The sequence below is a fragment of the Electrophorus electricus genome, chromosome 3, assembly GCF_041902795.1.
Source record: "Electrophorus electricus isolate QZ-2024a chromosome 3, ASM4190279v1, whole genome shotgun sequence".
Classification (NCBI taxonomy): domain Eukaryota; kingdom Metazoa; phylum Chordata; class Actinopteri; order Gymnotiformes; family Gymnotidae; genus Electrophorus; species Electrophorus electricus.
The window spans coordinates 14,993,083-15,281,440 of NC_137499.1; positions in this window are offsets into that span (position 1 = coordinate 14,993,083).

Genomic DNA, 288,358 nt, shown 5'->3' on the forward strand with positions numbered 1-288,358 from the left:
AAAGGTAAAGAACAGAGTTTCAAAGTAAAAATTCTTCTTATAATGCATTCCCTTTTAGTCTAAAACACAATCTCTTGCCCTGAAACAGTGTTTAAGGTGAATACAAAGCTGTTTCATAGTTTGAAAAAGGTAAAGAACAGAGTTTCAAAGTAAAGATTCTTCTTATAATGCATTCCCTTTTAGTCTAAAACACAATCTCTTGCCCTGAAACAGTGTTTAAGTTGAATACAAAGCTGTTTCATAGTGTGAAAAAGGTAAAGAACAGAGTTTCAAAGTAAAGATTCTTCTTATAATGCATTCCCTTTTAGTCTAAAACACAATCCCTTGCCCTGAAACAGTGTTTAAGGTGAATACAAAGACGTTTCATAGTGTGAAAACGGTAAAGAACAGAGTTTCAAAGTAAAGATTCTTCTTATAATGCATTCCCTTTTAGTCTAAAACACAATCCCTTGCCCTGAAACAGTGTTTAAGGTGAATACAAAGACGTTTCATAGTGTGAAAAAGGTAAAGAACAGAGTTTCAAAGTAAAGATTCTTCTTATAATGCATTCCCTTTTAGTCTAAAACACAGTCTTGCCCTGAAACAGTGTTTAAGGTGAATACAAAGCTGTTTCATAGTTTGAAAAAGGTAAAGAACAGAGTTTCAAAGTAAAGATTCTTCTTATAATGCATTCCCTTTTAGTCTAAAACACAATCTCTTGCCCTGAAACAGTGTTTAAGTTGAATACAAAGCTGTTTCATAGTGTGAAAAAGGTAAAGAACAGAGTTTCAAAGTAAAGATTCTTCTTATATTGCATTCCCTTTTAGTCTAAAACACAATCCCTTGCCCTGAAACAGTGTTTAAGGTGAATACAAAGACGTTTCATAGTGTGAAAAAGGTAAAGAACAGAGTTTCAAAGTAAAGATTCTTCTTATAATGCATTCCCTTTTAGTCTAAAACACAATCTCTTGCCCTGAAAGTGTTTAAGGTGAATACAAAGCTGTTTCATAGTGTGAAAACGGTAAAGAACAGAGTTTCAAAGTAAAGATTCTTCTTATAATGCATTCCCTTTTAGTCTAAAACACAATCCCTTGCCCTGAAACAGTGTTTAAGGTGAATACAAAGACGTTTCATAGTGTGAAAAAGGTAAAGAACAGAGTTTCAAAGTAAAGATTCTTCTTATAATGCATTCCCTTTTAGTCTAAAACACAATCCCTTGCCCTGAAACAGTGTTTAAGCTGAATACAAAGACGTTTCATAGTGTGAAAAAGGTAAAGAACAGAGTTTCAAAGTAAAGATTCTTCTTATAATGCATTCCCTTTTAGTCTAAAACACAATCCCTTGCCCTGAAACAGTGTTTAAGGTGAATACAAAGACGTTTCATAGTGTGAAAAACGTAAAGAACAGAGTTTCAAAGTAAAGATTCTTCTTATAATGCATTCCCTTTTAGTCTAAAACACAATCCCTTGCCCTGAAACAGTGTTTAAGGTGAATACAAAGACGTTTCATAGTGTGAAAACGGTAAAGAACAGAGTTTCAAAGTAAAGATTCTTCTTATAATGCATTCCCTTTTAGTCTAAAACACAATCCCTTGCCCTGAAACAGTGTTTAAGGTGAATACAAAGACGTTTCATAGTGTGAAAAAGGTAAAGAACAGAGTTTCAAAGTAAAGATTCTTCTTATAATGCATTCCCTTTTAGTCTAAAACACAGTCTTGCCCTGAAACAGTGTTTAAGGTGAATACAAAGCTGTTTCATAGTTTGAAAAAGGTAAAGAACAGAGTTTCAAAGTAAAGATTCTTCTTATAATGCATTCCCTTTTAGTCTAAAACACAATCTCTTGCCCTGAAACAGTGTTTAAGTTGAATACAAAGCTGTTTCATAGTGTGAAAAAGGTAAAGAACAGAGTTTCAAAGTAAAGATTCTTCTTATATTGCATTCCCTTTTAGTCTAAAACACAATCCCTTGCCCTGAAACAGTGTTTAAGGTGAATACAAAGACGTTTCATAGTGTGAAAAAGGTAAAGAACAGAGTTTCAAAGTAAAGATTCTTCTTATAATGCATTCCCTTTTAGTCTAAAACACAATCTCTTGCCCTGAAAGTGTTTAAGGTGAATACAAAGCTGTTTCATAGTGTGAAAACGGTAAAGAACAGAGTTTCAAAGTAAAGATTCTTCTTATAATGCATTCCCTTTTAGTCTAAAACACAATCCCTTGCCCTGAAACAGTGTTTAAGGTGAATACAAAGACGTTTCATAGTGTGAAAAAGGTAAAGAACAGAGTTTCAAAGTAAAGATTCTTCTTATAATGCATTCCCTTTTAGTCTAAAACACAATCCCTTGCCCTGAAACAGTGTTTAAGCTGAATACAAAGACGTTTCATAGTGTGAAAAAGGTAAAGAACAGAGTTTCAAAGTAAAGATTCTTCTTATAATGCATTCCCTTTTAGTCTAAAACACAATCCCTTGCCCTGAAACAGTGTTTAAGGTGAATACAAAGACGTTTCATAGTGTGAAAAACGTAAAGAACAGAGTTTCAAAGTAAAGATTCTTCTTATAATGCATTCCCTTTTAGTCTAAAACACAATCCCTTGCCCTGAAACAGTGTTTAAGGTGAATACAAAGACGTTTCATAGTGTGAAAAAGGTAAAGAACAGAGTTTCAAAGTAAAGATTCTTCTTATAATGCATTCCCTTTTAGTCTAAAACACAATCTCTTGCCCTGAAACAGTGTTTAAGGTGAATACAAAGCTGTTTCATAGTGTGAAAACGGTAAAGAACAGAGTTTCAAAGTAAAGATTCTTCTTATAATGCATTCCCTTTTAGTCTAAAACACAATCTCTTGCCCTGAAAGTGTTTAAGGTGAATACAAAGCTGTTTCATAGTGTGAAAACGGTAAAGAACAGAGTTTCAAAGTAAAGATTCTTCTTATAATGCATTCCCTTTTACTCTAAAACACAATCCCTTGCCCTGAAACAGTGTTTAAGGTGAATACAAAGACGTTTCTTAGTGTGAAAAAGGTAAAGAACAGAGTTTCAAAGTAAAGATTCTTCTTATAATGCATTCCCTTTTAGTCTAAAACACAATCCCTTGCCCTGAAACAGTGTTTAAGGTGAATACAAAGCTGTTTCATAGTGTGAAAAAGGTAAAGAACAGAGTTTCAAAGTAAAGTTTCTTCTTATAATGCATTCCCTTTTAGTCTAAAACACAATCTCTTGCCCTGAAACAGTGTTTAAGGTGAATACAAAGCTGTTTCATAGTGTGAAAACGGTAAAGAACAGAGTTTCAAAGTAAAGATTCTTCTTATAATGCATTCCCTTTTAGTCTAAAACACAATCCCTTGCCCTGAAACAGTGTTTAAGGTGAATACAAAGACGTTTCATAGTGTGAAAAAGGTAAAGAACAGAGTTTCAAAGTAAAGATTCTTCTTATAATGCATTCCCTTTTAGTCTAAAACACAATGTCTTGCCCTGAAACAGTGTTTAAGGTGAATACAAAGACGTTTCATAGTGTGAAAAAGGTAAAGAACAGAGTTTCAAAGTAAAGATTCTTCTTATAATGCATTCCCTTTTAGTCTAAAACACAATCTCTTGCCCTGAAAGTGTTTAAGGTGAATACAAAGCTGTTTCATAGTGTGAAAAAGGTAAAGAACAGAGTTTCAAAGTAAAGATTCTTCTTATAATGCATTCCCTTTTAGTCTAAAACACAATCTCTTGCCCTGAAAGTGTTTAAGGTGAATACAAAGCTGTTTCATAGTGTGAAAACGGTAAAGAACAGAGTTTCAAAGTAAAGATTCTTCTTATAATGCATTCCCTTTTAGTTTAAAACACAATCCCTTGCCCTGAAACAGTGTTTAAGGTGAATACAAAGACGTTTCATAGTGTGAAAAAGGTAAAGAACAGAGTTTCAAAGTAAAGATTCTTCTTATAATGCATTCCCTTTTAGTCTAAAACACAATCTCTTGCCCTGAAACAGTGTTTAAGGTGAATACAAAGCTGTTTCATAGTGTGAAAAAGGTAAAGAACAGAGTTTCAAAGTAAAGATTCTTCTTATAATGCATTCCCTTTTAGTCTAAAACACAATCTCTTGCCCTGAAACAGTGTTTAAGGTGAATACAAAGCTGTTTCATAGTGTGAAAAAGGTAAAGAACAGAGTTTCAAAGTAAAGTTTCTTCTTATAATGCATTCCCTTTTAGTCTAAAACACAATGTCTTGCCCTGAAACAGTGTTTAAGGTGAATACAAAGACGTTTCATAGTGAGAAAAAGGTAAAGAACAGAGTTTCAAAGTAAAGATTCTTCTTATAATGCATTCCCTTTTAGTCTAAAACACAATCTCTTGCCCTGAAAGTGTTTAAGGTGAATACAAAGCTGTTTCATAGTGTGAAAAAGGTAAAGAACAGAGTTTCAAAGTAAAGATTCTTCTTATAATGCATTCCCTTTTAGTCTAAAACACAATCCCTTGCCCTGAAACAGTGTTTAAGGTGAATACAAAGACGTTTCATAGTGTGAAAAAGGTAAAGAACAGAGTTTCAAAGTAAAGATTCTTCTTATAATGCATTCCCTTTTAGTCTAAAACACAATCTCTTGCCCTGAAAGTGTTTAAGGTGAATACAAAGCTGTTTCATAGTGTGAAAACGGTAAAGAACAGAGTTTCAAAGTAAAGATTCTTCTTATAATGCATTCCCTTTTAGTGTAAAACACAATCCCTTGCCCTGAAACAGTGTTTAAGGTGAATACAAAGACATTTCATAGTGTGAAAAAGGTAAAGAACAGAGTTTCAAAGTAAAGATTCTTCTTATAATGCATTCCCTTTTAGTCTAAAACACAATCCCTTGCCCTGAAACAGTGTTTAAGGTGAATACAAAGCTGTTTCATAGTGTGAAAAAGGTAAAGAACAGAGTTTCAAAGTAAAGATTCTTCTTATAATGCATTCCCTTTTAGTCTAAAACACAATCTCTTGCCCTGAAACAGTGTTTAAGTTGAATACAAAGCTGTTTCATAGTGTGAAAAAGGTAAAGAACAGAGTTTCAAAGTAAAGATTCTTCTTATAATGCATTCCCTTTTAGTCTAAAACACAATCCCTTGCCCTGAAACAGTGTTTAAGGTGAATACAAAGACGTTTCATAGTGTGAAAACGGTAAAGAACAGAGTTTCAAAGTAAAGATTCTACTTATAATGCATTCCCTTTTAGTCTAAAACACAATCCCTTGCCCTGAAACAGTGTTTAAGGTGAATACAAAGACGTTTCATAGTGTGAAAAAGGTAAAGAACAGAGTTTCAAAGTAAAGATTCTTCTTATAATGCATTCCCTTTTAGTCTAAAACACAGTCTTGCCCTGAAACAGTGTTTAAGGTGAATACAAAGCTGTTTCATAGTGTGAAAAATGTAAAGAACAGAGTTTCAAAGTAAAGTTTCTTCTTATAATGCATTCCCTTTTAGTCTAAAACACAATCTCTTGCCCTGAAACAGTGTTTAAGGTGAATACAAAGCTGTTTCATAGTGTGAAAACGGTAAAGAACAGAGTTTCAAAGTAAAGATTCTTCTTATAATGCATTCCCTTTTAGTCGAAAACACAATCCCTTGCCCTGAAACAGTGTTTAAGGTGAATACAAAGACGTTTCATAGTGTGAAAAAGGTAAAGAACAGAGTTTCAAAGTAAAGATTCTTCTTATAATGCATTCCCTTTTAGTGTAAAACACAATCCCTTGCCCTGAAACAGTGTTTAAGGTGAATACAAAGACGTTTCATAGTGTGAAAAAGGTAAAGAACAGAGTTTCAAAGTAAAGATTCTTCTTATAATGCATTCCCTTTTAGTCTAAAACACAATGTCTTGCCCTGAAACAGTGTTTAAGGTGAATACAAAGACGTTTCATAGTGTGAAAAAGGTAAAGAACAGAGTTTCAAAGTAAAGATTCTTCTTATAATGCATTCCCTTTTAGTCTAAAACACAATCTCTTGCCCTGAAAGTGTTTAAGGTGAATACAAAGCTGTTTCATAGTGTGAAAAAGGTAAAGAACAGAGTTTCAAAGTAAAGATTCTTCTTATAATGCATTCCCTTTTAGTCTAAAACACAATCTCTTGCCCTGAAAGTGTTTAAGGTGAATACAAAGCTGTTTCATAGTGTGAAAACGGTAAAGAACAGAGTTTCAAAGTAAAGATTCTTCTTATAATGCATTCCCTTTTAGTTTAAAACACAATCCCTTGCCCTGAAACAGTGTTTAAGGTGAATACAAAGACGTTTCATAGTGTGAAAAAGGTAAAGAACAGAGTTTCAAAGTAAAGATTCTTCTTATAATGCATTCCCTTTTAGTCTAAAACACAATCTCTTGCCCTGAAACAGTGTTTAAGGTGAATACAAAGCTGTTTCATAGTGTGAAAAAGGTAAAGAACAGAGTTTCAAAGTAAAGATTCTTCTTATAATGCATTCCCTTTTAGTCTAAAACACAATCTCTTGCCCTGAAACAGTGTTTAAGGTGAATACAAAGCTGTTTCATAGTGTGAAAAAGGTAAAGAACAGAGTTTCAAAGTAAAGTTTCTTCTTATAATGCATTCCCTTTTAGTCTAAAACACAATGTCTTGCCCTGAAACAGTGTTTAAGGTGAATACAAAGACGTTTCATAGTGAGAAAAAGGTAAAGAACAGAGTTTCAAAGTAAAGATTCTTCTTATAATGCATTCCCTTTTAGTCTAAAACACAATCTCTTGCCCTGAAAGTGTTTAAGGTGAATACAAAGCTGTTTCATAGTGTGAAAACGGTAAAGAACAGAGTTTCAAAGTAAAGATTCTTCTTATAATGCATTCCCTTTTAGTGTAAAACACAATCCCTTGCCCTGAAACAGTGTTTAAGGTGAATACAAAGACATTTCATAGTGTGAAAAAGGTAAAGAACAGAGTTTCAAAGTAAAGATTCTTCTTATAATGCATTCCCTTTTAGTCTAAAACACAATCCCTTGCCCTGAAACAGTGTTTAAGGTGAATACAAAGCTGTTTCATAGTGTGAAAAAGGTAAAGAACAGAGTTTCAAAGTAAAGATTCTTCTTATAATGCATTCCCTTTTAGTCTAAAACACAATCTCTTGCCCTGAAACAGTGTTTAAGTTGAATACAAAGCTGTTTCATAGTGTGAAAAAGGTAAAGAACAGAGTTTCAAAGTAAAGATTCTTCTTATAATGCATTCCCTTTTAGTCTAAAACACAATCCCTTGCCCTGAAACAGTGTTTAAGGTGAATACAAAGACGTTTCATAGTGTGAAAACGGTAAAGAACAGAGTTTCAAAGTAAAGATTCTACTTATAATGCATTCCCTTTTAGTCTAAAACACAATCCCTTGCCCTGAAACAGTGTTTAAGGTGAATACAAAGACGTTTCATAGTGTGAAAAAGGTAAAGAACAGAGTTTCAAAGTAAAGATTCTTCTTATAATGCATTCCCTTTTAGTCTAAAACACAGTCTTGCCCTGAAACAGTGTTTAAGGTGAATACAAAGCTGTTTCATAGTGTGAAAAATGTAAAGAACAGAGTTTCAAAGTAAAGTTTCTTCTTATAATGCATTCCCTTTTAGTCTAAAACACAATCTCTTGCCCTGAAACAGTGTTTAAGGTGAATACAAAGCTGTTTCATAGTGTGAAAACGGTAAAGAACAGAGTTTCAAAGTAAAGATTCTTCTTATAATGCATTCCCTTTTAGTCGAAAACACAATCCCTTGCCCTGAAACAGTGTTTAAGGTGAATACAAAGACGTTTCATAGTGTGAAAAAGGTAAAGAACAGAGTTTCAAAGTAAAGATTCTTCTTATAATGCATTCCCTTTTAGTCTAAAACACAATCTCTTGCCCTGAAAGTGTTTAAGGTGAATACAAAGCTGTTTCATAGTGTGAAAACGGTAAAGAACAGAGTTTCAAAGTAAAGATTCTTCTTATAATGCATTCCCTTTTAGTCTAAAACACAATCTCTTGCCCTGAAACAGTGTTTAAGTTGAATACAAAGCTGTTTCATAGTGTGAAAACGGTAAAGAACAGAGTTTCAAAGTAAAGATTCTTCTTATAATGCATTCCCTTTTAGTCTAAAACACAATGTCTTGCCCTGAAACAGTGTTTAAGGTGAATACAAAGCTGTTTCATAGTGTGAAAACGGTAAAGAACAGAGTTTCAAAGTAAAGATTCTTCTTATAATGCATTCCCTTTTAGTCTAAAACACAATCTCTTGCCCTGAAACAGTGTTTAAGGTGAATACAAAGCTGTTTCATAGTGTGAAAACGGTAAAGAACAGAGTTTCAAAGTAAAGATTCTTCTTATAATGCATTCCCTTTTAGTCTAAAACACAATCTCTTGCCCTGAAACAGTGTTTAAGGTGAATACAAAGCTGTTTCATAGTGTGAAAACGGTAAAGAACAGAGTTTCAAAGTAAAGATTCTTCTTATAATGCATTCCCTTTTAGTCTAAAACACAATCTCTTACCCTGAAAGTGTTTAAGGTGAATACAAAGCTGTTTCATAGTGTGAAAACGGTAAAGAACAGAGTTTCAAAGTAAAGATTCTTCTTATAATGCATTCCCTTTTAGTCTAAAACACAATGTCTTGCACTGAAACAGTGTTTAAGGTGAATACAAAGCTGTTTCATAGTGTGAAAAAGGTAAAGAACAGAGTTTCAAAGTAAAGATTCTTCTTATAATGCATTCCCTTTTAGTCTAAAACACAATCTCTTGCCCTGAAAGTGTTTAAGGTGAATACAAAGCTGTTTCATAGTGTGAAAAAGGTAAAGATCAGAGTTTCAAAGTAAAGATTCTTCTTATAATGCATTCCCTTTTAGTCTAAAACACAATCCCTTGCCCTGAAACAGTGTTTAAGGTGAATACAAAGACGTTTCATAGTGTGAAAAAGGTAAAGAACAGAGTTTCAAAGTAAAGATTCTTCTTATAATGCATTCCCTTTTAGTCTAAAACACAATCTCTTGCCCTGAAAGTGTTTAAGGTGAATACAAAGCTGTTTCATAGTATGAAAACGGTAAAGAACAGAGTTTCAAAGTAAAGATTCTTCTTATAATGCATTCCCTTTTAGTCTAAAACACAATCTCTTGCCCTGAAACAGTGTTTAAGGTGAATACAAAGCTGTTTCATAGTGTGAAAAAGGTAAAGAACAGAGTTTCAAAGTAAAGATTCTTCTTATAATGCATTCCCTTTTAGTCTAAAACACAGTCTTGCCCTGAAACAGTGTTTAAGGTGAATACAAAGCTGTTTCATAGTGTGAAAAAGGTAAAGAACAGAGTTTCAAAGTAAAGTTTCTTCTTATAATGCATTCCCTTTTAGTCTAAAACACAATGTCTTGCCCTGAAACAGTGTTTAAGGTGAATACAAAGACGTTTCATAGTGTGAAAAAGGTAAAGAACAGAGTTTCAAAGTAAAGATTCTTCTTATAATGCATTCCCTTTTAGTCTAAAACACAATCCCTTGCCCTGAAACAGTGTTTAAGGTGAATACAAAGACGTTTCATAGTGTGAAAAAGGTAAAGAACAGAGTTTCAAAGTAAAGATTCTTCTTATAATGCATTCCCTTTTAGTCTAAAACACAATGTCTTGCCCTGAAACAGTGTTTAAGGTGAATACAAAGACGTTTCATAGTGTGAAAAAGGTAAAGAACAGTTTCAAAGTAAAGATTCTTCTTATAATGCATTCCCTTTTAGTCTAAAACACAATCCCTTGCCCTGAAACAGTGTTTAAGGTGAATACAAAGACGTTTCATAGTGTGAAAAAGGTAAAGAACAGAGTTTCAAAGTAAAGATTCTTCTTATAATGCATTCCCTTTTAGTCTAAAACACAATCCCTTGCCCTGAAACAGTGTTTAAGATGAATACAAAGACGTTTCATAGTGTGAAAAAGGTAAAGAACAGAGTTTCAAAGTAAAGATTCTTCTTATAATGCATTCCCTTTTAGTCTAAAACACAATGCCTTGCCCTGAAACAGTGTTTAAGGTGAATACAAAGACGTTTCATAGTGTGAAAAAGGTAAAGAACAGAGTTTCAAAGTAAAAATTCTTCTTATAATGCATTCCCTTTTAGTCTAAAACACAATCTCTTGCCCTGAAACAGTGTTTAAGGTGAATACAAAGCTGTTTCATAGTTTGAAAAAGGTAAAGAACAGAGTTTCAAAGTAAAGATTCTTCTTATAATGCATTCCCTTTTAGTCTAAAACACAATCTCTTGCCCTGAAACAGTGTTTAAGTTGAATACAAAGCTGTTTCATAGTGTGAAAAAGGTAAAGAACAGAGTTTCAAAGTAAAGATTCTTCTTATAATGCATTCCCTTTTAGTCTAAAACACAATCCCTTGCCCTGAAACAGTGTTTAAGGTGAATACAAAGACGTTTCATAGTGTGAAAACGGTAAAGAACAGAGTTTCAAAGTAAAGATTCTACTTATAATGCATTCCCTTTTAGTCTAAAACACAATGCCTTGCCCTGAAACAGTGTTTAAGGTGAATACAAAGACGTTTCATAGTGTGAAAAAGGTAAAGAACAGAGTTTCAAAGTAAAAATTCTTCTTATAATGCATTCCCTTTTAGTCTAAAACACAATCTCTTGCCCTGAAACAGTGTTTAAGGTGAATACAAAGCTGTTTCATAGTTTGAAAAAGGTAAAGAACAGAGTTTCAAAGTAAAGATTCTTCTTATAATGCATTCCCTTTTAGTCTAAAACACAATCCCTTGCCCTGAAACAGTGTTTAAGGTGAATACAAAGACGTTTCATAGTGTGAAAAAGGTAAAGAACAGAGTTTCAAAGTAAAGATTCTTCTTATAATGCATTCCCTTTTAGTCTAAAACACAATCTCTTGCCCTGAAAGTGTTTAAGGTGAATACAAAGCTGTTTCATAGTGTGAAAACGGTAAAGAACAGAGTTTCAAAGTAAAGATTCTTCTTATAATGCATTCCCTTTTAGTCTAAAACACAATCCCTTGCCCTGAAACAGTGTTTAAGGTGAATACAAAGACATTTCATAGTGTGAAAAAGGTAAAGAACAGAGTTTCAAAGTAAAGATTCTTCTTATAATGCATTCCCTTTTAGTCTAAAACACAATCCCTTGCCCTGAAACAGTGTTTAAGGTGAATACAAAGCTGTTTCATAGTGTGAAAAAGGTAAAGAACAGAGTTTCAAAGTAAAGATTCTTCTTATAATGCATTCCCTTTTAGTCTAAAACACAATCTCTTGCCCTGAAACAGTGTTTAAGTTGAATACAAAGCTGTTTCATAGTGTGAAAAAGGTAAAGAACAGAGTTTCAAAGTAAAGATTCTTCTTATAATGCATTCCCTTTTAGTCTAAAACACAATCCCTTGCCCTGAAACAGTGTTTAAGGTGAATACAAAGACGTTTCATAGTGTGAAAACGGTAAAGAACAGAGTTTCAAAGTAAAGATTCTACTTATAATGCATTCCCTTTTAGTCTAAAACACAATCCCTTGCCCTGAAACAGTGTTTAAGGTGAATACAAAGACGTTTCATAGTGTGAAAAAGGTAAAGAACAGAGTTTCAAAGTAAAGATTCTTCTTATAATGCATTCCCTTTTAGTCTAAAACACAGTCTTGCCCTGAAACAGTGTTTAAGGTGAATACAAAGCTGTTTCATAGTGTGAAAAATGTAAAGAACAGAGTTTCAAAGTAAAGTTTCTTCTTATAATGCATTCCCTTTTAGTCTAAAACACAATCTCTTGCCCTGAAACAGTGTTTAAGGTGAATACAAAGCTGTTTCATAGTGTGAAAACGGTAAAGAACAGAGTTTCAAAGTAAAGATTCTTCTTATAATGCATTCCCTTTTAGTCGAAAACACAATCCCTTGCCCTGAAACAGTGTTTAAGGTGAATACAAAGACGTTTCATAGTGTGAAAAAGGTAAAGAACAGAGTTTCAAAGTAAAGATTCTTCTTATAATGCATTCCCTTTTAGTGTAAAACACAATCCCTTGCCCTGAAACAGTGTTTAAGGTGAATACAAAGACGTTTCATAGTGTGAAAAAGGTAAAGAACAGAGTTTCAAAGTAAAGATTCTTCTTATAATGCATTCCCTTTTAGTCTAAAACACAATGTCTTGCCCTGAAACAGTGTTTAAGGTGAATACAAAGACGTTTCATAGTGTGAAAAAGGTAAAGAACAGAGTTTCAAAGTAAAGATTCTTCTTATAATGCATTCCCTTTTAGTCTAAAACACAATCTCTTGCCCTGAAAGTGTTTAAGGTGAATACAAAGCTGTTTCATAGTGTGAAAAAGGTAAAGAACAGAGTTTCAAAGTAAAGATTCTTCTTATAATGCATTCCCTTTTAGTCTAAAACACAATCTCTTGCCCTGAAAGTGTTTAAGGTGAATACAAAGCTGTTTCATAGTGTGAAAACGGTAAAGAACAGAGTTTCAAAGTAAAGATTCTTCTTATAATGCATTCCCTTTTAGTTTAAAACACAATCCCTTGCCCTGAAACAGTGTTTAAGGTGAATACAAAGACGTTTCATAGTGTGAAAAAGGTAAAGAACAGAGTTTCAAAGTAAAGATTCTTCTTATAATGCATTCCCTTTTAGTCTAAAACACAATCTCTTGCCCTGAAACAGTGTTTAAGGTGAATACAAAGCTGTTTCATAGTGTGAAAAAGGTAAAGAACAGAGTTTCAAAGTAAAGATTCTTCTTATAATGCATTCCCTTTTAGTCTAAAACACAATCTCTTGCCCTGAAACAGTGTTTAAGGTGAATACAAAGCTGTTTCATAGTGTGAAAAAGGTAAAGAACAGAGTTTCAAAGTAAAGTTTCTTCTTATAATGCATTCCCTTTTAGTCTAAAACACAATGTCTTGCCCTGAAACAGTGTTTAAGGTGAATACAAAGACGTTTCATAGTGAGAAAAAGGTAAAGAACAGAGTTTCAAAGTAAAGATTCTTCTTATAATGCATTCCCTTTTAGTCTAAAACACAATCTCTTGCCCTGAAAGTGTTTAAGGTGAATACAAAGCTGTTTCATAGTGTGAAAAAGGTAAAGAACAGAGTTTCAAAGTAAAGATTCTTCTTATAATGCATTCCCTTTTAGTCTAAAACACAATCCCTTGCCCTGAAACAGTGTTTAAGGTGAATACAAAGACGTTTCATAGTGTGAAAAAGGTAAAGAACAGAGTTTCAAAGTAAAGATTCTTCTTATAATGCATTCCCTTTTAGTCTAAAACACAATCTCTTGCCCTGAAAGTGTTTAAGGTGAATACAAAGCTGTTTCATAGTGTGAAAACGGTAAAGAACAGAGTTTCAAAGTAAAGATTCTTCTTATAATGCATTCCCTTTTAGTGTAAAACACAATCCCTTGCCCTGAAACAGTGTTTAAGGTGAATACAAAGACATTTCATAGTGTGAAAAAGGTAAAGAACAGAGTTTCAAAGTAAAGATTCTTCTTATAATGCATTCCCTTTTAGTCTAAAACACAATCCCTTGCCCTGAAACAGTGTTTAAGGTGAATACAAAGCTGTTTCATAGTGTGAAAAAGGTAAAGAACAGAGTTTCAAAGTAAAGATTCTTCTTATAATGCATTCCCTTTTAGTCTAAAACACAATCTCTTGCCCTGAAACAGTGTTTAAGTTGAATACAAAGCTGTTTCATAGTGTGAAAAAGGTAAAGAACAGAGTTTCAAAGTAAAGATTCTTCTTATAATGCATTCCCTTTTAGTCTAAAACACAATCCCTTGCCCTGAAACAGTGTTTAAGGTGAATACAAAGACGTTTCATAGTGTGAAAACGGTAAAGAACAGAGTTTCAAAGTAAAGATTCTACTTATAATGCATTCCCTTTTAGTCTAAAACACAATCCCTTGCCCTGAAACAGTGTTTAAGGTGAATACAAAGACGTTTCATAGTGTGAAAAAGGTAAAGAACAGAGTTTCAAAGTAAAGATTCTTCTTATAATGCATTCCCTTTTAGTCTAAAACACAGTCTTGCCCTGAAACAGTGTTTAAGGTGAATACAAAGCTGTTTCATAGTGTGAAAAATGTAAAGAACAGAGTTTCAAAGTAAAGTTTCTTCTTATAATGCATTCCCTTTTAGTCTAAAACACAATCTCTTGCCCTGAAACAGTGTTTAAGGTGAATACAAAGCTGTTTCATAGTGTGAAAACGGTAAAGAACAGAGTTTCAAAGTAAAGATTCTTCTTATAATGCATTCCCTTTTAGTCGAAAACACAATCCCTTGCCCTGAAACAGTGTTTAAGGTGAATACAAAGACGTTTCATAGTGTGAAAAAGGTAAAGAACAGAGTTTCAAAGTAAAGATTCTTCTTATAATGCATTCCCTTTTAGTCTAAAACACAATCTCTTGCCCTGAAAGTGTTTAAGGTGAATACAAAGCTGTTTCATAGTGTGAAAACGGTAAAGAACAGAGTTTCAAAGTAAAGATTCTTCTTATAATGCATTCCCTTTTAGTCTAAAACACAATCTCTTGCCCTGAAACAGTGTTTAAGTTGAATACAAAGCTGTTTCATAGTGTGAAAACGGTAAAGAACAGAGTTTCAAAGTAAAGATTCTTCTTATAATGCATTCCCTTTTAGTCTAAAACACAATGTCTTGCCCTGAAACAGTGTTTAAGGTGAATACAAAGCTGTTTCATAGTGTGAAAACGGTAAAGAACAGAGTTTCAAAGTAAAGATTCTTCTTATAATGCATTCCCTTTTAGTCTAAAACACAATCTCTTGCCCTGAAACAGTGTTTAAGGTGAATAAAAAGCTGTTTCATAGTGTGAAAACGGTAAAGAACAGAGTTTCAAAGTAAAGATTCTTCTTATAATGCATTCCCTTTTAGTCTAAAACACAATCTCTTGCCCTGAAACAGTGTTTAAGGTGAATACAAAGCTGTTTCATAGTGTGAAAACGGTAAAGAACAGAGTTTCAAAGTAAAGATTCTTCTTATAATGCATTCCCTTTTAGTCCAAAAAAACACAATCCCTTGCCCTGAAACAGTGTTTAAGGTGAATACAAAGACGTTTCATAGTGTGAAAAAGGTAAAGAACAGAGTTTCAAAGTAAAGATTCTTCTTATAATGCATTCCCTTTTAGTCTAAAACACAATCTCTTACCCTGAAAGTGTTTAAGGTGAATACAAAGCTGTTTCATAGTGTGAAAACGGTAAAGAACAGAGTTTCAAAGTAAAGATTCTTCTTATAATGCATTCCCTTTTAGTCTAAAACACAATGTCTTGCACTGAAACAGTGTTTAAGGTGAATACAAAGCTGTTTCATAGTGTGAAAAAGGTAAAGAACAGAGTTTCAAAGTAAAGATTCTTCTTATAATGCATTCCCTTTTAGTCTAAAACACAATCTCTTGCCCTGAAAGTGTTTAAGGTGAATACAAAGCTGTTTCATAGTGTGAAAAAGGTAAAGATCAGAGTTTCAAAGTAAAGATTCTTCTTATAATGCATTCCCTTTTAGTCTAAAACACAATCCCTTGCCCTGAAACAGTGTTTAAGGTGAATACAAAGACGTTTCATAGTGTGAAAAAGGTAAAGAACAGAGTTTCAAAGTAAAGATTCTTCTTATAATGCATTCCCTTTTAGTCTAAAACACAATCTCTTGCCCTGAAAGTGTTTAAGGTGAATACAAAGCTGTTTCATAGTGTGAAAACGGTAAAGAACAGAGTTTCAAAGTAAAGATTCTTCTTATAATGCATTCCCTTTTAGTCTAAAACACAATCTCTTGCCCTGAAACAGTGTTTAAGGTGAATACAAAGCTGTTTCATAGTGTGAAAAAGGTAAAGAACAGAGTTTCAAAGTAAAGATTCTTCTTATAATGCATTCCCTTTTAGTCTAAAACACAGTCTTGCCCTGAAACAGTGTTTAAGGTGAATACAAAGCTGTTTCATAGTGTGAAAAAGGTAAAGAACAGAGTTTCAAAGTAAAGTTTCTTCTTATAATGCATTCCCTTTTAGTCTAAAACACAATGTCTTGCCCTGAAACAGTGTTTAAGGTGAATACAAAGACGTTTCATAGTGTGAAAAAGGTAAAGAACAGAGTTTCAAAGTAAAGATTCTTCTTATAATGCATTCCCTTTTAGTCTAAAACACAATCCCTTGCCCTGAAACAGTGTTTAAGGTGAATACAAAGACGTTTCATAGTGTGAAAAAGGTAAAGAACAGAGTTTCAAAGTAAAGATTCTTCTTATAATGCATTCCCTTTTAGTCCAAAAAAACACAATCCCTTGCCCTGAAACAGTGTTTAAGGTGAATACAAAGACGTTTCATAGTGTGAAAAAGGTAAAGAACAGAGTTTCAAAGTAAAGATTCTTCTTATAATGCATTCCCTTTTAGTCTAAAACACAATCCCTTGCCCTGAAACAGTGTTTAAGATGAATACAAAGACGTTTCATAGTGTGAAAAAGGTAAAGAACAGAGTTTCAAAGTAAAGATTCTTCTTATAATGCATTCCCTTTTAGTCTAAAACACAATGCCTTGCCCTGAAACAGTGTTTAAGGTGAATACAAAGACGTTTCATAGTGTGAAAAAGGTAAAGAACAGAGTTTCAAAGTAAAAATTCTTCTTATAATGCATTCCCTTTTAGTCTAAAACACAATCTCTTGCCCTGAAACAGTGTTTAAGGTGAATACAAAGCTGTTTCATAGTTTGAAAAAGGTAAAGAACAGAGTTTCAAAGTAAAGATTCTTCTTATAATGCATTCCCTTTTAGTCTAAAACACAATCTCTTGCCCTGAAACAGTGTTTAAGTTGAATACAAAGCTGTTTCATAGTGTGAAAAAGGTAAAGAACAGAGTTTCAAAGTAAAGATTCTTCTTATAATGCATTCCCTTTTAGTCTAAAACACAATCCCTTGCCCTGAAACAGTGTTTAAGGTGAATACAAAGACGTTTCATAGTGTGAAAACGGTAAAGAACAGAGTTTCAAAGTAAAGATTCTACTTATAATGCATTCCCTTTTAGTCTAAAACACAATGCCTTGCCCTGAAACAGTGTTTAAGGTGAATACAAAGACGTTTCATAGTGTGAAAAAGGTAAAGAACAGAGTTTCAAAGTAAAAATTCTTCTTATAATGCATTCCCTTTTAGTCTAAAACACAATCTCTTGCCCTGAAACAGTGTTTAAGGTGAATACAAAGCTGTTTCATAGTTTGAAAAAGGTAAAGAACAGAGTTTCAAAGTAAAGATTCTTCTTATAATGCATTCCCTTTTAGTCTAAAACACAATCCCTTGCCCTGAAACAGTGTTTAAGGTGAATACAAAGACGTTTCATAGTGTGAAAAAGGTAAAGAACAGAGTTTCAAAGTAAAGATTCTTCTTATAATGCATTCCCTTTTAGTCTAAAACACAATCTCTTGCCCTGAAAGTGTTTAAGGTGAATACAAAGCTGTTTCATAGTGTGAAAACGGTAAAGAACAGAGTTTCAAAGTAAAGATTCTTCTTATAATGCATTCCCTTTTAGTGTAAAACACAATCCCTTGCCCTGAAACAGTGTTTAAGGTGAATACAAAGACGTTTCATAGTGTGAAAAAGGTAAAGAACAGAGTTTCAAAGTAAAGATTCTTCTTATAATGCATTCCCTTTTAGTCTAAAACACAATCCCTTGCCCTGAAACAGTGTTTAAGGTGAATACAAAGCTGTTTCATAGTGTGAAAAAGGTAAAGAACAGAGTTTCAAAGTAAAGTTTCTTCTTATAATGCATTCCCTTTTAGTCTAAAACACAATCTCTTGCCCTGAAACAGTGTTTAAGGTGAATACAAAGCTGTTTCATAGTGTGAAAACGGTAAAGAACAGAGTTTCAAAGTAAAGATTCTTCTTATAATGCATTCCCTTTTAGTCTAAAACACAATGTCTTGCCCTGAAACAGTGTTTAAGGTGAATACAAAGACGTTTCATAGTGTGAAAAAGGTAAAGAACAGAGTTTCAAAGTAAAGATTCTTCTTATAATGCATTCCCTTTTAGTCTAAAACACAATCCCTTGCCCTGAAAGTGTTTAAGGTGAATACAAAGACGTTTCATAGTGTGAAAAAGGTAAAGAACAGAGTTTCAAAGTAAAGATTCTTCTTATAATGCATTCCCTTTTAGTCTAAAACACAATGTCTTGCCCTGAAACAGTGTTTAAGGTGAATACAAAGACGTTTCATAGTGTGAAAAAGGTAAAGAACAGAGTTTCAAAGTAAAGATTCTTCTTATAATGCATTCCCTTTTAGTCTAAAACACAATCCCTTGCCCTGAAACAGTGTTTAAGGTGAATACAAAGACGTTTCATAGTGTGAAAAAGGTAAAGAACAGAGTTTCAAAGTAAAGATTCTTCTTATAATGCATTCCCTTTTAGTCTAAAACACAATCCCTTGCCCTGAAACAGTGTTTAAGATGAATACAAAGACGTTTCATAGTGTGAAAAAGGTAAAGAACAGAGTTTCAAAGTAAAGATTCTTCTTATAATGCATTCCCTTTTAGTCTAAAACACAATGCCTTGCCCTGAAACAGTGTTTAAGGTGAATACAAAGACGTTTCATAGTGTGAAAAAGGTAAAGAACAGAGTTTCAAAGTAAAAATTCTTCTTATAATGCATTCCCTTTTAGTCTAAAACACAATCTCTTGCCCTGAAACAGTGTTTAAGGTGAATACAAAGCTGTTTCATAGTTTGAAAAAGGTAAAGAACAGAGTTTCAAAGTAAAGATTCTTCTTATAATGCATTCCCTTTTAGTCTAAAACACAATCTCTTGCCCTGAAACAGTGTTTAAGTTGAATACAAAGCTGTTTCATAGTGTGAAAAAGGTAAAGAACAGAGTTTCAAAGTAAAGATTCTTCTTATAATGCATTCCCTTTTAGTCTAAAACACAATCCCTTGCCCTGAAACAGTGTTTAAGGTGAATACAAAGACGTTTCATAGTGTGAAAACGGTAAAGAACAGAGTTTCAAAGTAAAGATTCTTCTTATAATGCATTCCCTTTTAGTCTAAAACACAATGCCTTGCCCTGAAACAGTGTTTAAGGTGAATACAAAGACGTTTCATAGTGTGAAAAAGGTAAAGAACAGAGTTTCAAAGTAAAAATTCTTCTTATAATGCATTCCCTTTTAGTCTAAAACACAATCTCTTGCCCTGAAACAGTGTTTAAGGTGAATACAAAGCTGTTTCATAGTTTGAAAAAGGTAAAGAACAGAGTTTCAAAGTAAAGATTCTTCTTATAATGCATTCCCTTTTAGTCTAAAACACAATCCCTTGCCCTGAAACAGTGTTTAAGGTGAATACAAAGACGTTTCATAGTGTGAAAAAGGTAAAGAACAGAGTTTCAAAGTAAAGATTCTTCTTATAATGCATTCCCTTTTAGTCTAAAACACAATCTCTTGCCCTGAAAGTGTTTAAGGTGAATACAAAGCTGTTTCATAGTGTGAAAACGGTAAAGAACAGAGTTTCAAAGTAAAGATTCTTCTTATAATGCATTCCCTTTTAGTCTAAAACACAATCCCTTGCCCTGAAACAGTGTTTAAGGTGAATACAAAGACGTTTCATAGTGTGAAAAAGGTAAAGAACAGAGTTTCAAAGTAAAGATTCTTCTTATAATGCATTCCCTTTTAGTCTAAAACACAATCCCTTGCCCTGAAACAGTGTTTAAGGTGAATACAAAGCTGTTTCATAGTGTGAAAAAGGTAAAGAACAGAGTTTCAAAGTAAAGTTTCTTCTTATAATGCATTCCCTTTTAGTCTAAAACACAATCTCTTGCCCTGAAACAGTGTTTAAGGTGAATACAAAGCTGTTTCATAGTGTGAAAACGGTAAAGAACAGAGTTTCAAAGTAAAGATTCTTCTTATAATGCATTCCCTTTTAGTCTAAAACACAATGTCTTGCCCTGAAACAGTGTTTAAGGTGAATACAAAGACGTTTCATAGTGTGAAAAAGGTAAAGAACAGAGTTTCAAAGTAAAGATTCTTCTTATAATGCATTCCCTTTTAGTCTAAAACACAATCCCTTGCCCTGAAACAGTGTTTAAGGTGAATACAAAGACGTTTCATAGTGTGAAAAAGGTAAAGAACAGAGTTTCAAAGTAAAGATTCTTCTTATAATGCATTCCCTTTTAGTCTAAAACACAATGTCTTGCCCTGAAACAGTGTTTAAGGTGAATACAAAGACGTTTCATAGTGTGAAAAAGGTAAAGAACAGAGTTTCAAAGTAAAGATTCTTCTTATAATGCATTCCCTTTTAGTCTAAAACACAATCCCTTGCCCTGAAACAGTGTTTAAGGTGAATACAAAGACGTTTCATAGTGTGAAAAAGGTAAAGAACAGAGTTTCAAAGTAAAGATTCTTCTTATAATGCATTCCCTTTTAGTCTAAAACACAATCCCTTGCCCTGAAACAGTGTTTAAGATGAATACAAAGACGTTTCATAGTGTGAAAAAGGTAAAGAACAGAGTTTCAAAGTAAAGATTCTTCTTATAATGCATTCCCTTTTAGTCTAAAACACAATGCCTTGCCCTGAAACAGTGTTTAAGGTGAATACAAAGACGTTTCATAGTGTGAAAAAGGTAAAGAACAGAGTTTCAAAGTAAAAATTCTTCTTATAATGCATTCCCTTTTAGTCTAAAACACAATCTCTTGCCCTGAAACAGTGTTTAAGGTGAATACAAAGCTGTTTCATAGTTTGAAAAAGGTAAAGAACAGAGTTTCAAAGTAAAGATTCTTCTTATAATGCATTCCCTTTTAGTCTAAAACACAATCTCTTGCCCTGAAACAGTGTTTAAGTTGAATACAAAGCTGTTTCATAGTGTGAAAAAGGTAAAGAACAGAGTTTCAAAGTAAAGATTCTTCTTATAATGCATTCCCTTTTAGTCTAAAACACAATCCCTTGCCCTGAAACAGTGTTTAAGGTGAATACAAAGACGTTTCATAGTGTGAAAACGGTAAAGAACAGAGTTTCAAAGTAAAGATTCTTCTTATAATGCATTCCCTTTTAGTCTAAAACACAATGCCTTGCCCTGAAACAGTGTTTAAGGTGAATACAAAGACGTTTCATAGTGTGAAAAAGGTAAAGAACAGAGTTTCAAAGTAAAAATTCTTCTTATAATGCATTCCCTTTTAGTCTAAAACACAATCTCTTGCCCTGAAACAGTGTTTAAGGTGAATACAAAGCTGTTTCATAGTTTGAAAAAGGTAAAGAACAGAGTTTCAAAGTAAAGATTCTTCTTATAATGCATTCCCTTTTAGTCTAAAACACAATCTCTTGCCCTGAAACAGTGTTTAAGTTGAATACAAAGCTGTTTCATAGTGTGAAAAAGGTAAAGAACAGAGTTTCAAAGTAAAGATTCTTCTTATAATGCATTCCCTTTTAGTCTAAAACACAATCCCTTGCCCTGAAACAGTGTTTAAGGTGAATACAAAGACGTTTCATAGTGTGAAAACGGTAAAGAACAGAGTTTCAAAGTAAAGATTCTTCTTATAATGCATTCCCTTTTAGTCTAAAACACAATCCCTTGCCCTGAAACAGTGTTTAAAGTGAATACAAAGACGTTTCATAGTGTGAAAAAGGTAAAGAACAGAGTTTCAAAGTAAAGATTCTTCTTATAATGCATTCCCTTTTAGTCTAAAACACAGTCTTGCCCTGAAACAGTGTTTAAGGTGAATACAAAGCTGTTTCATAGTTTGAAAAAGGTAAAGAACAGAGTTTCAAAGTAAAGATTCTTCTTATAATGCATTCCCTTTTAGTCTAAAACACAATCTCTTGCCCTGAAACAGTGTTTAAGTTGAATACAAAGCTGTTTCATAGTGTGAAAAAGGTAAAGAACAGAGTTTCAAAGTAAAGATTCTTCTTATATTGCATTCCCTTTTAGTCTAAAACACAATCCCTTGCCCTGAAACAGTGTTTAAGGTGAATACAAAGACGTTTCATAGTGTGAAAAAGGTAAAGAACAGAGTTTCAAAGTAAAGATTCTTCTTATAATGCATTCCCTTTTAGTCTAAAACACAATCTCTTGCCCTGAAAGTGTTTAAGGTGAATACAAAGCTGTTTCATAGTGTGAAAACGGTAAAGAACAGAGTTTCAAAGTAAAGATTCTTCTTATAATGCATTCCCTTTTAGTCTAAAACACAATCCCTTGCCCTGAAACAGTGTTTAAGGTGAATACAAAGACGTTTCATAGTGTGAAAAAGGTAAAGAACAGAGTTTCAAAGTAAAGATTCTTCTTATAATGCATTCCCTTTTAGTCTAAAACACAATCCCTTGCCCTGAAACAGTGTTTAAGCTGAATACAAAGACGTTTCATAGTGTGAAAAAGGTAAAGAACAGAGTTTCAAAGTAAAGATTCTTCTTATAATGCATTCCCTTTTAGTCTAAAACACAATCCCTTGCCCTGAAACAGTGTTTAAGGTGAATACAAAGACGTTTCATAGTGTGAAAAACGTAAAGAACAGAGTTTCAAAGTAAAGATTCTTCTTATAATGCATTCCCTTTTAGTCTAAAACACAATCCCTTGCCCTGAAACAGTGTTTAAGGTGAATACAAAGACGTTTCATAGTGTGAAAAAGGTAAAGAACAGAGTTTCAAAGTAAAGATTCTTCTTATAATGCATTCCCTTTTAGTCTAAAACACAATCTCTTGCCCTGAAACAGTGTTTAAGGTGAATACAAAGCTGTTTCATAGTGTGAAAACGGTAAAGAACAGAGTTTCAAAGTAAAGATTCTTCTTATAATGCATTCCCTTTTAGTCTAAAACACAATCTCTTGCCCTGAAAGTGTTTAAGGTGAATACAAAGCTGTTTCATAGTGTGAAAACGGTAAAGAACAGAGTTTCAAAGTAAAGATTCTTCTTATAATGCATTCCCTTTTACTCTAAAACACAATCCCTTGCCCTGAAACAGTGTTTAAGGTGAATACAAAGACGTTTCTTAGTGTGAAAAAGGTAAAGAACAGAGTTTCAAAGTAAAGATTCTTCTTATAATGCATTCCCTTTTAGTCTAAAACACAATCCCTTGCCCTGAAACAGTGTTTAAGGTGAATACAAAGCTGTTTCATAGTGTGAAAAAGGTAAAGAACAGAGTTTCAAAGTAAAGTTTCTTCTTATAATGCATTCCCTTTTAGTCTAAAACACAATCTCTTGCCCTGAAACAGTGTTTAAGGTGAATACAAAGCTGTTTCATAGTGTGAAAACGGTAAAGAACAGAGTTTCAAAGTAAAGATTCTTCTTATAATGCATTCCCTTTTAGTCTAAAACACAATCCCTTGCCCTGAAACAGTGTTTAAGGTGAATACAAAGACGTTTCATAGTGTGAAAAAGGTAAAGAACAGAGTTTCAAAGTAAAGATTCTTCTTATAATGCATTCCCTTTTAGTCTAAAACACAATGTCTTGCCCTGAAACAGTGTTTAAGGTGAATACAAAGACGTTTCATAGTGTGAAAAAGGTAAAGAACAGAGTTTCAAAGTAAAGATTCTTCTTATAATGCATTCCCTTTTAGTCTAAAACACAATCTCTTGCCCTGAAAGTGTTTAAGGTGAATACAAAGCTGTTTCATAGTGTGAAAAAGGTAAAGAACAGAGTTTCAAAGTAAAGATTCTTCTTATAATGCATTCCCTTTTAGTCTAAAACACAATCTCTTGCCCTGAAAGTGTTTAAGGTGAATACAAAGCTGTTTCATAGTGTGAAAACGGTAAAGAACAGAGTTTCAAAGTAAAGATTCTTCTTATAATGCATTCCCTTTTAGTTTAAAACACAATCCCTTGCCCTGAAACAGTGTTTAAGGTGAATACAAAGACGTTTCATAGTGTGAAAAAGGTAAAGAACAGAGTTTCAAAGTAAAGATTCTTCTTATAATGCATTCCCTTTTAGTCTAAAACACAATCTCTTGCCCTGAAACAGTGTTTAAGGTGAATACAAAGCTGTTTCATAGTGTGAAAAAGGTAAAGAACAGAGTTTCAAAGTAAAGATTCTTCTTATAATGCATTCCCTTTTAGTCTAAAACACAATCTCTTGCCCTGAAACAGTGTTTAAGGTGAATACAAAGCTGTTTCATAGTGTGAAAAAGGTAAAGAACAGAGTTTCAAAGTAAAGTTTCTTCTTATAATGCATTCCCTTTTAGTCTAAAACACAATGTCTTGCCCTGAAACAGTGTTTAAGGTGAATACAAAGACGTTTCATAGTGAGAAAAAGGTAAAGAACAGAGTTTCAAAGTAAAGATTCTTCTTATAATGCATTCCCTTTTAGTCTAAAACACAATCTCTTGCCCTGAAAGTGTTTAAGGTGAATACAAAGCTGTTTCATAGTGTGAAAAAGGTAAAGAACAGAGTTTCAAAGTAAAGATTCTTCTTATAATGCATTCCCTTTTAGTCTAAAACACAATCCCTTGCCCTGAAACAGTGTTTAAGGTGAATACAAAGACGTTTCATAGTGTGAAAAAGGTAAAGAACAGAGTTTCAAAGTAAAGATTCTTCTTATAATGCATTCCCTTTTAGTCTAAAACACAATCTCTTGCCCTGAAAGTGTTTAAGGTGAATACAAAGCTGTTTCATAGTGTGAAAACGGTAAAGAACAGAGTTTCAAAGTAAAGATTCTTCTTATAATGCATTCCCTTTTAGTGTAAAACACAATCCCTTGCCCTGAAACAGTGTTTAAGGTGAATACAAAGACGTTTCATAGTGTGAAAAAGGTAAAGAACAGAGTTTCAAAGTAAAGATTCTTCTTATAATGCATTCCCTTTTAGTCTAAAACACAATCCCTTGCCCTGAAACAGTGTTTAAGGTGAATACAAAGCTGTTTCATAGTGTGAAAAAGGTAAAGAACAGAGTTTCAAAGTAAAGTTTCTTCTTATAATGCATTCCCTTTTAGTCTAAAACACAATATTTTGCCCTGAAACAGTGTTTAAGGTGAATACAAAGCTGTTTCATAGTGTGAAAACGGTAAAGAACAGAGTTTCAAAGTAAAGATTCTTCTTATAATGCATTCCCTTTTAGTCTAAAACACAATGTCTTGCCCTGAAACAGTGTTTAAAGTGAATACAAAGACGTTTCATAGTGTGAAAAAGGTAAAGAACAGAGTTTCAAAGTAAAGATTCTTCTTATAATGCATTCCCTTTTAGTCTAAAACACAATCCCTTGCCCTGAAACAGTGTTTAAGGTGAATACAAAGACGTTTCATAGTGTGAAAAAGGTAAAGAACAGAGTTTCAAAGTAAAGATTCTTCTTATAATGCATTCCCTTTTAGTCTAAAACACAATGTCTTGCCCTGAAACAGTGTTTAAGGTGAATACAAAGACGTTTCATAGTGTGAAAAAGGTAAAGAACAGAGTTTCAAAGTAAAGATTCTTCTTATAATGCATTCCCTTTTAGTCTAAAACACAATCTCTTGCCCTGAAAGTGTTTAAGGTGAATGCAAAGCTGTTTCATAGTGTGAAAAAGGTAAAGAACAGAGTTTCAAAGTAAAGATTCTTCTTATAATGCATTCCCTTTTAGTCTAAAACACAATCCCTTGCCCTGAAACAGTGTTTAAGGTGAATACAAAGACGTTTCATAGTGTGAAAAAGGTAAAGAACAGAGTTTCAAAGTAAAGATTCTTCTTATAATGCATTCCCTTTTAGTCTAAAACACAATCTCTTGCCCTGAAAGTGTTTAAGGTGAATACAAAGCTGTTTCATAGTGTGAAAACGGTAAAGAACAGAGTTTCAAAGTAAAGATTCTTCTTATAATGCATTCCCTTTTAGTCTAAAACACAATCCCTTGCCCTGAAACAGTGTTTAAGGTGAATACAAAGACGTTTCATAGTGTGAAAAAGGTAAAGAACAGAGTTTCAAAGTAAAGATTCTTCTTATAATGCATTCCCTTTTAGTCTAAAACACAATCTCTTGCCCTGAAAGTGTTTAAGGTGAATACAAAGCTGTTTCATAGTGTGAAAACGGTAAAGAACAGAGTTTCAAAGTAAAGATTCTTCTTATAATGCATTCCCTTTTAGTCTAAAACACAATGTCTTGCCCTGAAACAGTGTTTAAGGTGAATACAAAGACATTTCATAGTGTGAAAAAGGTAAAGAACAGAGTTTCAAAGTAAAGATTCTTCTTATAATGCATTCCCTTTTAGTCTAAAACACAGTCTTGCCCTGAAACAGTGTTTAAGGTGAATACAAAGCTGTTTCATAGTTTGAAAAAGGTAAAGAACAGAGTTTCAAAGTAAAGATTCTTCTTATAATGCATTCCCTTTTAGTCTAAAACACAATCTCTTGCCCTGAAACAGTTTAAGGTGAATACAAAGCTGTTTCATAGTGTGAAAACGGTAAAGAACAGAGTTTCAAAGTAAAGATTCTTCTTATAATGCATTCCCTTTTAGTCTAAAACACAATCTCTTGCCCTGAAAGTGTTTAAGGTGAATACAAAGCTGTTTCATAGTGTGAAAACGGTAAAGAACAGAGTTTCAAAGTAAAGATTCTTCTTATAATGCATTCCCTTTTACTCTAAAACACAATCCCTTGCCCTGAAACAGTGTTTAAGGTGAATACAAAGACGTTTCATAGTGTGAAAAAGGTAAAGAACAGAGTTTCAAAGTAAAGATTCTGCTTATAATGCATTCCCTTTTAGTCTAAAACACAATCCCTTGCCCTGAAACAGTGTTTAAGGTGAATACAAAGCTGTTTCATAGTGTAAAAAAGGTAAAGAACAGAGTTTCAAAGTAAAGTTTCTTCTTATAATGCATTCCCTTTTAGTCTAAAACACAATCTCTTGCCCTGAAACAGTGTTTAAGGTGAATACAAAGCTGTTTCATAGTGTGAAAACGGTAAAGAACAGAGTTTCAAAGTAAAGATTCTTCTTATAATGCATTCCCTTTTAGTCTAAAACACAATGTCTTGCCCTGAAACAGTGTTTAGGGTGAATACAAAGACGTTTCATAGTGTGAAAAAGGTAAAGAACAGAGTTTCAAAGTAAAGATTCTTCTTATAATGCATTCCCTTTTAGTCTAAAACACAATGTCTTGCCCTGAAACAGTGTTTAAAGTGAATACAAAGACGTTTCATAGTGTGAAAAAGGTAAAGAACAGAGTTTCAAAGTAAAGATTCTTCTTATAATGCATTCCCTTTTAGTCTAAAACACAATCCCTTGCCCTGAAACAGTGTTTAAGGTGAATACAAAGACGTTTCATAGTGTGAAAAAGGTAAAGAACAGAGTTTCAAAGTAAAGATTCTTCTTATAATGCATTCCCTTTTAGTCTAAAACACAATGTCTTGCCCTGAAACAGTGTTTAAGGTGAATACAAAGACGTTTCATAGTGTGAAAAAGGTAAAGAACAGAGTTTCAAAGTAAAGATTCTTCTTATAATGCATTCCCTTTTAGTCTAAAACACAATCTCTTGCCCTGAAAGTGTTTAAGGTGAATGCAAAGCTGTTTCATAGTGTGAAAAAGGTAAAGAACAGAGTTTCAAAGTAAAGATTCTTCTTATAATGCATTCCCTTTTAGTCTAAAACACAATCCCTTGCCCTGAAACAGTGTTTAAGGTGAATACAAAGACGTTTCATAGTGTGAAAAAGGTAAAGAACAGAGTTTCAAAGTAAAGATTCTTCTTATAATGCATTCCCTTTTAGTCTAAAACACAATCTCTTGCCCTGAAAGTGTTTAAGGTGAATACAAAGCTGTTTCATAGTGTGAAAACGGTAAAGAACAGAGTTTCAAAGTAAAGATTCTTCTTATAATGCATTCCCTTTTAGTCTAAAACACAATCCCTTGCCCTGAAACAGTGTTTAAGGTGAATACAAAGACGTTTCATAGTGTGAAAAAGGTAAAGAACAGAGTTTCAAAGTAAAGATTCTTCTTATAATGCATTCCCTTTTAGTCTAAAACACAATCTCTTGCCCTGAAAGTGTTTAAGGTGAATACAAAGCTGTTTCATAGTGTGAAAACGGTAAAGAACAGAGTTTCAAAGTAAAGATTCTTCTTATAATGCATTCCCTTTTAGTCTAAAACACAATGTCTTGCCCTGAAACAGTGTTTAAGGTGAATACAAAGACATTTCATAGTGTGAAAAAGGTAAAGAACAGAGTTTCAAAGTAAAGATTCTTCTTATAATGCATTCCCTTTTAGTCTAAAACACAGTCTTGCCCTGAAACAGTGTTTAAGGTGAATACAAAGCTGTTTCATAGTTTGAAAAAGGTAAAGAACAGAGTTTCAAAGTAAAGATTCTTCTTATAATGCATTCCCTTTTAGTCTAAAACACAATCTCTTGCCCTGAAACAGTTTAAGGTGAATACAAAGCTGTTTCATAGTGTGAAAACGGTAAAGAACAGAGTTTCAAAGTAAAGATTCTTCTTATAATGCATTCCCTTTTAGTCTAAAACACAATCTCTTGCCCTGAAAGTGTTTAAGGTGAATACAAAGCTGTTTCATAGTGTGAAAACGGTAAAGAACAGAGTTTCAAAGTAAAGATTCTTCTTATAATGCATTCCCTTTTACTCTAAAACACAATCCCTTGCCCTGAAACAGTGTTTAAGGTGAATACAAAGACGTTTCATAGTGTGAAAAAGGTAAAGAACAGAGTTTCAAAGTAAAGATTCTGCTTATAATGCATTCCCTTTTAGTCTAAAACACAATCCCTTGCCCTGAAACAGTGTTTAAGGTGAATACAAAGCTGTTTCATAGTGTAAAAAAGGTAAAGAACAGAGTTTCAAAGTAAAGTTTCTTCTTATAATGCATTCCCTTTTAGTCTAAAACACAATCTCTTGCCCTGAAACAGTGTTTAAGGTGAATACAAAGCTGTTTCATAGTGTGAAAACGGTAAAGAACAGAGTTTCAAAGTAAAGATTCTTCTTATAATGCATTCCCTTTTAGTCTAAAACACAATGTCTTGCCCTGAAACAGTGTTTAAGGTGAATACAAAGACGTTTCATAGTGTGAAAAAGGTAAAGAACAGAGTTTCAAAGTAAAGATTCTTCTTATAATGCATTCCCTTTTAGTCTAAAACACAATCCCTTGCCCTGAAACAGTGTTTAAGGTGAATACAAAGACGTTTCATAGTGTGAAAAAGGTAAAGAACAGAGTTTCAAAGTAAAGATTCTTCTTATAATGCATTCCCTTTTAGTCTAAAACACAATGTCTTGCCCTGAAACAGTGTTTAAGGTGAATACAAAGACGTTTCATAGTGTGAAAAAGGTAAAGAACAGAGTTTCAAAGTAAAGATTCTTCTTATAATGCATTCCCTTTTAGTCTAAAACACAATCTCTTGCCCTGAAAGTGTTTAAGGTGAATACAAAGCTGTTTCATAGTGTGAAAAAGGTAAAGAACAGAGTTTCAAAGTAAAGATTCTTCTTATAATGCATTCCCTTTTAGTCTAAAACACAATCCCTTGCCCTGAAACAGTGTTTAAGGTGAATACAAAGACGTTTCATATTGTGAAAAAGGTAAAGAACAGAGTTTCAAAGTAAAGTTTCTTCTTATAATGCATTCCCTTTTAGTCTAAAACACAATCTCTTGCCCTGAAAGTGTTTAAGGTGAATACAAAGCTGTTGCATAGTGTGAAAAAGGTAAAGAACATAGTTTCAAAGTAAAGATTCTTCTTATAATGCATTCCCTTTTAGTCTAAAACACAATCCCTTGCCCTGAAACAGTGTTTAAGGTGAATACAAAGACGTTTCATAGTGTGAAAAAGGTAAAGAACAGAGTTTCAAAGTAAAGATTCTTCTTATAATGCATTCCCTTTTAGTCTAAAACACAATCTCTTGCCCTGAAAGTGTTTAAGGTGAATACAAAGCTGTTTCATAGTGTGAAAACGGTAAAGAACAGAGTTTCAAAGTAAAGATTCTTCTTATAATGCCTTCCCTTTTAGTCTAAAACACAATCCCTTGCCCTGAAACAGTGTTTAAGGTGAATACAAAGACGTTTCATAGTGTGAAAACGGTAAAGAACAGAGTTTCAAAGTAAAGATTCTTCTTATAATGCATTCCCTTTTAGTCTAAAACACAATGTCTTGCCCTGAAACAGTGTTTAAGGTGAATACAAAGCTGTTTCATAGTGTGAAAACGGTAAAGAACAGAGTTTCAAAGTAAAGATTCTTCTCATAATGCATTCCCTTTTAGTCTAAAACACAATCTCTTGCCCTGAAACAGTGTTTAAGGTGAATACAAAGCTGTTTCATAGTGTGAAAATGGTAAAGAACAGAGTTTCTAAGTAAAGATTCTTCTTATAATGCATTCCCTTTTAGTCCAAAAAAACACAATCCCTTGCCCTGAAACAGTGTTTAAGGTGAATACAAAGACGTTTCATAGTGTGAAAAAGGTAAAGAACAGAGTTTCAAAGTAAAGATTCTTCTTATAATGCATTCCCTTTTAGTCTAAAACACAATCTCTTGCCCTGAAAGTGTTTAAGGTGAATACAAAGCTGTTTCATAGTGTGAAAACGGTAAAGAACAGAGTTTCAAAGTAAAGATTCTTCTTATAATGCATTCCCTTTTAGTCTAAAACACAATCTCTTGCCCTGAAACAGTGTTTAAGGTGAATACAAAGACGTTTCATAGTGTGAAAAAGGTAAAGAACAGAGTTTCAAAGTAAAGTTTCTTCTTATAATGCATTCCCTTTTAGTCTAAAACACAATCTCTTGCCCTGAAACAGTGTTTAAGGTGAATACAAAGCTGTTTCATAGTGTGAAAACGGTAAAGAACAGAGTTTCAAAGTAAAGATTCTTCTTATAATGCATTCCCTTTTAGTCTAAAACACAATGTCTTGCCCTGAAACAGTGTTTAAGGTGAATACAAAGACGTTTCATAGTGTGAAAAAGGTAAAGAACAGAGTTTCAAAGTAAAGATTCTTCTTATAATGCATTCCCTTTTAGTCTAAAACACAATCTCTTGCCCTGAAAGTGTTTAAGGTGAATACAAAGCTGTTTCATAGTGTGAAAAAGGTAAAGAACAGAGTTTCAAAGTAAAGATTCTTCTTATAATGCATTCCCTTTTAGTCTAATACACAATCCCTTGCCCTGAAACAGTGTTTAAGGTGAATACAAAGACGTTTCATAGTGTGAAAAAGGTAAAGAACAGAGTTTCAAAGTAAAGATTCTTCTTATAATGCATTCCCTTTTAGTCTAAAACACAATCTCTTGCCCTGAAAGTGTTTAAGGTGAATACAAAGCTGTTTCATAGTGTGAAAACGGTAAAGAACAGAGTTTCAAAGTAAAGATTCTTCTTATAATGCATTCCCTTTTACTCTAAAACACAATCCCTTGCCCTGAAACAGTGTTTAAGGTGAATACAAAGACGTTTCATAGTGTGAAAAAGGTAAAGAACAGAGTTTCAAAGTAAAGATTCTGCTTATAATGCATTCCCTTTTAGTCTAAAACACAATCCCTTGCCCTGAAACAGTGTTTAAGGTGAATACAAAGCTGTTTCATAGTGTAAAAAAGGTAAAGAACAGAGTTTCAAAGTAAAGTTTCTTCTTATAATGCATTCCCTTTTAGTCTAAAACACAATCTCTTGCCCTGAAACAGTGTTTAAGGTGAATACAAAGCTGTTTCATAGTGTGAAAACGGTAAAGAACAGAGTTTCAAAGTAAAGATTCTTCTTATAATGCATTCCCTTTTAGTCTAAAACACAATGTCTTGCCCTGAAACAGTGTTTAAGGTGAATACAAAGACGTTTCATAGTGTGAAAAAGGTAAAGAACAGAGTTTCAAAGTAAAGATTCTTCTTATAATGCATTCCCTTTTAGTCTAAAACACAATCCCTTGCCCTGAAACAGTGTTTAAGGTGAATACAAAGACGTTTCATAGTGTGAAAAAGGTAAAGAACAGAGTTTCAAAGTAAAGATTCTTCTTATAATGCATTCCCTTTTAGTCTAAAACACAATCTCTTGCCCTGAAAGTGTTTAAGGTGAATACAAAGCTGTTTCATAGTGTGAAAAAGGTAAAGAACAGAGTTTCAAAGTAAAGATTCTTCTTATAATGCATTCCCTTTTAGTCTAAAACACAATCTCTTGCCCTGAAAGTGTTTAAGGTGAATACAAAGCTGTTTCATATTGTGAAAAAGGTAAAGAACAGAGTTTCAAAGTAAAGTTTCTTCTTATAATGCATTCCCTTTTAGTCTAAAACACAATCTCTTGCCCTGAAAGTGTTTAAGGTGAATACAAAGCTGTTGCATAGTGTGAAAAAGGTAAAGAACAGAGTTTCAAAGTAAAGATTCTTCTTATAATGCATTCCCTTTTAGTCTAAAACACAATCCCTTGCCCTGAAACAGTGTTTAAGGTGAATACAAAGACGTTTCATAGTGTGAAAAAGGTAAAGAACAGAGTTTCAAAGTAAAGATTCTTCTTATAATGCATTCCCTTTTAGTCTAAAACACAATCTCTTGCCCTGAAAGTGTTTAAGGTGAATACAAAGCTGTTTCATAGTGTGAAAACGGTAAAGAACAGAGTTTCAAAGTAAAGATTCTTCTTATAATGCCTTCCCTTTTAGTCTAAAACACAATCCCTTGCCCTGAAACAGTGTTTAAGGTGAATACAAAGACGTTTCATAGTGTGAAAACGGTAAAGAACAGAGTTTCAAAGTAAAGATTCTTCTTATAATGCATTCCCTTTTAGTCTAAAACACAATGTCTTGCCCTGAAACAGTGTTTAAGGTGAATACAAAGCTGTTTCATAGTGTGAAAACGGTAAAGAACAGAGTTTCAAAGTAAAGATTCTTCTTATAATGCATTCCCTTTTAGTCTAAAACACAATCTCTTGCCCTGAAACAGTGTTTAAGTTGAATACAAAGCTGTTTCATAGTGTGAAAACGGTAAAGAACAGAGTTTCAAAGTAAAGATTCTTCTTATAATGCATTCCCTTTTAGTCTAAAACACAATGTCTTGCCCTGAAACAGTGTTTAAGGTGAATACAAAGACGTTTCATAGTGTGAAAAAGGTAAAGAACAGAGTTTCAAAGTAAAGTTTCTTCTTATAATGCATTCCCTTTTAGTCTAAAACACAATCTCTTGCCCTGAAACAGTGTTTAAGGTGAATACAAAGCTGTTTCATAGTGTGAAAACGGTAAAGAACAGAGTTTCAAAGTAAAGATTCTTCTTATAATGCATTCCCTTTTAGTCTAAAACACAATGTCTTGCCCTGAAACAGTGTTTAAGGTGAATACAAAGACGTTTCATAGTGTGAAAAAGGTAAAGAACAGAGTTTCAAAGTAAAGATTCTTCTTATAATGCATTCCCTTTTAGTCTAAAACACAATCTCTTGCCCTGAAAGTGTTTAAGGTGAATACAAAGCTGTTTCATAGTGTGAAAAAGGTAAAGAACAGAGTTTCAAAGTAAAGATTCTTCTTATAATGCATTCCCTTTTAGTCTAAAACACAATCCCTTGCCCTGAAACAGTGTTTAAGGTGAATACAAAGACGTTTCATAGTGTGAAAAAGGTAAAGAACAGAGTTTCAAAGTAAAGTTTCTTCTTATAATGCATTCCCTTTTAGTCTAAAACACAATCTCTTGCCCTGAAAGTGTTTAAGGTGAATACAAAGCTGTTGCATAGTGTGAAAAAGGTAAAGAACAGAGTTTCAAAGTAAAGATTCTTCTTATAATGCATTCCCTTTTAGTCTAAAACACAATCCCTTGCCCTGAAACAGTGTTTAAGGTGAATACAAAGACGTTTCATAGTGTGAAAAAGGTAAAGAACAGAGTTTCAAAGTAAAGATTCTTCTTATAATGCATTCCCTTTTAGTCTAAAACACAATCTCTTGCCCTGAAAGTGTTTAAGGTGAATACAAAGCTGTTTCATAGTGTGAAAACGGTAAACAACAGAGTTTCAAAGTAAAGATTCTTCTTATAATGCCTTCCCTTTTAGTCTAAAACACAATCCCTTGCCCTGAAACAGTGTTTAAGGTGAATACAAAGACGTTTCATAGTGTGAAAACGGTAAAGAACAGAGTTTCAAAGTAAAGATTCTTCTTATAATGCATTCCCTTTTAGTCTAAAACACAATGTCTTGCCCTGAAACAGTGTTTAAGGTGAATACAAAGCTGTTTCATAGTGTGAAAACGGTAAAGAACAGAGTTTCAAAGTAAAGATTCTTCTTATAATGCATTCCCTTTTAGTCTAAAACACAATCTCTTGCCCTGAAACAGTGTTTAAGGTGAATACAAAGCTGTTTCATAGTGTGAAAACGGTAAAGAACAGAGTTTCAAAGTAAAGATTCTTCTTATAATGCATTCCCTTTTAGTCCAAAAAAACACAATCCCTTGCCCTGAAACAGTGTTTAAGGTGAATACAAAGACGTTTCATAGTGTGAAAAAGGTAAAGAACAGAGTTTCAAAGTAAAGATTCTTCTTATAATGCATTCCCTTTTAGTCTAAAACACAATCTCTTGCCCTGAAAGTGTTTAAGGTGAATACAAAGCTGTTTCATAGTGTGAAAACGGTAAAGAACAGAGTTTCAAAGTAAAGATTCTTCTTATAATGCATTCCCTTTTAGTCTAAAACACAATCTCTTGCCCTGAAACAGTGTTTAAGTTGAATACAAAGCTGTTTCATAGTGTGAAAACGGTAAAGAACAGAGTTTCAAAGTAAAGATTCTTCTTATAATGCATTCCCTTTTAGTCTAAAACACAATGTCTTGCCCTGAAACAGTGTTTAAGGTGAATACAAAGACGTTTCATAGTGTGAAAAAGGTAAAGAACAGAGTTTCAAAGTAAAGTTTCTTCTTATAATGCATTCCCTTTTAGTCTAAAACACAATCTCTTGCCCTGAAACAGTGTTTAAGGTGAATACAAAGCTGTTTCATAGTGTGAAAACGGTAAAGAACAGAGTTTCAAAGTAAAGATTCTTATTATAATGCATTCCCTTTTAGTCGAAAACACAATCCCTTGCCCTGAAACAGTGTTTAAGGTGAATACAAAGACGTTTCATAGTGTGAAAAAGGTAAAGAACAGAGTTTCAAAGTAAAGATTCTTCTTATAATGCATTCCCTTTTAGTCTAAAACACAATCTCTTGCCCTGAAAGTGTTTAAGGTGAATACAAAGCTGTTTCATAGTGTGAAAACGGTAAAGAACAGAGTTTCAAAGTAAAGATTCTTCTTATAATGCATTCCCTTTTAGTCTAAAACACAATCCCTTTCCCTGAAACAGTGTTTAAGGTGAATACAAAGACGTTTCATAGTGTGAAAAAGGTAAAGAACAGAGTTTCAAAGTAAAGATTCTTCTTATAATGCATTCCCTTTTAGTCTAAAACACAATCTCTTGCCCTGAAAGTGTTTAAGGTGAATACAAAGCTGTTTCATAGTGTGAAAACGGTAAAGAACAGAGTTTCAAAGTAAAGATTCTTCTTATAATGCATTCCCTTTTAATCTAAAACACAATGTCTTGCCCTGAAACAGTGTTTAAGGTGAATACAAAGACGTTTCATAGTGTGAAAAAGGTAAAGAACAGAGTTTCAAAGTAAAGATTCTTCTTATAATGCATTCCCTTTTAGACTAAAACACAGACTTGCCCTGAAACAGTGTTTAAGGTGAATACAAAGCTGTTTCATAGTTTGAAAAAGGTAAAGAACAGAGTTTCAAAGTAAAGATTCTTCTTATAATGCATTCCCTTTTAGTCTAAAACACAATCTCTTGCCCTGAAACAGTGTTTAAGTTGAATACAAAGCTGTTTCATAGTGTGAAAAAGGTAAAGAACAGAGTTTCAAAGTAAAGATTCTTCTTATTATGCATTCCCTTTTAGTCTAAAACACAATCTCTTGCCCTGAAAGTGTTTAAGGTGAATACAAAGCTGTTTCATAGTGTGAAAACGGTAAAGAACAGAGTTTCAAAGTAAAGATTCTTCTTATAATGCATTCCCTTTTAATCTAAAACACAATGTCTTGCCCTGAAACAGTGTTTAAGGTGAATACAAAGACGCTTCATAGTGTGAAAAAGGTAAAGAACAGAGTTTCAAAGTAAAGATTCTTCTTATAATGCATTCCCTTTTAGTCTAAAACACAGTCTTGCCCTGAAACAGTGTTTAAGGTGAATACAAAGCTGTTTCATAGTTTGAAAAAGGTAAAGAACAGAGTTTCAAAGTAAAGATTCTTCTTATAATGCATTCCCTTTTAGTCTAAAACACAATCTCTTGCCCTGAAACAGTGTTTAAGTTGAATACAAAGCTGTTTCATAGTGTGAAAAAGGTAAAGAACAGAGTTTCAAAGTAAAGATTCTTCTTATAATGCATTCCCTTTTAGTCTAAAACACAATCCCTTGCCCTGAAACAGTGTTTAAGGTGAATACAAAGACGTTTCATAGTGTGAAAAAGGTAAAGAACAGAGTTTCAAAGTAAAGATTCTTCTTATAATGCATTCCCTTTTAGTCTAAAACACAATGTCTTGCCCTGAAACAGTGTTTAAGGTGAATACAAAGACGTTTCATAGTGTGAAAAAGGTAAAGAACAGAGTTTCAAAGTAAAGTTTCTTCTTATAATGCATTCCCTTTTAGTCTAAAACACAATCTCTTGCCCTGAAACAGTGTTTAAGGTGAATACAAAGCTGTTTCATAGTGTGAAAACGGTAAAGAACAGAGTTTCAAAGTAAAGATTCTTCTTATAATGCATTCCCTTTTAGTCTAAAACACAGTCTTGCCCTGAAACAGTGTTTAAGGTGAATACAAAGCTGTTTCATAGTGTGAAAACGGTAAAGAACAGAGTTTCAAAGTAAAGATTCTTCTCATAATGCATTCCCTTTTAGTCTAAAACACAATCTCTTGCCCTGAAACAGTGTTTAAGGTGAATACAAAGCTGTTTCATAGTGTGAAAATGGTAAAGAACAGAGTTTCTAAGTAAAGATTCTTCTTATAATGCATTCCCTTTTAGTCCAAAAAAACACAATCCCTTGCCCTGAAACAGTGTTTAAGGTGAATACAAAGACGTTTCATAGTGTGAAAAAGGTAAAGAACAGAGTTTCAAAGTAAAGATTCTTCTTATAATGCATTCCCTTTTAGTCTAAAACACAATCTCTTGCCCTGAAAGTGTTTAAGGTGAATACAAAGCTGTTTCATAGTGTGAAAACGGTAAAGAACAGAGTTTCAAAGTAAAGATTCTTCTTATAATGCATTCCCTTTTAGTCTAAAACACAATCTCTTGCCCTGAAACAGTGTTTAAGTTGAATACAAAGCTGTTTCATAGTGTGAAAACGGTAAAGAACAGAGTTTCAAAGTAAAGATTCTTCTTATAATGCATTCCCTTTTAGTCTAAAACACAATGTCTTGCCCTGAAACAGTGTTTAAGGTGAATACAAAGACGTTTCATAGTGTGAAAAAGGTAAAGAACAGAGTTTCAAAGTAAAGTTTCTTCTTATAATGCATTCCCTTTTAGTCTAAAACACAATCTCTTGCCCTGAAACAGTGTTTAAGGTGAATACAAAGCTGTTTCATAGTGTGAAAACGGTAAAGAACAGAGTTTCAAAGTAAAGATTCTTCTTATAATGCATTCCCTTTTAGTCTAAAACACAATGTCTTGCCCTGAAACAGTGTTTAAGGTGAATACAAAGACGTTTCATAGTGTGAAAAAGGTAAAGAACAGAGTTTCAAAGTAAAGATTCTTCTTATAATGCATTCCCTTTTAGTCTAAAACACAATCTCTTGCCCTGAAAGTGTTTAAGGTGAATACAAAGCTGTTTCATAGTGTGAAAAAGGTAAAGAACAGAGTTTCAAAGTAAAGATTCTTCTTATAATGCATTCCCTTTTAGTCTAATACACAATCCCTTGCCCTGAAACAGTGTTTAAGGTGAATACAAAGACGTTTCATAGTGTGAAAAAGGTAAAGAACAGAGTTTCAAAGTAAAGATTCTTCTTATAATGCATTCCCTTTTAGTCTAAAACACAATCTCTTGCCCTGAAAGTGTTTAAGGTGAATACAAAGCTGTTTCATAGTGTGAAAACGGTAAAGAACAGAGTTTCAAAGTAAAGATTCTTCTTATAATGCATTCCCTTTTACTCTAAAACACAATCCCTTGCCCTGAAACAGTGTTTAAGGTGAATACAAAGACGTTTCATAGTGTGAAAAAGGTAAAGAACAGAGTTTCAAAGTAAAGATTCTGCTTATAATGCATTCCCTTTTAGTCTAAAACACAATCCCTTGCCCTGAAACAGTGTTTAAGGTGAATACAAAGCTGTTTCATAGTGTAAAAAAGGTAAAGAACAGAGTTTCAAAGTAAAGTTTCTTCTTATAATGCATTCCCTTTTAGTCTAAAACACAATCTCTTGCCCTGAAACAGTGTTTAAGGTGAATACAAAGCTGTTTCATAGTGTGAAAACGGTAAAGAACAGAGTTTCAAAGTAAAGATTCTTCTTATAATGCATTCCCTTTTAGTCTAAAACACAATGTCTTGCCCTGAAACAGTGTTTAAGGTGAATACAAAGACGTTTCATAGTGTGAAAAAGGTAAAGAACAGAGTTTCAAAGTAAAGATTCTTCTTATAATGCATTCCCTTTTAGTCTAAAACACAATCCCTTGCCCTGAAACAGTGTTTAAGGTGAATACAAAGACGTTTCATAGTGTGAAAAAGGTAAAGAACAGAGTTTCAAAGTAAAGATTCTTCTTATAATGCATTCCCTTTTAGTCTAAAACACAATCTCTTGCCCTGAAAGTGTTTAAGGTGAATACAAAGCTGTTTCATAGTGTGAAAAAGGTAAAGAACAGAGTTTCAAAGTAAAGATTCTTCTTATAATGCATTCCCTTTTAGTCTAAAACACAATCTCTTGCCCTGAAAGTGTTTAAGGTGAATACAAAGCTGTTTCATATTGTGAAAAAGGTAAAGAACAGAGTTTCAAAGTAAAGTTTCTTCTTATAATGCATTCCCTTTTAGTCTAAAACACAATCTCTTGCCCTGAAAGTGTTTAAGGTGAATACAAAGCTGTTGCATAGTGTGAAAAAGGTAAAGAACAGAGTTTCAAAGTAAAGATTCTTCTTATAATGCATTCCCTTTTAGTCTAAAACACAATCCCTTGCCCTGAAACAGTGTTTAAGGTGAATACAAAGACGTTTCATAGTGTGAAAAAGGTAAAGAACAGAGTTTCAAAGTAAAGATTCTTCTTATAATGCATTCCCTTTTAGTCTAAAACACAATCTCTTGCCCTGAAAGTGTTTAAGGTGAATACAAAGCTGTTTCATAGTGTGAAAACGGTAAAGAACAGAGTTTCAAAGTAAAGATTCTTCTTATAATGCCTTCCCTTTTAGTCTAAAACACAATCCCTTGCCCTGAAACAGTGTTTAAGGTGAATACAAAGACGTTTCATAGTGTGAAAACGGTAAAGAACAGAGTTTCAAAGTAAAGATTCTTCTTATAATGCATTCCCTTTTAGTCTAAAACACAATGTCTTGCCCTGAAACAGTGTTTAAGGTGAATACAAAGCTGTTTCATAGTGTGAAAACGGTAAAGAACAGAGTTTCAAAGTAAAGATTCTTCTTATAATGCATTCCCTTTTAGTCTAAAACACAATCTCTTGCCCTGAAACAGTGTTTAAGTTGAATACAAAGCTGTTTCATAGTGTGAAAACGGTAAAGAACAGAGTTTCAAAGTAAAGATTCTTCTTATAATGCATTCCCTTTTAGTCTAAAACACAATGTCTTGCCCTGAAACAGTGTTTAAGGTGAATACAAAGACGTTTCATAGTGTGAAAAAGGTAAAGAACAGAGTTTCAAAGTAAAGTTTCTTCTTATAATGCATTCCCTTTTAGTCTAAAACACAATCTCTTGCCCTGAAACAGTGTTTAAGGTGAATACAAAGCTGTTTCATAGTGTGAAAACGGTAAAGAACAGAGTTTCAAAGTAAAGATTCTTCTTATAATGCATTCCCTTTTAGTCTAAAACACAATGTCTTGCCCTGAAACAGTGTTTAAGGTGAATACAAAGACGTTTCATAGTGTGAAAAAGGTAAAGAACAGAGTTTCAAAGTAAAGATTCTTCTTATAATGCATTCCCTTTTAGTCTAAAACACAATCTCTTGCCCTGAAAGTGTTTAAGGTGAATACAAAGCTGTTTCATAGTGTGAAAAAGGTAAAGAACAGAGTTTCAAAGTAAAGATTCTTCTTATAATGCATTCCCTTTTAGTCTAAAACACAATCCCTTGCCCTGAAACAGTGTTTAAGGTGAATACAAAGACGTTTCATAGTGTGAAAAAGGTAAAGAACAGAGTTTCAAAGTAAAGTTTCTTCTTATAATGCATTCCCTTTTAGTCTAAAACACAATCTCTTGCCCTGAAAGTGTTTAAGGTGAATACAAAGCTGTTGCATAGTGTGAAAAAGGTAAAGAACAGAGTTTCAAAGTAAAGATTCTTCTTATAATGCATTCCCTTTTAGTCTAAAACACAATCCCTTGCCCTGAAACAGTGTTTAAGGTGAATACAAAGACGTTTCATAGTGTGAAAAAGGTAAAGAACAGAGTTTCAAAGTAAAGATTCTTCTTATAATGCATTCCCTTTTAGTCTAAAACACAATCTCTTGCCCTGAAAGTGTTTAAGGTGAATACAAAGCTGTTTCATAGTGTGAAAACGGTAAACAACAGAGTTTCAAAGTAAAGATTCTTCTTATAATGCCTTCCCTTTTAGTCTAAAACACAATCCCTTGCCCTGAAACAGTGTTTAAGGTGAATACAAAGACGTTTCATAGTGTGAAAACGGTAAAGAACAGAGTTTCAAAGTAAAGATTCTTCTTATAATGCATTCCCTTTTAGTCTAAAACACAATGTCTTGCCCTGAAACAGTGTTTAAGGTGAATACAAAGCTGTTTCATAGTGTGAAAACGGTAAAGAACAGAGTTTCAAAGTAAAGATTCTTCTTATAATGCATTCCCTTTTAGTCTAAAACACAATCTCTTGCCCTGAAACAGTGTTTAAGGTGAATACAAAGCTGTTTCATAGTGTGAAAACGGTAAAGAACAGAGTTTCAAAGTAAAGATTCTTCTTATAATGCATTCCCTTTTAGTCCAAAAAAACACAATCCCTTGCCCTGAAACAGTGTTTAAGGTGAATACAAAGACGTTTCATAGTGTGAAAAAGGTAAAGAACAGAGTTTCAAAGTAAAGATTCTTCTTATAATGCATTCCCTTTTAGTCTAAAACACAATCTCTTGCCCTGAAAGTGTTTAAGGTGAATACAAAGCTGTTTCATAGTGTGAAAACGGTAAAGAACAGAGTTTCAAAGTAAAGATTCTTCTTATAATGCATTCCCTTTTAGTCTAAAACACAATCTCTTGCCCTGAAACAGTGTTTAAGTTGAATACAAAGCTGTTTCATAGTGTGAAAACGGTAAAGAACAGAGTTTCAAAGTAAAGATTCTTCTTATAATGCATTCCCTTTTAGTCTAAAACACAATGTCTTGCCCTGAAACAGTGTTTAAGGTGAATACAAAGACGTTTCATAGTGTGAAAAAGGTAAAGAACAGAGTTTCAAAGTAAAGTTTCTTCTTATAATGCATTCCCTTTTAGTCTAAAACACAATCTCTTGCCCTGAAACAGTGTTTAAGGTGAATACAAAGCTGTTTCATAGTGTGAAAACGGTAAAGAACAGAGTTTCAAAGTAAAGATTCTTATTATAATGCATTCCCTTTTAGTCGAAAACACAATCCCTTGCCCTGAAACAGTGTTTAAGGTGAATACAAAGACGTTTCATAGTGTGAAAAAGGTAAAGAACAGAGTTTCAAAGTAAAGATTCTTCTTATAATGCATTCCCTTTTAGTCTAAAACACAATCTCTTGCCCTGAAAGTGTTTAAGGTGAATACAAAGCTGTTTCATAGTGTGAAAACGGTAAAGAACAGAGTTTCAAAGTAAAGATTCTTCTTATAATGCATTCCCTTTTAGTCTAAAACACAATCCCTTGCCCTGAAACAGTGTTTAAGGTGAATACAAAGACGTTTCATAGTGTGAAAAAGGTAAAGAACAGAGTTTCAAAGTAAAGATTCTTCTTATAATGCATTCCCTTTTAGTCTAAAACACAATCTCTTGCCCTGAAAGTGTTTAAGGTGAATACAAAGCTGTTTCATAGTGTGAAAACGGTAAAGAACAGAGTTTCAAAGTAAAGATTCTTCTTATAATGCATTCCCTTTTAATCTAAAACACAATGTCTTGCCCTGAAACAGTGTTTAAGGTGAATACAAAGACGTTTCATAGTGTGAAAAAGGTAAAGAACAGAGTTTCAAAGTAAAGATTCTTCTTATAATGCATTCCCTTTTAGACTAAAACACAGACTTGCCCTGAAACAGTGTTTAAGGTGAATACAAAGCTGTTTCATAGTTTGAAAAAGGTAAAGAACAGAGTTTCAAAGTAAAGATTCTTCTTATAATGCATTCCCTTTTAGTCTAAAACACAATCTCTTGCCCTGAAACAGTGTTTAAGTTGAATACAAAGCTGTTTCATAGTGTGAAAAAGGTAAAGAACAGAGTTTCAAAGTAAAGATTCTTCTTATTATGCATTCCCTTTTAGTCTAAAACACAATCTCTTGCCCTGAAAGTGTTTAAGGTGAATACAAAGCTGTTTCATAGTGTGAAAACGGTAAAGAACAGAGTTTCAAAGTAAAGATTCTTCTTATAATGCATTCCCTTTTAATCTAAAACACAATGTCTTGCCCTGAAACAGTGTTTAAGGTGAATACAAAGACGCTTCATAGTGTGAAAAAGGTAAAGAACAGAGTTTCAAAGTAAAGATTCTTCTTATAATGCATTCCCTTTTAGTCTAAAACACAGTCTTGCCCTGAAACAGTGTTTAAGGTGAATACAAAGCTGTTTCATAGTTTGAAAAAGGTAAAGAACAGAGTTTCAAAGTAAAGATTCTTCTTATAATGCATTCCCTTTTAGTCTAAAACACAATCTCTTGCCCTGAAACAGTGTTTAAGTTGAATACAAAGCTGTTTCATAGTGTGAAAAAGGTAAAGAACAGAGTTTCAAAGTAAAGATTCTTCTTATAATGCATTCCCTTTTAGTCTAAAACACAATCCCTTGCCCTGAAACAGTGTTTAAGGTGAATACAAAGACGTTTCATAGTGTGAAAAAGGTAAAGAACAGAGTTTCAAAGTAAAGATTCTTCTTATAATGCATTCCCTTTTAGTCTAAAACACAATGTCTTGCCCTGAAACAGTGTTTAAGGTGAATACAAAGACGTTTCATAGTGTGAAAAAGGTAAAGAACAGAGTTTCAAAGTAAAGTTTCTTCTTATAATGCATTCCCTTTTAGTCTAAAACACAATCTCTTGCCCTGAAACAGTGTTTAAGGTGAATACAAAGCTGTTTCATAGTGTGAAAACGGTAAAGAACAGAGTTTCAAAGTAAAGATTCTTCTTATAATGCATTCCCTTTTAGTCTAAAACACAATCTCTTGCCCTGAAACAGTGTTTAAGGTGAATACAAAGCTGTTTCATAGTGTGAAAACGGTAAAGAACAGAGTTTCAAAGTAAAGATTCTTCTTATAATGCATTCCCTTTTAGTCCAAAAAAACACAATCCCTTGCCCTGAAACAGTGTTTAAGGTGAATACAAAGACGTTTCATAGTGTGAAAAAGGTAAAGAACAGAGTTTCAAAGTAAAGATTCTTCTTATAATGCATTCCCTTTTAGTCTAAAACACAATCTCTTGCCCTGAAAGTGTTTAAGGTGAATACAAAGCTGTTTCATAGTGTGAAAACGGTAAAGAACAGAGTTTCAAAGTAAAGATTCTTCTTATAATGCATTCCCTTTTAGTCTAAAACACAATCTCTTGCCCTGAAACAGTGTTTAAGTTGAATACAAAGCTGTTTCATAGTGTGAAAACGGTAAAGAACAGAGTTTCAAAGTAAAGATTCTTCTTATAATGCATTCCCTTTTAGTCTAAAACACAATGTCTTGCCCTGAAACAGTGTTTAAGGTGAATACAAAGACGTTTCATAGTGTGAAAAAGGTAAAGAACAGAGTTTCAAAGTAAAGTTTCTTCTTATAATGCATTCCCTTTTAGTCTAAAACACAATCTCTTGCCCTGAAACAGTGTTTAAGGTGAATACAAAGCTGTTTCATAGTGTGAAAACGGTAAAGAACAGAGTTTCAAAGTAAAGATTCTTATTATAATGCATTCCCTTTTAGTCGAAAACACAATCCCTTGCCCTGAAACAGTGTTTAAGGTGAATACAAAGACGTTTCATAGTGTGAAAAAGGTAAAGAACAGAGTTTCAAAGTAAAGATTCTTCTTATAATGCATTCCCTTTTAGTCTAAAACACAATCTCTTGCCCTGAAAGTGTTTAAGGTGAATACAAAGCTGTTTCATAGTGTGAAAACGGTAAAGAACAGAGTTTCAAAGTAAAGATTCTTCTTATAATGCATTCCCTTTTAGTCTAAAACACAATCCCTTGCCCTGAAACAGTGTTTAAGGTGAATACAAAGACGTTTCATAGTGTGAAAAAGGTAAAGAACAGAGTTTCAAAGTAAAGATTCTTCTTATAATGCATTCCCATTTAGTCTAAAACACAATCTCTTGCCCTGAAAGTGTTTAAGGTGAATACAAAGCTGTTTCATAGTGTGAAAACGGTAAAGAACAGAGTTTCAAAGTAAAGATTCTTCTTATAATGCATTCCCTTTTAATCTAAAACACAATGTCTTGCCCTGAAACAGTGTTTAAGGTGAATACAAAGACGTTTCATAGTGTGAAAAAGGTAAAGAACAGAGTTTCAAAGTAAAGATTCTTCTTATAATGCATTCCCTTTTAGACTAAAACACAGACTTGCCCTGAAACAGTGTTTAAGGTGAATACAAAGCTGTTTCATAGTTTGAAAAAGGTAAAGAACAGAGTTTCAAAGTAAAGATTCTTCTTATAATGCATTCCCTTTTAGTCTAAAACACAATCTCTTGCCCTGAAACAGTGTTTAAGTTGAATACAAAGCTGTTTCATAGTGTGAAAAAGGTAAAGAACAGAGTTTCAAAGTAAAGATTCTTCTTATTATGCATTCCCTTTTAGTCTAAAACACAATCTCTTGCCCTGAAAGTGTTTAAGGTGAATACAAAGCTGTTTCATAGTGTGAAAACGGTAAAGAACAGAGTTTCAAAGTAAAGATTCTTCTTATAATGCATTCCCTTTTAATCTAAAACACAATGTCTTGCCCTGAAACAGTGTTTAAGGTGAATACAAAGACGCTTCATAGTGTGAAAAAGGTAAAGAACAGAGTTTCAAAGTAAAGATTCTTCTTATAATGCATTCCCTTTTAGTCTAAAACACAGTCTTGCCCTGAAACAGTGTTTAAGGTGAATACAAAGCTGTTTCATAGTTTGAAAAAGGTAAAGAACAGAGTTTCAAAGTAAAGATTCTTCTTATAATGCATTCCCTTTTAGTCTAAAACACAATCTCTTGCCCTGAAACAGTGTTTAAGTTGAATACAAAGCTGTTTCATAGTGTGAAAAAGGTAAAGAACAGAGTTTCAAAGTAAAGATTCTTCTTATAATGCATTCCCTTTTAGTCTAAAACACAATCTCTTGCCCTGAAAGTGTTTAAGGTGAATACAAAGCTGTTTCATAGTGTGAAAACGGTAAAGAACAGAGTTTCAAAGTAAAGATTCTTCTTATAATGCATTCCCTTTTAGTCTAAAACACAATCCCTTGCCCTGAAACAGTGTTTAAGGTGAATACAAAGACGTTTCATAGTGTGAAAAAGGTAAAGAACAGAGTTTCAAAGTAAAGATTCTTCTTATAATGCATTCCCTTTTAGTCTAAAACACAATCTCTTGCCCTGAAAGTGTTTAAGGTGAATACAAAGCTGTTTCATAGTGTGAAAACGGTAAAGAACAGAGTTTCAAAGTAAAGATTCTTCTTATAATGCATTCCCTTTTAATCTAAAACACAATGTCTTGCCCTGAAACAGTGTTTAAGGTGAATACAAAGACGTTTCATAGTGTGAAAAAGGTAAAGAACAGAGTTTCAAAGTAAAGATTCTTCTTATAATGCATTCCCTTTTAGACTAAAACACAGACTTGCCCTGAAACAGTGTTTAAGGTGAATACAAAGCTGTTTCATAGTTTGAAAAAGGTAAAGAACAGAGTTTCAAAGTAAAGATTCTTCTTATAATGCATTCCCTTTTAGTCTAAAACACAATCTCTTGCCCTGAAACAGTGTTTAAGTTGAATACAAAGCTGTTTCATAGTGTGAAAAAGGTAAAGAACAGAGTTTCAAAGTAAAGATTCTTCTTATTATGCATTCCCTTTTAGTCTAAAACACAATCTCTTGCCCTGAAAGTGTTTAAGGTGAATACAAAGCTGTTTCATAGTGTGAAAACGGTAAAGAACAGAGTTTCAAAGTAAAGATTCTTCTTATAATGCATTCCCTTTTAATCTAAAACACAATGTCTTGCCCTGAAACAGTGTTTAAGGTGAATACAAAGACGCTTCATAGTGTGAAAAAGGTAAAGAACAGAGTTTCAAAGTAAAGATTCTTCTTATAATGCATTCCCTTTTAGTCTAAAACACAGTCTTGCCCTGAAACAGTGTTTAAGGTGAATACAAAGCTGTTTCATAGTTTGAAAAAGGTAAAGAACAGAGTTTCAAAGTAAAGATTCTTCTTATAATGCATTCCCTTTTAGTCTAAAACACAATCTCTTGCCCTGAAACAGTGTTTAAGTTGAATACAAAGCTGTTTCATAGTGTGAAAAAGGTAAAGAACAGAGTTTCAAAGTAAAGATTCTTCTTATAATGCATTCCCTTTTAGTCTAAAACACAATCCCTTGCCCTGAAACAGTGTTTAAGGTGAATACAAAGACGTTTCATAGTGTGAAAAAGGTAAAGAACAGAGTTTCAAAGTAAAGATTCTTCTTATAATGCATTCCCTTTTAGTCTAAAACACAATGTCTTGCCCTGAAACAGTGTTTAAGGTGAATACAAAGACGTTTCATAGTGTGAAAAAGGTAAAGAACAGAGTTTCAAAGTAAAGTTTCTTCTTATAATGCATTCCCTTTTAGTCTAAAACACAATCTCTTGCCCTGAAACAGTGTTTAAGGTGAATACAAAGCTGTTTCATAGTGTGAAAACGGTAAAGAACAGAGTTTCAAAGTAAAGATTCTTCTTATAATGCATTCCCTTTTAGTCTAAAACACAGTCTTGCCCTGAAACAGTGTTTAAGGTGAATACAAAGCTGTTTCATAGTGTGAAAAAGGTAAAGAACAGAGTTTCAAAGTAAAGTTTCTTCTTATAATGCATTCCCTTTTAGTCTAAAACACAATCTCTTGCCCTGAAAGTGTTTAAGGTGAATACAAAGCTGTTTCATAGTGTGAAAACGGTAAAGAACAGAGTTTCAAAGTAAAGATTCTTCTTATAATGCATTCCCTTTTAGTCTAAAACACAATCTCTTGCCCTGAAACAGTGTTTAAGTTGAATACAAAGCTGTTTCATAGTGTGAAAACGGTAAAGAACAGAGTTTCAAAGTAAAGATTCTTCTTATAATGCATTCCCTTTTAGTCTAAAACACAATGTCTTGCCCTGAAACAGTGTTTAAGGTGAATACAAAGACGTTTCATAGTGTGAAAAAGGTAAAGAACAGTTTCAAAGTAAAGTTTCTTCTTATAATGCATTCCCTTTTAGTCTAAAACACAATCTCTTGCCCTGAAACAGTGTTTAAGGTGAATACAAAGCTGTTTCATAGTGTGAAAACGGTAAAGAACAGAGTTTCAAAGTAAAGATTCTTCTTATAATGCATTCCCTTTTAGTCTAAAACACAGTCTTGCCCTGAAACAGTGTTTAAGGTGAATACAAAGCTGTTTCATAGTGTGAAAAAGGTAAAGAACAGTTTCAAAGTAAAGTTTCTTCTTATAATGCATTCCCTTTTAGTCTAAAACACAATCTCTTGCCCTGAAACAGTGTTTAAGGTGAATACAAAGCTGTTTCATAGTGTGAAAACGGTAAAGAACAGAGTTTCAAAGTAAAGATTCTTATTATAATGCATTCCCTTTTAGTCGAAAACACAATCCCTTGCCCTGAAACAGTGTTTAAGGTGAATACAAAGACGTTTCATAGTGTGAAAAAGGTAAAGAACAGAGTTTCAAAGTAAAGATTCTTCTTATAATGCATTCCCTTTTAGTCTAAAACACAATCTCTTGCCCTGAAAGTGTTTAAGGTGAATACAAAGCTGTTTCATAGTGTGAAAACGGTAAAGAACAGAGTTTCAAAGTAAAGATTCTTCTTATAATGCATTCCCTTTTAGTCTAAAACACAATCCCTTGCCCTGAAACAGTGTTTAAGGTGAATACAAAGACGTTTCATAGTGTGAAAAAGGTAAAGAACAGAGTTTCAAAGTAAAGATTCTTCTTATAATGCATTCCCATTTAGTCTAAAACACAATCTCTTGCCCTGAAAGTGTTTAAGGTGAATACAAAGCTGTTTCATAGTGTGAAAACGGTAAAGAACAGAGTTTCAAAGTAAAGATTCTTCTTATAATGCATTCCCTTTTAATCTAAAACACAATGTCTTGCCCTGAAACAGTGTTTAAGGTGAATACAAAGACGTTTCATAGTGTGAAAAAGGTAAAGAACAGAGTTTCAAAGTAAAGATTCTTCTTATAATGCATTCCCTTTTAGACTAAAACACAGACTTGCCCTGAAACAGTGTTTAAGGTGAATACAAAGCTGTTTCATAGTTTGAAAAAGGTAAAGAACAGAGTTTCAAAGTAAAGATTCTTCTTATAATGCATTCCCTTTTAGTCTAAAACACAATCTCTTGCCCTGAAACAGTGTTTAAGTTGAATACAAAGCTGTTTCATAGTGTGAAAAAGGTAAAGAACAGAGTTTCAAAGTAAAGATTCTTCTTATTATGCATTCCCTTTTAGTCTAAAACACAATCTCTTGCCCTGAAAGTGTTTAAGGTGAATACAAAGCTGTTTCATAGTGTGAAAACGGTAAAGAACAGAGTTTCAAAGTAAAGATTCTTCTTATAATGCATTCCCTTTTAATCTAAAACACAATGTCTTGCCCTGAAACAGTGTTTAAGGTGAATACAAAAACGCTTCATAGTGTGAAAAAGGTAAAGAACAGAGTTTCAAAGTAAAGATTCTTCTTATAATGCATTCCCTTTTAGTCTAAAACACAGTCTTGCCCTGAAACAGTGTTTAAGGTGAATACAAAGCTGTTTCATAGTTTGAAAAAGGTAAAGAACAGAGTTTCAAAGTAAAGATTCTTCTTATAATGCATTCCCTTTTAGTCTAAAACACAATCTCTTGCCCTGAAACAGTGTTTAAGTTGAATACAAAGCTGTTTCATAGTGTGAAAAAGGTAAAGAACAGAGTTTCAAAGTAAAGATTCTTCTTATAATGCATTCCCTTTTAGTCTAAAACACAATCCCTTGCCCTGAAACAGTGTTTAAGGTGAATACAAAGACGTTTCATAGTGTGAAAAAGGTAAAGAACAGAGTTTCAAAGTAAAGATTCTTCTTATAATGCATTCCCTTTTAGTCTAAAACACAATGTCTTGCCCTGAAACAGTGTTTAAGGTGAATACAAAGACGTTTCATAGTGTGAAAAAGGTAAAGAACAGAGTTTCAAAGTAAAGTTTCTTCTTATAATGCATTCCCTTTTAGTCTAAAACACAATCTCTTGCCCTGAAACAGTGTTTAAGGTGAATACAAAGACGTTTCATAGTGTGAAAAAGGTAAAGAACAGAGTTTCAAAGTAAAGATTCTTCTTATAATGCATTCCCTTTTAGTCTAAAACACAGTCTTGCCCTGAAACAGTGTTTAAGGTGAATACAAAGCTGTTTCATAGTGTGAAAAAGGTAAAGAACAGAGTTTCAAAGTAAAGATTCTTCTTATAATGCATTCCCTTTTAGTCTAAAACACAATCTCTTGCCCTGAAACAGTGTTTAAGGTGAATACAAAGCTGTTTCATAGTGTGAAAATGGTAAAGAACAGAGTTTCAAAGTAAAGATTCTTCTTATAATGCCTTCCCTTTTAGTCTAAAACACAATCCCTTGCCCTGAAACAGTGTTTAAGGTGAATACAAAGACGTTTCATAGTGTGAAAAAGGTAAAGAACAGAGTTTCAAAGTAAAGTTTCTTCTTATAATGCATTCCCTTTTAGTCTAAAACACAATCCCTTGCCCTGAAACAGTGTTTAAGGTGAATAAAAAGACGTTTCATAGTGTGAAAAAGGTAAAGAACAGAGTTTCAAAGTAAAGATTCTTCTTATAATGCATTCCCTTTTAGTCTAAAACACAATCTCTTGCCCTGAAAGTGTTTAAGGTGAATACAAAGCTGTTTCATAGTGTGAAAACGGTAAAGAACAGAGTTTCAAAGTAAAGATTCTTCTTATAATGCATTCCCTTTTAGTCTAAAACACAATCTCTTGCCCTGAAAGTGTTTAAGGTGAATACAAAGCTGTTTCATAGTGTGAAAACGGTAAAGAACAGAGTTTTAAAGTAAAGATTCTTCTTATAATGCATTCCCTTTTAGTCTAAAACACAATGTCTTGCCCTGAAACAGTGTTTAAGGTGAATACAAAGACGTTTCATAGTGTGAAAAAGGTAAAGAACAGAGTTTCAAAGTAAAGTTTCTTCTTATAATGCATTCCCTTTTAGTCTAAAACACAATCTCTTGCCCTGAAACAGTGTTTAAGGTGAATACAAAGCTGTTTCATAGTGTGAAAACGGTAAAGAACAGAGTTTCAAAGTAAAGATTCTTCTTATAATGCATTCCCTTTTAGTCGAAAACACAATCCCTTGCCCTGAAACAGTGTTTAAGGTGAATACAAAGACGTTTCATAGTGTGAAAAAGGTAAAGAACAGAGTTTCAAAGTAAAGATTCTTCTTATAATGCATTCCCTTTTAGTCTAAAACACAATCTCTTGCCCTGAAAGTGTTTAAGGTGAATACAAAGCTGTTTCATAGTGTGAAAACAGTAAAGAACAGAGTTTCAAAGTAAAGATTCTTCTTATAATGCATTCCCTTTTAGTCTAAAACACAATCCCTTGCCCTGAAACAGTGTTTAAGGTGAATACAAAGCTGTTTCATAGTGTGAAAAAGGTAAAGAACAGAGTTTCAAAGTAAAGATTCTTCTTATAATGCATTCCCTTTTAGTCTAAAACACAATCCCTTGCCCTGAAACAGTGTTTAAGGTGAATACAAAGACGTTTCATAGTGTGAAAAAGGTAAAGAACAGAGTTTCAAAGTAAAGATTCTTCTTATAATGCATTCCCTTTTAGTCTAAAACACAATCTCTTGCCCTGAAAGTGTTTAAGGTGAATACAAAGCTGTTTCATAGTGTGAAAACGGTAAAGAACAGAGTTTCAAAGTAAAGATTCTTCTTATAATGCATTCCCTTTTAATCTAAAACACAATGTCTTGCCCTGAAACAGTGTTTAAGGTGAATACAAAGACGTTTCATAGTGTGAAAAAGGTAAAGAACAGAGTTTCAAAGTAAAGATTCTTCTTATAATGCATTCCCTTTTAGACTAAAACACAGACTTGCCCTGAAACAGTGTTTAAGGTGAATACAAAGCTGTTTCATAGTTTGAAAAAGGTAAAGAACAGAGTTTCAAAGTAAAGATTCTTCTTATAATGCATTCCCTTTTAGTCTAAAACACAATCTCTTGCCCTGAAACAGTGTTTAAGTTGAATACAAAGCTGTTTCATAGTGTGAAAAAGGTAAAGAACAGAGTTTCAAAGTAAAGATTCTTCTTATTATGCATTCCCTTTTAGTCTAAAACACAATCTCTTGCCCTGAAAGTGTTTAAGGTGAATACAAAGCTGTTTCATAGTGTGAAAACGGTAAAGAACAGAGTTTCAAAGTAAAGATTCTTCTTATAATGCATTCCCTTTTAATCTAAAACACAATGTCTTGCCCTGAAACAGTGTTTAAGGTGAATACAAAGACGCTTCATAGTGTGAAAAAGGTAAAGAACAGAGTTTCAAAGTAAAGATTCTTCTTATAATGCATTCCCTTTTAGTCTAAAACACAGTCTTGCCCTGAAACAGTGTTTAAGGTGAATACAAAGCTGTTTCATAGTTTGAAAAAGGTAAAGAACAGAGTTTCAAAGTAAAGATTCTTCTTATAATGCATTCCCTTTTAGTCTAAAACACAATCTCTTGCCCTGAAAGTGTTTAAGGTGAATACAAAGCTGTTTCATAGTGTGAAAACGGTAAAGAACAGAGTTTTAAAGTAAAGATTCTTCTTATAATGCATTCCCTTTTAGTCTAAAACACAATGTCTTGCCCTGAAACAGTGTTTAAGGTGAATACAAAGACGTTTCATAGTGTGAAAAAGGTAAAGAACAGAGTTTCAAAGTAAAGTTTCTTCTTATAATGCATTCCCTTTTAGTCTAAAACACAATCTCTTGCCCTGAAACAGTGTTTAAGGTGAATACAAAGCTGTTTCATAGTGTGAAAACGGTAAAGAACAGAGTTTCAAAGTAAAGATTCTTCTTATAATGCATTCCCTTTTAGTCTAAAACACAGTCTTGCCCTGAAACAGTGTTTAAGGTGAATACAAAGCTGTTTCATAGTGTGAAAAAGGTAAAGAACAGAGTTTCAAAGTAAAGTTTCTTCTTATAATGCATTCCCTTTTAGTCTAAAACACAATCTCTTGCCCTGAAACAGTGTTTAAGGTGAATACAAAGCTGTTTCATAGTGTGAAAACGGTAAAGAACAGAGTTTCAAAGTAAAGATTCTTCTTATAATGCATTCCCTTTTAGTCGAAAACACAATCCCTTGCCCTGAAACAGTGTTTAAGGTGAATACAAAGACGTTTCATAGTGTGAAAAAGGTAAAGAACAGAGTTTCAAAGTAAAGATTCTTCTTATAATGCATTCCCTTTTAGTCTAAAACACAATCTCTTGCCCTGAAAGTGTTTAAGGTGAATACAAAGCTGTTTCATAGTGTGAAAACAGTAAAGAACAGAGTTTCAAAGTAAAGATTCTTCTTATAATGCATTCCCTTTTAGTCTAAAACACAATCCCTTGCCCTGAAACAGTGTTTAAGGTGAATACAAAGACGTTTCATAGTGTGAAAAAGGTAAAGAACAGAGTTTCAAAGTAAAGATTCTTCTTATAATGCATTCCCTTTTAGTCTAAAACACAATCTCTTGCCCTGAATGTGTTTAAGGTGAATACAAAGCTGTTTCATAGTGTGAAAACGGTAAAGAACAGAGTTTCAAAGTAAAGATTCTTCTTATAATGCATTCCCTTTTAGTCTAAATCACAATGTCTTGCCCTGAAACAGTGTTTAAGTTGAATACAAAGCTGTTTCATAGTGTGAAAAAGGTAAAGAACAGAGTTTCAAAGTAAAGATTCTTCTTATAATGCATTCCCTTTTAGTCTAAAACACAATCCCTTGCCCTGAAACAGTGTTTAAGGTGAATACAAAGACGTTTCATAGTGTGAAAAAGGTAAAGAACAGAGTTTCAAAGTAAAGATTCTTCTTATAATGCATTCCCTTTTAGTCTAAAACACAATCTCTTGCCCTGAAAGTGTTTAAGGTGAATACAAAGCTGTTTCATAGTGTGAAAACGGTAAAGAACAGAGTTTCAAAGTAAAGATTCTTCTTATAATGCATTCCCTTTTAATCTAAAACACAATGTCTTGCCCTGAAACAGTGTTTAAGGTGAATACAAAGACGTTTCATAGTGTGAAAAAGGTAAAGAACAGAGTTTCAAAGTAAAGATTCTTCTTATAATGCATTCCCTTTTAGACTAAAACACAGACTTGCCCTGAAACAGTGTTTAAGGTGAATACAAAGCTGTTTCATAGTTTGAAAAAGGTAAAGAACAGAGTTTCAAAGTAAAGATTCTTCTTATAATGCATTCCCTTTTAGTCTAAAACACAATCTCTTGCCCTGAAACAGTGTTTAAGTTGAATACAAAGCTGTTTCATAGTGTGAAAAAGGTAAAGAACAGAGTTTCAAAGTAAAGATTCTTCTTATTATGCATTCCCTTTTAGTCTAAAACACAATCTCTTGCCCTGAAAGTGTTTAAGGTGAATACAAAGCTGTTTCATAGTGTGAAAACGGTAAAGAACAGAGTTTCAAAGTAAAGATTCTTCTTATAATGCATTCCCTTTTAATCTAAAACACAATGTCTTGCCCTGAAACAGTGTTTAAGGTGAATACAAAGACGCTTCATAGTGTGAAAAAGGTAAAGAACAGAGTTTCAAAGTAAAGATTCTTCTTATAATGCATTCCCTTTTAGTCTAAAACACAGTCTTGCCCTGAAACAGTGTTTAAGGTGAATACAAAGCTGTTTCATAGTTTGAAAAAGGTAAAGAACAGAGTTTCAAAGTAAAGATTCTTCTTATAATGCATTCCCTTTTAGTCTAAAACACAATCTCTTGCCCTGAAACAGTGTTTAAGTTGAATACAAAGCTGTTTCATAGTGTGAAAAAGGTAAAGAACAGAGTTTCAAAGTAAAGATTCTTCTTATAATGCATTCCCTTTTAGTCTAAAACACAATCCCTTGCCCTGAAACAGTGTTTAAGGTGAATACAAAGACGTTTCATAGTGTGAAAAAGGTAAAGAACAGAGTTTCAAAGTAAAGATTCTTCTTATAATGCATTCCCTTTTAGTCTAAAACACAATGTCTTGCCCTGAAACAGTGTTTAAGGTGAATACAAAGACGTTTCATAGTGTGAAAAAGGTAAAGAACAGAGTTTCAAAGTAAAGTTTCTTCTTATAATGCATTCCCTTTTAGTCTAAAACACAATCTCTTGCCCTGAAACAGTGTTTAAGGTGAATACAAAGCTGTTTCATAGTGTGAAAACGGTAAAGAACAGAGTTTCAAAGTAAAGATTCTTCTTATAATGCATTCCCTTTTAGTCTAAAACACAGTCTTGCCCTGAAACAGTGTTTAAGGTGAATACAAAGCTGTTTCATAGTGTGAAAAAGGTAAAGAACAGAGTTTCAAAGTAAAGTTTCTTCTTATAATGCATTCCCTTTTAGTCTAAAACACAATCTCTTGCCCTGAAACAGTGTTTAAGGTGAATACAAAGACGTTTCATAGTGTGAAAAAGGTAAAGAACAGAGTTTCAAAGTAAAGATTCTTCTTATAATGCATTCCCTTTTAGTCTAAAACACAGTCTTGCCCTGAAACAGTGTTTAAGGTGAATACAAAGCTGTTTCATAGTTTGAAAAAGGTAAAGAACAGAGTTTCAAAGTAAAGATTCTTCTTATAATGCATTCCCTTTTAGTCTAAAACACAATCTCTTGCCCTGAAACAGTGTTTAAGTTGAATACAAAGCTGTTTCATAGTGTGAAAAAGGTAAAGAACAGAGTTTCAAAGTAAAGATTCTTCTTATAATGCATTCCCTTTTAGTCTAAAACACAATCTCTTGCCCTGAAACAGTGTTTAAGGTGAATACAAAGCTGTTTCATAGTGTGAAAATGGTAAAGAACAGAGTTTCAAAGTAAAGATTCTTCTTATAATGCCTTCCCTTTTAGTCTAAAACACAATCCCTTGCCCTGAAACAGTGTTTAAGGTGAATACAAAGACGTTTCATAGTGTGAAAACGGTAAAGAACAGAGTTTCAAAGTAAAGATTCTTCTTATAATGTATTCCCTTTTAGTCTAAAACACAGTCTTGCCCTGAAACAGTGTTTAAGGTGAATACAAAGCTGTTTCATAGTGTGAAAAAGGTAAAGAACAGAGTTTCAAAGTAAAGTTTCTTCTTATAATGCATTCCCTTTTAGTCTAAAACACAATCTCTTGCCCTGAAACAGTGTTTAAGGTGAATACAAAGCTGTTTCATAGTGTGAAAACGGTAAAGAACAGAGTTTCAAAGTAAAGATTCTTCTTATAATGCATTCCCTTTTAGTCTAAAACACAATCCCTTGCCCTGAAACAGTGTTTAAGGTGAATAAAAAGACGTTTCATAGTGTGAAAAAGGTAAAGAACAGAGTTTCAAAGTAAAGATTCTTCTTATAATGCATTCCCTTTTAGTCTAAAACACAATCTCTTGCCCTGAAAGTGTTTAAGGTGAATACAAAGCTGTTTCATAGTGTGAAAACGGTAAAGAACAGAGTTTCAAAGTAAAGATTCTTCTTATAATGCATTCCCTTTTAGTCTAAAACACAATCTCTTGCCCTGAAAGTGTTTAAGGTGAATACAAAGCTGTTTCATAGTGTGAAAACGGTAAAGAACAGAGTTTTAAAGTAAAGATTCTTCTTATAATGCATTCCCTTTTAGTCTAAAACACAATGTCTTGCCCTGAAACAGTGTTTAAGGTGAATACAAAGACGTTTCATAGTGTGAAAAAGGTAAAGAACAGAGTTTCAAAGTAAAGTTTCTTCTTATAATGCATTCCCTTTTAGTCTAAAACACAATCTCTTGCCCTGAAACAGTGTTTAAGGTGAATACAAAGCTGTTTCATAGTGTGAAAACGGTAAAGAACAGAGTTTCAAAGTAAAGATTCTTCTTATAATGCATTCCCTTTTAGTCTAAAACACAGTCTTGCCCTGAAACAGTGTTTAAGGTGAATACAAAGCTGTTTCATAGTGTGAAAAAGGTAAAGAACAGAGTTTCAAAGTAAAGTTTCTTCTTATAATGCATTCCCTTTTAGTCTAAAACACAATCTCTTGCCCTGAAACAGTGTTTAAGCTGAATACAAAGCTGTTTCATAGTGTGAAAACGGTAAAGAACAGAGTTTCAAAGTAAAGATTCTTCTTATAATGCATTCCCTTTTAGTCGAAAACACAATCCCTTGCCCTGAAACAGTGTTTAAGGTGAATACAAAGACGTTTCATAGTGTGAAAAAGGTAAAGAACAGAGTTTCAAAGTAAAGATTCTTCTTATAATGCATTCCCTTTTAGTCTAAAACACAATCTCTTGCCCTGAAAGTGTTTAAGGTGAATACAAAGCTGTTTCATAGTGTGAAAACGGTAAAGAACAGAGTTTCAAAGTAAAGATTCTTCTTATAATGCATTCCCTTTTAGTCTAAAACACAATCCCTTGCCCTGAAACAGTGTTTAAGGTGAATACAAAGACGTTTCATAGTGTGAAAAAGGTAAAGAACAGAGTTTCAAAGTAAAGATTCTTCTTATAATGCATTCCCTTTTAGTCTAAAACACAATCTCTTGCCCTGAATGTGTTTAAGGTGAATACAAAGCTGTTTCATAGTGTGAAAACGGTAAAGAACAGAGTTTCAAAGTAAAGATTCTTCTTATAATGCATTCCCTTTTAGTCTAAATCACAATGTCTTGCCCTGAAACAGTGTTTAAGTTGAATACAAAGCTGTTTCATAGTGTGAAAAAGGTAAAGAACAGAGTTTCAAAGTAAAGATTCTTCTTATAATGCATTCCCTTTTAGTCTAAAACACAATCCCTTGCCCTGAAACAGTGTTTAAGGTGAATACAAAGACGTTTCATAGTGTGAAAACGGTAAAGAACAGAGTTTCAAAGTAAAGATTCTTCTTATAATGCATTCCCTTTTAGTCTAAAACACAGTCTTGCCCTGAAACAGTGTTTAGGGTGAATACAAAGCTGTTTCATAGTTTGAAAAAGGTAAAGAACAGAGTTTCAAAGTAAAGATTCTTCTTATAATGCATTCCCTTTTAGTCTAAAACACAATCTCTTGCCCTGAAAGTGTTTAAGGTGAATACAAAGCTGTTTCATAGTGTGAAAAAGGTAAAGAACAGAGTTTCAAAGTAAAGATTCTTCTTATAATGCATTCCCTTTTAGTCTAAAACACAATCTCTTGCCCTGAAAGTGTTTAAGGTGAATACAAAGCTGTTTCATAGTGTGAAAACGGTAAAGAACAGAGTTTCAAAGTAAAGATTCTTCTTATAATGCATTCCCTTTTAGTCTAAAACACAATCCCTTGCCCTGAAACAGTGTTTAAGGTGAATACAAAGACGTTTCATAGTGTGAAAAAGGTAAAGAACAGAGTTTCAAAGTAAAGATTCTTCTTATAATGCATTCCCTTTTAGTCTAAAACACAATCTCTTGCCCTGAAAGTGTTTAAGGTGAATACAAAGCTGTTTCATAGTGTGAAAACGGTAAAGAACAGAGTTTCAAAGTAAAGATTCTTCTTATAATGCATTCCCTTTTAGTCTAAAACACAATGTCTTGCCCTGAAACAGTGTTTAAGGTGAATACAAAGCTGTTTCATAGTGTGAAAAAGGTAAAGAACAGAGTTTCAAAGTAAAGATTCTTCTTATAATGCAGTCTCTTTTTGTCTAAAACACAATCTCTTGCCCTGAAACAGTGTTTAAGTTGAATACAAAGCTGTTTCATAGTGTGAAAACGGTAAAGAACAGAGTTTCAAAGTAAAGATTCTTCTTATAATGCATTCCCTTTTAGTCTAAAACACAATCTCTTGCCCTGAAAGTGTTTAAGGTGAATACAAAGCTGTTTCATAGTGTGAAAACGGTAAAGAACAGAGTTTCAAAGTAAAGATTCTTCTTATAATGCATTCCCTTTTAGTCTAAAACACAATCTCTTGCCCTGAAAGTGTTTAAGGTGAATACAAAGCTGTTTCATAGTGTGAAAACGGTAAAGAACAGAGTTTCAAAGTAAAGATTCTTCTTATAATGCATTCCCTTTTAGTCTAAAACACAATGTCTTGCCCTGAAACAGTGTTTAAGGTGAATACAAAGACGTTTCATAGTGTGAAAAAGGTAAAGAACAGAGTTTCAAAGTAAAGTTTCTTCTTATAATGCATTCCCTTTTAGTCTAAAACACAATCTCTTGCCCTGAAACAGTGTTTAAGGTGAATACAAAGCTGTTTCATAGTGTGAAAACGGTAAAGAACAGAGTTTCAAAGTAAAGATTCTTCTTATAATGCATTCCCTTTTAGTCTAAAACACAGTCTTGCCCTGAAACAGTGTTTAAGGTGAATACAAAGCTGTTTCATAGTGTGAAAAAGGTAAAGAACAGAGTTTCAAAGTAAAGTTTCTTCTTATAATGCATTCCCTTTTAGTCTAAAACACAATCTCTTGCCCTGAAACAGTGTTTAAGGTGAATACAAAGCTGTTTCATAGTGTGAAAACGGTAAAGAACAGAGTTTCAAAGTAAAGATTCTTCTTATAATGCATTCCCTTTTAGTCGAAAACACAATCCCTTGCCCTGAAACAGTGTTTAAGGTGAATACAAAGACGTTTCATAGTGTGAAAAAGGTAAAGAACAGAGTTTCAAAGTAAAGATTCTTCTTATAATGCATTCCCTTTTAGTCTAAAACACAATCTCTTGCCCTGAAACAGTGTTTAAGGTGAATACAAAGCTGTTTCATAGTGTGAAAACGGTAAAGAACAGAGTTTCAAAGTAAAGATTCTTCTTATAATGCATTCCCTTTTAGTCTAAAACACAATCCCTTGCCCTGAAACAGTGTTTAAGGTGAATACAAAGACGTTTCATAGTGTGAAAACGGTAAAGAACAGAGTTTCAAAGTAAAGATTCTTCTTATAATGCATTCCCTTTTAGTCTAAAACACAGTCTTGCCCTGAAACAGTGTTTAAGGTGAATACAAAGCTGTTTCATAGTGTGAAAAAGGTAAAGAACAGAGTTTCAAAGTAAAGATTCTTCTTATAATGCATTCCCTTTTAGTCTAAAACACAATCTCTTGCCCTGAAAGTTTTTAAGGTGAATACAAAGCTGTTTCATAGTGTGAAAACGGTAAAGAACAGAGTTTTAAAGTAAAGATTCTTCTTATAATGCATTCCCTTTTAGTCTAAAACACAATGTCTTGCCCTGAAACAGTGTTTAAGGTGAATACAAAGACGTTTCATAGTGTGAAAAAGGTAAAGAACAGAGTTTCAAAGTAAAGTTTCTTCTTATAATGCATTCCCTTTTAGTCTAAAACACAATCTCTTGCCCTGAAACAGTGTTTAAGGTGAATACAAAGCTGTTTCATAGTGTGAAAACGGTAAAGAACAGAGTTTCAAAGTAAAGATTCTTCTTATAATGCATTCCCTTTTAGTCTAAAACACAGTCTTGCCCTGAAACAGTGTTTAAGGTGAATACAAAGCTGTTTCATAGTGTGAAAAAGGTAAAGAACAGAGTTTCAAAGTAAAGTTTCTTCTTATAATGCATTCCCTTTTAGTCTAAAACACAATCTCTTGCCCTGAAACAGTGTTTAAGGTGAATACAAAGCTGTTTCATAGTGTGAAAACGGTAAAGAACAGAGTTTCAAAGTAAAGATTCTTCTTATAATGCATTCCCTTTTAGTCGAAAACACAATCCCTTGCCCTGAAACAGTGTTTAAGGTGAATACAAAGACGTTTCATAGTGTGAAAAAGGTAAAGAACAGAGTTTCAAAGTAAAGATTCTTCTTATAATGCATTCCCTTTTAGTCTAAAACACAATCTCTTGCCCTGAAAGTGTTTAAGGAGAATACAAAGCTGTTTCATAGTGTGAAAACGGTAAAGAACAGAGTTTCAAAGTAAAGATTCTTCTTATAATGCATTCCCTTTTAGTCTAAAACACAATCCCTTGCCCTGAAACAGTGTTTAAGGTGAATACAAAGACGTTTCATAGTGTGAAAAAGGTAAAGAACAGAGTTTCAAAGTAAAGATTCTTCTTATAATGCATTCCCTTTTAGTCTAAAACACAATCTCTTGCCCTGAATGTGTTTAAGGTGAATACAAAGCTGTTTCATAGTGTGAAAACGGTAAAGAACAGAGTTTCAAAGTAAAGATTCTTCTTATAATGCATTCCCTTTTAGTCTAAATCACAATGTCTTGCCCTGAAACAGTGTTTAAGTTGAATACAAAGCTGTTTCATAGTGTGAAAAAGGTAAAGAACAGAGTTTCAAAGTAAAGATTCTTCTTATAATGCATTCCCTTTTAGTCTAAAACACAATCCCTTGCCCTGAAACAGTGTTTAAGGTGAATACAAAGACGTTTCATAGTGTGAAAACGGTAAAGAACAGAGTTTCAAAGTAAAGATTCTTCTTATAATGCATTCCCTTTTAGTCTAAAACACAGTCTTGCCCTGAAACAGTGTTTAGGGTGAATACAAAGCTGTTTCATAGTTTGAAAAAGGTAAAGAACAGAGTTTCAAAGTAAAGATTCTTCTTATAATGCATTCCCTTTTAGTCTAAAACACAATCTCTTGCCCTGAAAGTGTTTAAGGTGAATACAAAGCTGTTTCATAGTGTGAAAAAGGTAAAGAACAGAGTTTCAAAGTAAAGATTCTTCTTATAATGCATTCCCTTTTAGTCTAAAACACAATCTCTTGCCCTGAAAGTGTTTAAGGTGAATACAAAGCTGTTTCATAGTGTGAAAACGGTAAAGAACAGAGTTTCAAAGTAAAGATTCTTCTTATAATGCATTCCCTTTTAGTCTAAAACACAATCCCTTGCCCTGAAACAGTGTTTAAGGTGAATACAAAGACGTTTCATAGTGTGAAAAAGGTAAAGAACAGAGTTTCAAAGTAAAGATTCTTCTTATAATGCATTCCCTTTTAGTCTAAAACACAATCTCTTGCCCTGAAAGTGTTTAAGGTGAATACAAAGCTGTTTCATAGTGTGAAAACGGTAAAGAACAGAGTTTCAAAGTAAAGATTCTTCTTATAATGCATTCCCTTTTAGTCTAAAACACAATGTCTTGCCCTGAAACAGTGTTTAAGGTGAATACAAAGCTGTTTCATAGTGTGAAAAAGGTAAAGAACAGAGTTTCAAAGTAAAGATTCTTCTTATAATGCAGTCTCTTTTTGTCTAAAACACAATCTCTTGCCCTGAAACAGTGTTTAAGTTGAATACAAAGCTGTTTCATAGTGTGAAAACGGTAAAGAACAGAGTTTCAAAGTAAAGATTCTTCTTATAATGCATTCCCTTTTAGTCTAAAACACAATCTCTTGCCCTGAAAGTGTTTAAGGTGAATACAAAGCTGTTTCATAGTGTGAAAACGGTAAAGAACAGAGTTTCAAAGTAAAGATTCTTCTTATAATGCATTCCCTTTTAGTCTAAAACACAATCTCTTGCCCTGAAAGTGTTTAAGGTGAATACAAAGCTGTTTCATAGTGTGAAAACGGTAAAGAACAGAGTTTCAAAGTAAAGATTCTTCTTATAATGCATTCCCTTTTAGTCTAAAACACAATCCCTTGCCCTGAAACAGTGTTTAAGGTGAATACAAAGACGTTTCATAGTGTGAAAAAGGTAAAGAACAGAGTTTCAAAGTAAAGATTCTTCTTATAATGCATTCCCTTTTAGTCTAAAACACAATCTCTTGCCCTGAAAGTGTTTAAGGTGAATACAAAGCTGTTTCATAGTGTGAAAACGGTAAAGAACAGAGTTTCAAAGTAAAGATTCTTCTTATAATGCATTCCCTTTTAGTCTAAAACACAATGTCTTGCCCTGAAACAGTGTTTAAGGTGAATACAAAGCTGTTTCATAGTGTGAAAAAGGTAAAGAACAGAGTTTCAAAGTAAAGATTCTTCTTATAATGCAGTCTCTTTTTGTCTAAAACACAATCTCTTGCCCTGAAACAGTGTTTAAGTTGAATACAAAGCTGTTTCATAGTGTGAAAACGGTAAAGAACAGAGTTTCAAAGTAAAGATTCTTCTTATAATGCATTCCCTTTTAGTCTAAAACACAATCTCTTGCCCTGAAAGTGTTTAAGGTGAATACAAAGCTGTTTCATAGTGTGAAAACGGTAAAGAACAGAGTTTCAAAGTAAAGATTCTTCTTATAATGCATTCCCTTTTAGTCTAAAACACAATCTCTTGCCCTGAAAGTGTTTAAGGTGAATACAAAGCTGTTTCATAGTGTGAAAACGGTAAAGAACAGAGTTTCAAAGTAAAGATTCTTCTTATAATGCATTCCCTTTTAGTCTAAAACACAATGTCTTGCCCTGAAACAGTGTTTAAGGTGAATACAAAGACGTTTCATAGTGTGAAAAAGGTAAAGAACAGAGTTTCAAAGTAAAGTTTCTTCTTATAATGCATTCCCTTTTAGTCTAAAACACAATCTCTTGCCCTGAAACAGTGTTTAAGGTGAATACAAAGCTGTTTCATAGTGTGAAAACGGTAAAGAACAGAGTTTCAAAGTAAAGATTCTTCTTATAATGCATTCCCTTTTAGTCTAAAACACAGTCTTGCCCTGAAACAGTGTTTAAGGTGAATACAAAGCTGTTTCATAGTGTGAAAAAGGTAAAGAACAGAGTTTCAAAGTAAAGTTTCTTCTTATAATGCATTCCCTTTTAGTCTAAAACACAATCTCTTGCCCTGAAACAGTGTTTAAGGTGAATACAAAGCTGTTTCATAGTGTGAAAACGGTAAAGAACAGAGTTTCAAAGTAAAGATTCTTCTTATAATGCATTCCCTTTTAGTCGAAAACACAATCCCTTGCCCTGAAACAGTGTTTAAGGTGAATACAAAGACGTTTCATAGTGTGAAAAAGGTAAAGAACAGAGTTTCAAAGTAAAGATTCTTCTTATAATGCATTCCCTTTTAGTCTAAAACACAATCTCTTGCCCTGAAACAGTGTTTAAGGTGAATACAAAGCTGTTTCATAGTGTGAAAACGGTAAAGAACAGAGTTTCAAAGTAAAGATTCTTCTTATAATGCATTCCCTTTTAGTCTAAAACACAGTCTTGCCCTGAAACAGTGTTTAAGGTGAATACAAAGCTGTTTCATAGTGTGAAAAAGGTAAAGAACAGTTTCAAAGTAAAGTTTCTTCTTATAATGCATTCCCTTTTAGTCTAAAACACAATCTCTTGCCCTGAAACAGTGTTTAAGGTGAATACAAAGCTGTTTCATAGTGTGAAAACGGTAAAGAACAGAGTTTTAAAGTAAAGATTCTTCTTATAATGCATTCCCTTTTAGTCTAAAACACAATGTCTTGCCCTGAAACAGTGTTTAAGGTGAATACAAAGACGTTTCATAGTGTGAAAAAGGTAAAGAACAGAGTTTCAAAGTAAAGTTTCTTCTTATAATGCATTCCCTTTTAGTCTAAAACACAATCTCTTGCCCTGAAACAGTGTTTAAGGTGAATACAAAGCTGTTTCATAGTGTGAAAACGGTAAAGAACAGAGTTTCAAAGTAAAGATTCTTCTTATAATGCATTCCCTTTTAGTCTAAAACACAGTCTTGCCCTGAAACAGTGTTTAAGGTGAATACAAAGCTGTTTCATAGTGTGAAAAAGGTAAAGAACAGAGTTTCAAAGTAAAGTTTCTTCTTATAATGCATTCCCTTTTAGTCTAAAACACAATCTCTTGCCCTGAAACAGTGTTTAAGGTGAATACAAAGCTGTTTCATAGTGTGAAAACGGTAAAGAACAGAGTTTCAAAGTAAAGATTCTTCTTATAATGCATTCCCTTTTAGTCGAAAACACAATCCCTTGCCCTGAAACAGTGTTTAAGGTGAATACAAAGACGTTTCATAGTGTGAAAAAGGTAAAGAACAGAGTTTCAAAGTAAAGATTCTTCTTATAATGCATTCCCTTTTAGTCTAAAACACAATCTCTTGCCCTGAAAGTGTTTAAGGAGAATACAAAGCTGTTTCATAGTGTGAAAACGGTAAAGAACAGAGTTTCAAAGTAAAGATTCTTCTTATAATGCATTCCCTTTTAGTCTAAAACACAATCCCTTGCCCTGAAACAGTGTTTAAGGTGAATACAAAGACGTTTCATAGTGTGAAAAAGGTAAAGAACAGAGTTTCAAAGTAAAGATTCTTCTTATAATGCATTCCCTTTTAGTCTAAAACACAATCTCTTGCCCTGAATGTGTTTAAGGTGAATACAAAGCTGTTTCATAGTGTGAAAACGGTAAAGAACAGAGTTTCAAAGTAAAGATTCTTCTTATAATGCATTCCCTTTTAGTCTAAATCACAATGTCTTGCCCTGAAACAGTGTTTAAGTTGAATACAAAGCTGTTTCATAGTGTGAAAAAGGTAAAGAACAGAGTTTCAAAGTAAAGATTCTTCTTATAATGCATTCCCTTTTAGTCTAAAACACAATCCCTTGCCCTGAAACAGTGTTTAAGGTGAATACAAAGACGTTTCATAGTGTGAAAACGGTAAAGAACAGAGTTTCAAAGTAAAGATTCTTCTTATAATGCATTCCCTTTTAGTCTAAAACACAGTCTTGCCCTGAAACAGTGTTTAGGGTGAATACAAAGCTGTTTCATAGTTTGAAAAAGGTAAAGAACAGAGTTTCAAAGTAAAGATTCTTCTTATAATGCATTCCCTTTTAGTCTAAAACACAATCTCTTGCCCTGAAAGTGTTTAAGGTGAATACAAAGCTGTTTCATAGTGTGAAAAAGGTAAAGAACAGAGTTTCAAAGTAAAGATTCTTCTTATAATGCATTCCCTTTTAGTCTAAAACACAATCTCTTGCCCTGAAAGTGTTTAAGGTGAATACAAAGCTGTTTCATAGTGTGAAAACGGTAAAGAACAGAGTTTCAAAGTAAAGATTCTTCTTATAATGCATTCCCTTTTAGTCTAAAACACAATCCCTTGCCCTGAAACAGTGTTTAAGGTGAATACAAAGACGTTTCATAGTGTGAAAAAGGTAAAGAACAGAGTTTCAAAGTAAAGATTCTTCTTATAATGCATTCCCTTTTAGTCTAAAACACAATCTCTTGCCCTGAAAGTGTTTAAGGTGAATACAAAGCTGTTTCATAGTGTGAAAACGGTAAAGAACAGAGTTTCAAAGTAAAGATTCTTCTTATAATGCATTCCCTTTTAGTCTAAAACACAATGTCTTGCCCTGAAACAGTGTTTAAGGTGAATACAAAGCTGTTTCATAGTGTGAAAAAGGTAAAGAACAGAGTTTCAAAGTAAAGATTCTTCTTATAATGCAGTCTCTTTTTGTCTAAAACACAATCTCTTGCCCTGAAACAGTGTTTAAGTTGAATACAAAGCTGTTTCATAGTGTGAAAACGGTAAAGAACAGAGTTTCAAAGTAAAGATTCTTCTTATAATGCATTCCCTTTTAGTCTAAAACACAATCTCTTGCCCTGAAAGTGTTTAAGGTGAATACAAAGCTGTTTCATAGTGTGAAAACGGTAAAGAACAGAGTTTCAAAGTAAAGATTCTTCTTATAATGCATTCCCTTTTAGTCTAAAACACAATCTCTTGCCCTGAAAGTGTTTAAGGTGAATACAAAGCTGTTTCATAGTGTGAAAACGGTAAAGAACAGAGTTTCAAAGTAAAGATTCTTCTTATAATGCATTCCCTTTTAGTCTAAAACACAATGTCTTGCCCTGAAACAGTGTTTAAGGTGAATACAAAGACGTTTCATAGTGTGAAAAAGGTAAAGAACAGAGTTTCAAAGTAAAGTTTCTTCTTATAATGCATTCCCTTTTAGTCTAAAACACAATCTCTTGCCCTGAAACAGTGTTTAAGGTGAATACAAAGCTGTTTCATAGTGTGAAAACGGTAAAGAACAGAGTTTCAAAGTAAAGATTCTTCTTATAATGCATTCCCTTTTAGTCTAAAACACAGTCTTGCCCTGAAACAGTGTTTAAGGTGAATACAAAGCTGTTTCATAGTGTGAAAAAGGTAAAGAACAGAGTTTCAAAGTAAAGTTTCTTCTTATAATGCATTCCCTTTTAGTCTAAAACACAATCTCTTGCCCTGAAACAGTGTTTAAGGTGAATACAAAGCTGTTTCATAGTGTGAAAACGGTAAAGAACAGAGTTTCAAAGTAAAGATTCTTCTTATAATGCATTCCCTTTTAGTCGAAAACACAATCCCTTGCCCTGAAACAGTGTTTAAGGTGAATACAAAGACGTTTCATAGTGTGAAAAAGGTAAAGAACAGAGTTTCAAAGTAAAGATTCTTCTTATAATGCATTCCCTTTTAGTCTAAAACACAATCTCTTGCCCTGAAACAGTGTTTAAGGTGAATACAAAGCTGTTTCATAGTGTGAAAACGGTAAAGAACAGAGTTTCAAAGTAAAGATTCTTCTTATAATGCATTCCCTTTTAGTCTAAAACACAGTCTTGCCCTGAAACAGTGTTTAAGGTGAATACAAAGCTGTTTCATAGTGTGAAAAAGGTAAAGAACAGTTTCAAAGTAAAGTTTCTTCTTATAATGCATTCCCTTTTAGTCTAAAACACAATCTCTTGCCCTGAAACAGTGTTTAAGGTGAATACAAAGCTGTTTCATAGTGTGAAAACGGTAAAGAACAGAGTTTCAAAGTAAAGATTCTTATTATAATGCATTCCCTTTTAGTCGAAAACACAATCCCTTGCCCTGAAACAGTGTTTAAGGTGAATACAAAGATGTTTCATAGTGTGAAAAAGGTAAAGAACAGAGTTTCAAAGTAAAGATTCTTCTTATAATGCATTCCCTTTTAGTCTAAAACACAATCTCTTGCCCTGAAAGTGTTTAAGGTGAATACAAAGCTGTTTCATAGTGTGAAAACGGTAAAGAACAGAGTTTCAAAGTAAAGATTCTTCTTATAATGCATTCCCTTTTAGTCTAAAACACAATCCCTTGCCCTGAAACAGTGTTTAAGGTGAATACAAAGACGTTTCATAGTGTGAAAAAGGTAAAGAACAGAGTTTCAAAGTAAAGATTCTTCTTATAATGCATTCCCTTTTAGTCTAAAACACAATCTCTTGCCCTGAAAGTGTTTAAGGTGAATACAAAGCTGTTTCATAGTGTGAAAACGGTAAAGAACAGAGTTTCAAAGTAAAGATTCTTCTTATAATGCATTCCCTTTTAATCTAAAACACAATGTCTTGCCCTGAAACAGTGTTTAAGGTGAATACAAAGACGTTTCATAGTGTGAAAAAGGTAAAGAACAGAGTTTCAAAGTAAAGATTCTTCTTATAATGCATTCCCTTTTAGTCTAAAACACAGACTTGCCCTGAAACAGTGTTTAAGGTGAATACAAAGCTGTTTCATAGTTTGAAAAAGGTAAAGAACAGAGTTTCAAAGTAAAGATTCTTCTTATAATGCATTCCCTTTTAGTCTAAAACACAATCTCTTGCCCTGAAACAGTGTTTAAGTTGAATACAAAGCTGTTTCATAGTGTGAAAAAGGTAAAGAACAGAGTTTCAAAGTAAAGATTCTTCTTATTATGCATTCCCTTTTAGTCTAAAACACAATCTCTTGCCCTGAAAGTGTTTAAGGTGAATACAAAGCTGTTTCATAGTGTGAAAACGGTAAAGAACAGAGTTTCAAAGTAAAGATTCTTCTTATAATGCATTCCCTTTTAATCTAAAACACAATGTCTTGCCCTGAAACAGTGTTTAAGGTGAATACAAAGACGCTTCATAGTGTGAAAAAGGTAAAGAACAGAGTTTCAAAGTAAAGATTCTTCTTATAATGCATTCCCTTTTAGTCTAAAACACAGTCTTGCCCTGAAACAGTGTTTAAGGTGAATACAAAGCTGTTTCATAGTTTGAAAAAGGTAAAGAACAGAGTTTCAAAGTAAAGATTCTTCTTATAATGCATTCCCTTTTAGTCTAAAACACAATCTCTTGCCCTGAAACAGTGTTTAAGTTGAATACAAAGCTGTTTCATAGTGTGAAAAAGGTAAAGAACAGAGTTTCAAAGTAAAGATTCTTCTTATAATGCATTCCCTTTTAGTCTAAAACACAATCCCTTGCCCTGAAACAGTGTTTAAGGTGAATACAAAGACGTTTCATAGTGTGAAAAAGGTAAAGAACAGAGTTTCAAAGTAAAGATTCTTCTTATAATGCATTCCCTTTTAGTCTAAAACACAATCTCTTGCCCTGAAAGTGTTTAAGGTGAATACAAAGCTGTTTCATAGTGTGAAAACGGTAAAGAACAGAGTTTCAAAGTAAAGATTCTTCTTATAATGCATTCCCTTTTAGTCTAAAACACAATCCCTTGCCCTGAAACAGTGTTTAAGGTGAATACAAAGACGTTTCATAGTGTGAAAAAGGTAAAGAACAGAGTTTCAAAGTAAAGATTCTTCTTATAATGCATTCCCTTTTAGTCTAAAACACAATCTCTTGCCCTGAATGTGTTTAAGGTGAATACAAAGCTGTTTCATAGTGTGAAAACGGTAAAGAACAGAGTTTCAAAGTAAAGATTCTTCTTATAATGCATTCCCTTTTAGTCTAAATCACAATGTCTTGCCCTGAAACAGTGTTTAAGTTGAATACAAAGCTGTTTCATAGTGTGAAAAAGGTAAAGAACAGAGTTTCAAAGTAAAGATTCTTCTTATAATGCATTCCCTTTTAGTCTAAAACACAATCCCTTGCCCTGAAACAGTGTTTAAGGTGAATACAAAGACGTTTCATAGTGTGAAAACGGTAAAGAACAGAGTTTCAAAGTAAAGATTCTTCTTATAATGCATTCCCTTTTAGTCTAAAACACAGTCTTGCCCTGAAACAGTGTTTAGGGTGAATACAAAGCTGTTTCATAGTTTGAAAAAGGTAAAGAACAGAGTTTCAAAGTAAAGATTCTTCTTATAATGCATTCCCTTTTAGTCTAAAACACAATCTCTTGCCCTGAAAGTGTTTAAGGTGAATACAAAGCTGTTTCATAGTGTGAAAACGGTAAAGAACAGAGTTTCAAAGTAAAGATTCTTCTTATAATGCATTCCCTTTTAGTCTAAAACACAATCCCTTGCCCTGAAACAGTGTTTAAGGTGAATACAAAGACGTTTCATAGTGTGAAAAAGGTAAAGAACAGAGTTTCAAAGTAAAGATTCTTCTTATAATGCATTCCCTTTTAGTCTAAAACACAATCTCTTGCCCTGAAAGTGTTTAAGGTGAATACAAAGCTGTTTCATAGTGTGAAAACGGTAAAGAACAGAGTTTCAAAGTAAAGATTCTTCTTATAATGCATTCCCTTTTAGTCTAAAACACAATGTCTTGCCCTGAAACAGTGTTTAAGGTGAATACAAAGCTGTTTCATAGTGTGAAAAAGGTAAAGAACAGAGTTTCAAAGTAAAGATTCTTCTTATAATGCAGTCTCTTTTTGTCTAAAACACAATCTCTTGCCCTGAAACAGTGTTTAAGTTGAATACAAAGCTGTTTCATAGTGTGAAAACGGTAAAGAACAGAGTTTCAAAGTAAAGATTCTTCTTATAATGCATTCCCTTTTAGTCTAAAACACAATCTCTTGCCCTGAAAGTGTTTAAGGTGAATACAAAGCTGTTTCATAGTGTGAAAACGGTAAAGAACAGAGTTTCAAAGTAAAGATTCTTCTTATAATGCATTCCCTTTTAGTCTAAAACACAATCTCTTGCCCTGAAAGTGTTTAAGGTGAATACAAAGCTGTTTCATAGTGTGAAAACGGTAAAGAACAGAGTTTCAAAGTAAAGATTCTTCTTATAATGCATTCCCTTTTAGTCTAAAACACAATGTCTTGCCCTGAAACAGTGTTTAAGGTGAATACAAAGACGTTTCATAGTGTGAAAAAGGTAAAGAACAGAGTTTCAAAGTAAAGTTTCTTCTTATAATGCATTCCCTTTTAGTCTAAAACACAATCTCTTGCCCTGAAACAGTGTTTAAGGTGAATACAAAGCTGTTTCATAGTGTGAAAACGGTAAAGAACAGAGTTTCAAAGTAAAGATTCTTCTTATAATGCATTCCCTTTTAGTCTAAAACACAGTCTTGCCCTGAAACAGTGTTTAAGGTGAATACAAAGCTGTTTCATAGTGTGAAAAAGGTAAAGAACAGAGTTTCAAAGTAAAGTTTCTTCTTATAATGCATTCCCTTTTAGTCTAAAACACAATCTCTTGCCCTGAAACAGTGTTTAAGGTGAATACAAAGCTGTTTCATAGTGTGAAAACGGTAAAGAACAGAGTTTCAAAGTAAAGATTCTTCTTATAATGCATTCCCTTTTAGTCGAAAACACAATCCCTTGCCCTGAAACAGTGTTTAAGGTGAATACAAAGACGTTTCATAGTGTGAAAAAGGTAAAGAACAGAGTTTCAAAGTAAAGATTCTTCTTATAATGCATTCCCTTTTAGTCTAAAACACAATCTCTTGCCCTGAAACAGTGTTTAAGGTGAATACAAAGCTGTTTCATAGTGTGAAAACGGTAAAGAACAGAGTTTCAAAGTAAAGATTCTTCTTATAATGCATTCCCTTTTAGTCTAAAACACAGTCTTGCCCTGAAACAGTGTTTAAGGTGAATACAAAGCTGTTTCATAGTGTGAAAAAGGTAAAGAACAGTTTCAAAGTAAAGTTTCTTCTTATAATGCATTCCCTTTTAGTCTAAAACACAATCTCTTGCCCTGAAACAGTGTTTAAGGTGAATACAAAGCTGTTTCATAGTGTGAAAACGGTAAAGAACAGAGTTTCAAAGTAAAGATTCTTATTATAATGCATTCCCTTTTAGTCGAAAACACAATCCCTTGCCCTGAAACAGTGTTTAAGGTGAATACAAAGATGTTTCATAGTGTGAAAAAGGTAAAGAACAGAGTTTCAAAGTAAAGATTCTTCTTATAATGCATTCCCTTTTAGTCTAAAACACAATCTCTTGCCCTGAAAGTGTTTAAGGTGAATACAAAGCTGTTTCATAGTGTGAAAACGGTAAAGAACAGAGTTTCAAAGTAAAGATTCTTCTTATAATGCATTCCCTTTTAGTCTAAAACACAATCCCTTGCCCTGAAACAGTGTTTAAGGTGAATACAAAGACGTTTCATAGTGTGAAAAAGGTAAAGAACAGAGTTTCAAAGTAAAGATTCTTCTTATAATGCATTCCCTTTTAGTCTAAAACACAATCTCTTGCCCTGAAAGTGTTTAAGGTGAATACAAAGCTGTTTCATAGTGTGAAAACGGTAAAGAACAGAGTTTCAAAGTAAAGATTCTTCTTATAATGCATTCCCTTTTAATCTAAAACACAATGTCTTGCCCTGAAACAGTGTTTAAGGTGAATACAAAGACGTTTCATAGTGTGAAAAAGGTAAAGAACAGAGTTTCAAAGTAAAGATTCTTCTTATAATGCATTCCCTTTTAGTCTAAAACACAGACTTGCCCTGAAACAGTGTTTAAGGTGAATACAAAGCTGTTTCATAGTTTGAAAAAGGTAAAGAACAGAGTTTCAAAGTAAAGATTCTTCTTATAATGCATTCCCTTTTAGTCTAAAACACAATCTCTTGCCCTGAAACAGTGTTTAAGTTGAATACAAAGCTGTTTCATAGTGTGAAAAAGGTAAAGAACAGAGTTTCAAAGTAAAGATTCTTCTTATTATGCATTCCCTTTTAGTCTAAAACACAATCTCTTGCCCTGAAAGTGTTTAAGGTGAATACAAAGCTGTTTCATAGTGTGAAAACGGTAAAGAACAGAGTTTCAAAGTAAAGATTCTTCTTATAATGCATTCCCTTTTAATCTAAAACACAATGTCTTGCCCTGAAACAGTGTTTAAGGTGAATACAAAGACGCTTCATAGTGTGAAAAAGGTAAAGAACAGAGTTTCAAAGTAAAGATTCTTCTTATAATGCATTCCCTTTTAGTCTAAAACACAGTCTTGCCCTGAAACAGTGTTTAAGGTGAATACAAAGCTGTTTCATAGTTTGAAAAAGGTAAAGAACAGAGTTTCAAAGTAAAGATTCTTCTTATAATGCATTCCCTTTTAGTCTAAAACACAATCTCTTGCCCTGAAACAGTGTTTAAGTTGAATACAAAGCTGTTTCATAGTGTGAAAAAGGTAAAGAACAGAGTTTCAAAGTAAAGATTCTTCTTATAATGCATTCCCTTTTAGTCTAAAACACAATCCCTTGCCCTGAAACAGTGTTTAAGGTGAATACAAAGACGTTTCATAGTGTGAAAAAGGTAAAGAACAGAGTTTCAAAGTAAAGATTCTTCTTATAATGCATTCCCTTTTAGTCTAAAACACAATGTCTTGCCCTGAAACAGTGTTTAAGGTGAATACAAAGACGTTTCATAGTGTGAAAAAGGTAAAGAACAGAGTTTCAAAGTAAAGTTTCTTCTTATAATGCATTCCCTTTTAGTCTAAAACACAATCTCTTGCCCTGAAACAGTGTTTAAGGTGAATACAAAGCTGTTTCATAGTGTGAAAACGGTAAAGAACAGAGTTTCAAAGTAAAGATTCTTCTTATAATGCATTCCCTTTTAGTCTAAAACACAGTCTTGCCCTGAAACAGTGTTTAAGGTGAATACAAAGCTGTTTCATAGTGTGAAAAAGGTAAAGAACAGAGTTTCAAAGTAAAGTTTCTTCTTATAATGCATTCCCTTTTAGTCTAAAACACAATCTCTTGCCCTGAAACAGTGTTTAAGGTGAATACAAAGCTGTTTCATAGTGTGAAAACGGTAAAGAACAGAGTTTCAAAGTAAAGATTCTTCTTATAATGCATTCCCTTTTAGTCGAAAACACAATCCCTTGCCCTGAAACAGTGTTTAAGGTGAATACAAAGACGTTTCATAGTGTGAAAAAGGTAAAGAACAGAGTTTCAAAGTAAAGATTCTTCTTATAATGCATTCCCTTTTAGTCTAAAACACAATCTCTTGCCCTGAAAGTGTTTAAGGTGAATACAAAGCTGTTTCATAGTGTGAAAACGGTAAAGAACAGAGTTTCAAAGTAAAGATTCTTCTTATAATGCATTCCCTTTTAGTCTAAATCACAATGTCTTGCCCTGAAACAGTGTTTAAGTTGAATACAAAGCTGTTTCATAGTGTGAAAAAGGTAAAGAACAGAGTTTCAAAGTAAAGATTCTTCTTATAATGCATTCCCTTTTAGTCTAAAACACAATCCCTTGCCCTGAAACAGTGTTTAAGGTGAATACAAAGACGTTTCATAGTGTGAAAACGGTAAAGAACAGAGTTTCAAAGTAAAGATTCTTCTTATAATGCATTCCCTTTTAGTCTAAAACACAATCCCTTGCCCTGAAACAGTGTTTAAGGTGAATACAAAGACGTTTCATAGTGTGAAAAAGGTAAAGAACAGAGTTTCAAAGTAAAGATTCTTCTTATAATGCATTCCCTTTTAGTCTAAAACACAGTCTTGCCCTGAAACAGTGTTTAAGGTGAATACAAAGCTGTTTTATAGTTTGAAAAAGGTAAAGAACAGAGTTTCAAAGTAAAGATTCTTCTTATAATGCATTCCCTTTTAGTCTAAAACACAATCTCTTGCCCTGAAACAGTGTTTAAGTTGAATACAAAGCTGTTTCATAGTGTGAAAAAGGTAAAGAACAGAGTTTCAAAGTAAAGATTCTTCTTATAATGCATTCCCTTTTAGTCTAAAACACAATCTCTTGCCCTGAAACAGTGTTTAAGGTGAATACAAAGCTGTTTCATAGTGTGAAAATGGTAAAGAACAGAGTTTCAAAGTAAAGATTCTTCTTATAATGCCTTCCCTTTTAGTCTAAAACACAATCCCTTGCCCTGAAACAGTGTTTAAGGTGAATACAAAGACGTTTCATAGTGTGAAAACGGTAAAGAACAGAGTTTCAAAGTAAAGATTCTTCTTATAATGCATTCCCTTTTAGTCTAAAACACAGTCTTGCCCTGAAACAGTGTTTAAGGTGAATACAAAGCTGTTTCATAGTGTGAAAAAGGTAAAGAACAGAGTTTCAAAGTAAAGTTTCTTCTTATAATGCATTCCCTTTTAGTCTAAAACACAATCTCTTGCCCTGAAACAGTGTTTAAGGTGAATACAAAGCTGTTTCATAGTGTGAAAACGGTAAAGAACAGAGTTTCAAAGTAAAGATTCTTCTTATAATGCATTCCCTTTTAGTCTAAAACACAATCCCTTGCCCTGAAACAGTGTTTAAGTTGAATAAAAAGACGTTTCATAGTGTGAAAAAGGTAAAGAACAGAGTTTCAAAGTAAAGATTCTTCTTATAATGCATTCCCTTTTAGTCTAAAACACAATCTCTTGCCCTGAAAGTGTTTAAGGTGAATACAAAGCTGTTTCATAGTGTGAAAACGGTAAAGAACAGAGTTTCAAAGTAAAGATTCTTCTTATAATGCATTCCCTTTTAGTCTAAAACACAATCTCTTGCCCTGAAAGTGTTTAAGGTGAATACAAAGCTGTTTCACAGTGTGAAAACGGTAAAGAACAGAGTTTTAAAGTAAAGATTCTTCTTATAATGCATTCCCTTTTAGTCTAAAACACAATGTCTTGCCCTGAAACAGTGTTTAAGGTGAATACAAAGACGTTTCATAGTGTGAAAAAGGTAAAGAACAGAGTTTCAAAGTAAAGATTCTTCTTATAATGCATTCCCTTTTAGTCTAAAACACAATCTCTTGCCCTGAAAGTGTTTAAGGTGAATACAAAGCTGTTTCATAGTGTGAAAACGGTAAAGAACAGAGTTTCAAAGTAAAGATTCTTCTTATAATGCATTCCCTTTTAGTCTAAATCACAATGTCTTGCCCTGAAACAGTGTTTAAGTTGAATACAAAGCTGTTTCATAGTGTGAAAAAGGTAAAGAACATAGTTTCAAAGTAAAGATTCTTCTTATAATGCATTCCCTTTTAGTCTAAAACACAATCCCTTGCCCTGAAACAGTGTTTAAGGTGAATACAAAGACGTTTCATAGTGTGAAAACGGTAAAGAACAGAGTTTCAAAGTAAAGATTCTTCTTATAATGCATTCCCTTTTAGTCTAAAACACAATCCCTTGCCCTGAAACAGTGTTTAAGGTGAATACAAAGACGTTTCATAGTGTGAAAAAGGTAAAGAACAGAGTTTCAAAGTAAAGATTCTTCTTATAATGCATTCCCTTTTAGTCTAAAACACAGTCTTGCCCTGAAACAGTGTTTAAGGTGAATACAAAGCTGTTTCATAGTTTGAAAAAGGTAAAGAACAGAGTTTCAAAGTAAAGATTCTTCTTATAATGCATTCCCTTTTAGTCTAAAACACAATCTCTTGCCCTGAAACAGTGTTTAAGTTGAATACAAAGCTGTTTCATAGTGTGAAAAAGGTAAAGAACAGAGTTTCAAAGTAAAGATTCTTCTTATAATGCATTCCCTTTTAGTCTAAAACACAATCTCTTGCCCTGAAACAGTGTTTAAGGTGAATACAAAGCTGTTTCATAGTGTGAAAAAGGTAAAGAACAGAGTTTCAAAGTAAAGTTTCTTCTTATAATGCATTCCCTTTTAGTCTAAAACACAATCTCTTGCCCTGAAAGTGTTTAAGGTGAATACAAAGCTGTTTCATAGTGTGAAAACGGTAAAGAACAGAGTTTCAAAGTAAAGATTCTTCTTATAATGCATTCCCTTTTAGTCTAAAACACAATCTCTTGCCCTGAAAGTGTTTAAGGTGAATACCAAGCTGTTTCATAGTGTGAAAACGGTAAAGAACAGAGTTTTAAAGTAAAGATTCTTCTTATAATGCATTCCCTTTTAGTCTAAAACACAATGTCTTGCCCTGAAACAGTGTTTAAGGTGAATACAAAGACGTTTCATAGTGTGAAAAAGGTAAAGAACAGAGTTTCAAAGTAAAGTTTCTTCTTATAATGCATTCCCTTTTAGTCTAAAACACAATCTCTTGCCCTGAAACAGTGTTTAAGGTGAATACAAAGCTGTTTCATAGTGTGAAAACGGTAAAGAACAGAGTTTCAAAGTAAAGATTCTTCTTATAATGCATTCCCTTTTAGTCTAAAACACAGTCTTGCCCTGAAACAGTGTTTAAGGTGAATACAAAGCTGTTTCATAGTGTGAAAAAGGTAAAGAACAGAGTTTCAAAGTAAAGTTTCTTCTTATAATGCATTCCCTTTTAGTCTAAAACACAATCTCTTGCCCTGAAACAGTGTTTAAGGTGAATACAAAGCTGTTTCATAGTGTGAAAACGGTAAAGAACAGAGTTTCAAAGTAAAGATTCTTCTTATAATGCATTCCCTTTTAGTCGAAAACACAATCCCTTGCCCTGAAACAGTGTTTAAGGTGAATACAAAGACGTTTCATAGTGTGAAAAAGGTAAAGAACAGAGTTTCAAAGTAAAGATTCTTCTTATAATGCATTCCCTTTTAGTCTAAAACACAATCTCTTGCCCTGAAAGTGTTTAAGGTGAATACAAAGCTGTTTCATAGTGTGAAAACGGTAAAGAACAGAGTTTCAAAGTAAAGATTCTTCTTATAATGCATTCCCTTTTAGTCTAAAACACAATCCCTTGCCCTGAAACAGTGTTTAAGGTGAATACAAAGACGTTTCATAGTGTGAAAAAGGTAAAGAACAGAGTTTCAAAGTAAAGATTCTTCTTATAATGCATTCCCTTTTAGTCTAAAACACAATCTCTTGCCCTGAATGTGTTTAAGGTGAATACAAAGCTGTTTCATAGTGTGAAAACGGTAAAGAACAGAGTTTCAAAGTAAAGATTCTTCTTATAATGCATTCCCTTTTAGTCTAAATCACAATGTCTTGCCCTGAAACAGTGTTTAAGTTGAATACAAAGCTGTTTCATAGTGTGAAAAAGGTAAAGAACAGAGTTTCAAAGTAAAGATTCTTCTTATAATGCATTCCCTTTTAGTCTAAAACACAATCCCTTGCCCTGAAACAGTGTTTAAGGTGAATACAAAGACGTTTCATACTGTGAAAACGGTAAAGAACAGAGTTTCAAAGTAAAGATTCTTCTTATAATGCATTCCCTTTTAGTCTAAAACACAGTCTTGCCCTGAAACAGTGTTTAAGGTGAATACAAAGCTGTTTCATAGTTTGAAAAAGGTAAAGAACAGAGTTTCAAAGTAAAGATTCTTCTTATAATGCATTCCCTTTTAGTCTAAAACACAATCTCTTGCCCTGAAACAGTGTTTAAGGTGAATACAAAGCTGTTTCATAGTGTGAAAAAGGTAAAGAACAGAGTTTCAAAGTAAAGATTCTTCTTATAATGCATTCCCTTTTAGTCTAAAACACAATCTCTTGCCCTGAAAGTGTTTAAGGTGAATACAAAGCTGTTTCATAGTGTGAAAACGGTAAAGAACAGAGTTTCAAAGTAAAGATTCTTCTTATAATGCATTCCCTTTTAATCTAAAACACAATGTCTTGCCCTGAAACAGTGTTTAAGGTGAATACAAAGACGTTTCATAGTGTGAAAAAGGTAAAGAACAGAGTTTCAAAGTAAAGATTCTTCTTATAATGCATTCCCTTTTAGTCTAAAACACAGTCTTGCCCTGAAACAGTGTTTAAGGTGAATACAAAGCTGTTTCATAGTTTGAAAAAGGTAAAGAACAGAGTTTCAAAGTAAAGATTCTTCTTATAATGCATTCCCTTTTAGTCTAAAACACAATCTCTTGCCCTGAAAGTGTTTAAGGTGAATACAAAGCTGTTTCATAGTGTGAAAAAGGTAAAGAACAGAGTTTCAAAGTAAAGATTCTTCTTATAATGCATTCCCTTTTAGTCTAAAACACAATCTCTTGCCCTGAAAGTGTTTAAGGTGAATACAAAGCTGTTTCATAGTGTGAAAACGGTAAAGAACAGAGTTTCAAAGTAAAGATTCTTCTTATAATGCATTCCCTTTTAGTCTAAAACACAATCCCTTGCCCTGAAACAGTGTTTAAGGTGAATACAAAGACGTTTCATAGTGTGAAAAAGGTAAAGAACAGAGTTTCAAAGTAAAGATTCTTCTTATAATGCATTCCCTTTTAGTCTAAAACACAATCTCTTGCCCTGAAAGTGTTTAAGGTGAATACAAAGCTGTTTCATAGTGTGAAAACGGTAAAGAACAGAGTTTCAAAGTAAAGATTCTTCTTATAATGCATTCCCTTTTAGTCTAAAACACAATGTCTTGCCCTGAAACAGTGTTTAAGGTGAATACAAAGCTGTTTCATAGTGTGAAAAAGGTAAAGAACAGAGTTTCAAAGTAAAGATTCTTCTTATAATGCAGTCTCTTTTTGTCTAAAACACAATCTCTTGCCCTGAAACAGTGTTTAAGTTGAATACAAAGCTGTTTCATAGTGTGAAAACGGTAAAGAACAGAGTTTCAAAGTAAAGATTCTTCTTATAATGCATTCCCTTTTAGTCTAAAACACAATCTCTTGCCCTGAAAGTGTTTAAGGTGAATACAAAGCTGTTTCATAGTGTGAAAACGGTAAAGAACAGAGTTTCAAAGTAAAGATTCTTCTTATAATGCATTCCCTTTTAGTCTAAAACACAATCTCTTGCCCTGAAAGTGTTTAAGGTGAATACAAAGCTGTTTCATAGTGTGAAAAAGGTAAAGAACAGAGTTTCAAAGTAAAGTTTCTTCTTATAATGCATTCCCTTTTAGTCTAAAACACAATCTCTTGCCCTGAAACAGTGTTTAAGGTGAATACAAAGCTGTTTCATAGTGTGAAAACGGTAAAGAACAGAGTTTCAAAGTAAAGATTCTTCTTATAATGCATTCCCTTTTAGTCGAAAACACAATCCCTTGCCCTGAAACAGTGTTTAAGGTGAATACAAAGACGTTTCATAGTGTGAAAAAGGTAAAGAACAGAGTTTCAAAGTAAAGATTCTTCTTATAATGCATTGCCTTTTAGTCTAAAACACAATCTCTTGCCCTGAAAGTGTTTAAGGTGAATACAAAGCTGTTTCATAGTGTGAAAACGGTAAAGAACAGAGTTTCAAAGTAAAGATTCTTCTTATAATGCATTCCCTTTTAGTCTAAAACACAATCCCTTGCCCTGAAACAGTGTTTAAGGTGAATACAAAGACGTTTCATAGTGTGAAAAAGGTAAAGAACAGAGTTTCAAAGTAAAGATTCTTCTTATAATGCATTCCCTTTTAGTCTAAAACACAATCTCTTGCCCTGAATGTGTTTAAAGTGAATACAAAGCTGTTTCATAGAGTGAAAACGGTAAAGAACAGAGTTTCAAAGTAAAGATTCTTCTTATAATGCATTCCCTTTTAGTCTAAATCACAATGTCTTGCCCTGAAACAGTGTTTAAGTTGAATACAAAGCTGTTTCATAGTGTGAAAAAGGTAAAGAACAGAGTTTCAAAGTAAAGATTCTTCTTATAATGCATTCCCTTTTAGTCTAAAACACAATCCCTTGCCCTGAAACAGTGTATAAGGTGAATACAAAGACGTTTCATAGTGTGAAAACGGTAAAGAACAGAGTTTCAAAGTAAAGATTCTTCTTATAATGCATTCCCTTTTAGTCTAAAACACAATCCCTTGCCCTGAAACAGTGTTTAAGGTGAATACAAAGACGTTTCATAGTGTGAAAAAGGTAAAGAACAGAGTTTCAAAGTAAAGATTCTTCTTATAATGCATTCCCTTTTAGTCTAAAACACAATATCTTGCCCTGAATGTGTTTAAGGTGAATACAAAGCTGTTTCATAGTGTGAAAACGGTAAAGAACAGAGTTTCAAAGTAAAGATTCTTCTTATAATGCATTCCCTTTTAGTCTAAATCACAATGTCTTGCCCTGAAACAGTGTTTAAGTTGAATACAAAGCTGTTTCATAGTGTGAAAAAGGTAAAGAACAGAGTTTCAAAGTAAAGATTCTTCTTATAATGCATTCCCTTTTAGTCTAAAACACAATCCCTTGCCCTGAAACAGTGTTTAAGGTGAATACAAAGACGTTTCATAGTGTGAAAACGGTAAAGAACAGAGTTTCAAAGTAAAGATTCTTCTTATAATGCATTCCCTTTTAGTCTAAAACACAGTCTTGCCCTGAAACAGTGTTTAAGGTGAATACAAAGCTGTTTCATAGTTTGAAAAAGGTAAAGAACAGAGTTTCAAAGTAAAGATTCTTCTTATAATGCATTCCCTTTTAGTCTAAAACACAATCTCTTGCCCTGAAACAGTGTTTAAGGTGAATACAAAGCTGTTTCATAGTGTGAAAAAGGTAAAGAACAGAGTTTCAAAGTAAAGATTCTTCTTATAATGCATTCCCTTTTAGTCTAAAACACAATCTCTTGCCCTGAAAGTGTTTAAGGTGAATACAAAGCTGTTTCATAGTGTGAAAACGGTAAAGAACAGAGTTTCAAAGTAAAGATTCTTCTTATAATGCATTCCCTTTTAATCTAAAACACAATGTCTTGCCCTGAAACAGTGTTTAAGGTGAATACAAAGACGTTTCATAGTGTGAAAAAGGTAAAGAACAGAGTTTCAAAGTAAAGATTCTTCTTATAATGCATTCCCTTTTAGTCTAAAACACAGTCTTGCCCTGAAACAGTGTTTAAGGTGAATACAAAGCTGTTTCATAGTTTGAAAAAGGTAAAGAACAGAGTTTCAAAGTAAAGATTCTTCTTATAATGCATTCCCTTTTAGTCTAAAACACAATCTCTTGCCCTGAAAGTGTTTAAGGTGAATACAAAGCTGTTTCATAGTGTGAAAAAGGTAAAGAACAGAGTTTCAAAGTAAAGATTCTTCTTATAATGCATTCCCTTTTAGTCTAAAACACAATCTCTTGCCCTGAAAGTGTTTAAGGTGAATACAAAGCTGTTTCATAGTGTGAAAACGGTAAAGAACAGAGTTTCAAAGTAAAGATTCTTCTTATAATGCATTCCCTTTTAGTCTAAAACACAATCCCTTGCCCTGAAACAGTGTTTAAGGTGAATACAAAGACGTTTCATAGTGTGAAAAAGGTAAAGAACAGAGTTTCAAAGTAAAGATTCTTCTTATAATGCATTCCCTTTTAGTCTAAAACACAATCTCTTGCCCTGAAAGTGTTTAAGGTGAATACAAAGCTGTTTCATAGTGTGAAAACGGTAAAGAACAGAGTTTCAAAGTAAAGATTCTTCTTATAATGCATTCCCTTTTAGTCTAAAACACAATGTCTTGCCCTGAAACAGTGTTTAAGGTGAATACAAAGCTGTTTCATAGTGTGAAAAAGGTAAAGAACAGAGTTTCAAAGTAAAGATTCTTCTTATAATGCAGTCTCTTTTTGTCTAAAACACAATCTCTTGCCCTGAAACAGTGTTTAAGTTGAATACAAAGCTGTTTCATAGTGTGAAAACGGTAAAGAACAGAGTTTCAAAGTAAAGATTCTTCTTATAATGCATTCCCTTTTAGTCTAAAACACAATCTCTTGCCCTGAAAGTGTTTAAGGTGAATACAAAGCTGTTTCATAGTGTGAAAACGGTAAAGAACAGAGTTTCAAAGTAAAGATTCTTCTTATAATGCATTCCCTTTTAGTCTAAAACACAATCTCTTGCCCTGAAAGTGTTTAAGGTGAATACAAAGCTGTTTCATAGTGTGAAAACGGTAAAGAACAGAGTTTCAAAGTAAAGATTCTTCTTATAATGCATTCCCTTTTAGTCTAAAACACAATGTCTTGCCCTGAAACAGTGTTTAAGGTGAATACAAAGACGTTTCATAGTGTGAAAAAGGTAAAGAACAGAGTTTCAAAGTAAAGATTCTTCTTATAATGCATTCCCTTTTAGTCTAAAACACAATGTCTTGCCCTGAAACAGTGTTTAAGGTGAATACAAAGACGTTTCATAGTGTGAAAAAGGTAAAGAACAGAGTTTCAAAGTAAAGTTTCTTCTTATAATGCATTCCCTTTTAGTCTAAAACACAATCTCTTGCCCTGAAACAGTGTTTAAGGTGAATACAAAGCTGTTTCATAGTGTGAAAACGGTAAAGAACAGAGTTTCAAAGTAAAGATTCTTCTTATAATGCATTCCCTTTTAGTCTAAAACACAGTCTTGCCCTGAAACAGTGTTTAAGGTGAATACAAAGCTGTTTCATAGTGTGAAAAAGGTAAAGAACAGAGTTTCAAAGTAAAGTTTCTTCTTATAATGCATTCCCTTTTAGTCTAAAACACAATCTCTTGCCCTGAAACAGTGTTTAAGGTGAATACAAAGCTGTTTCATAGTGTGAAAACGGTAAAGAACAGAGTTTCAAAGTAAAGATTCTTCTTATAATGCATTCCCTTTTAGTCGAAAACACAATCCCTTGCCCTGAAACAGTGTTTAAGGTGAATACAAAGACGTTTCATAGTGTGAAAACGGTAAAGAACAGAGTTTCAAAGCAAAGATTCTTCTTATAATGCATTCCCTTTTAGTCTAAAACACAGTCTTGCCCTGAAACAGTGTTTAAGGTGAATACAAAGCTGTTTCATAGTTTGAAAAAGGTAAAGAACAGAGTTTCAAAGTAAAGATTCTTCTTATAATGCATTCCCTTTTAGTCTAAAACACAATCTCTTGCCCTGAAACAGTGTTTAAGGTGAATACAAAGCTGTTTCATAGTGTGAAAAAGGTAAAGAACAGAGTTTCAAAGTAAAGATTCTTCTTATAATGCATTCCCTTTTAGTCTAAAACACAATCTCTTGCCCTGAAAGTGTTTAAGGTGAATACAAAGCTGTTTCATAGTGTGAAAACGGTAAAGAACAGAGTTTCAAAGTAAAGATTCTTCTTATAATGCATTCCCTTTTAATCTAAAACACAATGTCTTGCCCTGAAACAGTGTTTAAGGTGAATACAAAGACGTTTCATAGTGTGAAAAAGGTAAAGAACAGAGTTTCAAAGTAAAGATTCTTCTTATAATGCATTCCCTTTTAGTCTAAAACACAGTCTTGCCCTGAAACAGTGTTTAAGGTGAATACAAAGCTGTTTCATAGTTTGAAAAAGGTAAAGAACAGAGTTTCAAAGTAAAGATTCTTCTTATAATGCATTCCCTTTTAGTCTAAAACACAATCTCTTGCCCTGAAAGTGTTTAAGGTGAATACAAAGCTGTTTCATAGTGTGAAAAAGGTAAAGAACAGAGTTTCAAAGTAAAGATTCTTCTTATAATGCATTCCCTTTTAGTCTAAAACACAATCTCTTGCCCTGAAAGTGTTTAAGGTGAATACAAAGCTGTTTCATAGTGTGAAAACGGTAAAGAACAGAGTTTCAAAGTAAAGATTCTTCTTATAATGCATTCCCTTTTAGTCTAAAACACAATCCCTTGCCCTGAAACAGTGTTTAAGGTGAATACAAAGACGTTTCATAGTGTGAAAAAGGTAAAGAACAGAGTTTCAAAGTAAAGATTCTTCTTATAATGCATTCCCTTTTAGTCTAAAACACAATCTCTTGCCCTGAAAGTGTTTAAGGTGAATACAAAGCTGTTTCATAGTGTGAAAACGGTAAAGAACAGAGTTTCAAAGTAAAGATTCTTCTTATAATGCATTCCCTTTTAGTCTAAAACACAATGTCTTGCCCTGAAACAGTGTTTAAGGTGAATACAAAGCTGTTTCATAGTGTGAAAAAGGTAAAGAACAGAGTTTCAAAGTAAAGATTCTTCTTATAATGCAGTCTCTTTTTGTCTAAAACACAATCTCTTGCCCTGAAACAGTGTTTAAGTTGAATACAAAGCTGTTTCATAGTGTGAAAACGGTAAAGAACAGAGTTTCAAAGTAAAGATTCTTCTTATAATGCATTCCCTTTTAGTCTAAAACACAATCTCTTGCCCTGAAAGTGTTTAAGGTGAATACAAAGCTGTTTCATAGTGTGAAAACGGTAAAGAACAGAGTTTCAAAGTAAAGATTCTTCTTATAATGCATTCCCTTTTAGTCTAAAACACAATCTCTTGCCCTGAAAGTGTTTAAGGTGAATACAAAGCTGTTTCATAGTGTGAAAACGGTAAAGAACAGAGTTTCAAAGTAAAGATTCTTCTTATAATGCATTCCCTTTTAGTCTAAAACACAATGTCTTGCCCTGAAACAGTGTTTAAGGTGAATACAAAGACGTTTCATAGTGTGAAAAAGGTAAAGAACAGAGTTTCAAAGTAAAGTTTCTTCTTATAATGCATTCCCTTTTAGTCTAAAACACAATCTCTTGCCCTGAAACAGTGTTTAAGGTGAATACAAAGCTGTTTCATAGTGTGAAAACGGTAAAGAACAGAGTTTCAAAGTAAAGATTCTTCTTATAATGCATTCCCTTTTAGTCTAAAACACAGTCTTGCCCTGAAACAGTGTTTAAGGTGAATACAAAGCTGTTTCATAGTGTGAAAAAGGTAAAGAACAGAGTTTCAAAGTAAAGTTTCTTCTTATTATGCATTCCCTTTTAGTCTAAAACACAATCTCTTGCCCTGAAACAGTGTTTAAGGTGAATACAAAGCTGTTTCATAGTGTGAAAACAGTAAAGAACAGAGTTTCAAAGTAAAGATTCTTCTTATAATGCATTCCCTTTTAGTCGAAAACACAATCCCTTGCCCTGAAACAGTGTTTAAGGTGAATACAAAGACGTTTCATAGTGTGAAAAAGGTAAAGAACAGAGTTTCAAAGTAAAGATTCTTCTTATAATGCATTCCCTTTTAGTCTAAAACACAATCTCTTGCCCTGAAAGTGTTTAAGGTGAATACAAAGCTGTTTCATAGTGTGAAAACGGTAAAGAACAGAGTTTCAAAGTAAAGATTCTTCTTATAATGCATTCCCTTTTAGTCTAAAACACAATCCCTTGCCCTGAAACAGTGTTTAAGGTGAATACAAAGACGTTTCATAGTGTGAAAAAGGTAAAGAACAGAGTTTCAAAGTAAAGATTCTTCTTATAATGCATTCCCTTTTAGTCTAAAACACAATCTCTTGCCCTGAATGTGTTTAAGGTGAATACAAAGCTGTTTCATAGAGTGAAAACGGTAAAGAACAGAGTTTCAAAGTAAAGATTCTTCTTATAATGCATTCCCTTTTAGTCTAAATCACAATGTCTTGCCCTGAAACAGTGTTTAAGTTGAATACAAAGCTGTTTCATAGTGTGAAAAAGGTAAAGAACAGAGTTTCAAAGTAAAGATTCTTCTTATAATGCATTCCCTTTTAGTCTAAAACACAATCCCTTGCCCTGAAACAGTGTATAAGGTGAATACAAAGACGTTTCATAGTGTGAAAACGGTAAAGAACAGAGTTTCAAAGTAAAGATTCTTCTTATAATGCATTCCCTTTTAGTCTAAAACACAATCCCTTGCCCTGAAACAGTGTTTAAGGTGAATACAAAGACGTTTCATAGTGTGAAAAAGGTAAAGAACAGAGTTTCAAAGTAAAGATTCTTCTTATAATGCATTCCCTTTTAGTCTAAAACACAGTCTTGCCCTGAAACAGTGTTTAAGGTGAATACAAAGCTGTTTCATAGTGTGAAAACGGTAAAGAACAGAGTTTCAAAGTAAAGATTCTTCTTATAATGCATTCCCTTTTAATCTAAAACACAATGTCTTGCCCTGAAACAGTGTTTAAGGTGAATACAAAGACGTTTCATAGTGTGAAAAAGGTAAAGAACAGAGTTTCAAAGTAAAGATTCTTCTTATAATGCATTCCCTTTTAGTCTAAAACACAATCTCTTGCCCTGAAAGTGTTTAAGGTGAATACAAAGCTGTTTCATAGTGTGAAAACGGTAAAGAACAGAGTTTCAAAGTAAAGATTCTTCTTATAATGCATTCCCTTTTAGTCTAAAACACAATGTCTTGCCCTGAAACAGTGTTTAAGGTGAATACAAAGCTGTTTCATAGTGTGAAAAAGGTAAAGAACAGAGTTTCAAAGTAAAGATTCTTCTTATAATGCAGTCTCTTTTTGTCTAAAACACAATCTCTTGCCCTGAAACAGTGTTTAAGTTGAATACAAAGCTGTTTCATAGTGTGAAAACGGTAAAGAACAGAGTTTCAAAGTAAAGATTCTTCTTATAATGCATTCCCTTTTAGTCTAAAACACAATCTCTTGCCCTGAAAGTGTTTAAGGTGAATACAAAGCTGTTTCATAGTGTGAAAACGGTAAAGAACAGAGTTTCAAAGTAAAGATTCTTCTTATAATGCATTCCCTTTTAGTCTAAAACACAATCTCTTGCCCTGAAAGTGTTTAAGGTGAATACAAAGCTGTTTCATAGTGTGAAAACGGTAAAGAACAGAGTTTCAAAGTAAAGATTCTTCTTATAATGCATTCCCTTTTAGTCTAAAACACAATGTCTTGCCCTGAAACAGTGTTTAAGGTGAATACAAAGACGTTTCATAGTGTGAAAAAGGTAAAGAACAGAGTTTCAAAGTAAAGTTTCTTCTTATAATGCATTCCCTTTTAGTCTAAAACACAATCTCTTGCCCTGAAACAGTGTTTAAGGTGAATACAAAGCTGTTTCATAGTGTGAAAACGGTAAAGAACAGAGTTTCAAAGTAAAGATTCTTCTTATAATGCATTCCCTTTTAGTCTAAAACACAGTCTTGCCCTGAAACAGTGTTTAAGGTGAATACAAAGCTGTTTCATAGTGTGAAAAAGGTAAAGAACAGAGTTTCAAAGTAAAGTTTCTTCTTATAATGCATTCCCTTTTAGTCTAAAACACAATCTCTTGCCCTGAAACAGTGTTTAAGGTGAATACAAAGCTGTTTCATAGTGTGAAAACGGTAAAGAACAGAGTTTCAAAGTAAAGATTCTTCTTATAATGCATTCCCTTTTAGTCGAAAACACAATCCCTTGCCCTGAAACAGTGTTTAAGGTGAATACAAAGACGTTTCATAGTGTGAAAAAGGTAAAGAACAGAGTTTCAAAGTAAAGATTCTTCTTATAATGCATTCCCTTTTAGTCTAAAACACAATCTCTTGCCCTGAAAGTGTTTAAGGTGAATACAAAGCTGTTTCATAGTGTGAAAACGGTAAAGAACAGAGTTTCAAAGTAAAGATTCTTCTTATAATGCATTCCCTTTTAGTCTAAAACACAATCCCTTGCCCTGAAACAGTGTTTAAGGTGAATACAAAGACGTTTCATAGTGTGAAAAAGGTAAAGAACAGAGTTTCAAAGTAAAGATTCTTCTTATAATGCATTCCCTTTTAGTCTAAAACAGAATGCCTTGCCCTGAAACAGTGTTTAAGGTGAATACAAAGACGTTTCATAGTGTGAAAAAGGTAAAGAACAGAGTTTCAAAGTAAAGATTCTTCTTATAATGCATTCCCTTTTAGTCTAAAACACAGTCTTGCCCTGAAACAGTGTTTAAGGTGAATACAAAGCTGTTTCATAGTGTGAAAAAGGTAAAGAACAGAGTTTCAAAGTAAAGATTCTTCTTATAATGCATTCCCTTTTAGTCTAAAACACAATCTCTTGCCCTGAAAGTGTTTAAGGTGAATACAAAGCTGTTTCATAGTGTGAAAACGGTAAAGAACAGAGTTTCAAAGTAAAGATTCTTCTTATAATGCATTCCCTTTTAATCTAAAACACAATGTCTTGCCCTGAAACAGTGTTTAAGGTGAATACAAAGACGTTTCATAGTGTGAAAAAGGTAAAGAACAGAGTTTCAAAGTAAAGATTCTTCTTATAATGCATTCCCTTTTAGTCTAAAACACAGTCTTGCCCTGAAACAGTGTTTAAGGTGAATACAAAGCTGTTTCATAGTTTGAAAAAGGTAAAGAACAGAGTTTCAAAGTAAAGATTCTTCTTATAATGCATTCCCTTTTAGTCTAAAACACAATCTCTTGCCCTGAAACAGTGTTTAAGTTGAATACAAAGCTGTTTCATAGTGTGAAAAAGGTAAAGAACAGAGTTTCAAAGTAAAGATTCTTCTTATAATGCATTCCCTTTTAGTCTAAAACACAATCTCTTGCCCTGAAAGTGTTTAAGGTGAATACAAAGCTGTTTCATAGTGTGAAAACGGTAAAGAACAGAGTTTCAAAGTAAAGATTCTTCTTATAATGCATTCCCTTTTAATCTAAAACACAATGTCTTGCCCTGAAACAGTGTTTAAGGTGAATACAAAGACGTTTCATAGTGTGAAAAAGGTAAAGAACAGAGTTTCAAAGTAAAGATTCTTCTTATAATGCATTCCCTTTTAGTCTAAAACACAATCTCTTGCCCTGAAACAGTGTTTAAGGTGAATACAAAGCTGTTTCATAGTGTGAAAACGGTAAAGAACAGAGTTTCAAAGTAAAGATTCTTCTTATAATGCATTCCCTTTTAGTCGAAAACACAATCCCTTGCCCTGAAACAGTGTTTAAGGTGAATACAAAGACGTTTCATAGTGTGAAAAAGGTAAAGAACAGAGTTTCAAAGTAAAGATTCTTCTTATAATGCATTCCCTTTTAGTCTAAAACACAATCTCTTGCCCTGAAAGTGTTTAAGGTGAATACAAAGCTGTTTCATAGTGTGAAAACGGTAAAGAACAGAGTTTCAAAGTAAAGATTCTTCTTATAATGCATTCCCTTTTAGTCTAAAACACAATCCCTTGCCCTGAAACAGTGTTTAAGGTGAATACAAAGACGTTTCATAGTGTGAAAAAGGTAAAGAACAGAGTTTCAAAGTACAGATTCTTCTTATAATGCATTCCCTTTTAGTCTAAAACACAATCTCTTGCCCTGAATGTGTTTAAGGTGAATACAAAGCTGTTTCATAGAGTGAAAACGGTAAAGAACAGAGTTTCAAAGTAAAGATTCTTCTTATAATGCATTCCCTTTTAGTCTAAATCACAATGTCTTGCCCTTAAACAGTGTTTAAGTTGAATACAAAGCTGTTTCATAGTGTGAAAAAGGTAAAGAACAGAGTTTCAAAGTAAAGATTCTTCTTATAATGCATTCCCTTTTAGTCTAAAACACAATCCCTTGCCCTGAAACAGTGTTTAAGGTGAATACAAAGACGTTTTATAGTGTGAAAACGGTAAAGAACAGAGTTTCAAAGTAAAGATTCTTCTTATAATGCATTCCCTTTTAGTCTAAAACACAATCCCTTGCCCTGAAACAGTGTTTAAGGTGAATACAAAGACGTTTCATAGTGTGAAAAAGGTAAAGAACAGAGTTTCAAAGTAAAGATTCTTCTTATAATGCATTCCCTTTTAGTCTAAAACACAGTCTTGCCCTGAAACAGTGTTTAAGGTGAATACAAAGCTGTTTCATAGTTTGAAAAAGGTAAAGAACAGAGTTTCAAAGTAAAGATTCTTCTTATAATGCATTCCCTTTTAGTCTAAAACACAATCTCTTGCCCTGAAACAGTGTTTAAGGTGAATACAAAGCTGTTTCATAGTGTGAAAAAGGTAAAGAACAGAGTTTCAAAGTAAAGATTCTTCTTATAATGCATTCCCTTTTAGTCTAAAACACAATCTCTTGCCCTGAAAGTGTTTAAGGTGAATACAAAGCTGTTTCATAGTGTGAAAACGGTAAAGAACAGAGTTTCAAAGTAAAGATTCTTCTTATAATGCATTCCCTTTTAATCTAAAACACAATGTCTTGCCCTGAAACAGTGTTTAAGGTGAATACAAAGACGTTTCATAGTGTGAAAAAGGTAAAGAACAGAGTTTCAAAGTAAAGATTCTTCTTATAATGCATTCCCTTTTAGTCTAAAACACAGTCTTGCCCTGAAACAGTGTTTAAGGTGAATACAAAGCTGTTTCATAGTTTGAAAAAGGTAAAGAACAGAGTTTCAAAGTAAAGATTCTTCTTATAATGCATTCCCTTTTAGTCTAAAACACAATCTCTTGCCCTGAAACAGTGTTTAAGTTGAATACAAAGCTGTTTCATAGTGTGAAAAAGGTAAAGAACAGAGTTTCAAAGTAAAGATTCTTCTTATAATGCATTCCCTTTTAGTCTAAAACACAATCTCTTGCCCTGAAAGTGTTTAAGGTGAATACAAAGCTGTTTCATAGTGTGAAAACGGTAAAGAACAGAGTTTCAAAGTAAAGATTCTTCTTATAATGCATTCCCTTTTAATCTAAAACACAATGTCTTGCCCTGAAACAGTGTTTAAGGTGAATACAAAGACGTTTCATAGTGTGAAAAAGGTAAAGAACAGAGTTTCAAAGTAAAGATTCTTCTTATAATGCATTCCCTTTTAGTCTAAAACACAGTCTTGCCCTGAAACAGTGTTTAAGGTGAATACAAAGCTGTTTCATAGTTTGAAAAAGGTAAAGAACAGAGTTTCAAAGTAAAGATTCTTCTTATAATGCATTCCCTTTTAGTCTAAAACACAATCTCTTGCCCTGAAACAGTGTTTAAGTTGAATACAAAGCTGTTTCATAGTGTGAAAAAGGTAAAGAACAGAGTTTCAAAGTAAAGATTCTTCTTATAATGCATTCCCTTTTAGTCTAAAACACAATCCCTTGCCCTGAAACAGTGTTTAAGGTGAATACAAAGACGTTTCATAGTGTGAAAAAGGTAAAGAACAGAGTTTCAAAGTAAAGATTCTTCTTATAATGCATTCCCTTTTAGTCTAAAACACAATGTCTTGCCCTGAAACAGTGTTTAAGGTGAATACAAAGACGTTTCATAGTGTGAAAAAGGTAAAGAACAGAGTTTCAAAGTAAAGTTTCTTCTTATAATGCATTCCCTTTTAGTCTAAAACACAATCTCTTGCCCTGAAACAGTGTTTAAGGTGAATACAAAGCTGTTTCATAGTGTGAAAACGGTAAAGAACAGAGTTTCAAAGTAAAGATTCTTCTTATAATGCATTCCCTTTTAGTCTAAAACACAGTCTTGCCCTGAAACAGTGTTTAAGGTGAATACAAAGCTGTTTCATAGTGTGAAAAAGGTAAAGAACAGAGTTTCAAAGTAAAGATTCTTCTTATAATGCATTCCCTTTTAGTCGAAAACACAATCCCTTGCCCTGAAACAGTGTTTAAGGTGAATACAAAGACGTTTCATAGTGTGAAAAAGGTAAAGAACAGAGTTTCAAAGTAAAGATTCTTCTTATAATGCATTCCCTTTTAGTCTAAAACACAATCTCTTGCCCTGAAAGTGTTTAAGGTGAATACAAAGCTGTTTCATAGTGTGAAAACGGTAAAGAACAGAGTTTCAAAGTAAAGATTCTTCTTATAATGCATTCCCTTTTAGTCTAAAACACAATCCCTTGCCCTGAAACAGTGTTTAAGGTGAATACAAAGACGTTTCATAGTGTGAAAAAGGTAAAGAACAGAGTTTCAAAGTAAAGATTCTTCTTATAATGCATTCCCTTTTAGTCTAAAACACAATCTCTTGCCCTGAATGTGTTTAAGGTGAATACAAAGCTGTTTCATAGTGTGAAAACGGTAAAGAACAGAGTTTCAAAGTAAAGATTCTTCTTATAATGCATTCCCTTTTAGTCTAAATCACAATGTCTTGCCCTGAAACAGTGTTTAAGTTGAATACAAAGCTGTTTCATAGTGTGAAAAAGGTAAAGAACAGAGTTTCAAAGTAAAGATTCTTCTTATAATGCATTCCCTTTTAGTCTAAAACACAATCCCTTGCCCTGAAACAGTGTTTAAGGTGAATACAAAGACGTTTCATAGTGTGAAAACGGTAAAGAACAGAGTTTCAAAGTAAAGATTCTTCTTATAATGCATTCCCTTTTAGTCTAAAACACAATCCCTTGCCCTGAAACAGTGTTTAAGGTGAATACAAAGACGTTTCATAGTGTGAAAAAGGTAAAGAACAGAGTTTCAAAGTAAAGATTCTTCTTATAATGCATTCCCTTTTAGTCTAAAACACAGTCTTGCCCTGAAACAGTGTTTAAGGTGAATACAAAGCTGTTTCATAGTTTGAAAAAGGTAAAGAACAGAGTTTCAAAGTAAAGATTCTTCTTATAATGCATTCCCTTTTAGTCTAAAACACAATCTCTTGCCCTGAAACAGTGTTTAAGGTGAATACAAAGCTGTTTCATAGTGTGAAAAAGGTAAAGAACAGAGTTTCAAAGTAAAGATTCTTCTTATAATGCATTCCCTTTTAGTCTAAAACACAATCTCTTGCCCTGAAAGTGTTTAAGGTGAATACAAAGCTGTTTCATAGTGTGAAAACGGTAAAGAACAGAGTTTCAAAGTAAAGATTCTTCTTATAATGCATTCCCTTTTAATCTAAAACACAATGTCTTGCCCTGAAACAGTGTTTAAGGTGAATACAAAGACGTTTCATAGTGTGAAAAAGGTAAAGAACAGAGTTTCAAAGTAAAGATTCTTCTTATAATGCATTCCCTTTTAGTCTAAAACACAGTCTTGCCCTGAAACAGTGTTTAAGGTGAATACAAAGCTGTTTCATAGTTTGAAAAAGGTAAAGAACAGAGTTTCAAAGTAAAGATTCTTCTTATAATGCATTCCCTTTTAGTCTAAAACACAATCTCTTGCCCTGAAACAGTGTTTAAGTTGAATACAAAGCTGTTTCATAGTGTGAAAAAGGTAAAGAACAGAGTTTCAAAGTAAAGATTCTTCTTATAATGCATTCCCTTTTAGTCTAAAACACAATCTCTTGCCCTGAAAGTGTTTAAGGTGAATACAAAGCTGTTTCATAGTGTGAAAACGGTAAAGAACAGAGTTTCAAAGTAAAGATTCTTCTTATAATGCATTCCCTTTTAATCTAAAACACAATGTCTTGCCCTGAAACAGTGTTTAAGGTGAATACAAAGACGTTTCATAGTGTGAAAAAGGTAAAGAACAGAGTTTCAAAGTAAAGATTCTTCTTATAATGCATTCCCTTTTAGTCTAAAACACAGTCTTGCCCTGAAACAGTGTTTAAGGTGAATACAAAGCTGTTTCATAGTTTGAAAAAGGTAAAGAACAGAGTTTCAAAGTAAAGATTCTTCTTATAATGCATTCCCTTTTAGTCTAAAACACAATCTCTTGCCCTGAAACAGTGTTTAAGTTGAATACAAAGCTGTTTCATAGTGTGAAAAAGGTAAAGAACAGAGTTTCAAAGTAAAGATTCTTCTTATAATGCATTCCCTTTTAGTCTAAAACACAATCCCTTGCCCTGAAACAGTGTTTAAGGTGAATACAAAGACGTTTCATAGTGTGAAAAAGGTAAAGAACAGAGTTTCAAAGTAAAGATTCTTCTTATAATGCATTCCCTTTTAGTCTAAAACACAATGTCTTGCCCTGAAACAGTGTTTAAGGTGAATACAAAGACGTTTCATAGTGTGAAAAAGGTAAAGAACAGAGTTTCAAAGTAAAGTTTCTTCTTATAATGCATTCCCTTTTAGTCTAAAACACAATCTCTTGCCCTGAAACAGTGTTTAAGGTGAATACAAAGCTGTTTCATAGTGTGAAAACGGTAAAGAACAGAGTTTCAAAGTAAAGATTCTTCTTATAATGCATTCCCTTTTAGTCTAAAACACAGTCTTGCCCTGAAACAGTGTTTAAGGTGAATACAAAGCTGTTTCATAGTGTGAAAAAGGTAAAGAACAGAGTTTCAAAGTAAAGTTTCTTCTTATAATGCATTCCCTTTTAGTCTAAAACACAATCTCTTGCCCTGAAACAGTGTTTAAGGTGAATACAAAGCTGTTTCATAGTGTGAAAACGGTAAAGAACAGAGTTTCAAAGTAAAGATTCTTCTTATAATGCATTCCCTTTTAGTCTAAAACACAATCTCTTGCCCTGAAAGTGTTTAAGGTGAATACAAAGCTGTTTCATAGTGTGAAAACGGTAAAGAACAGAGTTTCAAAGTAAAGATTCTTCTTATAATGCATTCCCTTTTAGTCTAAAACACAATCCCTTGCCCTGAAACAGTGTTTAAGGTGAATACAAAGACGTTTCATAGTGTGAAAAAGGTAAAGAACAGAGTTTCAAAGTAAAGATTCTTCTTATAATGCATTCCCTTTTAGTCTAAAACACAATCTCTTGCCCTGAATGTGTTTAAGGTGAATACAAAGCTGTTTCATAGTGTGAAAACGGTAAAGAACAGAGTTTCAAAGTAAAGATTCTTCTTATAATGCATTCCCTTTTAGTCTAAATCACAATGTCTTGCCCTGAAACAGTGTTTAAGTTGAATACAAAGCTGTTTCATAGTGTGAAAAAGGTAAAGAACAGAGTTTCAAAGTAAAGATTCTTCTTATAATGCATTCCCTTTTAGTCTAAAACACAATCCCTTGCCCTGAAACAGTGTTTAAGGTGAATACAAAGACGTTTCATAGTGTGAAAACGGTAAAGAACAGAGTTTCAAAGTAAAGATTCTTCTTATAATGCATTCCCTTTTAGTCTAAAACACAATCCCTTGCCCTGAAACAGTGTTTAAGGTGAATACAAAGACGTTTCATAGTGTGAAAAAGGTAAAGAACAGAGTTTCAAAGTAAAGATTCTTCTTATAATGCATTCCCTTTTAGTCTAAAACACAGTCTTGCCCTGAAACAGTGTTTAAGGTGAATACAAAGCTGTTTCATAGTTTGAAAAAGGTAAAGAACAGAGTTTCAAAGTAAAGATTCTTCTTATAATGCATTCCCTTTTAGTCTAAAACACAATCTCTTGCCCTGAAACAGTGTTTAAGGTGAATACAAAGCTGTTTCATAGTGTGAAAAAGGTAAAGAACAGAGTTTCAAAGTAAAGATTCTTCTTATAATGCATTCCCTTTTAGTCTAAAACACAATCTCTTGCCCTGAAAGTGTTTAAGGTGAATACAAAGCTGTTTCATAGTGTGAAAACGGTAAAGAACAGAGTTTCAAAGTAAAGATTCTTCTTATAATGCATTCCCTTTTAATCTAAAACACAATGTCTTGCCCTGAAACAGTGTTTAAGGTGAATACAAAGACGTTTCATAGTGTGAAAAAGGTAAAGAACAGAGTTTCAAAGTAAAGATTCTTCTTATAATGCATTCCCTTTTAGTCTAAAACACAGTCTTGCCCTGAAACAGTGTTTAAGGTGAATACAAAGCTGTTTCATAGTTTGAAAAAGGTAAAGAACAGAGTTTCAAAGTAAAGATTCTTCTTATAATGCATTCCCTTTTAGTCTAAAACACAATCTCTTGCCCTGAAACAGTGTTTAAGTTGAATACAAAGCTGTTTCATAGTGTGAAAAAGGTAAAGAACAGAGTTTCAAAGTAAAGATTCTTCTTATAATGCAGTCCCTTTTAGTCTAAAACACAATCTCTTGCCCTGAAAGTGTTTAAGGTGAATACAAAGCTGTTTCATAGTGTGAAAACGGTAAAGAACAGAGTTTCAAAGTAAAGATTCTTCTTATAATGCATTCCCTTTTAATCTAAAACACAATGTCTTGCCCTGAAACAGTGTTTAAGGTGAATACAAAGACGTTTCATAGTGTGAAAAAGGTAAAGAACAGAGTTTCAAAATAAAGATTCTTCTTATAATGCATTCCCTTTTAGTCTAAAACACAATGTCTTGCCCTGAAACAGTGTTTAAGGTGAATACAAAGACGTTTCATAGTGTGAAAAAGGTAAAGAACAGAGTTTCAAAGTAAAGTTTCTTCTTATAATGCATTCCCTTTTAGTCTAAAACACAATCTCTTGCCCTGAAACAGTGTTTAAGGTGAATACAAAGCTGTTTCATAGTGTGAAAACAGTAAAGAACAGAGTTTCAAAGTAAAGATTCTTCTTATAATGCATTCCCTTTTAGTCTAAAACACAGTCTTGCCCTGAAACAGTGTTTAAGGTGAATACAAAGCTGTTTCATAGTGTGAAAACGGTAAAGAACAGAGTTTCAAAGTAAAGATTCTTCTTATAATGCATTCCCTTTTAGTCGAAAACACAATCCCTTGCCCTGAAACAGTGTTTAAGGTGAATACAAAGACGTTTCATAGTGTGAAAAAGGTAAAGAACAGAGTTTCAAAGTAAAGATTCTTCTTATAATGCATTCCCTTTTAGTCTAAAACACAATCTCTTGCCCTGAAAGTGTTTAAGGTGAATACAAAGCTGTTTCATAGTGTGAAAACGGTAAAGAACAGAGTTTCAAAGTAAAGATTCTTCTTATAATGCATTCCCTTTTAATCTAAAACACAATCCCTTGCCCTGAAACAGTGTTTAAGGTGAATACAAAGACGTTTCATAGTGTGAAAAAGGTAAAGAACAGAGTTTCAAAGTAAAGATTCTTCTTATAATGCATTCCCTTTTAATCTAAAACACAATGTCTTGCCCTGAAACAGTGTTTAAGGTGAATACAAAGACGTTTCATAGTGTGAAAAAGGTAAAGAACAGAGTTTCAAAGTAAAGTTTCTTCTTATAATGCATTCCCTTTTAGTCTAAAACACAATCTCTTGCCCTGAAACAGTGTTTAAGGTGAATACAAAGCTGTTTCATAGTGTGAAAACGGTAAAGAACAGAGTTTCAAAGTAAAGATTCTTCTTATAATGCATTCCCTTTTAGTCTAAAACACAATCTCTTGCCCTGAAACAGTGTTTAAGTTGAATACAAAGCTGTTTCATAGTGTGAAAAAGGTAAAGAACAGAGTTTCAAAGTAAAGATTCTTCTTATAATGCATTCCCTTTTAGTCTAAAACACAATCTCTTGCCCTGAAAGTGTTTAAGGTGAATACAAAGCTGTTTCATAGTGTGAAAACGGTAAAGAACAGAGTTTCAAAGTGAAGATTCTTCTTATAATGCATTCCCTTTTAATCTAAAACACAATGTCTTGCCCTGAAACAGTGTTTAAGGTGAATACAAAGACGTTTCATAGTGTGAAAAAGGTAAAGAACAGAGTTTCAAAGTAAAGATTCTTCTTATAATGCATTCCCTTTTAGTCTAAAACACAATGTCTTGCCCTGAAACAGTGTTTAAGGTGAATACAAAGACGTTTCATAGTGTGAAAAAGGTAAAGAACAGAGTTTCAAAGTAAAATTTCTTCTTATAATGCATTCCCTTTTAGTCTAAAACACAATCTCTTACCCTGAAACAGTGTTTAAGGTGAATACAAAGCTGTTTCATAGTGTGAAAACGGTAAAGAACAGAGTTTCAAAGTAAAGATTCTTCTTATAATGCATTCCCTTTTAGTCTAAAACACAGTCTTGCCCTGAAACAGTGTTTAAGGTGAATACAAAGCTGTTTCATAGTGTGAAAAAGGTAAAGAACAGAGTTTCAAAGTAGAGTTTCTTCTTATAATGCATTCCCTTTTAGTCTAAAACACAATCTCTTGCCCTGAAACAGTGTTTAAGGTGAATACAAAGCTGTTTCATAGTGTGAAAACGGTAAAGAACAGAGTTTCAAAGTAAAGATTCTTCTTATAATGCATTCCCTTTTAGTCTAAAACACAGTCTTGCCCTGAAACAGTGTTTAAGGTGAATACAAAGCTGTTTCATAGTTTGAAAAAGGTAAAGAACAGAGTTTCAAAGTAAAGATTCTTCTTATAATGCATTCCCTTTTAGTCTAAAACACAATCTCTTGCCCTGAAACAGTGTTTAAGGTGAATACAAAGCTGTTTCATAGTGTGAAAACGGTAAAGAACAGAGTTTCAAAGTAAAGATTCTTCTTATAATGCATTCCCTTTTAATCTAAAACACAATGTCTTGCCCTGAAACAGTGTTTAAGGTGAATACAAAGACGTTTCATAGTGTGAAAAAGGTAAAGAACAGAGTTTCAAAGTAAAGATTCTTCTTATAATGCATTCCCTTTTAGTCTAAAACACAGTCTTGCCCTGAAACAGTGTTTAAGGTGAATACAAAGCTGTTTCATAGTTTGAAAAAGGTAAAGAACAGAGTTTCAAAGTAAAGATTCTTCTTATAATGCATTCCCTTTTAGTCTAAAACACAATCTCTTGCCCTGAAAGTGTTTAAGGTGAATACAAAGCTGTTTCATAGTGTGAAAACGGTAAAGAACAGAGTTTCAAAGTGAAGATTCTTCTTATAATGCATTCCCTTTTAATCTAAAACACAATGTCTTGCCCTGAAACAGTGTTTAAGGTGAATACAAAGACGTTTCATAGTGTGAAAAAGGTAAAGAACAGAGTTTCAAAGTAAAGATTCTTCTTATAATGCATTCCCTTTTAGTCTAAAACACAGTCTTGCCCTGAAACAGTGTTTAAGGTGAATACAAAGCTGTTTCATAGTTTGAAAAAGGTAAAGAACAGAGTTTCAAAGTAAAGATTCTTCTTATAATGCATTCCCTTTTAGTCTAAAACACAATCTCTTGCCCTGAAACAGTGTTTAAGTTGAATACAAAGCTGTTTCATAGTGTGAAAAAGGTAAAGAACAGAGTTTCAAAGTAAAGATTCTTCTTATAATGCATTCCCTTTTAGTCTAAAACACAATCCCTTGCCCTGAAACAGTGTTTAAGGTGAATACAAAGACGTTTCATAGTGTGAAAAAGGTAAAGAACAGAGTTTCAAAGTAAAGATTCTTCTTATAATGCATTCCCTTTTAGTCTAAAACACAATGTCTTGCCCTGAAACAGTGTTTAAGGTGAATACAAAGACGTTTCATAGTGTGAAAAAGGTAAAGAACAGAGTTTCAAAGTAAAGTTTCTTCTTATAATGCATTCCCTTTTAGTCTAAAACACAATCTCTTGCCCTGAAACAGTGTTTAAGGTGAATACAAAGCTGTTTCATAGTGTGAAAACGGTAAAGAACAGAGTTTCAAAGTAAAGATTCTTCTTATAATGCATTCCCTTTTAGTCTAAAACACAGTCTTGCCCTGAAACAGTGTTTAAGGTGAATACAAAGCTGTTTCATAGTGTGAAAAAGGTAAAGAACAGAGTTTCAAAGTAAAGTTTCTTCTTATAATGCATTCCCTTTTAGTCTAAAACACAATCTCTTGCCCTGAAACAGTGTTTAAGGTGAATACAAAGCTGTTTCATAGTGTGAAAACGGTAAAGAACAGAGTTTCAAAGTAAAGATTCTTCTTATAATGCATTCCCTTTTAGTCGAAAACACAATCCCTTGCCCTGAAACAGTGTTTAAGGTGAATACAAAGACGTTTCATAGTGTGAAAAAGGTAAAGAACAGAGTTTCAAAGTAAAGATTCTTCTTATAATGCATTCCCTTTTAGTCTAAAACACAATCTCTTGCCCTGAAAGTGTTTAAGGTGAATACAAAGCTGTTTCATAGTGTGAAAACGGTAAAGAACAGAGTTTCAAAGTAAAGATTCTTCTTATAATGCATTCCCTTTTAGTCTAAAACACAATCCCTTGCCCTGAAACAGTGTTTAAGGTGAATACAAAGACGTTTCATAGTGTGAAAAAGGTAAAGAACAGAGTTTCAAAGTAAAGATTCTTCTTATAATGCATTCCCTTTTAGTCTAAAACACAATCTCTTGCCCTGAATGTGTTTAAGGTGAATACAAAGCTGTTTCATAGTGTGAAAACGGTAAAGAACAGAGTTTCAAAGTAAAGATTCTTCTTATAATGCATTCCCTTTTAGTCTATATCACAATGTCTTGCCCTGAAACAGTGTTTAAGTTGAATACAAAGCTGTTTCATAGTGTGAAAAAGGTAAAGAACAGAGTTTCAAAGTAAAGATTCTTCTTATAATGCATTCCCTTTTAGTCTAAAACACAATCCCTTGCCCTGAAACAGTGTTTAAGGTGAATACAAAGACGTTTCATAGTGTGAAAACGGTAAAGAACAGAGTTTCAAAGTAAAGATTCTTCTTATAATGCATTCCCTTTTAGTCTAAAACACAATCCCTTGCCCTGAAACAGTGTTTAAGGTGAATACAAAGACGTTTCATAGTGTGAAAAAGGTAAAGAACAGAGTTTCAAAGTAAAGATTCTTCTTATAATGCATTCCCTTTTAGTCTAAAACACAGTCTTGCCCTGAAACAGTGTTTAAGGTGAATACAAAGCTGTTTCATAGTTTGAAAAAGGTAAAGAACAGAGTTTCAAAGTAAAGATTCTTCTTATAATGCATTCCCTTTTAGTCTAAAACACAATCTCTTGCCCTGAAACAGTGTTTAAGGTGAATACAAAGCTGTTTCATAGTGTGAAAAAGGTAAAGAACAGAGTTTCAAAGTAAAGATTCTTCTTATAATGCATTCCCTTTTAGTCTAAAACACAATCTCTTGCCCTGAAAGTGTTTAAGGTGAATACAAAGCTGTTTCATAGTGTGAAAACGGTAAAGAACAGAGTTTCAAAGTAAAGATTCTTCTTATAATGCATTCCCTTTTAATCTAAAACACAATGTCTTGCCCTGAAACAGTGTTTAAGGTGAATACAAAGACGTTTCATAGTGTGAAAAAGGTAAAGAACAGAGTTTCAAAGTAAAGATTCTTCTTATAATGCATTCCCTTTTAGTCTAAAACACAGTCTTGCCCTGAAACAGTGTTTAAGGTGAATACAAAGCTGTTTCATAGTTTGAAAAAGGTAAAGAACAGAGTTTCAAAGTAAAGATTCTTCTTATAATGCATTCCCTTTTAGTCTAAAACACAATCTCTTGCCCTGAAACAGTGTTTAAGTTGAATACAAAGCTGTTTCATAGTGTGAAAAAGGTAAAGAACAGAGTTTCAAAGTAAAGATTCTTCTTATAATGCATTCCCTTTTAGTCTAAAACACAATCTCTTGCCCTGAAAGTGTTTAAGGTGAATACAAAGCTGTTTCATAGTGTGAAAACGGTAAAGAACAGAGTTTCAAAGTAAAGATTCTTCTTATAATGCATTCCCTTTTAATCTAAAACACAATGTCTTGCCCTGAAACAGTGTTTAAGGTGAATACAAAGACGTTTCATAGTGTGAAAAAGGTAAAGAACAGAGTTTCAAAGTAAAGATTCTTCTTATAATGCATTCCCTTTTAGTCTAAAACACAATGTCTTGCCCTGAAACAGTGTTTAAGGTGAATACAAAGACGTTTCATAGTGTGAAAAAGGTAAAGAACAGAGTTTCAAAGTAAAGTTTCTTCTTATAATGCATTCCCTTTTAGTCTAAAACACAATCTCTTGCCCTGAAACAGTGTTTAAGGTGAATACAAAGCTGTTTCATAGTGTGAAAACAGTAAAGAACAGAGTTTCAAAGTAAAGATTCTTCTTATAATGCATTCCCTTTTAGTCTAAAACACAGTCTTGCCCTGAAACAGTGTTTAAGGTGAATACAAAGCTGTTTCATAGTGTGAAAAAGGTAAAGAACAGAGTTTCAAAGTAAAGTTTCTTCTTATAATGCATTCCCTTTTAGTCTAAAACACAATCTCTTGCCCTGAAACAGTGTTTAAGGTGAATACAAAGCTGTTTCATAGTGTGAAAACGGTAAAGAACAGAGTTTCAAAGTAAAGATTCTTCTTATAATGCATTCCCTTTTAGTCGAAAACACAATCCCTTGCCCTGAAACAGTGTTTAAGGTGAATACAAAGACGTTTCATAGTGTGAAAAAGGTAAAGAACAGAGTTTCAAAGTAAAGATTCTTCTTATAATGCATTCCCTTTTAGTCTAAAACACAATCTCTTGCCCTGAAAGTGTTTAAGGTGAATACAAAGCTGTTTCATAGTGTGAAAACGGTAAAGAACAGAGTTTCAAAGTAAAGATTCTTCTTATAATGCATTCCCTTTTAATCTAAAACACAATCCCTTGCCCTGAAACAGTGTTTAAGGTGAATACAAAGACGTTTCATAGTGTGAAAAAGGTAAAGAACAGAGTTTCAAAGTAAAGATTCTTCTTATAATGCATTCCCTTTTAGTCTAAAACACAATGTCTTGCCCTGAAACAGTGTTTAAGGTGAATACAAAGACGTTTCATAGTGTGAAAAAGGTAAAGAACAGAGTTTCAAAGTAAAGTTTCTTCTTATAATGCATTCCCTTTTAGTCTAAAACACAATCTCTTGCCCTGAAACAGTGTTTAAGGTGAATACAAAGCTGTTTCATAGTGTGAAAACGGTAAAGAACAGAGTTTCAAAGTAAAGATTCTTCTTATAATGCATTCCCTTTTAGTCTAAAACACAATCTCTTGCCCTGAAACAGTGTTTAAGTTGAATACAAAGCTGTTTCATAGTGTGAAAAAGGTAAAGAACAGAGTTTCAAAGTAAAGATTCTTCTTATAATGCATTCCCTTTTAGTCTAAAACACAATCTCTTGCCCTGAAAGTGTTTAAGGTGAATACAAAGCTGTTTCATAGTGTGAAAACGGTAAAGAACAGAGTTTCAAAGTGAAGATTCTTCTTATAATGCATTCCCTTTTAATCTAAAACACAATGTCTTGCCCTGAAACAGTGTTTAAGGTGAATACAAAGACGTTTCATAGTGTGAAAAAGGTAAAGAACAGAGTTTCAAAGTAAAGATTCTTCTTATAATGCATTCCCTTTTAGTCTAAAACACAATGTCTTGCCCTGAAACAGTGTTTAAGGTGAATACAAAGACGTTTCATAGTGTGAAAAAGGTAAAGAACAGAGTTTCAAAGTAAAATTTCTTCTTATAATGCATTCCCTTTTAGTCTAAAACACAATCTCTTACACTGAAACAGTGTTTAAGGTGAATACAAAGCTGTTTCATAGTGTGAAAACGGTAAAGAACAGAGTTTCAAAGTAAAGATTCTTCTTATAATGCATTCCCTTTTAGTCTAAAACACAGTCTTGCCCTGAAACAGTGTTTAAGGTGAATACAAAGCTGTTTCATAGTGTGAAAAAGGTAAAGAACAGAGTTTCAAAGTAGAGTTTCTTCTTATAATGCATTCCCTTTTAGTCTAAAACACAATCTCTTGCCCTGAAACAGTGTTTAAGGTGAATACAAAGCTGTTTCATAGTGTGAAAACGGTAAAGAACAGAGTTTCAAAGTAAAGATTCTTCTTATAATGCATTCCCTTTTAGTCTAAAACACAATCTCTTGCCCTGAAACAGTGTTTAAGGTGAATACAAAGCTGTTTCATAGTGTGAAAACGGTAAAGAACAGAGTTTCAAAGTAAAGATTCTTCTTATAATGCATTCCCTTTTAATCTAAAACACAATGTCTTGCCCTGAAACAGTGTTTAAGGTGAATACAAAGACGTTTCATAGTGTGAAAAAGGTAAAGAACAGAGTTTCAAAGTAAAGATTCTTCTTATAATGCATTCCCTTTTAGTCTAAAACACAGTCTTGCCCTGAAACAGTGTTTAAGGTGAATACAAAGCTGTTTCATAGTTTGAAAAAGGTAAAGAACAGAGTTTCAAAGTAAAGATTCTTCTTATAATGCATTCCCTTTTAGTCTAAAACACAATCTCTTGCCCTGAAAGTGTTTAAGGTGAATACAAAGCTGTTTCATAGTGTGAAAACGGTAAAGAACAGAGTTTCAAAGTAAAGATTCTTCTTATAATGCATTCCCTTTTAATCTAAAACACAATGTCTTGCCCTGAAACAGTGTTTAAGGTGAATACAAAGACGTTTCATAGTGTGAAAAAGGTAAAGAACAGAGTTTCAAAGTAAAGATTCTTCTTATAATGCATTCCCTTTTAGTCTAAAACACAATGTCTTGCCCTGAAACAGTGTTTAAGGTGAATACAAAGACGTTTCATAGTGTGAAAAAGGTAAAGAACAGAGTTTCAAAGTAAAGTTTCTTCTTATAATGCATTCCCTTTTAGTCTAAAACACAATCTCTTGCCCTGAAACAGTGTTTAAGGTGAATACAAAGCTGTTTCATAGTGTGAAAACGGTAAAGAACAGAGTTTCAAAGTAAAGATTCTTCTTATAATGCATTCCCTTTTAGTCTAAAACACAATCCCTTGCCCTGAAACAGTGTTTAAGGTGAATACAAAGACGTTTCATAGTGTGAAAAAGGTAAAGAACAGAGTTTCAAAGTAAAGATTCTTCTTATAATGCATTCCCTTTTAGTCTAAAACACAATCTCTTGCCCTGAAAGTGTTTAAGGTGAATACAAAGCTGTTTCATAGTGTGAAAACGGTAAAGAACAGAGTTTCAAAGTAAAGATTCTTCTTATAATGCATTCCCTTTTAATCTAAAACACAATCCCTTGCCCTGAAACAGTGTTTAAGGTGAATACAAAGACGTTTCATAGTGTGAAAAAGGTAAAGAACAGAGTTTCAAAGTAAAGATTCTTCTTATAATGCATTCCCTTTTAGTCTAAAACACAATGTCTTGCCCTGAAACAGTGTTTAAGGTGAATACAAAGACGTTTCATAGTGTGAAAAAGGTAAAGAACAGAGTTTCAAAGTAAAGTTTCTTCTTATAATGCATTCCCTTTTAGTCTAAAACACAATCTCTTGCCCTGAAACAGTGTTTAAGGTGAATACAAAGCTGTTTCATAGTGTGAAAACGGTAAAGAACAGAGTTTCAAAGTAAAGATTCTTCTTATAATGCATTCCCTTTTAGTCTAAAACACAATCTCTTGCCCTGAAACAGTGTTTAAGTTGAATACAAAGCTGTTTCATAGTGTGAAAAATGTAAAGAACAGAGTTTCAAAGTAAAGATTCTTCTTATAATGCATTCCCTTTTAGTCTAAAACACAATCTCTTGCCCTGAAAGTGTTTAAGGTGAATACAAAGCTGTTTCATAGTGTGAAAACGGTAAAGAACAGAGTTTCAAAGTGAAGATTCTTCTTATAATGCATTCCCTTTTAATCTAAAACACAATGTCTTGCCCTGAAACAGTGTTTAAGGTGAATACAAAGACGTTTCATAGTGTGAAAAAGGTAAAGAACAGAGTTTCAAAGTAAAGATTCTTCTTATAATGCATTCCCTTTTAGTCTAAAACACAATGTCTTGCCCTGAAACAGTGTTTAAGGTGAATACAAAGACGTTTCATAGTGTGAAAAAGGTAAAGAACAGAGTTTCAAAGTAAAATTTCTTCTTATAATGCATTCCCTTTTAGTCTAAAACACAATCTCTTACCCTGAAACAGTGTTTAAGGTGAATACAAAGCTGTTTCATAGTGTGAAAACGGTAAAGAACAGAGTTTCAAAGTAAAGATTCTTCTTATAATGCATTCCCTTTTAGTCTAAAACACAGTCTTGCCCTGAAACAGTGTTTAAGGTGAATACAAAGCTGTTTCATAGTGTGAAAAAGGTAAAGAACAGAGTTTCAAAGTAAAGTTTCTTCTTATAATGCATTCCCTTTTAGTCTAAAACACAATCTCTTGCCCTGAAACAGTGTTTAAGGTGAATACAAAGCTGTTTCATAGTGTGAAAACGGTAAAGAACAGAGTTTCAAAGTAAAGATTCTTCTTATAATGCATTCCCTTTTAGTCTAAAACACAGTCTTGCCCTGAAACAGTGTTTAAGGTGAATACAAAGCTGTTTCATAGTTTGAAAAAGGTAAAGAACAGAGTTTCAAAGTAAAGATTCTTCTTATAATGCATTCCCTTTTAGTCTAAAACACAATCTCTTGCCCTGAAACAGTGTTTAAGGTGAATACAAAGCTGTTTCATAGTGTGAAAACGGTAAAGAACAGAGTTTCAAAGTAAAGATTCTTCTTATAATGCATTCCCTTTTAGTCTAAAACACAATCCCTTGCCCTGAAACAGTGTTTAAGGTGAATACAAAGACGTTTCATAGTGTGAAAAAGGTAAAGAACAGAGTTTCAAAGTAAAGATTCTTCTTATAATGCATTCCCTTTTAGTCTAAAACACAATCTCTTGCCCTGAATGTGTTTAAGGTGAATACAAAGCTGTTTCATAGTGTGAAAACGGTAAAGAACAGAGTTTCAAAGTAAAGATTCTTCTTATAATGCATTCCCTTTTAGTCTAAATCACAATGTCTTGCCCTGAAACAGTGTTTAAGTTGAATACAAAGCTGTTTCATAGTGTGAAAAAGGTAAAGAACAGAGTTTCAAAGTAAAGATTCTTCTTATAATGCATTCCCTTTTAGTCTAAAACACAATCCCTTGCCCTGAAACAGTGTTTAAGGTGAATACAAAGACGTTTCATAGTGTGAAAACGGTAAAGAACAGAGTTTCAAAGTAAAGATTCTTCTTATAATGCATTCCCTTTTAGTCTAAAACACAATCCCTTGCCCTGAAACAGTGTTTAAGGTGAATACAAAGACGTTTCATAGTGTGAAAAAGGTAAAGAACAGAGTTTCAAAGTAAAGATTCTTCTTATAATGCATTCCCTTTTAGTCTAAAACACAGTCTTGCCCTGAAACAGTGTTTAAGGTGAATACAAAGCTGTTTCATAGTTTGAAAAAGGTAAAGAACAGAGTTTCAAAGTAAAGATTCTTCTTATAATGCATTCCCTTTTAGTCTAAAACACAATCTCTTGCCCTGAAACAGTGTTTAAGGTGAATACAAAGCTGTTTCATAGTGTGAAAAAGGTAAAGAACAGAGTTTCAAAGTAAAGATTCTTCTTATAATGCATTCCCTTTTAGTCTAAAACACAATCTCTTGCCCTGAAAGTGTTTAAGGTGAATACAAAGCTGTTTCATAGTGTGAAAACGGTAAAGAACAGAGTTTCAAAGTAAAGATTCTTCTTATAATGCATTCCCTTTTAATCTAAAACACAATGTCTTGCCCTGAAACAGTGTTTAAGGTGAATACAAAGACGTTTCATAGTGTGAAAAAGGTAAAGAACAGAGTTTCAAAGTAAAGATTCTTCTTATAATGCATTCCCTTTTAGTCTAAAACACAGTCTTGCCCTGAAACAGTGTTTAAGGTGAATACAAAGCTGTTTCATAGTTTGAAAAAGGTAAAGAACAGAGTTTCAAAGTAAAGATTCTTCTTATAATGCATTCCCTTTTAGTCTAAAACACAATCTCTTGCCCTGAAACAGTGTTTAAGTTGAATACAAAGCTGTTTCATAGTGTGAAAAAGGTAAAGAACAGAGTTTCAAAGTAAAGATTCTTCTTATAATGCATTCCCTTTTAGTCTAAAACACAATCCCTTGCCCTGAAACAGTGTTTAAGGTGAATACAAAGACGTTTCATAGTGTGAAAAAGGTAAAGAACAGAGTTTCAAAGTAAAGATTCTTCTTATAATGCATTCCCTTTTAGTCTAAAACACAATCTCTTGCCCTGAAAGTGTTTAAGGTGAATACAAAGCTGTTTCATAGTGTGAAAACGGTAAAGAACAGAGTTTCAAAGTAAAGATTCTTCTTATAATGCATTCCCTTTTAATCTAAAACACAATCCCTTGCCCTGAAACAGTGTTTAAGGTGAATACAAAGACGTTTCATAGTGTGAAAAAGGTAAAGAACAGAGTTTCAAAGTAAAGATTCTTCTTATAATGCATTCCCTTTTAGTCTAAAACACAATGTCTTGCCCTGAAACAGTGTTTAAGGTGAATACAAAGACGTTTCATAGTGTGAAAAAGGTAAAGAACAGAGTTTCAAAGTAAAGTTTCTTCTTATAATGCATTCCCTTTTAGTCTAAAACACAATCTCTTGCCCTGAAACAGTGTTTAAGGTGAATACAAAGCTGTTTCATAGTGTGAAAACGGTAAAGAACAGAGTTTCAAAGTAAAGATTCTTCTTATAATGCATTCCCTTTTAGTCTAAAACACAATCTCTTGCCCTGAAACAGTGTTTAAGTTGAATACAAAGCTGTTTCATAGTGTGAAAAATGTAAAGAACAGAGTTTCAAAGTAAAGATTCTTCTTATAATGCATTCCCTTTTAGTCTAAAACACAATCTCTTGCCCTGAAAGTGTTTAAGGTGAATACAAAGCTGTTTCATAGTGTGAAAACGGTAAAGAACAGAGTTTCAAAGTGAAGATTCTTCTTATAATGCATTCCCTTTTAATCTAAAACACAATGTCTTGCCCTGAAACAGTGTTTAAGGTGAATACAAAGACGTTTCATAGTGTGAAAAAGGTAAAGAACAGAGTTTCAAAGTAAAGATTCTTCTTATAATGCATTCCCTTTTAGTCTAAAACACAATGTCTTGCCCTGAAACAGTGTTTAAGGTGAATACAAAGACGTTTCATAGTGTGAAAAAGGTAAAGAACAGAGTTTCAAAGTAAAATTTCTTCTTATAATGCATTCCCTTTTAGTCTAAAACACAATCTCTTACCCTGAAACAGTGTTTAAGGTGAATACAAAGCTGTTTCATAGTGTGAAAACGGTAAAGAACAGAGTTTCAAAGTAAAGATTCTTCTTATAATGCATTCCCTTTTAGTCTAAAACACAGTCTTGCCCTGAAACAGTGTTTAAGGTGAATACAAAGCTGTTTCATAGTGTGAAAAAGGTAAAGAACAGAGTTTCAAAGTAAAGTTTCTTCTTATAATGCATTCCCTTTTAGTCTAAAACACAATCTCTTGCCCTGAAACAGTGTTTAAGGTGAATACAAAGCTGTTTCATAGTGTGAAAACGGTAAAGAACAGAGTTTCAAAGTAAAGATTCTTCTTATAATGCATTCCCTTTTAGTCTAAAACACAGTCTTGCCCTGAAACAGTGTTTAAGGTGAATACAAAGCTGTTTCATAGTTTGAAAAAGGTAAAGAACAGAGTTTCAAAGTAAAGATTCTTCTTATAATGCATTCCCTTTTAGTCTAAAACACAATCTCTTGCCCTGAAACAGTGTTTAAGGTGAATACAAAGCTGTTTCATAGTGTGAAAACGGTAAAGAACAGAGTTTCAAAGTAAAGATTCTTCTTATAATGCATTCCCTTTTAGTCTAAAACACAATCCCTTGCCCTGAAACAGTGTTTAAGGTGAATACAAAGACGTTTCATAGTGTGAAAAAGGTAAAGAACAGAGTTTCAAAGTAAAGATTCTTCTTATAATGCATTCCCTTTTAGTCTAAAACACAATCTCTTGCCCTGAATGTGTTTAAGGTGAATACAAAGCTGTTTCATAGTGTGAAAACGGTAAAGAACAGAGTTTCAAAGTAAAGATTCTTCTTATAATGCATTCCCTTTTAGTCTAAATCACAATGTCTTGCCCTGAAACAGTGTTTAAGTTGAATACAAAGCTGTTTCATAGTGTGAAAAAGGTAAAGAACAGAGTTTCAAAGTAAAGATTCTTCTTATAATGCATTCCCTTTTAGTCTAAAACACAATCCCTTGCCCTGAAACAGTGTTTAAGGTGAATACAAAGACGTTTCATAGTGTGAAAACGGTAAAGAACAGAGTTTCAAAGTAAAGATTCTTCTTATAATGCATTCCCTTTTAGTCTAAAACACAATCCCTTGCCCTGAAACAGTGTTTAAGGTGAATACAAAGACGTTTCATAGTGTGAAAAAGGTAAAGAACAGAGTTTCAAAGTAAAGATTCTTCTTATAATGCATTCCCTTTTAGTCTAAAACACAGTCTTGCCCTGAAACAGTGTTTAAGGTGAATACAAAGCTGTTTCATAGTTTGAAAAAGGTAAAGAACAGAGTTTCAAAGTAAAGATTCTTCTTATAATGCATTCCCTTTTAGTCTAAAACACAATCTCTTGCCCTGAAACAGTGTTTAAGGTGAATACAAAGCTGTTTCATAGTGTGAAAAAGGTAAAGAACAGAGTTTCAAAGTAAAGATTCTTCTTATAATGCATTCCCTTTTAGTCTAAAACACAATCTCTTGCCCTGAAAGTGTTTAAGGTGAATACAAAGCTGTTTCATAGTGTGAAAACGGTAAAGAACAGAGTTTCAAAGTAAAGATTCTTCTTATAATGCATTCCCTTTTAATCTAAAACACAATGTCTTGCCCTGAAACAGTGTTTAAGGTGAATACAAAGACGTTTCATAGTGTGAAAAAGGTAAAGAACAGAGTTTCAAAGTAAAGATTCTTCTTATAATGCATTCCCTTTTAGTCTAAAACAAAGTCTTGCCCTGAAACAGTGTTTAAGGTGAATACAAAGCTGTTTCATAGTTTGAAAAAGGTAAAGAACAGAGTTTCAAAGTAAAGATTCTTCTTATAATGCATTCCCTTTTAGTCTAAAACACAATCTCTTGCCCTGAAACAGTGTTTAAGTTGAATACAAAGCTGTTTCATAGTGTGAAAAAGGTAAAGAACAGAGTTTCAAAGTAAAGATTCTTCTTATAATGCATTCCCTTTTAGTCTAAAACACAATCTCTTGCCCTGAAAGTGTTTAAGGTGAATACAAAGCTGTTTCATAGTGTGAAAACGGTAAAGAACAGAGTTTCAAAGTAAAGATTCTTCTTATAATGCATTCCCTTTTAATCTAAAACACAATGTCTTGCCCTGAAACAGTGTTTAAGGTGAATACAAAGACGTTTCATAGTGTGAAAAAGGTAAAGAACAGAGTTTCAAAGTAAAGATTCTTCTTATAATGCATTCCCTTTTAGTCTATAACACAATGTCTTGCCCTGAAACAGTGTTTAAGGTGAATACAAAGACGTTTCATAGTGTGAAAAAGGTAAAGAACAGAGTTTCAAAGTAAAGTTTCTTCTTATAATGCATTCCCTTTTAGTCTAAAACACAATCTCTTGCCCTGAAACAGTGTTTAAGGTGAATACAAAGCTGTTTCATAGTGTGAAAACGGTAAAGAACAGAGTTTCAAAGTAAAGATTCTTCTTATAATGCATTCCCTTTTAGTCTAAAACACAGTCTTGCCCTGAAACAGTGTTTAAGGTGAATACAAAGCTGTTTCATAGTGTGAAAAAGGTAAAGAACAGAGTTTCAAAGTAAAGTTTCTTCTTATAATGCATTCCCTTTTAGTCTAAAACACAATCTCTTGCCCTGAAACAGTGTTTAAGGTGAATACAAAGCTGTTTCATAGTGTGAAAACGGTAAAGAACAGAGTTTCAAAGTAAAGATTCTTCTTATAATGCATTCCCTTTTAGTCGAAAACACAATCCCTTGCCCTGAAACAGTGTTTAAGGTGAATACAAAGACGTTTCATAGTGTGAAAAAGGTAAAGAACAGAGTTTCAAAGTAAAGATTCTTCTTATAATGCATTCCCTTTTAGTCTAAAACACAATCTCTTGCCCTGAAAGTGTTTAAGGTGAATACAAAGCTGTTTCATAGTGTGAAAACGGTAAAGAACAGAGTTTCAAAGTAAAGATTCTTCTTATAATGCATTCCCTTTTAATCTAAAACACAATCCCTTGCCCTGAAACAGTGTTTAAGGTGAATACAAAGACGTTTCATAGTGTGAAAAAGGTAAAGAACAGAGTTTCAAAGTAAAGATTCTTCTTATAATGCATTCCCTTTTAGTCTAAAACACAATGTCTTGCCCTGAAACAGTGTTTAAGGTGAATACAAAGACGTTTCATAGTGTGAAAAAGGTAAAGAACAGAGTTTCAAAGTAAAGTTTCTTCTTATAATGCATTCCCTTTTAGTCTAAAACACAATCTCTTGCCCTGAAACAGTGTTTAAGGTGAATACAAAGCTGTTTCATAGTGTGAAAACGGTAAAGAACAGAGTTTCAAAGTAAAGATTCTTCTTATAATGCATTCCCTTTTAGTCTAAAACACAATCTCTTGCCCTGAAACAGTGTTTAAGTTGAATACAAAGCTGTTTCATAGTGTGAAAAAGGTAAAGAACAGAGTTTCAAAGTAAAGATTCTTCTTATAATGCATTCCCTTTTAGTCTAAAACACAATCTCTTGCCCTGAAAGTGTTTAAGGTGAATACAAAGCTGTTTCATAGTGTGAAAACGGTAAAGAACAGAGTTTCAAAGTGAAGATTCTTCTTATAATGCATTCCCTTTTAATCTAAAACACAATGTCTTGCCCTGAAACAGTGTTTAAGGTGAATACAAAGACGTTTCATAGTGTGAAAAAGGTAAAGAACAGAGTTTCAAAGTAAAGATTCTTCTTATAATGCATTCCCTTTTAGTCTAAAACACAATGTCTTGCCCTGAAACAGTGTTTAAGGTGAATACAAAGACGTTTCATAGTGTGAAAAAGGTAAAGAACAGAGTTTCAAAGTAAAATTTCTTCTTATAATGCATTCCCTTTTAGTCTAAAACACAATCTCTTACCCTGAAACAGTGTTTAAGGTGAATACAAAGCTGTTTCATAGTGTGAAAACGGTAAAGAACAGAGTTTCAAAGTAAAGATTCTTCTTATAATGCATTCCCTTTTAGTCTAAAACACAGTCTTGCCCTGAAACAGTGTTTAAGGTGAATACAAAGCTGTTTCATAGTGTGAAAAAGGTAAAGAACAGAGTTTCAAAGTAAAGTTTCTTCTTATAATGCATTCCCTTTTAGTCTAAAACACAATCTCTTGCCCTGAAACAGTGTTTAAGGTGAATACAAAGCTGTTTCATAGTGTGAAAACGGTAAAGAACAGAGTTTCAAAGTAAAGATTCTTCTTATAATGCATTCCCTTTTAGTCTAAAACACAGTCTTGCCCTGAAACAGTGTTTAAGGTGAATACAAAGCTGTTTCGTAGTTTGAAAAAGGTAAAGAACAGAGTTTCAAAGTAAAGATTCTTCTTATAATGCATTCCCTTTTAGTCTAAAACACAATCTCTTGCCCTGAAACAGTGTTTAAGGTGAATACAAAGCTGTTTCATAGTGTGAAAACGGTAAAGAACAGAGTTTCAAAGTAAATATTCTTCTTATAATGCATTCCCTTTTAATCTAAAACACAATGTCTTGCCCTGAAACAGTGTTTAAGGTGAATACAAAGACGTTTCATAGTGTGAAAAAGGTAAAGAACAGAGTTTCAAAGTAAAGATTCTTCTTATAATGCATTCCCTTTTAGTCTAAAACACAGTCTTGCCCTGAAACAGTGTTTAAGGTGAATACAAAGCTGTTTCATAGTTTGAAAAAGGTAAAGAACAGAGTTTCAAAGTAAAGATTCTTCTTATAATGCATTCCCTTTTAGTCTAAAACACAATCTCTTGCCCTGAAAGTGTTTAAGGTGAATACAAAGCTGTTTCATAGTGTGAAAATGGTAAAGAACAGAGTTTCAAAGTAAAGATTCTTCTTATAATGCATTCCCTTTTAATCTAAAACACAATGTCTTGCCCTGAAACAGTGTTTAAGGTGAATACAAAGACGTTTCATAGTGTGAAAAAGGTAAAGAACAGAGTTTCAAAGTAAAGATTCTTCTTATAATGCATTCCCTTTTAGTCTAAAACACAATGTCTTGCCCTGAAACAGTGTTTAAGGTGAATACAAAGACGTTTCATAGTGTGAAAAAGGTAAAGAACAGAGTTTCAAAGTAAAGTTTCTTCTTATAATGCATTCCCTTTTAGTCTAAAACACAATCTCTTGCCCTGAAACAGTGTTTAAGGTGAATACAAAGCTGTTTCATAGTGTGAAAACGGTAAAGAACAGAGTTTCAAAGTAAAGATTCTTCTTATAATGCATTCCCTTTTAGTCTAAAACACAGTCTTGCCCTGAAACAGTGTTTAAGGTGAATACAAAGCTGTTTCATAGTGTGAAAAAGGTAAAGAACAGAGTTTCAAAGTAAAGTTTCTTCTTATAATGCATTCCCTTTTAGTCTAAAACACAATCTCTTGCCCTGAAACAGTGTTTAAGGTGAATACAAAGCTGTTTCATAGTGTGAAAACGGTAAAGAACAGAGTTTCAAAGTAAAGATTCTTCTTATAATGCATTCCCTTTTAGTCGAAAACACAATCCCTTGCCCTGAAACAGTGTTTAAGGTGAATACAAAGACGTTTCATAGTGTGAAAAAGGTAAAGAACAGAGTTTCAAAGTAAAGATTCTTCTTATAATGCATTCCCTTTTAGTCTAAAACACAATCTCTTGCCCTGAAAGTGTTTAAGGTGAATACAAAGCTGTTTCATAGTGTGAAAACGGTAAAGAACAGAGTTTCAAAGTAAAGATTCTTCTTATAATGCATTCCCTTTTAATCTAAAACACAATCCCTTGCCCTGAAACAGTGTTTAAGGTGAATACAAAGACGTTTCATAGTGTGAAAAAGGTAAAGAACAGAGTTTCAAAGTAAAGATTCTTCTTATAATGCATTCCCTTTTAGTCTAAAACACAATGTCTTGCCCTGAAACAGTGTTTAAGGTGAATACAAAGACGTTTCATAGTGTGAAAAAGGTAAAGAACAGAGTTTCAAAGTAAAGTTTCTTCTTATAATGCATTCCCTTTTAGTCTAAAACACAATCTCTTGCCCTGAAACAGTGTTTAAGGTGAATACAAAGCTGTTTCATAGTGTGAAAACGGTAAAGAACAGAGTTTCAAAGTAAAGATTCTTCTTATAATGCATTCCCTTTTAGTCTAAAACACAATCTCTTGCCCTGAAACAGTGTTTAAGTTGAATACAAAGCTGTTTCATAGTGTGAAAAATGTAAAGAACAGAGTTTCAAAGTAAAGATTCTTCTTATAATGCATTCCCTTTTAGTCTAAAACACAATCTCTTGCCCTGAAAGTGTTTAAGGTGAATACAAAGCTGTTTCATAGTGTGAAAACGGTAAAGAACAGAGTTTCAAAGTGAAGATTCTTCTTATAATGCATTCCCTTTTAATCTAAAACACAATGTCTTGCCCTGAAACAGTGTTTAAGGTGAATACAAAGACGTTTCATAGTGTGAAAAAGGTAAAGAACAGAGTTTCAAAGTAAAGATTCTTCTTATAATGCATTCCCTTTTAGTCTAAAACACAATGTCTTGCCCTGAAACAGTGTTTAAGGTGAATACAAAGACGTTTCATAGTGTGAAAAAGGTAAAGAACAGAGTTTCAAAGTAAAATTTCTTCTTATAATGCATTCCCTTTTAGTCTAAAACACAGTCTTGCCCTGAAACAGTGTTTAAGGTGAATACAAAGCTGTTTCATAGTGTGAAAAAGGTAAAGAACAGAGTTTCAAAGTAAAGTTTCTTCTTATAATGCATTCCCTTTTAGTCTAAAACACAATCTCTTGCCCTGAAACAGTGTTTAAGGTGAATACAAAGCTGTTTCATAGTGTGAAAACGGTAAAGAACAGAGTTTCAAAGTAAAGATTCTTCTTATAATGCATTCCCTTTTAGTCTAAAACACAGTCTTGCCCTGAAACAGTGTTTAAGGTGAATACAAAGCTGTTTCATAGTTTGAAAAAGGTAAAGAACAGAGTTTCAAAGTAAAGATTCTTCTTATAATGCATTCCCTTTTAGTCTAAAACACAATCTCTTGCCCTGAAACAGTGTTTAAGGTGAATACAAAGCTGTTTCATAGTGTGAAAAAGGTAAAGAACAGAGTTTCAAAGTAAAGATTCTTCTTATAATGCATTCCCTTTTAGTCTAAAACACAATCTCTTGCCCTGAAAGTGTTTAAGGTGAATACAAAGCTGTTTCATAGTGTGAAAAAGGTAAAGAACAGAGTTTCAAAGTAAAGATTCTTCTTATAATGCATTCCCTTTTAGTCTAAAACACAATCTCTTGCCCTGAAAGTGTTTAAGGTGAATACAAAGCTGTTTCATAGTGTGAAAACGGTAAAGAACAGAGTTTCAAAGTAAAAATTCTTCTTATAATGCATTCCCTTTTAATCTAAAACACAATGTCTTGCCCTGAAACAGTGTTTAAGGTGAATACAAAGCTGTTTCATAGTGTGAAAACGGTAAAGAACAGAGTTTCAAAGTAAAGATTCTTCTTATAATGCATTCCCTTTTAATCTAAAACACAATGTCTTGCCCTGAAACAGTGTTTAAGGTGAATACAAAGACGTTTCATAGTGTGAAAAAGGTAAAGAACAGAGTTTCAAAGTAAAGATTCTTCTTATAATGCATTCCCTTTTAGTCTAAAACACAATGTCTTGCCCTGAAACAGTGTTTAAGGTGAATACAAAGACGTTTCATAGTGTGAAAAAGGTAAAGAACAGAGTTTCAAAGTAAAATTTCTTCTTATAATGCATTCCCTTTTAGTCTAAAACACAATCTCTTACCCTGAAACAGTGTTTAAGGTGAATACAAAGCTGTTTCATAGTGTGAAAACGGTAAAGAACAGAGTTTCAAAGTAAAGATTCTTCTTATAATGCATTCCCTTTTAGTCTAAAACACAGTCTTGCCCTGAAACAGTGTTTAAGGTGAATACAAAGCTGTTTCATAGTGTGAAAAAGGTAAAGAACAGAGTTTCAAAGTAAAGTTTCTTCTTATAATGCATTCCCTTTTAGTCTAAAACACAATCTCTTGCCCTGAAACAGTGTTTAAGGTGAATACAAAGCTGTTTCATAGTGTGAAAACGGTAAAGAACAGAGTTTCAAAGTAAAGATTCTTCTTATAATGCATTCCCTTTTAGTCTAAAACACAGTCTTGCCCTGAAACAGTGTTTAAGGTGAATACAAAGCTGTTTCATAGTTTGAAAAAGGTAAAGAACAGAGTTTCAAAGTAAAGATTCTTCTTATAATGCATTCCCTTTTAGTCTAAAACACAATCTCTTGCCCTGAAACAGTGTTTAAGGTGAATACAAAGCTGTTTCATAGTGTGAAAACGGTAAAGAACAGAGTTTCAAAGTAAAGATTCTTCTTATAATGCATTCCCTTTTAATCTAAAACACAATGTCTTGCCCTGAAACAGTGTTTAAGGTGAATACAAAGACGTTTCATAGTGTGAAAAAGGTAAAGAACAGAGTTTCAAAGTAAAGATTCTTCTTATAATGCATTCCCTTTTAGTCTAAAACACAGTCTTGCCCTGAAACAGTGTTTAAGGTGAATACAAAGCTGTTTCATAGTTTGAAAAAGGTAAAGAACAGAGTTTCAAAGTAAAGATTCTTCTTATAATGCATTCCCTTTTAGTCTAAAACACAATCTCTTGCCCTGAAAGTGTTTAAGGTGAATACAAAGCTGTTTCATAGTGTGAAAATGGTAAAGAACAGAGTTTCAAAGTAAAGATTCTTCTTATAATGCATTCCCTTTTAATCTAAAACACAATGTCTTGCCCTGAAACAGTGTTTAAGGTGAATACAAAGACGTTTCATAGTGTGAAAAAGGTAAAGAACAGAGTTTCAAAGTAAAGATTCTTCTTATAATGCATTCCCTTTTAGTCTAAAACACAATGTCTTGCCCTGAAACAGTGTTTAAGGTGAATACAAAGACGTTTCATAGTGTGAAAAAGGTAAAGAACAGAGTTTCAAAGTAAAGTTTCTTCTTATAATGCATTCCCTTTTAGTCTAAAACACAATCTCTTGCCCTGAAACAGTGTTTAAGGTGAATACAAAGCTGTTTCATAGTGTGAAAACGGTAAAGAACAGAGTTTCAAAGTAAAGATTCTTCTTATAATGCATTCCCTTTTAGTCTAAAACACAGTCTTGCCCTGAAACAGTGTTTAAGGTGAATACAAAGCTGTTTCATAGTGTGAAAAAGGTAAAGAACAGAGTTTCAAAGTAAAGTTTCTTCTTATAATGCATTCCCTTTTAGTCTAAAACACAATCTCTTGCCCTGAAACAGTGTTTAAGGTGAATACAAAGCTGTTTCATAGTGTGAAAACGGTAAAGAACAGAGTTTCAAAGTAAAGATTCTTCTTATAATGCATTCCCTTTTAGTCGAAAACACAATCCCTTGCCCTGAAACAGTGTTTAAGGTGAATACAAAGACGTTTCATAGTGTGAAAAAGGTAAAGAACAGAGTTTCAAAGTAAAGATTCTTCTTATAATGCATTCCCTTTTAGTCTAAAACACAATCTCTTGCCCTGAAAGTGTTTAAGGTGAATACAAAGCTGTTTCATAGTGTGAAAACGGTAAAGAACAGAGTTTCAAAGTAAAGATTCTTCTTATAATGCATTCCCTTTTAATCTAAAACACAATCCCTTGCCCTGAAACAGTGTTTAAGGTGAATACAAAGACGTTTCATAGTGTGAAAAAGGTAAAGAACAGAGTTTCAAAGTAAAGATTCTTCTTATAATGCATTCCCTTTTAGTCTAAAACACAATGTCTTGCCCTGAAACAGTGTTTAAGGTGAATACAAAGACGTTTCATAGTGTGAAAAAGGTAAAGAACAGAGTTTCAAAGTAAAGTTTCTTCTTATAATGCATTCCCTTTTAGTCTAAAACACAATCTCTTGCCCTGAAACAGTGTTTAAGGTGAATACAAAGCTGTTTCATAGTGTGAAAACGGTAAAGAACAGAGTTTCAAAGTAAAGATTCTTCTTATAATGCATTCCCTTTTAGTCTAAAACACAATCTCTTGCCCTGAAACAGTGTTTAAGTTGAATACAAAGCTGTTTCATAGTGTGAAAAATGTAAAGAACAGAGTTTCAAAGTAAAGATTCTTCTTATAATGCATTCCCTTTTAGTCTAAAACACAATCTCTTGCCCTGAAAGTGTTTAAGGTGAATACAAAGCTGTTTCATAGTGTGAAAACGGTAAAGAACAGAGTTTCAAAGTAAAGATTCTTCTTATAATGCATTCCCTTTTAGTCTAAAACACAATGTCTTGCCCTGAAACAGTGTTTAAGGTGAATACAAAGACGTTTCATAGTGTGAAAAAGGTAAAGAACAGAGTTTCAAAGTAAAATTTCTTCTTATAATGCATTCCCTTTTAGTCTAAAACACAATCTCTTACCCTGAAACAGTGTTTAAGGTGAATACAAAGCTGTTTCATAGTGTGAAAACGGTAAAGAACAGAGTTTCAAAGTAAAGATTCTTCTTATAATGCATTCCCTTTTAGTCTAAAACACAGTCTTGCCCTGAAACAGTGTTTAAGGTGAATACAAAGCTGTTTCATAGTGTGAAAAAGGTAAAGAACAGAGTTTCAAAGTAAAGTTTCTTCTTATAATGCATTCCCTTTTAGTCTAAAACACAATCTCTTGCCCTGAAACAGTGTTTAAGGTGAATACAAAGCTGTTTCATAGTGTGAAAACGGTAAAGAACAGAGTTTCAAAGTAAAGATTCTTCTTATAATGCATTCCCTTTTAGTCTAAAACACAGTCTTGCCCTGAAACAGTGTTTAAGGTGAATACAAAGCTGTTTCATAGTTTGAAAAAGGTAAAGAACAGAGTTTCAAAGTAAAGATTCTTCTTATAATGCATTCCCTTTTAGTCTAAAACACAATCTCTTGCCCTGAAACAGTGTTTAAGGTGAATACAAAGCTGTTTCATAGTGTGAAAAAGGTAAAGAACAGAGTTTCAAAGTAAAGATTCTTCTTATAATGCATTCCCTTTTAGTCTAAAACACAATCTCTTGCCCTGAAAGTGTTTAAGGTGAATACAAAGCTGTTTCATAGTGTGAAAACGGTAAAGAACAGAGTTTCAAAGTAAAGATTCTTCTTATAATGCATTCCCTTTTAATCTAAAACACAATGTCTTACCCTGAAACAGTGTTTAAGGTGAATACAAAGACGTTTCATAGTGTGAAAAAGGTAAAGAACAGAGTTTCAAAGTAAAGATTCTTCTTATAATGCATTCCCTTTTAGTCTAAAACACAATCTCTTGCCCTGAAAGTGTTTAAGGTGAATACAAAGCTGTTTCATAGTGTGAAAACGGTAAAGAACAGAGTTTCAAAGTAAAAATTCTTCTTATAATGCATTCCCTTTTAATCTAAAACACAATGTCTTGCCCTGAAACAGTGTTTAAGGTGAATACAAAGCTGTTTCATAGTGTGAAAACGGTAAAGAACAGAGTTTCAAAGTAAAGATTCTTCTTATAATGCATTCCCTTTTAGTCTAAAACACAATGTCTTGCCCTGAAACAGTGTTTAAGGTGAATACAAAGACGTTTCATAGTGTGAAAAAGGTAAAGAACAGAGTTTCAAAGTAAAGTTTCTTCTTATAATGCATTCCCTTTTAGTCTAAAACACAATCTCTTGCCCTGAAACAGTGTTTAAGGTGAATACAAAGCTGTTTCATAGTGTGAAAACGGTAAAGAACAGAGTTTCAAAGTAAAGATTCTTCTTATAATGCATTCCCTTTTAGTCTAAAACACAGTCTTGCCCTGAAACAGTGTTTAAGGTGAATACAAAGCTGTTTCATAGTGTGAAAAAGGTAAAGAACAGAGTTTCAAAGTAAAGTTTCTTCTTATAATGCATTCCCTTTTAGTCTAAAACACAATCTCTTGCCCTGAAACAGTGTTTAAGGTGAATTCAAAGCTGTTTCATCGTGTGAAAAAGGTAAAGAACAGAGTTTCAAAGTAAAGATTCTTCTTATAATGCAGTCTCTTTTTGTCTAAAACACAATCTCTTGCCCTGAAAAAGTGTTTACGTTGAATATAAAGCTGTTTCATAGTGTTAAAAAGGTAAAGAACAGAGTTTCAAAGTAAAGATTCTTCTTATAATGCATTCCCTTTTAGTCTAAAACACAATGTCTTGCCCTGAAACACTGTTTAATCACTTACAATGCCTTGAAACGCTGTTTCAATGTATGTAAAACATAAAGAACACAGTTACAATCTACTTATTGCAAACTATAGAACAGACTGTTTTCTCTTAAACTAATCTTTGAAAGGAAAGTTTCTTCTTAACTTGCATGAGATAATAGTTGAGAAAACAATGTTTGGCTCTAAAACAGAGTTTAAGGTACTTACAATGCTTCGAAATGCTGTTTTAATGTATGTAAAACATAAAGAACGCAGTTTAAATCTACTTGAAAACACAATGTCTTGCCCTGAAACACTGTTTAATCACTTACAATGCCTTGAAACGCTGTTTCAATGTATGTAAAACATAAAGAACACAGTTACAATCTACTTATTGCAAACTATAGAACAGACTGTTTTCTCTTAAACTAATCTTTGAAAGGAAAGTTTCTTCTTAACTTGCATGAGATAATAGTTGAGAAAACAATGTTTGGCTCTAAAACAGAGTTTAAGGTACTTACAATGCTTCGAAATGCTGTTTTAATGTATGTAAAACATAAAGAACGCAGTTTAAATCTACTTGAAAACACAATGTCTTGCCCTGAAACACTGTTTAATCACTTACAATGCCTTGAAACGCTGTTTCAATGTATGTAAAACATAAAGAACACAGTTACAATCTACTTATTGCAAACTATAGAACAGACTGTTTTCTCTTAAACTAATCTTTGAAAGGAAAGTTTCTTCTTAACTTGCATGAGATAATAGTTGAGAAAACAATGTTTGGCTCTAAAACAAAGTTTAAGGTACTTACAATGCTTCGAAATGCTGTTTTAATGTATGTAAAACATAAAGAACGCAGTTTAAATCTACTTATTGCAAACTATAGAACAGACTGTTTTCTCTTAAACTAATCTTTGAAAGGAAAGTTTCTTCTTAACTTGCATGAGATAATAGTTGAGAAAACAATGTTTGGCTCTAAAACAGAGTTTAAGGTACTTACAATGCTTCGAAATGCTGTTTTAATGTACGTAAAACATAAAGAACACAGTTTAAATCTACTTGAAAACACAATGTCTTGCCCTGAAACACTGTTTAATCACTTACAATGCCTTGAAACGCTGTTTCAATGTATGTAAAACATAAAGAACACAGTTACAATCTACTTATTGTAAACTATAGAACAGACTGTTTTCTCTTAAATTAATCTTTGAAAGTTTCTTCTTAACTTGCATGAGATATTAGTTGAGAAAACAATGTTTGGCTCTAAAACAGAGTTTAAGGTACTTACAATGCTTCGAAATGCTGTTTTATTGTATGTAAAACATAAAGAACGCAGTTTAAATCTACTAGAAAACACAATGTCTTGCCCTGAAACACTGTTTAATCACTTACAATGCCTTGAAACGCTATTTCAATGTATGTAAAACATAAAGAACACAGTTACAATCTACTTATTGCAAACTATAGAACAGACTGTTTTCTCTTAAACTAATCTTTGAAAGGAAAGTTTCTTCTTAACTTGCATGAGATAATAGTTGAGAAAACAATGTTTGGCTCTAAAACAGAGTTTAAGGTACTTACAATGCTTCGAAATGCTGTTTTAATGTATGTAAAACATAAAGAACGCAGTTTAAATCTACTTGAAAACACAATGTCTTGCCCTGAAACACTGTTTAATCACTTAAAATGCCTTGAAACGCTGTTTCAATGTATGTAAAACATAAAGAACACAGTTACAATCTACTTATTGTAAACTATAGAACAGACTGTTTTCTCTTAAATTAATCTTTGAAAGTTTCTTCTTAACTTGCATGAGATATTAGTTGAGAAAACAATGTTTGGCTCTAAAACAGAGTTTAAGGTACTTACAATGCTTCGAAATCCTGTTTTAATGTATGTAAAACATAAAGAACGCAGTTTAAATCTACTTGAAAACACAATGTCTTGCCCTGAAACACTGTTTAATCACTTACAATGCCTTGAAACGCTGTTTCAATGTATGTAAAACATAAAGAACACAGTTACAATCTACTTATTGCAAACTATAGAACAGACTGTTTTCTCTTAAACTAATCTTTGAAAGGAAAGTTTCTTCTTAACTTGCATGAGATAATAGTTGAGAAAACAATGTTTGGCTCTAAAACAGAGTTTAAGGTACTTACAATGCTTCGAAATGCTGTTTTAATGTATGTAAAACATAAAGAAAGCAGTTTAAATCTACTTGAAAACACAATGTCTTGCCCTGAAACACTGTTTAATCACTTACAATGCCTTGAAACGCTGTTTCAATGTATGTAAAACATAAAGAACACAGTTACAATCTACTTATTGCAAACTATAGAACAGACTGTTTTCTCTTAAACTAATCTTTGAAAGGAAAGTTTCTTCTTAACTTGCATGAGATAATAGTTGAGAAAACAATGTTTGGCTCTGAAACAAAGTTTAAGGTACTTACAATGCTTCGAAATGCTGTTTTAATGTATGTAAAACATAAAGAACGCAGTTTAAATCTACTTATTGCAAACTATAGAACAGACTGTTTTCTCTTAAACTAATCTTTGAAAGGATAGTTTCTTCTTAACTTGCATGAGATAATAGTTGAGAAAACAATGTTTGGCTCTAAAACAGAGTTTAAGGTACTTACAATGCTTCGAAATGCTGTTTTAATGTATGTAAAACATAAAGAACACAGTTTAAATCTACTTGAAAACACAATGTCTTGCCCTGAAACACTGTTTAATCACTTACAATGCCTTGAAACGCTGTTTCAATGTATGTAAAACATAAAGAACACAGTTACAATCTACTTATTGCAAACTATAGAACAGACTGTTTTCTCTTAAATTAATCTTTGAAAGTTTCTTCTTAACTTGCATGAGATATTAGTTGAAAAAACAATGTTTGGCTCTAAAACAGAGTTTAAGGTACTTACAAAGCTTTGAAATGCTGTTTTAATGTATGTAAAACATAAATAACGCAGTTTAAATCTACTTATTGCAAACTATAGAACAGACTGTTTTCTCTTAAACTAATCTTTGAAAGGAAAGTTTCTTCTTAACTTGCATGAGATAATAGTTGAGAAAACAATGTTTGGCTCTAAAACAGAGTTTAAGGTACTTACAATGCTTCGAAATGCTGTTTTAATGTATGTAAAACATAAAGAACACAGTTTAAATCTACTAGAAAACACAATGTCTTGCCCTGAAACAGTGTTTAAGGTCAATACAAAGCTGTTTCATAGTGTGAAAAAGGTAAAGAACAGAGTTTCAAAGTAAAGATTCTTCTTATAATGCATTCCCTTTTAGTCTAAAACACAATGTCTTGCCCTGAAACAGTGTTTAAGGTGAATACAAAGCTGTTTCATAGTGTGAAAAAGGTAAAGAACAGAGTTTCAAAGTAAAGATTCTTCTTATAATGCATTCCCTTTTAGTCTAAAACACAATCTCTTGCCCTGAAACAGTGTTTAAGGTGAATACAAAGCTGTTTCATAGTGTGAAAAAGGTAAAGAACAGAGTTTCAAAGTAAAGATTTTCTTATAATGCATTCCCTTTTAGTCTAAAACACAATGTCTTGCCCTGAAACAGTGTTTAAGGTGAATACAAAGACGTTTCATAGTGTGAAAAAGGTAAAGAACAGAGTTTCAAAGTAAAGATTCTTCTTATAATGCATTCCCTTTTAGTCTAAAACACAATCTCTTGCCCTGAAAGTGTTTAAGGTGAATACAAAGCTGTTTCATAGTGTGAAAACGGTAAAGAACAGAGTTTCAAAGTAAAGATTCTTCTTATAATGCATTCCCTTTTAGTCTAAAACACAATGTCTTGCCCTGAAACAGTGTTTAAGGTGAATACAAAGACGTTTCATAGTGTGAAAAAGGTAAAGAACAGAGTTTCAAAGTAAAGATTCTTCTTATAATGCATTCCCTTTTAGTCTAAAACACAATCTCTTGCCCTGAAAGTGTTTAAGGTGAATAAAAAGCTGTTTCATAGTGTGAAAACGGTAAAGAACAGAGTTTCAAAGTAAAGATTCTTCTTATAATGCATTCCCTTTTAGTCTAAAACACAATCTCTTGCCCTGAAACAGTGTTTAATTTGAATACAAAGCTGTTTCATAGTGTGAAAACGGTAAAGAACAGATTTTCAAAGTAAAGATTCTTCTTATAATGCATTCCCTTTTAGTCTAAAACACAATCTCTTGCCCTGAAAGTGTTTAAGGTGAATACAAAGCTGTTTCATAGTGTGAAAACGGTAAAGAACAGAGTTTCAAAGTAAAGATTCTTCTTATAATGCATTCCCTTTTAGTCTAAAACACAATGTCTTGCCCTGAAACAGTGTTTAAGGTGAATACAAAGACGTTTCATAGTGTGAAAAAGGTAAAGAACAGAGTTTCAAAGTAAAGATTCTTCTTATAATGCAGTCTCTTTTTGTCTAAAACACAATCTCTTGCCCTGAAACAGTGTTTAAGTTGAATACAAAGCTGTTTCATAGTGTGAAAACGGTAAAGAACAGAGTTTCAAAGTAAAGATTCTTCTTATAATGCATTCCCTTTTAGTCTAAAACACAATCTCTTGCCCTGAAACAGTGTTTAAGGTGAATACAAAGCTGTTTCATAGTGTGAAAACGGTAAAGAACAGAGTTTCAAAGTAAAGATTCTTCTTATAATGCATTCCCTTTTAGTCTAAAACACAATCCCTTGCCCTGAAACAGTGTTTAAGTTGTATACAAAGACGTTTCATAGTGTGAAAAAGGTAAAGAACAGAGTTTCAAAGTAAAGATTCTTCTTATAATGCATTCCCTTTTAGTCTAAAACACAATGTCTTGCCCTGAAACAGTGTTTAAGGTGAATACAAAGCTGTTTCATAGTGTGAAAAAGGTAAAGAACAGAGTTTCAAAGTAAAGATTCTTCTTATAATGCAGTCTCTTTTTGTCTAAAACACAATCTCTTGCCCTGAAACAGTGTTTAAGTTGAATATAAAGCTGTTTCATAGTGTTAAAAAGGTAAAGAACAGAGTTTCAAAGTAAAGATTCTTCTTATAATGCACTCCCTTTTGGTCTAAAACACAATCTCTTGCCCTGAAACAGTGTTTAAGGTGAATACAAAGCTGTTTCATAGTGTGAAAAAGGTAAAGAACAGAGTATGTATGTAATGTATGTAAAACATAAAGAACACAGTTACAATCTACTTATTGCAAACTATAGAACAGACTGTTTTCTCTTAAACTAATCTTTGAAAGGAAAGTTTCTTCTTAACTTGCATGAGATAATAGTTGAGAAAACAATGTTTGGCTCTAAAACAGAGTTTAAGGTACTTACAATGCTTCGAAATGCTGTTTTAATGTATGTAAAACATAAAGAACGCAGTTTAAATCTACTTGAAAACACAATGTCTTGCCCTGAAACACTGTTTAATCACTTAAAATGCCTTGAAACGCTGTTTCAATGTATGTAAAACATAAAGAACACAGTTACAATCTACTTATTGTAAACTATAGAACAGACTGTTTTCTCTTAAATTAATCTTTGAAAGTTTCTTCTTAACTTGCATGAGATATTAGTTGAGAAAACAATGTTTGGCTCTAAAACAGAGTTTAAGGTACTTACAATGCTTCGAAATGCTGTTATATTGTATGTAAAACATAAAGAACGCAGTTTAAATCTACTAGAAAACACAATGTCTTGCCCTGAAACACTGTTTAATCACTTACAATGCCTTGAAACGCTGTTTCAATGTATGTAAAACATAAAGAACACAGTTACAATCTACTTATTGCAAACTATAGAACAGACTGTTTTCTCTTAAACTAATCTTTGAAAGGAAAGTTTCTTCTTAACTTGCATGAGATAATAGTTGAGAAAACAATGTTTGGCTCTAAAACAGAGTTTAAGGTACTTACAATGCTTCGAAATGCTGTTTTAATGTATGTAAAACATAAAGAACGCAGTTTAAATCTACTTGAAAACACAATGTCTTGCCCTGAAACACTGTTTAATCACTTACAATGCCTTGAAACGCTGTTTCAATGTATGTAAAACATAAAGAACACAGTTACAATCTACTTATTGCAAACTATAGAACAGACTGTTTTCTCTTAAACTAATCTTTGAAAGGAAAGTTTCTTCTTAACTTGCATGAGATAATAGTTGAGAAAACAATGTTTGGCTCTAAAACAGAGTTTAAGGTACTTACAATGCTTCGAAATGCTGTTTTAATGTATGTAAAACATAAAGAACGCAGTTTAAATCTACTTGAAAACACAATGTCTTGCCCTGAAACACTGTTTAATCACTTACAATGCCTTGAAACGCTGTTTCAATGTATGTAAAACATAAAGAACACAGTTACAATCTACTTATTGCAAACTATAGAACAGACTGTTTTCTCTTAAACTAATCTTTGAAAGGAAAGTTTCTTCTTAACTTGCATGAGATAATAGTTGAGAAAACAATGTTTGGCTCTGAAACAAAGTTTAAGGTACTTACAATGCTTCGAAATGCTGTTTTAATGTATGTAAAACATAAAGAACGCAGTTTAAATCTACTTATTGCAAACTATAGAACAGACTGTTTTCTCTTAAACTAATCTTTGAAAGGAAAGTTTCTTCTTAACTTGCATGAGATAATAGTTGAGAAAACAATGTTTGGCTCTAAAACAGAGTTTAAGGTACTTACAATGCTTCGAAATGCTGTTTTAATGTAGGTAAAACATAAAGAACACAGTTTAAATCTACTAGAAAACACAATGTCTTGCCCTGAAACAGTGTTTAAGGTCAATACAAAGCTGTTTCATAGTGTGAAAAAGGTAAAGAACAGAGTTTCAAAGTAAAGATTCTTCTTATAATGCATTCCCTTTTAGTCTAAAACACAATGTCTTGCCCTGAAACAGTGTTTAAGGTGAATACAAAGCTGTTTCATAGTGTGAAAAAGGTAAAGAACAGTTTCAAAGTAAAGATTCTTCTTATAATGCATTCCCTTTTAGTCTAAAACACAATGTCTTGCCCTGAAACAGTGTTTAAGGTGAATACAAAGCTGTTTCATAGTGTGAAAAAGGTAAAGAACAGAGTTTGAAAGTAAAGATTCTTCTTATAATGCATTCCCTTTTAGTCTAAAACACAATGTCTTGCCCTGAAACAGTGTTTAAGGTGAATACAAAGCTGTTTCATAGTGTGAAAAAGGTAAAGAACAGAGTTTCAAAGTAAAGATTTTCTTATAATGCATTCCCTTTTAGTCTAAAACACAATGTCTTGCCCTGAAACAGTGTTTAAGGTGAATACAAAGCTGTTTCATAGTGTGAAAACGGTAAAGAACAGAGTTTCAAAGTAAAGATTCTTCTTATAATGCATTCCCTTTTAGTCTAAAACACAATCTCTTGCCCTGAAACAGTGTTTAAGGTGAATACAAAGCTGTTTCATAGTGTGAAAACGGTAAAGAACAGAGTTTCAAAGTAAAGATTCTTCTTATAATGCATTCCCTTTTAATCTAAAACACAATGTCTTGCCCTGAAACAGTGTTTAAGGTGAATACAAAGCTGTTTCATAGTGTGAAAAAGGTAAAGAACAGAGTTTCAAAGTAAAGATTCTTCTTATAATGCATTCCCTTTTAGTCTAAAACACAATGTCTTGCCCTGAAACAGTGTTTAAGGTGAATACAAAGACGTTTCATAGTGTGAAAAAGGTAAAGAACAGAGTTTCAAAGTAAAGATTCTTCTTATAATGCATTCCCTTTTAGTCTAAAACACAATCTCTTGCCCTGAAAGTGTTTAAGGTGAATACAAAGCTGTGTCATAGTGTGAAAAAGGTAAAGAACAGAGTTTCAAAGTAAAGATTCTTCTTATAATGCATTCCCTTTTAGTCTAAAACACAATCTCTTGCCCTGAAAGTGTTTAAGGTGAATACAAAGCTGTTTCATAGTGTGAAAACGGTAAAGAACAGAGTTTCAAAGTAAAGATTCTTCTTATAATGCATTCCCTTTTAGTCTAAAACACAATGTCTTGCCCTGAAACAGTGTTTAAGGTGAATACAAAGCTGTTTCATAGTGTGAAAAAGGTAAAGAACAGAGTTTCAAAGTAAAGATTCTTCTTATAATGCATTCCCTTTTAGTCTAAAACACAATCTCTTGCCCTGAAACAGTGTTTAAGGTGAATACAAAGCTGTTTCATAGTGTGAAAACGGTAAAGAACAGAGTTTCAAAGTAAAGATTCTTCTTATAATGCATTCCCTTTTAGTCTAAAACACAATGGCTTGCCCTCAAACAGTGTTTAAGTTGAATATAAAGCTGTTTCATAGTGTTAAAAAGGTAAAGAACAGAGTTTCAAAGTAAAGATTCTTCTTATAATGCATTCCCTTTTAGTCTAAAACACAATCTCTTGCCCTGAAACAGTGTTTAAGGGAATACAAAGCTGTTTCATAGTGTGAAAAAGGTAAAGAACAGAGTTTCAAAGTAAAGATTTTCTTATAATGCATTCCCTTTTAGTCTAAAACACAATGTCTTGCCCTGAAACAGTGTTTAAGGTGAATACAAAGCTGTTTCATAGTGTGAAAAAGGTAAAGAACAGAGTTTGAAAGTAAAGATTCTTCTTATAATGCATTCCCTTTTAGTCTAAAACACAATGTCTTGCCCTGAAACAGTGTTTAAGGTGAATACAAAGCTGTTTCATAGTGTGAAAAAGGTAAAGAACAGAGTTTGAAAGTAAAGATTTTCTTATAATGCATTCCCTTTTAGTCTAAAACACAATGTCTTGCCCTGAAACAGTGTTTAAGGTGAATACAAAGCTGTTTCATAGTGTGAAAAAGGTAAAGAACAGAGTTTCAAAGTAAAGATTCTTCTTATAATGCATTCCCTTTTAGTCTAAAACACAATCTCTTGCCCTGAAACAGTGTTTAAGCTGAATACAAAGCTGTTTCATAGTGTGAAAACGGTAAAGAACAGTTTCAAAGTAAAGATTCTTCTTATAATGCATTCCCTTTTAGTCTAAAACACAATGTCTTGCCCTGAAACAGTGTTTAAGGTGAATACAAAGCTGTTTCATAGTGTGAAAAAGGTAAAGAACAGAGTTTCAAAGTAAAGATTCTTCTTATAATGCATTCCCTTTTAGTCTAAAACACAATGTCTTGCCCTGAAACAGTGTTTAAGGTGAATACAAAGACGTTTCATAGTGTGAAAAAGGTAAAGAACAGAGTTTCAAAGTAAAGATTCTTCTTATAATGCATTCCCTTTTAGTCTAAAACACAATCTCTTGCCCTGAAAGTGTTTAAGGTGAATACAAAGCTGTGTCATAGTGTGAAAAAGGTAAAGAACAGAGTTTCAAAGTAAAGATTCTTCTTATAATGCATTCCCTTTTAGTCTAAAACACAATCTCTTGCCCTGAAAGTGTTTAAGGTGAATACAAAGCTGTTTCATAGTGTGAAAACGGTAAAGAACAGAGTTTCAAAGTAAAGATTCTTCTTATAATGCATTCCCTTTTAGTCTAAAACACAATCCCTTGCCCTAAAACAGTGTTTAAGGTGAATACAAAGACGTTTCATAGTGTGAAAAAGGTAAAGAACAGAGTTTCAAAGTAAAGATTCTTCTTATAATGCATTCCCTTTTAGTCTAAAACACAATCTCTTGCCCTGAAAGTGTTTAAGGTGAATACAAAGCTGTTTCATAGTGTGAAAACGGTAAAGAACAGAGTTTCAAAGTAAAGATTCTTCTTATAATGCATTCCCTTTTAGTTTAAAACACAATGTCTTGCCCTGAAACAGTGTTTAAGGTGAATAGAAAGCTGTTTCATAGTGTGAAAAAGGTAAAGAACAGAGTTTCAAAGTAAAGATTCTTCTTATAATGCAGTCTCTTTTTGTCTAAAACACAATCTCTTGCCCTGAAACAGTGTTTAAGTTGAATACAAAGCTGTTTCATAGTGTGAAAACGGTAAAGAACAGAGTTTCAAAGTAAAGATTCTTCTTATAATGCATTCCCTTTTAGTCTAAAACACAATCCCTTGCCCTGAAACAGTGTTTAAGGTGAATACAAAGACGTTTCATAGTGTGAAAAAGGTAAAGAACAGAGTTTCAAAGTAAAGATTCTTCTTATAATGCATTCCCTTTTAGTCTAAAACACAATCTCTTGCCCTGAAAGTGTTTAAGGTGAATACAAAGCTGTTTCATAGTGTGAAAAAGGTAAAGAACAGAGTTTCAAAGTAAAGATTCTTCTTATAATGCATTCCCTTTTAGTCTAAAACACAATGTCTTGCCCTGAAACAGTGTTTAAGTTGAATATAAAGCTGTTTCATAGTGTTAAAAAGGTAAAGAACAGAGTTTCAAAGTAAAGATTCTTCTTATAATGCATTCCCTTTTAGTCTAAAACACAATCTCTTGCCCTGAAACAGTGTTTAAGGTGAATACAAAGCTGTTTCATAGTGTGAAAAAGGTAAAGAACAGAGTTTCAAAGTAAAGATTTTCTTATAATGCATTCCCTTTTAGTCTAAAACACAATGTCTTGCCCTGAAACAGTGTTTAAGGTGAATACAAAGCTGTTTCATAGTGTGAAAAAGGTAAAGAACAGAGTTTGAAAGTAAAGATTCTTCTTATAATGCATTCCCTTTTAGTCTAAAACACAATGTCTTGCCCTGAAACAGTGTTTAAGGTGAATACAAAGCTGTTTCATAGTGTGAAAAAGGTAAAGAACAGAGTTTCAAAGTAAAGATTTTCTTATAATGCATTCCCTTTTAGTCTAAAACACAATGTCTTGCCCTGAAACAGTGTTTAAGGTGAATACAAAGCTGTTTCATAGTGTGAAAACGGTAAAGAACAGAGTTTCAAAGTAAAGATTCTTCTTATAATGCATTCCCTTTTAGTCTAAAACACAATCTCTTGCCCTGAAACAGTGTTTAAGGTGAATACAAAGCTGTTTCATAGTGTGAAAACGGTAAAGAACAGAGTTTCAAAGTAAAGATTCTTCTTATAATGCATTCCCTTTTAGTTTAAAACACAATGTCTTGCCCTGAAACAGTGTTTAAGGTGAATAGAAAGCTGTTTCATAGTGTGAAAAAGGTAAAGAACAGAGTTTCAAAGTAAAGATTCTTCTTATAATGCAGTCTCTTTTTGTCTAAAACACAATCTCTTGCCCTGAAACAGTGTTTAAGCTGAATACAAAGCTGTTTCATAGTGTGAAAACGGTAAAGAACAGAGTTTCAAAGTAAAGATTCTTCTTATAATGCATTCCCTTTTAGTCTAAAACACAATCCCTTGCCCTGAAACAGTGTTTAAGGTGAATACAAAGACGTTTCATAGTGTGAAAAAGGTAAAGAACAGAGTTTCAAAGTAAAGATTCTTCTTATAATGCATTCCCTTTTAGTCTAAAACACAGTCTTGCCCTGAAACAGTGTTTAAGGTGAATACAAAGCTGTTTCATAGTTTGAAAAAGGTAAAGAACAGAGTTTCAAAGTAAAGATTCTTCTTATAATGCATTCCCTTTTAGTCTAAAACACAATCTCTTGCCCTGAAACAGTGTTTAAGTTGAATACAAAGCTGTTTCATAGTGTGAAAAAGGTAAAGAACAGAGTTTCAAAGTAAAGATTCTTCTTATAATGCATTCCCTTTTAGTCTAAAACACAATCCCTTGCCCTGAAACAGTGTTTAAGGTGAATACAAAGACGTTTCATAGTGTGAAAAAGGTAAAGAACAGAGTTTGAAAGTAAAGATTCTTCTTATAATGCATTCCCTTTTAGTCTAAAACACAATCCCTTGCCCTGAAACAGTGTTTAAGGTGAATACAAAGACGTTTCATAGTGTGAAAAAGGTAAAGAACAGAGTTTCAAAGTAAAGATTCTTCTTATAATGCATTCCCTTTTAGTCTAAAACACAATCTCTTGCCCTGAAAGTGTTTAAGGTGAATACAAAGCTGTTTCATAGTGTGAAAAAGGTAAAGAACAGAGTTTCAAAGTAAAGATTCTTCTTATAATGCATTCCCTTTTAGTCTAAAACACAATGTCTTGCCCTGAAACAGTGTTTAAGTTGAATATAAAGCTGTTTCATAGTGTTAAAAAGGTAAAGAACAGAGTTTCAAAGTAAAGATTCTTCTTATAATGCATTCCCTTTTAGTCTAAAACACAATCTCTTGCCCTGAAACAGTGTTTAAGGTGAATACAAAGCTGTTTCATAGTGTGAAAAAGGTAAAGAACAGAGTTTCAAAGTAAAGATTTTCTTATAATGCATTCCCTTTTAGTCTAAAACACAATGTCTTGCCCTGAAACAGTGTTTAAGGTGAATACAAAGCTGTTTCATAGTGTGAAAAAGGTAAAGAACAGAGTTTGAAAGTAAAGATTCTTCTTATAATGCATTCCCTTTTAGTCTAAAACACAATGTCTTGCCCTGAAACAGTGTTTAAGGTGAATACAAAGCTGTTTCATAGTGTGAAAAAGGTAAAGAACAGAGTTTCAAAGTAAAGATTTTCTTATAATGCATTCCCTTTTAGTCTAAAACACAATGTCTTGCCCTGAAACAGTGTTTAAGGTGAATACAAAGCTGTTTCATAGTGTGAAAACGGTAAAGAACAGAGTTTCAAAGTAAAGATTCTTCTTATAATGCATTCCCTTTTAGTCTAAAACACAATCTCTTGCCCTGAAACAGTGTTTAAGGTGAATACAAAGCTGTTTCATAGTGTGAAAACGGTAAAGAACAGAGTTTCAAAGTAAAGATTCTTCTTATAATGCATTCCCTTTTAGTTTAAAACACAATGTCTTGCCCTGAAACAGTGTTTAAGGTGAATAGAAAGCTGTTTCATAGTGTGAAAAAGGTAAAGAACAGAGTTTCAAAGTAAAGATTCTTCTTATAATGCAGTCTCTTTTTGTCTAAAACACAATCTCTTGCCCTGAAACAGTGTTTAAGCTGAATACAAAGCTGTTTCATAGTGTGAAAAAGGTAAAGAACAGAGTTTGAAAGTAAAGATTCTTCTTATAATGCATTCCCTTTTAGTCTAAAACACAATGTCTTGCCCTGAAACAGTGTTTAAGGTGAATACAAAGACGTTTCATAGTGTGAAAAAGGTAAAGAACAGAGTTTCAAAGTAAAGATTCTTCTTATAATGCATTCCCTTTTAGTCTAAAACACAATCTCTTGCCCTGAAAGTGTTTAAGGTGAATAAAAAGCTGTTTCATAGTGTGAAAACGGTAAAGAACAGAGTTTCAAAGTAAAGATTCTTCTTATAATGCATTCCCTTTTAGTCTAAAACACAATCTCTTGCCCTGAAACAGTGTTTAAGTTGAATACAAAGCTGTTTCATAGTGTGAAAACGGTAAAGAACAGAGTTTCAAAGTAAAGATTCTTCTTATAATGCACTCCCTTTTAGTCTAAAACACAATCCCTTGCCCTGAAACAGTGTTTAAGGTGAATACAAAGCTGTTTCATAGTGTGAAAACGGTAAAGAACAGAGTTTCAAAGTAAAGATTCTTCTTATAATGCATTCCCTTTTAGTCTAAAACACAATCTCTTGCCCTGAAACAGTGTTTAAGGTGAATACAAAGACGTTTCATAGTGTGAAAAAGGTAAAGAACAGAGTTTCAAAGTAAAGATTCTTCTTATAATGCATTCCCTTTTAGTCTAAAACACAATCTCTTGCCCTGAAAGTGTTTAAGGTGAATACAAAGCTGTTTCATAGTGTGAAAACGGTAAAGAACAGAGTTTCAAAGTAAAGATTCTTCTTATAATGCATTCCCTTTTAGTCTAAAACACAATGTCTTGCCCTGAAACAGTGTTTAAGGTGAATACAAAGCTGTTTCATAGTGTGAAAAAGGTAAAGAACAGAGTTTCAAAGTAAAGATTATTCTTATAATGCATTCCCTTTTAGTCTAAAACACAATCTCTTGCCTTGAAAGTGTTTAAGGTGAATACAAAGCTGTTTCATAGTGTGAAAAAGGTAAAGATCAAAGTTTCAAAGTAAAGATTCTTCTTATAATGCATTCCCTTTTAGTCTAAAACACAATCCCTTGCCCTGAAACAGTGTTTAAGGTGAATACAAAGACGTTTCATAGTGTGAAAAAGGTAAAGAACAGAGTTTCAAAGTAAAGATTCTTCTTATAATGCATTCCCTTTTAGTCTAAAACACAATCTCTTGCCCTGAAAGTGTTTAAGGTGAATACAAAGCTGTTTCATAGTGTGAAAACGGTAAAGAACAGAGTTTCAAAGTAAAGATTCTTCTTATAATGCATTCCCTTTTAGTCTAAAACACAATCTCTTGCCCTGAAACAGTGTTTAAGGTGAATACAAAGCTGTTTCATAGTGTGAAAAAGGTAAAGAACAGAGTTTCAAAGTAAAGATTCTTCTTATAATGCATTCCCTTTTAGTCTAAAACACAGTCTTGCCCTGAAACAGTGTTTAAGGTGAATACAAAGCTGTTTCATAGTGTGAAAAAGGTAAAGAACAGAGTTTCAAAGTAAAGTTTCTTCTTATAATGCATTCCCTTTTAGTCTAAAACACAATGTCTTGCCCTGAAACAGTGTTTAAGCTGAATACAAAGCTGTTTCATAGTGTGAAAACGGTAAAGAACAGAGTTTCAAAGTAAAGATTCTTCTTATAATGCATTCCCTTTTAGTCTAAAACACAATCTCTTGCCCTGAAACAGTGTTTAAGGTGAATACAAAGCTGTTTCATAGTGTGAAAAAGGTAAAGAACAGAGTTTCAAAGTAAAGTTTCTTCTTATAATGCATTCCCTTTTAGACTAAAACACAATCTCTTGCCCTGAAACAGTGTTTAAGGTGAATACAAAGCTGTTTCATAGTGTGAAAACGGTAAAGAACAGAGTTTCAAACTAAAGATTCTTCTTATAATGCATTTTCTTTTAGTCTAAAACACAATCCCTTGCCCTGAAACAGTGTTTAAGGTGAATACAAAGACGTTTCATAGTGTGAAAAAGGTAAAGAACAGAGTTTCAAAGTAAAGATTCTTCTTATAATGCATTCCCTTTTAGTCTAAAACACAATCTCTTGCCCTGAAAGTGTTTAAGGTGAATACAAAGCTGTTTCATAGTGTGAAAACGGTAAAGAACAGAGTTTCAAAGTAAAGATTCTTCTTATAATGCATTCCCTTTTAGTCTAAAACACAATGTCTTGCCCTGAAACAGTGTTTAAGGTGAATACAAAGACGTTTCATAGTGTGAAAAAGGTAAAGAACAGAGTTTCAAAGTAAAGATTCTTCTTATAATGCATTCCCTTTTAGTCTAAAACACAATCTCTTGCCCTGAAAGTGTTTAAGGTGAATAAAAAGCTGTTTCATAGTGTGAAAACGGTAAAGAACAGAGTTTCAAAGTAAAGATTCTTCTTATAATGCATTCCCTTTTAGTCTAAAACACAATCTCTTGCCCTGAAACAGTGTTTAATTTGAATACAAAGCTGTTTCATAGTGTGAAAACGGTAAAGAACAGATTTTCAAAGTAAAGATTCTTCTTATAATGCATTCCCTTTTAGTCTAAAACACAATGTCTTGCCCTGAAAGTGTTTAAGGTGAATACAAAGCTGTTTCATAGTGTGAAAACGGTAAAGAACAGAGTTTCAAAGTAAAGATTCTTCTTATAATGCATTCCCTTTTAGTTTAAAACACAATGTCTTGCCCTGAAACAGTGTTTAAGGTGAATACAAAGACGTTTCATAGTGTGAAAAAGGTAAAGAACAGAGTTTCAAAGTAAAGATTCTTCTTATAATGCAGTCGCTTTTTGTCTAAAACACAATCTCTTGCCCTGAAACAGTGTTTAAGTTGAATACAAAGCTGTTTCATAGTGTGAAAACGGTAAAGAACAGAGTTTCAAAGTAAAGATTCTTCTTATAATGCATTCCCTTTTAGTCTAAAACACAATCTCTTGCCCTGAAACAGTTTTTAAGGTGAATACAAAGCTGTTTCATAGTGTGAAAACGGTAAAGAACAGAGTTTCAAAGTAAAGATTCTTCTTATAATGCATTCCCTTTTAGTCTAAAACACAATCCCTTGCCCTGAAACAGTGTTTAAGTTGTATACAAAGACGTTTCATAGTGTGAAAAAGGTAAAGAACAGAGTTTCAAAGTAAAGATTCTTCTTATAATGCATTCCCTTTTAGTCTAAAACACAATCTCTTGCCCTGAAAGTGTTTAAGGTGAATACAAAGCTGTGTCATAGTGTGAAAAAGGTAAAGAACAGAGTTTCAAAGTAAAGATTCTTCTTATAATGCATTCCCTTTTAGTCTAAAACACAATCTCTTGCCCTGAAAGTGTTTAAGGTGAATACAAAGCTGTTTCATAGTGTGAAAACGGTAAAGAACAGAGTTTCAAAGTAAAGATTCTTCTTATAATGCATTCCCTTTTAGTCTAAAACACAATCTCTTGCCCTGAAACAGTGTTTAAGGTGAATACAAAGCTGTTTCATAGTGTGAAAAAGGTAAAGAACAGAGTTTCAAAGTAAAGATTCTTCTTATAATGCATTCCCTTTTAGTCTAAAACACAATCTCTTGCCCTGAAACAGTGTTTAAGGTGAATACAAAGCTGTTTCATAGTGTGAAAACGGTAAAGAACAGAGTTTCAAAGTAAAGATTCTTCTTATAATGCATTCCCTTTTAGTCTAAAACACAATGGCTTGCCCTCAAACAGTGTTTAAGTTGAATATAAAGCTGTTTCATAGTGTTAAAAAGGTAAAGAACAGAGTTTCAAAGTAAAGATTCTTCTTATAATGCATTCCCTTTTAGTCTAAAACACAATCTCTTGCCCTGAAACAGTGTTTAAGGTGAATACAAAGCTGTTTCATAGTGTGAAAAAGGTAAAGAACAGAGTTTCAAAGTAAAGATTTTCTTATAATGCATTCCCTTTTAGTCTAAAACACAATGTCTTGCCCTGAAACAGTGTTTAAGGTGAATACAAAGCTGTTTCATAGTGTGAAAAAGGTAAAGAACAGAGTTTGAAAGTAAAGATTCTTCTTATAATGCATTCCCTTTTAGTCTAAAACACAATGTCTTGCCCTGAAACAGTGTTTAAGGTGAATACAAAGCTGTTTCATAGTGTGAAAAAGGTAAAGAACAGAGTTTGAAAGTAAAGATTTTCTTATAATGCATTCCCTTTTAGTCTAAAACACAATGTCTTGCCCTGAAACAGTGTTTAAGGTGAATACAAAGCTGTTTCATAGTGTGAAAAAGGTAAAGAACAGAGTTTCAAAGTAAAGATTCTTCTTATAATGCATTCCCTTTTAGTCTAAAACACAATGTCTTGCCCTGAAACAGTGTTTAAGGTGAATACAAAGACGTTTCATAGTGTGAAAAAGGTAAAGAACAGAGTTTCAAAGTAAAGATTCTTCTTATAATGCATTCCCTTTTAGTCTAAAACACAATCTCTTGCCCTGAAAGTGTTTAAGGTGAATACAAAGCTGTGTCATAGTGTGAAAAAGGTAAAGAACAGAGTTTCAAAGTAAAGATTCTTCTTATAATGCATTCCCTTTTAGTCTAAAACACAATCTCTTGCCCTGAAAGTGTTTAAGGTGAATACAAAGCTGTTTCATAGTGTGAAAACGGTAAAGAACAGAGTTTCAAAGTAAAGATTCTTCTTATAATGCATTCCCTTTTAGTCTAAAACACAATCCCTTGCCCTAAAACAGTGTTTAAGGTGAATACAAAGACGTTTCATAGTGTGAAAAAGGTAAAGAACAGAGTTTCAAAGTAAAGATTCTTCTTATAATGCATTCCCTTTTAGTCTAAAACACAATCTCTTGCCCTGAAAGTGTTTAAGGTGAATACAAAGCTGTTTCATAGTGTGAAAACGGTAAAGAACAGAGTTTCAAAGTAAAGATTCTTCTTATAATGCATTCCCTTTTAGTTTAAAACACAATGTCTTGCCCTGAAACAGTGTTTAAGGTGAATAGAAAGCTGTTTCATAGTGTGAAAAAGGTAAAGAACAGAGTTTCAAAGTAAAGATTCTTCTTATAATGCAGTCTCTTTTTGTCTAAAACACAATCTCTTGCCCTGAAACAGTGTTTAAGTTGAATACAAAGCTGTTTCATAGTGTGAAAACGGTAAAGAACAGAGTTTCAAAGTAAAGATTCTTCTTATAATGCATTCCCTTTTAGTCTAAAACACAATCCCTTGCCCTGAAACAGTGTTTAAGGTGAATACAAAGACGTTTCATAGTGTGAAAAAGGTAAAGAACAGAGTTTCAAAGTAAAGATTCTTCTTATAATGCATTCCCTTTTAGTCTAAAACACAGTCTTGCCCTGAAACAGTGTTTAAGGTGAATACAAAGCTGTTTCATAGTTTGAAAAAGGTAAAGAACAGAGTTTCAAAGTAAAGATTCTTCTTATAATGCATTCCCTTTTAGTCTAAAACACAATCTCTTGCCCTGAAAGTGTTTAAGGTGAATACAAAGCTGTGTCATAGTGTGAAAAAGGTAAAGAACAGAGTTTCAAAGTAAAGATTCTTCTTATAATGCATTCCCTTTTAGTCTAAAACACAATCTCTTGCCCTGAAAGTGTTTAAGGTGAATACAAAGCTGTTTCATAGTGTGAAAACGGTAAAGAACAGAGTTTCAAAGTAAAGATTCTTCTTATAATGCATTCCCTTTTAGTCTAAAACACAATCCCTTGCCCTAAAACAGTGTTTAAGGTGAATACAAAGACGTTTCATAGTGTGAAAAAGGTAAAGAACAGAGTTTCAAAGTAAAGATTCTTCTTATAATGCATTCCCTTTTAGTCTAAAACACAATCTCTTGCCCTGAAAGTGTTTAAGGTGAATACAAAGCTGTTTCATAGTGTGAAAACGGTAAAGAACAGAGTTTCAAAGTAAAGATTCTTCTTATAATGCATTCCCTTTTAGTTTAAAACACAATGTCTTGCCCTGAAACAGTGTTTAAGGTGAATAGAAAGCTGTTTCATAGTGTGAAAAAGGTAAAGAACAGAGTTTCAAAGTAAAGATTCTTCTTATAATGCAGTCTCTTTTTGTCTAAAACACAATCTCTTGCCCTGAAACAGTTTTTAAGGTGAATACAAAGCTGTTTCATAGTGTGAAAACGGTAAAGAACAGAGTTTCAAAGTAAAGATTCTTCTTATAATGCATTCCCTTTTAGTCTAAAACACAATCCCTTGCCCTGAAACAGTGTTTAAGTTGTATACAAAGACGTTTCATAGTGTGAAAAAGGTAAAGAACAGAGTTTCAAAGTAAAGATTCTTCTTATAATGCATTCCCTTTTAGTCTAAAACACAATCTCTTGCCCTGAAAGTGTTTAAGGTGAATACAAAGCTGTGTCATAGTGTGAAAAAGGTAAAGAACAGAGTTTCAAAGTAAAGATTCTTCTTATAATGCATTCCATTTTAGTCTAAAACACAATCTCTTGCCCTGAAAGTGTTTAAGGTGAATACAAAGCTGTTTCATAGTGTGAAAACGGTAAAGAACAGAGTTTCAAAGTAAAGATTCTTCTTATAATGCATTCCCTTTTAGTCTAAAACACAATCTCTTGCCCTGAAACAGTGTTTAAGGTGAATACAAAGCTGTTTCATAGTGTGAAAAAGGTAAAGAACAGAGTTTCAAAGTAAAGATTCTTCTTATAATGCATTCCCTTTTAGTCTAAAACACAATCTCTTGCCCTGAAACAGTGTTTAAGGTGAATACAAAGCTGTTTCATAGTGTGAAAACGGTAAAGAACAGAGTTTCAAAGTAAAGATTCTTCTTATAATGCATTCCCTTTTAGTCTAAAACACAATGGCTTGCCCTCAAACAGTGTTTAAGTTGAATATAAAGCTGTTTCATAGTGTTAAAAAGGTAAAGAACAGAGTTTCAAAGTAAAGATTCTTCTTATAATGCATTCCCTTTTAGTCTAAAACACAATCTCTTGCCCTGAAACAGTGTTTAAGGTGAATACAAAGCTGTTTCATAGTGTGAAAAAGGTAAAGAACAGAGTTTCAAAGTAAAGATTTTCTTATAATGCATTCCCTTTTAGTCTAAAACACAATGTCTTGCCCTGAAACAGTGTTTAAGGTGAATACAAAGCTGTTTCATAGTGTGAAAAAGGTAAAGAACAGAGTTTGAAAGTAAAGATTCTTCTTATAATGCATTCCCTTTTAGTCTAAAACACAATGTCTTGCCCTGAAACAGTGTTTAAGGTGAATACAAAGCTGTTTCATAGTGTGAAAAAGGTAAAGAACAGAGTTTGAAAGTAAAGATTTTCTTATAATGCATTCCCTTTTAGTCTAAAACACAATGTCTTGCCCTGAAACAGTGTTTAAGGTGAATACAAAGCTGTTTCATAGTGTGAAAAAGGTAAAGAACAGAGTTTCAAAGTAAAGATTCTTCTTATAATGCATTCCCTTTTAGTCTAAAACACAATGTCTTGCCCTGAAACAGTGTTTAAGGTGAATACAAAGACGTTTCATAGTGTGAAAAAGGTAAAGAACAGAGTTTCAAAGTAAAGATTCTTCTTATAATGCATTCCCTTTTAGTCGAAAACACAATCTCTTGCCCTGAAAGTGTTTAAGGTGAATACAAAGCTGTGTCATAGTGTGAAAAAGGTAAAGAACAGAGTTTCAAAGTAAAGATTCTTCTTATAATGCATTCCCTTTTAGTCTAAAACACAATCTCTTGCCCTGAAAGTGTTTAAGGTGAATACAAAGCTGTTTCATAGTGTGAAAACGGTAAAGAACAGAGTTTCAAAGTAAAGATTCTTCTTATAATGCATTCCCTTTTAGTCTAAAACACAATCCCTTGCCCTAAAACAGTGTTTAAGGTGAATACAAAGACGTTTCATAGTGTGAAAAAGGTAAAGAACAGAGTTTCAAAGTAAAGATTCTTCTTATAATGCATTCCCTTTTAGTCTAAAACACAATCTCTTGCCCTGAAAGTGTTTAAGGTGAATACAAAGCTGTTTCATAGTGTGAAAACGGTAAAGAACAGAGTTTCAAAGTAAAGATTCTTCTTATAATGCATTCCCTTTTAGTTTAAAACACAATGTCTTGCCCTGAAACAGTGTTTAAGGTGAATAGAAAGCTGTTTCATAGTGTGAAAAAGGTAAAGAACAGAGTTTCAAAGTAAAGATTCTTCTTATAATGCAGTCTCTTTTTGTCTAAAACACAATCTCTTGCCCTGAAACAGTGTTTAAGTTGAATACAAAGCTGTTTCATAGTGTGAAAACGGTAAAGAACAGAGTTTCAAAGTAAAGATTCTTCTTATAATGCATTCCCTTTTAGTCTAAAACACAATCCCTTGCCCTGAAACAGTGTTTAAGGTGAATACAAAGACGTTTCATAGTGTGAAAAAGGTAAAGAACAGAGTTTCAAAGTAAAGATTCTTCTTATAATGCATTCCCTTTTAGTCTAAAACACAGTCTTGCCCTGAAACAGTGTTTAAGGTGAATACAAAGCTGTTTCATAGTTTGAAAAAGGTAAAGAACAGAGTTTCAAAGTAAAGATTCTTCTTATAATGCATTCCCTTTTAGTCTAAAACACAATCTCTTGCCCTGAAAGTGTTTAAGGTGAATACAAAGCTGTGTCATAGTGTGAAAAAGGTAAAGAACAGAGTTTCAAAGTAAAGATTCTTCTTATAATGCATTCCCTTTTAGTCTAAAACACAATCTCTTGCCCTGAAAGTGTTTAAGGTGAATACAAAGCTGTTTCATAGTGTGAAAACGGTAAAGAACAGAGTTTCAAAGTAAAGATTCTTCTTATAATGCATTCCCTTTTAGTCTAAAACACAATCCCTTGCCCTAAAACAGTGTTTAAGGTGAATACAAAGACGTTTCATAGTGTGAAAAAGGTAAAGAACAGAGTTTCAAAGTAAAGATTCTTCTTATAATGCATTCCCTTTTAGTCTAAAACACAATCTCTTGCCCTGAAAGTGTTTAAGGTGAATACAAAGCTGTTTCATAGTGTGAAAACGGTAAAGAACAGAGTTTCAAAGTAAAGATTCTTCTTATAATGCATTCCCTTTTAGTTTAAAACACAATGTCTTGCCCTGAAACAGTGTTTAAGGTGAATAGAAAGCTGTTTCATAGTGTGAAAAAGGTAAAGAACAGAGTTTCAAAGTAAAGATTCTTCTTATAATGCAGTCTCTTTTTGTCTAAAACACAATCTCTTGCCCTGAAACAGTGTTTAAGTTGAATACAAAGCTGTTTCATAGTGTGAAAACGGTAAAGAACAGAGTTTCAAAGTAAAGATTCTTCTTATAATGCATTCCCTTTTAGTCTAAAACACAATCTCTTGCCCTGAAACAGTGTTTAAGTTGAATACAAAGCTGTTTCATAGTGTGAAAAAGGTAAAGAACAGAGTTTCAAAGTAAAGATTCTTCTTATAATGCATTCCCTTTTAGTCTAAAACACAATCCCTTGCCCTGAAACAGTGTTTAAGGTGAATACAAAGACGTTTCATAGTGTGAAAAAGGTAAAGAACAGAGTTTGAAAGTAAAGATTCTTCTTATAATGCATTCCCTTTTAGTCTAAAACACAATGTCTTGCCCTGAAACAGTGTTTAAGGTGAATACAAAGACGTTTCATAGTGTGAAAAAGGTAAAGAACAGAGTTTCAAAGTAAAGATTCTTCTTATAATGCATTCCCTTTTAGTCTAAAACACAATCTCTTGCCCTGAAAGTGTTTAAGGTGAATAAAAAGCTGTTTCATAGTGTGAAAACGGTAAAGAACAGAGTTTCAAAGTAAAGATTCTTCTTATAATGCATTCCCTTTTAGTCTAAAACACAATCTCTTGCCCTGAAACAGTGTTTAAGTTGAATACAAAGCTGTTTCATAGTGTGAAAACGGTAAAGAACAGAGTTTCAAAGTAAAGATTCTTCTTATAATGCACTCCCTTTTAGTCTAAAACACAATCCCTTGCCCTGAAACAGTGTTTAAGGTGAATACAAAGCTGTTTCATAGTGTGAAAACGGTAAAGAACAGAGTTTCAAAGTAAAGATTCTTCTTATAATGCATTCCCTTTTAGTCTAAAACACAATCTCTTGCCCTGAAACAGTGTTTAAGGTGAATACAAAGACGTTTCATAGTGTGAAAAAGGTAAAGAACAGAGTTTCAAAGTAAAGATTCTTCTTATAATGCATTCCCTTTTAGTCTAAAACACAATCTCTTGCCCTGAAAGTGTTTAAGGTGAATACAAAGCTGTTTCATAGTGTGAAAACGGTAAAGAACAGAGTTTCAAAGTAAAGATTCTTCTTATAATGCATTCCCTTTTAGTCTAAAACACAATGTCTTGCGCTGAAACAGTGTTTAAGGTGAATACAAAGACGTTTCATAGTGTGAAAAAGGTAAAGAACAGAGTTTCAAAGTAAAGATTATTCTTATAATGCATTCCCTTTTAGTCTAAAACACAATCTCTTGCCTTGAAAGTGTTTAAGGTGAATACAAAGCTGTTTCATAGTGTGAAAAAGGTAAAGATCAAAGTTTCAAAGTAAAGATTCTTCTTATAATGCATTCCCTTTTAGTCTAAAACACAATCCCTTGCCCTGAAACAGTGTTTAAGGTGAATACAAAGACGTTTCATAGTGTGAAAAAGGTAAAGAACAGAGTTTCAAAGTAAAGATTCTTCTTATAATGCATTCCCTTTTAGTCTAAAACACAATCTCTTGCCCTGAAAGTGTTTAAGGTGAATACAAAGCTGTTTCATAGTGTGAAAACGGTAAAGAACAGAGTTTCAAAGTAAAGATTCTTCTTATAATGCATTCCCTTTTAGTCTAAAACACAATCTCTTGCCCTGAAACAGTGTTTAAGGTGAATACAAAGCTGTTTCATAGTGTGAAAAAGGTAAAGAACAGAGTTTCAAAGTAAAGATTCTTCTTATAATGCATTCCCTTTTAGTCTAAAACACAGTCTTGCCCTGAAACAGTGTTTAAGGTGAATACAAAGCTGTTTCATAGTGTGAAAAAGGTAAAGAACAGAGTTTCAAAGTAAAGTTTCTTCTTATAATGCATTCCCTTTTAGTCTAAAACACAATGTCTTGCCCTGAAACAGTGTTTAAGGTGAATACAAAGCTGTTTCATAGTGTGAAAACGGTAAAGAACAGAGTTTCAAAGTAAAGATTCTTCTTATAATGCATTCCCTTTTAGTCTAAAACACAATCTCTTGCCCTGAAACAGTGTTTAAGGTGAATACAAAGCTGTTTCATAGTGTGAAAACGGTAAAGAACAGAGTTTCAAAGTAAAGATTCTTCTTATAATGCATTCCCTTTTAGTTTAAAACACAATGTCTTGCCCTGAAACAGTGTTTAAGGTGAATAGAAAGCTGTTTCATAGTGTGAAAAAGGTAAAGAACAGAGTTTCAAAGTAAAGATTCTTCTTATAATGCAGTCTCTTTTTGTCTAAAACACAATCTCTTGCCCTGAAACAGTGTTTAAGTTGAATACAAAGCTGTTTCATAGTGTGAAAACGGTAAAGAACAGTTTCAAAGTAAAGATTCTTCTTATAATGCATTCCCTTTTAGTCTAAAACACAATCTCTTGCCCTGAAACAGTGTTTAAGTTGAATACAAAGCTGTTTCATAGTGTGAAAAAGGTAAAGAACAGAGTTTCAAAGTAAAGATTCTTCTTATAATGCATTCCCTTTTAGTCTAAAACACAATCCCTTGCCCTGAAACAGTGTTTAAGGTGAATACAAAGACGTTTCATAGTGTGAAAAAGGTAAAGAACAGAGTTTGAAAGTAAAGATTCTTCTTATAATGCATTCCCTTTTAGTCTAAAACACAATGTCTTGCCCTGAAACAGTGTTTAAGGTGAATACAAAGACGTTTCATAGTGTGAAAAAGGTAAAGAACAGAGTTTCAAAGTAAAGATTCTTCTTATAATGCATTCCCTTTTAGTCTAAAACACAATCTCTTGCCCTGAAAGTGTTTAAGGTGAATAAAAAGCTGTTTCATAGTGTGAAAACGGTAAAGAACAGAGTTTCAAAGTAAAGATTCTTCTTATAATGCATTCCCTTTTAGTCTAAAACACAATCTCTTGCCCTGAAACAGTGTTTAAGTTGAATACAAAGCTGTTTCATAGTGTGAAAACGGTAAAGAACAGAGTTTCAAAGTAAAGATTCTTCTTATAATGCACTCCCTTTTAGTCTAAAACACAATCCCTTGCCCTGAAACAGTGTTTAAGGTGAATACAAAGCTGTTTCATAGTGTGAAAACGGTAAAGAACAGAGTTTCAAAGTAAAGATTCTTCTTATAATGCATTCCCTTTTAGTCTAAAACACAATCTCTTGCCCTGAAACAGTGTTTAAGGTGAATACAAAGACGTTTCATAGTGTGAAAAAGGTAAAGAACAGAGTTTCAAAGTAAAGATTCTTCTTATAATGCATTCCCTTTTAGTCTAAAACACAATCTCTTGCCCTGAAAGTGTTTAAGGTGAATACAAAGCTGTTTCATAGTGTGAAAACGGTAAAGAACAGAGTTTCAAAGTAAAGATTCTTCTTATAATGCATTCCCTTTTAGTCTAAAACACAATGTCTTGCCCTGAAACAGTGTTTAAGGTGAATACAAAGACGTTTCATAGTGTGAAAAAGGTAAAGAACAGAGTTTCAAAGTAAAGATTATTCTTATAATGCATTCCCTTTTAGTCTAAAACACAATCTCTTGCCTTGAAAGTGTTTAAGGTGAATACAAAGCTGTTTCATAGTGTGAAAAAGGTAAAGATCAAAGTTTCAAAGTAAAGATTCTTCTTATAATGCATTCCCTTTTAGTCTAAAACACAATCCCTTGCCCTGAAACAGTGTTTAAGGTGAATACAAAGACGTTTCATAGTGTGAAAAAGGTAAAGAACAGAGTTTCAAAGTAAAGATTCTTCTTATAATGCATTCCCTTTTAGTCTAAAACACAATCTCTTGCCCTGAAAGTGTTTAAGGTGAATACAAAGCTGTTTCATAGTGTGAAAACGGTAAAGAACAGAGTTTCAAAGTAAAGATTCTTCTTATAATGCATTCCCTTTTAGTCTAAAACACAATCTCTTGCCCTGAAACAGTGTTTAAGGTGAATACAAAGCTGTTTCATAGTGTGAAAAAGGTAAAGAACAGAGTTTCAAAGTAAAGATTCTTCTTATAATGCATTCCCTTTTAGTCTAAAACACAGTCTTGCCCTGAAACAGTGTTTAAGGTGAATACAAAGCTGTTTCATAGTGTGAAAAAGGTAAAGAACAGAGTTTCAAAGTAAAGTTTCTTCTTATAATGCATTCCCTTTTAGTCTAAAACACAATGTCTTGCCCTGAAACAGTGTTTAAGGTGAATACAAAGCTGTTTCATAGTGTGAAAACGGTAAAGAACAGAGTTTCAAAGTAAAGATTCTTCTTATAATGCATTCCCTTTTAGTCTAAAACACAATCTCTTGCCCTGAAACAGTGTTTAAGGTGAATACAAAGCTGTTTCATAGTGTGAAAAAGGTAAAGAACAGAGTTTCAAAGTAAACTTTCTTCTTATAATGCATTCCCTTTTAGTCTAAAACACAATCTCTTGCCCTGAAACAGTGTTTAAGGTGAATACAAAGCTGTTTCATAGTGTGAAAACGGTAAAGAACAGAGTTTCAAACTAAAGATTCTTCTTATAATGCATTTTCTTTTAGTCTAAAACACAATCCCTTGCCCTGAAACAGTGTTTAAGGTGAATACAAAGACGTTTCATAGTGTGAAAAAGGTAAAGAACAGAGTTTCAAAGTAAAGATTCTTCTTATAATGCATTCCCTTTTAGTCTAAAACACAATCTCTTGCCCTGAAAGTGTTTAAGGTGAATACAAAGCTGTTTCATAGTGTGAAAACGGTAAAGAACAGAGTTTCAAAGTAAAGATTCTTCTTATAATGCATTCCCTTTTAGTCTAAAACACAATGTCTTGCCCTGAAACAGTGTTTAAGGTGAATACAAAGACGTTTCATAGTGTGAAAAAGGTAAAGAACAGAGTTTCAAAGTAAAGATTCTTCTTATAATGCATTCCCTTTTAGTCTAAAACACAATCTCTTGCCCTGTAAGTGTTTAAGGTGAATAAAAAGCTGTTTCATAGTGTGAAAACGGTAAAGAACAGAGTTTCAAAGTAAAGATTCTTCTTATAATGCATTCCCTTTTAGTCTAAAACACAATCCCTTGCCCTGAAACAGTGTTTAAGGTGAATACAAAGACGTTTCATAGTGTGAAAAAGGTAAAGAACAGAGTTTCAAAGTAAAGATTCTTCTTATAATGCATTCCCTTTTAGTCTAAAACACAATCTCTTGCCCTGAAACAGTGTTTAAGGTGAATACAAAGCTGTTTCATAGTGTGAAAACGGTAAAGAACAGAGTTTCAAAGTAAAGATTCTTCTTATAATGCATTCCCTTTTAGTCTAAAACACAATCTCTTGCCCTGAAACAGTGTTTAAGGTGAATACAAAGCTGTTTCATAGTGTGAAAAAGGTAAAGAACAGAGTTTCAAAGTAAAGATTCTTCTTATAATGCATTCCCTTTTAGTCTAAAACACAGTCTTGCCCTGAAACAGTGTTTAAGGTGAATACAAAGCTGTTTCATAGTGTGAAAAAGGTAAAGAACAGAGTTTCAAAGTAAAGTTTCTTCTTATAATGCATTCCCTTTTAGTCTAAAACACAATCTCTTGCCCTGAAAGTGTTTAAGGTGAATACAAAGCTGTTTCATAGTGTGAAAACGGTAAAGAACAGAGTTTCAAAGTAAAGATTCTTCTTATAATGCATTCCCTTTTAGTCTAAAACACAATCTCTTGCCCTGAAACAGTGTTTAAGTTGAATACAAAGCTGTTTCATAGTGTGAAAACGGTAAAGAACAGAGTTTCAAACTAAAGATTCTTCTTATAATGCATTCTCTTTTAGTCTAAAACACAATCCCTTGCCCTGAAACCGTGTTTAAGGTGAATACAAAGACGTTTCATAGTGTGAAAAAGGTAAAGAACAGAGTTTCAAAGTAAAGATTCTTCTTATAATGCATTCCCTTTTAGTCTAAAACACAATCTCTTGCCCTGAAAGTGTTTAAGGTGAATAAAAAGCTGTTTCATAGTGTGAAAACGGTAAAGAACAGAGTTTCAAAGTAAACATTCTTCTTATAATGCATTCCCTTTTAGTCGAAAACACAATCCCTTGCCCTGAAACAGTGTTTAAGGTGAATACAAAGACGTTTCATAGTGTGAAAAAGGTAAAGAACAGAGTTTCAAAGTAAAGATTCTTCTTATAATGCATTCCCTTTTAGTCTAAAACACAATCTCTTGCCCTGAAAGTGTTTAAGGTGAATACAAAGCTGTTTCATAGTGTGAAAACGGTAAAGAACAGAGTTTCAAAGTAAAGATTCTTCTTATAATGCATTCCCTTTTAGTCTAAAACACAATCTCTTGCCCTGAAACAGTGTTTAAGTTGAATACAAAGCTGTTTCATAGTGTGAAAACGGTAAAGAACAGAGTTTCAAAGTAAAGATTCTTCTTATAATGCATTCCCTTTTAGTCTAAAACACAATGTATTGCCCTGAAACAGTGTTTAAGGTGAATACAAAGCTGTTTCGTAGTGTGAAAACGGTAAAGAACAGAGTTTCAAAGTAAAGATTCTTCTTATAATGCATTCCCTTTTAGTCTAAAACACAATCTCTTGCCCTGAAACAGTGTTTAAGGTGAATACAAAGCTGTTTCATAGTGTGAAAATGGTAAAGAACAGAGTTTCAAAGTAAAGATTCTTCTTATAATGCATTCCCTTTTAGTCTAAAACACAATGTCTTGCCCTGAAACCGTGTTTAAGGTGAATACAAAGACGTTTCATAGTGTGAAAAAGGTAAAGAACAGAGTTTCAAAGTAAAGATTCTTCTTATAATGCATTCCCTTTTAGTCTAAAACACAATCTCTTGCCCTGAAAGTGTTTAAGGTGAATAAAAAGCTGTTTCATAGTGTGAAAACGGTAAAGAACAGAGTTTCAAAGTAAACATTCTTCTTATAATGCATTCCCTTTTAGTCGAAAACACAATCCCTTGCCCTGAAACAGTGTTTAAGGTGAATACAAAGACGTTTCATAGTGTGAAAAAGGTAAAGAACAGAGTTTCAAAGTAAAGATTCTTCTTATAATGCATTCCCTTTTAGTCTAAAACACAATCTCTTGCCCTGAAAGTGTTTAAGGTGAATACAAAGCTGTTTCATAGTGTGAAAACGGTAAAGAACAGAGTTTCAAAGTAAAGATTCTTCTTATAATGCATTCCCTTTTAGTCTAAAACACAATCTCTTGCCCTGAAACAGTGTTTAAGTTGAATACAAAGCTGTTTCATAGTGTGAAAACGGTAAAGAACAGAGTTTCAAAGTAAAGATTCTTCTTATAATGCATTCCCTTTTAGTCTAAAACACAATGTATTGCCCTGAAACAGTGTTTAAGGTGAATACAAAGCTGTTTCGTAGTGTGAAAACGGTAAAGAACAGAGTTTCAAAGTAAAGATTCTTCTTATAATGCATTCCCTTTTAGTCTAAAACACAATCTCTTGCCCTGAAACAGTGTTTAAGGTGAATACAAAGCTGTTTCATAGTGTGAAAACGGTAAAGAACAGAGTTTCAAAGTAAAGATTCTTCTTATAATGCATTCCCTTTTAGTCCAAAAAAACACAATCCCTTGCCCTGAAACAGTGTTTAAGGTGAATACAAAGACGTTTCATAGTGTGAAAAAGGTAAAGAACAGAGTTTCAAAGTAAAGATTCTTCTTATAATGCATTCCCTTTTAGTCTAAAACACAATCTCTTGCCCTGAAAGTGTTTAAGGTGAATACAAAGCTGTTTCATAGTGTGAAAAAGGTAAAGATCAGAGTTTCAAAGTAAAGATTCTTCTTATAATGCATTCCCTTTTAGTCGAAAACACAATCCCTTGCCCTGAAACAGTGTTTAAGGTGAATACAAAGACGTTTCATAGTGTGAAAAAGGTAAAGAACAGAGTTTCAAAGTAAAGATTCTTCTTATAATGCATTCCCTTTTAGTCTAAAACACAATCTCTTGCCCTGAAAGTGTTTAAGGTGAATACAAAGCTGTTTCATAGTGTGAAAACGGTAAAGAACAGAGTTTCAAAGTAAAGATTCTTCTTATAATGCATTCCCTTTTAGTCTAAAACACAATCTCTTGCCCTGAAACAGTGTTTAAGGTGAATACAAAGCTGTTTCATAGTGTGAAAAAGGTAAAGAACAGAGTTTCAAAGTAAAGATTCTTCTTATAATGCATTCCCTTTTAGTCTAAAACACAGTCTTGCCCTGAAACAGTGTTTAAGGTGAATACAAAGCTGTTTCATAGTGTGAAAAAGGTAAAGAACAGAGTTTCAAAGTAAAGATTCTTCTTATAATGCATTCCCTTTTAGTCTAAAACACAATCTCTTGCCCTGAAAGTGTTTAAGGTGAATAAAAAGCTGTTTCATAGTGTGAAAACGGTAAAGAACAGAGTTTCAAAGTAAAGATTCTTCTTATAATGCATTCCCTTTTAGTCTAAAACACAATCTCTTGCCCTGAAACAGTGTTTAAGTTGAATACAAAGCTGTTTCATAGTGTGAAAACGGTAAAGAACAGAGTTTCAAAGTAAAGATTCTTCTTATAATGCACTCCCTTTTAGTCTAAAACACAATGTCTTGCCCTGAAACAGTGTTTAAGGTGAATACAAAGCTGTTTCATAGTGTGAAAATGGTAAAGAACAGAGTTTCAAAGTAAAGATTCTTCTTATAATGCATTCCCTTTTAGTCTAAAACACAATCTCTTGCCCTGAAACAGTGTTTAAGGTGAATACAAAGACGTTTCATAGTGTGAAAAAGGTAAAGAACAGAGTTTCAAAGTAAAGATTCTTCTTATAATGCATTCCCTTTTAGTCTAAAACACAATCTCTTGCCCTGAAAGTGTTTAAGGTGAATACAAAGCTGTTTCATAGTGTGAAAACGGTAAAGAACAGAGTTTCAAAGTAAAGATTCTTCTTATAATGCATTCCCTTTTAGTCTAAAACACAATGTCTTGCCCTGAAACAGTGTTTAAGGTGAATACAAAGACGTTTCATAGTGTGAAAAAGGTAAAGAACAGAGTTTCAAAGTAAAGATTCTTCTTATAATGCATTCCCTTTTAGTCTAAAACACAATCTCTTGCCCTGAAAGTGTTTAAGGTGAATACAAAGCTGTTTCATAGTGTGAAAAAGGTAAAGATCAGAGTTTCAAAGTAAAGATTCTTCTTATAATGCATTCCCTTTTAGTCTAAAACACAATCCCTTGCCCTGAAACAGTGTTTAAGGTGAATACAAAGACGTTTCATAGTGTGAAAAAGGTAAAGAACAGAGTTTCAAAGTAAAGATTCTTCTTATAATGCATTCCCTTTTAGTCTAAAACACAATCTCTTGCCCTGAAAGTGTTTAAGGTGAATACAAAGCTGTTTCATAGTGTGAAAACGGTAAAGAACAGAGTTTCAAAGTAAAGATTCTTCATATAATGCATTCCCTTTTAGTCTAAAACACAATCCCTTGCCCTGAAACAGTGTTTAAGGTGAATACAAAGACGTTTCATAGTGTGAAAAAGGTAAAGAACAGAGTTTGAAAGTAAAGATTCTTCTTATAATGCATTCCCTTTTAGTCTAAAACACAATCTCTTGCCCTGAAACAGTGTTTAAGGTGAATACAAAGCTGTTTCATAGTGTGAAAACGGTAAAGAACAGAGTTTCAAAGTAAAGATTCTTCTTATAATGCATTCCCTTTTAGTCTAAAACACAGTCTTGCCCTGAAACAGTGTTTAAGGTGAATACAAAGCTGTTTCATAGTGTGAAAACGGTAAAGAACAGAGTTTCAAAGTAAAGATTCTTCTTATAATGCATTCCCTTTTAGTCTAAAACACAATCTCTTGCCCTGAAACAGTGTTTAAGTTGAATACAAAGCTGTTTCATAGTGTGAAAACGGTAAAGAACAGAGTTTCAAAGTAAAGATTCTTCTTATAATGCATTCCCTTTTAGTCTAAAACACAATGTCTTGCCCTGAAACAGTGTTTAAGGTGAATACAAAGCTGTTTCATAGTGTGAAAACGGTAAAGAACAGAGTTTCAAAGTAAAGATTCTTCTTATAATGCATTCCCTTTTAGTCTAAAACACAATCTCTTGCCCTGAAAGTGTTTAAGGTGAATACAAAGCTGTTTCATAGTGTGAAAACGGTAAAGAACAGAGTTTCAAAGTAAAGATTCTTCTTATAATGCATTCCCTTTTAGTCTAAAACACAATCCCTTGCCCTGAAACAGTGTTTAAGGTGAATACAAAGACGTTTCATAGTGTGAAAAAGGTAAAGAACAGAGTTTGAAAGTAAAGATTCTTCTTATAATGCATTCCCTTTTAGTCTAAAACACAATCTCTTGCCCTGAAACAGTGTTTAAGGTGAATACAAAGCTGTTTCATAGTGTGAAAACGGTAAAGAACAGAGTTTCAAAGTAAAGATTCTTCTTATAATGCATTCCCTTTTAGTCTAAAACACAGTCTTGCCCTGAAACAGTGTTTAAGGTGAATACAAAGCTGTTTCATAGTGTGAAAAAGGTAAAGAACAGAGTTTCAAAGTAAAGTTTCTTCTTATAATGCATTCCCTTTTAGTCTAAAACACAATCTCTTGCCCTGAAAGTGTTTAAGGTGAATACAAAGCTGTTTCATAGTGTGAAAACGGTAAAGAACAGAGTTTCAAAGTAAAGATTCTTCTTATAATGCATTCCCTTTTAGTCTAAAACACAATCTCTTGCCCTGAAACAGTGTTTAAGTTGAATACAAAGCTGTTTCATAGTGTGAAAACGGTAAAGAACAGAGTTTCAAAGTAAAGATTCTTCTTATAATGCATTCCCTTTTAGTCTAAAACACAATGTCTTGCCCTGAAACAGTGTTTAAGGTGAATACAAAGCTGTTTCATAGTGTGAAAACGGTAAAGAACAGAGTTTCAAAGTAAAGATTCTTCTTATAATGCATTCGCTTTTAGTCTAAAACACAATCTCTTGCCCTGAAACAGTGTTTAAGGTGAATACAAAGCTGTTTCATAGTGTGAAAAAGGTAAAGAACAGAGTTTCAAAGTAAAGTTTCTTCTTATAATGCATTCCCTTTTAGTCTAAAACACAATCTCTTGCCCTGAAACAGTGTTTAAGGTGAATACAAAGCTGTTTCATAGTGTGAAAACGGTAAAGAACAGAGTTTCAAACTAAAGATTCTTCTTATAATGCATTCTCTTTTAGTCTAAAACACAATCCCTTGCCCTGAAACAGTGTTTAAGGTGAATACAAAGACGTTTCATAGTGTGATAAAGGTAAAGAACAGAGTTTCAAAGTAAAGATTCTTCTTATAATGCATTCCCTTTTAGTCTAAAACACAATCTCTTGCCCTGAAAGTGTTTAAGGTGAATACAAAGCTGTTTCATAGTGTGAAAACGGTAAAGAACAGAGTTTCAAAGTAAAGATTCTTCTTATAATGCATTCCCTTTTAGTCTAAAACACAGTCTTGCCCTGAAACAGTGTTTAAGGTGAATACAAAGCTGTTTCATAGTGTGAAAACGGTAAAGAACAGAGTTTCAAAGTAAAGATTCTTCTTATAATGCATTCCCTTTTAGTCTAAAACACAATCTCTTGCCCTGAAACAGTGTTTAAGTTGAATACAAAGCTGTTTCATAGTGTGAAAACGGTAAAGAACAGAGTTTCAAAGTAAAGATTCTTCTTATAATGCATTCCCTTTTAGTCTAAAACACAATGTCTTGCCCTGAAACAGTGTTTAAGGTGAATACAAAGCTGTTTCATAGTGTGAAAACGGTAAAGAACAGAGTTTCAAAGTAAAGATTCTTCTTATAATGCATTCCCTTTTAGTCTAAAACACAATCTCTTGCCCTGAAAGTGTTTAAGGTGAATACAAAGCTGTTTCATAGTGTGAAAACGGTAAAGAACAGAGTTTCAAAGTAAAGATTCTTCTTATAATGCATTCCCTTTTAGTCTAAAACACAGTCTTGCCCTGAAACAGTGTTTAAGGTGAATACAAAGCTGTTTCATAGTGTGAAAAAGGTAAAGAACAGAGTTTCAAAGTAAAGTTTCTTCTTATAATGTATTCCCTTTTAGTCTAAAATACAATCTCTTGCCCTGAAAGTGTTTAAGGTGAATACAAAGCTGTTTCATAGTGTGAAAACGGTAAAGAACAGAGTTTCAAAGTAAAGATTCTTCTTATAATGCATTCCCTTTTAGTCTAAAACACAATCTCTTGCCCTGAAACAGTGTTTAAGTTGAATACAAAGCTGTTTCATAGTGTGAAAACGGTAAAGAACAGAGTTTCAAAGTAAAGATTCTTCTTATAATGCATTCCCTTTTAGTCTAAAACACAATGTCTTGCCCTGAAACAGTGTTTAAGGTGAATACAAAGCTGTTTCATAGTGTGAAAACGGTAAAGAACAGAGTTTCAAAGTAAAGATTCTTCTTATAATGCATTCGCTTTTAGTCTAAAACACAATCTCTTGCCCTGAAACAGTGTTTAAGGTGAATACAAAGCTGTTTCATAGTGTGAAAAAGGTAAAGAACAGAGTTTCAAAGTAAAGTTTCTTCTTATAATGCATTCCCTTTTAGTCTAAAACACAATCTCTTGCCCTGAAACAGTGTTTAAGGTGAATACAAAGCTGTTTCATAGTGTGAAAACGGTAAAGAACAGAGTTTCAAACTAAAGATTCTTCTTATAATGCATTCTCTTTTAGTCTAAAACACAATCCCTTGCCCTGAAACAGTGTTTAAGGTGAATACAAAGACGTTTCATAGTGTGATAAAGGTAAAGAACAGAGTTTCAAAGTAAAGATTCTTCTTATAATGCATTCCCTTTTAGTCTAAAACACAATCTCTTGCCCTGAAAGTGTTTAAGGTGAATACAAAGCTGTTTCATAGTGTGAAAACGGTAAAGAACAGAGTTTCAAAGTAAAGATTCTTCTTATAATGCATTCCCTTTTAGTCTAAAACACAATGTCTTGCCCTGAAACCGTGTTTAAGGTGAATACAAAGACGTTTCATAGTGTGAAAAAGGTAAAGAACAGAGTTTCAAAGTAAAGATTCTTCTTATAATGCATTCCCTTTTAGTCTAAAACACAATCTCTTGCCCTGAAAGTGTTTAAGGTGAATAAAAAGCTGTTTCATAGTGTGAAAACGGTAAAGAACAGAGTTTCAAAGTAAAGATTCTTCTTATAATGCATTCCCTTTTAGTCTAAAACACAATCTCTTGCCCTGAAACAGTGTTTAAGTTGAATACAAAGCTGTTTCATAGTGTGAAAACGGTAAAGAACAGAGTTTCAAAGTAAAGATTCTTCTTATAATGCATTCCCTTTTAGTCGAAAACACAATCCCTTGCCCTGAAACAGTGTTTAAGGTGAATACAAAGACGTTTCATAGTGTGAAAAAGGTAAAGAACAGAGTTTCAAAGCAAAGATTCTTCTTATAATGCATTCCCTTTTAGTCTAAAACACAATCTCTTGCCCTGAAAGTGTTTAAGGTGAATACAAAGCTGTTTCATAGTGTGAAAACGGTAAAGAACAGAGTTTCAAAGTAAAGATTCTTCTTATAATGCATTCCCTTTTAGTCTAAAACACAATCTCTTGCCCTGAAACAGTGTTTAAGGTGAATACAAAGCTGTTTCATAGTGTGAAAACGGTAAAGAACAGAGTTTCAAAGTAAAGATTCTTCTTATAATGCATTCCCTTTTAGTCGAAAACACAATCCCTTGCCCTGAAACAGTGTTTAAGGTGAATACAAAGACGTTTCATAGTGTGAAAAAGGTAAAGAACAGAGTTTCAAAGTAAAGATTCTTCTTATAATGCATTCCCTTTTAGTCTAAAACACAATCTCTTGCCCTGAAAGTGTTTAAGGTGAATACAAAGCTGTTTCATAGTGTGAAAACGGTAAAGAACAGAGTTTCAAAGTAAAGATTCTTCTTATAATGCATTCCCTTTTAGTCTAAAACACAATCTCTTGCCCTGAAACAGTGTTTAAGGTGAATACAAAGCTGTTTCATAGTGTGAAAAAGGTAAAGAACAGAGTTTCAAAGTAAAGTTTCTTCTTATAATGCATTCCCTTTTAGTCTAAAACACAATCTCTTGCCCTGAAACAGTGTTTAAGGTGAATACAAAGCTGTTTCATAGTGTGAAAACGGTAAAGAACAGAGTTTCAAACTAAAGATTCTTCTTATAATGCATTCCCTTTTAGTCTAAAACACAATCCCTTGCCCTGAAACAGTGTTTAAGGTGAATACAAAGACGTTTCATAGTGTGAAAAAGGTAAAGAACAGAGTTTCAAAGTAAAGTTTCTTCTTATAATGCATTCCCTTTTAGTCTAAAACACAGTCTTGCCCTGAAACAGTGTTTAAGGTGAATACAAAGCTGTTTCATAGTGTGAAAAAGGTAAAGAACAGAGTTTCAAAGTAAAGTTTCTTCTTATAATGTATTCCCTTTTAGTCTAAAATACAATCTCTTGCCCTGAAAGTGTTTAAGGTGAATACAAAGCTGTTTCATAGTGTGAAAACGGTAAAGAACAGAGTTTCAAAGTAAAGATTCTTCTTATAATGCATTCCCTTTTAGTCTAAAACACAATCTCTTGCCCTGAAACAGTGTTTAAGTTGAATACAAAGCTGTTTCATAGTGTGAAAACGGTAAAGAACAGAGTTTCAAAGTAAAGATTCTTCTTATAATGCATTCCCTTTTAGTCTAAAACACAATGTCTTGCCCTGAAACAGTGTTTAAGGTGAATACAAAGCTGTTTCATAGTGTGAAAACGGTAAAGAACAGAGTTTCAAAGTAAAGATTCTTCTTATAATGCATTCGCTTTTAGTCTAAAACACAATCTCTTGCCCTGAAACAGTGTTTAAGGTGAATACAAAGCTGTTTCATAGTGTGAAAAAGGTAAAGAACAGAGTTTCAAAGTAAAGTTTCTTCTTATAATGCATTCCCTTTTAGTCTAAAACACAATCTCTTGCCCTGAAACAGTGTTTAAGGTGAATACAAAGCTGTTTCATAGTGTGAAAACGGTAAAGAACAGAGTTTCAAACTAAAGATTCTTCTTATAATGCATTCTCTTTTAGTCTAAAACACAATCCCTTGCCCTGAAACAGTGTTTAAGGTGAATACAAAGACGTTTCATAGTGTGATAAAGGTAAAGAACAGAGTTTCAAAGTAAAGATTCTTCTTATAATGCATTCCCTTTTAGTCTAAAACACAATCTCTTGCCCTGAAAGTGTTTAAGGTGAATACAAAGCTGTTTCATAGTGTGAAAACGGTAAAGAACAGAGTTTCAAAGTAAAGATTCTTCTTATAATGCATTCCCTTTTAGTCTAAAACACAATGTCTTGCCCTGAAACCGTGTTTAAGGTGAATACAAAGACGTTTCATAGTGTGAAAAAGGTAAAGAACAGAGTTTCAAAGTAAAGATTCTTCTTATAATGCATTCCCTTTTAGTCTAAAACACAATCTCTTGCCCTGAAAGTGTTTAAGGTGAATAAAAAGCTGTTTCATAGTGTGAAAACGGTAAAGAACAGAGTTTCAAAGTAAAGATTCTTCTTATAATGCATTCCCTTTTAGTCTAAAACACAATCTCTTGCCCTGAAACAGTGTTTAAGGTGAATACAAAGCTGTTTCATAGTGTGAAAGAGGTAAAGAACAGAGTTTCAAAGTAAAGATTCTTCTTATAATGCATTCCCTTTTAGTCTAAAACACAGTCTTGCCCTGAAACAGTGTTTAAGGTGAATACAAAGCTGTTTCATAGTGTGAAAAAGGTAAAGAACAGAGTTTCAAAGTAAAGTTTCTTCTTATAATGCATTCCCTTTTAGTCTAAAACACAATCTCTTGCCCTGAAACAGTGTTTAAGGTCAATACAAAGCTGTTTCATAGTGTGAAAACGGTAAAGAACAGAGTTTCAAACTAAAGATTCTTCTTATAATGCATTCCCTTTTAGTCTAAAACACAATGTCTTGCCCTGAAACAGTGTTTAAGGTGAATACAAAGCTGTTTCATAGTGTGAAAACGGTAAAGAACAGAGTTTCAAAGTAAAGATTCTTCTTATAATGCATTCGCTTTTAGTCTAAAACACAATCTCTTGCCCTGAAACAGTGTTTAAGGTGAATACAAAGCTGTTTCATAGTGTGAAAAAGGTAAAGAACAGAGTTTCAAAGTAAAGTTTCTTCTTATAATGCATTCCCTTTTAGTCTAAAACACAATCTCTTGCCCTGAAACAGTGTTTAAGGTGAATACAAAGCTGTTTCATAGTGTGAAAACGGTAAAGAACAGAGTTTCAAACTAAAGATTCTTCTTATAATGCATTCTCTTTTAGTCTAAAACACAATCCCTTGCCCTGAAACAGTGTTTAAGGTGAATACAAAGACGTTTCATAGTGTGATAAAGGTAAAGAACAGAGTTTCAAAGTAAAGATTCTTCTTATAATGCATTCCCTTTTAGTCTAAAACACAATCTCTTGCCCTGAAAGTGTTTAAGGTGAATACAAAGCTGTTTCATAGTGTGAAAACGGTAAAGAACAGAGTTTCAAAGTAAAGATTCTTCTTATAATGCATTCCCTTTTAGTCTAAAACACAATCTCTTGCCCTGAAACAGTGTTTAAGGTCAATACAAAGCTGTTTCATAGTGTGAAAACGGTAAAGAACAGAGTTTCAAAGTAAAGATTCTTCTTATAATGCATTCCCTTTTAGTCGAAAACACAATCCCTTGCCCTGAAACAGTGTTTAAGGTGAATACAAAGACGTTTCATAGTGTGAAAAAGGTAAAGAACAGAGTTTCAAAGTAAAGATTCTTCTTATAATGCATTCCCTTTTAGTCTAAAACACAATCTCTTGCCCTGAAAGTGTTTAAGGTGAATACAAAGCTGTTTCATAGTGTGAAAACGGTAAAGAACAGAGTTTCAAAGTAAAGATTCTTCTTATAATGCATTCCCTTTTAGTCTAAAACACAATCTCTTGCCCTGAAACAGTGTTTAAGGTGAATACAAAGCTGTTTCATAGTGTGAAAACGGTAAAGAACAGAGTTTCAAAGTAAAGATTCTTCTTATAATGCATTCCCTTTTAGTCGAAAACACAATCCCTTGCCCTGAAACAGTGTTTAAGGTGAATACAAAGACGTTTAATAGTGTGAAAAAGGTAAAGAACAGAGTTTCAAAGTAAAGATTCTTCTTATAATGCATTCCCTTTTAGTCTAAAACACAATCTCTTGCCCTGAAAGTGTTTAAGGTGAATACAAAGCTGTTTCATAGTGTGAAAACGGTAAAGAACAGAGTTTCAAAGTAAAGATTCTTCTTATAATGCATTCCCTTTTAGTCTAAAACACAATCTCTTGCCCTGAAACAGTGTTTAAGTTGAATACAAAGCTGTTTCATAGTGTGAAAACGGTAAAGAACAGAGTTTCAAAGTAAAGATTCTTCTTATAATGCATTCCCTTTTAGTCTAAAACACAATGTATTGCCCTGAAACAGTGTTTAAGGTGAATACAAAGCTGTTTCGTAGTGTGAAAACGGTAAAGAACAGAGTTTCAAAGTAAAGATTCTTCTTATAATGCATTCCCTTTTAGTCTAAAACACAATGTCTTGCCCTGAAACCGTGTTTAAGGTGAATACAAAGACGTTTCATAGTGTGAAAAAGGTAAAGAACAGAGTTTCAAAGTAAAGATTCTTCTTATAATGCATTCCCTTTTAGTCTAAAACACAATCTCTTGCCCTGAAAGTGTTTAAGGTGAATAAAAAGCTGTTTCATAGTGTGAAAACGGTAAAGAACAGTTTCAAAGTAAAGATTCTTCTTATAATGCATTCCCTTTTAGTCTAAAACACAATCTCTTGCCCTGAAACAGTGTTTAAGTTGAATACAAAGCTGTTTCATAGTGTGAAAACGGTAAAGAACAGAGTTTCAAAGTAAAGATTCTTCTTATAATGCATTCCCTTTTAGTCGAAAACACAATCCCTTGCCCTGAAACAGTGTTTAAGGTGAATACAAAGACGTTTAATAGTGTGAAAAAGGTAAAGAACAGAGTTTCAAAGTAAAGATTCTTCTTATAATGCATTCCCTTTTAGTCTAAAACACAATCTCTTGCCCTGAAAGTGTTTAAGGTGAATACAAAGCTGTTTCATAGTGTGAAAACGGTAAAGAACAGAGTTTCAAAGTAAAGATTCTTCTTATAATGCATTCCCTTTTAGTCTAAAACACAATCTCTTGCCCTGAAACAGTGTTTAAGTTGAATACAAAGCTGTTTCATAGTGTGAAAACGGTAAAGAACAGAGTTTCAAAGTAAAGATTCTTCTTATAATGCATTCCCTTTTAGTCTAAAACACAATGTATTGCCCTGAAACAGTGTTTAAGGTGAATACAAAGCTGTTTCGTAGTGTGAAAACGGTAAAGAACAGAGTTTCAAAGTAAAGATTCTTCTTATAATGCATTCCCTTTTAGTCTAAAACACAATCTCTTGCCCTGAAACAGTGTTTAAGGTGAATACAAAGCTGTTTCATAGTGTGAAAACGGTAAAGAACAGAGTTTCAAAGTAAAGATTCTTCTTATAATGCATTCCCTTTTAGTCCAAAAAAACACAATCCCTTGCCCTGAAACAGTGTTTAAGGTGAATACAAAGACGTTTCATAGTGTGAAAAAGGTAAAGAACAGAGTTTCAAAGTAAAGATTCTTCTTATAATGCATTCCCTTTTAGTCTAAAACACAATCTCTTGCCCTGAAAGTGTTTAAGGTGAATACAAAGCTGTTTCATAGTGTGAAAACGGTAAAGAACAGAGTTTCAAAGTAAAGATTCTTCTTATAATGCATTCCCTTTTAGTCTAAAACACAATCTCTTGCCCTGAAACAGTGTTTAAGGTGAATACAAAGCTGTTTCATAGTGTGAAAAAGGTAAAGAACAGAGTTTCAAAGTAAAGATTCTTCTTATAATGCATTCCCTTTTAGTCTAAAACACAGTCTTGCCCTGAAACAGTGTTTAAGGTGAATACAAAGCTGTTTCATAGTGTGAAAAAGGTAAAGAACAGAGTTTCAAAGTAAAGTTTCTTCTTATAATGCATTCCCTTTTAGTCTAAAACACAATCTCTTGCCCTGAAACAGTGTTTAAGGTGAATACAAAGCTGTTTCATAGTGTGAAAACGGTAAAGAACAGAGTTTCAAAGTAAAGATTCTTCTTATAATGCATTCCCTTTTATTCGAAAACACAATCCCTTGCCCTGAAACAGTGTTTAAGGTGAATACAAAGACGTTTCATAGTGTGAAAAAGGTAAAGAACAGAGTTTCAAAGTAAAGATTCTTCTTATAATGCATTCCCTTTTAGTCTAAAACACAATCTCTTGCCCTGAAAGTGTTTAAGGTGAATACAAAGCTGTTTCATAGTGTGAAAACGGTAAAGAACAGAGTTTCAAAGTAAAGATTCTTCTTATAATGCATTCCCTTTTAGTCTAAAACACAATCCCTTGCCCTGAAACAGTGTTTAAGGTGAATACAAAGCTGTTTCATAGTGTGAAAACGGTAAAGAACAGAGTTTCAAAGTAAAGATTCTTCTTATAATGCATTCCCTTTTAGTCTAAAACACAATCTCTTGCCCTGAAACAGTGTTTAAGGTGAATACAAAGCTGTTTCATAGTGTGAAAACGGTAAAGAACAGAGTTTCAAAGTAAAGATTCTTCTTATAATGCATTCCCTTTTAGTCGAAAACACAATCCCTTGCCCTGAAACAGTGTTTAAGGTGAATACAAAGACGTTTCATAGTGTGAAAAAGGTAAAGAACAGAGTTTCAAAGTAAAGATTCTTCTTATAATGCATTCCCTTTTAGTCTAAAACACAATCTCTTGCCCTGAAAGTGTTTAAGGTGAATACAAAGCTGTTTCATAGTGTGAAAACGGTAAAGAACAGAGTTTCAAAGTAAAGATTCTTCTTATAATGCATTCCCTTTTAGTCTAAAACACAATCCCTTGCCCTGAAACAGTGTTTAAGGTGAATACAAAGCTGTTTCATAGTGTGAAAACGGTAAAGAACAGAGTTTCAAAGTAAAGATTCTTCTTATAATGCATTCCCTTTTAGTCTAAAACACAATCTCTTGCCCTGAAACAGTGTTTAAGGTGAATACAAAGCTGTTTCATAGTGTGAAAAAGGTAAAGAACAGAGTTTCAAAGTAAAGTTTCTTCTTATAATGCATTCCCTTTTAGTCTAAAACACAATCTCTTGCCCTGAAACAGTGTTTAAGGTGAATACAAAGCTGTTTCATAGTGTGAAAACGGTAAAGAACAGAGTTTCAAACTAAAGATTCTTCTTATAATGCATTCCCTTTTAGTCTAAAACACAATCCCTTGCCCTGAAACAGTGTTTAAGGTGAATACAAAGACGTTTCATAGTGTGAAAAAGGTAAAGAACAGAGTTTCAAAGTAAAGTTTCTTCTTATAATGCATTCCCTTTTAGTCTAAAACACAATCTCTTGCCCTGAAAGTGTTTAAGGTGAATACAAAGCTGTTTCATAGTGTGAAAACGGTAAAGAACAGAGTTTCAAAGTAAAGATTCTTCTTATAATGCATTCCCTTTTAGTCTAAAACACAATCTCTTGCCCTGAAACAGTGTTTAAGTTGAATACAAAGCTGTTTCATAGTGTGAAAACGGTAAAGAACAGAGTTTCAAAGTAAAGATTCTTCTTATAATGCATTCCCTTTTAGTCTAAAACACAATGTCTTGCCCTGAAACAGTGTTTAAGGTGAATACAAAGCTGTTTCATAGTGTGAAAACGGTAAAGAACAGAGTTTCAAAGTAAAGATTCTTCTTATAATGCATTCCCTTTTAGTCTAAAACACAATCTCTTGCCCTGAAACAGTGTTTAAGGTGAATACAAAGCTGTTTCATAGTGTGAAAAAGGTAAAGAACAGAGTTTCAAAGTAAAGTTTCTTCTTATAATGCATTCCCTTTTAGTCTAAAACACAATCTCTTGCCCTGAAACAGTGTTTAAGGTGAATACAAAGCTGTTTCATAGTGTGAAAACGGTAAAGAACAGAGTTTCAAACTAAAGATTCTTCTTAAAATGCATTCTCTTTTAGTCTAAAACACAATCCCTTGCCCTGAAACAGTGTTTAAGGTGAATACAAAGACGTTTCATAGTGTGAAAAAGGTAAAGAACAGAGTTTCAAAGTAAAGATTCTTCTTATAATGCATTCCCTTTTAGTCTAAAACACAATCTCTTGCCCTGAAAGTGTTTAAGGTGAATACAAAGCTGTTTCATAGTGTGAAAACGGTAAAGAACAGAGTTTCAAAGTAAAGATTCTTCTTATAATGCATTCCCTTTTAGTCTAAAACACAATGTCTTGCCCTGAAACCGTGTTTAAGGTGAATACAAAGACGTTTCATAGTGTGAAAAAGGTAAAGAACAGAGTTTCAAAGTAAAGATTCTTCTTATAATGCATTCCCTTTTAGTCTAAAACACAATCTCTTGCCCTGAAAGTGTTTAAGGTGAATAAAAAGCTGTTTCATAGTGTGAAAACGGTAAAGAACAGTTTCAAAGTAAAGATTCTTCTTATAATGCATTCCCTTTTAGTCTAAAACACAATCTCTTGCCCTGAAACAGTGTTTAAGTTGAATACAAAGCTGTTTCATAGTGTGAAAACGGTAAAGAACAGAGTTTCAAAGTAAAGATTCTTCTTATAATGCATTCCCTTTTAGTCGAAAACACAATCCCTTGCCCTGAAACAGTGTTTAAGGTGAATACAAAGACGTTTCATAGTGTGAAAACGGTAAAGAACAGAGTTTCAAAGTAAAGATTCTTCTTATAATGCATTCCCTTTTAGTCTAAAACACAATCTCTTGCCCTGAAACAGTGTTTAAGTTGAATACAAAGCTGTTTCATAGTGTGAAAACGGTAAAGAACAGAGTTTCAAAGTAAAGATTCTTCTTATAATGCATTCCCTTTTAGTCTAAAACACAATGTATTGCCCTGAAACAGTGTTTAAGGTGAATACAAAGCTGTTTCGTAGTGTGAAAACGGTAAAGAACAGAGTTTCAAAGTAAAGATTCTTCTTATAATGCATTCCCTTTTAGTCTAAAACACAATCTCTTGCCCTGAAACAGTGTTTAAGGTGAATACAAAGCTGTTTCATAGTGTGAAAACGGTAAAGAACAGAGTTTCAAAGTAAAGATTCTTCTTATAATGCATTCCCTTTTAGTCCAAAAAAACACAATCCCTTGCCCTGAAACAGTGTTTAAGGTGAATACAAAGACGTTTCATAGTGTGAAAAAGGTAAAGAACAGAGTTTCAAAGTAAAGATTCTTCTTATAATGCATTCCCTTTTAGTCTAAAACACAATCTCTTGCCCTGAAAGTGTTTAAGGTGAATACAAAGCTGTTTCATAGTGTGAAAAAGGTAAAGATCAGAGTTTCAAAGTAAAGATTCTTCTTATAATGCATTCTCTTTTAGTCGAAAACACAATCCCTTGCCCTGAAACAGTGTTTAAGGTGAATACAAAGACGTTTCATAGTGTGAAAAAGGTAAAGAACAGAGTTTCAAAGTAAAGATTCTTCTTATAATGCATTCCCTTTTAGTCTAAAACACAATCTCTTGCCCTGAAAGTGTTTAAGGTGAATACAAAGCTGTTTCATAGTGTGAAAACGGTAAAGAACAGAGTTTCAAAGTAAAGATTCTTCTTATAATGCATTCCCTTTTAGTCTAAAACACAATCTCTTGCCCTGAAACAGTGTTTAAGGTGAATACAAAGCTGTTTCATAGTGTGAAAAAGGTAAAGAACAGAGTTTCAAAGTAAAGATTCTTCTTATAATGCATTCCCTTTTAGTCTAAAACACAGTCTTGCCCTGAAACAGTGTTTAAGGTGAATACAAAGCTGTTTCATAGTGTGAAAAAGGTAAAGAACAGAGTTTCAAAGTAAAGTTTCTTCTTATAATGCATTCCCTTTTAGTCTAAAACACAATCTCTTGCCCTGAAACAGTGTTTAAGGTGAATACAAAGCTGTTTCATAGTGTGAAAACGGTAAAGAACAGAGTTTCAAAGTAAAGATTCTTCTTATAATGCATTCCCTTTTAGTCGAAAACACAATCCCTTGCCCTGAAACAGTGTTTAAGGTGAATACAAAGACGTTTCATAGTGTGAAAAAGGTAAAGAACAGAGTTTCAAAGTAAAGATTCTTCTTATAATGCATTCCCTTTTAGTCTAAAACACAATCTCTTGCCCTGAAAGTGTTTAAGGTGAATACAAAGCTGTTTCATAGTGTGAAAACGGTAAAGAACAGAGTTTCAAAGTAAAGATTCTTCTTATAATGCATTCCCTTTTAGTCTAAAACACAATCCCTTGCCCTGAAACAGTGTTTAAGGTGAATACAAAGCTGTTTCATAGTGTGAAAACGGTAAAGAACAGAGTTTCAAAGTAAAGATTCTTCTTATAATGCATTCCCTTTTAGTCTAAAACACAATCTCTTGCCCTGAAACAGTGTTTAAGGTGAATACAAAGCTGTTTCATAGTGTGAAAAAGGTAAAGAACAGAGTTTCAAAGTAAAGTTTCTTCTTATAATGCATTCCCTTTTAGTCTAAAACACAATCTCTTGCCCTGAAACAGTGTTTAAGGTGAATACAAAGCTGTTTCATAGTGTGAAAACGGTAAAGAACAGAGTTTCAAACTAAAGATTCTTCTTATAATGCATTCCCTTTTAGTCTAAAACACAATCTCTTGCCCTGAAAGTGTTTAAGGTGAATACAAAGCTGTTTCATAGTGTGAAAAAGGTAAAGAACAGAGTTTCAAAGTAAAGATTCTTCTTATAATGCATTCCCTTTTAGTCTAAAACACAATCTCTTGCCCTGAAAGTGTTTAAGGTGAATAAAAAGCTGTTTCATAGTGTGAAAACGGTAAAGAACAGAGTTTCAAAGTAAAGATTCTTCTTATAATGCATTCCCTTTTAGTCTAAAACACAATCTCTTGCCCTGAAACAGTGTTTAAGGTGAATACAAAGCTGTTTCATAGTGTGAAAACGGTAAAGAACAGAGTTTCAAAGTAAAGATTCTTCTTATAATGCATTCCCTTTTAGTCCAAAAAAACACAATCCCTTGCCCTGAAACAGTGTTTAAGGTGAATACAAAGACGTTTCATAGTGTGAAAAAGGTAAAGAACAGAGTTTCAAAGTAAAGATTCTTCTTATAATGCATTCCCTTTTAGTCTAAAACACAATCTCTTGCCCTGAAAGTGTTTAAGGTGAATACAAAGCTGTTTCATAGTGTGAAAAAGGTAAAGATCAGAGTTTCAAAGTAAAGATTCTTCTTATAATGCATTCCCTTTTAGTCGAAAACACAATCCCTTGCCCTGAAACAGTGTTTAAGGTGAATACAAAGACGTTTCATAGTGTGAAAAAGGTAAAGAACAGAGTTTCAAAGTAAAGATTCTTCTTATAATGCATTCCCTTTTAGTCTAAAACACAATCTCTTGCCCTGAAAGTGTTTAAGGTGAATACAAAGCTGTTTCATAGTGTGAAAACGGTAAAGAACAGAGTTTGAAAGTAAAGATTCTTCTTATAATGCATTCCCTTTTAGTCTAAAACACAATCTCTTGCCCTGAAACAGTGTTTAAGGTGAATACAAAGCTGTTTCATAGTGTGAAAAAGGTAAAGAACAGAGTTTCAAAGTAAAGATTCTTCTTATAATGCATTCCCTTTTAGTCTAAAACACAGTCTTGCCCTGAAACAGTGTTTAAGGTGAATACAAAGCTGTTTCATAGTGTGAAAAAGGTAAAGAACAGAGTTTCAAAGTAAAGTTTCTTCTTATAATGCATTCCCTTTTAGTCTAAAACACAATCTCTTGCCCTGAAACAGTGTTTAAGGTGAATACAAAGCTGTTTCATAGTGTGAAAACGGTAAAGAACAGAGTTTCAAAGTAAAGATTCTTCTTATAATGCATTCCCTTTTAGTCTAAAACACAATCTCTTGCCCTGAAACAGTGTTTAAGGTGAATAAAGAACAGAGTTTCAAAGTAAAGATTCTTCTTATAATGCATTCCCTTTTAGTCTAAAACACAATCTCTTGCCCTGAAAGTGTTTAAGGTGAATACAAAGCTGTTTCATAGTGTGAAAACGGTAAAGAACAGAGTTTCAAAGTAAAGATTCTTCTTATAATGCATTCCCTTTTAGTCTAAAACACAATCCCTTGCCCTGAAACAGTGTTTAAGGTGAATACAAAGACGTTTCATAGTGTGAAAAAGGTAAAGAACAGAGTTTCAAAGTAAAGATTCTTCTTATAATGCATTCCCTTTTAGTCTAAAACACAATCTCTTGCCCTGAAAGTGTTTAAGGTGAATACAAAGCTGTTTCATAGTGTGAAAAAGGTAAAGATCAGAGTTTCAAAGTAAAGATTCTTCTTATAATGCATTCCCTTTTAGTCGAAAACACAATCCCTTGCCCTGAAACAGTGTTTAAGGTGAATACAAAGACGTTTCATAGTGTGAAAAAGGTAAAGAACAGAGTTTCAAAGTAAAGATTCTTCTTATAATGCATTCCCTTTTAGTCTAAAACACAATCTCTTGCCCTGAAAGTGTTTAAGGTGAATACAAAGCTGTTTCATAGTGTGAAAACGGTAAAGAACAGAGTTTGAAAGTAAAGATTCTTCTTATAATGCATTCCCTTTTAGTCTAAAACACAATCTCTTGCCCTGAAACAGTGTTTAAGGTGAATACAAAGCTGTTTCATAGTGTGAAAAAGGTAAAGAACAGAGTTTCAAAGTAAAGATTCTTCTTATAATGCATTCCCTTTTAGTCTAAAACACAGTCTTGCCCTGAAACAGTGTTTAAGGTGAATACAAAGCTGTTTCATAGTGTGAAAAAGGTAAAGAACAGAGTTTCAAAGTAAAGTTTCTTCTTATAATGCATTCCCTTTTAGTCTAAAACACAATCTCTTGCCCTGAAACAGTGTTTAAGGTGAATACAAAGCTGTTTCATAGTGTGAAAACGGTAAAGAACAGAGTTTCAAAGTAAAGATTCTTCTTATAATGCATTCCCTTTTAGTCTAAAACACAATCTCTTGCCCTGAAAGTGTTTAAGGTGAATACAAAGCTGTTTCATAGTGTGAAAAAGGTAAAGATCAGAGTTTCAAAGTAAAGATTCTTCTTATAATGCATTCCCTTTTAGTCGAAAACACAATCCCTTGCCCTGAAACAGTGTTTAAGGTGAATACAAAGACGTTTCATAGTGTGAAAAAGGTAAAGAACAGAGTTTCAAAGTAAAGATTCTTCTTATAATGCATTCCCTTTTAGTCTAAAACACAATCTCTTGCCCTGAAAGTGTTTAAGGTGAATACAAAGCTGTTTCATAGTGTGAAAACGGTAAAGAACAGAGTTTGAAAGTAAAGATTCTTCTTATAATGCATTCCCTTTTAGTCTAAAACACAATCTCTTGCCCTGAAACAGTGTTTAAGGTGAATACAAAGCTGTTTCATAGTGTGAAAAAGGTAAAGAACAGAGTTTCAAAGTAAAGATTCTTCTTATAATGCATTCCCTTTTAGTCTAAAACACAGTCTTGCCCTGAAACAGTGTTTAAGGTGAATACAAAGCTGTTTCATAGTGTGAAAAAGGTAAAGAACAGAGTTTCAAAGTAAAGTTTCTTCTTATAATGCATTCCCTTTTAGTCTAAAACACAATCTCTTGCCCTGAAACAGTGTTTAAGGTGAATACAAAGCTGTTTCATAGTGTGAAAACGGTAAAGAACAGAGTTTCAAAGTAAAGATTCTTCTTATAATGCATTCCCTTTTAGTCTAAAACACAATCTCTTGCCCTGAAACAGTGTTTAAGGTGAATAAAGAACAGAGTTTCAAAGTAAAGATTCTTCTTATAATGCATTCCCTTTTAGTCTAAAACACAATCTCTTGCCCTGAAAGTGTTTAAGGTGAATACAAAGCTGTTTCATAGTGTGAAAACGGTAAAGAACAGAGTTTCAAAGTAAAGATTCTTCTTATAATGCATTCCCTTTTAGTCTAAAACACAATCTCTTGCCCTGAAACAGTGTTTAAGGTGAATACAAAGCTGTTTCATAGTGTGAAAAAGGTAAAGAACAGAGTTTCAAAGTAAAGATTCTTCTTATAATGCATTCCCTTTTAGTCTAAAACACAGTCTTGCCCTGAAACAGTGTTTAAGGTGAATACAAAGCTGTTTCATAGTGTGAAAAAGGTAAAGAACAGAGTTTCAAAGTAAAGATTCTTCTTATAATGCATTCCCTTTTAGTCTAAAACACAGTCTTGCCCTGAAACAGTGTTTAAGGTGAATACAAAGCTGTTTCATAGTGTGAAAAAGGTAAAGAACAGAGTTTCAAAGTAAAGTTTCTTCTTATAATGCATTCCCTTTTAGTCTAAAACACAATCTCTTGCCCTGAAACAGTGTTTAAGGTGAATACAAAGCTGTTTCATAGTGTGAAAACGGTAAAGAACAGAGTTTCAAAGTAAAGATTCTTCTTATAATGCATTCCCTTTTAGTCTAAAACACAATCTCTTGCCCTGAAACAGTGTTTAAGGTGAATAAAGAACAGAGTTTCAAAGTAAAGATTCTTCTTATAATGCATTCCCTTTTAGTCTAAAACACAATCTCTTGCCCTGAAAGTGTTTAAGGTGAATACAAAGCTGTTTCATAGTGTGAAAACGGTAAAGAACAGAGTTTCAAAGTAAAGATTCTTCTTATAATGCATTCCCTTTTAGTCTAAAACACAATCTCTTGCCCTGAAACAGTGTTTAAGGTGAATACAAAGCTGTTTCATAGTGTGAAAAAGGTAAAGAACAGAGTTTCAAAGTAAAGATTCTTCTTATAATGCATTCCCTTTTAGTCTAAAACACAGTCTTGCCCTGAAACAGTGTTTAAGGTGAATACAAAGCTGTTTCATAGTGTGAAAAAGGTAAAGAACAGAGTTTCAAAGTAAAGATTCTTCTTATAATGCATTCCCTTTTAGTCTAAAACACAATCTCTTGCCCTGAAAGTGTTTAAGGTGAATACAAAGCTGTTTCATAGTGTGAAAACGGTAAAGAACAGAGTTTCAAAGTAAAGATTCTTCTTATAATGCATTCCCTTTTAGTCTAAAACACAATGTCTTGCCCTGAAACAGTGTTTAAGGTGAATACAAAGACGTTTCATAGAGTGAAAAAGGTAAAGAACAGAGTTTCAAAGTAAAGATTCTTCTTATAATGCATTCCCTTTTAGTCTAAAACACAATCTCTTGCCCTGAAAGTGTTTAAGGTGAATACAAAGCTGTTTCATAGTGTGAAAAAGGTAAAGATCAGAGTTTCAAAGTAAAGATTCTTCTTATAATGCATTCCCTTTTAGTCTAAAACACAATCCCTTGACCTGAAACAGTGTTTAAGGTGAATACAAAGCTGTTTCATAGTGTGAAAACGGTAAAGAACAGAGTTTCAAAGTAAAGATTCTTCTTATAATGCATTCCCTTTTAGTCGAAAACACAATCCCTTGCCCTGAAACAGTGTTTAAGGTGAATACAAAGACGTTTCATAGTGTGAAAAAGGTAAAGAACAGAGTTTCAAAGTAAAGATTCTTCTTATAATGCATTCCCTTTTAGTCTAAAACACAATCTCTTGCCCTGAAAGTGTTTAAGGTGAATACAAAGCTGTTTCATAGTGTGAAAACGGTAAAGAACAGAGTTTCAAAGTAAAGATTCTTCTTATAATGCATTCCCTTTTAGTCTAAAACACAATCCCTTGCCCTGAAACAGTGTTTAAGGTGAATACAAAGACGTTTCATAGTGTGAAAAAGGTAAAGAACAGAGTTTGAAAGTAAAGATTTTTCTTATAATGCATTCCCTTTTAGTCTAAAACACAATCTCTTGCCCTGAAACAGTGTTTAAGGTGAATACAAAGCTGTTTCATAGTGTGAAAAAGGTAAAGAACAGAGTTTCAAAGTAAAGATTCTTCTTATAATGCATTCCCTTTTAGTCTAAAACACAGTCTTGCCCTGAAACAGTGTTTAAGGTGAATACAAAGCTGTTTCATAGTGTGAAAAAGGTAAAGAACAGAGTTTCAAAGTAAAGTTTCTTCTTATAATGCATTCCCTTTTAGTCTAAAACACAATCTCTTGCCCTGAAACAGTGTTTAAGGTGAATACAAAGCTGTTTCATAGTGTGAAAACGGTAAAGAACAGAGTTTCAAAGTAAAGATTCTTCTTATAATGCATTCCCTTTTAGTCTAAAACACAATGTCTTGCCCTGAAACAGTGTTTAAGGTGAATACAAAGACGTTTCATAGTGTGAAAAAGGTAAAGAACAGAGTTTCAAAGTAAAGATTCTTCTTATAATGCATTCCCTTTTAGTCTAAAACACAATCCCTTGCCCTGAAACAGTGTTTAAGGTGAATACAAAGACGTTTCATAGTGTGAAAAAGGTAAAGAACAGAGTTTCAAAGTAAAGATTCTTCTTATAATGCATTCCCTTTTAGTCTAAAACACAATCCCTTGCCCTGAAACAGTGTTTAAGGTGAATACAAAGACGTTTCATAGTGTGAAAAAGGTAAAGAACAGAGTTTCAAAGTAAAGATTCTTCTTATAATGCATTCCCTTTTAGTCTAAAACACAATCCCTTGCCCTGAAACAGTGTTTGAGGTGAATACAAAGACGTTTCATAGTGTGAAAAAGGTAAAGAACAGAGTTTCAAAGTAAAGATTCTTCTTATAATGCATTCCCTTTTAGTCTAAAACACAATCTCTTGCCCTGAAACAGTGTTTAAGGTGAATACAAAGCTGTTTCATAGTGTGAAAAAGGTAAAGAACAGAGTTTCAAAGTAAAGATTCTTCTTATAATGCATTCCCTTTTAGTCTAAAACACAGTCTTGCCCTGAAACAGTGTTTAAGGTGAATACAAAGCTGTTTCATAGTGTGAAAAAGGTAAAGAACAGAGTTTCAAAGTAAAGTTTCTTCTTATAATGCATTCCCTTTTAGTCTAAAACACAATCTCTTGCCCTGAAACAGTGTTTAAGGTGAATACAAAGCTGTTTCATAGTGTGAAAACGGTAAAGAACAGAGTTTCAAAGTAAAGATTCTTCTTATAATGCATTCCCTTTTAGTCTAAAACACAATGTCTTGCCCTGAAACAGTGTTTAAGGTGAATACAAAGACGTTTCATAGTGTGAAAAAGGTAAAGAACAGAGTTTCAAAGTAAAGATTCTTCTTATAATGCATTCCCTTTTAGTCTAAAACACAATCCCTTGCCCTGAAACAGTGTTTAAGGTGAATACAAAGACGTTTCATAGTGTGAAAAAGGTAAAGAACAGAGTTTCAAAGTAAAGATTCTTCTTATAATGCATTCCCTTTTAGTCTAAAACACAATCCCTTGCCCTGAAACAGTGTTTAAGGTGAATACAAAGACGTTTCATAGTGTGAAAAAGGTAAAGAACAGAGTTTCAAAGTAAAGATTCTTCTTATAATGCATTCCCTTTTAGTCTAAAACACAATCCCTTGCCCTGAAACAGTGTTTGAGGTGAATACAAAGACGTTTCATAGTGTGAAAAAGGTAAAGAACAGAGTTTCAAAGTAAAGATTCTTCTTATAATGCATTCCCTTTTAGTCTAAAACACAATCCCTTGCCCTGAAACAGTGTTTAAGGTGAATACAAAGACGTTTCATAGTGTGAAAAAGGTAAAGAACAGAGTTTCAAAGTAAAGATTCTTCTTATAATGCATTCCCTTTTAGTCTAAAACACAATCTCTTGCCCTGAAAGTGTTTAAGGTGAATACAAAGCTGTTTCATAGTGTGAAAACGGTAAAGAACAGAGTTTCAAAGTAAAGATTCTTCTTATAATGCATTCCCTTTTAGTCTAAAACACAATGCCTTGCCCTGAAACAGTGTTTAAGGTGAATACAAAGACGTTTCATAGTGTGAAAAAGGTAAAGAACAGAGTTTCAAAGTAAAGATTCTTCTTATAATGCATTCCCTTTTAGTCTAAAACACAATGTCTTGCCCTGAAACAGTGTTTAAGGTGAATACAAAGACGTTTCATAGTGTGAAAAAGGTAAAGAACAGAGTTTCAAAGTAAAGATTCTTCTTATAATGCATTCCCTTTTAGTCTAAAACACAATCCCTTGCCCTGAAACAGTGTTTAAGGTGAATACAAAGACGTTTCATAGTGTGAAAAAGGTAAAGAACAGAGTTTCAAAGTAAAGATTCTTCTTATAATGCATTCCCTTTTAGTCTAAAACACAATCCCTTGCCCTGAAACAGTGTTTAAGGTGAATACAAAGACGTTTCATAGTGTGAAAAAGGTAAAGAACAGAGTTTCAAAGTAAAGATTCTTCTTATAATGCATTCCCTTTTAGTCTAAAACACAATCCCTTGCCCTGAAACAGTGTTTAAGGTGAATACAAAGACGTTTCATAGTGTGAAAAAGGTAAAGAACAGAGTTTCAAAGTAAAGATTCTTCTTATAATGCATTCCCTTTTAGTCTAAAACACAATCCCTTGCCCTGAAACAGTGTTTAAGGTGAATACAAAGACGTTTCATAGTGTGAAAAAGGTAAAGAACAGAGTTTCAAAGTAAAGATTCTTCTTATAATGCATTCCCTTTTAGTCTAAAACACAATCCCTTGCCCTGAAACAGTGTTTAAGGTGAATACAAAGACGTTTCATAGCGTGAAAAAGGTAAAGAACAGAGTTTCAAAGTAAAGATTCTTCTTATAATGCATTCCCTTTTAGTCTAAAACACAATCTCTTGCCCTGAAAGTGTTTAAGGTGAATACAAAGCTGTTTCATAGTGTGAAAACGGTAAAGAACAGAGTTTCAAAGTAAAGATTCTTCTTATAATGCATTCCCTTTTAGTCTAAAACACAATGCCTTGCCCTGAAACAGTGTTTAAGGTGAATACAAAGACGTTTCATAGTGTGAAAAAGGTAAAGAACAGAGTTTCAAAGTAAAAATTCTTCTTATAATGCATTCCCTTTTAGTCTAAAACACAATCTCTTGCCCTGAAACAGTGTTTAAGGTGAATACAAAGCTGTTTCATAGTTTGAAAAAGGTAAAGAACAGAGTTTCAAAGTAAAGATTCTTCTTATAATGCATTCCCTTTTAGTCTAAAACACAATCTCTTGCCCTGAAACAGTGTTTAAGTTGAATACAAAGCTGTTTCATAGTGTGAAAAAGGTAAAGAACAGAGTTTCAAAGTAAAGATTCTTCTTATAATGCATTCCCTTTTAGTCTAAAACACAATCTCTTGCCCTGAAACAGTGTTTAAGTTGAATACAAAGCTGTTTCATAGTGTGAAAAAGGTAAAGAACAGAGTTTCAAAGTAAAGATTCTTCTTATAATGCATTCCCTTTTAGTCTAAAACACAATCCCTTGCCCTGAAACAGTGTTTAAGGTGAATACAAAGACGTTTCATAGTGTGAAAAAGGTAAAGAACAGAGTTTCAAAGTAAAGATTCTTCTTATAATGCATTCCCTTTTAGTCTAAAACACAATCTCTTGCCCTGAAAGTGTTTAAGGTGAATACAAAGCTGTTTCATAGTGTGAAAACGGTAAAGAACAGAGTTTCAAAGTAAAGATTCTTCTTATAATGCATTCCCTTTTAGTCTAAAACACAATCTCTTGCCCTGAAAGTGTTTAAGGTGAATACAAAGCTGTTTCATAGTGTGAAAACGGTAAAGAACAGAGTTTCAAAGTAAAGATTCTTCTTATAATGCATTCCCTTTTAGTCTAAAACACAATCCCTTGCCCTGAAACAGTGTTTAAGGTGAATACAAAGACGTTTCATAGTGTGAAAAAGGTAAAGAACAGAGTTTCAAAGTAAAGATTCTTCTTATAATGCATTCCCTTTTAGTCTAAAACACAATGTCTTGCCCTGAAACAGTGTTTAAGGTGAATACAAAGACGTTTCATAGTGTGAAAAAGGTAAAGAACAGAGTTTCAAAGTAAAGATTCTTCTTATAATGCATTCCCTTTTAGTCTAAAACACAATCTCTTGCCCTGAAAGTGTTTAAGGTGAATACAAAGCTGTTTCATAGTGTGAAAAAGGTAAAGAACAGAGTTTCAAAGTAAAGATTCTTCTTATAATGCATTCCCTTTTAGTCTAAAACACAATCCCTTGCCCTGAAACAGTGTTTAAGGTGAATACAAAGACGTTTCATAGTGTGAAAAAGGTAAAGAACAGAGTTTCAAAGTAAAGATTCTTCTTATAATGCATTCCCTTTTAGTCTAAAACACAATCCCTTGCCCTGAAACAGTGTTTAAGGTGAATACAAAGACGTTTCATAGTGTGAAAAAGGTAAAGAACAGAGTTTCAAAGTAAAGATTCTTCTTATAATGCATTCCCTTTTAGTCTAAAACACAATCCCTTGCCCTGAAACAGTGTTTAAGGTGAATACAAAGCTGTTTCATAGTGTGAAAAAGGTAAAGAACAGAGTTTCAAAGTAAAGATTCTTCTTATAATGCATTCCCTTTTAGTCTAAAACACAATCCCTTGCCCTGAAACAGTGTTTAAGGTGAATACAAAGACGTTTCATAGTGTGAAAAAGGTAAAGAACAGAGTTTCAAAGTAAAGATTCTTCTTATAATGCATTCCCTTTTAGTCTAAAACACAATCCCTTGCCCTGAAACAGTGTTTAAGGTGAATACAAAGACGTTTCATAGTGTGAAAAAGGTAAAGAACAGAGTTTCAAAGTAAAGATTCTTCTTATAATGCATTCCCTTTTAGTCTAAAACACAATCCCTTGCCCTGAAACAGTGTTTAAGGTGAATACAAAGACGTTTCATAGTGTGAAAAAGGTAAAGAAGAGAGTTTCAAAGTAAAGATTCTTCTTATAATGCATTCCCTTTTAGTCTAAAACACAATCTCTTGCCCTGAAACAGTGTTTAAGGTGAATACAAAGCTGTTTCATAGTTTGAAAAAGGTAAAGAACAGAGTTTCAAAGTAAAGATTCTTCTTATAATGCATTCCCTTTTAGTCTAAAACACAATCTCTTACCCTGAAACAGTGTTTAAGTTGAATACAAAGCTGTTTCATAGTGTGAAAAAGGTAAAGAACAGAGTTTCAAAGTAAAGATTCTTCTTATAATGCATTCCCTTTTAGTCTAAAACACAATCCCTTGCCCTGAAACAGTGTTTAAGGTGAATACAAAGACGTTTCATAGTGTGAAAACGGTAAAGAACAGAGTTTCAAAGTAAAGATTCTTCTTATAATGCATTCCCTTTTAGTCTAAAACACAATCCCTTGCCCTGAAACAGTGTTTAAGGTGAATACAAAGACGTTTCATAGTGTGAAAAAGGTAAAGAACAGAGTTTCAAAGTAAAGATTCTTCTTATAATGCATTCCCTTTTAGTCTAAAACACAATCTCTTGCCCTGAAAGTGTTTAAGGTGAATACAAAGCTGTTTCATAGTGTGAACACGGTAAAGAACAGAGTTTCAAAGTAAAGATTCTTCTTATAATGCATTCCCTTTTAGTCTAAAACACAATCTCTTGCCCTGAAAGTGTTTAAGGTGAATACAAAGCTGTTTCATAGTGTGAAAACGGTAAAGAACAGAGTTTCAAAGTAAAGATTCTTCTTATAATGCATTCCCTTTTAGTCTAAAACACAATCCCTTGCCCTGAAACAGTGTTTAAGGTGAATACAAAGACGTTTCATAGTGTGAAAAAGGTAAAGAACAGAGTTTCAAAGTAAAGATTCTTCTTATAATGCATTCCCTTTTAAACTAAAACACAATCCCTTGCCCTGAAACAGTGTTTAAGGTGAATACAAAGCTGTTTCATAGTGTGAAAAAGGTAAAGAACAGAGTTTCAAAGTAAAGTTTCTTCTTATAATGCATTCCCTTTTAGTCTAAAACACAATCTCTTGCTCTGAAACAGTGTTTAAGGTGAATACAAAGCTGTTTCATAGTGTGAAAACGGTAAAGAACCGAGTTTCAAAGTAAAGATTCTTCTTATAATGCATTCCCTTTTAGTCTAAAACACAATGTCTTGCCCTGAAACAGTGTTTAAGGTGAATACAAAGACGTTTCATAGTGTGAAAAAGGTAAAGAACAGAGTTTCAAAGTAAAGATTCTTCTTATAATGCATTCCCTTTTAGTCTAAAACACAATCTCTTGCCCTGAAAGTGTTTAAGGTGAATACAAAGCTGTTTCATAGTGTGAAAAAGGTAAAGAACAGAGTTTCAAAGTAAAGATTCTTCTTATAATGCATTCCCTTTTAGTCTAAAACACAATCCCTTGCCCTGAAACAGTGTTTAAGGTGAATACAAAGACGTTTCATAGTGTGAAAAAGGTAAAGAACAGAGTTTCAAAGTAAAGATTCTTCTTATAATGCATTCCCTTTTAGTCTAAAACACAGTCTTGCCCTGAAACAGTGTTTAAGGTGAATACAAAGCTGTTTCATAGGGTGAAAAAGGTAAAGAACAGAGTTTCAAAGTAAAGTTTCTTCTTATAATGCATTCCCTTTTAGTCTAAAACACAATCTCTTGCCCTGAAACAGTGTTTAAGGTGAATACAAAGCTGTTTCATAGTGTGAAAACGGTAAAGAACAGAGTTTCAAAGTAAAGATTCTTCTTATAATGCATTCCCTTTTAGTCTAAAACACAATGTCTTGCCCTGAAACAGTGTTTAAGGTGAATACAAAGACGTTTCATAGTGTGAAAAAGGTAAAGAACAGAGTTTCAAAGTAAAGATTCTTCTTATAATGCATTCCCTTTTAGTCTAAAACACAATCCCTTGCCCTGAAACAGTGTTTAAGGTGAATACAAAGACGTTTCATAGTGTGAAAAAGGTAAAGAACAGAGTTTCAAAGTAAAGATTCTTCTTATAATGCATTCCCTTTTAGTCTAAAACACAATCCCTTGCCCTGAAACAGTTTTTAAGGTGAATACAAAGACGTTTCATAGTGTGAAAAAGGTAAAGAACAGAGTTTCAAAGTAAAGATTCTTCTTATAATGCATTCCCTTTTAGTCTAAAACACAATCCCTTGCCCTGAAACAGTGTTTAAGGTGAATACAAAGACGTTTCATAGTGTGAAAAAGGTAAAGAACAGAGTTTCAAAGTAAAGATTCTTCTTATAATGCATTCCCTTTTAGTCTAAAACACAATCCCTTGCCCTGAAACAGTGTTTAAGGTGAATACAAAGACGTTTCATAGTGTGAAAAAGGTAAAGAACAGAGTTTCAAAGTAAAGATTCTTCTTATAATGCATTCCCTTTTAGTCTAAAACACAATCTCTTGCCCTGAAAGTGTTTAAGGTGAATACAAAGCTGTTTCATAGTGTGAAAAAGGTAAAGATCAGAGTTTCAAAGTAAAGATTCTTCTTATAATGCATTCCCTTTTAGTCTAAAACACAATCTCTTGCCCTGAAACAGTGTTTAAGGTGAATACAAAGCTGTTTCATAGTGTGAAAAAGGTAAAGAACAGAGTTTCAAAGTAAAGATTCTTCTTATAATGCATTCCCTTTTAGTCTAAAACACAATCTCTTGCCCTGAAAGTGTTTAAGGTGAATACAAAGCTGTTTCATAGTGTGAAAACGGTAAAGAACAGTTTCAAAGTAAAGATTCTTCTTATAATGCATTCCCTTTTAGTCTAAAACACAATCCCTTGCCCTGAAACAGTGTTTAAGGTGAATACAAAGACGTTTCATAGTGTGAAAAAGGTAAAGAACAGAGTTTCAAAGTAAAGATTCTTCTTATAATGCATTCCCTTTTAGTCTAAAACACAATCCCTTGCCCTGAAACAGTGTTTAAGGTGAATACAAAGACGTTTCATAGTGTGAAAACGGTAAAGAACAGAGTTTCAAAGTAAAGATTCTTCTTATAATGCATTCCCTTTTAGTCTAAAACACAATCCCTTGCCCTGAAACAGTGTTTAAGGTGAATACAAAGACGTTTCATAGTGTGAAAAAGGTAAAGAACAGAGTTTCAAAGTAAAGATTCTTCTTATAATGCATTCGCTTTTAGTCTAAAACACAATCTCTTGCCCTGAAAGTGTTTAAGGTGAATACAAAGCTGTTTCATAGTGTGAACACGGTAAAGAACAGAGTTTCAAAGTAAAGATTCTTCTTATAATGCATTCCCTTTTAGTCTAAAACACAATCTCTTGCCCTGAAAGTGTTTAACGTGAATACAAAGCTGTTTCATAGTGTGAAAACGGTAAAGAACAGAGTTTCAAAGTAAAGATTCTTCTTATAATGCATTCCCTTTTAGTCTAAAACACAATCCCTTGCCCTGAAACAGTGTTTAAGGTGAATACAAAGACGTTTCATAGTGTGAAAAAGGTAAAGAACAGAGTTTCAAAGTAAAGATTCTTCTTATAATGCATTCCCTTTTAAACTAAAACACAATCCCTTGCCCTGAAACAGTGTTTAAGGTGAATACAAAGCTGTTTCATAGTGTGAAAAAGGTAAAGAACAGAGTTTCAAAGTAAAGTTTCTTCTTATAATGCATTCCCTTTTAGTCTAAAACACAATCTCTTGCTCTGAAACAGTGTTTAAGGTGAATACAAAGCTGTTTCATAGTGTGAAAACGGTAAAGAACAGAGTTTCAAAGTAAAGATTCTTCTTATAATGCATTCCCTTTTAGTCTAAAACACAATGTCTTGCCCTGAAACAGTGTTTAAGGTGAATACAAAGACGTTTCATAGTGTGAAAAAGGTAAAGAACAGAGTTTCAAAGTAAAGATTCTTCTTATAATGCATTCCCTTTTAGTCTAAAACACAATCTCTTGCCCTGAAAGTGTTTAAGGTGAATACAAAGCTGTTTCATAGTGTGAAAAAGGTAAAGAACAGAGTTTCAAAGTAAAGATTCTTCTTATAATGCATTCCCTTTTAGTCTAAAACACAATCCCTTGCCCTGAAACAGTGTTTAAGGTGAATACAAAGACGTTTCATAGTGTGAAAAAGGTAAAGAACAGAGTTTCAAAGTAAAGATTCTTCTTATAATGCATTCCCTTTATTCTAAAACACAGTCTTGCCCTGAAACAGTGTTTAAGGTGAATACAAAGCTGTTTCATAGTGTGAAAAAGGTAAAGAACAGAGTTTCAAAGTAAAGTTTCTTCTTATAATGCATTCCCTTTTAGTCTAAAACACAATCTCTTGCCCTGAAACAGTGTTTAAGGTGAATACAAAGCTGTTTCATAGTGTGAAAACGGTAAAGAACAGAGTTTCAAAGTAAAGATTCTTCTTATAATGCATTCCCTTTTAGTCTAAAACACAATGTCTTGCCCTGAAACAGTGTTTAAGGTGAATACAAAGACGTTTCATAGTGTGAAAAAGGTAAAGAACAGAGTTTCAAAGTAAAGATTCTTCTTATAATGCATTCCCTTTTAGTCTAAAACACAATCCCTTGCCCTGAAACAGTGTTTAAGGTGAATACAAAGACGTTTCATAGTGTGAAAAAGGTAAAGAACAGAGTTTCAAAGTAAAGATTCTTCTTATAATGCATTCCCTTTTAGTCTAAAACACAATCCCTTGCCCTGAAACAGTGTTTAAGGTGAATACAAAGACGTTTCATAGTGTGAAAAAGGTAAAGAACAGAGTTTCAAAGTAAAGATTCTTCTTATAATGCATTCCCTTTTAGTCTAAAACACAATCCCTTGCCCTGAAACAGTGTTTAAGGTGAATACAAAGACGTTTCATAGTGTGAAAAAGGTAAAGAACAGAGTTTCAAAGTAAAGATTCTTCTTATAATGCATTCCCTTTTAGTCTAAAACACAATCCCTTGCCCTGAAACAGTGTTTAAGGTGAATACAAAGACGTTTCATAGTGTGAAAAAGGTAAAGAACAGAGTTTCAAAGTAAAGATTCTTCTTATAATGCATTCCCTTTTAGTCTAAAACACAATCTCTTGCCCTGAAAGTGTTTAAGGTGAATACAAAGCTGTTTCATAGTGTGAAAAAGGTAAAGATCAGAGTTTCAAAGTAAAGATTCTTCTTATAATGCATTCCCTTTTAGTCTAAAACACAATCCCTTGCCCTGAAACAGTGTTTAAGGTGAATACAAAGACGTTTCATAGTGTGAAAAAGGTAAAGAACAGAGTTTCAAAGTAAAGATTCTTCTTATAATGCATTCCCTTTTAGTCTAAAACACAATCTCTTGCCCTGAAAGTGTTTAAGGTGAATACAAAGCTGTTTCATAGTGTGAAAACGGTAAAGAACAGAGTTTCAAAGTAAAGATTCTTCTTATAATGCATTCCCTTTTAGTCTAAAACACAATCTCTTGCCCTGAAACAGTGTTTAAGGTGAATACAAAGCTGTTTCATAGTGTGAAAAAGGTAAAGAACAGAGTTTCAAAGTAAAGATTCTTCTTATAATGCATTCCCTTTTAGTCTAAAACACAATCTCTTGCCCTGAAAGTGTTTAAGGTGAATACAAAGCTGTTTCATAGTGTGAAAACGGTAAAGAACAGAGTTTCAAAGTAAAGATTCTTCTTATAATGCATTCCCTTTTAGTCTAAAACACAATCCCTTGCCCTGAAACAGTGTTTAAGGTGAATACAAAGACGTTTCATAGTGTGAAAAAGGTAAAGAACAGAGTTTGAAAGTAAAGATTCTTCTTATAATGCATTCCCTTTTAGTCTAAAACACAATCTCTTGCCCTGAAACAGTGTTTAAGGTGAATACAAAGCTGTTTCATAGTGTGAAAAAGGTAAAGAACAGAGTTTCAAAGTAAAGATTCTTCTTATAATGCATTCCCTTTTAGTCTAAAACACAGTCTTGCCCTGAAACAGTGTTTAAGGTGAATACAAAGCTGTTTCATAGTGTGAAAAAGGTAAAGAACAGAGTTTCAAAGTAAAGTTTCTTCTTATAATGCATTCCCTTTTAGTCTAAAACACAATCTCTTGCCCTGAAACAGTGTTTAAGGTGAATACAAAGCTGTTTCATAGTGTGAAAACGGTAAAGAACAGAGTTTCAAAGTAAAGATTCTTCTTATAATGCATTCCCTTTTAGCCTAAAACACAATGTCTTGCCCTGAAACAGTGTTTAAGGTGAATACAAAGACGTTTCATAGTGTGAAAAAGGTAAAGAACAGAGTTTCAAAGTAAAGATTCTTCTTATAATGCATTCCCTTTTAGTCTAAAACACAATCCCTTGCCCTGAAACAGTGTTTAAGGTGAATACAAAGACGTTTCATAGTGTGAAAAAGGTAAAGAACAGAGTTTCAAAGTAAAGATTCTTCTTATAATGCATTCCCTTTTAGTCTAAAACACAATCCCTTGCCCTGAAACAGTGTTTAAGGTGAATACAAAGACGTTTCATAGTGTGAAAAAGGTAAAGAACAGAGTTTCAAAGTAAAGATTCTTCTTATAATGCATTCCCTTTTAGTCTAAAACACAATCCCTTGCCCTGAAACAGTGTTTAAGGTGAATACAAAGACGTTTCATAGTGTGAAAAAGGTAAAGAACAGAGTTTCAAAGTAAAGATTCTTCTTATAATGCATTCCCTTTTAGTCTAAAACACAATCTCTTGCCCTGAAAGTGTTTAAGGTGAATACAAAGCTGTTTCATAGTGTGAAAACGGTAAAGAACAGAGTTTCAAAGTAAAGATTCTTCTTATAATGCATTCCCTTTTAGTCTAAAACACAATGCCTTGCCCTGAAACAGTGTTTAAGGTGAATACAAAGACGTTTCATAGTGTGAAAAAGGTAAAGAACAGAGTTTCAAAGTAAAAATTATTCTTATAATGCATTCCCTTTTAGTCTAAAACACAATCTCTTGCCCTGAAACAGTGTTTAAGGTGAATACAAAGCTGTTTCATAGTTTGAAAAAGGTAAAGAACAGAGTTTCAAAGTAAAGATTCTTCTTATAATGCATTCCCTTTTAGTCTAAAACACAATCTCTTGCCCTGAAACAGTGTTTAAGTTGAATACAAAGCTGTTTCATAGTGTGAAAAAGGTAAAGAACAGAGTTTCAAAGTAAAGATTCTTCTTATAATGCATTCCCTTTTAGTCTAAAACACAATCCCTTGCCCTGAAACAGTGTTTAAGGTGAATACAAAGACGTTTCATAGTGTGAAAACGGTAAAGAACAGAGTTTCAAAGTAAAGATTCTTCTTATAATGCATTCCCTTTTAGTCTAAAACACAATCCCTTGCCCTGAAACAGTGTTTAAGGTGAATACAAAGACGTTTCATAGTGTGAAAAAGGTAAAGAACAGAGTTTCAAAGTAAAGATTCTTCTTATAATGCATTCCCTTTTAGTCTAAAACACAGTCTTGCCCTGAAACAGTGTTTAAGGTGAATACAAAGCTGTTTCATAGTTTGAAAAAGGTAATGAACAGAGTTTCAAAGTAAAGATTCTTCTTATAATGCATTCCCTTTTAGTCTAAAACACAATCTCTTGCCCTGAAACAGTGTTTAAGTTGAATACAAAGCTGTTTCATAGTGTGAAAAAGGTAAAGAACAGAGTTTCAAAGTAAAGATTCTTCTTATAATGCATTCCCTTTTAGTCTAAAACACAATCCCTTGCCCTGAAACAGTGTTTAAGGTGAATACAAAGACGTTTCATAGTGTGAAAAAGGTAAAGAACAGAGTTTCAAAGTAAAGATTCTTCTTATAATGCATTCCCTTTTAGTCTAAAACACAATCTCTTGCCCTGAAAGTGTTTAAGGTGAATACAAAGCTGTTTCATAGTGTGAAAACGGTAAAGAACAGAGTTTCAAAGTAAAGATTCTTCTTATAATGCATTCCCTTTTAGTCTAAAACACAATCTCTTGCCCTGAAAGTGTTTAAGGTGAATACAAAGCTGTTTCATAGTGTGAAAACGGTAAAGAACAGAGTTTCAAAGTAAAGATTCTTCTTATAATGCATTCCCTTTTAGTCTAAAACTCAATCCCTTGCCCTGAAACAGTGTTTAAGGTGAATACAAAGACGTTTCATAGTGTGAAAAAGGTAAAGAACAGAGTTTCAAAGTAAAGATTCTTCTTATAATGCATTCCCTTTTAGTCTAAAACACAATCCCTTGCCCTGAAACAGTGTTTAAGGTGAATACAAAGCTGTTTCATAGTGTGAAAAAGGTAAAGAACAGAGTTTCAAAGTAAAGTTTCTTCTTATAATGCATTCCCTTTTAGTCTAAAACACAATCTCTTGCTCTGAAACAGTGTTTAAGGTGAATACAAAGCTGTTTCATAGTGTGAAAACGGTAAAGAACAGAGTTTCAAAGTAAATATTCTTCTTATAATGCATTCCCTTTTAGTCTAAAACACAATGTCTTGCCCTGAAACAGTGTTTAAGGTGAATACAAAGACGTTTCATAGTGTGAAAAAGGTAAAGAACAGAGTTTCAAAGTAAAGATTCTTCTTATAATGCATTCCCTTTTAGTCTAAAACACAATCTCTTGCCCTGAAAGTGTTTAAGGTGAATACAAAGCTGTTTCATAGTGTGAAAAAGGTAAAGAACAGAGTTTCAAAGTAAAGATTCTTCTTATAATGCATTCCCTTTTAGTCTAAAACACAATCCCTTGCCCTGAAACAGTGTTTAAGGTGAATACAAAGACGTTTCATAGTGTGAAAAAGGTAAAGAACAGAGTTTCAAAGTAAAGATTCTTCTTATAATGCATTCCCTTTTAGTCTAAAACACAGTCTTGCCCTGAAACAGTGTTTAAGGTGAATACAAAGCTGTTTCATAGTGTGAAAAAGGTAAAGAACAGAGTTTCAAAGTAAAGTTTCTTCTTATAATGCATTCCCTTTTAGTCTAAAACACAATCTCTTGCCCTGAAACAGTGTTTAAGGTGAATACAAAGCTGTTTCATAGTGTGAAAACGGTAAAGAACAGAGTTTCAAAGTAAAGATTCTTCTTATAATGCATTCCCTTTTAGTCTAAAACACAATCCCTTGCCCTGAAACAGTGTTTAAGGTGAATACAAAGACGTTTCATAGTGTGAAAAAGGTAAAGAACAGAGTTTCAAAGTAAAGATTCTTCTTATAATGCATTCCCTTTTAGTCTAAAACACAATCCCTTGCCCTGAAACAGTGTTTAAGGTGAATACAAAGACATTTCATAGTGTGAAAAAGGTAAAGAACAGAGTTTCAAAGTAAAGATTCTTCTTATAATGCATTCCCTTTTAGTCTAAAACACAATCTCTTGCCCTGAAAGTGTTTAAGGTGAATACAAAGCTGTTTCATAGTGTGAAAACGGTAAAGAACAGAGTTTCAAAGTAAAGATTCTTCTTATAATGCATTCCCTTTTAGTCCAAAAAAACACAATCCCTTGCCCTGAAACAGTGTTTAAGGTGAATACAAAGACGTTTCATAGTGTGAAAAAGGTAAAGAACAGAGTTTCAAAGTAAAGATTCTTCTTATAATGCATTCCCTTTTAGTCTAAAACACAATCTCTTGCCCTGAAAGTGTTTAAGGTGAATACAAAGCTGTTTCATAGTGTGAAAACGGTAAAGAACAGAGTTTCAAAGTAAAGATTCTTCTTATAATGCATTCCCTTTTAGTCTAAAACACAATGTCTTGCCCTGAAACAGTGTTTAAGGTGAATACAAAGACGTTTCATAGAGTGAAAAAGGTAAAGAACAGAGTTTCAAAGTAAAGATTCTTCTTATAATGCATTCCCTTTTAGTCTAAAACACAATCTCTTGCCCTGAAAGTGTTTAAGGTGAATACAAAGCTGTTTCATAGTGTGAAAAAGGTAAAGATCAGAGTTTCAAAGTAAAGATTCTTCTTATAATGCATTCCCTTTTAGTCTAAAACACAATCCCTTGCCCTGAAACAGTGTTTAAGGTGAATACAAAGACGTTTCATAGTGTGAAAAAGGTAAAGAACAGAGTTTCAAAGTAAAGATTATTCTTATAATGCATTCCCTTTTAGTCTAAAACACAATCTCTTGCCCTGAAAGTGTTTAAGGTGAATACAAAGCTGTTTCATAGTGTGAAAACGGTAAAGAACAGAGTTTCAAAGTAAAGATTCTTCTTATAATGCATTCCCTTTTAGTCTAAAACACAATCTCTTGCCCTGAAACAGTGTTTAAGGTGAATACAAAGCTGTTTCATAGTGTGAAAAAGGTAAAGAACAGAGTTTCAAAGTAAAGATTCTTCTTATAATGCATTCCCTTTTAGTCTAAAACACAGTCTTGCCCTGAAACAGTGTTTAAGGTGAATACAAAGCTGTTTCATAGTGTGAAAACGGTAAAGAACAGAGTTTCAAAGTAAAGATTCTTCTTATAATGCATTCCCTTTTAGTCGAAAACACAATCCCTTGCCCTGAAACAGTGTTTAAGGTGAATACAAAGACGTTTCATAGTGTGAAAAAGGTAAAGAACAGAGTTTCAAAGTAAAGATTCTTCTTTTAATGCATTCCCTTTTAGTCTAAAACACAATCTCTTGCCCTGAAAGTGTTTAAGGTGAATACAAAGCTGTTTCATAGTGTCAAAACGGTAAAGAACAGAGTTTCAAAGTAAAGATTCTTCTTATAATGCATTCCCTTTTAGTCTAAAACACAATCCCTTGCCCTGAAACAGTGTTTAAGGTGAATACAAAGACGTTTCATAGTGTGAAAAAGGTAAAGAACAGAGTTTGAAAGTAAAGATTCTTCTTATAATGCATTCCCTTTTAGTCTAAAACACAATCTCTTGCCCTGAAACAGTGTTTAAGGTGAATACAAAGCTGTTTCATAGTGTGAAAAAGGTAAAGAACAGAGTTTCAAAGTAAAGATTCTTCTTATAATGCATTCCCTTTTAGTCTAAAACACAGTCTTGCCCTGAAACAGTGTTTAAGGTGAATACAAAGCTGTTTCATAGTGTGAAAAAGGTAAAGAACAGAGTTTCAAAGTAAAGTTTCTTCTTATAATGCATTCCCTTTTAGTCTAAAACACAATCTCTTGCCCTGAAACAGTGTTTAAGGTGAATACAAAGCTGTTTCATAGTGTGAAAACGGTAAAGAACAGAGTTTCAAAGTAAAGATTCTTCTTATAATGCATTCCCTTTTAGTCTAAAACACAATGTCTTGCCCTGAAACAGTGTTTAAGGTGAATACAAAGACGTTTCATAGTGTGAAAAAGGTAAAGAACAGAGTTTCAAAGTAAAGATTCTTCTTATAATGCATTCCCTTTTAGTCTAAAACACAATCCCTTGCCCTGAAACAGTGTTTAAGGTGAATACAAAGACGTTTCATAGTGTGAAAAAGGTAAAGAACAGAGTTTCAAAGTAAAGATTCTTCTTATAATGCATTCCCTTTTAGTCTAAAACACAATCCCTTGCCCTGAAACAGTGTTTAAGGTGAATACAAAGACGTTTCATAGTGTGAAAAAGGTAAAGAACAGAGTTTCAAAGTAAAGATTCTTCTTATAATGCATTCCCTTTTAGTCTAAAACACAATCCCTTGCCCTGAAACAGTGTTTAAGGTGAATACAAAGCTGTTTCATAGTGTGAAAAAGGTAAAGAACAGAGTTTCAAAGTAAAGATTCTTCTTATAATGCATTCCCTTTTAGTCTAAAACACAATCCCTTGCCCTGAAACAGTGTTTAAGGTGAATACAAAGACGTTTCATAGTGTGAAAAAGGTAAAGAACAGAGTTTCAAAGTAAAGATTCTTCTTATAATGCATTCCCTTTTAGTCTAAAACACAATCTCTTGCCCTGAAAGTGTTTAAGGTGAATACAAAGCTGTTTCATAGTGTGAAAACGGTAAAGAACAGAGTTTCAAAGTAAAGATTCTTCTTATAATGCATTCCCTTTTAGTCTAAAACACAATCTCTTGCCCTGAAAGTGTTTAAGGTGAATACAAAGCTGTTTCATAGTGTGAAAACGGTAAAGAACAGAGTTTCAAAGTAAAGATTCTTCTTATAATGCATTCCCTTTTAGTCTAAAACTCAATCCCTTGCCCTGAAACAGTGTTTAAGGTGAATACAAAGACGTTTCATAGTGTGAAAAAGGTAAAGAACAGAGTTTCAAAGTAAAGATTCTTCTTATAATGCATTCCCTTTTAGTCTAAAACACAATCCCTTGCCCTGAAACAGTGTTTAAGGTGAATACAAAGCTGTTTCATAGTGTGAAAAAGGTAAAGAACAGAGTTTCAAAGTAAAGTTTCTTCTTATAATGCATTCCCTTTTAGTCTAAAACACAATCTCTTGCTCTGAAACAGTGTTTAAGGTGAATACAAAGCTGTTTCATAGTGTGAAAACGGTAAAGAACAGAGTTTCAAAGTAAAGATTCTTCTTATAATGCATTCCCTTTTAGTCTAAAACACAATGTCTTGCCCTGAAACAGTGTTTAAGGTGAATACAAAGACGTTTCATAGTGTGAAAAAGGTAAAGAACAGAGTTTCAAAGTAAAGATTCTTCTTATAATGCATTCCCTTTTAGTCTAAAACACAATCTCTTGCCCTGAAAGTGTTTAAGGTGAATACAAAGCTGTTTCATAGTGTGAAAAAGGTAAAGAACAGAGTTTCAAAGTAAAGATTCTTCTTATAATGCATTCCCTTTTAGTCTAAAACACAATCCCTTGCCCTGAAACAGTGTTTAAGGTGAATACAAAGACGTTTCATAGTGTGAAAAAGGTAAAGAACAGAGTTTCAAAGTAAAGATTCTTCTTATAATGCATTCCCTTTTAGTCTAAAACACAGTCTTGCCCTGAAACAGTGTTTAAGGTGAATACAAAGCTGTTTCATAGTGTGAAAAAGGTAAAGAACAGAGTTTCAAAGTAAAGTTTCTTCTTATAATGCATTCCCTTTTAGTCTAAAACACAATCTCTTGCCCTGAAACAGTGTTTAAGGTGAATACAAAGCTGTTTCATAGTGTGAAAACGGTAAAGAACAGAGTTTCAAAGTAAAGATTCTTCTTATAATGCATTCCCTTTTAGTCTAAAACACAATCCCTTGCCCTGAAACAGTGTTTAAGGTGAATACAAAGACGTTTCATAGTGTGAAAAAGGTAAAGAACAGAGTTTCAAAGTAAAGATTCTTCTTATAATGCATTCCCTTTTAGTCTAAAACACAATCCCTTGCCCTGAAACAGTGTTTAAGGTGAATACAAAGACGTTTCATAGTGTGAAAAAGGTAAAGAACAGAGTTTCAAAGTAAAGATTCTTCTTATAATGCATTCCCTTTTAGTCTAAAACACAATCTCTTGCCCTGAAACAGTGTTTAAGGTGAATACAAAGCTGTTTCATAGTGTGAAAACGGTAAAGAACAGAGTTTCAAAGTAAAGATTCTTCTTATAATGCATTCCCTTTTAGTCCAAAAAAACACAATCCCTTGCCCTGAAACAGTGTTTAAGGTGAATACAAAGACGTTTCATAGTGTGAAAAAGGTAAAGAACAGAGTTTCAAAGTAAAGATTCTTCTTATAATGCATTCCCTTTTAGTCTAAAACACAATCTCTTGCCCTGAAAGTGTTTAAGGTGAATACAAAGCTGTTTCATAGTGTGAAAACGGTAAAGAACAGAGTTTCAAAGTAAAGATTCTTCTTATAATGCATTCCCTTTTAGTCTAAAACACAATGTCTTGCCCTGAAACAGTGTTTAAGGTGAATACAAAGACGTTTCATAGAGTGAAAAAGGTAAAGAACAGAGTTTCAAAGTAAAGATTCTTCTTATAATGCATTCCCTTTTAGTCTAAAACACAATCTCTTGCCCTGAAAGTGTTTAAGGTGAATACAAAGCTGTTTCATAGTGTGAAAAAGGTAAAGATCAGAGTTTCAAAGTAAAGATTCTTCTTATAATGCATTCCCTTTTAGTCTAAAACACAATCTCTTGCCCTGAAAGTGTTTAAGGTGAATACAAAGCTGTTTCATAGTGTGAAAACGGTAAAGAACAGAGTTTCAAAGTAAAGATTCTTCTTATAATGCATTCCCTTTTAGTCTAAAACACAATCTCTTGCCCTGAAACAGTGTTTAAGTTGAATACAAAGCTGTTTCATAGTGTGAAAACGGTAAAGAACAGAGTTTCAAAGTAAAGATTCTTCTTATAATGCATTCCCTTTTAGTCTAAAACACAGTCTTGCCCTGAAACAGTGTTTAAGGTGAATACAAAGCTGTTTCATAGTGTGAAAACGGTAAAGAACAGAGTTTCAAAGTAAAGATTCTTCTTATAATGCATTCCATTTTAGTCGAAAACACAATCCCTTGCCCTGAAACAGTGTTTAAGGTGAATACAAAGACGTTTCATAGTGTGAAAAAGGTAAAGAACAGAGTTTCAAAGTAAAGATTCTTCTTATAATGCATTCCCTTTTAGTCTAAAACACAATCTCTTGCCCTGAAAGTGTTTAAGGTGAATACAAAGCTGTTTCATAGTGTCAAAACGGTAAAGAACAGAGTTTCAAAGTAAAGATTCTTCTTATAATGCATTCCCTTTTAGTCTAAAACACAATCCCTTGCCCTGAAACAGTGTTTAAGGTGAATACAAAGACGTTTCATAGTGTGAAAAAGGTAAAGAACAGAGTTTGAAAGTAAAGATTCTTCTTATAATGCATTCCCTTTTAGTCTAAAACACAATCTCTTGCCCTGAAACAGTGTTTAAGGTGAATACAAAGCTGTTTCATAGTGTGAAAAAGGTAAAGAACAGAGTTTCAAAGTAAAGATTCTTCTTATAATGCATTCCCTTTTAGTCTAAAACACAGTCTTGCCCTGAAACAGTGTTTAAGGTGAATACAAAGCTGTTTCATAGTGTGAAAAAGGTAAAGAACAGAGTTTCAAAGTAAAGTTTCTTCTTATAATGCATTCCCTTTTAGACTAAAACACAATCTCTTGCCCTGAAACAGTGTTTAAGGTGAATACAAAGCTGTTTCATAGTGTGAAAACGGTAAAGAACAGAGTTTCAAAGTAAAGATTCTTCTTATAATGCATTCCCTTTTAGTCTAAAACACAATGTCTTGCCCTGAAACAGTGTTTAAGCTGAATACAAAGACGTTTCATAGTGTGAAAAAGGTAAAGAACAGAGTTTCAAAGTAAAGATTCTTCTTATAATGCATTCCCTTTTAGTCTAAAACACAATCCCTTGCCCTGAAACAGTGTTTAAGGTGAATACAAAGACGTTTCATAGTGTGAAAAAGGTAAAGAACAGAGTTTCAAAGTAAAGATTCTTCTTATAATGCATTCCCTTTTAGTCTAAAACACAATCCCTTGCCCTGAAACAGTGTTTAAGGTGAATACAAAGACGTTTCATAGTGTGAAAAAGGTAAAGAACAGAGTTTCAAAGTAAAGATTCTTCTTATAATGCATTCCCTTTTAGTCTAAAACACAATCCCTTGCCCTGAAACAGTGTTTAAGGTGAATACAAAGCTGTTTCATAGTGTGAAAAAGGTAAAGAACAGAGTTTCAAAGTAAAGATTCTTCTTATAATGCATTCCCTTTTAGTCTAAAACACAATCCCTTGCCCTGAAACAGTGTTTAAGGTGAATACAAAGACGTTTCATAGTGTGAAAAAGGTAAAGAACAGAGTTTCAAAGTAAAGATTCTTCTTATAATGCATTCCCTTTTAGTCTAAAACACAATCCCTTGCCCTGAAACAGTGTTTAAGGTGAATACAAAGACGTTTCATAGTGTGAAAAAGGTAAAGAACAGAGTTTCAAAGTAAAGATTCTTCTTATAATGCATTCCCTTTTAGTCTAAAACACAATCCCTTGCCCTGAAACAGTGTTTAAGGTGAATACAAAGACGTTTCATAGCGTGAAAAAGGTAAAGAACAGAGTTTCAAAGTAAAGATTCTTCTTATAATGCATTCTCTTTTAGTCTAAAACACAATCTCTTGCCCTGAAAGTGTTTAAGGTGAATACAAAGCTGTTTCATAGTGTGAAAACGGTAAAGAACAGAGTTTCAAAGTAAAGATTCTTCTTATAATGCATTCCCTTTTAGTCTAAAACACAATGCCTTGCCCTGAAACAGTGTTTAAGGTGAATACAAAGACGTTTCATAGTGTGAAAAAGGTAAAGAACAGAGTTTCAAAGTAAAAATTCTTCTTATAATGCATTCCCTTTTAGTCTAAAACACAATCTCTTGCCCTGAAACAGTGTTTAAGGTGAATACAAAACTGTTTCATAGTTTGAAAAAGGTAAAGAACAGAGTTTCAAAGTAAAGATTCTTCTTATAATGCATTCCCTTTTAGTCTAAAACACAATCTCTTGCCCTGAAACAGTGTTTAAGTTGAATACAAAGCTGTTTCATAGTGTGAAAAAGGTAAAGAACAGAGTTTCAAAGTAAAGATTCTTCTTATAATGCATTCCCTTTTAGTCTAAAACACAATCCCTTGCCCTGAAACAGTGTTTAAGGTGAATACAAAGACGTTTCATAGTGTGAAAACGGTAAAGAACAGAGTTTCAAAGTAAAGATTCTTCTTATAATGCATTCCCTTTTAGTCTAAAACACAATGTCTTGCCCTGAAACAGTGTTTAAGGTGAATACAAAGACGTTTCATAGTGTGAAAAAGGTAAAGAACAGAGTTTCAAAGTAAAGATTCTTCTTATAATGCATTCCCTTTTAGTCTAAAACACAGTCTTGCCCTGAAACAGTGTTTAAGGTGAATACAAAGCTGTTTCATAGTTTGAAAAAGGTAAAGAACAGAGTTTCAAAGTAAAGATTCTTCTTATAATGCATTCCCTTTTAGTCTAAAACACAATCTCTTGCCCTGAAACAGTGTTTAAGTTGAATACAAAGCTGTTTCATAGTGTGAAAAAGGTAAAGAACAGAGTTTCAAAGTAAAGATTCTTCTTATAATGCATTCCCTTTTAGTCTAAAACACAATCCCTTGCCCTGAAACAGTGTTTAAGGTGAATACAAAGACGTTTCATAGTGTGAAAAAGGTAAAGAACAGAGTTTCAAAGTAAAGATTCTTCTTATAATGCATTCCCTTTTAGTCTAAAACACAATCTCTTGCCCTGAAAGTGTTTAAGGTGAATACAAAGCTGTTTCATAGTGTGAAAACGGTAAAGAACAGAGTTTCAAAGTAAAGATTCTTCTTATAATGCATTCCCTTTTAGTCTAAAACACAATCTCTTGCCCTGAAAGTGTTTAAGGTGAATACAAAGCTGTTTCATAGTGTGAAAACGGTAAAGAACAGAGTTTCAAAGTAAAGATTCTTCTTATAATGCATTCCCTTTTAGTCTAAAACACAATCCCTTGCCCTGAAACAGTGTTTAAGGTGAATACAAACACGTTTCATAGTGTGAAAAAGGTAAAGAACAGAGTTTCAAAGTAAAGATTCTTCTTATAATGCATTCCCTTTTAGTCTAAAACACAGTCTTGCCCTGAAACAGTGTTTAAGGTGAATACAAAGCTGTTTCATAGTGTGAAAAAGGTAAAGAACAGAGTTTCAAAGTAAAGTTTCTTCTTATAATGCATTCCCTTTTAGTCTAAAACACAATCTCTTGCCCTGAAACAGTGTTTAAGGTGAATACAAAGCTGTTTCATAGTGTGAAAACGGTAAAGAACAGAGTTTCAAAGTAAAGATTCTTCTTATAATGCATTCCCTTTTAGTCGAAAACACAATCCCTTGCCCTGAAACAGTGTTTAAGGTGAATACAAAGACGTTTCATAGTGTGAAAAAGGTAAAGAACAGAGTTTCAAAGTAAAGATTCTTCTTATAATGCATTCCCTTTTAGTCTAAAACACAATCTCTTGCCCTGAAAGTGTTTAAGGTGAATACAAAGCTGTTTCATAGTGTGAAAACGGTAAAGAACAGAGTTTCAAAGTAAAGATTCTTCTTATAATGCATTCCCTTTTAGTCTAAAACACAATCCCTTGCCCTGAAACAGTGTTTAAGGTGAATACAAAGACGTTTCATAGTGTGAAAAAGGTAAAGAACAGAGTTTCAAAGTAAAGATTCTTCTTATAATGCATTCCCTTTTAGTCGAAAACACAATCCCTTGCCCTGAAACAGTGTTTAAGGTGAATACAAAGACGTTTCATAGTGTGAAAAAGGTAAAGAACAGAGTTTCAAAGTAAAGATTCTTCTTATAATGCATTCCCTTTTAGTCTAAAACACAATCCCTTGCCCTGAAACAGTGTTTAAGGTGAATACAAAGACGTTTCATAGTGTGAAAACGGTAAAGAACAGAGTTTCAAAGTAAAGATTCTTCTTATAATGCATTCCCTTTTAGTCTAAAACACAATCTCTTGCCCTGAAACAGTGTTTAAGGTGAATACAAAGCTGTTTCATAGTGTGAAAAAGGTAAAGAACAGAGTTTCAAAGTAAAGATTCTTCTTATAATGCATTCCCTTTTAGTCTAAAACACAGTCTTGCCCTGATACAGTGTTTAAGGTGAATACAAAGCTGTTTCATAGTGTGAAAAAGGTAAAGAACAGAGTTTCAAAGTAAAGTTTCTTCTTATAATGCATTCCCTTTTAGTCTAAAACACAATCTCTTGCCCTGAAACAGTGTTTAAGGTGAATACAAAGCTGTTTCATAGTGTGAAAACGGTAAAGAACAGAGTTTCAAAGTAAAGATTCTTCTTATAATGCATTCCCTTTTAGTCTAAAACACAATCCCTTGCCCTGAAACAGTGTTTAAGGTGAATACAAAGACGTTTCATAGTGTGAAAAAGGTAAAGAACAGAGTTTCAAAGTAAAGATTCTTCTTATAATGCATTCCCTTTTAGTCTAAAACACAATCCCTTACCCTGAAACAGTGTTTAAGGTGAATACAAAGACGTTTCATAGTGTGAAAAAGGTAAAGAACAGAGTTTCAAAGTAAAGATTCTTCTTATAATGCATTCCCTTTTAGTCTAAAACACAATCCCTTGCCCTGAAACAGTGTTTAAGGTGAATACAAAGACGTTTCATAGCGTGAAAAAGGTAAAGAACAGAGTTTCAAAGTAAAGATTCTTCTTATAATGCATTCCCTTTTAGTCTAAAACACAATCTCTTGCCCTGAAAGTGTTTAAGGTGAATACAAAGCTGTTTCATAGTGTGAAAAAGGTAAAGAACAGAGTTTCAAAGTAAAGATTCTTCTTATAATGCATTCCCTTTTAGTCTAAAACACAATGCCTTGCCCTGAAACAGTGTTTAAGGTGAATACAAAGACGTTTCATAGTGTGAAAAAGGTAAAGAACAGAGTTTCAAAGTAAAAATTCTTCTTATAATGCATTCCCTTTTAGTCTAAAACACAATCTCTTGCCCTGAAACAGTGTTTAAGGTGAATACAAAGCTGTTTCATAGTTTGAAAAAGGTAAAGAACAGAGTTTCAAAGTAAAGATTCTTCTTATAATGCATTCCCTTTTAGTCTAAAACACAATCTCTTGCCCTGAAACAGTGTTTAAGTTGAATACAAAGCTGTTTCATAGTGTGAAAAAGGTAAAGAACAGAGTTTCAAAGTAAAGATTCTTCTTATAATGCATTCCCTTTTAGTCTAAAACACAATCCCTTGCCCTGAAACAGTGTTTAAGGTGAATACAAAGACGTTTCATAGTGTGAAAACGGTAAAGAACAGAGTTTCAAAGTAAAGATTCTTCTTATAATGCATTCCCTTTTAGTCTAAAACACAATCCCTTGCCCTGAAACAGTGTTTAAGGTGAATACAAAGACGTTTCATAGTGTGAAAAAGGTAAAGAACAGAGTTTCAAAGTAAAGATTCTTCTTATAATGCATTCCCTTTTAGTCTAAAACACAGTCTTGCCCTGAAACAGTGTTTAAGGTGAATACAAAGCTGTTTCATAGTTTGAAAAAGGTAAAGAACAGAGTTTCAAAGTAAAGATTCTTCTTATAATGCATTCCCTTTTAGTCTAAAACACAATCTCTTGCCCTGAAACAGTGTTTAAGTTGAATACAAAGCTGTTTCATAGTGTGAAAAAGGTAAAGAACAGAGTTTCAAAGTAAAGATTCTTCTTATAATGCATTCCCTTTTAGTCTAAAACACAATCCCTTGCCCTGAAACAGTGTTTAAGGTGAATACAAAGACGTTTCATAGTGTGAAAAAGGTAAAGAACAGAGTTTCAAAGTAAAGATTCTTCTTATAATGCATTCCCTTTTAGTCTAAAACACAATCTCTTGCCCTGAAAGTGTTTAAGGTGAATACAAAGCTGTTTCATAGTGTGAAAACGGTAAAGAACAGAGTTTCAAAGTAAAGATTCTTCTTATAATGCATTCCCTTTTAGTCTAAAACACAATCTCTTGCCCTGAAAGTGTTTAAGGTGAATACAAAGCTGTTTCATAGTGTGAAAACGGTAAAGAACAGAGTTTCAAAGTAAAGATTCTTCTTATAATGCATTCCCTTTTAGTCTAAAACACAAACCCTTGCCCTGAAACAGTGTTTAAGGTGAATACAAAGCTGTTTCATAGTGTGAAAAAGGTAAAGAACAGAGTTTCAAAGTAAAGATTCTTCTTATAATGCATTCCCTTTTAGTCTAAAACACAATCCCTTGCCCTGAAACAGTGTTTAAGGTGAATACAAAGACGTTTCATAGCGTGAAAAAGGTAAAGAACAGAGTTTCAAAGTAAAGATTCTTCTTATAATGCATTCCCTTTTAGTCTAAAACACAATCTCTTGCCCTGAAAGTGTTTAAGGTGAATACAAAGCTGTTTCATAGTGTGAAAACGGTAAAGAACAGAGTTTCAAAGTAAAGATTCTTCTTATAATGCATTCCCTTTTAGTCTAAAACACAATGCCTTGCCCTGAAACAGTGTTTAAGGTGAATAAAAAGACGTTTCATAGTGTGAAAAAGGTAAAGAACAGAGTTTCAAAGTAAAAATTCTTCTTATAATGCATTCCCTTTTAGTCTAAAACACAATCTCTTGCCCTGAAACAGTGTTTAAGGTGAATACAAAGCTGTTTCATAGTTTGAAAAAGGTAAAGAACAGAGTTTCAAAGTAAAGATTCTTCTTATAATGCATTCCCTTTTAGTCTAAAACACAATCTCTTGCCCTGAAACAGTGTTTAAGTTGAATACAAAGCTGTTTCATAGTGTGAAAAAGGTAAAGAACAGAGTTTCAAAGTAAAGATTCTTCTTATAATGCATTCCCTTTTAGTCTAAAACACAATCCCTTGCCCTGAAACAGTGTTTAAGGTGAATACAAAGACGTTTCATAGTGTGAAAACGGTAAAGAACAGAGTTTCAAAGTAAAGATTCTTCTTATAATGCATTCCCTTTTAGTCTAAAACACAATCCCTTGCCCTGAAACAGTGTTTAAGGTGAATACAAAGACGTTTCATAGTGTGAAAAAGGTAAAGAACAGAGTTTCAAAGTAAAGATTCTTCTTATAATGCATTCCCTTTTAGTCTAAAACACAATCTCTTGCCCTGAAACAGTGTTTAAGTTGAATACAAAGCTGTTTCATAGTGTGAAAAAGGTAAAGAACAGAGTTTCAAAGTAAAGATTCTTCTTATAATGCATTCCCTTTTAGTCTAAAACACAATCCCTTGCCCTGAAACAGTGTTTAAGGTGAATACAAAGACGTTTCATAGTGTGAAAAAGGTAAAGAACAGAGTTTCAAAGTAAAGATTCTTCTTATAATGCATTCCCTTTTAGTCTAAAACACAATCTCTTGCCCTGAAAGTGTTTAAGGTGAATACAAAGCTGTTTCATAGTGTGAAAACGGTAAAGAACAGAGTTTCAAAGTAAAGATTCTTCTTATAATGCATTCCCTTTTAGTCTAAAACACAATCTCTTGCCCTGAAAGTGTTTAAGGTGAATACAAAGCTGTTTCATAGTGTGAAAACGGTAAAGAACAGAGTTTCAAAGTAAAGATTCTTCTTATAATGCATTCCCTTTTAGTCTAAAACACAAACCCTTGCCCTGAAACAGTGTTTAAGGTGAATACAAAGCTGTTTCATAGTGTGAAAAAGGTAAAGAACAGAGTTTCAAAGTAAAGATTCTTCTTATAATGCATTCCCTTTTAGTCTAAAACACAAACCCTTGCCCTGAAACAGTGTTTAAGGTGAATACAAAGCTGTTTCATAGTGTGAAAACGGTAAAGAACAGAGTTTCAAAGTAAAGATTCTTCTTATAATGCATTCCCTTTTAGTCTAAAACACAATGTCTTGCCCTGAAACAGTGTTTAAGGTGAATACAAAGCTGTTTCATAGTGTGAAAAAGGTAAAGAACAGAGTTTCAAAGTAAAGATTCTTCTTATAATGCATTCCCTTTTAGTCTAAAACACAATCTCTTGCCCTGAAACAGTGTTTAAGGTGAATACAAAGCTGTTTCATAGTGTGAAAACGGTAAAGAACAGAGTTTCAAAGTAAAGATTCTTCTTATAATGCATTCCCTTTTAGTCTAAAACACAATCTCTTGCCCTTAAACAGTGTTTAAGGTGAATACAAAGCTGTTTCATAGTGTGAGAAAGGTAAAGAACAGAGTTTCAAAGTAAAGATTCTTCTTATAATGCATTCCCTTTTAGTCTAAAACACAATCTCTTGCCCTGAAACAGTGTTTAAGGTGAATACAAAGCTGTTTCATAGTGTGAAAAAGGTAAAGAACAGAGTTTCAAAGTAAAGATTCTTCTTATAATGCATTCCCTTTTAGTCTAAAACAAAATGTCTTGCCCTGAAACAGTGTTTAAGGTGAATACAAAGCTGTTTCATAGTGTGAAAAAGGTAAAGAACAGAGTTTCAAAGTAAAGATTCTTCTTATAATGCATTCCCTTTTAGTCTAAAACACAATCTCTTGCCCTGAAAAAGTGTTTAAGCTATTCAATTTGGTTAAAAACAAGATGTCTTGCTCTGAAACAGTGTATAAGCTGATTACAATGCATAGAAGCCCTGTTTCTTTGTGGTTAGAGGTGTAGAAACAGAGTTGCAATTGCTTTAAATTGTCATATAACAAACAACTTGTTTCACCCCTGTATAAACTCGTGTCACTTGAAATATGTGTTTTCTTAGGATATTGTAAGTTATTCAGTTTGGTTAAAACCAATATTTCTTGCCCTGAAACTATGTATGAGCCAATTATAATGCGTGGAAACGTTGCCTCCTTGTGGTTAGAGGTGTAAAAACAGAGTTGCAATTACTTTCAAGGGTCAAACTAGAACCATGTTAAAACAACTTGTTTCTCCCCTGTATAAACTCTTTTCACTTGAAATATGTGTTTTCTTAGGATATTGTAAGTTGTTCAGTTTGGTTAAAAACAATATTTCTTGCTCTGAAACAGTGTTTAAGATGAATACAAAGCTGTTTCATAGTGTTAAAAAGGTAAAGAACAGAGTTTCAAAGTAAAGATTCTTCTTAGAATGCATTCCCTTTTAGTCTAAAACACAATGTCTTGCCCTGAAACAGTGTTTAAGGTGAATACAAAGCTGTTTCATAGTGTGAAAAAGGTAAAGAACAGAGTTTCAAAGTAAAGATTCTTCTTATAATGCATTCCCTTTTAGTCTAAAACACAATCCCTTGACCTGAAACAGTGTTTAAGGTGAATACAAAGCTGTTTCATAGTGTGAAAAAGGTAAAGAACAGAGTTTCAAAGTAAAGATTCTTCTTATAATGCATTCCCTTTTAGTCTAAAACACAATGTCTTGCCCTGAAACAGTGTTTAAGGTGAATACAAAGCTGTTTCATAGTGTGAAAAAGGTAAAGAACAGAGTTTCAAAGTAAAGATTCTTCTTATAATGCAGTCTCTTTTTGTCTAAAACACAATCTCTTGCCCTGAAACAGTGTTTAAGTTGAATATAAAGCTGTTTCATAGTGTTAAAAAGGTAAAGAACAGAGTTTCTAAGTAAAGATTCTTCTTATAATGCATTCCCTTTTAGTCTAAAACACAATCTCTTGCCCTGAAACAGTGTTTAAGGTGAATACAAAGCTGTTTCATAGTGTGAAAAAGGTAAAGAACAGAGTTTCAAAGTAAAGATTCTTCTTATAATGCATTCCCTTTTAGTCTAAAACACAATGTCTTGCCCTGAAACAGTGTTTAAGGTGAATACAAAGCTGTTTCATAGTGTGAAAAAGGTAAAGAACAGAGTTTCAAAGTAAAGATTCTTCTTATAATGCATTCCCTTTTAGTCTAAAACACAATCTCTTGCCCTGAAACAGTGTTTAAGGTGAATACAAAGCTGTTTCATAGTGTGAAAACGGTAAAGAACAGATTTTCAAAGTAAAGATTCTTCTTATAATGCATTCCCTTTTAGTCTAAAACACAATGTCTTGCCCTGAAACAGTGTTTAAGGTGAATACAAAGCTGTTTCATAGTGTGAAAAAGGTAAAGAACAGAGTTTCAAAGTAAAGATTCTTCTTATAATGCATTCCCTTTTAGTCTAAAACACAATCTCTTGCCCTGAAACAGTGTTTAAGCTATTCAATTTGGTTAAAAACAAGATGTCTTGCTCTGAAACAGTGTATAAGCTGATTACAATGCATAGAAGCCCTGTTTCTTTGTGGTTAGAGGTGTAGAAACAGAGTTGCAATTGCTTTAAATTGTCATATAACAAACAACTTGTTTCACCCCTGTATAAACTCGTGTCACTTGAAATATGTGTTTTCTTAGGATATTGTAAGTTATTCAGTTTGGTTAAAACCAATATTTCTTGCTCTGAAACTATGTATGAGCCAATTATAATGCGTGGAAACGTTGCCTCCTTGTGGTTAGAGGTGTAAAAACAGAGTTGCAATTACTTTCAAGGGTCAAACTAGAACCATGTTAAAACAACTTGTTTCTCCCCTGTATAAACTCTTTTCACTTGAAATATGTGTTTTCTTAGGATATTGTAAGTTGTTCAGTTTGGTTAAAAACAATATTTCTTGCTCTGAAACAGTGTTTAAGGTGAATACAAAGCTGTTTCATAGTGTTAAAAAGGTAAAGAACAGAGTTTCAAAGTAAAGATTCTTCTTATAATGCATTCCCTTTTAGTCTAAAACACAATGTCTTGCCCTGAAACAGTGTTTAAGTTGAATACAAAGCTGTTTCATAGTGTGAAAAAGGTAAAGAACAGAGTTTCAAAGTAAAGATTCTTCTTATAATGCATTCCCTTTTAGTCTAAAACACAATCCCTTGACCTGAAACAGTGTTTAAGGTGAATACAAAGCTGTTTCATAGTGTGAAAAAGGTAAAGAACAGAGTTTCAAAGTAAAGATTCTTCTTATAATGCATTCCCTTTTAGTCTAAAACACAATGTCTTGCCCTGAAACAGTGTTTAAGGTGAATACAAAGCTGTTTCATAGTGTGAAAAAGGTAAAGAACAGAGTTTCAAAGTAAAGATTCTTCTTATAATGCAGTCTCTTTTTGTCTAAAACACAATCTCTTGCCCTGAAACAGTGTTTAAGTTGAATATAAAGCTGTTTCATAGTGTTAAAAAGGTAAAGAACAGAGTTTCTAAGTAAAGATTCTTCTTATAATGCATTCCCTTTTAGTCTAAAACACAATCTCTTGCCCTGAAACAGTGTTTAAGGTGAATACAAAGCTGTTTCATAGTGTGAAAAAGGTAAAGAACAGAGTTTCAAAGTAAAGATTCTTCTTATAATGCATTCCCTTTTAGTCTAAAACACAATGTCTTGCCCTGAAACAGTGTTTAAGGTGAATACAAAGCTGTTTCATAGTGTGAAAAAGGTAAAGAACAGAGTTTCAAAGTAAAGATTCTTCTTATAATGCATTCCCTTTTAGTCTAAAACACAATCTCTTGCCCTGAAACAGTGTTTAAGGTGAATACAAAGCTGTTTCATAGTGTGAAAACGGTAAAGAACAGATTTTCAAAGTAAAGATTCTTCTTATAATGCATTCCCTTTTAGTCTAAAACACAATGTCTTGCCCTGAAACAGTGTTTAAGGTGAATACAAAGCTGTTTCATAGTGTGAAAAAGGTAAAGAACAGAGTTTCAAAGTAAAGATTCTTCTTATAATGCATTCCCTTTTAGTCTAAAACACAATCTCTTGCCCTGAAACAGTGTTTAAGCTATTCAATTTGGTTAAAAACAAGATGTCTTGCTCTGAAACAGTGTATAAGCTGATTACAATGCATAGAAGCCCTGTTTCTTTGTGGTTAGAGGTGTAGAAACAGAGTTGCAATTGCTTTAAATTGTCATATAACAAACAACTTGTTTCACCCCTGTATAAACTCGTGTCACTTGAAATATGTGTTTTCTTAGGATATTGTAAGTTATTCAGTTTGGTTAAAACCAATATTTCTTGCTCTGAAACTATGTATGAGCCAATTATAATGCGTGGAAACGTTGCCTCCTTGTGGTTAGAGGTGTAAAAACAGAGTTGCAATTACTTTCAAGGGTCAAACTAGAACCATGTTAAAACAACTTGTTTCTCCCCTGTATAAACTCTTTTCACTTGAAATATGTGTTTTCTTAGGATATTGTAAGTTGTTCAGTTTGGTTAAAAACAATATTTCTTGCTCTGAAACAGTGTTTAAGGTGAATACAAAGCTGTTTCATAGTGTTAAAAAGGTAAAGAACAGAGTTTCAAAGTAAAGATTCTTCTTATAATGCATTCCCTTTTAGTCTAAAACACAATGTCTTGCCCTGAAACAGTGTTTAAGTTGAATACAAAGCTGTTTCATAGTGTGAAAAAGGTAAAGAACAGAGTTTCAAAGTAAAGATTCTTCTTATAATGCATTCCCTTTTAGTCTAAAACACAATCCCTTGACCTGAAACAGTGTTTAAGGTGAATACAAAGCTGTTTCATAGTGTGAAAAAGGTAAAGAACAGAGTTTCAAAGTAAAGATTCTTCTTATAATGCATTCCCTTTTAGTCTAAAACACAATGTCTTGCCCTGAAACAGTGTTTAAGGTGAATACAAAGCTGTTTCATAGTGTGAAAAAGGTAAAGAACAGAGTTTCAAAGTAAAGATTCTTCTTATAATGCAGTCTCTTTTTGTCTAAAACACAATCTCTTGCCCTGAAACAGTGTTTAAGTTGAATATAAAGCTGTTTCATAGTGTTAAAAAGGTAAAGAACAGAGTTTCTAAGTAAAGATTCTTCTTATAATGCATTCCCTTTTAGTCTAAAACACAATCTCTTGCCCTGAAACAGTGTTTAAGGTGAATACAAAGCTGTTTCATAGTGTGAAAAAGGTAAAGAACAGAGTTTCAAAGTTAAGATTCTTCTTATAATGCATTCCCTTTTAGTCTAAAACACAATGTCTTGCCCTGAAACAGTGTTTAAGGTGAATACAAAGCTGTTTCATAGTGTGAAAAAGGTAAAGAACAGAGTTTCAAAGTAAAGATTCTTCTTATAATGCATTCCCTTTTAGTCTAAAACACAATCTCTTGCCCTGAAACAGTGTTTAAGGTGAATACAAAGCTGTTTCATAGTGTGAAAACGGTAAAGAACAGATTTTCAAAGTAAAGATTCTTCTTATAATGCATTCCCTTTTAGTCTAAAACACAATCTCTTGCCCTGAAACAGTGTTTAAGGTGAATACAAAGCTGTTTCATAGTGTGAAAAAGGTAAAGAACAGAGTTTCAAAGTAAAGATTCTTCTTATAATGCATTCCCTTTTAGTCTAAAACACAATCTCTTGCCCTGAAACAGTGTTTAAGGTGAATACAAAGCTGTTTCATAGTGTGAAAAAGGTAAAGAACAGAGTTTCAAAGTAAAGATTCTTCTTATAATGCATTCCCTTTTAGTCTAAAACAAAATGGCTTGCCCTGAAACAGTGTTTAAGGTGAATACAAAGCTGTTTCATAGTGTGAAAAAGGTAAAGAACAGAGTTTCAAAGTAAAGATTCTTCTTATAATGCATTCCCTTTTAGTCTAAAACACAATCTCTTGCCCTGAAAAAGTGTTTAAGCTATTCAATTTGGTTAAAAACAAGATGTCTTGCTCTGAAACAGTGTATAAGCTGATTACAATGCATAGAAGCCCTGTTTCTTTGTGGTTAGAGGTGTAGAAACAGAGTTGCAATTGCTTTAAATTGTCATATAACAAACAACTTGTTTCACCCCTGTATAAACTCGTGTCACTTGAAATATGTGTTTTCTTAGGATATTGTAAGTTATTCAGTTTGGTTAAAACCAATATTTCTTGCTCTGAAACTATGTATGAGCCAATTATAATGCGTGGAAACGTTGCCTCCTTGTGGTTAGAGGTGTAAAAACAGAGTTGCAATTACTTTCAAGGGTCAAACTAGAACCATGTTAAAACAACTTGTTTCTCCCCTGTATAAACTCTTTTCACTTGAAATATGTGTTTTCTTACGATATTGTAAGTTGTTCAGTTTGGTTAAAAACAATATTTCTTGCTCTGAAACAGTGTTTAAGGTGAATACAAAGCTGTTTCATAGTGTGAAAACGGTAAAGAACAGAGTTTCAAAGTAAAGATTCTTCTTATAATGCATTCCCTTTTAGTCTAAAACACAATGTCTTGCCCTGAAACAGTGTTTAAGGTGAATACAAAGCTGTTTCATAGTGTGAAAAAGGTAAAGAACAGAGTTTCAAAGTAAAGATTCTTCTTATAATGCATTCCCTTTTAGTCTAAAACACAATCCCTTGACCTGAAACAGTGTTTAAGGTGAATACAAAGCTGTTTCATAGTGTGAAAACGGTAAAGAACAGAGTTTCAAAGTAAAGATTCTTCTTATAATGCATTCCCTTTTAGTCTAAAACACAATGTCTTGCCCTGAAACAGTGTTTAAGGTGAATACAAAGCTGTTTCATAGTGTGAAAAAGGTAAAGAACAGAGTTTCAAAGTAAAGATTCTTCTTATAATGCATTCCCTTTTAGTCTAAAACACAATCTCTTGCCCTGAAACAGTGTTTAAGGTGAATACAAAGCTGTTTCATAGTGTGAAAAAGGTAAAGAACAGAGTTTCAAAGTAAAGATTCTTCTTATAATGCATTCCCTTTTAGTCTAAAACACAATCTCTTGCCCTGAAACAGTGTTTAAGGTGAATACAAAGCTGTTTCATAGTGTGAAAACGGTAAAGAACAGAGTTTCAAAGTAAAGATTCTTCTTATAATGCATTCCCTTTTAGTCTAAAACACAATCTCTTGCCCTTAAACAGTGTTTAAGGTGAATACAAAGCTGTTTCATAGTGTGAGAAAGGTAACGAACAGAGTTTCAAAGTAAAGATTCTTCTTATAATGCATTCCCTTTTAGTCTAAAACACAATCTCTTGCCCTGAAACAGTGTTTAAGGTGAATACAAAGCTGTTTCATAGTGTGAAAAAGGTAAAGAACAGAGTTTCAAAGTAAAGATTCTTCTTATAATGCATTCCCTTTTAGTCTAAAACAAAATGTCTTGCCCTGAAACAGTGTTTAAGGTGAATACAAAGCTGTTTCATAGTGTGAAAAAGGTAAAGAACAGAGTTTCAAAGTAAAGATTCTTCTTATAATGCATTCCCTTTTAGTCTAAAACACAATCTCTTGCCCTGAAACAGTGTTTAAGGTGAATACAAAGCTGTTTCATAGTGTGAAAAAGGTAAAGAACAGAGTTTCAAAGTAAAGATTCTTCTTATAATGCATTCCCTTTGAGTCTAAAACAAAATGGCTTGCCCTGAAACAGTGTTTAAGGTGAATACAAAGCTGTTTCATAGTGTGAAAAAGGTAAAGAACAGAGTTTCAAAGTAAAGATTCTTCTTATAATGCATTCCCTTTTAGTCTAAAACACAATCTCTTGCCCTGAAAAAGTGTTTAAGCTATTCAATTTGGTTAAAAACAAGATGTCTTGCTCTGAAACAGTGTATAAGCTGATTACAATGCATAGAAGCCCTGTTTCTTTGTGGTTAGAGGTGTAGAAACAGAGTTGCAATTGCTTTAAATTGTCATATAACAAACAACTTGTTTCACCCCTGTATAAACTCGTGTCACTTGAAATATGTGTTTTCTTAGGATATTGTAAGTTATTCAGTTTGGTTAAAACCAATATTTCTTGCTCTGAAACTATGTATGAGCCAATTATAATGCGTGGAAACGTTGCCTCCTTGTGGTTAGAGGTGTAAAAACAGAGTTGCAATTACTTTCAAGGGTCAAACTAGAACCATGTTAAAACAACTTGTTTCTCCCCTGTATAAACTCTTTTCACTTGAAATATGTGTTTTCTTAGGATATTGTAAGTTGTTCAGTTTGGTTAAAAACAATATTTCTTGCTCTGAAACAGTGTTTAAGATGAATACAAAGCTGTTTCATAGTGTTAAAAAGGTAAAGAACAGAGTTTCAAAGTAAAGATTCTTCTTATAATGCATTCCCTTTTAGTCTAAAACACAATGTCTTGCCCTGAAACAGTGTTTAAGTTGAATACAAAGCTGTTTCATAGTGTGAAAAAGGTAAAGAACAGAGTTTCAAAGTAAAGATTCTTCTTATAATGCATTCCCTTTTAGTCTAAAACACAATCCCTTGACCTGAAACAGTGTTTAAGGTGAATACAAAGCTGTTTCATAGTGTGAAAAAGGTAAAGAACAGAGTTTCAAAGTAAAGATTCTTCTTATAATGCATTCCCTTTTAGTCTAAAACACAATGTCTTGCCCTGAAACAGTGTTTAAGGTGAATACAAAGCTGTTTCATAGTGTGAAAAAGGTAAAGAACAGAGTTTCAAAGTAAAGATTCTTCTTATAATGCAGTCTCTTTTTGTCTAAAACACAATCTCTTGCCCTGAAACAGTGTTTAAGTTGAATATAAAGCTGTTTCATAGTGTTAAAAAGGTAAAGAACAGAGTTTCTAAGTAAAGATTCTTCTTATAATGCATTCCCTTTTAGTCTAAAACACAATCTCTTGCCCTGAAACAGTGTTTAAGGTGAATACAAAGCTGTTTCATAGTGTGAAAAAGGTAAAGAACAGAGTTTCAAAGTTAAGATTCTTCTTATAATGCATTCCCTTTTAGTCTAAAACACAATGTCTTGCCCTGAAACAGTGTTTAAGGTGAATACAAAGCTGTTTCATAGTGTGAAAAAGGTAAAGAACAGAGTTTCAAAGTAAAGATTCTTCTTATAATGCATTCCCTTTTAGTCTAAAACACAATCTCTTGCCCTGAAACAGTGTTTAAGGTGAATACAAAGCTGTTTCATAGTGTGAAAACGGTAAAGAACAGATTTTCAAAGTAAAGATTCTTCTTATAATGCATTCCCTTTTAGTCTAAAACACAATCTCTTGCCCTGAAACAGTGTTTAAGGTGAATACAAAGCTGTTTCATAGTGTGAAAAAGGTAAAGAACAGAGTTTCAAAGTAAAGATTCTTCTTATAATGCATTCCCTTTTAGTCTAAAACACAATCTCTTGCCCTGAAACAGTGTTTAAGGTGAATACAAAGCTGTTTCATAGTGTGAAAAAGGTAAAGAACAGAGTTTCAAAGTAAAGATTCTTCTTATAATGCATTCCCTTTTAGTCTAAAACAAAATGGCTTGCCCTGAAACAGTGTTTAAGGTGAATACAAAGCTGTTTCATAGTGTGAAAAAGGTAAAGAACAGAGTTTCAAAGTAAAGATTCTTCTTATAATGCATTCCCTTTTAGTCTAAAACACAATCTCTTGCCCTGAAAAAGTGTTTAAGCTATTCAATTTGGTTAAAAACAAGATGTCTTGCTCTGAAACAGTGTATAAGCTGATTACAATGCATAGAAGCCCTGTTTCTTTGTGGTTAGAGGTGTAGAAACAGAGTTGCAATTGCTTTAAATTGTCATATAACAAACAACTTGTTTCACCCCTGTATAAACTCGTGTCACTTGAAATATGTGTTTTCTTAGGATATTGTAAGTTATTCAGTTTGGTTAAAACCAATATTTCTTGCTCTGAAACTATGTATGAGCCAATTATAATGCGTGGAAACGTTGCCTCCTTGTGGTTAGAGGTGTAAAAACAGAGTTGCAATTACTTTCAAGGGTCAAACTAGAACCATGTTAAAACAACTTGTTTCTCCCCTGTATAAACTCTTTTCACTTGAAATATGTGTTTTCTTACGATATTGTAAGTTGTTCAGTTTGGTTAAAAACAATATTTCTTGCTCTGAAACAGTGTTTAAGGTGAATACAAAGCTGTTTCATAGTGTGAAAACGGTAAAGAACAGAGTTTCAAAGTAAAGATTCTTCTTATAATGCATTCCCTTTTAGTCTAAAACACAATGTCTTGCCCTGAAACAGTGTTTAAGGTGAATACAAAGCTGTTTCATAGTGTGAAAAAGGTAAAGAACAGAGTTTCAAAGTAAAGATTCTTCTTATAATGCATTCCCTTTTAGTCTAAAACACAATCCCTTGACCTGAAACAGTGTTTAAGGTGAATACAAAGCTGTTTCATAGTGTGAAAACGGTAAAGAACAGAGTTTCAAAGTAAAGATTCTTCTTATAATGCATTCCCTTTTAGTCTAAAACACAATGTCTTGCCCTGAAACAGTGTTTAAGGTGAATACAAAGCTGTTTCATAGTGTGAAAAAGGTAAAGAACAGAGTTTCAAAGTAAAGATTCTTCTTATAATGCATTCCCTTTTAGTCTAAAACACAATCTCTTGCCCTGAAACAGTGTTTAAGGTGAATACAAAGCTGTTTCATAGTGTGAAAAAGGTAAAGAACAGAGTTTCAAAGTAAAGATTCTTCTTATAATGCATTCCCTTTTAGTCTAAAACACAATCTCTTGCCCTGAAACAGTGTTTAAGGTGAATACAAAGCTGTTTCATAGTGTGAAAACGGTAAAGAACAGAGTTTCAAAGTAAAGATTCTTCTTATAATGCATTCCCTTTTAGTCTAAAACACAATCTCTTGCCCTTAAACAGTGTTTAAGGTGAATACAAAGCTGTTTCATAGTGTGAGAAAGGTAACGAACAGAGTTTCAAAGTAAAGATTCTTCTTATAATGCATTCCCTTTTAGTCTAAAACACAATCTCTTGCCCTGAAACAGTGTTTAAGGTGAATACAAAGCTGTTTCATAGTGTGAAAAAGGTAAAGAACAGAGTTTCAAAGTAAAGATTCTTCTTATAATGCATTCCCTTTTAGTCTAAAACAAAATGTCTTGCCCTGAAACAGTGTTTAAGGTGAATACAAAGCTGTTTCATAGTGTGAAAAAGGTAAAGAACAGAGTTTCAAAGTAAAGATTCTTCTTATAATGCATTCCCTTTTAGTCTAAAACACAATCTCTTGCCCTGAAACAGTGTTTAAGGTGAATACAAAGCTGTTTCATAGTGTGAAAAAGGTAAAGAACAGAGTTTCAAAGTAAAGATTCTTCTTATAATGCATTCCCTTTTAGTCTAAAACAAAATGGCTTGCCCTGAAACAGTGTTTAAGGTGAATACAAAGCTGTTTCATAGTGTGAAAAAGGTAAAGAACAGAGTTTCAAAGTAAAGATTCTTCTTATAATGCATTCCCTTTTAGTCTAAAACACAATCTCTTGCCCTGAAAAAGTGTTTAAGCTATTCAATTTGGTTAAAAACAAGATGTCTTGCTCTGAAACAGTGTATAAGCTGATTACAATGCATAGAAGCCCTGTTTCTTTGTGGTTAGAGGTGTAGAAACAGAGTTGCAATTGCTTTAAATTGTCATATAACAAACAACTTGTTTCACCCCTGTATAAACTCGTGTCACTTGAAATATGTGTTTTCTTAGGATATTGTAAGTTATTCAGTTTGGTTAAAACCAATATTTCTTGCTCTGAAACTATGTATGAGCCAATTATAATGCGTGGAAACGTTGCCTCCTTGTGGTTAGAGGTGTAAAAACAGAGTTGCAATTACTTTCAAGGGTCAAACTAGAACCATGTTAAAACAACTTGTTTCTCCCCTGTATAAACTCTTTTCACTTGAAATATGTGTTTTCTTACGATATTGTAAGTTGTTCAGTTTGGTTAAAAACAATATTTCTTGCTCTGAAACAGTGTTTAAGGTGAATACAAAGCTGTTTCATAGTGTGAAAACGGTAAAGAACAGAGTTTCAAAGTAAAGATTCTTCTTATAATGCATTCCCTTTTAGTCTAAAACACAATGTCTTGCCCTGAAACAGTGTTTAAGGTGAATACAAAGCTGTTTCATAGTGTGAAAAAGGTAAAGAACAGAGTTTCAAAGTAAAGATTCTTCTTATAATGCATTCCCTTTTAGTCTAAAACACAATCCCTTGACCTGAAACAGTGTTTAAGGTGAATACAAAGCTGTTTCATAGTGTGAAAACGGTAAAGAACAGAGTTTCAAAGTAAAGATTCTTCTTATAATGCATTCCCTTTTAGTCTAAAACACAATGTCTTGCCCTGAAACAGTGTTTAAGGTGAATACAAAGCTGTTTCATAGTGTGAAAAAGGTAAAGAACAGAGTTTCAAAGTAAAGATTCTTCTTATAATGCATTCCCTTTTAGTCTAAAACACAATCTCTTGCCCTGAAACAGTGTTTAAGGTGAATACAAAGCTGTTTCATAGTGTGAAAAAGGTAAAGAACAGAGTTTCAAAGTAAAGATTCTTCTTATAATGCATTCCCTTTTAGTCTAAAACACAATCTCTTGCCCTGAAACAGTGTTTAAGGTGAATACAAAGCTGTTTCATAGTGTGAAAACGGTAAAGAACAGAGTTTCAAAGTAAAGATTCTTCTTATAATGCATTCCCTTTTAGTCTAAAACACAATCTCTTGCCCTTAAACAGTGTTTAAGGTGAATACAAAGCTGTTTCATAGTGTGAGAAAGGTAACGAACAGAGTTTCAAAGTAAAGATTCTTCTTATAATGCATTCCCTTTTAGTCTAAAACACAATCTCTTGCCCTGAAACAGTGTTTAAGGTGAATACAAAGCTGTTTCATAGTGTGAAAAAGGTAAAGAACAGAGTTTCAAAGTAAAGATTCTTCTTATAATGCATTCCCTTTTAGTCTAAAACAAAATGTCTTGCCCTGAAACAGTGTTTAAGGTGAATACAAAGCTGTTTCATAGTGTGAAAAAGGTAAAGAACAGAGTTTCAAAGTAAAGATTCTTCTTATAATGCATTCCCTTTTAGTCTAAAACACAATCTCTTGCCCTGAAACAGTGTTTAAGGTGAATACAAAGCTGTTTCATAGTGTGAAAAAGGTAAAGAACAGAGTTTCAAAGTAAAGATTCTTCTTATAATGCATTCCCTTTTAGTCTAAAACAAAATGGCTTGCCCTGAAACAGTGTTTAAGGTGAATACAAAGCTGTTTCATAGTGTGAAAAAGGTAAAGAACAGAGTTTCAAAGTAAAGATTCTTCTTATAATGCATTCCCTTTTAGTCTAAAACACAATCTCTTGCCCTGAAAAAGTGTTTAAGCTATTCAATTTGGTTAAAAACAAGATGTCTTGCTCTGAAACAGTGTATAAGCTGATTACAATGCATAGAAGCCCTGTTTCTTTGTGGTTAGAGGTGTAGAAACAGAGTTGCAATTGCTTTAAATTGTCATATAACAAACAACTTGTTTCACCCCTGTATAAACTCGTGTCACTTGAAATATGTGTTTTCTTAGGATATTGTAAGTTATTCAGTTTGGTTAAAACCAATATTTCTTGCTCTGAAACTATGTATGAGCCAATTATAATGCGTGGAAACGTTGCCTCCTTGTGGTTAGAGGTGTAAAAACAGAGTTGCAATTACTTTCAAGGGTCAAACTAGAACCATGTTAAAACAACTTGTTTCTCCCCTGTATAAACTCTTTTCACTTGAAATATGTGTTTTCTTACGATATTGTAAGTTGTTCAGTTTGGTTAAAAACAATATTTCTTGCTCTGAAACAGTGTTTAAGGTGAATACAAAGCTGTTTCATAGTGTGAAAACGGTAAAGAACAGAGTTTCAAAGTAAAGATTCTTCTTATAATGCATTCCCTTTTAGTCTAAAACACAATGTCTTGCCCTGAAACAGTGTTTAAGGTGAATACAAAGCTGTTTCATAGTGTGAAAAAGGTAAAGAACAGAGTTTCAAAGTAAAGATTCTTCTTATAATGCATTCCCTTTTAGTCTAAAACACAATCCCTTGACCTGAAACAGTGTTTAAGGTGAATACAAAGCTGTTTCATAGTGTGAAAACGGTAAAGAACAGAGTTTCAAAGTAAAGATTCTTCTTATAATGCATTCCCTTTTAGTCTAAAACACAATGTCTTGCCCTGAAACAGTGTTTAAGGTGAATACAAAGCTGTTTCATAGTGTGAAAAAGGTAAAGAACAGAGTTTCAAAGTAAAGATTCTTCTTATAATGCATTCCCTTTTAGTCTAAAACACAATCTCTTGCCCTGAAACAGTGTTTAAGGTGAATACAAAGCTGTTTCATAGTGTGAAAAAGGTAAAGAACAGAGTTTCAAAGTAAAGATTCTTCTTATAATGCATTCCCTTTTAGTCTAAAACACAATCTCTTGCCCTGAAACAGTGTTTAAGGTGAATACAAAGCTGTTTCATAGTGTGAAAACGGTAAAGAACAGAGTTTCAAAGTAAAGATTCTTCTTATAATGCATTCCCTTTTAGTCTAAAACACAATCTCTTGCCCTTAAACAGTGTTTAAGGTGAATACAAAGCTGTTTCATAGTGTGAGAAAGGTAACGAACAGAGTTTCAAAGTAAAGATTCTTCTTATAATGCATTCCCTTTTAGTCTAAAACACAATCTCTTGCCCTGAAACAGTGTTTAAGGTGAATACAAAGCTGTTTCATAGTGTGAAAAAGGTAAAGAACAGAGTTTCAAAGTAAAGATTCTTCTTATAATGCATTCCCTTTTAGTCTAAAACAAAATGTCTTGCCCTGAAACAGTGTTTAAGGTGAATACAAAGCTGTTTCATAGTGTGAAAAAGGTAAAGAACAGAGTTTCAAAGTAAAGATTCTTCTTATAATGCATTCCCTTTTAGTCTAAAACACAATCTCTTGCCCTGAAAAAGTGTTTAAGCTATTCAATTTGGTTAAAAACAAGATGTCTTGCTCTGAAACAGTGTATAAGCTGATTACAATGCATAGAAGCCCTGTTTCTTTGTGGTTAGAGGTGTAGAAACAGAGTTGCAATTGCTTTAAATTGTCATATAACAAACAACTTGTTTCACCCCTGTATAAACTCGTGTCACTTGAAATATGTGTTTTCTTAGGATATTGTAAGTTATTCAGTTTGGTTAAAACCAATATTTCTTGCTCTGAAACTATGTATGAGCCAATTATAATGCGTGGAAACGTTGCCTCCTTGTGGTTAGAGGTGTAAAAACAGAGTTGCAATTACTTTCAAGGGTCAAACTAGAACCATGTTAAAACAACTTGTTTCTCCCCTGTATAAACTCTTTTCACTTGAAATATGTGTTTTCTTACGATATTGTAAGTTGTTCAGTTTGGTTAAAAACAATATTTCTTGCTCTGAAACAGTGTTTAAGGTGAATACAAAGCTGTTTCATAGTGTGAAAACGGTAAAGAACAGAGTTTCAAAGTAAAGATTCTTCTTATAATGCATTCCCTTTTAGTCTAAAACACAATGTCTTGCCCTGAAACAGTGTTTAAGGTGAATACAAAGCTGTTTCATAGTGTGAAAAAGGTAAAGAACAGAGTTTCAAAGTAAAGATTCTTCTTATAATGCATTCCCTTTTAGTCTAAAACACAATCCCTTGACCTGAAACAGTGTTTAAGGTGAATACAAAGCTGTTTCATAGTGTGAAAACGGTAAAGAACAGAGTTTCAAAGTAAAGATTCTTCTTATAATGCATTCCCTTTTAGTCTAAAACACAATGTCTTGCCCTGAAACAGTGTTTAAGGTGAATACAAAGCTGTTTCATAGTGTGAAAAAGGTAAAGAACAGAGTTTCAAAGTAAAGATTCTTCTTATAATGCATTCCCTTTTAGTCTAAAACACAATCTCTTGCCCTGAAACAGTGTTTAAGGTGAATACAAAGCTGTTTCATAGTGTGAAAAAGGTAAAGAACAGAGTTTCAAAGTAAAGATTCTTCTTATAATGCATTCCCTTTTAGTCTAAAACACAATCTCTTGCCCTGAAACAGTGTTTAAGGTGAATACAAAGCTGTTTCATAGTGTGAAAACGGTAAAGAACAGAGTTTCAAAGTAAAGATTCTTCTTATAATGCATTCCCTTTTAGTCTAAAACACAATCTCTTGCCCTTAAACAGTGTTTAAGGTGAATACAAAGCTGTTTCATAGTGTGAGAAAGGTAACGAACAGAGTTTCAAAGTAAAGATTCTTCTTATAATGCATTCCCTTTTAGTCTAAAACACAATCTCTTGCCCTGAAACAGTGTTTAAGGTGAATACAAAGCTGTTTCATAGTGTGAAAAAGGTAAAGAACAGAGTTTCAAAGTAAAGATTCTTCTTATAATGCATTCCCTTTTAGTCTAAAACAAAATGTCTTGCCCTGAAACAGTGTTTAAGGTGAATACAAAGCTGTTTCATAGTGTGAAAAAGGTAAAGAACAGAGTTTCAAAGTAAAGATTCTTCTTATAATGCATTCCCTTTTAGTCTAAAACACAATCTCTTGCCCTGAAACAGTGTTTAAGGTGAATACAAAGCTGTTTCATAGTGTGAAAAAGGTAAAGAACAGAGTTTCAAAGTAAAGATTCTTCTTATAATGCATTCCCTTTTAGTCTAAAACAAAATGGCTTGCCCTGAAACAGTGTTTAAGGTGAATACAAAGCTGTTTCATAGTGTGAAAAAGGTAAAGAACAGAGTTTCAAAGTAAAGATTCTTCTTATAATGCATTCCCTTTTAGTCTAAAACACAATCTCTTGCCCTGAAAAAGTGTTTAAGCTATTCAATTTGGTTAAAAACAAGATGTCTTGCTCTGAAACAGTGTATAAGCTGATTACAATGCATAGAAGCCCTGTTTCTTTGTGGTTAGAGGTGTAGAAACAGAGTTGCAATTGCTTTAAATTGTCATATAACAAACAACTTGTTTCACCCCTGTATAAACTCGTGTCACTTGAAATATGTGTTTTCTTAGGATATTGTAAGTTATTCAGTTTGGTTAAAACCAATATTTCTTGCTCTGAAACTATGTATGAGCCAATTATAATGCGTGGAAACGTTGCCTCCTTGTGGTTAGAGGTGTAAAAACAGAGTTGCAATTACTTTCAAGGGTCAAACTAGAACCATGTTAAAACAACTTGTTTCTCCCCTGTATAAACTCTTTTCACTTGAAATATGTGTTTTCTTACGATATTGTAAGTTGTTCAGTTTGGTTAAAAACAATATTTCTTGCTCTGAAACAGTGTTTAAGGTGAATACAAAGCTGTTTCATAGTGTGAAAACGGTAAAGAACAGAGTTTCAAAGTAAAGATTCTTCTTATAATGCATTCCCTTTTAGTCTAAAACACAATGTCTTGCCCTGAAACAGTGTTTAAGGTGAATACAAAGCTGTTTCATAGTGTGAAAAAGGTAAAGAACAGAGTTTCAAAGTAAAGATTCTTCTTATAATGCATTCCCTTTTAGTCTAAAACACAATCCCTTGACCTGAAACAGTGTTTAAGGTGAATACAAAGCTGTTTCATAGTGTGAAAACGGTAAAGAACAGAGTTTCAAAGTAAAGATTCTTCTTATAATGCATTCCCTTTTAGTCTAAAACACAATGTCTTGCCCTGAAACAGTGTTTAAGGTGAATACAAAGCTGTTTCATAGTGTGAAAAAGGTAAAGAACAGAGTTTCAAAGTAAAGATTCTTCTTATAATGCATTCCCTTTTAGTCTAAAACACAATCTCTTGCCCTGAAACAGTGTTTAAGGTGAATACAAAGCTGTTTCATAGTGTGAAAAAGGTAAAGAACAGAGTTTCAAAGTAAAGATTCTTCTTATAATGCATTCCCTTTTAGTCTAAAACACAATCTCTTGCCCTGAAACAGTGTTTAAGGTGAATACAAAGCTGTTTCATAGTGTGAAAACGGTAAAGAACAGAGTTTCAAAGTAAAGATTCTTCTTATAATGCATTCCCTTTTAGTCTAAAACACAATCTCTTGCCCTTAAACAGTGTTTAAGGTGAATACAAAGCTGTTTCATAGTGTGAGAAAGGTAACGAACAGAGTTTCAAAGTAAAGATTCTTCTTATAATGCATTCCCTTTTAGTCTAAAACACAATCTCTTGCCCTGAAACAGTGTTTAAGGTGAATACAAAGCTGTTTCATAGTGTGAAAAAGGTAAAGAACAGAGTTTCAAAGTAAAGATTCTTCTTATAATGCATTCCCTTTTAGTCTAAAACAAAATGTCTTGCCCTGAAACAGTGTTTAAGGTGAATACAAAGCTGTTTCATAGTGTGAAAAAGGTAAAGAACAGAGTTTCAAAGTAAAGATTCTTCTTATAATGCATTCCCTTTTAGTCTAAAACACAATCTCTTGCCCTGAAACAGTGTTTAAGGTGAATACAAAGCTGTTTCATAGTGTGAAAAAGGTAAAGAACAGAGTTTCAAAGTAAAGATTCTTCTTATAATGCATTCCCTTTTAGTCTAAAACAAAATGGCTTGCCCTGAAACAGTGTTTAAGGTGAATACAAAGCTGTTTCATAGTGTGAAAAAGGTAAAGAACAGAGTTTCAAAGTAAAGATTCTTCTTATAATGCATTCCCTTTTAGTCTAAAACACAATCTCTTGCCCTGAAAAAGTGTTTAAGCTATTCAATTTGGTTAAAAACAAGATGTCTTGCTCTGAAACAGTGTATAAGCTGATTACAATGCATAGAAGCCCTGTTTCTTTGTGGTTAGAGGTGTAGAAACAGAGTTGCAATTGCTTTAAATTGTCATATAACAAACAACTTGTTTCACCCCTGTATAAACTCGTGTCACTTGAAATATGTGTTTTCTTAGGATATTGTAAGTTATTCAGTTTGGTTAAAACCAATATTTCTTGCTCTGAAACTATGTATGAGCCAATTATAATGCGTGGAAACGTTGCCTCCTTGTGGTTAGAGGTGTAAAAACAGAGTTGCAATTACTTTCAAGGGTCAAACTAGAACCATGTTAAAACAACTTGTTTCTCCCCTGTATAAACTCTTTTCACTTGAAATATGTGTTTTCTTACGATATTGTAAGTTGTTCAGTTTGGTTAAAAACAATATTTCTTGCTCTGAAACAGTGTTTAAGGTGAATACAAAGCTGTTTCATAGTGTGAAAACGGTAAAGAACAGAGTTTCAAAGTAAAGATTCTTCTTATAATGCATTCCCTTTTAGTCTAAAACACAATGTCTTGCCCTGAAACAGTGTTTAAGGTGAATACAAAGCTGTTTCATAGTGTGAAAAAGGTAAAGAACAGAGTTTCAAAGTAAAGATTCTTCTTATAATGCATTCCCTTTTAGTCTAAAACACAATCCCTTGACCTGAAACAGTGTTTAAGGTGAATACAAAGCTGTTTCATAGTGTGAAAACGGTAAAGAACAGAGTTTCAAAGTAAAGATTCTTCTTATAATGCATTCCCTTTTAGTCTAAAACACAATGTCTTGCCCTGAAACAGTGTTTAAGGTGAATACAAAGCTGTTTCATAGTGTGAAAAAGGTAAAGAACAGAGTTTCAAAGTAAAGATTCTTCTTATAATGCATTCCCTTTTAGTCTAAAACACAATCTCTTGCCCTGAAACAGTGTTTAAGGTGAATACAAAGCTGTTTCATAGTGTGAAAAAGGTAAAGAACAGAGTTTCAAAGTAAAGATTCTTCTTATAATGCATTCCCTTTTAGTCTAAAACACAATCTCTTGCCCTGAAACAGTGTTTAAGGTGAATACAAAGCTGTTTCATAGTGTGAAAACGGTAAAGAACAGAGTTTCAAAGTAAAGATTCTTCTTATAATGCATTCCCTTTTAGTCTAAAACACAATCTCTTGCCCTTAAACAGTGTTTAAGGTGAATACAAAGCTGTTTCATAGTGTGAGAAAGGTAACGAACAGAGTTTCAAAGTAAAGATTCTTCTTATAATGCATTCCCTTTTAGTCTAAAACACAATCTCTTGCCCTGAAACAGTGTTTAAGGTGAATACAAAGCTGTTTCATAGTGTGAAAAAGGTAAAGAACAGAGTTTCAAAGTAAAGATTCTTCTTATAATGCATTCCCTTTTAGTCTAAAACAAAATGTCTTGCCCTGAAACAGTGTTTAAGGTGAATACAAAGCTGTTTCATAGTGTGAAAAAGGTAAAGAACAGAGTTTCAAAGTAAAGATTCTTCTTATAATGCATTCCCTTTTAGTCTAAAACACAATCTCTTGCCCTGAAAAAGTGTTTAAGCTATTCAATTTGGTTAAAAACAAGATGTCTTGCTCTGAAACAGTGTATAAGCTGATTACAATGCATAGAAGCCCTGTTTCTTTGTGGTTAGAGGTGTAGAAACAGAGTTGCAATTGCTTTAAATTGTCATATAACAAACAACTTGTTTCACCCCTGTATAAACTCGTGTCACTTGAAATATGTGTTTTCTTAGGATATTGTAAGTTATTCAGTTTGGTTAAAACCAATATTTCTTGCCCTGAAACTATGTATGAGCCAATTATAATGCGTGGAAACGTTGCCTCCTTGTGGTTAGAGGTGTAAAAACAGAGTTGCAATTACTTTCAAGGGTCAAACTAGAACCATGTTAAAACAACTTGTTTCTCGCCTGTATAAACTCTTTTCACTTGAAATATGTGTTTTCTTAGGATATTGTAAGTTGTTCAGTTTGGTTAAAAACAATATTTCTTGCTCTGAAACAGTGTTTAAGGTGAATACAAAGCTGTTTCATAGTGTTAAAAAGGTAAAGAACAGAGTTTCAAAGTAAAGATTCTTCTTATAATGCATTCCCTTTTAGTCTAAAACACAATGTCTTGCCCTGAAACAGTGTTTAAGGTGAATACAAAGCTGTTTCATAGTGTGAAAAAGGTAAAGAACAGAGTTTCAAAGTAAAGATTCTTCTTATAATGCATTCCCTTTTAGTCTAAAACACAGTCTTGCCCTGAAACAGTGTTTAAGGTGAATACAAAGCTGTTTCATAGTTTGAAAAAGGTAAAGAACAGAGTTTCAAAGTAAAGATTCTTCTTATAATGCATTCCCTTTTAGTCTAAAACACAATCTCTTGCCCTGAAACAGTGTTTAAGTTGAATACAAAGCTGTTTCATAGTGTGAAAAAGGTAAAGAACAGAGTTTCAAAGTAAAGATTCTTCTTATAATGCATTCCCTTTTAGTCTAAAACACAATCCCTTGCCCTGAAACAGTGTTTAAGGTGAATACAAAGACGTTTCATAGTGTGAAAAAGGTAAAGAACAGAGTTTCAAAGTAAAGATTCTTCTTATAATGCATTCCCTTTTAGTCTAAAACACAATCTCTTGCCCTGAAAGTGTTTAAGGTGAATACAAAGCTGTTTCATAGTGTGAAAACGGTAAAGAACAGAGTTTCAAAGTAAAGATTCTTCTTATAATGCATTCCCTTTTAGTCTAAAACACAATCTCTTGCCCTGAAAGTGTTTAAGGTGAATACAAAGCTGTTTCATAGTGTGAAAACGGTAAAGAACAGAGTTTCAAAGTAAAGATTCTTCTTATAATGCATTCCCTTTTAGTCTAAAACACAATCCCTTGCCCTGAAACAGTGTTTAAGGTGAATACAAAGACGTTTCATAGTGTGAAAAAGGTAAAGAACAGAGTTTCAAAGTAAAGATTCTTCTTATAATGCATTCCCTTTTAGTCTAAAACACAGTCTTGCCCTGAAACAGTGTTTAAGGTGAATACAAAGCTGTTTCATAGTGTGAAAAAGGTAAAGAACAGAGTTTCAAAGTAAAGTTTCTTCATATAATGCATTCCCTTTTAGTCTAAAACACAATCTCTTGCCCTGAAACAGTGTTTAAGGTGAATACAAAGCTGTTTCATAGTGTGAAAACGGTAAAGAACAGAGTTTCAAAGTAAAGATTCTTCTTATAATGCATTCCCTTTTAGTCGAAAACACAATCCCTTGCCCTGAAACAGTGTTTAAGGTGAATACAAAGACGTTTCATAGTGTGAAAAAGGTAAAGAACAGAGTTTCAAAGTAAAGATTCTTCTTATAATGCATTCCCTTTTAGTCTAAAACACAATCTCTTGCCCTGAAAGTGTTTAAGGTGAATACAAAGCTGTTTCATAGTGTGAAAACGGTAAAGAACAGAGTTTCAAAGTAAAGATTCTTCTTATAATGCATTCCCTTTTAGTCTAAAACACAATCCCTTGCCCTGAAACAGTGTTTAAGGTGAATACAAAGACGTTTCATAGTGTGAAAAAGGTAAAGAACAGAGTTTCAAAGTAAAGATTCTTCTTATAATGCATTCCCTTTTAGTCTAAAACACAATCTCTTGCCCTGAAACAGTGTTTAAGGTGAATACAAAGCTGTTTCATAGTGTGAAAAAGGTAAAGAACAGAGTTTCAAAGTAAAGATTCTTCTTATAATGCATTCCCTTTTAGTCTAAAACACAGTCTTGCCCTGATACAGTGTTTAAGGTGAATACAAAGCTGTTTCATAGTGTGAAAAAGGTAAAGAACAGAGTTTCAAAGTAAAGTTTCTTCTTATAATGCATTCCCTTTTAGTCTAAAACACAATCTCTTGCCCTGAAACAGTGTTTAAGGTGAATACAAAGCTGTTTCATAGTGTGAAAACGGTAAAGAACAGAGTTTCAAAGTAAAGATTCTTCTTATAATGCATTCCCTTTTAGTCTAAAACACAATCCCTTGCCCTGAAACAGTGTTTAAGGTGAATACAAAGACGTTTCATAGTGTGAAAAAGGTAAAGAACAGAGTTTCAAAGTAAAGATTCTTCTTATAATGCATTCCCTTTTAGTCTAAAACACAATCCCTTGCCCTGAAACAGTGTTTAAGGTGAATACAAAGACGTTTCATAGTGTGAAAAAGGTAAAGAACAGAGTTTCAAAGTAAAGATTCTTCTTATAATGCATTCCCTTTTAGTCTAAAACACAATCCCTTGCCCTGAAACAGTGTTTAAGGTGAATACAAAGACGTTTCATAGTGTGAAAAAGGTAAAGAACAGAGTTTCAAAGTAAAGATTCTTCTTATAATGCATTCCCTTTTAGTCTAAAACACAATCCCTTGCCCTGAAACAGTGTTTAAGGTGAATACAAAGACGTTTCATAGTGTGAAAAAGGTAAAGAACAGAGTTTCAAAGTAAAGATTCTTCTTATAATGCATTCCCTTTTAGTCTAAAACACAATCCCTTGCCCTGAAACAGTGTTTAAGGTGAATACAAAGACGTTTCATAGCGTGAAAAAGGTAAAGAACAGAGTTTCAAAGTAAAGATTCTTCTTATAATGCATTCCCTTTTAGTCTAAAACACAATCTCTTGCCCTGAAAGTGTTTAAGGTGAATACAAAGCTGTTTCATAGTGTGAAAACGGTAAAGAACAGAGTTTCAAAGTAAAGATTCTTCTTATAATGCATTCCCTTTTAGTCTAAAACACAATGCCTTGCCCTGAAACAGTGTTTAAGGTGAATACAAAGACGTTTCATAGTGTGAAAAAGGTAAAGAACAGAGTTTCAAAGTAAAAATTCTTCTTATAATGCATTCCCTTTTAGTCTAAAACACAATCTCTTGCCCTGAAACAGTGTTTAAGGTGAATACAAAGCTGTTTCATAGTTTGAAAAAGGTAAAGAACAGAGTTTCAAAGTAAAGATTCTTCTTATAATGCATTCCCTTTTAGTCTAAAACACAATCTCTTGCCCTGAAACAGTGTTTAAGTTGAATACAAAGCTGTTTCATAGTGTGAAAAAGGTAAAGAACAGAGTTTCAAAGTAAAGATTCTTCTTATAATGCATTCCCTTTTAGTCTAAAACACAATCCCTTGCCCTGAAACAGTGTTTAAGGTGAATACAAAGACGTTTCATAGTCTGAAAACGGTAAAGAACAGAGTTTCAAAGTAAAGATTCTTCTTATAATGCATTCCCTTTTAGTCTAAAACACAATCCCTTGCCCTGAAACAGTGTTTAAGGTGAATACAAAGACGTTTCATAGTGTGAAAAAGGTAAAGAACAGAGTTTCAAAGTAAAGATTCTTCTTATAATGCATTCCCTTTTAGTCTAAAACACAGTCTTGCCCTGAAACAGTGTTTAAGGTGAATACAAAGCTGTTTCATAGTTTGAAAAAGGTAAAGAACAGAGTTTCAAAGTAAAGATTCTTCTTATAATGCATTCCCTTTTAGTCTAAAACACAATCTCTTGCCCTGAAACAGTGTTTAAGTTGAATACAAAGCTGTTTCATAGTGTGAAAAAGGTAAAGAACAGAGTTTCAAAGTAAAGATTCTTCTTATAATGCATTCCCTTTTAGTCTAAAACACAATCCCTTGCCCTGAAACAGTGTATAAGGTGAATACAAAGACGTTTCATAGTGTGAAAAAGGTAAAGAACAGAGTTTCAAAGTAAAGATTCTTCTTATAATGCATTCCCTTTTAGTCTAAAACACAATCTCTTGCCCTGAAAGTGTTTAAGGTGAATACAAAGCTGTTTCATAGTGTGAAAACGGTAAAGAACAGAGTTTCAAAGTAAAGATTCTTCTTATAATGCATTCCCTTTTAGTCTAAAACACAATCTCTTGCCCTGAAAGTGTTTAAGGTGAATACAAAGCTGTTTCATAGTGTGAAAACGGTAAAGAACAGAGTTTCAAAGTAAAGATTCTTCTTATAATGCATTCCCTTTTAGTCTAAAACACAAACCCTTGCCCTGAAACAGTGTTTAAGGTGAATACAAAGCTGTTTCATAGTGTGAAAACGGTAAAGAACAGAGTTTCAAAGTAAAGATTCTTCTTATAATGCAATCCCTTTTAGTCTAAAACACAATGTCTTGCCCTGAAACAGTGTTTAAGGTGAATACAAAGCTGTTTCATAGTGTGAAAAAGGTAAAGAACAGAGTTTCAAAGTAAAGATTCTTCTTATAATGCATTCCCTTTTAGTCTAAAACACAATCTCTTGCCCTGAAACAGTGTTTAAGGTGAATACAAAGCTGTTTCATAGTGTGAAAACGGTAAAGAACAGAGTTTCAAAGTAAAGATTCTTCTTATAATGCATTCCCTTTTAGTCTAAAACACAATCTCTTGCCCTTAAACAGTGTTTAAGGTGAATACAAAGCTGTTTCATAGTGTGAGAAAGGTAAAGAACAGAGTTTCAAAGTAAAGATTCTTCTTATAATGCATTCCCTTTTAGTCTAAAACACAATCTCTTGCCCTGAAACAGTGTTTAAGGTGAATACAAAGCTGTTTCATAGTGTGAAAAAGGTAAAGAACAGAGTTTCAAAGTAAAGATTCTTCTTATAATGCATTCCCTTTTAGTCTAAAACAAAATGTCTTGCCCTGAAACAGTGTTTAAGGTGAATACAAAGCTGTTTCATAGTGTGAAAAAGGTAAAGAACAGAGTTTCAAAGTAAAGATTCTTCTTATAATGCATTCCCTTTTAGTCTAAAACACAATCTCTTGCCCTGAAAAAGTGTTTAAGCTATTCAATTTGGTTAAAAACAAGATGTCTTGCTCTGAAACAGTTTATAAGCTGATTACAATGCATAGAAGCCCTGTTTCTTTGTGGTTAGAGGTGTAGAAACAGAGTTGCAATTGCTTTAAATTGTCATATAACAAACAACTTGTTTCACCCCTGTATAAACTCGTGTCACTTGAAATATGTGTTTTCTTAGGATATTGTAAGTTATTCAGTTTGGTTAAAACCAATATTTCTTGCCCTGAAACTATGTATGAGCCAATTATAATGCGTGGAAACGTTGCCTCCTTGTGGTTAGAGGTGTAAAAACAGAGTTGCAATTACTTTCAAGGGTCAAACTAGAACCATGTTAAAACAACTTGTTTCTCCCCTGTATAAACTCTTTTCACTTGAAATATGTGTTTTCTTAGGATATTGTAAGTTGTTCAGTTTGGTTAAAAACAATATTTCTTGCTCTGAAACAGTGTTTAAGGTGAATACAAAGCTGTTTCATAGTGTTAAAAAGGTAAAGAACAGAGTTTCAAAGTAAAGATTCTTCTTATAATGCATTCCCTTTTAGTCTAAAACACAATGTCTTGCCCTGAAACAGTGTTTAAGGTGAATACAAAGCTGTTTCATAGTGTGAAAAAGGTAAAGAACAGAGTTTCAAAGTAAAGATTCTTCTTATAATGCATTCCCTTTTAGTCTAAAACACAATCCCTTGACCAGAAACAGTGTTTAAGGTGAATACAAAGCTGTTTCATAGTGTGAAAAAGGTAAAGAACAGAGTTTCAAAGTAAAGATTCTTCTTATAATGCATTCCCTTTTAGTCTAAAACACAATGTCTTGCCCTGAAACAGTGTTTAAGGTGAATACAAAGCTGTTTCATAGTGTGAAAAAGGTAAAGAACAGAGTTTCAAAGTAAAGATTCTTCTTATAATGCAGTCTCTTTTTGTCTAAAACACAATCTCTTGCCCTGAAACAGTGTTTAAGTTGAATATAAAGCTGTTTCATAGTGTTAAAAAGGTAAAGAACAGAGTTTCTAAGTAAAGATTCTTCTTATAATGCATTCCCTTTTAGTCTAAAACACAATCTCTTGCCCTGAAACAGTGTTTAAGGTGAATACAAAGCTGTTTCATAGTGTGAAAAAGGTAAAGAACAGAGTTTCAAAGTAAAGATTCTTCTTATAATGCATTCCCTTTTAGTCTAAAACACAATGTCTTGCCCTGAAACAGTGTTTAAGGTGAATACAAAGCTGTTTCATAGTGTGAAAAAGGTAAAGAACAGAGTTTCAAAGTAAAGATTCTTCTTATAATGCATTCCCTTTTAGTCTAAAACACAATCTCTTGCCCTGAAACAGTGTTTAAGGTGAATACAAAGCTGTTTCATAGTGTGAAAACGGTAAAGAACAGATTTTCAAAGTAAAGATTCTTCTTATAATGCATTCCCTTTTAGTCTAAAACACAATGTCTTGCCCTGAAACAGTGTTTAAGGTGAATACAAAGCTGTTTCATAGTGTGAAAAAGGTAAAGAACAGAGTTTCAAAGTAAAGATTCTTCTTATAATGCATTCCCTTTTAGTCTAAAACACAATCTCTTGCCCTGAAACAGTGTTTAAGCTATTCAATTTGGTTAAAAACAAGATGTCTTGCTCTGAAACAGTGTATAAGCTCATTACAATGCATAGAAGCCCTGTTTCTTTGTGGTTAGAGGTGTAGAAACAGAGTTGCAATTGCTTTAAATTGTCATATAACAAACAACTTGTTTCACCCCTGTATAAACTCGTGTCACTTGAAATATGTGTTTTCTTAGGATATTGTAAGTTATTCAGTTTGGTTAAAACCAATATTTCTTGCTCTGAAACTATGTATGAGCCAATTATAATGCGTGGAAACGTTGCCTCCTTGTGGTTAGAGGTGTAAAAACAGAGTTGCAATTACTTTCAAGGGTCAAACTAGAACCATGTTAAAACAACTTGTTTCTCCCCTGTATAAACTCTTTTCACTTGAAATATGTGTTTTCTTAGGATATTGTAAGTTGTTCAGTTTGGTTAAAAACAATATTTCTTGCTCTGAAACAGTGTTTAAGGTGAATACAAAGCTGTTTCATAGTGTTAAAAAGGTAAAGAACAGAGTTTCAAAGTAAAGATTCTTCTTATAATGCATTCCCTTTTAGTCTAAAACACAATGTCTTGCCCTGAAACAGTGTTTAAGTTGAATACAAAGCTGTTTCATAGTGTGAAAAAGGTAAAGAACAGAGTTTCAAAGTAAAGATTCTTCTTATAATGCATTCCCTTTTAGTCTAAAACACAATCCCTTGACCTGAAACAGTGTTTAAGGTGAATACAAAGCTGTTTCATAGTGTGAAAAAGGTAAAGAACAGAGTTTCAAAGTAAAGATTCTTCTTATAATGCATTCCCTTTTAGTCTAAAACACAATGTCTTGCCCTGAAACAGTGTTTAAGGTGAATACAAAGCTGTTTCATAGTGTGAAAAAGGTAAAGAACAGAGTTTCAAAGTAAAGATTCTTCTTATAATGCAGTCTCTTTTTGTCTAAAACACAATCTCTTGCCCTGAAACAGTGTTTAAGTTGAATATAAAGCTGTTTCATAGTGTTAAAAAGGTAAAGAACAGAGTTTCTAAGTAAAGATTCTTCTTATAATGCATTCCCTTTTAGTCTAAAACACAATCTCTTGCCCTGAAACAGTGTTTAAGGTGAATACAAAGCTGTTTCATAGTGTGAAAAAGGTAAAGAACAGAGTTTCAAAGTTAAGATTCTTCTTATAATGCATTCCCTTTTAGTCTAAAACACAATGTCTTGCCCTGAAACAGTGTTTAAGGTGAATACAAAGCTGTTTCATAGTGTGAAAAAGGTAAAGAACAGAGTTTCAAAGTAAAGATTCTTCTTATAATGCATTCCCTTTTAGTCTAAAACACAATCTCTTGCCCTGAAACAGTGTTTAAGGTGAATACAAAGTTGTTTCATAGTGTGAAAACGGTAAAGAACAGATTTTCAAAGTAAAGATTCTTCTTATAATGCATTCCCTTTTAGTCTAAAACACAATCTCTTGCCCTGAAACAGTGTTTAAGGTGAATACAAAGCTGTTTCATAGTGTGAAAAAGGTAAAGAACAGAGTTTCAAAGTAAAGATTCTTCTTATAATTCATTCCCTTTTAGTCTAAAACACAATCTCTTGCCCTGAAACAGTGTTTAAGCTATTCAATTTGGTTAAAAACAAGATGTCTTGCTCTGAAACAGTGTATAAGCTGATTACAATGCATAGAAGCCCTGTTTCTTTGTGGTTAGAGGTGTAGAAACAGAGTTGCAATTGCTTTAAATTGTCATATAACAAACAACTTGTTTCACCCCTGTATAAACTCGTGTCACTTGAAATATGTGTTTTCTTAGGATATTGTAAGTTATTCAGTTTGGTTAAAACCAATATTTCTTGCTCTGAAACTATGTATGAGCCAATTATAATGTGTGGAAACGTTGCCTCCTTGTGGTTAGAGGTGTAAAAACAGAGTTGCAATTACTTTCAAGGGTCAAACTAGAACCATGTTAAAACAACTTGTTTCTCCCCTGTATAAACTCTTTTCACTTGAAATATGTGTTTTCTTAGGATATTGTAAGTTGTTCAGTTTGATTAAAAACAATATTTCTTGCTCTGAAACAGTGTTTAAGGTGAATACAAAGCTGTTTCATAGTGTGAAAAAGGTAAAGAACAGAGTTTCAAAGTAAAGATTCTTCTTATAATGCATTCCCTTTTAGTCTAAAACACAATGTCTTGCCCTGAAACAGTGTTTAAGGTGAATACAAAGCTGTTTCATAGTGTGAAAACGGTAAAGAACAGATTTTCAAAGTAAAGATTCTTCTTATAATGCATTCCCTTTTAGTCTAAAACACAATCTCTTGCCCTGAAACAGTGTTTAAGGTGAATACAAAGCTGTTTCATAGTGTGAAAAAGGTAAAGAACAGAGTTTCAAAGTAAAGATTCTTCTTATAATGCATTCCCTTTTAGTCTAAAACACAATCTCTTGCCCTGAAACAGTGTTTAAGGTGAATACAAAGCTGTTTCATAGTGTGAAAAAGGTAAAGAACAGAGTTTCAAAGTAAAGATTCTTCTTATAATGCATTCCCTTTTAGTCTAAAACAAAATGCCTTGCCCTGAAACAGTGTTTAAGGTGAATACAAAGCTGTTTCATAGTGTGAAAAAGGTAAAGAACAGAGTTTCAAAGTAAAGATTCTTCTTATAATGCATTCCCTTTTAGTCTAAAACACAATCTCTTGCCCTGAAAAAGTGTTTAAGCTATTCAATTTGGTTAAAAACAAGATGTCTTGCTCTGAAACAGTGTATAAGCTGATTACAATGCATAGAAGCCCTGTTTCTTTGTGGTTAGAGGTGTAGAAACAGAGTTGCAATTGCTTTAAATTGTCATATAACAAACAACTTGTTTCACCCCTGTATAAACTCGTGTCACTTGAAATATGTGTTTTCTTAGGATATTGTAAGTTATTCAGTTTGGTTAAAACCAATATTTCTTGCTCTGAAACTATGTATGAGCCAATTATAATGCGTGGAAACGTTGCCTCCTTGTGGTTAGAGGTGTAAAAACAGAGTTGCAATTACTTTCAAGGGTCAAACTAGAACCATGTTAAAACAACTTGTTTCTCCCCTGTATAAACTCTTTTCACTTGAAATATGTGTTTTCTTACGATATTGTAAGTTGTTCAGTTTGGTTAAAAACAATATTTCTTGCTCTGAAACAGTGTTTAAGGTGAATACAAAGCTGTTTCATAGTGTGAAAACGGTAAAGAACAGAGTTTCAAAGTAAAGATTCTTCTTATAATGCATTCCCTTTTAGTCTAAAACACAATGTCTTGCCCTGAAACAGTGTTTAAGGTGAATACAAAGCTGTTTCATAGTGTGAAAAAGGTAAAGAACAGAGTTTCAAAGTAAAGATTCTTCTTATAATGCATTCCCTTTTAGTCTAAAACACAATCCCTTGACCTGAAACAGTGTTTAAGGTGAATACAAAGCTGTTTCATAGTGTGAAAACGGTAAAGAACAGAGTTTCAAAGTAAAGATTCTTCTTATAATGCATTCCCTTTTAGTCTAAAACACAATGTCTTGCCCTGAAACAGTGTTTAAGGTGAATACAAAGCTGTTTCATAGTGTGAAAAAGGTAAAGAACAGAGTTTCAAAGTATAGATTCTTCTTATAATGCATTCCCTTTTAGTCTAAAACACAATCTCTTGCCCTGAAACAGTGTTTAAGGTGAATACAAAGCTGTTTCATAGTGTGAAAAAGGTAAAGAACAGAGTTTCAAAGTAAAGATTCTTCTTATAATGCATTCCCTTTTATTCTAAAACACAATCTCTTGCCCTGAAACAGTGTTTAAGGTGAATACAAAGACGTTTCATAGTGTGAAAAAGGTAAAGAACAGAGTTTCAAAGTAAAGATTCTTCTTATAATGCATTCCCTTTTAGTCTAAAACACAAACCCTTGCCCTGAAACAGTGTTTAAGGTGAATACAAAGCTGTTTCATAGTGTGAAAACGGTAAAGAACAGAGTTTCAAAGTAAAGATTCTTCTTATAATGCATTCCCTTTTAGTCTAAAACACAATGTCTTGCCCTGAAACAGTGTTTAAGGTGAATACAAAGCTGTTTCATAGTGTGAAAAAGGTAAAGAACAGAGTTTCAAAGTAAAGATTCTTCTTATAATGCATTCCCTTTTAGTCTAAAACACAATCTCTTGCCCTGAAACAGTGTTTAAGGTGAATACAAAGCTGTTTCATAGTGTGAAAACGGTAAAGAACAGAGTTTCAAAGTAAAGATTCTTCTTATAATGCATTCCCTTTTAGTCTAAAACACAATCTCTTGCCCTTAAACAGTGTTTAAGGTGAATACAAAGCTGTTTCATAGTGTGAGAAAGGTAAAGAACAGAGTTTCAAAGTAAAGATTCTTCTTATAATGCATTCCCTTTTAGTCTAAAACACAATCTCTTGCCCTGAAACAGTGTTTAAGGTGAATACAAAGCTGTTTCATAGTGTGAATAAGGTAAAGAACAGAGTTTCAAAGTAAAGATTCTTCTTATAATGCATTCCCTTTTAGTCTAAAACAAAATGTCTTGCCCTGAAACAGTGTTTAAGGTGAATACAAAGCTGTTTCATAGTGTGAAAAAGGTAAAGAACAGAGTTTCAAAGTAAAGATTCTTCTTATAATGCATTCCCTTTTAGTCTAAAACACAATCTCTTGCCCTGAAAAAGTGTTTAAGCTATTCAATTTGGTTAAAAACAAGATGTCTTGCTCTGAAACAGTGTATAAGCTGATTACAATGCATAGAAGCCCTGTTTCTTTGTGGTTAGAGGTGTAGAAACAGAGTTGCAATTGCTTTAAATTGTCATATAACAAACAACTTGTTTCACCCCTGTATAAACTCGTGTCACTTGAAATATGTGTTTTCTTAGGATATTGTAAGTTATTCAGTTTGGTTAAAACCAATATTTCTTGCCCTGAAACTATGTATGAGCCAATTATAATGCGTGGAAACGTTGCCTCCTTGTGGTTAGAGGTGTAAAAACAGAGTTGCAATTACTTTCAAGGGTCAAACTAGAACCATGTTAAAACAACTTGTTTCTCCCCTGTATAAACTCTTTTCACTTGAAATATGTGTTTTCTTAGGATATTGTAAGTTGTTCAGTTTGGTTAAAAACAATATTTCTTGCTCTGAAACAGTGTTTAAGGTGAATACAAAGCTGTTTCATAGTGTTAAAAAGGTAAAGAACAGAGTTTCAAAGTAAAGATTCTTCTTATAATGCATTCCCTTTTAGTCTAAAACACAATGTCTTGCCCTGAAACAGTGTTTAAGGTGAATACAAAGCTGTTTCATAGTGTGAAAAAGGTAAAGAACAGAGTTTCAAAGTAAAGATTCTTCTTATAATGCATTCCCTTTTAGTCTAAAACACAATCCCTTGACCTGAAACAGTGTTTAAGGTGAATACAAAGCTGTTTCATAGTGTGAAAAAGGTAAAGAACAGAGTTTCAAAGTAAAGATTCTTCTTATAATGCATTCCCTTTTAGTCTAAAACACAATGTCTTGCCCTGAAACAGTGTTTAAGGTGAATACAAAGCTGTTTCATAGTGTGAAAAAGGTAAAGAACAGAGTTTCAAAGTAAAGATTCTTCTTATAATGCATTCCCTTTTAGTCTAAAACACAATGTCTTGCCCTGAAACAGTGTTTAAGGTGAATACAAAGCTGTTTCATAGTGTGAAAAAGGTAAAGAACAGAGTTTCAAAGTAAAGATTCTTCTTATAATGCAGTCTCTTTTTGTCTAAAACACAATCTCTTGCCCTGAAACAGTGTTTAAGTTGAATATAAAGCTGTTTCATAGTGTTAAAAAGGTAAAGAACAGAGTTTCTAAGTAAAGATTCTTCTTATAATGCATTCCCTTTTAGTCTAAAACACAATCTCTTGCCCTGAAACAGTGTTTAAGGTGAATACAAAGCTGTTTCATAGTGTGAAAAAGGTAAAGAACAGAGTTTCAAAGTAAAGATTCTTCTTATAATGCATTCCCTTTTAGTCTAAAACACAATGTCTTGCCCTGAAAGTGTTTAAGGTGAATACAAAGCTGTTTCATAGTGTGAAAAAGGTAAAGAACAGAGTTTCAAAGTAAAGATTCTTCTTATAATGCATTCCCTTTTAGTCTAAAACACAATCTCTTGCCCTGAAACAGTGTTTAAGGTGAATACAAAGCTGTTTCATAGTGTGAAAACGGTAAAGAACAGATTTTCAAAGTAAAGATTCTTCTTATAATGCATTCCCTTTTAGTCTAAAACACAATGTCTTGCCCTGAAACAGTGTTTAAGGTGAATACAAAGCTGTTTCATAGTGTGAAAAAGGTAAAGAACAGAGTTTCAAAGTAAAGATTCTTCTTATAATGCATTCCCTTTTAGTCTAAAACACAATCTCTTGCCCTGAAACAGTGTTTAAGCTATTCAATTTGGTTAAAAACAAGATGTCTTCCTCTGAAACAGTGTATAAGCTGATTACAATGCATAGAAGCCCTGTTTCTTTGTGGTTAGAGGTGTAGAAACAGAGTTGCAATTGCTTTAAATTGTCATATAACAAACAACTTGTTTCACCCCTGTATAAACTCGTGTCACTTGAAATATGTGTTTTCTTAGGATATTGTAAGTTATTCAGTTTGGTTAAAACCAATATTTCTTGCTCTGAAACTATGTATGAGCCAATTATAATGCGTGGAAACGTTGCCTCCTTGTGGTTAGAGGTGTAAAAACAGAGTTGCAATTACTTTCAAGGGTCAAACTAGAACCATGTTAAAACAACTTGTTTCTCCCCTGTATAAACTCTTTTCACTTGAAATATGTGTTTTCTTAGGATATTGTAAGTTGTTCAGTTTGGTTAAAAACAATATTTCTTGCTCTGAAACAGTGTTTAAGGTGAATACAAAGCTGTTTCATAGTGTTAAAAAGGTAAAGAACAGAGTTTCAAAGTAAAGATTCTTCTTATAATGCATTCCCTTTTAGTCTAAAACACAATGTCTTGCCCTGAAACAGTGTTTAAGGTGAATACAAAGCTGTTTCATAGTGTGAAAAAGGTAAAGAACAGAGTTTCAAAGTAAAGATTCTTCTTATAATGCAGTCTCTTTTTGTCTAAAACACAATCTCTTGCCCTGAAACAGTGTTTAAGTTGAATATAAAGCTGTTTCATAGTGTTAAAAAGGTAAAGAACAGAGTTTCTAAGTAAAGATTCTTCTTATAATGCATTCCCTTTTAGTCTAAAACACAATCTCTTGCCCTGAAACAGTGTTTAAGGTGAATACAAAGCTGTTTCATAGTGTGAAAAAGGTAAAGAACAGAGTTTCAAAGTTAAGATTCTTCTTATAATGCATTCCCTTTTAGTCTAAAACACAATGTCTTGCCCTGAAACAGTGTTTAAGGTGAATACAAAGCTGTTTCATAGTGTGAAAAAGGTAAAGAACAGAGTTTCAAAGTAAAGATTCTTCTTATAATGCATTCCCTTTTAGTCTAAAACACAATCTCTTGCCCTGAAACAGTGTTTAAGGTGAATACAAAGCTGTTTCATAGTGTGAAAACGGTAAAGAACAGATTTTCAAAGTAAAGATTCTTCTTATAATGCATTCCCTTTTAGTCTAAAACACAATGTCTTGCCCTGAAACAGTGTTTAAGGTGAATACAAAGCTGTTTCATAGTGTGAAAAAGGTAAAGAACAGAGTTTCAAAGTAAAGATTCTTCTTATAATGCATTCCCTTTTAGTCTAAAACACAATCTCTTGCCCTGAAACAGTGTTTAAGCTATTCAATTTGGTTAAAAACAAGATGTCTTCCTCTGAAACAGTGTATAAGCTGATTACAATGCATAGAAGCCCTGTTTCTTTGTGGTTAGAGGTGTAGAAACAGAGTTGCAATTGCTTTAAATTGTCATATAACAAACAACTTGTTTCACCCCTGTATAAACTCGTGTCACTTGAAATATGTGTTTTCTTAGGATATTGTAAGTTATTCAGTTTGGTTAAAACCAATATTTCTTGCTCTGAAACTATGTATGAGCCAATTATAATGCGTGGAAACGTTGCCTCCTTGTGGTTAGAGGTGTAAAAACAGAGTTGCAATTACTTTCAAGGGTCAAACTAGAACCATGTTAAAACAACTTGTTTCTCCCCTGTATAAACTCTTTTCACTTGAAATATGTGTTTTCTTAGGATATTGTAAGTTGTTCAGTTTGGTTAAAAACAATATTTCTTGCTCTGAAACAGTGTTTAAGGTGAATACAAAGCTGTTTCATAGTGTTAAAAAGGTAAAGAACAGAGTTTCAAAGTAAAGATTCTTCTTATAATGCATTCCCTTTTAGTCTAAAACACAATGTCTTGCCCTGAAACAGTGTTTAAGGTGAATACAAAGCTGTTTCATAGTGTGAAAAAGGTAAAGAACAGAGTTTCAAAGTAAAGATTCTTCTTATAATGCAGTCTCTTTTTGTCTAAAACACAATCTCTTGCCCTGAAACAGTGTTTAAGTTGAATATAAAGCTGTTTCATAGTGTTAAAAAGGTAAAGAACAGAGTTTCTAAGTAAAGATTCTTCTTATAATGCATTCCCTTTTAGTCTAAAACACAATCTCTTGCCCTGAAACAGTGTTTAAGGTGAATACAAAGCTGTTTCATAGTGTGAAAAAGGTAAAGAACAGAGTTTCAAAGTTAAGATTCTTCTTATAATGCATTCCCTTTTAGTCTAAAACACAATGTCTTGCCCTGAAACAGTGTTTAAGGTGAATACAAAGCTGTTTCATAGTGTGAAAAAGGTAAAGAACAGAGTTTCAAAGTAAAGATTCTTCTTATAATGCATTCCCTTTTAGTCTAAAACACAATCTCTTGCCCTGAAACAGTGTTTAAGGTGAATACAAAGCTGTTTCATAGTGTGAAAACGGTAAAGAACAGATTTTCAAAGTAAAGATTCTTCTTATAATGCATTCCCTTTTAGTCTAAAACACAATCTCTTGCCCTGAAACAGTGTTTAAGGTGAATACAAAGCTGTTTCATAGTGTGAAAAAGGTAAAGAACAGAGTTTCAAAGTAAAGATTCTTCTTATAATGCATTCCCTTTTAGTCTAAAACACAATCTCTTGCCCTGAAACAGTGTTTAAGCTATTCAATTTGGTTAAAAACAAGATGTCTTGCTCTGAAACAGTGTATAAGCTGATTACAATGCATAGAAGCCCTGTTTCTTTGTGGTTAGAGGTGTAGAAACAGAGTTGCAATTGCTTTAAATTGTCATATAACAAACAACTTGTTTCACCCCTGTATAAACTCGTGTCACTTGAAATATGTGTTTTCTTAGGATATTGTAAGTTATTCAGTTTGGTTAAAACCAATATTTCTTGCTCTGAAACTATGTATGAGCCAATTATAATGTGTGGAAACGTTGCCTCCTTGTGGTTAGAGGTGTAAAAACAGAGTTGCAATTACTTTCAAGGGTCAAACTAGAACCATGTTAAAACAACTTGTTTCTCCCCTGTATAAACTCTTTTCACTTGAAATATGTGTTTTCTTAGGATATTGTAAGTTGTTCAGTTTGATTAAAAACAATATTTCTTGCTCTGAAACAGTGTTTAAGGTGAATACAAAGCTGTTTCATAGTGTGAAAAAGGTAAAGAACAGAGTTTCAAAGTAAAGATTCTTCTTATAATGCATTCCCTTTTAGTCTAAAACACAATGTCTTGCCCTGAAACAGTGTTTAAGGTGAATACAAAGCTGTTTCATAGTGTGAAAACGGTAAAGAACAGATTTTCAAAGTAAAGATTCTTCTTATAATGCATTCCCTTTTAGTCTAAAACACAATCTCTTGCCCTGAAACAGTGTTTAAGGTGAATACAAAGCTGTTTCATAGTGTGAAAAAGGTAAAGAACAGAGTTTCAAAGTAAAGATTCTTCTTATAATGCATTCCCTTTTAGTCTAAAACACAATCTCTTGCCCTGAAACAGTGTTTAAGGTGAATACAAAGCTGTTTCATAGTGTGAAAAAGGTAAAGAACAGAGTTTCAAAGTAAAGATTCTTCTTATAATGCATTCCCTTTTAGTCTAAAACAAAATGTCTTGCCCTGAAACAGTGTTTAAGGTGAATACAAAGCTGTTTCATAGTGTGAAAAAGGTAAAGAACAGAGTTTCAAAGTAAAGATTCTTCTTATAATGCATTCCCTTTTAGTCTAAAACACAATCTCTTGCCCTGAAAAAGTGTTTAAGCTATTCAATTTGGTTAAAAACAAGATGTCTTGCTCTGAAACAGTGTATAAGCTGATTACAATGCATAGAAGCCCTGTTTCTTTGTGGTTAGAGGTGTAGAAACAGAGTTGCAATTGCTTTAAATTGTCATATAACAAACAACTTGTTTCACCCCTGTATAAACTCGTGTCACTTGAAATATGTGTTTTCTTAGGATATTGTAAGTTATTCAGTTTGGTTAAAACCAATATTTCTTGCTCTGAAACTATGTATGAGCCAATTATAATGCGTGGAAACGTTGCCTCCTTGTGGTTAGAGGTGTAAAAACAGAGTTGCAATTACTTTCAAGGGTCAAACTAGAACCATGTTAAAACAACTTGTTTCTCCCCTGTATAAACTCTTTTCACTTGAAATATGTGTTTTCTTACGATATTGTAAGTTGTTCAGTTTGGTTAAAAACAATATTTCTTGCTCTGAAACAGTGTTTAAGGTGAATACAAAGCTGTTTCATAGTGTGAAAACGGTAAAGAACAGAGTTTCAAAGTAAAGATTCTTCTTATAATGCATTCCCTTTTAGTCTAAAACACAATGTCTTGCCCTGAAACAGTGTTTAAGGTGAATACAAAGCTGTTTCATAGTGTGAAAAAGGTAAAGAACAGAGTTTCAAAGTAAAGATTCTTCTTATAATGCATTCCCTTTTAGTCTAAAACACAATCCCTTGACCTGAAACAGTGTTTAAGGTGAATACAAAGCTGTTTCATAGTGTGAAAAAGGTAAAGAACAGAGTTTCAAAGTAAAGATTCTTCTTATAATGCATTCCCTTTTAGTCTAAAACACAATGTCTTGCCCTGAAACAGTGTTTAAGGTGAATACAAAGCTGTTTCATAGTGTGAAAAAGGTAAAGAACAGAGTTTCAAAGTAAAGATTCTTCTTATAATGCAGTCTCTTTTTGTCTAAAACACAATCTCTTGCCCTGAAACAGTGTTTAAGTTGAATATAAAGCTGTTTCATAGTGTTAAAAAGGTAAAGAACAGAGTTTCTAAGTAAAGATTCTTCTTATAATGCATTCCCTTTTAGTCTAAAACACAATCTCTTGCCCTGAAACAGTGTTTAAGGTGAATACAAAGCTGTTTCATAGTGTGAAAAAGGTAAAGAACAGAGTTTCAAAGTAAAGATTCTTCTTATAATGCATTCCCTTTTAGTCTAAAACACAATCTCTTGCCCTGAAACAGTGTTTAAGCTATTCAATTTGGTTAAAAACAAGATGTCTTGCTCTGAAACAGTGTATAAGCTGATTACAATGCATAGAAGCCCTGTTTCTTTGTGGTTAGAGGTGTAGAAACAGAGTTGCAATTGCTTTAAATTGTCATATAACAAACAACTTGTTTCACCCCTGTATAAACTCGTGTCACTTGAAATATGTGTTTTCTTAGGATATTGTAAGTTATTCAGTTTGGTTAAAACCAATATTTCTTGCTCTGAAACTATGTATGAGCCAATTATAATGTGTGGAAACGTTGCCTCCTTGTGGTTAGAGGTGTAAAAACAGAGTTGCAATTACTTTCAAGGGTCAAACTAGAACCATGTTAAAACAACTTGTTTCTCCCCTGTATAAACTCTTTTCACTTGAAATATGTGTTTTCTTAGGATATTGTAAGTTGTTCAGTTTGATTAAAAACAATATTTCTTGCTCTGAAACAGTGTTTAAGGTGAATACAAAGCTGTTTCATAGTGTGAAAAAGGTAAAGAACAGAGTTTCAAAGTAAAGATTCTTCTTATAATGCATTCCCTTTTAGTCTAAAACACAATGTCTTGCCCTGAAACAGTGTTTAAGGTGAATACAAAGCTGTTTCATAGTGTGAAAACGGTAAAGAACAGATTTTCAAAGTAAAGATTCTTCTTATAATGCATTCCCTTTTAGTCTAAAACACAATCTCTTGCCCTGAAACAGTGTTTAAGGTGAATACAAAGCTGTTTCATAGTGTGAAAAAGGTAAAGAACAGAGTTTCAAAGTAAAGATTCTTCTTATAATGCATTCCCTTTTAGTCTAAAACACAATCTCTTGCCCTGAAACAGTGTTTAAGGTGAATACAAAGCTGTTTCATAGTGTGAAAAAGGTAAAGAACAGAGTTTCAAAGTAAAGATTCTTCTTATAATGCATTCCCTTTTAGTCTAAAACAAAATGTCTTGCCCTGAAACAGTGTTTAAGGTGAATACAAAGCTGTTTCATAGTGTGAAAAAGGTAAAGAACAGAGTTTCAAAGTAAAGATTCTTCTTATAATGCATTCCCTTTTAGTCTAAAACACAATCTCTTGCCCTGAAAAAGTGTTTAAGCTATTCAATTTGGTTAAAAACAAGATGTCTTGCTCTGAAACAGTGTATAAGCTGATTACAATGCATAGAAGCCCTGTTTCTTTGTGGTTAGAGGTGTAGAAACAGAGTTGCAATTGCTTTAAATTGTCATATAACAAACAACTTGTTTCACCCCTGTATAAACTCGTGTCACTTGAAATATGTGTTTTCTTAGGATATTGTAAGTTATTCAGTTTGGTTAAAACCAATATTTCTTGCTCTGAAACTATGTATGAGCCAATTATAATGCGTGGAAACGTTGCCTCCTTGTGGTTAGAGGTGTAAAAACAGAGTTGCAATTACTTTCAAGGGTCAAACTAGAACCATGTTAAAACAACTTGTTTCTCCCCTGTATAAACTCTTTTCACTTGAAATATGTGTTTTCTTACGATATTGTAAGTTGTTCAGTTTGGTTAAAAACAATATTTCTTGCTCTGAAACAGTGTTTAAGGTGAATACAAAGCTGTTTCATAGTGTGAAAACGGTAAAGAACAGAGTTTCAAAGTAAAGATTCTTCTTATAATGCATTCCCTTTTAGTCTAAAACACAATGTCTTGCCCTGAAACAGTGTTTAAGGTGAATACAAAGCTGTTTCATAGTGTGAAAAAGGTAAAGAACAGAGTTTCAAAGTAAAGATTCTTCTTATAATGCATTCCCTTTTAGTCTAAAACACAATCCCTTGACCTGAAACAGTGTTTAAGGTGAATACAAAGCTGTTTCATAGTGTGAAAAAGGTAAAGAACAGAGTTTCAAAGTAAAGATTCTTCTTATAATGCATTCCCTTTTAGTCTAAAACACAATGTCTTGCCCTGAAACAGTGTTTAAGGTGAATACAAAGCTGTTTCATAGTGTGAAAAAGGTAAAGAACAGAGTTTCAAAGTAAAGATTCTTCTTATAATGCAGTCTCTTTTTGTCTAAAACACAATCTCTTGCCCTGAAACAGTGTTTAAGTTGAATATAAAGCTGTTTCATAGTGTTAAAAAGGTAAAGAACAGAGTTTCTAAGTAAAGATTCTTCTTATAATGCATTCCCTTTTAGTCTAAAACACAATCTCTTGCCCTGAAACAGTGTTTAAGGTGAATACAAAGCTGTTTCATAGTGTGAAAAAGGTAAAGAACAGAGTTTCAAAGTAAAGATTCTTCTTATAATGCATTCCCTTTTAGTCTAAAACACAATGTCTTGCCCTGAAACAGTGTTTAAGGTGAATACAAAGCTGTTTCATAGTGTGAAAAAGGTAAAGAACAGAGTTTCAAAGTAAAGATTCTTCTTATAATGCATTCCCTTTTAGTCTAAAACACAATCTCTTGCCCTGAAACAGTGTTTAAGGTGAATACAAAGCTGTTTCATAGTGTGAAAACGGTAAAGAACAGATTTTCAAAGTAAAGATTCTTCTTATAATGCATTCCCTTTTAGTCTAAAACACAATGTCTTGCCCTGAAACAGTGTTTAAGGTGAATACAAAGCTGTTTCATAGTGTGAAAAAGGTAAAGAACAGAGTTTCAAAGTAAAGATTCTTCTTATAATGCATTCCCTTTTAGTCTAAAACACAATCTCTTGCCCTGAAACAGTGTTTAAGCTATTCAATTTGGTTAAAAACAAGATGTCTTCCTCTGAAACAGTGTATAAGCTGATTACAATGCATAGAAGCCCTGTTTCTTTGTGGTTAGAGGTGTAGAAACAGAGTTGCAATTGCTTTAAATTGTCATATAACAAACAACTTGTTTCACCCCTGTATAAACTCGTGTCACTTGAAATATGTGTTTTCTTAGGATATTGTAAGTTATTCAGTTTGGTTAAAAACAATATTTCTTGCTCTGAAACTATGTATGAGCCAATTATAATGCGTGGAAACGTTGCCTCCTTGTGGTTAGAGGTGTAAAAACAGAGTTGCAATTACTTTCAAGGGTCAAACTAGAACCATGTTAAAACAACTTGTTTCTCCCCTGTATAAACTCTTTTCACTTGAAATATGTGTTTTCTTAGGATATTGTAAGTTGTTCAGTTTGGTTAAAAACAATATTTCTTGCTCTGAAACAGTGTTTAAGGTGAATACAAAGCTGTTTCATAGTGTTAAAAAGGTAAAGAACAGAGTTTCAAAGTAAAGATTCTTCTTATAATGCATTCCCTTTTAGTCTAAAACACAATGTCTTGCCCTGAAACAGTGTTTAAGGTGAATACAAAGCTGTTTCATAGTGTGAAAAAGGTAAAGAACAGAGTTTCAAAGTAAAGATTCTTCTTATAATGCAGTCTCTTTTTGTCTAAAACACAATCTCTTGCCCTGAAACAGTGTTTAAGTTGAATATAAAGCTGTTTCATAGTGTTAAAAAGGTAAAGAACAGAGTTTCTAAGTAAAGATTCTTCTTATAATGCATTCCCTTTTAGTCTAAAACACAATCTCTTGCCCTGAAACAGTGTTTAAGGTGAATACAAAGCTGTTTCATAGTGTGAAAAAGGTAAAGAACAGAGTTTCAAAGTTAAGATTCTTCTTATAATGCATTCCCTTTTAGTCTAAAACACAATGTCTTGCCCTGAAACAGTGTTTAAGGTGAATACAAAGCTGTTTCATAGTGTGAAAAAGGTAAAGAACAGAGTTTCAAAGTAAAGATTCTTCTTATAATGCATTCCCTTTTAGTCTAAAACACAATCTCTTGCCCTGAAACAGTGTTTAAGGTGAATACAAAGCTGTTTCATAGTGTGAAAACGGTAAAGAACAGATTTTCAAAGTAAAGATTCTTCTTATAATGCATTCCCTTTTAGTCTAAAACACAATCTCTTGCCCTGAAACAGTGTTTAAGGTGAATACAAAGCTGTTTCATAGTGTGAAAAAGGTAAAGAACAGAGTTTCAAAGTAAAGATTCTTCTTATAATGCATTCCCTTTTAGTCTAAAACACAATCTCTTGCCCTGAAACAGTGTTTAAGCTATTCAATTTGGTTAAAAACAAGATGTCTTGCTCTGAAACAGTGTATAAGCTGATTACAATGCATAGAAGCCCTGTTTCTTTGTGGTTAGAGGTGTAGAAACAGAGTTGCAATTGCTTTAAATTGTCATATAACAAACAACTTGTTTCACCCCTGTATAAACTCGTGTCACTTGAAATATGTGTTTTCTTAGGATATTGTAAGTTATTCAGTTTGGTTAAAACCAATATTTCTTGCTCTGAAACTATGTATGAGCCAATTATAATGTGTGGAAACGTTGCCTCCTTGTGGTTAGAGGTGTAAAAACAGAGTTGCAATTACTTTCAAGGGTCAAACTAGAACCATGTTAAAACAACTTGTTTCTCCCCTGTATAAACTCTTTTCACTTGAAATATGTGTTTTCTTAGGATATTGTAAGTTGTTCAGTTTGATTAAAAACAATATTTCTTGCTCTGAAACAGTGTTTAAGGTGAATACAAAGCTGTTTCATAGTGTGAAAAAGGTAAAGAACAGAGTTTCAAAGTAAAGATTCTTCTTATAATGCATTCCCTTTTAGTCTAAAACACAATGTCTTGCCCTGAAACAGTGTTTAAGGTGAATACAAAGCTGTTTCATAGTGTGAAAACGGTAAAGAACAGATTTTCAAAGTAAAGATTCTTCTTATAATGCATTCCCTTTTAGTCTAAAACACAATCTCTTGCCCTGAAACAGTGTTTAAGGTGAATACAAAGCTGTTTCATAGTGTGAAAAAGGTAAAGAACAGAGTTTCAAAGTAAAGATTCTTCTTATAATGCATTCCCTTTTAGTCTAAAACACAATCTCTTGCCCTGAAACAGTGTTTAAGGTGAATACAAAGCTGTTTCATAGTGTGAAAAAGGTAAAGAACAGAGTTTCAAAGTAAAGATTCTTCTTATAATGCATTCCCTTTTAGTCTAAAACAAAATGTCTTGCCCTGAAACAGTGTTTAAGGTGAATACAAAGCTGTTTCATAGTGTGAAAAAGGTAAAGAACAGAGTTTCAAAGTAAAGATTCTTCTTATAATGCATTCCCTTTTAGTCTAAAACACAATCTCTTGCCCTGAAAAAGTGTTTAAGCTATTCAATTTGGTTAAAAACAAGATGTCTTGCTCTGAAACAGTGTATAAGCTGATTACAATGCATAGAAGCCCTGTTTCTTTGTGGTTAGAGGTGTAGAAACAGAGTTGCAATTGCTTTAAATTGTCATATAACAAACAACTTGTTTCACCCCTGTATAAACTCGTGTCACTTGAAATATGTGTTTTCTTAGGATATTGTAAGTTATTCAGTTTGGTTAAAACCAATATTTCTTGCTCTGAAACTATGTATGAGCCAATTATAATGCGTGGAAACGTTGCCTCCTTGTGGTTAGAGGTGTAAAAACAGAGTTGCAATTACTTTCAAGGGTCAAACTAGAACCATGTTAAAACAACTTGTTTCTCCCCTGTATAAACTCTTTTCACTTGAAATATGTGTTTTCTTACGATATTGTAAGTTGTTCAGTTTGGTTAAAAACAATATTTCTTGCTCTGAAACAGTGTTTAAGGTGAATACAAAGCTGTTTCATAGTGTGAAAACGGTAAAGAACAGAGTTTCAAAGTAAAGATTCTTCTTATAATGCATTCCCTTTTAGTCTAAAACACAATGTCTTGCCCTGAAACAGTGTTTAAGGTGAATACAAAGCTGTTTCATAGTGTGAAAAAGGTAAAGAACAGAGTTTCAAAGTAAAGATTCTTCTTATAATGCATTCCCTTTTAGTCTAAAACACAATCCCTTGACCTGAAACAGTGTTTAAGGTGAATACAAAGCTGTTTCATAGTGTGAAAACGGTAAAGAACAGAGTTTCAAAGTAAAGATTCTTCTTATAATGCATTCCCTTTTAGTCTAAAACACAATGTCTTGCCCTGAAACAGTGTTTAAGGTGAATACAAAGCTGTTTCATAGTGTGAAAAAGGTAAAGAACAGAGTTTCAAAGTAAAGATTCTTCTTATAATGCATTCCCTTTTAGTCTAAAACACAATCTCTTGCCCTGAAACAGTGTTTAAGGTGAATACAAAGCTGTTTCATAGTGTGAAAAAGGTAAAGAACAGAGTTTCAAAGTAAAGATTCTTCTTATAATGCATTCCCTTTTATTCTAAAACACAATCTCTTGCCCTGAAACAGTGTTTAAGGTGAATACAAAGACGTTTCATAGTGTGAAAAAGGTAAAGAACAGAGTTTCAAAGTAAAGATTCTTCTTATAATGCATTCCCTTTTAGTCTAAAACACAAACCCTTGCCCTGAAACAGTGTTTAAGGTGAATACAAAGCTGTTTCATAGTGTGAAAACGGAAAAGAACAGAGTTTCAAAGTAAAGATTCTTCTTATAATGCATTCCCTTTTAGTCTAAAACACAATGTCTTGCCCTGAAACAGTGTTTAAGGTGAATACAAAGCTGTTTCATAGTGTGAAAAAGGTAAAGAACAGAGTTTCAAAGTAAAGATTCTTCTTATAATGCATTCCCTTTTAGTCTAAAACACAATCTCTTGCCCTGAAACAGTGTTTAAGGTGAATACAAAGCTGTTTCATAGTGTGAAAACGGTAAAGAACAGAGTTTCAAAGTAAAGATTCTTCTTATAATGCATTCCCTTTTAGTCTAAAACACAATCTCTTGCCCTTAAACAGTGTTTAAGGTGAATACAAAGCTGTTTCATAGTGTGAGAAAGGTAAAGAACAGAGTTTCAAAGTAAAGATTCTTCTTATAATGCATTCCCTTTTAGTCTAAAACACAATCTCTTGCCCTGAAACAGTGTTTAAGGTGAATACAAAGCTGTTTCATAGTGTGAAAAAGGTAAAGAACAGAGTTTCAAAGTAAAGATTCTTCTTATAATGCATTCCCTTTTAGTCTAAAACAAAATGTCTTGCCCTGAAGCAGTGTTTAAGGTGAATACAAAGCTGTTTCATAGTGTGAAAAAGGTAAAGAACAGAGTTTCAAAGTAAAGATTCTTCTTATAATGCATTCCCTTTTAGTCTAAAACACAATCTCTTGCCCTGAAAAAGTGTTTAAGCTATTCAATTTGGTTAAAAACAAGATGTCTTGCTCTGAAACAGTGTATAAGCTGATTACAATGCATAGAAGCCCTGTTTCTTTGTGGTTAGAGGTGTAGAAACAGAGTTGCAATTGCTTTAAATTGTCATATAACAAACAACTTGTTTCACCCCTGTATAAACTCGTGTCACTTGAAATATGTGTTTTCTTAGGATATTGTAAGTTATTCAGTTTGGTTAAAACCAATATTTCTTGCCCTGAAACTATGTATGAGCCAATTATAATGCGTGGAAACGTTGCCTCCTTGTGGTTAGAGGTGTAAAAACAGAGTTGCAATTACTTTCAAGGGTCAAACTAGAACCATGTTAAAACAACTTGTTTCTCCCCTGTATAAACTCTTTTCACTTGAAATATGTGTTTTCTTAGGATATTGTAAGTTGTTCAGTTTGGTTAAAAACAATATTTCTTGCTCTGAAACAGTGTTTAAGGTGAATACAAAGCTGTTTCATAGTGTTAAAAAGGTAAAGAACAGAGTTTCAAAGTAAAGATTCTTCTTATAATGCATTCCCTTTTAGTCTAAAACACAATCTCTTGCCCTGAAACAGTGTTTAAGGTGAATACAAAGCTGTTTCATAGTGTGAAAAAGGTAAAGAACAGAGTTTCAAAGTAAAGATTCTTCTTATAATGCATTCCCTTTTAGTCTAAAACACAATGTCTTGCCCTGAAACAGTGTTTAAGGTGAATACAAAGCTGTTTCATAGTGTGAAAACGGTAAAGAACAGAGTTTCAAAGTAAAGATTCTTCTTATAATGCATTCCCTTTTAGTCTAAAACACAATCTCTTGCCCTGAAACAGTGTTTAAGGTGAATACAAAGCTGTTTCATAGTGTGAAAACGGTAAAGAATAGAGTTTCAAAGTAAAGATTCTTCTTATAATGCATTCCCTTTTAGTCTAAAACACAATCTCTTGCCCTGAAACAGTTTTTAAGGTGAATACAAAGCTGTTTCATAGTGTGAAAAAGGTAAAGAACAGAGTTTCAAAGTAAAGATTCTTCTTATAATGCATTCCCTTTTAGTCTAAAACACAATCTCTTGCCCTGAAACAGTGTTTAAGGTGAATACAAAGCTGTTTCATAGTGTGAAAAAGGTAAAGAACAGAGTTTCAAAGTAAAGATTCTTCTTATAATGCATTCCCTTTTAGTCTAAAACACAATGTCTTGCCCTGAAACAGTGTTTAAGGTGAATACAAAGCTGTTTCATAGTGTGAAAAAGGTAAAGAACAGAGTTTCAAAGTAAAGATTCTTCTTATAATGCATTCCCTTTTAGTCTAAAACACAATCCCTTGACCTGAAACAGTGTTTAAGGTGAATACAAAGCTGTTTCATAGTGTGAAAAAGGTAAAGAACAGAGTTTCAAAGTAAAGATTCTTCTTATAATGCATTCCCTTTTAGTCTAAAACACAATCTCTTGCCCTGAAACAGTGTTTAAGCTATTCAATTTGGTTAAAAACAAGATGTCTTGCTCTGAAACAGTTTATAAGCTGATTACAATGCATAGAAGCCCTGTTTCTTTGTGGTTAGAGGTGTAGAAACAGAGTTGCAATTGCTTTAAATTGTCATATAACAAACAACTTGTTTCACCCCTGTATAAACTCGTGTCACTTGAAATATGTGTTTTCTTAGGATATTGTAAGTTATTCAGTTTGGTTAAAACCAATATTTCTTGCTCTGAAACTATGTATGAGCCAATTATAATGCGTGGAAACGTTGCCTCCTTGTGGTTAGAGGTGTAAAAACAGAGTTGCAATTACTTTCAAGGGTCAAACTAGAACCATGTTAAAACAACTTGTTTCTCCCCTGTATAAACTCTTTTCACTTGAAATATGTGTTTTCTTAGGATATTGTAAGTTGTTCAGTTTGGTTAAAAACAATATTTCTTGCTCTGAAACAGTGTTTAAGGTGAATACAAAGCTGTTTCATAGTGTTAAAAAGGAAAAGAACAGAGTTTCAAAGTAAAGATTCTTCTTATAATGCATTCCCTTTTAGTCTAAAACACAGTCTTGCCCTGAAACAGTGTTTAAGGTGAATACAAAGCTGTTTCATAGTGTGAAAAAGGTAAAGAACAGAGTTTCAAAGTAAAGTTTCTTCTTATAATGCATTCCCTTTTAGTCTAAAACACAATCTCTTGCCCTGAAACAGTGTTTAAGGTGAATACAAAGCTGTTTCATAGTGTGAAAAAGGTAAAGAACAGAGTTTCAAAGTAAAGATTCTTCTTATAATGCATTCCCTTTTAGTCTAAAACACAATCTCTTGCCCTGAAACAGTGTTTAAGGTGAATACAAAGCTGTTTCATAGTGTGAAAAAGGTAAAGAACAGAGTTTCAAAGTAAAGATTCTTCTTATAATGCATTCCCTTTTAGTCTAAAACACAATGTCTTGCCCTGAAACAGTGTTTAAGGTGAATACAAAGCTGTTTCATAGTGTGAAAAAGGTAAAGAACAGAGTTTCAAAGTAAAGATTCTTCTTATAATGCATTCCCTTTTAGTCTAAAACACAATCCCTTGACCTGAAACAGTGTTTAAGGTGAATACAAAGCTGTTTCATAGTGTGAAAAAGGTAAAGAACAGAGTTTCAAAGTAAAGATTCTTCTTATAATGCATTCCCTTTTAGTCTAAAACACAATGTCTTGCCCTGAAACAGTGTTTAAGGTGAATACAAAGCTGTTTCATAGTGTGAAAAAGGTAAAGAACAGAGTTTCAAAGTAAAGATTCTTCTTATAATGCAGTCTCTTTTTGTCTAAAACACAATCTCTTGCCCTGAAACAGTGTTTAAGTTGAATATAAAGCTGTTTCATAGTGTTAAAAAGGTAAAGAACAGAGTTTCTAAGTAAAGATTCTTCTTATAATGCATTCCCTTTTAGTCTAAAACACAATCTCTTGCCTTGAAACAGTGTTTAAGGTGAATACAAAGCTGTTTCATAGTGTGAAAAAGGTAAAGAACAGAGTTTCAAAGTAAAGATTCTTCTTATAATGCATTCCCTTTTAGTCTAAAACACAATGTCTTGCCCTGAAACAGTGTTTAAGGTGAATACAAAGCTGTTTCATAGTGTGAAAAAGGTAAAGAACAGAGTTTCAAAGTAAAGATTCTTCTTATAATGCATTCCCTTTTAGTCTAAAACACAATCTCTTGCCCTGAAACAGTGTTTAAGGTGAATACAAAGCTGTTTCATAGTGTGAAAACGGTAAAGAACAGATTTTCAAAGTAAAGATTCTTCTTATAATGCATTCCCTTTTAGTCTAAAACACAATGTCTTGCCCTGAAACAGTGTTTAAGGTCAATACAAAGCTGTTTCATAGTGTGAAAAAGGTAAAGAACAGAGTTTCAAAGTAAAGATTCTTCTTATATTGCATTCCCTTTTAGTCTAAAACACAATCTCTTGCCCTGAAACAGTGTTTAAGCTATTCAATTTGGTTAAAAACAAGATGTCTTGCTCTGAAACAGTGTATAAGCTGATTACAATGCATAGAAGCCCTGTTTCTTTGTGGTTAGAGGTGTAGAAACAGAGTTGCAATTGCTTTAAATTGTCATATAACAAACAACTTGTTTCACCCCTGTATAAACTCGTGTCACTTGAAATATGTGTTTTCTTAGGATATTGTAAGTTATTCAGTTTGGTTAAAACCAATATTTCTTGCTCTGAAACTATGTATGAGCCAATTATAATGCGTGGAAACGTTGCCTCCTTGTGGTTAGAGGTGTAAAAACAGAGTTGCAATTACTTTCAAGGGTCAAACTAGAACCATGTTAAAACAACTTGTTTCCCCCTGTATAAACTCTTTTCACTTGAAATATGTGTTTTCTTAGGATATTGTAAGTTGTTCAGTTTGGTTAAAAACAATATTTCTTGCTCTGAAACAGTGTTTAAGGTGAATACAAAGCTGTTTCATAGTGTGAAAAAGGTAAAGAACAGAGTTTCAAAGTAAAGATTCTTCTTATAATGCATTCCCTTTTAGTCTAAAACACAATGTCTTGCCCTGAAACAGTGTTTAAGGTGAATACAAAGCTGTTTCATAGTGTGAAAAAGGTAAAGAACAGAGTTTCAAAGTAAAGATTCTTCTTATAATGCATTCCCTTTTAGTCTAAAACACAATCCCTTGACCTGAAACAGTGTTTAAGGTGAATACAAAGCTGTTTCATAGTGTGAAAAAGGTAAAGAACAGAGTTTCAAAGTAAAGATTCTTCTTATAATGCAGTCTCTTTTTGTCTAAAACACAATCTCTTGCCCTGAAACAGTGTTTAAGTTGAATATAAAGCTGTTTCATAGTGTTAAAAAGGTAAAGAACAGAGTTTCAAAGTAAAGATTCTTCTTATAATGCATTCCCTTTTAGTCTAAAACACAATGTCTTGCCCTGAAACAGTGTTTAAGGTGAATACAAAGCTGTTTCATAGTGTGAAAAAGGTAAAGAACAGAGTTTCAAAGTAAAGATTCTTCTTATAATGCATTCCCTTTTAGTCTAAAACACAATCTCTTGCCCTGAAACAGTGTTTAAGGGGAATACAAAGCTGTTTCATAGTGTGAAAACGGTAAAGAACAGAGTTTCAAAGTAAAGATTCTTCTTATAATGCATTCCCTTTTAGTCTAAAACACAATGTCTTGCCCTGAAACAGTGTTTAAGGTGAATACAAAGCTGTTTCATAGTGTGAAAAAGGTAAAGAACAGAGTTTCAAAGTAAAGATTCTTCTTATAATGCATTCCCTTTTAGTCTAAAACACAATGTCTTGCCCTGAAACAGTGTTTAAGGGGAATACAAAGCTGTTTCATAGTGTGAAAAAGGTAAAGAACAGAGTTTCAAAGTAAAGATTCTTCTTATAATGCATTCCCTTTTAGTCTAAAACACAATCTCTTGCCCTGAAACAGTGTTTAAGGTGAATACAAAGCTGTTTCATAGTGTGAAAAAGGTAAAGAACAGAGTTTCAAAGTAAAGATTCTTCTTATAATGCATTCCCTTTTAGTCTAAAACACAATGTCTTGCCCTGAAACAGTGTTTAAGGTGAATACAAAGCTGTTTCATAGTGTGAAAAAGGTAAAGAACAGAGTTTCAAAGTAAAGATTCTTCTTATAATGCATTCCCTTTTAGTCTAAAACACAATCCCTTGACCTGAAACAGTGTTTAAGGTGAATACAAAGCTGTTTCATAGTGTGAAAAAGGTAAAGAACAGAGTTTCAAAGTAAAGATTCTTCTTATAATGCATTCCCTTTTAGTCTAAAACACAATGTCTTGCCCTGAAACAGTGTTTAAGGTGAATACAAAGCTGTTTCATAGTGTGAAAAAGGTAAAGAACAGAGTTTCAAAGTAAAGATTCTTCTTATAATGCAGTCTCTTTTTGTCTAAAACACAATCTCTTGCCCTGAAACAGTGTTTAAGTTGAATATAAAGCTGTTTCATAGTGTTAAAAAGGTAAAGAACAGAGTTTCAAAGTAAAGATTCTTCTTATAATGCATTCCCTTTTAGTCTAAAACACAATCTCTTGCCCTGAAACAGTGTTTAAGGTGAATACAAAGCTGTTTCATAGTGTGAAAAAGGTAAAGAACAGAGTTTCAAAGTAAAGATTCTTCTTATAATGCATTCCCTTTTAGTCTAAAACACAATCTCTTGCCCTGAAACAGTGTTTAAGCTATTCAATTTGGTTAAAAACAAGATGTCTTGCTCTGAAACAGTGTATAAGCTGATTACAATGCATAGAAGCCCTGTTTCTTTGTGGTTAGAGGTGTAGAAACAGAGTTGCAATTGCTTTAAATTGTCATATAACAAACAACTTGTTTCACCCCTGTATAAACTCGTGTCACTTGAAATATGTGTTTTCTTAGGATATTGTAAGTTATTCAGTTTGGTTAAAACCAATATTTCTTGCTCTGAAACTATGTATGAGCCAATTATAATGCGTGGAAACGTTGCCTCCTTGTGGTTAGAGGTGTAAAAACAGAGTTGCAATTACTTTCAAGGGTCAAACTAGAACCATGTTAAAACAACTTGTTTCTCTCCTGTATAAACTCTTTTCACTTGAAATATGTGTTTTCTTAGGATATTGTAAGTTGTTCAGTTTGGTTAAAAACAATATTTCTTGCTCTGAAACAGTGTTTAAGGTGAATACAAAGCTGTTTCATAGTGTGAAAAAGGTAAAGAACAGAGTTTCAAAGTAAAGATTCTTCTTATAATGCATTCCCTTTTAGTCTAAAACACAATCTCTTGCCCTGAAACAGTGTTTAAGGGGAATACAAAGCTGTTTCATAGTGTGAAAACGGTAAAGAACAGAGTTTCAAAGTAAAGATTCTTCTTATAATGCATTCCCTTTTAGTCTAAAACACAATGTCTTGCCCTGAAACAGTGTTTAAGGTGAATACAAAGCTGTTTCATAGTGTGAAAAAGGTAAAGAACAGAGTTTCAAAGTAAAGATTCTTCTTATAATGCATTCCCTTTTAGTCTAAAACACAATGTCTTGCCCTGAAACAGTGTTTAAGGGGAATACAAAGCTGTTTCATAGTGTGAAAAAGGTAAAGAACAGAGTTTCAAAGTAAAGATTCTTCTTATAATGCATTCCCTTTTAGTCTAAAACACAATCTCTTGCCCTGAAACAGTGTTTAAGGTGAATACAAAGCTGTTTCATAGTGTGAAAAAGGTAAAGAACAGAGTTTCAAAGTAAAGATTCTTCTTATAATGCATTCCCTTTTAGTCTAAAACACAATGTCTTGCCCTGAAACAGTGTTTAAGGTGAATACAAAGCTGTTTCATAGTGTGAAAAAGGTAAAGAACAGAGTTTCAAAGTAAAGATTCTTCTTATAATGCATTCCCTTTTAGTCTAAAACACAATCCCTTGACCTGAAACAGTGTTTAAGGTGAATACAAAGCTGTTTCATAGTGTGAAAAAGGTAAAGAACAGAGTTTCAAAGTAAAGATTCTTCTTATAATGCATTCCCTTTTAGTCTAAAACACAATGTCTTGCCCTGAAACAGTGTTTAAGGTGAATACAAAGCTGTTTCATAGTGTGAAAAAGGTAAAGAACAGAGTTTCAAAGTAAAGATTCTTCTTATAATGCAGTCTCTTTTTGTCTAAAACACAATCTCTTGCCCTGAAACAGTGTTTAAGTTGAATATAAAGCTGTTTCATAGTGTTAAAAAGGTAAAGAACAGAGTTTCAAAGTAAAGATTCTTCTTATAATGCATTCCCTTTTAGTCTAAAACACAATCTCTTGCCCTGAAATAGTGTTTAAGGTGAATACAAAGCTGTTTCATAGTGTGAAAAAGGTAAAGAACAGAGTTTCAAAGTAAAGATTCTTCTTATAATGCATTCCCTTTTAGTCTAAAACACAATGTCTTGCCCTGAAACAGTGTTTAAGGTGAATACAAAGCTGTTTCATAGTGTGAAAAAGGTAAAGAACAGAGTTTCAAAGTAAAGATTCTTCTTATAATGCATTCCCTTTTAGTCTAAAACACAATCTCTTGCCCTGAAACAGTGTTTAAGGTGAATACAAAGCTGTTTCATAGTGTGAAAAAGGTAAAGAACAGAGTTTCAAAGTAAAGATTCTTCTTATAATGCATTCCCTTTTAGTCTAAAACACAATGTCTTGCCCTGAAACAGTGTTTAAGGTGAATACAAAGCTGTTTCATAGTGTGAAAAAGGTAAAGAACAGAGTTTCAAAGTAAAGATTCTTCTTATAATGCATTCCCTTTTAGTCTAAAACACAATCCCTTGACCTGAAACAGTGTTTAAGGTGAATACAAAGCTGTTTCATAGTGTGAAAAAGGTAAAGAACAGAGTTTCAAAGTAAAGATTCTTCTTATAATGCATTCCCTTTTAGTCTAAAACACAATGTCTTGCCCTGAAACAGTGTTTAAGGTGAATACAAAGCTGTTTCATAGTGTGAAAAAGGTAAAGAACAGAGTTTCAAAGTAAAGATTCTTCTTATAATGCAGTCTCTTTTTGTCTAAAACACAATCTCTTGCCCTGAAACAGTGTTTAAGTTGAATATAAAGCTGTTTCATAGTGTTAAAAAGGTAAAGAACAGAGTTTCAAAGTAAAGATTCTTCTTATAATGCATTCCCTTTTAGTCTAAAACACAATCTCTTGCCCTGAAACAGTGTTTAAGGTGAATACAAAGCTGTTTCATAGTGTGAAAAGGTAAAGAACAGAGTTTCAAAGTAAAGATTCTTCTTATAATGCATTCCCTTTTAGTCTAAAACACAATCTCTTGCCCTGAAACAGTGTTTAAGGGGAATACAAAGCTGTTTCATAGTGTGAAAACGGTAAAGAACAGAGTTTCAAAGTAAAGATTCTTCTTATAATGCATTCCCTTTTAGTCTAAAACACAATGTCTTGCCCTGAAACAGTGTTTAAGGTGAATACAAAGCTGTTTCATAGTGTGAAAAAGGTAAAGAACAGAGTTTCAAAGTAAAGATTCTTCTTATAATGCATTCCCTTTTAGTCTAAAACACAATGTCTTGCCCTGAAACAGTGTTTAAGGTGAATACAAAGCTGTTTCATAGTGTGAAAAAGGTAAAGAACAGAGTTTCAAAGTAAAGATTCTTCTTATAATGCATTCCCTTTTAGTCTAAAACACAATCCCTTGACCTGAAACAGTGTTTAAGGTGAATACAAAGCTGTTTCATAGTGTGAAAAAGGTAAAGAACAGAGTTTCAAAGTAAAGATTCTTCTTATAATGCATTCCCTTTTAGTCTAAAACACAATCTCTTGCCCTGAAACAGTGTTTAAGGTGAATACAAAGCTGTTTCATAGTGTAAAAAAGGTAAAGAACAGAGTTTCAAAGTAAAGATTCTTCTTATAATGCAGTCTCTTTTTGTCTAAAACACAATCTCTTGCCCTGAAACAGTGTTTAAGTTGAATATAAAGCTGTTTTATAGTGTAAAAAAGGTAAAGAACAGAGTTTCAAAGTAAAGATTCTTCTTATAATGCAGTCTCTTTTTGTCTAAAACACAATCTCTTGCCCTGAAACAGTGTTTAAGTTGAATATAAAGCTGTTTCATAGTGTTAAAAAGGTAAAGAACAGAGTTTCAAATTAAAGATTCTTCTTATAATGCATTCCCTTTTAGTCTAAAACACAATCTCTTGCCCTGAAACAGTGTTTAAGGTGAATACAAAGCTGTTTCATAGTGTGAAAAAGGTAAAGAACAGAGTTTCAAAGTAAAGATTCTTCTTATAATGCATTCCCTTTTAGTCTAAAACACAATGTCTTGCCCTGAAACAGTGTTTAAGGTGAATACAAAGCTGTTTCATAGTGTGAAAAAGGTAAAGAACAGAGTTTCAAAGTAAAGATTCTTCTTATAATGCATTCCCTTTTAGTCTAAAACACAATCTCTTGCCCTGAAACAGTGTTTAAGGTGAATACAAAGCTGTTTCATAGTGTGAAAAAGGTAAAGAACAGAGTTTCAAAGTAAAGATTCTTCTTATAATGCATTCCCTTTTAGTCTAAAACACAATCTCTTGCCCTGAAACAGTGTTTAAGGTGAATACAAAGACGTTTCATAGTGTGAAAACGGTAAAGAACAGAGTTTCAAAGTAAAGATTCTTCTTATAATGCATTCCCTTTTTGTCTAAAACACAATGTCTTGCCCTGAAACAGTGTTTAAGGTGAATACAAAGCTGTTTCATAGTGTGAAAAAGGTAAAGAACAGAGTTTCAAAGTAAAGATTCTTCTTATAATGCATTCCCTTTTAGTCTAAAACACAATCTCTTGCCCTGAAACAGTGTTTAAGGTGAATACAAAGCTGTTTCATAGTGTGAAAAAGGTAAAGAACAGAGTTTCAAAGTAAAGATTCTTCTTATAATGCATTCCCTTTTAGTCTAAAACACAATGTCTTGCCCTGAAACAGTGTTTAAGGTGAATACAAAGCTGTTTCATAGTGTGAAAACGGTAAAGAACAGAGTTTCAAAGTAAAGATTCTTCTTATAATGCATTCCCTTTTAGTCTAAAACACAATGTCTTGCCCTGAAACAGTGTTTAAGGTGAATACAAAGCTGTTTCATAGTGTGAAAAAGGTAAAGAACAGAGTTTCAAAGTAAAGATTCTTCTTATAATGCATTCCCTTTTAGTCTAAAACACAATCTCTTGCCCTGAAACAGTGTTTAAGGTGAATACAAAGCTGTTTCATAGTGTGAAAAAGGTAAAGAACAGAGTTTCAAAGTAAAGATTCTTCTTATAATGCATTCCCTTTTAGTCTAAAACACAATCTCTTGCCCTGAAAAAGTGTTTAAGCTATTCAATTTGGTTAAAAACAAGATGTCTTGCTCTGAAACAGTGTATAAGCTGATTACAATGCATAGAAGCCCTGTTTCTTTGTGGTTAGAGGTGTAGAAACAGAGTTGCAATTGCTTTAAATTGTCATATAACAAACAACTTGTTTCACCCCTGTATAAACTCGTGTCACTTGAAATATGTGTTTTCTTAGGATATTGTAAGTTATTCAGTTTGGTTAAAACCAATATTTCTTGCTCTGAAACTATGTATGAGCCAATTATAATGCGTGGAAACGTTGCCTCCTTGTGGTTAGAGGTGTAAAAACAGAGTTGCAATTACTTTCAAGGGTCAAACTAGAACCATGTTAAAACAACTTGTTTCTCCCCTGTATAAACTCTTTTCACTTGAAATATGTGTTTTCTTAGGATATTGTAAGTTGTTCAGTTTGGTTAAAAACAATATTTCTTGCTCTGAAACAGTGTTTAAGGTGAATACAAAGCTGTTTCATAGTGTGAAAAAGGTAAAGAACAGAGTTTCAAAGTAAAGATTCTTCTTATAATGCATTCCCTTTTAGTCTAAAACACAATCTCTTGCCCTGAAACAGTGTTTAAGGGGAATACAAAGCTGTTTCATAGTGTGAAAACGGTAAAGAACAGAGTTTCAAAGTAAAGATTCTTCTTATAATGCATTCCCTTTTAGTCTAAAACACAATGTCTTGCCCTGAAACAGTGTTTAAGGTGAATACAAAGCTGTTTCATAGTGTGAAAAAGGTAAAGAACAGAGTTTCAAAGTAAAGATTCTTCTTATAATGCATTCCCTTTTAGTCTAAAACACAATGTCTTGCCCTGAAACAGTGTTTAAGGGGAATACAAAGCTGTTTCATAGTGTGAAAAAGGTAAAGAACAGAGTTTCAAAGTAAAGATTCTTCTTATAATGCATTCCCTTTTAGTCTAAAACACAATCTCTTGCCCTGAAACAGTGTTTAAGGTGAATACAAAGCTGTTTCATAGTGTGAAAAAGGTAAAGAACAGAGTTTCAAAGTAAAGATTCTTCTTATAATGCATTCCCTTTTAGTCTAAAACACAATGTCTTGCCCTGAAACAGTGTTTAAGGTGAATACAAAGCTGTTTCATAGTGTGAAAAAGGTAAAGAACAGAGTTTCAAAGTAAAGATTCTTCTTATAATGCATTCCCTTTTAGTCTAAAACACAATCCCTTGACCTGAAACAGTGTTTAAGGTGAATACAAAGCTGTTTCATAGTGTGAAAAAGGTAAAGAACAGAGTTTCAAAGTAAAGATTCTTCTTATAATGCATTCCCTTTTAGTCTAAAACACAATGTCTTGCCCTGAAACAGTGTTTAAGGTGAATACAAAGCTGTTTCATAGTGTGAAAAAGGTAAAGAACAGAGTTTCAAAGTAAAGATTCTTCTTATAATGCAGTCTCTTTTTGTCTAAAACACAATCTCTTGCCCTGAAACAGTGTTTAATTTGAATATAAAGCTGTTTCATAGTGTTAAAAAGGTAAAGAACAGAGTTTCAAAGTAAAGATTCTTCTTATAATGCATTCCCTTTTAGTCTAAAACACAATCTCTTGCCCTGAAACAGTGTTTAAGGTGAATACAAAGCTGTTTCATAGTGTGAAAAAGGTAAAGAACAGAGTTTCAAAGTAAAGATTCTTCTTATAATGCATTCCCTTTTAGTCTAAAACACAATCTCTTGCCCTGAAACAGTGTTTAAGCTATTCAATTTGGTTAAAAACAAGATGTCTTGCTCTGAAACAGTGTATAAGCTGATTACAATGCATAGAAGCCCTGTTTCTTTGTGGTTAGAGGTGTAGAAACAGAGTTGCAATTGCTTTAAATTGTCATATAACAAACAACTTGTTTCACCCCTGTATAAACTCGTGTCACTTGAAATATGTGTTTTCTTAGGATATTGTAAGTTATTCAGTTTGGTTAAAACCAATATTTCTTGCTCTGAAACTATGTATGAGCCAATTATAATGCGTGGAAACGTTGCCTCCTTGTGGTTAGAGGTGTAAAAACAGAGTTGCAATTACTTTCAAGGGTCAAACTAGAACCATGTTAAAACAACTTGTTTCTCCCCTGTATAAACTCTTTTCACTTGAAATATGTGTTTTCTTAGGATATTGTAAGTTGTTCAGTTTGGTTAAAAACAATATTTCTTGCTCTGAAACAGTGTTTAAGGTGAATACAAAGCTGTTTCATAGTGTGAAAAAGGTAAAGAACAGAGTTTCAAAGTAAAGATTCTTCTTATAATGCATTCCCTTTTAGTCTAAAACACAATCTCTTGCCCTGAAACAGTGTTTAAGGGGAATACAAAGCTGTTTCATAGTGTGAAAACGGTAAAGAACAGAGTTTCAAAGTAAAGATTCTTCTTATAATGCATTCCCTTTTAGTCTAAAACACAATGTCTTGCCCTGAAACAGTGTTTAAGGTGAATACAAAGCTGTTTCATAGTGTGAAAAAGGTAAAGAACAGAGTTTCAAAGTAAAGATTCTTCTTATAATGCATTCCCTTTTAGTCTAAAACACAATGTCTTGCCCTGAAACAGTGTTTAAGGGGAATACAAAGCTGTTTCATAGTGTGAAAAAGGTAAAGAACAGAGTTTCAAAGTAAAGATTCTTCTTATAATGCATTCCCTTTTAGTCTAAAACACAATCTCTTGCCCTGAAACAGTGTTTAAGGTGAATACAAAGCTGTTTCATAGTGTGAAAAAGGTAAAGAACAGAGTTTCAAAGTAAAGATTCTTCTTATAATGCATTCCCTTTTAGTCTAAAACACAATGTCTTGCCCTGAAACAGTGTTTAAGGTGAATACAAAGCTGTTTCATAGTGTGAAAAAGGTAAAGAACAGAGTTTCAAAGTAAAGATTCTTCTTATAATGCATTCCCTTTTAGTCTAAAACACAATCCCTTGACCTGAAACAGTGTTTAAGGTGAATACAAAGCTGTTTCATAGTGTGAAAAAGGTAAAGAACAGAGTTTCAAAGTAAAGATTCTTCTTATAATGCATTCCCTTTTAGTCTAAAACACAATGTCTTGCCCTGAAACAGTGTTTAAGGTGAATACAAAGCTGTTTCATAGTGTGAAAAAGGTAAAGAACAGAGTTTCAAAGTAAAGATTCTTCTTATAATGCAGTCTCTTTTTGTCTAAAACACAATCTCTTGCCCTGAAACAGTGTTTAATTTGAATATAAAGCTGTTTCATAGTGTTAAAAAGGTAAAGAACAGAGTTTCAAAGTAAAGATTCTTCTTATAATGCATTCCCTTTTAGTCTAAAACACAATCTCTTGCCCTGAAACAGTGTTTAAGGTGAATACAAAGCTGTTTCATAGTGTGAAAAAGGTAAAGAACAGAGTTTCAAAGTAAAGATTCTTCTTATAATGCATTCCCTTTTAGTCTAAAACACAATCTCTTGCCCTGAAACAGTGTTTAAGCTATTCAATTTGGTTAAAAACAAGATGTCTTGCTCTGAAACAGTGTATAAGCTGATTACAATGCATAGAAGCCCTGTTTCTTTGTGGTTAGAGGTGTAGAAACAGAGTTGCAATTGCTTTAAATTGTCATATAACAAACAACTTGTTTCACCCCTGTATAAACTCGTGTCACTTGAAATATGTGTTTTCTTAGGATATTGTAAGTTATTCAGTTTGGTTAAAACCAATATTTCTTGCTCTGAAACTATGTATGAGCCAATTATAATGCGTGGAAACGTTGCCTCCTTGTGGTTAGAGGTGTAAAAACAGAGTTGCAATTACTTTCAAGGGTCAAACTAGAACCATGTTAAAACAACTTGTTTCTCCCCTGTATAAACTCTTTTCACTTGAAATATGTGTTTTCTTAGGATATTGTAAGTTGTTCAGTTTGGTTAAAAACAATATTTCTTGCTCTGAAACAGTGTTTAAGGTGAATACAAAGCTGTTTCATAGTGTGAAAAAGGTAAAGAACAGAGTTTCAAAGTAAAGATTCTTCTTATAATGCATTCCCTTTTAGTCTAAAACACAATCTCTTGCCCTGAAACAGTGTTTAAGGGGAATACAAAGCTGTTTCATAGTGTGAAAACGGTAAAGAACAGAGTTTCAAAGTAAAGATTCTTCTTATAATGCATTCCCTTTTAGTCTAAAACACAATGTCTTGCCCTGAAACAGTGTTTAAGGTGAATACAAAGCTGTTTCATAGTGTGAAAAAGGTAAAGAACAGAGTTTCAAAGTAAAGATTCTTCTTATAATGCATTCCCTTTTAGTCTAAAACACAATGTCTTGCCCTGAAACAGTGTTTAAGGGGAATACAAAGCTGTTTCATAGTGTGAAAAAGGTAAAGAACAGAGTTTCAAAGTAAAGATTCTTCTTATAATGCATTCCCTTTTAGTCTAAAACACAATCTCTTGCCCTGAAACAGTGTTTAAGGTGAATACAAAGCTGTTTCATAGTGTGAAAAAGGTAAAGAACAGAGTTTCAAAGTAAAGATTCTTCTTATAATGCATTCCCTTTTAGTCTAAAACACAATGTCTTGCCCTGAAACAGTGTTTAAGGTGAATACAAAGCTGTTTCATAGTGTGAAAAAGGTAAAGAACAGAGTTTCAAAGTAAAGATTCTTCTTATAATGCATTCCCTTTTAGTCTAAAACACAATCCCTTGACCTGAAACAGTGTTTAAGGTGAATACAAAGCTGTTTCATAGTGTGAAAAAGGTAAAGAACAGAGTTTCAAAGTAAAGATTCTTCTTATAATGCATTCCCTTTTAGTCTAAAACACAATGTCTTGCCCTGAAACAGTGTTTAAGGTGAATACAAAGCTGTTTCATAGTGTGAAAAAGGTAAAGAACAGAGTTTCAAAGTAAAGATTCTTCTTATAATGCATTCCCTTTTAGTCTAAAACACAATGTCTTGCCCTGAAACAGTGTTTAAGGTGAATACAAAGCTGTTTCATAGTGTGAAAAAGGTAAAGAACAGAGTTTCAAAGTAAAGATTCTTCTTATAATGCATTCCCTTTTAGTCTAAAACACAATCTCTTGCCCTGAAACAGTGTTTAAGGTGAATACAAAGCTGTTTCATAGTGTGAAAAAGGTAAAGAACAGAGTTTCAAAGTAAAGATTCTTCTTATAATGCATTCCCTTTTAGTCTAAAACACAATGTCTTGCCCTGAAACAGTGTTTAAGGTGAATACAAAGCTGTTTCATAGTGTGAAAAAGGTAAAGAACAGAGTTTCAAAGTAAAGATTCTTCTTATAATGCATTCCCTTTTAGTCTAAAACACAATCCCTTGACCTGAAACAGTGTTTAAGGTGAATACAAAGCTGTTTCATAGTGTGAAAAAGGTAAAGAACAGAGTTTCAAAGTAAAGATTCTTCTTATAATGCATTCCCTTTTAGTCTAAAACACAATGTCTTGCCCTGAAACAGTGTTTAAGGTGAATACAAAGCTGTTTCATAGTGTGAAAAAGGTAAAGAACAGAGTTTCAAAGTAAAGATTCTTCTTATAATGCAGTCTCTTTTTGTCTAAAACACAATCTCTTGCCCTGAAACAGTGTTTAAGTTGAATATAAAGCTGTTTCATAGTGTTAAAAAGGTAAAGAACAGAGTTTCAAAGTAAAGATTCTTCTTATAATGCATTCCCTTTTAGTCTAAAACACAATCTCTTGCCCTGAAACAGTGTTTAAGGTGAATACAAAGCTGTTTCATAGTGTGAAAAGGTAAAGAACAGAGTTTCAAAGTAAAGATTCTTCTTATAATGCATTCCCTTTTAGTCTAAAACACAATGTCTTGCCCTGAAACAGTGTTTAAGGTGAATACAAAGCTGTTTCATAGTGTGAAAACGGTAAAGAACAGAGTTTCAAAGTAAAGATTCTTCTTATAATGCATTCCCTTTTAGTCTAAAACACAATGTCTTGCCCTGAAACAGTGTTTAAGGTGAATACAAAGCTGTTTCATAGTGTGAAAAAGGTAAAGAACAGAGTTTCAAAGTAAAGATTCTTCTTATAATGCATTCCCTTTTAGTCTAAAACACAATGTCTTGCCCTGAAACAGTGTTTAAGGTGAATACAAAGCTGTTTCATAGTGTGAAAAAGGTAAAGAACAGAGTTTCAAAGTAAAGATTCTTCTTATAATGCATTCCCTTTTAGTCTAAAACACAATCCCTTGACCTGAAACAGTGTTTAAGGTGAATACAAAGCTGTTTCATAGTGTGAAAAAGGTAAAGAACAGAGTTTCAAAGTAAAGATTCTTCTTATAATGCATTCCCTTTTAGTCTAAAACACAATCTCTTGCCCTGAAACAGTGTTTAAGGTGAATACAAAGCTGTTTCATAGTGTAAAAAAGGTAAAGAACAGAGTTTCAAAGTAAAGATTCTTCTTATAATGCAGTCTCTTTTTGTCTAAAACACAATCTCTTGCCCTGAAACAGTGTTTAAGTTGAATATAAAGCTGTTTTATAGTGTAAAAAAGGTAAAGAACAGAGTTTCAAAGTAAAGATTCTTCTTATAATGCAGTCTCTTTTTGTCTAAAACACAATCTCTTGCCCTGAAACAGTGTTTAAGTTGAATATAAAGCTGTTTCATAGTGTTAAAAAGGTAAAGAACAGAGTTTCAAATTAAAGATTCTTCTTATAATGCATTCCCTTTTAGTCTAAAACACAATCTCTTGCCCTGAAACAGTGTTTAAGGTGAATACAAAGCTGTTTCATAGTGTGAAAAAGGTAAAGAACAGAGTTTCAAAGTAAAGATTCTTCTTATAATGCATTCCCTTTTAGTCTAAAACACAATCTCTTGCCCTGAAACAGTGTTTAAGGTGAATACAAAGCTGTTTCATAGTGTGAAAAAGGTAAAGAACAGAGTTTCAAAGTAAAGATTCTTCTTATAATGCATTCCCTTTTAGTCTAAAACACAATCTCTTGCCCTGAAACAGTGTTTAAGGTGAATACAAAGCTGTTTCATAGTGTGAAAACGGTAAAGAACAGAGTTTCAAAGTAAAGATTCTTCTTATAATGCATTCCCTTTTTGTCTAAAACACAATGTCTTGCCCTGAAACAGTGTTTAAGGTGAATACAAAGCTGTTTCATAGTGTGAAAAAGGTAAAGAACAGAGTTTCAAAGTAAAGATTCTTCTTATAATGCATTCCCTTTTAGTCTAAAACACAATCTCTTGCCCTGAAACAGTGTTTAAGGTGAATACAAAGCTGTTTCATAGTGTGAAAAAGGTAAAGAACAGAGTTTCAAAGTAAAGATTCTTCTTATAATGCATTCCCTTTTAGTCTAAAACACAATGTCTTGCCCTGAAACAGTGTTTAAGGTGAATACAAAGCTGTTTCATAGTGTGAAAACGGTAAAGAACAGAGTTTCAAAGTAAAGATTCTTCTTATAATGCATTCCCTTTTAGTCTAAAACACAATGTCTTGCCCTGAAACAGTGTTTAAGGTGAATACAAAGCTGTTTCATAGTGTGAAAAAGGTAAAGAACAGAGTTTCAAAGTAAAGATTCTTCTTATAATGCATTCCCTTTTAGTCTAAAACACAATCTCTTGCCCTGAAACAGTGTTTAAGGTGAATACAAAGCTGTTTCATAGTGTGAAAAAGGTAAAGAACAGAGTTTCAAAGTAAAGATTCTTCTTATAATGCATTCCCTTTTAGTCTAAAACACAATCTCTTGCCCTGAAAAAGTGTTTAAGCTATTCAATTTGGTTAAAAACAAGATGTCTTGCTCTGAAACAGTGTATAAGCTGATTACAATGCATAGAAGCCCTGTTTCTTTGTGGTTAGAGGTGTAGAAACAGAGTTGCAATTGCTTTAAATTGTCATATAACAAACAACTTGTTTCACCCCTGTATAAACTCGTGTCACTTGAAATATGTGTTTTCTTAGGATATTGTAAGTTATTCAGTTTGGTTAAAACCAATATTTCTTGCTCTGAAACTATGTATGAGCCAATTATAATGCGTGGAAACGTTGCCTCCTTGTGGTTAGAGGTGTAAAAACAGAGTTGCAATTACTTTCAAGGGTCAAACTAGAACCATGTTAAAACAACTTGTTTCTCCCCTGTATAAACTCTTTTCACTTGAAATATGTGTTTTCTTAGGATATTGTAAGTTGTTCAGTTTGGTTAAAAACAATATTTCTTGCTCTGAAACAGTGTTTAAGGTGAATACAAAGCTGTTTCATAGTGTTAAAAAGGTAAAGAACAGAGTTTCAAAGTAAAGATTCTTCTTATAATGCATTCCCTTTTAGTCTAAAACACAATGTCTTGCCCTGAAACAGTGTTTAAGGTGAATACAAAGCTGTTTCATAGTGTGAATAAGGTAAAGAACAGAGTTTCAAAGTAAAGATTCTTCTTATAATGCATTCCCTTTTAGTCTAAAACACAATCTCTTGCCCTGAAACAGTGTTTAAGGTGAATACAAAGCTGTTTCATAGTGTTAAAAAGGTAAAGAACAGAGTTTCAAAGTAAAGATTCTTCTTATAATGCATTCCCTTTTAGTCTAAAACACAATGTCTTGCCCTGAAACAGTGTTTAAGGTGAATACAAAGCTGTTTCATAGTGTGAAAAAGGTAAAGAACAGAGTTTCAAAGTAAAGATTCTTCTTATAATGCATTCCCTTTTAGTCTAAAACACAATCTCTTGCCCTGAAACAGTGTTTAAGGTGAATACAAAGCTGTTTCATAGTGTTAAAAAGGTAAAGAACAGAGTTTCAAAGTAAAGATTCTTCTTATAATGCATTCCCTTTTAGTCTAAAACACAATCTCTTGCCCTGAAACAGTGTTTAAGGTGAATACAAAGCTGTTTCATAGTGTGAAAAAGGTAAAGAACAGAGTTTCAAAGTAAAGATTCTTCTTATAATGCATTCCCTTTTAGTCTAAAACACAATCTCTTGCCCTGAAACAGTGTTTAAGGTGAATACAAAGCTGTTTCATAGTGTGAAAAAGGTAAAGAACAGAGTTTCAAAGAAAAGATTCTTCTTATAATGCATTCCCTTTTAGTCTAAAACACAATGTCTTGCCCTGAAACAGTGTTTAAGGTGAATACAAAGCTGTTTCATAGTGTGAAAACGGTAAAGAACAGAGTTTCAAAGTAAAGATTCTTCTTATAATGCATTCCCTTTTAGTCTAAAACACAATGTCTTGCCCTGAAACAGTGTTTAAGGTGAATACAAAGCTGTTTCATAGTGTGAAAAAGGTAAAGAACAGAGTTTCAAAGTAAAGATTCTTCTTATAATGCATTCCCTTTTAGTCTAAAACACAATCTCTTGCCCTGAAACAGTGTTTAAGGTGAATACAAAGCTGTTTCATAGTGTGAAAAAGGTAAAGAACAGAGTTTCAAAGTAAAGATTCTTCTTATAATGCATTCCCTTTTAGTCTAAAACACAATCTCTTGCCCTGAAACAGTGTTTAAGGTGAATACAAAGCTGTTTCATAGTGTTAAAAAGGTAAAGAACAGAGTTTCAAAGTAAAGATTCTTCTTATAATGCATTCCCTTTTAGTCTAAAACACAATCTCTTGCCCTGAAACAGTGTTTAAGGTGAATACAAAGCTGTTTCATAGTGTGAAAAAGGTAAAGAACAGAGTTTCAAAGTAAAGATTCTTCTTATAATGCATTCCCTTTTAGTCTAAAACACAATCTCTTGCCCTGAAAAAGTGTTTAAGCTATTCAATTTGGTTAAAAACAAGATGTCTTGCTCTGAAACAGTGTATAAGCTGATTACAATGCATAGAAGCCCCGTTTCTTTGTGGTTAGAGGTGTAGAAACAGAGTTGCAATTGCTTTAAATTGTCATATAACAAACAACTTGTTTCACCCCTGTATAAACTCGTGTCACTTGAAATATGTGTTTTCTTAGGATATTGTAAGTTATTCAGTTTAGTTAAAACCAATATTTCTTGCTCTGAAACTATGTATGAGCCAATTATAATGCGTGGAAACGTTGCCTCCTTGTGGTTAGAGGTGTAAAAACAGAGTTGCAATTACTTTCAAGGGTCAAACTAGAACCATGTTAAAACAACTTGTTTCTCCCCTGTATAAACTCTTTTCACTTGAAATATGTGTTTTCTTAGGATATTGTAAGTTATTCAGTTTGGTTAAAAACAATATTTCTTGCTCTGAAACAGTGTTTAAGGTGAATACAAAGCTGTTTCATAGTGTGAAAAAGGTAAAGAACAGAGTTTCAAAGTAAAGATTCTTCTTATAATGCAATCCCTTTTAGTCTAAAACACAATCTCTTGCCCTGAAACAGTGTTTAAGGGGAATACAAAGCTGTTTCATAGTGTGAAAACGGTAAAGAACAGAGTTTCAAAGTAAAGATTCTTCTTATAATGCATTCCCTTTTAGTCTAAAACACAATGTCTTGCCCTGAAACAGTGTTTAAGGTGAATACAAAGCTGTTTCATAGTGTGAAAAAGGTAAAGAACAGAGTTTCAAAGTAAAGATTCTTCTTATAATGCATTCCCTTTTAGTCTAAAACACAATCCCTTGACCTGAAACAGTGTTTAAGGTGAATACAAAGCTGTTTCATAGTGTGAAAAAGGTAAAGAACAGAGTTTCAAAGTAAAGATTCTTCTTATAATGCAGTCTCTTTTTGTCTAAAACACAATCTCTTGCCCTGAAACAGTGTTTAAGGTGAATACAAAGCTGTTTCATAGTGTGAAAAAGGTAAAGAACAGAGTTTCAAAGTAAAGATTCTTATTATAATGCATTCCCTTTTAGTCTAAAACACAATCTCTTGCCCTGAAACAGTGTTTAAGGTGAATACAAAGCTGTTTCATAGTGTGAAAAAGGTAAAGAACAGAGTTTCAAAGTAAAGATTCTTCTTATAATGCATTCCCTTTTAGTCTAAAACACAATGTCTTGCCCTGAAACAGTGTTTAAGGTGAATACAAAGCTGTTTCATAGTGTGAAAAAGGTAAAGAACAGAGTTTCAAAGTAAAGATTCTTCTTATAATGCATTCCCTTTTAGTCTAAAACACAATGTCTTGCCCTGAAACAGTGTTTAAGGTGAATACAAAGCTGTTTCATAGTGTGAAAAAGGTAAAGAACAGAGTTTCAAAGTAAAGATTCTTCTTATAATGCATTCCCTTTTAGTCTAAAACACAATCTCTTGCCCTGAAACAGTGTTTAAGGGGAATACAAAGCTGTTTCATAGTGTGAAAACGGTAAAGAACAGAGTTTCAAAGTAAAGATTCTTCTTATAATGCATTCCCTTTTAGTCTAAAACACAATCTCTTGCCCTGAAAAAGTGTTTAAGCTATTCAATTTGGTTAAAAACAAGATGTCTTGCTATGAAACAGTGTATAAGCTGATTACAATGCATAGAAGCCCTGTTTCTTTGTGGTTAGAGGTGTAGAAACAGAGTTGCAATTGCTTTAAATTGTCATATAACAAACAACTTGTTTCACCCCTGTATAAACTCGTGTCACTTGAAATATGTGTTTTCTTAGGATATTGTAAGTTATTCAGTTTGGTTAAAACCAATATTTCTTGCTCTGAAACTATGTATGAGCCAATTATAATGCATGGAAACGTTGCCTCCTTGTGGTTAGAGGTGTAAAAACAGAGTTGCAATTACTTTCAAGGGTCAAACTAGAACCATGTTAAAACAACTTGTTTCTCCCCTGTATAAACTCTTTTCACTTGAAATATGTGTTTTCTTAGGATATTGTAAGTTGTTCAGTTTGGTTAAAAACAATATTTCTTGCTCTGAAACAGTGTTTAAGGTGAATACAAAGCTGTTTCATAGTGTTAAAAAGGTAAAGAACAGAGTTTCAAAGTAAAGATTCTTCTTATAATGCATTCCCTTTTAGTCTAAAACACAATGTCTTGCCCTGAAACAGTGTTTAAGGTGAATACTAAGCTGTTTCATAGTGTGAAAAAGGTAAAGAACAGAGTTTCAAAGTAAAGATTCTTCTTATAATGCATTCCCTTTTAGTCTAAAACACAATGTCTTGCCCTGAAACAGTGTTTAAGGTGAATACAAAGCTGTTTCATAGTGTGAAAAAGGTAAAGAACAGAGTTTCAAAGTAAAGATTCTTCTTATAATGCATTCCCTTTTAGTCTAAAACACAATCCCTTGACCTGAAACAGTGTTTAAGGTGAATACAAAGCTGTTTCATAGTGTGAAAAAGGTAAAGAACAGAGTTTCAAAGTAAAGATTCTTCTTATAATGCATTCCCTTTTAGTCTAAAACACAATCTCTTGCCCTGAAACAGTGTTTAAGGTGAATACAAAGCTGTTTCATAGTGTAAAAAAGGTAAAGAACAGAGTTTCAAAGTAAAGATTCTTCTTATAATGCAATCTCTTTTTGTCTAAAACACAATCTCTTGCCCTGAAACAGTGTTTAAGTTGAATATAAAGCTGTTTTATAGTGTAAAAAAGGTAAAGAACAGAGTTTAAAGTAAAGATTCTTCTTATAATGCAGTCTCTTTTTGTCTAAAACACAATCTCTTGCCCTGAAACAGTGTTTAAGTTGAATATAAAGCTGTTTCATAGTGTTAAAAAGGTAAAGAACAGAGTTTCAAATTAAAGATTCTTCTTATAATGCATTCCCTTTTAGTCTAAAACACAATCTCTTGCCCTGAAACAGTGTTTAAGGTGAATACAAAGCTGTTTCATAGTGTGAAAAAGGTAAAGAACAGAGTTTCAAAGTAAAGATTCTTCTTATAATGCATTCCCTTTTAGTCTAAAACACAATGTCTTGCCCTGAAACAGTGTTTAAGGTGAATACAAAGCTGTTTCATAGTGTGAAAAAGGTAAAGAACAGAGTTTCAAAGTAAAGATTCTTCTTATAATGCATTCCCTTTTAGTCTAAAACACAATCTCTTGCCCTGAAACAGTGTTTAAGGTGAATACAAAGCTGTTTCATAGTGTGAAAAAGGTAAAGAACAGAGTTTCAAAGTAAAGATTCTTCTTATAATGCATTCCCTTTTAGTCTAAAACACAATGTCTTGCCCTGAAACAGTGTTTAAGGTGAATACAAAGCTGTTTCATAGTGTGAAAACGGTAAAGAACAGAGTTTCAAAGTAAAGATTCTTCTTATAATGCATTCCCTTTTAGTCTAAAACACAATGTCTTGCCCTGAAACAGTGTTTAAGGTGAATACAAAGCTGTTTCATAGTGTGAAAAAGGTAAAGAACAGAGTTTCAAAGTAAAGATTTTTCTTATAATGCATTCCCTTTTAGTCTAAAACACAATGTCTTGCCCTGAAACAGTGTTTAAGGTGAATACAAAGCTGTTTCATAGTGTGAAAAAGGTAAAGAACAGAGTTTCAAAGTAAAGATTCTTCTTATAATGCATTCCCTTTTAGTCTAAAACACAATGTCTTGCCCTGAAACAGTGTTTAAGGTGAATACAAAGCTGTTTCATAGTGTGAAAACGGTAAAGAACAGAGTTTCAAAGTAAAGATTCTTCTTATAATGCATTCCCTTTTAGTCTAAAACACAATGTCTTGCCCTGAAACAGTGTTTAAGGTGAATACAAAGCTGTTTCATAGTGTGAAAAAGGTAAAGAACAGAGTTTCAAAGTAAAGATTCTTCTTATAATGCATTCCCTTTTAGTCTAAAACACAATCTCTTGCCCTGAAACAGTGTTTAAGGTGAATACAAAGCTGTTTCATAGTGTTAAAAAGGTAAAGAACAGTTTCAAAGTAAAGATTCTTCTTATAATGCATTCCCTTTTAGTCTAAAACACAATGTCTTGCCCTGAAACAGTGTTTAAGGTGAATACAAAGCTGTTTCATAGTGTGAAAAAGGTAAAGAACAGAGTTTCAAAGTAAAGATTCTTCTTATAATGCATTCCCTTTTAGTCTAAAACACAATGTCTTGCCCTGAAACAGTGTTTAAGGTGAATACAAAGCTGTTTCATAGTGTGAAAAAGGTAAAGAACAGAGTTTCAAAGTAAAGATTCTTCTTATAATGCATTCCCTTTTAGTCTAAAACACAATCCCTTGACCTGAAACAGTGTTTAAGGTGAATACAAAGCTGTTTCATAGTGTGAAAAAGGTAAAGAACAGAGTTTCAAAGTAAAGATTCTTCTTATAATGCATTCCCTTTTAGTCTAAAACACAATCTCTTGCCCTGAAACAGTGTTTAAGGTGAATACAAAGCTGTTTCATAGTGTAAAAAAGGTAAAGAACAGAGTTTCAAAGTAAAGATTCTTCTTATAATGCAGTCTCTTTTTGTCTAAAACACAATCTCTTGCCCTGAAACAGTGTTTAAGTTGAATATAAAGCTGTTTTATAGTGTAAAAAAGGTAAAGAACAGAGTTTCAAAGTAAAGATTCTTCTTATAATGCAGTCTCTTTTTGTCTAAAACACAATCTCTTGCCCTGAAACAGTGTTTAAGTTGAATATAAAGCTGTTTCATAGTGTTAAAAAGGTAAAGAACAGAGTTTCAAATTAAAGATTCTTCTTATAATGCATTCCCTTTTAGTCTAAAACACAATCTCTTGCCCTGAAACAGTGTTTAAGGTGAATACAAAGCTGTTTCATAGTGTGAAAAAGGTAAAGAACAGAGTTTCAAAGTAAAGATTCTTCTTATAATGCATTCCCTTTTAGTCTAAAACACAATGTCTTGCCCTGAAACAGTGTTTAAGGTGAATACAAAGCTGTTTCATAGTGTGAAAAAGGTAAAGAACAGAGTTTCAAAGTAAAGATTCTTCTTATAATGCATTCCCTTTTAGTCTAAAACACAATCTCTTGCCCTGAAACAGTGTTTAAGGTGAATACAAAGCTGTTTCATAGTGTGAAAAAGGTAAAGAACAGAGTTTCAAAGTAAAGATTCTTCTTATAATGCATTCCCTTTTAGTCTAAAACACAATGTCTTGCCCTGAAACAGTGTTTAAGGTGAATACAAAGCTGTTTCATAGTGTGAAAACGGTAAAGAACAGAGTTTCAAAGTAAAGATTCTTCTTATAATGCATTCCCTTTTAGTCTAAAACACAATGTCTTGCCCTGAAACAGTGTTTAAGGTGAATACAAAGCTGTTTCATAGTGTGAAAAAGGTAAAGAACAGAGTTTCAAAGTAAAGATTCTTCTTATAATGCATTCCCTTTTAGTCTAAAACACAATGTCTTGCCCTGAAACAGTGTTTAAGGTGAATACAAAGCTGTTTCATAGTGTGAAAAAGGTAAAGAACAGAGTTTCAAAGTAAAGATTCTTCTTATAATGCATTCCCTTTTAGTCTAAAACACAATGTCTTGCCCTGAAACAGTGTTTAAGGTGAATACAAAGCTGTTTCATAGTGTGAAAACGGTAAAGAACAGAGTTTCAAAGTAAAGATTCTTCTTATAATGCATTCCCTTTTAGTCTAAAACACAATCTCTTGCCCTGAAACAGTGTTTAAGGTGAATACAAAGCTGTTTCATAGTGTGAAAAAGGTAAAGAACAGAGTTTCAAAGTAAAGATTCTTCTTATAATGCATTCCCTTTTAGTCTAAAACACAATCTCTTGCCCTGAAACAGTGTTTAAGGTGAATACAAAGCTGTTTCATAGTGTGAAAAAGGTAAAGAACAGAGTTTCAAAGTAAAGATTCTTCTTATAATGCATTCCCTTTTAGTCTAAAACACAATCTCTTGCCCTGAAAAAGTGTTTAAGCTATTCAATTTGGTTAAAAACAAGATGTCTTGCTCTGAAACAGTGTATAAGCTGATTACAATGCATAGAAGCCCTGTTTCTTTGTGGTTAGAGGTGTAGAAACAGAGTTGCAATTGCTTTAAATTGTCATATAACAAACAACTTGTTTCACCCCTGTATAAACTCGTGTCACTTGAAATATGTGTTTTCTTAGGATATTGTAAGTTATTCAGTTTGGTTAAAACCAATATTTCTTGCTCTGAAACTATGTATGAGCCAATTATAATGCGTGGAAACGTTGCCTCCTTGTGGTTAGAGGTGTAAAAACAGAGTTGCAATTACTTTCAAGGGTCAAACTAGAACCATGTTAAAACAACTTGTTTCTCCCCTGTATAAACTCTTTTCACTTGAAATATGTGTTTTCTTAGGATATTGTAAGTTGTTCAGTTTGGTTAAAAACAATATTTCTTGCTCTGAAACAGTGTTTAAGGTGAATACAAAGCTGTTTCATAGTGTTAAAAAGGTAAAGAACAGAGTTTCAAAGTAAAGATTCTTCTTATAATGCATTCCCTTTTAGTCTAAAACACAATGTCTTGCCCTGAAACAGTGTTTAAGGTGAATACAAAGCTGTTTCATAGTGTGAAAAAGGTAAAGAACAGAGTTTCAAAGTAAAGATTCTTCTTATAATGCATTCCCTTTTAGTCTAAAACACAATGTCTTGCCCTGAAACAGTGTTTAAGGTGAATACAAAGCTGTTTCATAGTGTGAAAAAGGTAAAGAACAGAGTTTCAAAGTAAAGATTCTTCTTATAATGCATTCCCTTTTAGTCTAAAACACAATGTCTTGCCCTGAAACAGTGTTTAAGGTGAATACAAAGCTGTTTCATAGTGTGAAAACGGTAAAGAACAGAGTTTCAAAGTAAAGATTCTTCTTATAATGCATTCCCTTTTAGTCTAAAACACAATGTCTTGCCCTGAAACAGTGTTTAAGGTGAATACAAAGCTGTTTCATAGTGTGAAAAAGGTAAAGAACAGAGTTTCAAAGTAAAGATTCTTCTTATAATGCATTCCCTTTTAGTCTAAAACACAATCTCTTGCCCTGAAACAGTGTTTAAGGTGAATACAAAGCTGTTTCATAGTGTGAAAAAGGTAAAGAACAGAGTTTCAAAGTAAAGATTCTTCTTATAATGCATTCCCTTTTAGTCTAAAACACAATCTCTTGCCCTGAAAAAGTGTTTAAGCTATTCAATTTGGTTAAAAACAAGATGTCTTGCTCTGAAACAGTGTATAAGCTGATTACAATGCATAGAAGCCCTGTTTCTTTGTGGTTAGAGGTGTAGAAACAGAGTTGCAATTGCTTTAAATTGTCATATAACAAACAACTTGTTTCACCCCTGTATAAACTCGTGTCACTTGAAATATGTGTTTTCTTAGGATATTGTAAGTTATTCAGTTTGGTTAAAACCAATATTTCTTGCTCTGAAACTATGTATGAGCCAATTATAATGCGTGGAAACGTTGCCTCCTTGTGGTTAGAGGTGTAAAAACAGAGTTGCAATTACTTTCAAGGGTCAAACTAGAACCATGTTAAAACAACTTGTTTCTCCCCTGTATAAACTCTTTTCACTTGAAATATGTGTTTTCTTAGGATATTGTAAGTTGTTCAGTTTGGTTAAAAACAATATTTCTTGCTCTGAAACAGTGTTTAAGGTGAATACAAAGCTGTTTCATAGTGTTAAAAAGGTAAAGAACAGAGTTTCAAAGTAAAGATTCTTCTTATAATGCATTCCCTTTTAGTCTAAAACACAATGTCTTGCCCTGAAACAGTGTTTAAGGTGAATACAAAGCTGTTTCATAGTGTGAAAAAGGTAAAGAACAGAGTTTCAAAGAAAAGATTCTTCTTATAATGCATTCCCTTTTAGTCTAAAACACAATGTCTTGCCCTGAAACAGTGTTTAAGGTGAATACAAAGCTGTTTCATAGTGTGAAAACGGTAAAGAACAGAGTTTCAAAGTAAAGATTCTTCTTATAATGCATTCCCTTTTAGTCTAAAACACAATGTCTTGCCCTGAAACAGTGTTTAAGGTGAATACAAAGCTGTTTCATAGTGTGAAAAAGGTAAAGAACAGAGTTTCAAAGTAAAGATTCTTCTTATAATGCATTCCCTTTTAGTCTAAAACACAATCTCTTGCCCTGAAACAGTGTTTAAGGTGAATACAAAGCTGTTTCATAGTGTGAAAAAGGTAAAGAACAGAGTTTCAAAGTAAAGATTCTTCTTATAATGCATTCCCTTTTAGTCTAAAACACAATCTCTTGCCCTGAAACAGTGTTTAAGGTGAATACAAAGCTGTTTCATAGTGTGAAAAAGGTAAAGAACAGAGTTTCAAAGTAAAGATTCTTCTTATAATGCATTCCCTTTTAGTCTAAAACACAATGTCTTGCCCTGAAACAGTGTTTAAGGTGAATACAAAGCTGTTTCATAGTGTGAAAAAGGTAAAGAACAGAGTTTCAAAGTAAAGATTCTTCTTATAATGCATTCCCTTTTAGTCTAAAACACAATCTCTTGCCCTGAAACAGTGTTTAAGGTGAATACAAAGCTGTTTCATAGTGTTAAAAAGGTAAAGAACAGAGTTTCAAAGTAAAGATTCTTCTTATAATGCATTCCCTTTTAGTCTAAAACACAATCTCTTGCCCTGAAACAGTGTTTAAGTTGAATACAAAGCTGTTTCATAGTGTGAAAAAGGTAAAGAACAGAGTTTCAAAGTAAAGATTCTTCTTATAATGCATTCCCTTTTAGTCTAAAACACAATCTCTTGCCCTGAAAAAGTGTTTAAGCTATTCAATTTGGTTAAAAACAAGATGTCTTGCTCTGAAACAGTGTATAAGCTGATTACAATGCATAGAAGCCCCGTTTCTTTGTGGTTAGAGGTGTAGAAACAGAGTTGCAATTGCTTTAAATTGTCATATAACAAACAACTTGTTTCACCCCTGTATAAACTCGTGTCACTTGAAATATGTGTTTTCTTAGGATATTGTAAGTTATTCAGTTTAGTTAAAACCAATATTTCTTGCTCTGAAAGTATGTATGAGCCAATTATAATGCGTGGAAACGTTGCCTCCTTGTGGTTAGAGGTGTAAAAACAGAGTTGCAATTACTTTCAAGGGTCAAACTAGAACCATGTTAAAACAACTTGTTTCTCCCCTGTATAAACTCTTTTCACTTGAAATATGTGTTTTCTTAGGATATTGTAAGTTATTCAGTTTGGTTAAAAACAATATTTCTTGCTCTGAAACAGTGTTTAAGGTGAATACAAAGCTGTTTCATAGTGTGAAAAAGGTAAAGAACAGAGTTTCAAAGTAAAGATTCTTCTTATAATGCAATCCCTTTTAGTCTAAAACACAATCTCTTCCCCTGAAACAGTGTTTAAGGGGAATACAAAGCTGTTTCATAGTGTGAAAACGGTAAAGAACAGAGTTTCAAAGTAAAGATTCTTCTTATAATGCATTCCCTTTTAGTCTAAAACACAATGTCTTGCCCTGAAACAGTGTTTAAGGTGAATACAAAGCTGTTTCATAGTGTGAAAAAGGTAAAGAACAGAGTTTCAAAGTAAAGATTCTTCTTATAATGCATTCCCTTTTAGTCTAAAACACAATCCCTTGACCTGAAACAGTGTTTAAGGTGAATACAAAGCTGTTTCATAGTGTGAAAAAGGTAAAGAACAGAGTTTCAAAGTAAAGATTCTTCTTATAATGCAGTCTCTTTTTGTCTAAAACACAATCTCTTGCCCTGAAACAGTGTTTAAGTTGAATATAAAGCTGTTTCATAGTGTTAAAAAGGTAAAGAACAGAGTTTCAAAGTAAAGATTCTTCTTATAATGCATTCCCTTTTAGTCTAAAACACAATCTCTTGCCCTGAAACAGTGTTTAAGGTGAATACAAAGCTGTTTCATAGTGTGAAAAAGGTAAAGAACAGAGTTTCAAAGTAAAGATTCTTCTTATAATGCATTCCCTTTTAGTCTAAAACACAATGTCTTGCCCTGAAACAGTGTTTAAGGTGAATACAAAGCTGTTTCATAGTGTGAAAACGGTAAAGAACAGAGTTTCAAAGTAAAGATTCTTCTTATAATGCATTCCCTTTTAGTCTAAAACACAATCTCTTGCCCTGAAACAGTGTTTAAGGTGAATACAAAGCTGTTTCATAGTGTGAAAACGGTAAAGAACAGAGTTTCAAAGTAAAGATTCTTCTTATAATGCATTCCCTTTTAGTCTAAAACACAATCTCTTGCCCTGAAACAGTGTTTAAGGTGAATACAAAGCTGTTTCATAGTGTGAAAAAGGTAAAGAACAGAGTTTCAAAGTAAAGATTCTTCTTATAATGCATTCCCTTTTAGTCTAAAACACAATCTCTTGCCCTGAAACAGTGTTTAAGGTGAATACAAAGCTGTTTCATAGTGTGAAAAAGGTAAAGAACAGAGTTTCAAAGTAAAGATTCTTCTTATAATGCATTCCCTTTTAGTCTAAAACACAATGTCTTGCCCTGAAACAGTGTTTAAGGTGAATACAAAGCTGTTTCATAGTGTGAAAAAGGTAAAGAACAGAGTTTCAAAGTAAAGATTCTTCTTATAATGCATTCCCTTTTAGTCTAAAACACAATGTCTTGCCCTGAAACAGTGTTTAAGGTGAATACAAAGCTGTTTCATAGTGTGAAAAAGGTAAAGAACAGAGTTTCAAAGAAAAGATTCTTCTTATAATGCATTCCCTTTTAGTCTAAAACACAATGTCTTGCCCTGAAACAGTGTTTAAGGTGAATACAAAGCTGTTTCATAGTGTGAAAACGGTAAAGAACAGAGTTTCAAAGTAAAGATTCTTCTTATAATGCATTCCCTTTTAGTCTAAAACACAATGTCTTGCCCTGAAACAGTGTTTAAGGTGAATACAAAGCTGTTTCATAGTGTGAAAAAGGTAAAGAACAGAGTTTCAAAGTAAAGATTCTTCTTATAATGCATTCCCTTTTAGTCTAAAACACAATCTCTTGCCCTGAAACAGTGTTTAAGGTGAATACAAAGCTGTTTCATAGTGTGAAAAAGGTAAAGAACAGAGTTTCAAAGTAAAGATTCTTCTTATAATGCATTCCCTTTTAGTCTAAAACACAATCTCTTGCCCTGAAACAGTGTTTAAGGTGAATACAAAGCTGTTTCATAGTGTGAAAAAGGTAAAGAACAGAGTTTCAAAGTAAAGATTCTTCTTATAATGCATTCCCTTTTAGTCTAAAACACAATGTCTTGCCCTGAAACAGTGTTTAAGGTGAATACAAAGCTGTTTCATAGTGTGAAAAAGGTAAAGAACAGAGTTTCAAAGTAAAGATTCTTCTTATAATGCATTCCCTTTTAGTCTAAAACACAATCTCTTGCCCTGAAACAGTGTTTAAGCTGAATACAAAGCTGTTTCATAGTGTTAAAAAGGTAAAGAACAGAGTTTCAAAGTAAAGATTCTTCTTATAATGCATTCCCTTTTAGTCTAAAACACAATCTCTTGCCCTGAAACAGTGTTTAAGTTGAATACAAAGCTGTTTCATAGTGTGAAAAAGGTAAAGAACAGAGTTTCAAAGTAAAGATTCTTCTTATAATGCATTCCCTTTTAGTCTAAAACACAATCTCTTGCCCTGAAAAAGTGTTTAAGCTATTCAATTTGGTTAAAAACAAGATGTCTTGCTCTGAAACAGTGTATAAGCTGATTACAATGCATAGAAGCCCCGTTTCTTTGTGGTTAGAGGTGTAGAAACAGAGTTGCAATTGCTTTAAATTGTCATATAACAAACAACTTGTTTCACCCCTGTATAAACTCGTGTCACTTGAAATATGTGTTTTCTTAGGATATTGTAAGTTATTCAGTTTAGTTAAAACCAATATTTCTTGCTCTGAAACTATGTATGAGCCAATTATAATGCGTGGAAACGTTGCCTCCTTGTGGTTAGAGGTGTAAAAACAGAGTTGCAATTACTTTCAAGGGTCAAACTAGAACCATGTTAAAACAACTTGTTTCTCCCCTGTATAAACTCTTTTCACTTGAAATATGTGTTTTCTTAGGATATTGTAAGTTATTCAGTTTGGTTAAAAACAATATTTCTTGCTCTGAAACAGTGTTTAAGGTGAATACAAAGCTGTTTCATAGTGTGAAAAAGGTAAAGAACAGAGTTTCAAAGTAAAGATTCTTCTTATAATGCAATCCCTTTTAGTCTAAAACACAATCTCTTCCCCTGAAACAGTGTTTAAGGGGAATACAGAGCTGTTTCATAGTGTGAAAACGGTAAAGAACAGAGTTTCAAAGTAAATATTCTTCTTATAATGCATTCCCTTTTAGTCTAAAACACAATGTCTTGCCCTGAAACAGTGTTTAAGGTGAATACAAAGCTGTTTCATAGTGTGAAAAAGGTAAAGAACAGAGTTTCAAAGTAAAGATTCTTCTTATAATGCATTCCCTTTTAGTCTAAAACACAATCCCTTGACCTGAAACAGTGTTTAAGGTGAATACAAAGCTGTTTCATAGTGTGAAAAAGGTAAAGAACAGAGTTTCAAAGTAAAGATTCTTCTTATAATGCAGTCTCTTTTTGTCTAAAACACAATCTCTTGCCCTGAAACAGTGTTTAAGTTGAATATAAAGCTGTTTCATAGTGTTAAAAAGGTAAAGAACAGAGTTTCAAAGTAAAGATTCTTCTTATAATGCATTCCGTTTTAGGCTAAAACACAATCTCTTGCCCTGAAACAGTGTTTAAGGTGAATACAAAGCTGTTTCATAGTGTGAAAAAGGTAAAGAACAGAGTTTCAAAGTAAAGATTCTTCTTATAATGCATTCCCTTTTAGTCTAAAACACAATGTCTTGCCCTGAAACAGTGTTTAAGGTGAATACAAAGCTGTTTCATAGTGTGAAAAAGGTAAAGAACAGAGTTTCAAAGTAAAGATTCTTCTTATAATGCATTCCCTTTTAGTCTAAAACACAATGTCTTGCCCTGAAACAGTGTTTAAGGTGAATACAAAGCTGTTTCATAGTGTGAAAAAGGTAAAGAACAGAGTTTCAAAGTAAAGATTCTTCTTATAATGCATTCCCTTTCAGTCTAAAACACAATCCCTTGACCTGAAACAGTGTTTAAGGTGAATACAAAGCTGTTTCATAGTGTGAAAAAGGTAAAGAACAGAGTTTCAAAGTAAAGATTCTTCCTATAATGCATTCCCTTTTAGTCTAAAACACAATGTCTTGCCCTGAAACAGTGTTTAAGGTGAATACAAAGCTGTTTCATAGTGTGAAAACGGTAAAGAACAGAGTTTCAAAGTAAAGATTCTTCTTATAATGCATTCCCTTTTAGTCTAAAACACAATCTCTTGCCCTGAAACAGTGTTTAAGGTGAATACAAAGCTGTTTCATAGTGTGAAAACGGTAAAGAACAGAGTTTCAAAGTAAAGATTCTTCTTATAATGCATTCCCTTTTAGTCTAAAACACAATCTCTTGCCCTGAAACAGTGTTTAAGGTGAATACAAAGCTGTTTCATAGTGTGAAAAAGGTAAAGAACAGAGTTTCAAAGTAAAGATTCTTCTTATAATGCATTCCCTTTTAGTCTAAAACACAATCTCTTGCCCTGAAACAGTGTTTAAGGTGAATACAAAGCTGTTTCATAGTGTGAAAAAGGTAAAGAACAGAGTTTCAAAGTAAAGATTCTTCTTATAATGCATTCCCTTTTAGTCTAAAACACAATGTCTTGCCCTGAAACAGTGTTTAAGGTGAATACAAAGCTGTTTCATAGTGTGAAAAAGGTAAAGAACAGAGTTTCAAAGTAAAGATTCTTCTTATAATGCATTCCCTTTTAGTCTAAAACACAATCTCTTGCCCTGAAACAGTGTTTAAGGTGAATACAAAGCTGTTTCATAGTGTGAAAAAGGTAAAGAACAGAGTTTCAAAGTAAAGATTCTTCTTATAATGCATTCCCTTTTAGTCTAAAACACAATCTCTTGCCCTGAAACAGTGTTTAAGCTATTCAATTTGGTTAAAAACAAGATGTCTTGCTCTGAAACAGTGTATAAGCTGATTACAATGCATAGAAGCCCTGTTTCTTTGTGGTTAGAGGTGTAGAAACAGAGTTGCAATTGCTTTAAATTGTCATATAACAAACAACTTGTTTCACCCCTGTATAAACTCGTGTCACTTGAAATATGTGTTTTCTTAGGATATTGTAAGTTATTCAGTTTGGTTAAAACCAATATTTCTTGCTCTGAAACTATGTATGAGCCAATTATAATGCGTGGAAACGTTGCCTCCTTGTGGTTAGAGGTGTAAAAACAGAGTTGCAATTACTTTCAAGGGTCAAACTAGAACCATGTTAAAACAACTTGTTTCTCCCCTGTATAAACTCTTTTCACTTGAAATATGTGTTTTCTTAGGATATTGTAAGTTCTTCAGTTTGGTTAAAAACAATATTTCTTGCTCTGAAACAGTGTTTAAGGTGAATACAAAGCTGTTTCATAGTGTGAAAACGGTAAAGAACAGATTTTCAAAGTAAAGATTCTTCTTATAATGCATTCCCTTTTAGTCTAAAACACAATCTCTTGCCCTGAAACAGTGTTTAAGGTGAATACAAAGCTGTTTCATAGTGTGAAAAAGGTAAAGAACAGAGTTTCAAAGAAAAGATTCTTCTTATAATGCATTCCCTTTTAGACTAAAACACAATGTCTTGCCCTGAAACAGTGTTTAAGGTGAATACAAAGACGTTTCATAGTGTGAAAAAGGTAAAGAACAGAGTTTCAAAGTAAAGATTCTTCTTATAATGCATTCCCTTTTAGTCTAAAACACAATGTCTTGCCCTGAAACAGTGTTTAAGGTGAATACAAAGCTGTTTCATAGTGTGAAAACGGTAAAGAACAGAGTTTCAAAGTAAAGATTCTTCTTATAATGCATTCCCTTTTAGTCTAAAACACAATGTCTTGCCCTGAAACAGTGTTTAAGGTGAATACAATGCTGTTTCATAGTGTGAAAAAGGTAAAGAACAGAGTTTCAAAGTAAAGATTCTTCTTATAATGCATTCCCTTTTAGTCTAAAACACAATCTCTTGCCCTGAAACAGTGTTTAAGGTGAATACAAAGCTGTTTCATAGTGTGAAAACGGTAAAGAACAGAGTTTCAAAGTAAAGATTCTTCTTATAATGCATTCCCTTTTAGTCTAAAACACAATCTCTTGCCCTGAAACAGTGTTTAAGGTGAATACAAAGCTGTTTCATAGTGTGAAAAAGGTAAAGAACAGAGTTTCAAAGTAAAGATTCTTCTTATAATGCATTCCCTTTTAGTCTAAAACACAATCTCTTGCCCTGAAACAGTGTTTAAGGTGAATACAAAGCTGTTTCATAGTGTGAAAAAGGTAAAGAACAGAGTTTCAAAGTAAAGATTCTTCTTATAATGCATTCCCTTTTAGTCTAAAACACAATGTCTTGCCCTGAAACAGTGTTTAAGGTGAATACAAAGCTGTTTCATAGTGTGAAAAAGGTAAAGAACAGAGTTTCAAAGTAAAGATTCTTCTTATAATGCATTCCCTTTTAGTCTAAAACACAATGTCTTGCCCTGAAACAGTGTTTAAGGTGAATACAAAGCTGTTTCATAGTGTGAAAAAGGTAAAGAACAGAGTTTCAAAGTAAAGATTCTTCTTATAATGCATTCCCTTTCAGTCTAAAACACAATCCCTTGACCTGAAACAGTGTTTAAGGTGAATACAAAGCTGTTTCATAGTGTGAAAAAGGTAAAGAACAGAGTTTCAAAGTAAAGATTCTTCCTATAATGCATTCCCTTTTAGTCTAAAACACAATGTCTTGCCCTGAAACAGTGTTTAAGGTGAATACAAAGCTGTTTCATAGTGTGAAAAAGGTAAAGAACAGAGTTTCAAAGTAAAGATTCTTCTTATAATGCAGTCTCTTTTTGTCTAAAACACAATCTCTTGCCCTGAAACAGTGTTTAAGTTGAATATAAAGCTGTTTCATAGTGTTAAAAAGGTAAAGAACAGAGTTTCAAAGTAAAGATTCTTCTTATAATGCATTCCCTTTTAGTCTAAAACACAATCTCTTGCCCTGAAACAGTGTTTAAGGTGAATACAAAGCTGTTTCATAGTGTGAAAAAGGTAAAGAACAGAGTTTCAAAGTAAAGATTCTTCTTATAATGCATTCCCTTTTAGTCTAAAACACAATGTCTTGCCCTGAAACAGTGTTTAAGGTGAATACAAAGCTGTTTCATAGTGTGAAAACGGTAAAGAACAGAGTTTCAAAGTAAAGATTCTTCTTATAATGCATTCCCTTTTAGTCTAAAACACAATCTCTTGCCCTGAAACAGTGTTTAAGGTGAATACAAAGCTGTTTCATAGTGTGAAAACGGTAAAGAACAGAGTTTCAAAGTAAAGATTCTTCTTATAATGCATTCCCTTTTAGTCTAAAACACAATCTCTTGCCCTGAAACAGTGTTTAAGGTGAATACAAAGCTGTTTCATAGTGTGAAAAAGGTAAAGAACAGAGTTTCAAAGTAAAGATTCTTCTTATAATGCATTCCCTTTTAGTCTAAAACACAATGTCTTGCCCTGAAACAGTGTTTAAGGTGAATACAAAGCTGTTTCATAGTGTGAAAAAGGTAAAGAACAGAGTTTCAAAGTAAAGATTCTTCTTATAATGCATTCCCTTTTAGTCTAAAACACAATGTCTTGCCCTGAAACAGTGTTTAAGGTGAATACAAAGCTGTTTCATAGTGTGAAAAAGGTAAAGAACAGAGTTTCAAAGTAAAGATTCTTCTTATAATGCATTCCCTTTTAGTCTAAAACACAATCTCTTGCCCTGAAACAGTGTTTAAGGTGAATACAAAGCTGTTTCATAGTGTGAAAAAGGTAAAGAACAGAGTTTCAAAGTAAAGATTCTTCTTATAATGCATTCCCTTTTAGTCTAAAACACAATCTCTTGCCCTGAAACAGTGTTTAAGCTATTCAATTTGGTTAAAAACAAGATGTCTTGCTCTGAAACAGTGTATAAGCTGATTACAATGCATAGAAGCCCTGTTTCTTTGTGGTTAGAGGTGTAGAAACAGAGTTGCAATTGCTTTAAATTGTCATATAACAAACAACTTGTTTCACCCCTGTATAAACTCGTGTCACTTGAAATATGTGTTTTCTTAGGATATTGTAAGTTATTCAGTTTGGTTAAAACCAATATTTCTTGCTCTGAAACTATGTATGAGCCAATTATAATGCGTGGAAACGTTGCCTCCTTGTGGTTAGAGGTGTAAAAACAGAGTTGCAATTACTTTCAAGGGTCAAACTAGAACCATGTTAAAACAACTTGTTTCTCCCCTGTATAAACTCTTTTCACTTGAAATATGTGTTTTCTTAGGATATTGTAAGTTGTTCAGTTTGGTTAAAAACAATATTTCTTGCTCTGAAACAGTGTTTAAGGTGAATACAAAGCTGTTTCATAGTGTGAAAACGGTAAAGAACAGATTTTCAAAGTAAAGATTCTTCTTATAATGCATTCCCTTTTAGTCTAAAACACAATCTCTTGCCCTGAAACAGTGTTTAAGGTGAATACAAAGCTGTTTCATAGTGTGAAAAAGGTAAAGAACAGAGTTTCAAAGTAAAGATTCTTCTTATAATGCATTCCCTTTTAGTCTAAAACACAATCTCTTGCCCTGAAACAGTGTTTAAGGTGAATACAAAGCTGTTTCATAGTGTGAAAAAGGTAAAGAACAGAGTTTCAAAGTAAAGATTCTTCTTATAATGCATTCCCTTTTAGTCTAAAACACAAACCCTTGCCCTGAAACAGTGTTTAAGGTGAATACAAAGACGTTTCATAGTGTGAAAAAGGTAAAGAACAGAGTTTCAAAGTAAAGATTCTTCTTATAATGCATTCCCTTTTAGTCTAAAACACAATGTCTTGCCCTGAAACAGTGTTTAAGGTGAATACAAAGCTGTTTCATAGTGTGAAAACGGTAAAGAACAGAGTTTCAAAGTAAAGATTCTTCTTATAATGCATTCCCTTTTAGTCTAAAACACAATGTCTTGCCCTGAAACAGTGTTTAAGGTGAATACAATGCTGTTTCATAGTGTGAAAAAGGTAAAGAACAGAGTTTCAAAGTAAAGATTCTTCTTATAATGCATTCCCTTTTAGTCTAAAACACAATCTCTTGCCCTGAAACAGTGTTTAAGGTGAATACAAAGCTGTTTCATAGTGTGAAAACGGTAAAGAACAGAGTTTCAAAGTAAAGATTCTTCTTATAATGCATTCCCTTTTAGTCTAAAACACAATCTCTTGCCCTGAAACAGTGTTTAAGGTGAATACAAAGCTGTTTCATAGTGTGAAAAAGGTAAAGAACAGAGTTTCAAAGTAAAGATTCTTCTTATAATGCATTCCCTTTTAGTCTAAAACACAATCTCTTGCCCTGAAACAGTGTTTAAGGTGAATACAAAGCTGTTTCATAGTGTGAAAAAGGTAAAGAACAGAGTTTCAAAGTAAAGATTCTTCTTATAATGCATTCCCTTTTAGTCTAAAACACAATGTCTTGCCCTGAAACAGTGTTTAAGGTGAATACAAAGCTGTTTCATAGTGTGAAAAAGGTAAAGAACAGTTTCAAAGTAAAGATTCTTCTTATAATGCATTCCCTTTTAGTCTAAAACACAATCCCTTGACCTGAAACAGTGTTTAAGGTGAATACAAAGCTGTTTCATAGTGTGAAAAAGGTAAAGAACAGAGTTTCAAAGTAAAGATTCTTCTTATAATGCATTCCCTTTTAGTCTAAAACACAATGTCTTGCCCTGAAACAGTGTTTAAGGTGAATACAAAGCTGTTTCATAGTGTGAAAAAGGTAAAGAACAGAGTTTCAAAGTAAAGATTCTTCTTATAATGCAGTCTCTTTTTGTCTAAAACACAATCTCTTGCCCTGAAACAGTGTTTAAGTTGAATATAAAGCTGTTTCATAGTGTTAAAAAGGTAAAGAACAGAGTTTCTAAGTAAAGATTCTTCTTATAATGCATTCCCTTTTAGTCTAAAACACAATCTCTTGCCTTGAAACAGTGTTTAAGGTGAATACAAAGCTGTTTCATAGTGTGAAAAAGGTAAAGAACAGAGTTTCAAAGTAAAGATTCTTCTTATAATGCATTCCCTTTTAGTCTAAAACACAATGTCTTGCCCTGAAACAGTGTTTAAGTTGAATATAAAGCTGTTTCATAGTGTTAAAAAGGTAAAGAACAGAGTTTCTAAGTAAAGATTCTTCTTATAATGCATTCCCTTTTAGTCTAAAACACAATGTCTTGCCCTGAAACAGTGTTTAAGGGGAATACAAAGCTGTTTCATAGTGTGAAAACGGTAAAGAACAGAGTTTCAAAGTAAAGATTCTTCTTATAATGCATTCCCTTTTAGTCTAAAACACAATCTCTTGCCCTGAAAAAGTGTTTAAGCTATTCAATTTGGTTAAAAACAAGATGTCTTGCTATGAAACAGTGTATAAGCTGATTACAATGCATAGAAGCCCTGTTTCTTTGTGGTTAGAGGTGTAGAAACAGAGTTGCAATTGCTTTAAATTGTCATATAACAAACAACTTGTTTCACCCCTGTATAAACTCGTGTCACTTGAAATATGTGTTTTCTTAGGATATTGTAAGTTATTCAGTTTGGTTAAAACCAATATTTCTTGCTCTGAAACTATGTATGAGCCAATTATAATGCATGGAAACGTTGCCTCCTTGTGGTTAGAGGTGTAAAAACAGAGTTGCAATTACTTTCAAGGGTCAAACTAGAACCATGTTAAAACAACTTGTTTCTCCCCTGTATAAACTCTTTTCACTTGAAATATGTGTTTTCTTAGGATATTATAAGTTGTTCAGTTTGGTTAAAAACAATATTTCTTGCTCTGAAACAGTGTTTAAGGTGAATACAAAGCTGTTTCATAGTGTTAAAAAGGTAAAGAACAGAGTTTCAAATTAAAGATTCTTCTTATAATGCATTCCCTTTTAGTCTAAAACACAATCTCTTGCCCTGAAACAGTGTTTAAGGTGAATACAAAGCTGTTTTATAGTGTAAAAAAGGTAAAGAACAGAGTTTCAAAGTAAAGATTCTTCTTATAATGCAGTCTCTTTTTGTCTAAAACACAATCTCTTGCCCTGAAACAGTGTTTAAGTTGAATATAAAGCTGTTTCATAGTGTTAAAAAGGTAAAGAACAGAGTTTCAAATTAAAGATTCTTCTTATAATGCATTCCCTTTTAGTCTAAAACACAATCTCTTGCCCTGAAACAGTGTTTAAGGTGAATACAAAGCTGTTTCATAGTGTGAAAAAGGTAAAGAACAGAGTTTCAAAGTAAAGATTCTTCTTATAATGCATTCCCTTTTAGTCTAAAACACAATGTCTTGCCCTGAAACAGTGTTTAAGGTGAATACAAAGCTGTTTCATAGTGTGAAAACGGTAAAGAACAGAGTTTCAAAGTAAAGATTCTTCTTATAATGCATTCCCTTTTAGTCTAAAACACAATGTCTTGCCCTGAAACAGTGTTTAAGGTGAATACAATGCTGTTTCATAGTGTGAAAAAGGTAAAGAACAGAGTTTCAAAGTAAAGATTCTTCTTATAATGCATTCCCTTTTAGTCTAAAACACAATCTCTTGCCCTGAAACAGTGTTTAAGGTGAATACAAAGCTGTTTCATAGTGTGAAAACGGTAAAGAACAGAGTTTCAAAGTAAAGATTCTTCTTATAATGCATTCCCTTTTAGTCTAAAACACAATCTCTTGCCCTGAAACAGTGTTTAAGGTGAATACAAAGCTGTTTCATAGTGTGAAAAAGGTAAAGAACAGAGTTTCAAAGTAAAGATTCTTCTTATAATGCATTCCCTTTTAGTCTAAAACACAATCTCTTGCCCTGAAACAGTGTTTAAGGTGAATACAAAGCTGTTTCATAGTGTGAAAAAGGTAAAGAACAGAGTTTCAAAGTAAAGATTCTTCTTATAATGCATTCCCTTTTAGTCTAAAACACAATGTCTTGCCCTGAAACAGTGTTTAAGGTGAATACAAAGCTGTTTCATAGTGTGAAAAAGGTAAAGAACAGTTTCAAAGTAAAGATTCTTCTTATAATGCATTCCCTTTTAGTCTAAAACACAATCCCTTGACCTGAAACAGTGTTTAAGGTGAATACAAAGCTGTTTCATAGTGTGAAAAAGGTAAAGAACAGAGTTTCAAAGTAAAGATTCTTCTTATAATGCATTCCCTTTTAGTCTAAAACACAATGTCTTGCCCTGAAACAGTGTTTAAGGTGAATACAAAGCTGTTTCATAGTGTGAAAAAGGTAAAGAACAGAGTTTCAAAGTAAAGATTCTTCTTATAATGCAGTCTCTTTTTGTCTAAAACACAATCTCTTGCCCTGAAACAGTGTTTAAGTTGAATATAAAGCTGTTTCATAGTGTTAAAAAGGTAAAGAACAGAGTTTCTAAGTAAAGATTCTTCTTATAATGCATTCCCTTTTAGTCTAAAACACAATCTCTTGCCTTGAAACAGTGTTTAAGGTGAATACAAAGCTGTTTCATAGTGTGAAAAAGGTAAAGAACAGAGTTTCAAAGTAAAGATTCTTCTTATAATGCATTCCCTTTTAGTCTAAAACACAATGTCTTGCCCTGAAACAGTGTTTAAGTTGAATATAAAGCTGTTTCATAGTGTTAAAAAGGTAAAGAACAGAGTTTCTAAGTAAAGATTCTTCTTATAATGCATTCCCTTTTAGTCTAAAACACAATGTCTTGCCCTGAAACAGTGTTTAAGGGGAATACAAAGCTGTTTCATAGTGTGAAAACGGTAAAGAACAGAGTTTCAAAGTAAAGATTCTTCTTATAATGCATTCCCTTTTAGTCTAAAACACAATCTCTTGCCCTGAAAAAGTGTTTAAGCTATTCAATTTGGTTAAAAACAAGATGTCTTGCTATGAAACAGTGTATAAGCTGATTACAATGCATAGAAGCCCTGTTTCTTTGTGGTTAGAGGTGTAGAAACAGAGTTGCAATTGCTTTAAATTGTCATATAACAAACAACTTGTTTCACCCCTGTATAAACTCGTGTCACTTGAAATATGTGTTTTCTTAGGATATTGTAAGTTATTCAGTTTGGTTAAAACCAATATTTCTTGCTCTGAAACTATGTATGAGCCAATTATAATGCATGGAAACGTTGCCTCCTTGTGGTTAGAGGTGTAAAAACAGAGTTGCAATTACTTTCAAGGGTCAAACTAGAACCATGTTAAAACAACTTGTTTCTCCCCTGTATAAACTCTTTTCACTTGAAATATGTGTTTTCTTAGGATATTGTAAGTTGTTCAGTTTGGTTAAAAACAATATTTCTTGCTCTGAAACAGTGTTTAAGGTGAATACAAAGCTGTTTCATAGTGTTAAAAAGGTAAAGAACAGAGTTTCAAAGTAAAGATTCTTCTTATAATGCATTCCCTTTTAGTCTAAAACACAATGTCTTGCCCTGAAACAGTGTTTAAGGTGAATACAAAGCTGTTTCATAGTGTGAAAAAGGTAAAGAACAGAGTTTCAAAGTAAAGATTCTTCTTATAATGCATTCCCTTTTAGTCTAAAACACAATGTCTTGCCCTGAAACAGTGTTTAAGGTGAATACAAAGCTGTTTCATAGTGTGAAAAAGGTAAAGAACAGAGTTTCAAAGTAAAGATTCTTCTTATAATGCATTCCCTTTTAGTCTAAAACACAATCCCTTGACCTGAAACAGTGTTTAAGGTGAATACAAAGCTGTTTCATAGTGTGAAAAAGGTAAAGAACAGAGTTTCAAAGTAAAGATTCTTCTTATAATGCATTCCCTTTTAGTCTAAAACACAATCTCTTGCCCTGAAACAGTGTTTAAGGTGAATACAAAGCTGTTTCATAGTGTGAAAAAGGTAAAGAACAGAGTTTCAAAGTAAAGATTCTTCTTATAATGCATTCCCTTTTAGTCTAAAACACAAACCCTTGCCCTGAAACAGTGTTTAAGGTGAATACAAAGACGTTTCATAGTGTGAAAAAGGTAAAGAACAGAGTTTCAAAGTAAAGATTCTTCTTATAATGCATTCCCTTTTAGTCTAAAACACAATGTCTTGCCCTGAAACAGTGTTTAAGGTGAATACAAAGCTGTTTCATAGTGTGAAAACGGTAAAGAACAGAGTTTCAAAGTAAAGATTCTTCTTATAATGCATTCCCTTTTAGTCTAAAACACAATGTCTTGCCCTGAAACAGTGTTTAAGGTGAATACAAAGCTGTTTCATAGTGTGAAAAAGGTAAAGAACAGAGTTTCAAAGTAAAGATTCTTCTTATAATGCATTCCCTTTTAGTCTAAAACACAATGTCTTGCCCTGAAACAGTGTTTAAGGTGAATACAAAGCTGTTTCATAGTGTGAAAAAGGTAAAGAACAGAGTTTCAAAGTAAAGATTCTTCTTATAATGCATTCCCTTTTAGTCTAAAACACAATCCCTTGACCTGAAACAGTGTTTAAGGTGAATACAAAGCTGTTTCATAGTGTGAAAAAGGTAAAGAACAGAGTTTCAAAGTAAAGATTCTTCTTATAATGCATTCCCTTTTAGTCTAAAACACAATCTCTTGCCCTGAAACAGTGTTTAAGGTGAATACAAAGCTGTTTCATAGTGTGAAAAAGGTAAAGAACAGAGTTTCAAAGTAAAGATTCTTCTTATAATGCATTCCCTTTTAGTCTAAAACACAAACCCTTGCCCTGAAACAGTGTTTAAGGTGAATACAAAGACGTTTCATAGTGTGAAAAAGGTAAAGAACAGAGTTTCAAAGTAAAGATTCTTCTTATAATGCATTCCCTTTTAGTCTAAAACACAATGTCTTGCCCTGAAACAGTGTTTAAGGTGAATACAAAGCTGTTTCATAGTGTGAAAACGGTAAAGAACAGAGTTTCAAAGTAAAGATTCTTCTTATAATGCATTCCCTTTTAGTCTAAAACACAATGTCTTGCCCTGAAACAGTGTTTAAGGTGAATACAATGCTGTTTCATAGTGTGAAAAAGGTAAAGAACAGAGTTTCAAAGTAAAGATTCTTCTTATAATGCATTCCCTTTTAGTCTAAAACACAATCTCTTGCCCTGAAACAGTGTTTAAGGTGAATACAAAGCTGTTTCATAGTGTGAAAACGGTAAAGAACAGAGTTTCAAAGTAAAGATTCTTCTTATAATGCATTCCCTTTTAGTCTAAAACACAATCTCTTGCCCTGAAACAGTGTTTAAGGTGAATACAAAGCTGTTTCATAGTGTGAAAAAGGTAAAGAACAGAGTTTCAAAGTAAAGATTCTTCTTATAATGCATTCCCTTTTAGTCTAAAACACAATCTCTTGCCCTGAAACAGTGTTTAAGGTGAATACAAAGCTGTTTCATAGTGTGAAAAAGGTAAAGAACAGAGTTTCAAAGTAAAGATTCTTCTTATAATGCATTCCCTTTTAGTCTAAAACACAATGTCTTGCCCTGAAACAGTGTTTAAGGTGAATACAAAGCTGTTTCATAGTGTGAAAAAGGTAAAGAACAGTTTCAAAGTAAAGATTCTTCTTATAATGCATTCCCTTTTAGTCTAAAACACAATCCCTTGACCTGAAACAGTGTTTAAGGTGAATACAAAGCTGTTTCATAGTGTGAAAAAGGTAAAGAACAGAGTTTCAAAGTAAAGATTCTTCTTATAATGCATTCCCTTTTAGTCTAAAACACAATGTCTTGCCCTGAAACAGTGTTTAAGTTGAATATAAAGCTGTTTCATAGTGTTAAAAAGGTAAAGAACAGAGTTTCTAAGTAAAGATTCTTCTTATAATGCATTCCCTTTTAGTCTAAAACACAATGTCTTGCCCTGAAACAGTGTTTAAGGGGAATACAAAGCTGTTTCATAGTGTGAAAACGGTAAAGAACAGAGTTTCAAAGTAAAGATTCTTCTTATAATGCATTCCCTTTTAGTCTAAAACACAATCTCTTGCCCTGAAAAAGTGTTTAAGCTATTCAATTTGGTTAAAAACAAGATGTCTTGCTATGAAACAGTGTATAAGCTGATTACAATGCATAGAAGCCCTGTTTCTTTGTGGTTAGAGGTGTAGAAACAGAGTTGCAATTGCTTTAAATTGTCATATAACAAACAACTTGTTTCACCCCTGTATAAACTCGTGTCACTTGAAATATGTGTTTTCTTAGGATATTGTAAGTTATTCAGTTTGGTTAAAACCAATATTTCTTGCTCTGAAACTATGTATGAGCCAATTATAATGCATGGAAACGTTGCCTCCTTGTGGTTAGAGGTGTAAAAACAGAGTTGCAATTACTTTCAAGGGTCAAACTAGAACCATGTTAAAACAACTTGTTTCTCCCCTGTATAAACTCTTTTCACTTGAAATATGTGTTTTCTTAGGATATTGTAAGTTGTTCAGTTTGGTTAAAAACAATATTTCTTGCTCTGAAACAGTGTTTAAGGTGAATACAAAGCTGTTTCATAGTGTTAAAAAGGTAAAGAACAGAGTTTCAAAGTAAAGATTCTTCTTATAATGCATTCCCTTTTAGTCTAAAACACAATGTCTTGCCCTGAAACAGTGTTTAAGGTGAATACAAAGCTGTTTCATAGTGTGAAAAAGGTAAAGAACAGAGTTTCAAAGTAAAGATTCTTCTTATAATGCATTCCCTTTTAGTCTAAAACACAATGTCTTGCCCTGAAACAGTGTTTAAGGTGAATACAAAGCTGTTTCATAGTGTGAAAAAGGTAA